At 35.9% G+C, this 288,358-nt stretch overlaps 1 protein-coding gene across 1 annotated transcript; it reads left to right on the forward strand.

Annotated features, from left to right (window-relative positions):
• The first annotated feature begins 102,265 nt into the window (after nucleotides 1–102,265).
• Nucleotides 102,266–229,676, forward strand: LOC124232976 (gamma-aminobutyric acid receptor subunit alpha-2). The gene is made up of 11 exons (XM_046649955.1): nucleotides 102,266–102,327; nucleotides 103,306–103,383; nucleotides 105,863–105,978; nucleotides 155,978–156,045; nucleotides 172,836–173,056; nucleotides 175,004–175,086; nucleotides 179,605–179,748; nucleotides 180,730–180,882; nucleotides 217,449–217,651; nucleotides 223,267–223,446; nucleotides 229,126–229,676. Exons 2-11 carry the CDS (start codon nucleotides 103,313–103,315, stop codon nucleotides 229,420–229,422), a joined length of 1,536 nt encoding a protein of 511 aa, XP_046505911.1. The 5' UTR covers nucleotides 102,266–102,327; nucleotides 103,306–103,312; the 3' UTR covers nucleotides 229,423–229,676.
• Nucleotides 229,677–288,358: the final 58,682 nt, after the last annotated feature.

The following is a 288,358-nucleotide window of genomic DNA, read 5'->3' on the forward strand; positions in this document are numbered from 1 at the left end:
GCTTAACCCTTCTGTGATTCAGTTTCCTCACGTGTGGCCAAGTATTGGTATTGACCTCATGGAATTGTGGTGAAGATTAAATATGACAATTCATCTAAACCACTTACAAGAGTGCCTGACATACATAGTCAATAAATGTTAGTTCTTAATATTTGGATATATCCCTAGAAAGTTCTAGGTCAGAGAGAATTCACACTTTATGGTAATATAAGACTACTAACATTATACTGTTTAAACTCAGATGTTTAAAAGATAGCTTCTCATAAAATAAACAAGCCTCTTCTTAAAAAAAATCATTAGAACTTAAGGTGTTTTTTCTTTTTGCGATTTTAGACATTGAATCAAAAGAACAATTCTAAAGTAATAGCTTATACAAGGGAAAAGTATCCAGAAGAAGAGATGGAAGATTCTGCCACTTTAAAAATGAAACAAAAAGCAATAAAATTAAAATCTAGAAACAGATCACTAATATTCAATATTTATTTCTAATTAATAACCATTGTTCTGTTCTTGTTAAGTTCTATTCTTCTCAACCCAGTTAGTGCCCATATAGTAATATGTGTATAAACATTATACTGTGGAGTCATTTCAATTTTTTTTGGTACAAGTATTAGGAGAATTTAAATTTAAAAAAATGGAGTTTTATTTCAATTAATAGAATCATTGCATTAATAAAGGAGGCTTATATTAAAGTATTAAAATGCCATCTGTCTTTATTTTGTTAATACTGTTAATGCACTCAGCTACTGAATATTCTGTTGGCTACCTTTACTCTCAGGAAATATAGAATCATTTTTGTGGATAGGATATGAAGTTTAAAAACAATCACTTATAATGTCTTTATTCATGCCATGAGTCCTACCTAATAATCTAAATAAACATTTCTTGGATTGAATATAATTCATTGTCAATGATTGATTGGTCCATCATTGTGGGTGAACTCTGAACTACTTCTGGGGACAGAGTGATTTATCGATATTGGGAAAGCTGTGTATCCAAATCCTGTTATATCCATTTGTAGTTCTCATCAATTTCAGCATATTTAGCATATAACATGATACAAAGTTTTTGTGGTTAGCCTATAGCATAATTCAATTTTACTTAACTAACCATAAAAAAGAAGTATATTGTGAAATGAAAGACATTTAAGTTAAAAGAGTATAAATAAAGAACATTAAAAGAAAACCTAAGTTTGCTTACTAAATAGCACAAGTGAACTTTGAATAGAGACCTAGGGCTTTTCCGTGTCATCTTCTCCGTTGTGTTAACATTGGATGAGTAAAATACACTGATTCTATGGAGAAAATCATCTCTTTTATTCCTCAGTATAAAGTGAACCACAGTTACTTTGGTGAGCTTAAGTATGTCCAGGTGAGGCCAGTATCCAAGGCTTACTACTGGAGATCACCAGTGTATGTCATTATCACCATGCTACATTGCCTATCTCATTTAAAAACTGATATCAAATGACTTCTGCCACCAGCCAGGATGGAGTAACAGAGACTGGATCTACCCTCTCACTTGAAACAACTGAAAAGCCGGACAAAATATAAAAAAACAACAGTTTCATGATTGCATATCAGGCAAAAAAGGACAGTGATCCTTAAGTGTGGTGAGACCTATGATTGGTCCAACATAATACCCGCACAGCATTTCCAGGCTGCAGTCCAGGAAGGGGAAACCAGGAGAAGGCCAGTGGTCTCCTTGCATTGAGGACATGGAGCTGGAAGTTGGTTTTACTCATTTACTGGGGAGAAGGTAGAGTTCACAGGGCAGAGTAGTAGAGCAGAGAGATGCACAGAAAGAAAGCCGTGAAGATCTCCTGAAGGTCACGGACTCTTAAGTCTTCAGCTGATCAGTACAGGTATGTGAACAAACTGGCCAAGGCTGGGGAAAAAAGAAAACACCCAAAACAATAACAGAGAGCAATCCCAGGCACTCACATGGGCCAGGAAAAGGGCATGTTCCCAGCAGCCAAAGTGGAATAACCTCATCATTCACGGGGTATTGGGAAGTGGACTCAGACACACTTTGCCTCAGTAAAGGGCCAAAATTAGCCTTAAAAGGTCCTCCCAAACAGACTAAAAGCAAGACCTGTAATGATGAAACTGTTCTCAAGTAATTTAACTGTCTTCTGGAATAAATCTCAATAATATTTAGGGATAAGTCCAAAAATATATTATATATATGCAAATATATATATATATATACACAAACACACATACATATATACACACACATATATACACTATAAACATAGTGCATTTTTCTGCACACATATATAGACAACTGATATTGTATGTTTTGATAAATAATATGTTTTCCAGTAGACAACTACATTACAGATGAGTACTTCAACAGAAGTGTGGTGCCTGTATTTAAACTTGCGTTTATTACTATCAATTAATACTCTTAGGATAATGAGAAAAAAGAGGAAGCCTACGTGAATTACACCTTCACAGAAAATGACATCATTATACATCACACAAAGGATTTACAGTATAAAATGTATTTTGGCAGAATTATATTTTTATCTGCCACACTGAAGCAAGAACACACTGAAGTAGATGATTTCATATAGTGCCATCATCAGAGTTTATCGCATTAAATTAACAATTTGCAGTATAAATTCAATTGGGCTGGTAGTTTTCTTTGCATTCAACTATAAAATGTTCTTTTACAGTTTTACAGCAGCAGTAAGCATAATGAGTTTATACCTAGTTTTATATTTGTACATATCAAATAAATAACTGAGACAACATGAGATTTTTTTTGAAAGGAGTCCATCTAGTAATTAACTTAGAAATTCACAAGTCTATTGTATTACACGGAAAAGAAATTCCCAACAGATCCAGTGGATCCAAATGACGTCTGGATACTTTTCACCTATTAACTTTGGACAAGACCCTTGAATTCAAAGTGCAAAAGATGATATCTAATCTGAATCTCTTAGTAATTTTATTATTTTCTTCCATTAAAATGCAACTGTTCTGTCTGGCATTTACTTTGGATATCAGTGCTATCTAAAGGAAAAAAAAAACCCAGAAAACAAAACTTGTACCTTGCCAGAAATTTCAGTCCAATGTCTGTAGGGGATGGAGGTCTGGGGGAGGTTGATCTCCTGTTTCCATTACTAGAAGCATATTTCCCAGCTCATGTATTTCGCTTGTACAGTATCAGAGCAAAGGAATACAGAGTCAGCTTGTATTCATTGGTTGCAAGTAAGAGAAAACAACCTCAGGCAAGTTAAATGAAAAGATGATATATTAGAAGTCTAAAATGACAAAAAGCTAAAAATCTGGCTTTAGAATTTTTTAAAAAATGGGAATAGGGGCCAGCTCTGTGGTGTAGTGGTTAAGTTCTGCATGTTCCATATCAGTGGCCTGGGTTCAGAACCGTGGGTACAAACCTAGACTCAGCAGCCTTGCTGTGGCAGGTGACCCACACATAAAGTGACGGAAGATTGGCACAGATGTTAGCTGAGGGCTAATCTTCCTCAAGCAGAAAAAAGAGGAAGATTGGCAACAGGTGTTAGCTCAGGGCTAATCTTCTTCAGCAAAAAAAAAAAAAAAAAAAAAGGAACAGCACCAGGGATCTAGGCAGAGAGTGGGGACAATCACTTAAGAGCACCCCATTTGAAGTGAATGGGCTCCAGCCATGTTTTGGTTATTACGTTTTCATTAAAAAGTTATGCCAATACTTAGCAGCTTGGAACAATCATTGTATCATGCTTATGGAGTCTGCACATTAGGAATACAGACAGAGCCCCTCATGTTGGGGCCTTAGCTGGAAAGACTCAACAACAGGTTGAGGCTATCTATGGCCATATGCTGAAATTATGTGCAGGCATCTTCATTATCAACTGATAGTTGACACTAGCTGTAGGCAGGGACCTCAGCTGGGCATGTCAACTAGGCTTCACAGTTCTCTCCATATGATGTGGGCTTCCTCATGGCATGGTGGCCTCAGGGTAGTAGGAAATTTTAAGTGGCCACTCAGGATACTATAAAAAATGTTCCAAGAAACAAGGCAGAAGTGTCATGGCTCTTTAAAATCTGGTTTTAGAAGTCATATAATGTCATCTCTGCCGTATGCTATCTGTTGAGTTAGTCATAAGCCCAACCAGATTCAAAGGGAAAAGATATAGACTCCACTTTTCAAAGGGAGGGTGGTAATATTACCTATTAATGTAGAAGACCACGTGGGTTGGGAAATGTTGTGGTTACCTTTGGAAAATATCATCTGCCAACAACTTTTTGCTATTTATACAGAAGCACATGTTTGATTCCAGAGTATATCTGAATGGACAAGCTTTATGTCTATATTTCTCTCCAAGATCTGACCTTCTTTACCAGGAGGAAAGTGCTTTGTGGAGAAGAAGGTCTTCAGATTAAAGAAAACAATGCACGTGAGGGAAATGGAGACTGGAGGTAATACCAAAGTATTGGAGTCCAACGTGCCTTCTGGTATTGTAGATATCACGGCAGCAGGTAATGCAGAGCAGGGCAATGATTCCATGAACTCCATAGGACTTGCTAAAACTTTGAATTTCCCTAGGTTTGTTAGTGAATTCTTCTGACTGTTTCCCCAGTGGGATTTGAAGTAAAAACCTTAAAATCAAAAAGGCATGTGTTCGTCTTTGAGCAAACCAAGAAAATGTTGAGCAGGAGAGAGGATAAAACACTGAGGACTCAAATGTGGGAGGGAAAGGAGCCCCAAGAGAAAGGATGTGTAGAGTCAACAGTTAAAGAGGAAGAAAAAGCAGGCTTAGTCTCTGGGGACCACACAGGGAAAAAGTAAAGCACAGGAAACTGGCCTCACCTTAGACACAGCCCTGGGGATTTTACAATCTGAAATCCCTAGAAAAGTGACAAGATGGCTTAAAGCCAGCCTGCCATGAACTATGCCAGCTAAATCAAGACTAGATCCAAAAACTTAAAAGTGAAAAATAACAGGATGTAAATCAGAAACTATTTGCAGTGGCCAGTGTAGCATTACAATTCTTTTCTCTTGGGGTTTCCATTGGTTCAATTTTCTCCTTTTAACTCTCTCTTTTCTGCGCTCCCCACAATTTTGCATGATTTTAGTCATTTTGGCCTCTGCTCTCCTCTTAAACTTAGTGAAAGTAGAAAGAGACAGGAAAATATTAAAGATCATCTAATTCAACCCTCTCATTTGAACAAAAAGAAAGCAGCCCCAGGGAGGTAGTGACATGCTGAGAGTCAAAGTAGGTCATTTAGTAGTAGCAGAATTGTGGATGAATGTTGCTCTACTGACCCTTCATTTGTTTCCCAGTATATGAGACTGCCTTTCCAGTCTAGCTTGAGGCTGAAGGCCCAGACAAGAAAAATTGTAAAACTATCAAAAGTTTCCTGTGTCAATCTGAGTTCTCTGGGAAGCTGATTTAGAGAGAATTAGAAGGGCATGAAACTTATTGGGGCAAGTGCCTATGAAGAATAAAGAAGCATAAAAGGGAGGGAGAGAGGCTTCAGATCATGATGCCAGTCTGACACTGTGAAGGACAGAGGGGGAAATAAAGAAGAGACTCTGATTGCTATAGAGTTCTGAGAACACATCAGCCAGGTTGACAGAGTGCCCAGAGCAAAGATGGACCATTAGAGAGGTCCCACATTGGGCAGAAATGTCTTGGCTCTAAAATCACCACTTGTTTTTCAGTCTGTGGCTGAGAGCAGCTCTTGGGAGTTGTCGGGGGTATGGCATGCTGGGGGTGGTAGTGGGAACACTGCAGTGTGGCAGCTGCAGGCTTTTGGTTATCTACACTCCTTGCAGCAGGTTCTCTCTTGAAGCAGATCTGAGTCATACAGTCCAATGATGGCCTCAATTCCCTTCTATATAACTTACTTGAAAAAGGCCTGTAGTAAGGTGGGCAACTGTATTAGTTTTCTGGTGTGTACCTAATTACCACAAACATAGTGGCTTAAAACTGCCTGCATTAATTATCTCATAGTTGCTGTGGGTTAGGAGTCTGAGCACGGCTTATTTTGTTCATCTGCAAGGCTGCAGTCCAAGCATTGGCCAGGGCTGGTGTTTCATCTGAGGCTCAACTGGTTGTCAGACTGAAAGCCTCATTTTCTTCCTGGCTGTTGACTAGAGGCTACCCTCAGTTCCTTGCTATGGGGCTTTCTCCACAAGGCAGCTCTCAACAAGGCAGCTTGCCTTTTCCAAAGCCAACAAGGGAGAGATTCTTCTAGCGAGATGGACATTATGATCCTGTGTAATGTAATCATGACATGTAATCACATATATCCCATCATATTTGCTGTATTCTATTGGTCAGAAGCAAGTCACAGGTCCTACCCATACTCAAGGGGAGAGGAATACAGAAGAGCATGAGTAGCAGGAGACCGGAATTACTGGGGCCATCTTAGAATTTGTCTGCTACAGGAAGCGACTCTATTTATTTGGTCCAAAGGGCTATTGAACACTTATATACCTGAGCATTTGGGTTCTCCCCTCTGAGACTAAAACCTTGAGAGATTCAAACATAAGGGTGCTCATGATCTTAAATTATCTTGAACATTCATGGGAAGAACTAGTTCATTCCTTTATTGTAAGTTATATACTTTATCAGAGTGGATCTTGTGGGAAAATTGGGAGACAACAAGTATGTGAGTTTTCTAAGGACTGAAAATGTTTTTTCCCTATCCGTTACACTCCAGCTGCCAAAATACCTTTTAGATTCATTGAAACTTGAATACGTCACTTAACATTCTTGAGCTTCAGTTTCCACACTCTTATTATCTCCAGCTCTCATCTTAGGAGCCTTAGGGACCTGAAGCTATTCCCTCAGCCATGGATGCTCTCCCCAGATATATGCATGACTTTGCAATCACCTTCTTCCCATCATTGCTCAATGAAGTCTATTCTACTAAGTCATTTTAAATTGCAACCCACCCCTTCCTTCAGCACTCTTGATTCTCTATACCCTGCTCAACTCTTGTTTTTTCCCATAATATTTATGGCTGTGAAGTACACCATATGTCATTCCTCACTTATTAGATTTCTTTTTTATTATCTGTCTATGCCTTCTAGAATACAAGCTCGACAATAGCAGAAATCTCTGTCACTTTTGTTCTTTCACGTAGCTCAAGTAACTAGAGAAACAATGTCTGGCAGATAGTAGGCACTCAAGAAAAATTACTCATAGAATGAATTAATGTCATAAAACAACTCTCTGTGATAGGTATCATTGTTATTACCTTCAGCTTACAAATGAGGAGACTCATGCACAAAGAGGTAAGTAATTTTTCCTGATTGTTCAACTAATAATTGGCAGAGCCTAGAGGCAAATGCAGATAGTATGATTACAAAATCTGAGCTCAAAAGCCATGCAATAGTGTCTTGCACCGAGAAAAAGGAAAACTGATATGCAAATCTGAAACTTATTGCCTGTAAAGACAAAGATAATTTCTAACAATTTTGCTTCTCTATCCCATTACCAGTTCTTCAGAAGTTTAAGCCCACACTTGTAGAATTTCTAGAAAAATGAGAGATAACAACAGCAAACTATTCTGTCACATGGATGCATATTTTGCATTTAAGTATTGTTAGATTTTCCCTTCATATAATATAAGCAATATTTCCCCTCAGAATTCTAATATTTTTCCTTAGCAATTGAAAGTCTCAACACTAGAAAGGGAGCAAATACTACTGCTAAGTTTCCTTTTACTACGACATTCTAGATGACTCTTTAACAAGGAGAATGACTGAGCAGATTTAAGTGAATGACTGTTCAGAGGTTCTCAGGCCCTTTATAGATCTCAATATTTGGTTTAGTTCATTATTCTTAATGGATCCCACTCTCTTTCACTAAAATATTCCTTTTCAGTTAAGTTTCATGTCAAAATTATCTAAGATTGACTTTGAAGGAAACCTCAAAAATAAGATAATTAACATGATCTAATCAGGGAATTCCTGAAGAAGTTGGTTCGCATTATGGAAAATTCCAATAAAAATGTTTCACAGGATAGTTCTCTAATCCTAAGAACTCATGAGAGTCACAACAAATCATGAGAGTCGTAACAGAAGAGTGCTGGATTAGGAGGCAAGATACCCAAGATCTAGCCATGGTGCTGCCATTGTCTTACGGTGTGGCCTCATGTAAATAATTTTTTCTCTTTGGGCCTCAGCCATATCATTCATTGGAGAGAGTTATAGTATGGCCTTCACTGTGGCTTCTAGCCTTAATAAGACATATGAATCCATAAAAAACGAGAAGTTCACCTTTAATAGTGAAGTTCCATGAAGCAGCATTCCTTGCTGAAACTGTGATTTGAAGTCTGCTAAACCAGAATCCTGAATCTGACTGTGCCTAAAGAACTGGTGAGTAAATTCTCCTACTTGTCTACGGCTTCATTTATATTACATGAATGATGGAAGGGAAGTTTGTTGTCCCTTCATCAAGGACAGTTGATGTACGCCTTCTTGGGATACTGTATCAGTTGGCTATTATCAACAATAACAAGGTATAACAGACCACCCAAAGTTCAGTGGCTTACAACAATAAACATTTGTTCAGATGCTCACATGTCAGGAGGTTGGATGCAGTTTGGCTGATCTAAGCTGCTCCATTGGGCAATCTGCTGTAGGCTGTGGAAAAGCTGAGTCAACAGTTGGGCTCAAGGCTCAGATCTATTCCATGTGGTTTGTTCTAGGGATCAGGTTGATGAGACATCAGTTACCAGGAAAAACTCCTCTCATGGGAGATTCCTGGAGCACAACAGGCAAGCAAAACAGTGAAAGGTCATTTAAGGCCTCTGCCTGTGTTACATATGCTGATATCACATTGATCAAGGCAAGTCACGCGGCCAAGCCTAATGTGAAGGAGCAGGGAAGTATACTCTGCACACTGTGAGGTATAGCATGGATGTAGATGTAGGGTAGTGAGAACTGACAACCATAGTTCAATCAGTCACAGAGGCAGGAGGAAGGGGGAACAGATTCTTGAAGCCAGCTTCATGGACTGGGTCTGAATCTTATGAAAGAAGAAACTTTTCCCAATGTTGACAAACTTCACAGGATTCATCAGAATTCAGTCCCCAGCAGAGATCAGAGGAACGAAGTGTCTTTTCCTTCATAGGAGATCATTACAGTTTTTTGTCCGATATGGAGGTGTTTGGGCACCACTGTGGGCTGGGAAGCAGTGCCCTTTGGGGCGACAGCAGCCTCAATGGCACTGTGGTCTGTGGATCTCAAGTGACTTTTTACGTGGTAGCCCTCACTGTGGAACACAGGACTTGAGTAGATTTGCTCCTAAATATATGCTTCATTTTCCTGAGGGCTCTCAAAATTAAATGGAGAAAATATCAGATGTTAAGGACTGAATTGTGTCCCCCTAAAGTTCATATGTCAAAATACTAACCCAGAGTATACCTCAGAATGTGACTGTGTTTGGTGATAGGGCCTTTAAAAAGGCAAATAAGGTTAAATGTGGTCATAGAGTGGGTCCCCAATCCAATAAGACTAGTGTCCTTATAAGAGGAAGAGACACCAGGGGGGGTGTGTGCACAGGGAAAGGCCATGTGAGGACACAGCAAGAAGGTGCCATCTGCAAGTGAAGGAGAGAGGCCTGAGGAGAAACCCATCTGCCAACTCCTTGATCTTGGACTTCCAGCCTCTAGACTGTGAGCAAATAAATTTCTGTTGCGTAAGCCACCCAGTCTGTGGTATTTTGCTGTGGCAGCCCTAGCAAACTAATACAGATTTTGGTACCAAGAAGTGGATGCTGCTGTAACAAATTCCTAAAAATGTGGAAGTGACTTCGTGGAAGTGGATAATGGGTAGAGACTGGAAGAGTTTTGAGGTGCTCATTAGAAAAATCCTAGATTGCCTTGAAGAGACTATTGGTAGAAATAACAAAATTTAAAGGTGATTCTCATGAAATCTCAAATGGAAGAGAGGAACGTGTTATTGGAAACCAGAGGAAAGGTGATCCTTGTTGTAAAGGGGAAGAAGCACCTAGCTGAATTATGTTCTAGAGTTTTGTGGAAAGTGGAACTTGTTTGTGATTAACTTGGATATTTAACGAAGATTTCTAAGCAAAGTTTTGAAGATGCAAGTTTGAGTTCTCCATACTCGTTTATACGAAAGTGCAAGAGAAGAGAGACGAATTGAAGAAATTATTAAGCAAAAAGGAAACAGACTTTGAATATTCAGAAAATTTCAGCCTATGCATATTGAAAAACACAAAAAAGCATATTTTGGAGAGAATACCAAGGATGTGGCCGGAAAAATCCTTTGATAAAGAAATTATGGGTATGACTCATGGCCACAAAGATAGGAAACAAATCTTCCCTAGGGAGGATAGGAAAGATAGGAAAGAGTGATACTGGGGTTTGAACTCGGTGATCCCAGTTTCAGAGTTTGAGTCTTTAACACCAAGGCTCCCATAATTATTAGCATTTTAAAGACTCTGGTAAGTCCTTTTGAAATCTATTCACTTTTGCTTAAAATCTTCTCAAATTTATTTATGTATCACACTTTGTTATTTACAGAATTCATATGCATAATATTATATTAGATATTTAATATATATATTGATTCCATGAGACACATGTTCGAGAATTTCCCCATCCTCCTGCGGAATAGATTTTAGAAGATAGGACATGTGAGGTTTTAAGAATAGTATTGGGAATGACTGGGATTGGGAGAGACATTTGCCAGCATGAGAATTTGTATCCATAGGCATGATGTGGAAGCATTTGGGATCTTGTGTTTCCTGGAGTGAGTTGAGCAGTAACTTATGTTTGATAGAAAGATGAAAGAGATTTCCATGTCCCATTGTGAATATTTCACAAGAGTTTTAATATACAGGAGCTGAGTATCATTGGAAACTGCTACAGGTGTCTGAAATTAATTGAAAACTGGGAAGAAACCTTTGTTTTTGCCAGTAGTAAGCTACTTGGCAGCTTTTAGGAAAGGCATTTCAGTAGAATGGTAAGAAAGTTCCAGTTTATTGTTGACATGCATTAAAAGAGAGTGTACTCCTCTCAGATTTTCCTTGATTGTTTTGTTTTGTTTCGTTTTTGAGATTTTACGCATCTGGATTTTTGTGTAAAATTGCCATTTTTCAATGTTAGGAAGTACTTAAAAATTAAGTACTGTGAAAGCAAAGAAAAATGTCTCTGCACTGCATTGAGATGCAAAACCTCTTGTTTGTGATCTGTCCTGCACAGCCAAACAGTGATGAAAATAAAAAGAATAAGCAAGTCTCATTACAGACCCATGAGGCCTGGATATCAGAAATTTATAGTGCAGCCAATAAGCTTGGTCATGTTGAGCAGTTCGAGATCAGAGGATAGGAAACAGATAGCCCTATGAAACATAGAAGTTTTGCTGTGTGGGCTTGGCAGGAGACCAAGAGAGAGAACAGAATCTGCATACAGAGGGAGGGGTATTCATGGAGAATATGGTCAACAGGCTGAGAGCCTAGAGGCATACTTTTCTCCTTCAAGGATAGGTTTATAGAAAGAATAAATAATGGATAAATTACCAGAGCCACTAGGCTGAGACTGGTGACAGGCTAGAGTACAACAGTTAAGGAGTCACTCACTCTCTGGCTCGTGCAGGTTCAGGGTCGGGGCTTGTGCAAACCTAGGAGTGAGCACCTCCTTACACTGCTCGCCCTACGGGCACACTTTGCCTCACCGTAGTGCTGGTTCTGGTGCTTACATTATTTCACAAACACTTATTTGTTCTTTTCTTACTTGATATGGCAATATTTCAGGTTTGAGAATAGCAAATCTCAATGAAAAATAGTAAAAAGAAAAAAATCCGGACACTACTGACCCATTTTTTGAGGATGAAGAATTTGCAGCCATGTTTGCGTTTTGTCCCTACAAATCGATTTTTATTTTACATTTATAGATCTTCAGTTGTACCCCAAAACTATGTTAAGATTTCACTTTCCTGGTTTACATATTTGTTCCTTTAAAGCTATTTCTTGCATGCCTACCTAACACGCTAGTCATTGTGCTAGACAATAGCTACATATCATCGGTGAATAAAAAAGGAAACGTCACTGCCCTCTTGGAGTTTCTGGAAATGAGAGAGTCAGAGACATTTAACATGTATAGAAGTAAATGTATACGTACTTTTCGTTGTGGTAACAACAGTGAAAGAAACAAGATGCAGGAGGATCTGCTATTCTTGGTTCGGATTAGAGAAGACAATCAAGGATCACCTCCCAGACCTGAATAATGGGGGAGATCAGCCACGTGCAAAACGTTTGGGGGATGCAATGTCGTTGGGGAGCATCCCTGCCAGGAGCCTTGAGACAGTGGAGAAAGTAAACTATGTAACATCTCTCCTTTTTAAATATTAGAAATAAAATTAAAATAATCCATGCAGACTGTACAAACTTGGAAATTGTTTTTTAAAGTATATAGAAGGAAAATCAAGCACATGTGATTATACCACTAACATACTACTGTTAAGATTTTGCTATAATTTCTTTCTAGTTTTTTCCATGCCAATACTTTAATAAAATCCGTATTATTCTTTGATCACTTTTCTTCTCTTTCTTCTTTCTCCTTCATCTCCTCCTCCTCCTTTTATTCTTATATATTTAGGGTTTATCTACCGTTAATTTTTTCACTAAAGCTACTCTTGGATATTTTCAGTTTCTGTTGCTGTTCTGAATGAGGTCTGGTCTCTGCATATTCTTTTGATAATTTTCATAATCTACATAGTCTAAACGTTTCACTGAGGTAAAAAGGGAAAATTTGAAAGAAAAAAACAAAAAGCACCCACAGTGAGATCTCTGGTCAGTGTTTTCAGCATAATCTTCCGGGTCTATGTCTCCATATGTAAAATAGCACATTTTTGTTGATCATACATAATTAGTGTATTTTCTAATTATTATTTACTTATGTAAAAGAAAGTGTTGAATTTTTCTAGATGTAGCTTTCATATGCCACCATCCTATCATGTCCAATCACTAAGATTTTAATCAAACACCTTATCTTCATCTATGGAAATAATCATTATTTTTATATTATACCAATTGATGAATACTGGATTAGATTTATGGTATTTCTGAGATAATAATGGCCTTGAGTTCCTAGGATAGAATAACCTGGTAGATTATTTCCATTTAATTTGTGTAAATTTACATAGATACTTAACAAAATTTACTACAATTACAAATACCATATACATTATATGTCAAAACACTGTTCCTCTTTACTTATGAGAGAATCTTCTGGTAGAACATAACAATTTCTCTATTTTTTCTACTTTCATTCAAAGACAGCAATTTCTTTGAACTTTCCACATCTCACTCCATTCTAAAGTCAATTTATATAACATTAAAACATAATTTCCTATTTTTAGCTATCTTAACAGTGGTATTATATAGAATTTACTATTCCAAATAGTAGTCTGCTGGTAAATGTTTACCAACTGGCTCTCCAGAAAAAAAAGGCTTAATTTGTAGCATTTGCTTGTTTCCATGGTATAAATACTCCCACCATGGCTGTTTTCAAGCTACAAGTGTGACATCACTGAACATGGATTTGGGAAGCAATGCACACAGTTGACCTTCATGAACTTATAGGATTAAGTTCCAGCACACTACTGAAACTGATGGTGTGGAATTAGGCACTGAGATGGCTGAATATAAGAGAAGTCTTAATATCTATAAATGGAAATGGTCTTATGCAATAAGACAGAATTGTCCATATTTCATATGAATAATTCAAGAAGCTTTTGAAGGCTTGCTCACTCAACATATTGCAGTAAAAATGTACTGGAACAGGAGCAGGAGACCCAGACACCAGTCTGAGCTTTACCACTGACTAGTAGTTATGTACCTGAGAAGTAACATAAATTTTCTGGGTCTCTATATAAGAGAGAGAGAGAGAAATTGTGTGTGTGTGTGTATGTGTGTATTACACACACATATAAATACTTAACTCCAAGTTTCTGTGAGTGAGACACAAACATATTCATTCCTTCATAAACTACACAAATTAAAGTTTTCCCAACTGTTTGTAGAAATTGTAAGTACCTTTCAAGGTACTTACTTACTCAGCTTCCTAAGTCCTTTGTCAAGCCTTTCCCGACTATATTAAAATTTCATCCTCATTCATTTCCTTCTTCTTTAATTCCTATACATTCATTTTCCCTATTACACAATGCAACATGTGTATATGTATCATCTGCATTATTCACAACTTCATGTGTCCTGATCTTTCCTTTTCAGATAGATTTAAACTCCTTAATGATTGGAATCGTAAAGCACCCAAATATTTAGCATATTGTCACACACATAGTAGTTGTCCAATTAATAACTGTTCACTAAATATGAAAATAGAAAGTAATTGAACTTGAAAGAGCAAGAAAATAAAAATAAGTCCTTGTGTAATGATAATTTAGAGCTGTGTTGGTATTTTTGAATTTGAATTGTTTTGCCACATTTATTGCTGATTGCTTAACATAACAGTGTCTAAAAAATTATCATGCCTATCATTTATTAAGGGCTTCCTACAAGCCAAGAACTCTACTAGGAACTTTTACTATCTTCTTTCATCCTTATAATAATTCTAATAGATAGGTCATTTCATCACTTATTTTTGAAACAAGGAAATTGTGCCTTGGAGATATTAGCATTGCCAAGGTTATAAAGCTTAAATGATAGAGCCAGGAATCAAATCCAGGTGTGTCTGACTCCAAATCCCATTCTTAAAGTATTGCACTACAAGTGCTAAAAGCATCTCCCAGAAGTTCCTGTAGAAATTAAAAATATATTCAAATATACAGAAATGAGAAATGAAATGCTCTAGGTCTAAATAATACTAATGGTTGGTCATATAGGAAATCATAAGACAGCTACTTGAATTTAACCTTACCCTAGAAAGAACTCTAATTCTAGCCAGCAAAATTGAATCAGCCATTAATAATGCAAGGTGATGTGCAGAGAAAGACTCTTAGCCCATAAAAGTGATTCATTCACCCTCTTTCCGGAAACAGCATTCCATTGGGGCAAATCAATGCCGCAAGCTGCTGCTGAAGACGCTGTCTACATGAGCCAAAAATCGCTGAGGTTCACTTTTATTCTTTGATTGTGATTCTAAAAGGTACTTGGCAAATGTTGCAGGATGTTCTGTACAAGAAGGCAAATGGTAATAATTGGGGAAAATTGGGTGTTGTACATGAAAGGACTTCTGAAGGATCCCTGGCATTAATTTTCTTTTTATTCCCTTTTATAAGTTTTAATTGAGGGTTAGCAATAAAACAATTTTATGGCAAAAAAGGTCATGTTGCCAAAATACCTGGAGGAAAGATAAAATAAATATTATAATAATATACATATATACAACAAAAACTTAAAATATTTAGGATTATATTAATTCTTATTTTCCTTTACATAAATTCCTTTACATAAATCAAAGATTTCTGTTATACTTAAGATTAGCATTGAGGTTTGTCAGCATCCAATGTTTGATAAATTTTGAGTGAACAGAAAGAAGGGGGGTAGGTTCCCATTTGTAAGTCACCCAACTTGCCTACACATATTAGTTATTCAACAAATATTTGTCAAGTGAATAAATTAACCTCTGCCTGTGAATACCTGCATGTGTGTGCATATGTACACATATGTATATACACACATATACATATTTCTGTATATGTATATATTTTCACAGGAAGAGTTATAAACACATATTCACACAGTTTTATGTATAGAGATATATATATATGTATACACACATATACAGACGTAAATATGTATGTGTGTGTGTGTGTGTGTGTGTGTTATTGAAATAGAGAATCTGAGTAAGAAATATTCTGAATCCCTGGCCATTGTGTGTTCTGTGCTATTGGGGAAGAATAGATTTTAGAGATAAACACATTCGACTTCGAATCCTGGTTCTACCATTATCCACTCTCTAACCTGGGCAATCTATCTAACGTTTCTAAATCCCAGTTATTACCTGCTAGTTCACATTGGTGCCTACTTTTTCAGATTTGTTGAGACAAATGCAGCAGATAAGGCTAGTACAGTGTCTGATACAGAAAAGTAGGAGAAAAAGTTTTCTTCCCCTTTTCGTCATATAAGAAAACTATTCAGTATAGTCTATTACATCTAAATGCATCAGTTTGGCAATCAAGTTCTTCAAATGGCTAACTCATTTTATCCTTCCCATGAATCTCTTAATATTGCCCAATATCGCCTCTGCACCATAGTGCTGTTAGCATTCTATGAAGATTTCCTGTTTACTTTCATCCTGGAGACATCATTTATGCCTTTCCAACCGTCAGAAAAGTAGATACTTTCATACCTGCCAAGCTAAATTCTCCACTTTTTCAAGTTCCACCTCAAAGTTTATTTCAACTCTAAATAATCAAAATTTCTTTCTTTAAATTAATCCTCTCAGTATTTGTGTCTCTACCTGATTCTGTATAATTTTCCAGTGTGTTTTGGTGGGCTTTAGAGCATGGTATTTTTTTGTTACGTTTTCTTTCCCAACAACATCATTTATCTTAGCTCTTCAAGAAGATGAATGTGATCTTAAACTTTTTTGGTTTCTCTCAAAGCAGAGTGAACTGCTGGAATATGAGCAAAAAGACAAAACACTCCATAGATAATGACTGTGAACTTCCGTATTCCATGGGATAAGTTTGCTCAAGCAGCTACTTCCCAATTTCCTGGGTTTAGTCACTTCATACACTGTTATCACGGAACACTTGACTTTCAACCATTAACCATGTCTTGGATTGACCTACTTGGGACTGGGTGGCAAGGATTTCCACAGAGATTTTATTCTAACTATCAGGCTAGGGCCTGACCCCTGGACTTGACCCTTTAGCTCACATTTCTATGACCATGTATGCTAAATACATAATGCCTGGCATATAGAAAGAATTTAGTGTATGTCAACACTTCTATTTTTTGAAAAAACCTTGGGAAACATCTTACACTCAGCATTTATGCTTCCCTTTTGTCATGACAATACAATTTCATATATGAATATAAAAGAATCCATATGACCCCAACATTTTAATGTTATGTGGTCTTAAGTTTTAAATTCACTTTTGAAATGTTTCAGCGTTTCAACATAACCATTTGGGGCTTCAGTTCCCAAGTGTGCTTCATCTTTCAAGCAGGATATGGTGGTGTGTGATTCCCTCATAACGATATTTGTAATGAAATATATGGTATTTCATGAAATACAAGAGCATTATCAGAAGAAAAAGGCAAATATTGAAGCTATGGATCACTATAACTGAATTACCTTCACTTCAGAATTTCAAACACAAGATTATCATCTAATAGGCTAGATATGTATTGTTTATGATAAAATGCATAAGTCCCCTTGCTTGATTCTTTGCTTTGCACACAACCTAGTAAATTCAGATACAATTTCCTTTCTAATATTCATGGATTAATTAAGTTGTTTCCCTGCTAGAGTTTAGGCTGCTTTTATTTTACTTTGTGATAGAGTGTGATTCCAGATATCCTACCAAATTCTGTGGACTTGGAGAGACACCAAATGTATAATGCCCTGGGAAAACAAACCTTTAAAGATAATCTAATAAGCTCTCAGAATTTTACAAATGGGTAGCAGAAGTTTGGAACCAATAAGTATGTACCATGATTGCCATTACAGAAAATTAAAAATAATGTAATTGAAAAACTGACTAACCATGTAAGTACCCAATAATAATTTTATTTTTTAATTAGGCAATAATTTAATTGGACAATACTAATTTTCTTAATTAATCTTTTATTATGACTAAAAGTAGCATTGACAAAGCCCTAGTTCTCATTATATTTAATGAATCATTTCAAGTGTGTGTATACTTTTCTTAAGATTTCTAATTCCAAAATAGTAGACTGCACGCCTACAGCATCGCCCCCATATCTGTCAAACTCTGAAAGAATAGAGCCGTTTTTAAAATAAATAAATGTATATCATGCTGCAAAGTAAGAAAGAGAACTATCAATAAACAAGAAACTGAAATGAATTCCCTGTGAAAAGGAAAGTAGAAGGGAAGTACCATCTGTAATTTGTGACAAAAGACCATCGGATAAAGAGCCAACTGATGTCACCTGGAGAAGCCCACAGCTGTTTCACGAAGCTGCAGTTCAAGAAATGTAGAAGATGCCGCACAAATGTGTTCCAGTAAACTGAATAACCATATATTTGAGAAAATCCAAGTTTATGAAAGACTAACAAGCTCAACAAATAGAATTTTCCCTCAAAGAAAGAGGGTTAATAGAAAAATTAGAGCCTGCCTTCATGATAAGTATATTTAATGTGTCAGAGAAATAAAGCAGGGACTTACACTCTTGGAAATAAAAACAGATGACTGTAAAACATAGAAAGATGATTCTGGTAAAGAAGTCAATTCCATGTGTATGGACAATTTTGGAAATGTATTTTTATTTGCTGTGAAGGAAATGTCACAGGAAATGATAGTAAGTGGGCTTCGTTCTCCTTCTTCTAAATTCCAAGTTCCTTTTAGTAGTTTTGGTTTTCTTTTTTTGCCTGAAACTGAAATTCTTTTTTTTTCTATTCATTCATTAGGAGATTCCATGAATTCGCATGATCATTTTACCTCTGTGAGTTATATAGATTTTGGCTCTTACTGTTATTCTATATTCTGAATTTACAAATAAACAAAGGCTAAATACAGCAAATTAGACCCAAATGCTTTAGGGTGAACATTCTTATGCTTCCTATGACTACAGCACAATCAGCTACCTCCTTGAGGTCAGCCTCAACTTTAGTAGTCATTCCGTTTCTCTATTTCCTCCAACTTGCTCTTCTGTAGACACCGCTGCTTCCTCTGCAGTCCTTTTCAGTAAGTAATTTGCAAAACACAGACTCCATTTCAGACTAATTCTCACCTAAAGCTTGTGAAATCCCATTTTATTTTCCTAACTGCGCTGTCCTACATGTCTTCCTCTGGATAGTATTAGCTCATTTTACGGAATCCACATTCAGTGAAGATTTTGGTGCCTGCTCCGCAGGCTCCTCCATTTCTACTGCTTCTCAACGCAAATGACATCTTTGCAGTATCACTCATTCATCTAATCACACCCTCACACAGTCACACTGTGGGCCTTGCAGTCACCCCAGTTCCCCTATTTCCAGAATTATTTATTGAAACATCCCATTCTCCAGCCCCTACATCCTGCCCTTCCAGGTTGCCTGTTTAAAAATTTCCACAACTTGTCTTTCTTTGGCCTCATTCGGATTTTCCAGCTCACTGATTTCTCATCCATCATGACTGCCTTTCTTCACTTCCTTCTGCATATTCCTTTATCTCCATCACTGTCTTCCAAACCTGAAACCTGGCCTGTGCATCTCCACTTGGGCAAGCGAGCATTGCTGAAGGAAACTATACGATCAGACTGGAATGATATCATCTTTTGTTCACCAATGTAAACACTGTTTAAACTTTAAATAACATTTCCCTATTCAGTGAATTGTCCTACTTTCGACAATGACAATTTCAGGTTTCCATTTGACCCAGTCTCCCAGACTCTTCTACTGCACCCTATTCAACAGAGTTTCAGAAGTCTTTTACTTCCTATAGAAAATAAAAGCCAGCATTTTGGAACTCCTTCAACCTCCCACCACTAAACATAAATACCTCCCTGAATCGTCAGCTATCCTCCTTTTCCCTATGTTTAAAATAGAGGAAACATTCTTTCCTAAGAGCTGCCTAGAGCTTCCATTTTCTTTACATTTCTTTGTTCTTTAACCCACTACGATCCGATTTATTGAATTGAAAGTGACAGAACCACTTCAATAAAACTACTCTGGCTAGAGAAACCCAGGGAGTCTTAATTTACTAAGTTACTTAATTTTTCAGCACTATGATCCTTCGTTCTGTAATACACTCCTTCTGGTTTTCTTCTCACATTTCTTTACTACCCAGTCTCGTCTCTTGGCTCTCTTTTTATTCAAGATCTTTAAATATCATAGTTCCTAAGTATTTTCCTACTTTCCTCTCTTAGCCTAACTTTCCCACATGAGTCCATTTCCAGGACTTCAATCAATATCCACAAACTGACCATTTTCATATGTATATATCCAGCCAAGAATTTTTTCTGAGTTATAGATGCGTACAATTATTTGCCTACCTGTCATTTACACTTGGATTTTTCAGAAGCGTTTCACATTTTATATAGCTGAAACGGAACTCATGACTCCGTACTTCCTCAATACTTCTTGCTTTCCACAGTTTCCTGTAACCTCCAAACAAGTCCTCAAGTCAGAAATATGGACGTGCTTCTGGATGCTGCTTCCCCAGACAACTTTATTATGACCTGTTTTACTTCCCTTATCACTGGAAGTCATCATGTCTCCTGATCTCCACCCTACTCATCTATCTTCTGAACTACTGCAATAAGCTTCCAAATAGTCTATCTTTATTCAAATATTTGTTCAATTAATGACTTAATAATTGAAAGAATGAATGAATTATTCCAATTATCACTTTTGGATCAATAAACTTTCTACCTGGAAATTAGTTCCTACTCTAAGATCTGGGACCAATGTATTTCTTAGGACACCTAACAAATATTGTAGCTGTAATCACGCCTTTTCTTGGTATTATATAACTGTAGGGACTCCTTTTAGATTGGCTCATGAAGTTCTCTCTCATATCTTCACACTGTCTGTGGAGTGTGAGAGACAGACCTTGAAATCTCTGTAGGACCAGGATAAGGGCATTCAGTGTTTGCTGAAGTTTGCTGCTCTAAGCTTCAGGATAACTTCATGCTATCAGAGAAATGGGTTCCAAGACCAAGATTAGTGAAGAGGCCTAGTAGAAATTGTGCAAACGGAGCAAATAATATCCTTTCACATAAGTTCCAGCTTTGCTCATCATTGTCAAGGTTTCCACATAGGTATATGGAACAGTTGGTTACTTGTCCTTTCTATTGAGATTTAATATGCTCAGATAGAACATGGTTCTGCAGTTTGATGATTTAGGATTTGGCTACCTCTAACAACTGGAATTTATAAAAGTTCTCATTCTTCTCCATATACCTATACCCGTCTGATTTCACTTTTCTCCATCTTGATTGAGGTATGGTATCCTGAGGCAATTCCTGGAACAAGAGTCCTGCTTTACCTCACTCTCATTGAGAAATGGAGTCATCTCTGAGACTCATGCCTGTCCATGATTTCTGTTGGACACTTTTGGCACTAAGTTCCTGCTAGGCTGCTCTTACATTCCACTGCACTGCCTGGTTTCTCTGCCTTTATTTATTACTGGAAGCTTGCTTGGAACTTTTTTCTGGTCCTGAGGAAGTTAGTTTTGTTCATTTCATCACTGGGCCTAAGTTCCAACATGCTGGGCCCATAGTATTTTGTGTCTGTTTATTTTGATCTGATTAAGAAGATGATACTTATCCAATATAGAAAATTTGGAAGGTCTAGAAAAGCATTCAGTCACAAGTCATACAACACAAATATACATGTATACTCAATAGTCACTTGTTAGAGGACTAGCACTGAATTGAGGTGAAAATGTGAAAACCTTATATTTTAGGAAGATTTTGAAATCACTTGATGCTTTGATAACTGAAAATTCTGATGTACAGTCTATCTCATTATTACTGCTTCTTATTGACCAAATGATATTAATATGGAAGTGATTTAATCAGCCAAAGGAAAAAAGACTCACTTGGTAGCCTCGTTAATACATGGATTATAAAATTATGATAAACATTATCAATATTTTATTGTATCCAAAATTTTTCAAAATTGTGATTTTTTTCCTTTTTGGCTGAATATAAACAATCTATGCCTTAAAAAGATAGATTCTATATATCAATGCAGTCTAAAATTTAATTTACATATAAAATAAAATAATAAAATCCAAAGTGAAATGATACAATCTAATATATAAAAGCAAATTCAAATAATGCAAAAGTCTATGAAAGAGTCTAGCCAACAAATTGATACTGTGTTATTTAAAGAATGAAAGGATATTTAACTGAAACTTACAATGGCATTTTAGGAAAATCTTTATGTTAAAATGGAACATTTGGTATTTGGAGAACTTATTTAAAGCCAAGGTTTATTTATTGAAAGAATATTGATCCTCCTGTCAAATACTGTCACACCTCTTAATGGCATGGCGTAAACTTATTGGGTTTGTCCCTTGCATTATCTTATGGATTAGAAAGTACGGTTTTTTTTTCACAAGGCCAGATCCACAAGGTATCAAAGTCTAAGTGATGAAGAAGGTGTGCTTCTCATGGAAGTAGCACAGATTTTAGCAATCTCCCCTCTACTATATTTTTCTTCCAAGATCCTGCTCCCTCAATACATTTTCTGGAGCACTTTATTACTATATCTGCACTGCTGAAAAATAACTCACCTATTTCTTGAGGTAAATTATATTTCCTTTCCTACTTCACAACTGGGAATAACTGAACAGTAAATCAAATAGCCCAAATGGAGCTTTCAATTTGCTTCAGAATTATGCCAGCTCTTCCTGAGTATTAACTGCTCTCCTAACTGTTGTCAAATTCTCCAAATTGCAGTTTGAATTCTGGCTATGTTAGACCTAAAGCTAGAAAAATTCCCAGATGTTTCACAAGGATTTGGAGAATTAACTTTCCAAGATAATAAGATTTACTATGTCCTAGAAGAGGAAATAAGTTAAATATTGCGTGTGGTTTAATAAGACCCAAAGAAGGGAAATGGAGCAAATATTTCTATATTTACATTGAAATTTCTTTATAACACTCTCTACAAATGTAGTTTGTTTGCCAGTTACCCCCATAGTTTAGTTCACCTTATCTTGATTCTGCTCACCAAAAAAACACCATCTAATCTATCCACTGGATTTTGTCTTTGGGTCCAGTGGTGGAGAGAAAATACTAACCCTGTCATCTTCTCTGTGAATCTCAGAGCAGCTTCATTTGAAGTCAGTAATTGTTCCAAGTTCATTTCATTTCTTTAAGGTGTAGAGTAAGATATAAAACGGAGTCATGCTTCTCTCTCAATGGACTTTTTAATGAAGATTTTAAATACTGCACAAATTTGTGTTTTCTTTCTACCCTTACAACAATGACCTGAGAACAGCTAAGAACCTGTAACATGAGCTCACTAAACCCTGGAGAAGAGCTCATCATTGGCCTCATCTTCCTTTTTTTGGTTTGTTTTTGGCTCTCTGCTGATGCTCTGTGGGATAGGAGTAGAGAGATGCCAGCATCAAATACGATTTTAGATTTCATTTTCACTAATGGCTTAAGTTCCCTATTTAAAAAAGTAACTAAATTACTAAAAAAAAATGCTGACCAGGATATGTGGTGTGTTCAGCAATCTTTTAATTGATGTGATAGCACATTAAAGATGCTGAGTACATAATCCTGCGAACTTCCCTTTTTGTAATGATAAGATTGAACTTCAGGCTGACATAGCCTTCTTTCTCAAGAGAGCTCAACAGGAACCTCACCTTTTCCTAGCAACTCCATACCAGGAAAGCCATTCTACCTATAACTGTCAGGTGCCTAACAGGATACGTACTTAAGCAGGATGACCACGAGATTTATTGCTCGAATAGGGAAGCTTTGGAGAGGAAAAGAGGATGTTATTAATAATTAAAGTGGACATAAATAGTATGTCTCAAGAAAATCAAGGCATAAAATAACACCAGAAATCAGGATAAAGTAGACCAAATAAATTACTAAACTTGAATTTGGGGGAGGGAAATCTGAGTTTCATGATTACCAAACAGGTATATGTACATATACATATATTAGAATTACTGAAGTGAAGCCCCAGCTTAACTATTCCACACTTTCAATGATGAAAAATATGCTCTAAAGTTGTCAAAGAATAGACCACGCTTTTGCTTGATTCTTAAGGATTTCTCCTTGCTCTTTTCTAGTTGGTTTCTTTGTTTTGTTTGTTTGTTTTAAATCAGGATTAGGGAGGTACAATTTACATACAATAAAATATACATTTTTGTACAGTTGTATGAATTTTTCCACCAGCATCTTCAGGATGTAGGATATGCCCATCACCCTATAAACTTGCTTTATGCCTTTTAGTAGTCGCTTTCTTCTGCTCAAAGTCAGAAAATGTCAAATACTTCTCCATATCTTTTCTAGAACATCATATAAATGAAATTACATAGATGTAACTTCTTGATGTTGACTTCTTTTCCTATGCATAATGCACTTGAAATTTGTCCATGTTATTGCATGCATCAGTAGTTTGTTTGCTTTTTACTGATCTTTTTGCTAAGGAGATATTCCACTGTGTAGTCATACCACAGTATATCCATTCACCAATTGGGTAATTATGGTTACAACTACTATAACTCTTGTGTACAGACTTTGACTGAACATTATGTTTATCATCTCAGGTAAATACTTAGGAGCAGAATTGTTGGGTTGGATAGTATGTGTATGCTTAATTTTACAAGAAACTACCAATTTGTTTTCCAAAGTGATTGTAGTGTTTTTCATTCCCATTAGCAATATATTAGAATTGCAGCTGTTCTGTACCCTGACCGGCTGCCGATATTGTCATTAAATTTTTTTATCCATTCTTATAGATATGTATCTCATTGTGGTTTTAATTCACATTTTCCTATTAGTAGTAAGCTTGAGCACCATCTCATGTGTTTATTTATCACCCATACATCTTTGGTGAAGCATCTGCCCAAAACGTTTGTCTATTTTTTATTGTGACTTTATTTTCTTATTGTTAAATCATATATTTTGGTCATCAATCCTTGGTAAGAGATATGTTTTGCAAATATTTTCTTCTTCAGTCTGTAGTTTGCCCTTTTGTTTTCTTAACAGTGCCTTTTGAAGGGCAGAAATGCCAACTTTGATGAAGTCTAGATTGTCTTTTTTTTTTTTATATGATTCATACTTGTGGTGCCCTATCTAGGAAATCTTTGCTTAACTCAAGGTTGGAAAATTTTTTCTCATATTTTCCTCAAGAAATCTTAGATTTTTACATTTTACTTTTACGTCTATTATCTACTTTATGTTAAATTTTGTATGTGGTACAAGGTATGAGTTGAAGTGGGTTTTTTGTTTGTTTATTTGTTTGCTTATGGATATCCAATTGTTCTAGCACCATTTGTTGAAAATACCATCTTTTCTCCACTTAATTGTCTTGGCATCTTATTAAAAGTTGATTGACCATTATGTGTATATCTGTTTTTGGATTCTTCTGTTTTCTTGATCTGTGAGTCTATGCTTTTGCCAATACTATACTCTCTTAGTTCTAGTTAGTCTTAAAATCAGGTAGTGTGATTCCTCCTCCAACTTTGTCCCTCCTCCTCCTCCCGCTCCTCCTCCTTTTTCTTCTTTTTAGAATGAATATTCTAGTTCCTTTGCCTCTACAAATACATTTTCATATCAGCTTGTTGATTTCTATAAAACACACACATAAACAAACAAAAAAAACTTGCTTGAATTTTAATAGAAATATGTCAACTATATAAATAAATTTGGAGAAAATTAAAAAATTAACAATATTGAATCTTTCTATTATGAATACAGTGCATTTCTCCATTTATCTATGTCTTTGATTTCTCTTCAATTTTTTCTGGGTTTTAGTATATAAATCTTGATTACATTGTGTAAATGTATTTAGATGTGAAAAATACAGATAGTATTTTTGGCACAATTTTAAATGGTAATTGCTATTTCAATTTCTCATTACTACTACTTATACTTGAAATAAGATTGATATTTGCATATGCCGTTATCTCTCATTATACCTGAATTCACTTATTGGCACTAGTAGCATTTGTTTTTGGTAGTTTTTTTGAGATATTTCTAAGTAGATCAACAGGCTGTATGTGAATAGTGTCACTTTTTCTGTCTTTCTTTCTTTCCTTTCTTTCTTTCTGTTGGTCTGTGTCTTTTGCATTATTGCACTTTTTGCATTATTCCACCAACCTGATGTTGATTGCAAGTGGTGAGAGAAGACACATTTGCTTTGGTCCTGATGTAAGATGGGAAGCACTTAGTCATGTACCATGAAGTATGATTCAGTCATAGCTTTTTTGCTATTGTTATTGTTATTGTTGTTTTGTTTTTGTTTTTCTACATGCCCATTATCATGTTGAGTAAGTTTCCTCTCCTTCTATTCTTAGTTTGTAAACATATTTTTATTATAAATAAATTATTGAATTATATCAAAGGCATTGTTATTGGATGGCTATATGCTTTTCTTCTTCAGTTTATTAAATGACAAATTAACTTGATTATTTTCAGATGTGAAACAGAGCTGCATTCCTGAGATAATGCCCATGTGCCATGGTGTTTAATATATTTTGGGATTTGATTTATAGTATTTTTTGAGACGTTTAATGTCTATGTTCATGAAGGATGTTCATGGTCTATAGTTTTCTTTTCTTGTAATTTCTTTGTCTGGTTTTTGCATCAGTGTAATCCTAGACTTGTAAAATGCATTCTAAGGATTTGTACGAAAGTGTTCTCTACTCTTCTGTTTTCTGGAGTGGTTATATATCGTTGATGCTATCTTCTTTCAATGTTTGGTATAGTTCAATAGTGAAGGATCTGGGCCTAAAATTGCTTTTGTAGTTGTTTTTGTTTTTTGGGGAAAAGTTATTAACTAGCAATCCAATTTCTAAATATTGGATTATTCTGGCAATATAGTATTCTAGTAGTTTATGACTTCCTGAGTAATCTTTGGTAGATTGTGTCATTCAAGACATTTTTTCATTTTGTCTAAATTTCAGAATTTACTGGCCTCAAGTTGATCACAATATTCCTCTATCAACCTAATAACATTAGTGTGACATATTGATATGTCCCCTCCTTTCTTGCGAATATTGCTTATTTTACATTCTTTCTTTCTTGAACAATACTGCTAAAGTTTATTGATTATATTGATCTTTGTTAATAATCAGTAGTTGGTTTCATTAATTTTATATGTTGTTTTTCTGTTTTCAATTTCATTGTTTCTGCTTTTATCTTTATTATCTTCCTTTTGTATGATGCAGCTTTCATTTGTTCTTCTCATTTTAGTTTCTTAAAATGGAAGTTAATATCATTGTTTTATCAGCATTTAATAGTATAATTTTCCTATTTATTAGCCACATAATGCAAATTTTGATACATTGTGTTTTCATTTTCAATAAAAATATTAAAAATATTTTCTAATTCCCTTTGTGACTTCAATTCATGGGTTATTTAGAAGTATTTAGAAGTTGTTTAATTTTAGGCCTACTGATAAGCTGATGGAAGATACTCTCATTCCTCATTATCAGAGTTTTATATTTCTACAATTTTCACTTGATTCCTCCCTAAAGTTTCTAATGCTCTGCAAAACCTCCCTGTTCATCAATGATATCCACCTTTCCCATAATAACATTTAACATATTAATCATAGTTATTATGAATTCTTTATCTGGTAGTTTCAACGTCTGGTCATCTTTGAGTCTTTTTCTATGACTGGTTTGCCTCTTGACAAAGCGTTGTTCTTTTTTTTACTTGCTTCTGTGTCTTATAATTTTTTTAAATTGAGCACAATATATTTTGTAGAACAGGAGATGATATGGTAAATATTAATACCTGGAAATGGACATGTGTTTTCTCTGGTAGTTAATGTAAAGGATGGAGTCAATCTAATTACGAATTTACCTGTGTTTGGGTTCTATTGTTGCTATGTTTATCTTCAACACACTGCAGGCTTCAAATTCTTATGCCATGATGATGTCAGCAAAAATGGCAGTATAAGGAACTCCAAAAGTCTGGACCAACACAAAAGCAGTGAAAAAACTGGCAAAAAGTGTCAGAGTCACCTCTAGAAACTAACTAAAAGCCTGTAGCTCCCAGTACAATGTTTAGTAAAGAAAGTCCAGCTGAATCTCAGTTAAGAACAGTGAGCTTTGTACTGTTTTAACATACTCTAGTCTTATCCCTTGCTCCTTAACTCAGAAGTGGCTCTAAAGAAAACATCCTATAGGTACTGGTACTGAAGGGTGCAGAATGGACCTTATTAACAAAGAAATTTGGTTAGTTTTTTTTTTTTTTGGCCTGTCTGGTGGCTTCCTAAAAGACCAGTTCAAAGGACTTGCCTTTAATTCACCTAACTCACAATTCCCCAGTGCTAAGTCAGCTACTCAGGGGACATTTGTTAAAAACATTTACAGGCAATTATGTTATTTGTGGCTCCCTCGGGAAATGGATAACAGTTGGAGCAAACAATAGACTAACCAAAAGTTTGGAAGGAAAGGCTGGGGATTGAGGTGCTTTGGGACATAGGGCTTTGCAAAACTCTGACATATTCCTGGAAATCTAGAAGGCCATGCACATATCCATCACTAAGTGTATGCTGAGGAAAGACCTGGGAAGGATCAAAGCTCTCATCTCTGGTTGAACTTTGAGTCTCTATATGCTTAGAGAATGAAAGTTGGACACAAAGACCACATGTTGTATGATTCCATTTATATAAAATGTCCAGAAAATGCAATCCATAAAGGCAAAAAGCAGATTAGTAGTTGCTGGGGGCTGGGAGGAGGGAGAATAGGAAGTGGTTGTTTATTGGGTACACAATTTCTTTTGAGGATGATGAAAATGTTCTGTAGTTAGATAATGGTTATAGTTGCACAATATTGTGAATTTATTAAAAGCCACTGAATTCTATACTTTAAAATGGTTAAAATGGTGAATTTTATGTTATATGAATATTACCTTAATAAAAAAATTCCTGTGGCAATTCTATTATTTTATAGTTGGATTGACAACTGGTCACTTATGGATCGTTTTCCCCAAAGTTTGTGTCCCACTCTCAGTTTTAGCCCTCCCTGTATGCCTGTGCTATGGAGGACATCTTTAATCCCACCCTTGTCTCTCTGCCAAGGTTAGACCCCTATGGCTTGTACTTGGTGCTTGCTCAACTGCTGTTGAGGTAATCCACCTTCAAGTCTTAGGTAGGCTCTGTGTGACCTCAGGGGTAGGTTTCTCTCAGTGCTCCTGCTCCTCTTTCCAATGGTAGGAAGCCAAACCATGACTTGTGTCATGGTAGGTCTTATACAGTAGAAAGTTTTTTGCCTGTCCCAGATGTAGGAGACCTCTACTAGTATTGGTGTAGGATGCTGTGCTCAGAGCTGTTAGCTGCCCCTTCCCCTGGGTTAAAGGGCTTTTTTCCCCTCAAGTAGCCATGGACTTTACCTGTGCCTGGGAGTGATAGAATTTACTATCCATCCTTCAGAGACTTAAGGCTTTTGAGAGAAGAAGATGGGGCTTTGTGACTTTCCTAAGGGAAGCTAATACCTTCCTGAATGCCTGCAATAAAAAAAGACCCTCTCCTGTCTCTCTACCTGTCCCCAGTCCTTCTTACCAGCACCCAGAGGACATCCATGGGTAAGAGACTACTTACGGGTACAAATTCCCTTTATTTTGACAGCTCCAGGGGTTCTATGTAATCATATTAACCTACAACCAGCCTTTAGAAATTTATTGAAATTTTAGCTAATTTATTCTTATTTGCTTGCTTCTTAGTGGCACTGTCTGTTCTCATACTCTACCAGGCTGTGATAAGCCAGTCCTGTTTTTCTTGGGGAAGGCTGTCCTACCTTGGATTTCAGGCTTCTTGTTTGATTTTCAGCTCCTTGATGTGCTAAAAAAAGTTGTTATTTTGTGGTTTATCTGTCTGACTGTTTCTCATTGTTATTAGGGTGGTGGCAATATTTTTTCCAGAACTCCACATCCAAGGCATAAAGGGAATCTCCAATGAGTTTTTGAATCCTAAAAATATATGAAGCAATTAAACAAGGGAATGGAGAAGCTAAGTCTTCCACATCATGGTTTCTCTTCTCCAACGGTGGAAGTTAATGGAGGAAGTTTCTTCAGATCTTAATGACATGTCTTTCTAAAGTATTCTTTATGGACAAGACATCTGGGACACAGTCATTTCTTTCATGTGTCTCAAGTCAATGCTAAATTTATTAAAAGGTAGTTATCCTGTAGCACAGGGTAATTTTACTTTATTATTTTATCAAATTATATTGCCTACTTTGAGAATTGTTCTTAAAATGTTTGGCCTATGCTTACAAAAGACATTCAAGGGGTGGAGGGGAGATCTGTGTCTCTATATACATTTTTATTTCAATATAAAATTATTAAAATTTAAAAATTACTGCCTTTCATGAATTAATTTTCCACGTTCTTCTCACTTGATAGTTTTGGACAATTTTCAACTTCAGTCTCTATCCTGTCTATGATAGCAGTATTTTTATCATGAAACAGCAAGGCCTTTTAAAATTACCTGCCAGACTATATGTGCATAAATCTCAGATCATCACCCTCAATTACTTTCCTTTTATTATGCTATTATTTGCTGAACTATTTTTTAACCCATGTCCTTTACTCTATCCAAACATTTGTTTAAATGCTCAAAATATTCACCTTTTCAGGAAACTATTCCTCACTGATCCAATCCAAAATAATAGCCATCCCCCCCCCAATATTAGCATATATTCTGCTACATTGTCCTTCAGTTTTTCTAAAAGCATCTTACAACACGACATTATATAATTTTTTTCACCAAGCAATATGGAAACTTTATTTTTAATGTAATTTCTGTATATCAGAAGTATGAGAGTAACCCTTTTTATAAATTGGAACTGATTACTAGGAGAAACAATGACGAAACAAATTGATATTTAATGTGAATCCATAAGAGCTTAAATTTCAACTCCAGCCAACAATTTCATTACAATCTCTTTCAGCTTTGCATCTGACTGTTCTGAGATCTTTCCTTCAGTCCTGGTATTGCCCAACAGGGCTGGGTGTTGGCGGACAACGCAAGCCATCAAAACATTCTCAAATATTATGATCTTGCCGGACTCCAGTTTATCAAGATACCTATTTAAACCAGCATAGATGACAGCCGCCTGTTCTTCAACAGCCATGGAATAATACTACACTTGCTTCAGGAATTCAGTCAGACACACACTAAGACTCATGACTTGTGTGTGGCAGCGTTGAGTTCAGAACTGAACTGGGCAAAAATTGCAACCTCATGATACTGAGGCAATTCATGATATCTGCTACCTGCTTCATAGCCCCGGTTTGGGCAGCAGCCTCTACCTGTGCAATGGACAAACTGACATGAATGAAAGGGTGAATACCTTTGAACAACAATTCTGTTTCGCTCACAAGCATTAAATTACAAGAGGGCTGGAATTTCATTGTACACATTGAAGTATCCCAATGCTGGAAGAGTCCCTGGTAGATAGGCAGATTTTTTGAGCAGATGTTCAAAAAGTATTTGCTGAATGAATAAATGAAATCATGTACAATTCTTAGCCAAATTCATAGTATTAAGAACCTTATTTTTAAAACGTATAACGGCATTAAACATTAGCTGGCATATGAACCTAATGAGTCCTTTTTCTATACAAATAATTTTCAATATCTTAATTCCTTCATTTTGCTCATTATAGGTAAAGATGTGTCAGTTTCCTTCTTATGCTCTTGGCAATTTTTCTTTCCTTTTGATCCAACGGGGACGTAAGTGGATCACTTGAATTCCTATCTTTCTAGATATTGATGTTGGAAATTTCTGGCCTATTTTTCTTGATTACTCTGAAACACGTGAATTCCATGAGGAAAATCAAAGGGGGAAAAATTCTTAGATATTTTGTTCTTTATTCCTACTTTAAATTACATAACACAGGAACTGCTTAACCAAAAAAAATCAAAAATTAACGATGTTAATGTTTTTCTTTTCCTCCTACCATGCTTTTCTCTCCTTCCCTTTAGATGTTTTGCCTGGAAGATTGACACTGATCTTCCCCCCCGAGTTATGTTCTTTCAAATGAATTTTCTAATCTACTCCCACTTCGCACTGTATCATATCGTGCCCACTTCTACTGACAGCTTGTAAATAAACTGTTGCCCTGCTGTGCCTCGTCTATTTAAATTGCATTCCTTACATTGCTAAATGAGACACACTATGATTTAGGGAGCAAAATCTGGAGATATCAGATACTGTAAAAAGTAAGAATCACCACACATAATGTTGGGCTCAAGCAGTTATTAAAAATATACCCTAGGAGAAGAAGAAATTGAAAATGAGATTCAGACTCTCTTTGCATGAACTCACCTCCACTGAAATAGCAATGAAAATTAGCCATAATATTGAAATCACTTTGGAAAAAGTCATCAGTTATATTCTAAATGCCAAATCTAATCAACTCTTTTAACTCTTGCCGTATTTAAACTTGCTCCAACTTATAAAAACTTTGCTCATCATTTTCTCTTTCCTTGTAATGACTTTTTTCATTATAGCAATGAAACTTGGTCATTTTAGAAAATGTGGAACATTCACAAATATAAAAAAGAGGAAAATAAGGGAATTATTTGAAAAATACCATTATTTAGGAGTAATTAATTTTCATATATACACACTGCTTATGTGATTAACATAATATGTATGTAAAGCTACATATGACATTATATAATATATATTATATGACATAGATTATATATTATGTAAGATATATTAAACAATTGTATATAAAGCAAATTATAGAAATTGATATAAGTATATATAAATGATTGATTTTTGCATCCATTACAGCTTTTTTCCAAGTGCTATCATTTAAAAATCACAAATATAAAGATGTTCATGCAGGATATTGGATTAAAGGTCACATGCATTTTAAGGCTGTACATATTTTACCCAGGTTGCTTTCCCAAGCAGCTGTGCTTCCATATTCTTTTATCAACAATGTATAGGAATACTCATTTCACAGCTCTGAATAATGTCATGCTTTAAAAAATACGTTTAAGGAATGAGGACAAGTGTTTCCTGACTATTGTTTCTATTTATATCTCTTTCATTATTACTGAAGGGAAATATTCTTTTGCATGATTATTGGGGTTTTGCGTTTCTTCTTTTGTGAACTGACTGTTCATGTTATTTGCCTTTTTTTGTCTTTCTGCTGAACACTATCTCCTTGAAACTTACTCTTGCCTTGGTTTACATAAAATCACTTCTACTGATTTTCCCCAGAGTTCTTAGGAACTTAGTTATCAAGCTCAGCATGAGTTGTCCTTCCTGGGAATCAGTAGCAAATCCTGTTATTGTGTGTGTGTGTGTGTGTGTGTGTGTGTCTGTGTATGTTGGATCCAAGAGAAGATACCTCTCCCATCCCCCAAATTTCAACATCTCAGGAAGAATTCATATTTTTATAATAGGAATGATTTTGAGTTTCAAAAGTGACATTTGAAAAGTGAAGCTTTTTGATTTATGAGAATTAGGCTTTTAGAATTGAAAGCGGTGTGAGTTCTAAAATTTTGCTTTTGGTTCTCAAACATTAGATCTTTAGGAATCAGAGGATAAATTGTATGCCATGAACAGTGAATAGCACAGGGACAAGATGACGTTGTCCAGGCTACCTGAAATGGGAAGCAGAGAGATGAATGAGATGGGGAGTGGCTGGTGTGTGAGTCTGAGAAGGGGTCCTGTACCCTTCTCCTTTCCTGTGGGGACACAATAAAACTCTAACTATGGTTAAAGAATCTGGGACTGAAGGAAATGTGTTCCTCACTTTCCAAGGTGTTGCTGAGGATAACAGTAGAGTTGGAGAAAAGTCTTAGCCAAATAGGACACTGTACCAGGAGAGGATCAGTGGATGCCTGAAGCCTCACAGAATTCTATTCACTTCAAATATTTGGAGGGAGCAACAGAAATGTTCCCTACCCTGGAACATGGTATGGACATAAGTGGGGAGAGGGAGAGATTAAAAGCATGCCAGACAATCTTAATGCTGTCGTAGCCATCCCTTCCTGGAATGCATTTTCTAATACTGCCAACCTGGTTTCCTGCTCACACGTAGATCACAGCACTTCAGCAATTTTGTTTCAGTTATTGTTCACATTTGCTGTCTTCTCTTAGAAAAGCCCTAAATTCATTGGGAACAGAGCGAAGTTCCATTCATATTTTATCCTCAGTGAATTAAATCAGGTCTATAACATAGTAGGTATACAAATAAATAATCTCTTAACAAATCCAATGCAAATTTTAGGCAAACTTTTAAGGAGAAGGGACCTCTGTGTTGGCCACTTCCTCTTCCCATGAACAGCTTTCAAGGCTCCAGCCTGACTTCATGGTGGAGACAGATTAGAAGGCAAGAAGCAGAGGAGCTGTTCATACTTTTTGACCTTAACTACTATTAATATGTCTCAACGAATATCTTAAAACTCTCACCAAATGAATTGCCAGCTTCTCTCCTGGAAAAGAATTGGAAAAGGAGTAGGCATAGTAGGACAAATGAAAGAAGGTTCAGAAGCGTCCTTTCCCCTTTTGATATTATTATTCTTACTTGATAGCTTAGAAGGCAGAAGATAGGATATTGTCATTTTATCAAGATCATAGAGCTATAGCACAGCAAAGTCAAAATGCAAATCTCAGTTGATCTGGTCACAAACAACATACTCTTTCCCCAACATCAGGGCTTCCCAACAAGAGCAAGAATAGATCATAGCTGGGATGTTACACTGATTCTCTCTGCTCTAGGGTCAGCTGATAAAGCCTGGGGCAGCTGGCACCCCTGGCTTATTGTTTCTGATATTAGCCACCTCATCAAATAATCCTAGCATATACACAGATAATCTTTTTTTCTGTGTATCTTGATATGAAAATGGCTGAGAGGCATCATATCCTCCATCTGTAACAAGTTTTTAAGGTAAAGTATAAGAAGCTGGAGAAGCAAAATCTGGCTACAAAGTATATACTAATAGATAAGAGAAGAGATGGGTTGTAGATATAATGTAATTAGTTCTGAGGTACAAAGAAGGTGGATGTCAGTTTACCAGATAGCAGTGAATATAAACCGAGTAAGCAGAGAGTAATAGGAAGTTAGCTAGACAACTCTAGAATGAAGAGGAAGTGAGAAGTCTGAGACAAACATTTACTAAAGGATCAGGTAATAATAAAACTGTTGGAGTGGCAGGAATAAAATTTTAGCCAAGCTGTAACTAACACTAAGATCCCTAATTTCTATGTGTATATTATTCTTCTAAGTGATAAATTTTTGCATTAAAATCTTATTTATGCTATTAATTTTCCTTGCAGAGCTTACACCATATATGTATACAATAGGAAACATCAGACTTTCTAGTGTTACATATTTCATATAATGATGTCTCAACAAACGAAATGTTAGTTCATCTAATGATAAGTTATTCCTTGTGTATTAATTCAGGCCTTTTTATCATACCCCGGCCTCCAGTGATGCACAGAGAAGTCAGTCTAGATACGCAGAGAAGTAAAATCCGCTCTAGGGAATTTTATATGTCCTGTGATCCTGGAGTCCCCTGGGAACAGGCTGGCCACAGATTTAAGTCTGACTTGGAGAACGAGACTTTTATTAAAATGATAACAATGAGCTTCAGCCCACTATCACAATACTGTATCCAGGCTGCCAGCAATTACTCTGCTGCTGTTTTTAAAACAGCTTCTCTCCTCTGGAAAGTCATTGTGCATAGTGGTCAATGCACAGACTATAAAATCAAACTGCTTGGATTGGATCCTGGCTGAATAACCCTGGGCAGATTACTTAACGCTTCTGTGTTTCAGTTTCTCATCTCAAAATGGGAATAATAATAGTATATACCTCATAGTGTTACTACAAGGATTCAATGAGTTAATACTTGCAGTGTGCTGAGAACTGTGCCTGACATATAGAAAACCATCAACAGATGTTAGCTACTAGTATCTCCTCGTAAGAAAAAGCTAGAGTTCTTAGCCAAAAGTCTGACTTTAATGCTGAACCCTTGGGAAGCATTTTTCCTTAGCATTTCTGAATCTAAAGTACTAGCAATTAATTTACAGTGTGCAATCTTCCCGGACTCCTTGACATCTCATAATATTGAAAGTCCATATGTGTTTTCTCAGCGTATAATATGCACACATCAAAACCCTTCAGTTATAGTCCAGCTTAATAACCTGCTCATTTCTCACATGCTTTGCCCACCTAAGATGCTAAACTAGAAAGTCTCCACATCATCTCTTAAATACGCAATATCCATAACAGTACAGGGCATTGCATTTGTTATATAGTAGAAGGCAGAATAAAACTAAGGCATGTCATTAGGAGATAACAAAGCTGTGGGGAATATTCTCTTAATGAAGACTTCAAGTCACAACGAAGAAAAAGAGGGAGAAAATTCAGATTCACAATCCATCTGCCTTTCAGTGCAGTTCACTCTGAATTCTATTGAATAGTATGGTGCAATTGTTAATATTAGTTCTTTACACTATTAACAGTTCTTAACATCTGTCTCACAGGATTGTGGGGAGAGGGATATTTTTCCATGCTATATAAATGGCAAGAAGTATTGTTGGTGGTATTCTTGAGGGAGTCATAAATGGCCTATTGTCCAAAAGCATCTCTCTCACCAACGGAACCAAAGATAATTACTTCCACATTCTTCTCTCTTTTCTATCCTCCTGTAAATGCATAGAGAGACCAAAGAACCTAAAGGTACACTTGCTTACTTCACAAATTATCTAGGCCTCACCTGAATAATCACAATGAAATTTTCCTTACAATGAAGGGCCAAAATGGTTGATCAGATCACCTCAGATAGTCTCATGACACCCTGGAGACAGCAAAGGGCAGAGCATATTTTCCTTGATCTACAGCTGGAGCACTGCATAAAGTTAGCACAGTTTTGGAAGTCACGTATCAGGGTGAGGGCCAGGCAGGTACTAGGACAACTCTGCTAGTATTTTCCTGAGTGTTCCAAGCACTTCCACAAAGTCCCCATAATAAAAACATAAACAATAACGTCTCCATGATAAAAACATACACAAAACCTAGGCCAATAGAAGATGTATGAAATGAAAAGAAATATCCCATGGCCGTGGGTGTATTTAAGAAACTGTAAGTTTCAACCTATTAGATGCACCCTTGTACACTTTCTTTCACACATAATTCTGTTACTGAAACCTCTTTTGGTGGACCATCTTATCCTTATGAAGAGTCAACTTGAATCAAATGGTCCTTTCTTTTTACTGTATTTTTAAGAATTTGTCCTAAATGCTATTACATTTATAATAACTCATTGGAAACATTGATGATATACATTCTCCCTAAATTGAGGAGTTAACAAATTGTTCAGGGAGATAATTTTTTTTTTTTTGGAGGAAGATTAGCCCTGAGCTAACATCTCTGCCCATCTTCCTCTACTTTATATGTGGGATGCCTGCCGCAGCATGGCTTGATAAGAGGTGTGTAGGTCTGCTCCCTGGATCTGAACCAGCAAACCCTGGGCAGCTGAAGTAGAGCATGTGAACTTAACCTCTATGCCATTGTGTTGGCTCCCTTGGAGATAATATTAATATACATGAAGTAATATCAGAATTTCTAAAATAAAATGTATAAAGCATGATAACACCTATTAGTCCTCCATGAACTTGTAAAAGAGGAAAATCAATGTGCCCTGGAGAAGACAGGGGACAGCAGTGGACTAGGGAGCTTCTTTAAAGGAGTAGACCCAGAGTCTGATGAAGAACATACTTCCTTTCCTGGGTGACATGCTTCATAATTTCCTTCTAGCAAGGTTTGAACATTGCTTTTGACCTATCACTGGTATGTGCCACCTATTCTTGTTCTTTCCAAATGTAAATATTTGCTAGTATTACTGTGTCCCTGTACTAGCATTGTCTGCTGGGCATGTGGTAGGAATAGAATTTGTCTTTTTAGGTCCTAAACATATAAATCAAGAGGAGTTGTATTCTGACCTGATGTGGATACAGAATATCATATGATCAGAGCCTTTGATTTCGTGTGTGTTGCTTTGTCTCTCTTGGAGAGGAAATGAATATATTTGGTGAGCAGGAGGGAGGGAACTAAATATTTGTGAAGAAGAGGGTATACTGTAGTAAACTTTATATATTTTAAAAATATTAGCCACTCCTTCTTATGGAAGTATTATACATCCCAGTTCTGTTGACATCAGGCTGAGCCATGGAATTTTCTGTGCCTCTCCATGTGAGGAAAAGATATATCCCCATCCTGTTTACATCAGATTCACCATTCGACTTGCTTTGCCCAGAGAAATGTGAACAGATCTGAAATATTATAATTCCAGACAAAAGGTTTAATAACCCCTACCATCTTTGTTTGATTTTTTTGCCCTCTACACCAAGAATGTTACTGTCCCAGGGGAGATTATTTTATCAGCTTGAGTACTAGAATAGAGATTATATAGGACAGAATCACAGAAAAATTGAGATTAGCATAGCATGAGTGAGAAATAAACATTTTTTGTTGTAAACCCCTAAGAACTGAGGGTTGTTTATTATCACAGCATAATTCAGACAATCTGATGGATAGTAGGATTTGTATTAGTGGAAGGAAAGCTACATCCTCATATAACAGTAACAGACATGAGTAAAGGAAAGATGCAAGATGTTTTGAGGAGCAATGAAGAGGTAGGCCTGAATAGAAGAGAAGTGTTACAAAGAAGTAAGGTATGAACATTTTTGTGTAGGTCTTTTTTAGGAGACGGGAAATCTGAAAACTAGGCATGGGAGTTTAGACTTGATGTAGTAACGTTGATGAACATTTAGGCTTTTATGCAGGATGAAATCCATGTAATGATAACTAATTTGGCTGTTGTAAGCCAGAAAAATTGACTGGATGAGGAAGCAACAGAAATTCTGGAAAAGCTAAAGAAAGGGCTGTCATAGTCATTTGATTGTGGATGAAATGTGGCCCGTAACAGTGGAGATAGGAAGGAGGTAAAGAAAAAAATAATTATGCACAAGTAAACACAGGGAGTTCTTGGGGTCAGCCCTGTGGCATAGTGGTTAAATTCAGTACATTCTGCTTTGGTGGCCCAGGTTTGTGGGTTCAGATCCCAAGCACAGACCTACACCACTTGTCAGCCATGCTGTTGTGGTGACCCACATATGAAGTGGAGGAAGACTGGCACAAATGTTAGCTCAGGGTAAATCTTCCTCAGGGAAAAAAAAAAAAATGGAGTTGTTGATCTTCTAGTGAATACAGAAAATAAAGAGAAGGAATGAGTCAAAGATAACTTCATAGTTTCAAATCTAAGAAGTTGGGACAATGGAAATGCCATGGACAGAGATAGGTAAATTAGAAAGAAGCACTTATTTTGAATGAAAACTTTATGCTTGGAGTAGACAGGTTAGTGTTTTATATTTGAGATGAGTGGAATAGTGGAGAGTTCTACTGCCTGGATCAGAGGTCAGGTCCCATGATAGGAATATGTGAGTTACCTGCAGAGGGTTATCACTAAATCCAAGAAAATGGATGAATCTTCTGAGACAAATCATAGAACAAAAGTGAGAGAAGGTTAAGAGAGAAGTCATGGTTAAGGAATCAGAGGAGGCAGAGAAGTTATAGAATATATGCATATATACTAGACATATGTATTATCACACAACTAATTTTTCTGCCAATAGATAGTTTCTTTAGGAATATCTGAGTCATGAGAGAGAGCAAGAATAGAGAGGATGGAAAATATTTCATTGGATATATCAATTCTTAGAGTCTGTCTAAAGAGTCATTTATTGATGAAGAGAATTGAGAAGACCTTTGAAGTTTAAAGACAGCATACAATAAGCACTGGAAATCAAGGATTGTCAAGAAAAGAGGAATTGGGTAAGTGTAGAAAAAAGAGAGGTCTTTTATGAATCAGAAATGGATGAGATGACGGAGGCACGTAGAGGGATTAAGTTAACTTTAGGGGAGAAAAGTGTTTCCACTTTATCTGACTCTGTGGGTTAGTATGAAAATAATAAAAACAGCCAACATCTACCGAGTCCTTACCGTGTGTGAAGCATTGTACTGAGAACTTGACATATATTATGTCATTGAATCCTCAGCTAACTAAAATAACCTTATTGGTTAAGTAGTGTTGTTATTATCCCTGTTTATAGGGGGAAAAACCCTAAGGCAGTGAAATGTAAAATGAATTAACATAAATCACTAGTAAGGGGCATAACTGAGAGTCAAATTCATGAGTTCGGCTTCAGAACCGGTACCCAAACCACTGTATTTAGGATGAAAGTGGTAAGTGTTGAATTAGAAACAAGGAAAAGTAGGTGGGGCAATCGTAACAAGCAAATTGAGGGAACCAGAGGCATTTTAAACAAAACATAACTAAAAACCATTTCAAATACTGAGAAATTTCATAATAAAATTATTTTTTTTTGAAATCTGGTAAATGATTTAGTACAACTTCATAATTTATGATTCACCTATATTATCTCATTTGATTCTTACAACAAACTATGTAAAAAGTGACATTGGCTTTCTTTCTTTTTTTAAATTTTTTTACGGATGGGAAAAAACTAAGGAGGGTTAGGGGAAGAAGTTACATTTGTCAAAGGTGCCTCCTTAGAATGTGACAGAGCTGGAGCTCGAAGCCTGGGATCCTTTCACTCCAAACTCGGTGTTCTTTTCACTTTGCTAATGCTCTTCTAAGCATTCTACCAAGCACCCCATTCTTTTGAAGATAACGGCATATATACATACATAGCACTTGATAATCTCCTCTAAGTTTCTCTAATTCTTCCTGCAGGGAGCATAACACAGGATTCAGAGAACTCTAACTCTCCAAGAGACTCGCTTCCACTCTGGACTGCCTTCCTGACTTCGCCATTCTCAGCATAGTCCCCGTACTGTATTGAACCCAGAAATACTGATAGTTTGTTCCTAGGGAATGTTTCACGCTTATTTCTCTATTACCTTTGAGAACCAGTTCCCTGAGGCGGTAAAGAAGCGTCTGTGTAGCCCTTTCATCATCCCATCCAAAATATAAAGTGAGTATTACTTTTAGCTTTGAAATTGAACATCCCTGGGGCTAGAAAGGCATAATTTATCCCATGTTCCTATGAGTCACATATTTTAACAAAGCCCAACTTGTAATCTTTTGTCACAATGTTGTAAAAGCTTTTCTTCAGTATTATTCCTTATGTTCTTGCTTAAGTTATTAGCAATAATTTAAGCTATAATTAAAAATAGCATTTTAACTCCCATTCTTCAACTAGGCATTTCACAAATTCTTACTGTTTACTTCAGTCCAGCACTGTGAAATTACCAGCAAATGTTTGGATTTGGGTCAAAACAAAATAAATTATTTAAGTACAAAATACAGAAAAGTGAAGTTCATTGCCATTGTTCTTAGTTGTTTTCTTTTCCCTAAAATTAGCTAAATAATTCAGCTTCATAAACTACCATACTTCACTTTGGAAAAGTGGTCCTACGGAGTTTGTTTGATTGAGCCTAGATGTTTGGGCTTCACCATTAACAATAGGTAACAGCGAAGATCCATGAGCAGATGTTGCTCAGTATCTCAGGCAGAAGTTTACTCTGCTGATAGTCCGGTTCTCCGATTCTAGCTCACCTCCCAGGATGTGGTATGTGATTCTCTAGCAGCATCCTACTGAAGCAGTTGATTGGAACCAAAAGCTGTCCATACATACATAGCATAACCTCTGAGAGAAGAAAATAATCTGGGTGGAGCTGATTTTGAGAAATGCAGATAAAATCTGGAATTATCTAAGTATGTCTAGAGCCAGCTGTGAGGAGAAAACACAGTGCATTGGTTCTTAGGCTTCTGGATGAATAATTTGGGGGGATGCAGAGAATAAGCCATTTCATTCTTCTTCTGCAAGGTAAGAGATATTTCTATCTACAAATAATTCCTTTCACTTAAATACCAAAGTCATAGCCACTGAAACTCCTCTTCCAGGTTCATTTAGATTAGCATGGCATCTTTTAAAACGCAAATATCCTGGACAGATTCAGGGGTTAATACCTTAGTGGGAAAAATCCTTTAATCAGGTTCCATTTTTTCCTAACAAAATTCATCCACTCTGAGGACAGGTAAAGTCCAGACTTCTGAAGATCTTGAATGCAAGCAGTCTTCATATTGGATGTGTTAGGCAATAGTGAACCACCACACTTCCTTGTGCAAGAGTGAAAAATACTATTTAATAATAGTCAATGAGGCATTTGGGGTATAGATTAGATCATTACAAAATAATAGACAAGCATGACCTCAGCCGTGAGTCAGTAGACTTTCCTTATTCTCTTCTGTCACAAACCTACTATGTAATTGTAGACAATTCACCTTATTTCTCTTAGCTTCAGTTTTATCACCTCTAAAATGAGGGTGTTAAATTAGACTGTTTTAAGGTTCCTTCTAGCCCAGATTAAAAACCGAAACAATCATCCTAGTAGATTCATAAAAAAAACTTAGAATAAACCTCAATAATCACTTCACCTCCTATCCAGTTCAATTCTTCTTTGTCAATATCATTGATTAAATAACCTCTAGCTGAAGACTAACCCTGAGAAGAAGCTCTCCGTGTGATAAAGCAGCTTCTTCTAGGAAGTAAGTAGGAGAGCCCCGTGGTTGGAACCCCGGAGTTATTCCCATCCAAGTTTGAATCCTTGCTTACTAGTTGAGTGACCTTGGGAAGCTTACTTAACCTCTGTAAACCTCAATTTCTTTGTTTGTTAAAAAAAGGTGATGTTATTACTACTAACAGTATTACTATTATTGGCAAAGATTCTTTTCTTTACTAAGCTTGAGTTAGATTCCTTTGAGCCCTCTTCTCAACTAAGTTCCCGTGTCTATCTTTGTCAAGCTCAGTTTTAGCAAGAATCCTGCTAAATCAGTTAAGCAAGAATCCCCCAGGAATCCCCTACCCTTGATATCTGATCACCCTTGATAGCTGATCAAACTCCTCATCCTCACCCTCGATACCTAATGTCTCTGGTCTGCCTTCAGTAAGAATCCTGTTAAATAAGTTTAGTGAGACTCCCCCCATTCTCGATGTCTCCTCTTAGTAATTTTCTACCCATTGACCCCCTCACTCTGCTCATTGGCTATAAATCCCCAGCTGTCTTTGTTTTGTTTGAAGTTGAGCCCAATCTCTCTCCTCTATTGCAATAACCCCATTGCAATAGCGTTGAATAAAGTCTTCTTTCCCATTTTAACAAGTGTCAGAATAGTTTTTCTCTAACATTACCTCTAATTATTAGAAAGTTCTCCTTCACGTTGAGCTGAGAATCTGTTATCACTTCCTCCCACTGGACCTGGCACTTTCCTTTTGGAGACATGAATAACATTTCTATTCCTTCTTTCACATGAAAATCTTTCAAATACATGAGGAATTAGATCACCTACATCAAATCTTCATTTCAGGTTAAATATGTTCATTTTCTTCAGAGTTCCTGATCATTACCGTTTTGATCCCTCTTATACAAATATGTTTGAATATGTCATTGTGACACTTATATTACTTCAAAAGTGATCATACAGTCTTAGGGCACAATGATACAATTATCTTTCTTGGTCTAGGCCTTCCAATTCTGTGAAGTTGACCTAAGATGTAGCCCACAGATACATTAATTTCTGGCAGCTGCATCACACTTTAGCACACAAATACTGATGTGAATCTGGATTTTCTCTAATCCTGAATCTTTGCAGTTGTTTTTTTTAAAAAAATAAGTGCAAGATTTAATAGTAGGATGGAATTATTCAAGACAGGCTTCCCAAAAAAGGCATTCAGTCGTCTCATGAAACAATGACAGATATGTGTCTTGTGTCTTATGAACTGAGGCTTGAAAGAGATGATGAACACTATGATGATAAAGAGTGAATATTTCCTAATGGCAGGATAGAAGAAAGAAAAGAATGGAGATAAGAATTAGTAAATGGTATGTGGGTAAGAATGAAGCAGAGCAGTGAGTAATAATCAATCAGCTTTTAGCTGAGATATTACTTTCTTTGAAAAATGTTCCTTGCACACCTTCCCTCAACACTGGGGGATTTGTCTCCAAAGAACCTTAGACCTCAATTATACCAGTTTTCCAACTGTGTATTTCGACGTGTGTTATTCATTTCTCTGGAAGAAAAAAAAGCAATTTATTAGAGAAAACTTTGAAAGTGTCAAAAAGCACATTTGATCTGAATTATGCAAATAGATATACATATATATATTTATGTCACAGAATTACATATACATATATATATTTATGTCACTGTATATATATATATGTACACATAAATAATAAAAATTTTCTCTTCTTCCTTGCTGATTCCACTTCCCAGGGACACTCATTGTGATTTATTTGTCTGAGTCCATCTCCCTTTTAGGCTGTAAGGTCCTTGAATATGTAAAGTGGGTTATGCTGCAGCTTGTTAAATCAATGACCAAAGATGAAGTCTGTATGAAGATGAGACCCTCTAAGTACTAACGCCTACTCGGAAACGTTTCAGTATGCAGTCGGTATTACATATTACATAGAAGAATACATGAGGGGGAAAGGGAGAATTCTACCCCATACAATTACCACATGAGTGAGAATACATTTTTGTCTGGAAAAAACTTGGCACAAGCCAAGCAATCTTGATGCCATTTAGATTCTAAAAATTACTATGGGAAGTAAGCTTGTGTTGCACCCTGATAAAGGAATTTTGCCTAAAGACACAGTGTTGTTAGGCTTTTGTGCATTTCAGCAGCATGCAACAGCACTAAAAGTGAAAATTGGATTTAACTATAGCAACAAACATTGTCACATAGGGGAGATAGAACAAAAGTAACCAGGAGAACAAGCTTTAGAGATGATAAAAGCTCAGTATCTTGGCAACCTTTTGTGTTGCATTATTTTTAAAAAATGGATAATATTGTGCTCTGTTTCTAATTTATTCAGCCACTTGCTGAGTGATAGCAACATTATAACTACAGACACTGTATGTCATCTTGACATTAGAAATATTCTTAAATACAGTGATACTTGCTTTATTTAGTTCTGCTATGGTGGGGAGAAACCCTTAAAGTAGAATTTAACCTAATTAGCTCAACTATGTTGCCTGACTGACAAGTTACTATTTTGTCCAAAGAATTTTTTTTTTAATTTTGAGAAATATTTCTGAATGTTTCTACTATGAGAAAAATTTGAGAAAATAGGACTTCAATCTCCTCTTGTCAGCCAGAAATATCTTTGAAAGAACATCCTAGGATTTAATTTATTAGTCTAGGAGTATCTGTGAAATACACGTACAAAGCGTATGGTGCAAAGGCATAAGTAAACAGAGCCACCAAAACACAAACAAATACTTACTTCCACAAATATTAAAGACCATTTCTGTGCCAGGCTCTGTGCTGGGTGCCGGCTATGGATGTATGCGGAGATGACTATGAAAAAGCCTGACCCTTGTGCAGGTCACAGAGCAGCAGCAAATAATAATCTCCTAAAATTTTCATGATTTGTATCTTTCAAAGATCCTTTACATCCACCTAGAAGTGAACGGCTTGAAGTTTGTTTCTCTGTGATTCATAACTAGCAGGCCTCACTGACGTTGTTCAGACGGAGACCATACCCTTGTTAAACTCACCCATTTCTGCTCCTCCTTCACCACTGGGGCTATGAATTGTGAATACGCAAAGCAGCTCAAAGGCAATTCAGAACCCTCTGTGAAGCACTCTTCCCTCCCTGGTCCCCAAGTGCAACTTATGGGTTGAGTCAGACCATCTGAAACCTTCTCTCAATTTTGTGAGAATCAAAGCAGGCATTTTCACATGAGGCTGTGACAAATACGTAGTGCCCTAAATTTCTTGATATAGATTCTTATCCTGCTACAATCCCCATCTAGCATTTTAGAATTTAATATAATGCAAACAAATGTGTGTGATGCTTATTAATCTTGTTTATATGCAGTTTCTTTTTTCTATGTAATTTCTTTTCCCAGCTAGTTCTTCTTTTAACTATTTCATCATGCCTAACACCATAAATATTTATTAAATCTGTGAATAAATGAACCAATAGTATTTCACTCTTTCTTCTATCTGTTTGAGAGCATTTCCCATCTCTGTTTGCTCTCTTTGCTATTCTTATTTAATAATACTCCATGGGGGCCAACCCAGTGGCATAGAGGTTAAGTTCAGTGTGCTCTATTCAGGTGGCCTCGAGTTTACGGTTTCAGATCCGAGGTGTGGACCGACACTACTCATCAAGCCACATTGTGGCAGCGACTCATGTACAAAATAGAGGAACATTGGCACAGATGTTAGCTTAGGGCAATCTTCTTCAAGCAAAAAAACAGGAGGATTGTCAACAGATGGTAGCTCAGGGCCAATCTTCCTTACCAAAAAAAAAAAAAGTAATAATGCTCTGTAAACACTGTAGTTGCAACTGGAAGTCATCCCATCTCCCTCCTCCTCCAGAGCCCAGTGGCTCCAAATGCCTTCTGTTAGGTTGCTTTGTCTCCTCTTCTCACGTTTCTCGTGCTTGGGAGGTGCTTTTTGTGTTTTTATTTTCGTTTTTGCAGATTCTGCTCCAGGAGGTCTGGAGTGCCATGGAGATTCTTCTTCATTTCTTTGTTTTTTGTTTTTTTTTAAAGATTGGCATCTGAGCTAACATCTGTTGCCAATTTTATTTTTTTTCTTCTTCACCCTAAAGCCCCCCAGTACATAGTTGTAACATAGTTGTATACTCTAGTTGTGAGTGCCTCTGGTTGTGCTATGTGGGACGTCACCTCAGCATGGCCTGATGAGTGGTGCTAGGTCTATGGCCATGATTCGAACCAGCAAAACTCTGGGCCGCTAAAGTGGAGCGCACGAACTTAACCACTTGACCTTGGGGCCAGCCCCTATTTTTGTTTTTTTGTGAAGCATTCCATACCACAATGATTTCTAGAAGACACATAGAAGCATTTCTAAACCTCTCAAGTTCAAATTCTTCAATTATGTCTTATTATTAAAATGTTGTCTTTTGCCCCCTTTCTGAGTCTTCAGATTTTAAAATTCTACCTCTACTAAAATCTTCCAAAATATTTGAGCACCTATATGTTAAGTACTTTACATATACCACCCCATTTAATTCTTACTCTAACTTTAGGATACCATTATACTACTTTCTCTTCCTTTTACATATGAAAAGAAAACAGAGACTCCAATTGGGTAAGCAACTGGCCCACACTTCCAGCTAATGATTGTAAAGCTTGATGTCCAAGGGGCTCTGTGCCTGACAAAGCTGGCGCTTTCCCATGGTGCATGCATCATCATCTCTCCCAGTTTTTACCACCTTCCTCCTTTTCGTGTATTTGAAAGACAAAAACATTGACTGATAAAATACTCTGACATTGCTCATTCCACCTTCTCATGAGAAATGCAAAGCGTCCTGTTAAGTTTTCTTGCCCCTGTTGTTCTGTGAAGACTTTCAAATGAAGGAGCTGCATGCAGTTAGTTGGTGGGAGCTGTACAGTGCAAATACGAATTGGCACTTGACAACGCTCAATTATATATATCCTGCCTCCTAATAATGTTCAAGTCCCCTATGTTTATTTTTATCTTCTGTTCTCTTATATTCATTGCACTAATGTCATTGTTCATCTTCTTCCTTTCCGAAGCAAGTCAAGCATTGCCAGTGGCCCAGTCTGCACTTTGATATCTTCAATATTATCAGATCTCCCTTTGTCTCATTTTATAGCACTGTGCCTCTTGCTTCGGCTTTCCTGGAATACCCTTTATAGATCTTAAATATTCTCATCTTTGGCTTGTCTGCTCCTGTCAAGACGATGTTGTCTACATAAGTAAGGTACCTAGGCTTATTAACCGATGATAGCATTTCTTTTGTTAATCATTTTCATTTGTCTTCTCTGTGATTTGTTATTTATTTTCTTTTGAGAGAGTCTACAGAGCACATGTGAAAATAAAGGACTCTGTGGGTAGACTAGCCTCACTCTCCTTGTCACATTAATTTCTTTCTTTCCCCACCCATTGAGCGTTAGAATGTGGGTCACTTTGATATATAACATCCTCACTTATTTCAGCAGCTTATCTGGCAGACACTATTTCGGATCCAGATTTAAAGAAAGAATTATTATAGCTAATCATCAAAGTCATATTTTTGAATAAACTAACTAATAATTTTCCCACCTCTCCATTTTGGTCTGTTTCAGATCTCTGAAACTCACAATCAGCTATTTTTGGATCTCTGGCATATCATTTGCCCTGTGTGTCATGCCTCTGCTAAGCTTGCCAACCTTTGCAGTGAGATGTCTACAGACGTCTTGTGATCAGTGTTCAGTAATGTTAGTGGTTTCCAGATTCTAATGCTTTCCCTCTCTCTCGTAATTGCTATCAGTAATTTTTCTTGTACTGACCTTTTCAACTTTTATTCATACATCTTTAATCCTAAGGCTTTCTAAAATTCTTTTTTTAAAAAGCTGAAAGACTCAGCAGAAAACAAACAGACCCAAGAGAAAAATCAAAGTCTACCTTAATCACTCTGCAATTTTTGAGTTGATATGTTTGCTGTAGAATAATTTTTAACCTCTTGATTAATTCTTGGCATTGGTACACACTACTTCTGTTTTATATGACTTATAATATTCCTTCTTAGAGAACATTTCCTTGATTTCTGATTTATCTTTCTGTGCCATCTTATCCAATCCTAACCTTTTCTTCTTTGCATACTCTGTTTCCTGTCTGATATTTTATTCTTGCCTGACATTTTCTCTACATCTTTTACCTTGATGGTATAGGCAAATTCTCTCACCTGTACTTTGATTTTTGCTGCTTTATCTTCAATTTCCTTTCCTTTGTTTTTCTATTCTTGCTCTCTCCACAAAATGTTTCTGCAGTCTTATAGAATATTGACTTTCTTCTTGAAAGCCTTGTCTTGACTCAGTCCCTTTTAAAGTCATACTTCATATCACTTCTAACTTTTTCAGTCACTCTCCAACACCTTCAAAGGGCATCTAAGATTCACTCCCTTAATCAATCGTCCCCTAATTTCTGCCTATTCTAATATCTTATCCTCCATTTACCATTATGAGTTAATTCCTTTAGCTCTAAACTGTCCTACAAAAACCTTTATAGACTTTTTCTCAAAGAAAAGATCACCTGCTATTAATTATAAGCGAAGGCAAGCAGGAGAATTCATCCTAAAGCAAAGGGCTGGGGCAGAGGCAGGTTTCTTCCTGGAATGGCTCTGCCTGGCAAGGGAGTGGCCCATTCAAATATTCATCAACTTTTTATGACAAATGGGACTTTGGAAGGTAAGGCGCAGATATTAGTTCTTTGGAAAAACCTAAAGAGAAGGGCTAGGTCAGCAGCTTTAGCATCCTGACTCTGAATTTTCTTAAATCATTGGGCTCATCCTCATCATCTCTCCCTTCCGGGTTCAGTGAACTTTACCTCATTTCTCAAATGGACCAGATCTCATCCTCCCTCACCTTAGGGCCTTCATGTTGTTTCCTCTTCCTGGGACATTTTGACCTCCCAACCCAGCATCCAATTATTCTACCTTATGCATCAGGCTTAGTTTAGATGAGCTCCTTCCTGTTCTCATTACCTGGGTTGGATACTTCTCAGGTGTGTTCTCATAATGCCTTGTATATACCCAGGTACAGCTTCTGTCATGCTTTATTATAGTGTCTGGTTCTCTGTGCTAGTCTGTAAGTTTTCTGAGAGCGCATGATCATCTTAGAGGTGTCTTACCATGGTGGCTAAGGGGACAGACTGGAGTCATGCCTGCTGTGACATTTACTAGCTTATGGACTTGGGAGAGTCACTCACCTCTCTGTGCCTGATTTCTTCATCTATAAATCAGAGATATTATTATACTTGCCTTACAATTTTTTGTTTGTGAGAATCAAATGCTTAGAACAATTGCAAGCCTGACACAGTAAATGCTCTGTAAAGTTTGCTATAATAATTATTATTATAATTATTCTATATTATATAATATAAAATTATGTTACAATATAAATTAAATTATATAAAGTGATGATGTAATATAAAAAATTATATCATAATTATTATTATTAGTCACAGACACATTCCCAGAATATCTAGCACAATATCTACCATAGAATAGTATTCAATCAATGCTTGTGGAATAAATGAACTAAAGAAAGAATGAAAGATACTGAAAAGATACTGAAAATAATGTAAACAGTCTGGCAACATAAGAAAATGTATGTAAACTGGAATAAGTAAGAATGGGAACTTCCCAGAGGCTGGATTACTGTCTTTTTTTCCTTCTGATTGGCAGATATATCTAGAAAGGAGCAGACTTTCCAGAGGAAACTTCATCTAAAAATAGCTGGGCAATGATAATTAGTACCCATTTTAGAGATATCTTTTGTTATCTCAGGAAACTTCCTTCCTGGCCTCTTCCCAAATTACGCTTCTGCCAAATTTCTCAGCTTATGAGAAATTTCTGCTTTTCCCATGGTATTATAAGAAAAGGGAACTTTTTTCATATTTTACAAGCTAAATTCCTTCTTACACACAAATCCTATCAATTCTGTCACATCTCTCTTTTTACTGAATTTGTTACAGAGTGTTAGCATGGGCATGCAAATAAACATCCTACAATCCTATGCTCTTTCAAATCCTTTCTTGCTGTTTCTCGTATAGATCTTTTGTTGTTGCTGTGACTGTTTTCATCCCTATCACCTTTATGGATAGGCAGCCAAAATCCTCTCAATTAGCTGTATGCATAAAAAAGCAGAGTGCTTGCACATTCTCCATTTTTTTTTCCCTTTCGAAATACAAATACATTCACATGTCTAATCACACATCAAATTTTTCCTGAAATGACTTTATATCCAAATTTTAATTTTCCACAATCCATTTTTGCATTTTGCATTCATTGACTTGACATCTATTGAAAACTTACAATATGGTATAAGGAAGTTACAGCAATAGGCCTTTAAAAGAAGTATATAGTTTTTTTTGTAATGTTAATTTTATAGTGTTTTGCATATTATAATAATTCTAATAAAAATTAACATTTATTTAGACTTTTCTAGGTGCCAGGTATTGTTCCAGGCATATTACAAATATAAACTCATTTAGTTTTCACAAAAAGCTTGTAAGTACTGTTTGTATCCCAACTTTACACACGAGGAAAGCGAGTAACAGAGATTCTAACAATTACTTGTTATTAAACATACATTTGCTGAATAAAAAGACGTAAAAAATAAAAAAGTAAAATTAAGCAGTGTATTATAGATCCAATGAGGCCGAAAACATCTGATTTTTTTCTGGCGTGGAAGATTGGCTCTGAGCCAACATCTGTTGCCAATCTTCCTCTTTTTGCTTGAGGAAGATTGTCACTGAGCTAACAGCTGTGGCAATCTTCCTCTATTTTGTATGTGGATGCCGCCACAGCATGGCGTGATGAGTGGTGCATAGGTCTGCACCTGGGATCTGAACTTGCAAACCCTGGGCTGCTGATATGGAGCTCGCAAACTTAACTACTACGCCACCAGGCTGGCACCTAAAATATCTGGTTTTTAATACAGTGGTCTATACAGATTCCAAGGAGCGAAAGAGCCTTATGATATGTGGTGGCCAGGTGTAAGTTTTGAGTTATGGTTAGTTTGGGCATTAACGGGTAGATAAGGTTTGAAATGGGCATGAGGAGAAAAATAATAAAAAATCAAAATTAAATGAGCATGGACTTTGACACTGCCTAAATATTTTACAAATATTATTTAATGTAAGCCTCAAATTACTCTCATAAGATAGTTCCTATTATTCTCTCCATTTTACAGAAGAGGAAAGAAATCAAGCTTCAGAGAGGGTCAATATGTTGCTCAAGGTCACAGACCCATAAGTCGTAGAGGCAGATTCAACCAGTAGTCTGATTATAGAGCTCTATTCATCTACTGCAAACAGCTCCTCTTTGCTGAAGAATATTTCAATTCACTGGGGACCATAGGCAAGTGATAAATGGGTACACACACACAAAAAGCACAAAAAAAGCAAAATAGAAGGGAGAAATATCATGTTCAAATAGTCAAGAAAGTTGAAAAGTACAGACCAAACCAATGACAGTAACTTCTGAAATTTTCAATATTGTTATCAGATATCATAAAAAATAAAATTAAGCTTTGAAATAGACTTATAGAATTGCCTGAATGTTTTTAGCTGGGATTTCTAGACAGTCTTTTAAGTAACCATTGGTAGAGATATGTCGCTGGCAGTCAGAAAGAAGGATGGAGAAAGGATTCCAGAGGGCCAGGAGTCAGCAGGTCACCTTCATAATGGCCTCAATTGACTGTATTTTATCCTGAAGTAGAGCTTCTGTAATGAACAAGTTGGGACCTGATTTAGCTGGCAGGGGTTCCCTAAGCACCTCTCTGTTTCTTTATTACATACCACTGAGTTTCAAGACCCTGAACCAATCTCCCTGGGCTGCAGGGGATAGACACCCCATAATCTCATAATTCTTATTGTTTTTCCTACTAAAACACACCCTGAACAGCCACTTCTGGCTTCTTAGAGAGTCCTTTGTTTCTGAAACCCTTCTTGTTTTCCAGCTCTTATAAAAATAAATCTCAGTTTTACATCTACAAAAAATAATTTCCAAGTGGATTAAATAGTGCATTAGTTTTCTATTGCTGCTGTAACAAGTCACCACAAACTTAACGGCTTAAAACAACACAAATTTATTAATTTACAGTTCTGGAGATTAGAAGTGTGAAATGGGCCTTATGAGGAGAAAATCTAGGTGTCAGCAGAGCTGTGTTCCTTCTAAAGCCTCTAGAGGAGAATCAGTTCCTTGGCTTTTCCAACTTCTAGAGGCTGCCTGCATTCCTTGGCTAGTGGCCACATCACTCTGACCTCTGCTCCCATCATCCCGTCTCTTTCCTGACTCTGAACTCCCTGCCTTCCTCTTATGAGACCCTTGTGATTACGTTGAGCCCACCTGGATAATCCAGGATGTTGTCTCCATCTCAAGATCTTTAACTTATTCACACCCTCAAAGTCCCTTTTGCACTATAAGATATATTCACAGGTTTGTGAATTAAGATGTGGACACCTTTGGGAGGCCATCATTCTGCCTACCACAAATAGCAAAAATAAAACTATAAAGGAAGAAAAAGAAAATAGTAGCAGATATGAATTAGTCTTGGAATGGGGAAGAATATTATATGTGTGAAAGTGAATGAAGAAATCATAAAAAAGAGACTGACAGACTTAAATCAAGTTTAAAATATCTACATTGGGGGCTGGCCCCATGGCCGAGTGGTTAAGTTCGCGTGCTCCGCTGCAGGCGGCTCAGTGTTTCGTTGGTTCGAATCCTGGGTGCGGACATGGCACTGCTCATCAAACCACGCTGAGGCAGCGTCCCACATGCCACAACTAGAAGGACCCACAACGAAGAATACACAACTATGTACCGGGGGGCTTTGGGAAGAAAAAGGAAAAAATAAAATCTTTAAAAAAAAAAATCTACATTGCTGGGAAAAACATACCGCATTAAGTAAAATAACAGACAAATGAAAACTAGAATAATAGTTGCAGCAGATTTGCAAAGGGTAAATAAATAACATTATTGATTAAAAAATAATATTCTCAATCAGTGAGAAATACATGAATATCTCAACAGAAGGAGCAAAGGACCTGAACAAACTACTAATTGAAAAAAAGGAAACTGAAGAGATCAACAAAAAACACGGAAAAGATTCAACCTTACTAGTTAAGAACTGCAAACTAGTGGGGCTGGCCCCGTGGCCGAGTGGTTAAGTTCGCGCGCTCCGCTGCAGGCAGACCAGTGTTTCATCGGTTCGAATCCTGGGCGCGGACATGGCACTGCTCGTCAGACCACGCTGAGGCAGCGTCCCACATGACGCAACTAGAGGAACCCACAACGAAGAATACACAACTATGTACCGGGGGGCTTTGGGGAGAAAAATGAAAAAATAAAATCTTTAAAAAAAAAAAAAAAAAAAAAGAACTGCAAACTAGTACTAAGAAATAGCATTTTCCTTATCAAATCAAGCAAGATTGAAAAAATAACTCTGAGTAATGATAATGAAGTGCTTGTGGAACATGTATGGCCAAGAAGAGTTTTAAATGTCACAAACCGTATGATGGATGATTTGAGAATGTATGTCAATAGTCCTTAAGATGCTCAGCATTCTATCTCAATGATTACCATTCCATAATTTATAGGTAAATGAAAAGAAAATATAAGTATTTATTTGCAAGTCTTTTCACTACAGATGAACTTACAGTGAGCAAAAATTGGAAAATAACTCGCCTGAAAACTAATTCAATAACTGATCATAGACATTATAGTGGCCCCTTATATAATGAAACATTATCTTGCCATAAAGTTGCTGTTTTCAAAGATGATTTTTCAGAATACATTATTAAGGGCTAAAAGTTAGATACAAACAACATCATTTTAGGCAGTTAAGCTCTGATACAATAACAAATATCAAAAATTCAGAGGCTTAAAACATAAAGGTTCATTTCTCATTCATGCAACATCTGCTGTGGGCTCAGTGATGTGCCACAGAGAGTGGTGACTCAGAGCCTCTGTCTGCTCCCATGTAGTGGCCCTGCCAGCTCAACCTGAGACTTCAGGGTTCATGCCTCAACCCAGTAACCTCAGCTAGCCGTACAGTTCTGGGTAAGCAACTTCAAAAGAGAGAGGCAGTGGATTCCTTCCCCCTGCCAAAGAATGAGATAAACACTATTGAGAATTTAAAAAGTTCCAAAACAGGTATATTCTTTGGTCCTGATTTTGTTATTAATTGTTTATACCATACTTATATACGTATATAGATGGATATAGCTATATTTACTTCTATGTGTCTAAACTAAGGGTCAGCTTGATATGGCCCTTGTCAAGTCTAGCCAGCTGTCTGTTTTTGTACAACTGGCCAGCTAAGAATGGTCTTTAGAATATTTACATGGCTGAATAATACTTGAGGATGCATGAAAATTGTATGAAATTCAAATGTAAGTATCCATAAATAAAATTTTATCAGAAATATAGTCATGATCCTTCATTTACCTTTGTGTCTGGTTGATTTCAGACACAACAGCAAAACTGAGTAGTGGTGACAGAGACCCTGTGACCCACAAAGCCTAAAATATTTACGATTTAGGTTTTCACAAAAAGAGTTTGCTGACCTCCATTCTAGATACTTAGGAAAAGTAGGCGTAAAAACAAAATTCTTATAGTAGCTACTTGTAGGTTTATGATTTAGGGTAAGTTTTAGTTTTTATATTTTCTAAAATTTCCACAATGAATATATATTACAGCCATATTTGGGGAAAAACTAATAAAAATAATTCATACATAGAATCTGTAAGAATATTCTTGCACCGTTAATTCCAGGTAGCTGCTTCCTCTCTGGAGGCCTGCCGCCTAACACAAGAGCAAGGGAATCACTACTCAAGAAAGGGTTCTGGTTCTTTTCCAGTCTCTTCTCCCAGTCCCTTCTCCCTCATTCTAGTCTCCAGCCACACTCCCTTTCTCTCAGTTCTGCAAATAAACCAAGCTTATTCTGTCATCACGGCCTCTAAACTTGCTTCTCCCTGGAGAGCACTTCCTCCAGATTTTCACATGGCTGACAACTTTGTCATTCAGATCTTAGCACAAATGTCACCACATGAGAGATCTCTCCTGACTCCTCTGGGTAATGTTGTACACTACCACAGTCAGTCTCTATCACATTTCTCCATTTTATTTTCTTTATGCACATGTCACTATCTGCTTTATTTCATTTGTCTGTTTGCATTCTTTTTTTAATTTTTTTTTTTTTTTGAGGAAGATTAGCCCTGAGCTAACATCTGCTGCCAATCCTCCTCTTTTTCCTGAGGAAGACTGGCCTCAGCTAACCTCCGTGCCCATCCTCCTCTACTTTATATGGGGGACGCCTAACACAGTATGGCTTACCAAGCAGTGCCATGTCCACACCTGGGATCCGAACTGGCGAACCCCGGGCCGCCAAAGCAGAACATGCATACTTAACCGCTAAGCCACCGGGCCGGCCCCTCTATTTGCGTTCTTATTGTCTGTTGCTCCATTAGAACTGAAAATCCATCAATGCATACTTCTTATCAGTCTTTTAATCACTACTCTATCCTAGAATACTGGACAGTGAATAGTGAAGGATTTTTATATATCTTTTTTTCCATATTTTCCTACGACATCTTTTAAAATATCATATAAAACCAGCTTTTGTCAGAAATTATTTTCCTGGATTTGAGGCACTCAGAAGAATAAAAATAAACAGAAAGAAGCAAATTCCATATGTGTAGGGCAGCTACAGAATTTTGCCCCCTTTCTAAAAGTGTTTGTCTGTCACATGCCCCTGCATTCTTTCAACTCTTCATGATTCTCATCTATTGTTTTCACTTTTTGCGTGTATCCACTTAGATTCAACAAAAATCTTCTTTTGTAAGGGTCCAACTTAAGGATTAAAATTTTGTATTTGTCTTAGTTAAATGACACCTCCATGAAACACACATAATTGGTGGAAGAGGAGCGAACTACTCTTGAAGAGGCAGAAAATACCTCATTTCAGGAGAGGAGGCAACTGTGACCTGCTTCCCTTGGAAAATGTTCAGACAGTGCAATGTAAACGACCTTGGTCTGTCATGTGGAAAAAGAGTAATCTCACAAGCTGTTATTTACTAGCCAAAGATGTATTAAGCCCTAATATTGTGGTCACATATGCATAAAGTCCTATCATTACTACTTTTACAGATAAAATGTTTTTGTCTATACTATCCATGAATGTCTCCCAAAAGCAGCATTCATGATAAAATTTAACATAAGGATTTTTATAAACCAAATGCTATGGTTTCTCTTCCAACACTGTCACAAAGTCACATCAAATCTACTTCCTATTCCTCCTATAGACAACATAAACAACTCTATTGTGCTCCCTGTCTCCAGTTGAGTGCTGGAGCTATATGACTACGCTTGTCAATGGGAGGTGAATGGAAGTTACATGTACCACTTCAAGGCATCGACCATAAACACCTTCACCTCCTCAGACTCCAAGTGAATGTTGGTCCAGGCTGAAAAAGGTTTAGCCATTTTCAATGCATTGTTCCCCAGATCTCTGGTCTGTGAATGAGATATGAAGCAGAGTCACCCCTATTCCTTCCATTGCCTATAAAGTTCACTTGACTGTAAAAACTAAACTAATGTTCTCTTTTCACTGAAATTTCACAGATTGTGTTCTATCGTAGTGACTAATCACATTAAATAATACAAAAGACTACAACAATATGGCTAACAGTATTGCTATCTAACTTTTCTCCATGGCCATGATTAACTCTTTTAATTCCTACAGCCATTTATCCAAATAGACTTTAAGCAATATAATAGAGGAGAAAGAATATCCATTCATCTCTTCAATATTTATTGAGTATCTCCCTCATGCTAAACACTGTGTCTGCTAGACGCATGAAGATGAATTGCACAAGTGCTGGTGTGTTTTGTAGCTAAGGTTGTGTGGTTTGGAAGCCAGTAGCTGTAGCATTGGTTTACTGACCACAGGTAGCAATTTCATAGTGTGGCAGCGGCAGTCCCCTTGGCTGCCTATTTCTGTAGAGTTTTTGGGAAACTTTCCTACTGAAATGTATTTCTTTTGATGTCCTAGTAATTTTTCAAACAACTTAATAATTCTCTGTACTAAATTGTTTTCTCCTTAAACTAGCTTCAGTGGATTCTGTTCTCTGAAACCAGAACGTGTACCCTAAATGTTCATCATTCCAAGAATATATCTACAGATGTCTCAGTTTTTGGATGCCAATTTGAGAAGTTTGTTTTTAATTAATTGTGTTTAATGTTAAATGTTATTATTTTAAGGTCTCACTTGGGAAATAATGTGTGATTGCAAACCCAAATTCAAAAACAGGAAATGAAATTTATCAGTATTTAATTATAAGGTGATCATTCAGACAATTCAGAATAGGTTCATACTGTTTACTAGCAAAATAAAATAGAATATTAAAACAAATAGTAATGTGTGAACTTGCAGATACCCAGGGTGCTGCTGTTGCAAGACTGAAAAATCCTGGTGTAACACACATAGCTGCTTAGTGCTTGCCACAGTCATGAGAAAGCACTCAATCAGTTGTTCATAATTTTAAACATAATGTTGTTATTGTTAAATACCAATTGAGGTAACAGTTTGGAAGCACTTTGTAAAGTGGTAAAGGTAGTATCATCTACACAAATGCCTCACATTTCCTAACTGCCATAGTAACAATGGTCCAGTGTCGCATTATTGTAACTGAAGGACAACACATTGTATATTTTATCTACTGAAGGCACAGATAGAAATTACATAAAGGACCCTTCACTCTACAGACGAGATTCAGGTTAAGCAGCATTAGTGTAAACAAAAGAGGAGTCCAATAATTGAATGCCCATAGCGATATTCCAGGCCAAGACAGAGGCCTGTGTGTAGAGCAGTTTAAATTACTCTTTCTCATGTTGTACTTCATTTCAGGGATCTCAAGCTGCCATTATAACACCTTTCACCAGACTGAACTTGCAATTGAAAATAAATCAATCTTGAGGTGATTGAAGTTACTATTGCCTGACTTCTCTCACTTTGTCATTCCACAGGAAGCCGGTATCGGCAGTAGATAGAGAATTAACTGACATTGTTTCTTCCATTTGGTTGCTTCACAGGCTTTAAGAAAAATTAATCATAGCATCTTTATTTCTATGAAAAGTAACACATGAATTATAAATTTTAGTATATGTTTCTCATATTTATTTTATGCATATTTCCCTCAGTTTATGTGTCCTCTGAACTCAATACTAAAATCACCTTTGAGTTCCAGACCTTGCAATTCAAAAACGTAAAAAATATTGACAGGGGCTGGCCCGGTGGTGCAGAGGTTAAGTTCACACATTCCACTTCTGCGGCCTAGGGTTCACTGGCTCAGATCCTGGATGCAGACCTATGCACTGCTTAGCAAGCCATGCTGTGGCAGGTGCCCCATATAAAATAGAGGAAGATGGGCATGGATGTTAGCTCAGGGCCAGTCTTCCTCAGCAAAAAGAGAAGGATCAGCAGCAGATGTTATCTCAGGGCTAATCTTCCTCAAAAAAAAAAAATGACATACTATTTATATACCTGTATCAATGTATACTACTGATAGTGTGGATTTATATCTGTAAACCATGAAAATATATAATTATATATTTATAAATATATATAAATATTAATATCATGGTTGATCCAAATTTCATGGATCATCTTCTTGTTAATTTACTGGTTAACTATAGTCTACTTTCTTTGAATTCATTAATTCTACTTTTATTCTGCATAGCACCTACACATTCATTCATAGAAATTCATTTTTGCCCCTGCTCTCCTCTTTAAGCCCTTTCTGCCTTTTGAAGACAATAAAGAGAAAAAGCTAGTAAGTAGCTTTTACTAACTCATTACTGTTTTTTCCCTCCCTTTCATTTCTTCCTTTGTATCCAAGCAATCAACACGTTCTTTCAATTTGCCTCGTTGTCTCTCAGATTGCACCTCTTCCCATCATTTCCTCTGTACCATGCAGGTCTCGTCCTCATTACCTCATACCTGTACTAGGGCATTAGCCACCTTGTCAATTTCCTGACACAATTCTCTTTTTCTCTCTCCACTGCCACACGTTTCCTTTACCAGATTCCAGCCCCCAAAGGATGATGTTTACTATGCTGCAACTTGTTCAAGAGCCTGTACTCATTCCCACCATCTCCTGCAAATTTTACTAAACCGAGAAATTGTTAATCTTATGAAAAAGAATTCAAGGCCTTAAGTGAACAAATGGAAAGACGGTTCTTGGCTACACAACCTATAGAAACTACAGTATGCTAATACTCACTGTAAATTACCATGAGGACATATAGTAAACAGCAATACCTAAGTAGAACATATTGTTGTTTTGGAGGGGAAGGGAGATACCATTAATATCTAACAGAACATTGATGTTTTACAAAACACCATTAAAGGAAAGCTAATCTGTGAAAATTGCTTTGAAAAGCCTATTGTTAAAGTCTGACTATTAAGCAGCTCACACATTTTTTAAATCTCCTCAACAATTGCCATGAGCCGTAGTCATGATGTGGGCTACACAAGACTTGTTAATTTCCACTTCTGTGACTTAGTGCACACGGTGTTCCCAGCAAAGACCATCTCTCTTTTCCTTTTCACTAATTTTTGCCTAGGACCACTATGATTTAGGTCAAAATTCCCCTCTCCCAAAAAGCCCTTCTTAATTATCTCCATTTTAGGCTATTATGCTTTTAGTTTAGAGCCATAGTGATATACAAATGTTTTACTCTTTCATCTAAGAATTACATCCTCTTACATATCAATCTAGTCTTCCTGATTGCAATGTAAGCTTTTTGCGAGGTGTGACATTTCTAACTCTTTTGTTTGCTTAATTTTTACTGTTTGTTTATGTTTGTGTCTCTAGAATGAGTTACTAGTTGTAATGTCTTTTATGCAATATTTTCCTCATATATTATTTCCTCATGTCTACTAACATAAAATATGCTCTGGCTGCTATACTGAGTAAGCCTGCTGTCAATATCTCTGGATACATTTTAAATGGACAGTAGCAGCATGGTGAGTCAACAGCTGACAGTGACAGTATGGCAACAGACACTCAGTACTTTCATATAAATGAACATTATTTCTGACAGCTTATGTATGACTCAAGAAAACAACTTGCAATATACTATAAATGAGAGAAAGGACTAAGTGGTTTTCACCACGGACTTTATCTATACTGTTTTATAAGCTAAGGGACAATACATGCATATATCATACATATAATATGAATATATAGATCTAAGTATCAAGGAATTTGAAATATTTAAGAGTGGAATACACTAGTTCTCCCTTGTCTGCCGGGGATGTGTTCCAGGACCTCCGGTGGCTGCTTGAAACTGTGGATAGTACCGAACCCTACACATACTGTTTTTTCCTCTAATACATACCTACGATAAAGCTTAATTTATAAATTAGGCACACCGAGAGATTAACAATAATAAATTCCCTTTGACATATCCGAATTGTCAGCATCATGACTCTTGTGCTTTGAGGTCGTTATTAAGCAAAATAAGGGTTACTTGAACACAGGCACTGAAATACTGTGACATTCAATCTGATAACTCAGACAGCTACTAAGTGACTAACAGGTGGGTAGCAGGTAGTGTATACAGCGTGGATACACTGAACAAAAGGATGATTCACGTCCCAGGCAGGATGGAGCAGGATGGTGCAAGATTTCATCATACCACTCAGAATGGCCCACAATTTAAAACTTATGAATTGTTTATTTCTGGAATTTTCCATTTAATAATTTTGGACAGCAGCTGAATTCGAGTAGCTGACACTGTTTCAGACAGTGAAACCGCGCATAAGGAGGGACTATTGTCTATTAAAATTTCAGCATTTGTTAATTCCCAGTGATGGAAATGATAAGGAATATTGTATCCTTTGTAAATTTCCGTATAATCATATTCCTTCCTAGAAATGAAGATGGCAATAACCATTCTGCGTAATTCACCAGACTTTTTGTAAGATCAATAACAATTTATACCTTGATGTCATTTTATTTGAACCCCATAGATCATCTTGTTTTGAGTCTATATTTTCTAAGCAGCATTCTGATTGTAATTGCCTGCCTTGGTGACCTAAGTGTACTGCTTTGCATGAGTTACAGTTTCCATTTTAACTAACACTTTAGTATTTTGTTACATACATTGCGTTCTGTGCACTCCGGTAGCAAGAGTCTGCTCCAGACAGGTAGATCCATACTTGATGTACTTAAAATTTGTTGAGCTTTCTGAGTCTGCAAGGATGAGCATCAGATTCTAAGGCAGTGTTTCTTAAATTGTGGTCAAAAAGCAACCTGCAGCAGAATCATGTGGCAGGGTTGGGGGTGGGCCTGCTTTTAAGTCTGATGAATAGGGGTCTTCATGCATGAATCTAAGGCATCTGCATTCCATATGCTCACACACTTGTGAAGGAATATTGTCCCTAGACTATTCAGTAAATGCTACCTTCTAAGTTTTCTTACTATAGGCATCAGATTTCTCTTGGTAATACCCCAATTTTAGCAAATTTTTTTTTCATTGCAACTACATTATAACTCACTACTCCATGGACAAATTGATGCAAAATTTTCTGTATAATTTATTATCAAATGTTAAAAATAGGAAACTCTTCTGTTAAGAGCATAATTTTGCAATTATAAATCATAATTTTATAGGGAATACTTCATTCTTTATTATTATACTTGTGGCATAATAATTTCTTTATAATTTTTATGCTTAAACAAATGTAAACTCCATGCAAATCAATATATTCACAGTAAAAAATCTATTCTCTTTATACGGGGCTGGCCCCGTGGCCGAGTGGTTAAGTTCGCGCGCTCCGCTGCAGGCGGCCCAGTGTTTCGTTAGTTCGAATCCTGGGCGCGGACATGGCACTGCTCATCAGACCACGCTGAGGCAGCGTCCCACATGCCACAACTAGAAGAACCCACAACGAAGAATACACAACTATGTACCGGGGGGCTTTGGGGAGAAAAAGGAAAAAATAAAATCTTTAAAAAAAAAATAAAAAAAAAAATCTATTCTCTTTATTTAGTCAGTTGTTTCATTGAAATTATACAGAGGCCTGGTTACCTTTTTTTTTAATTTTAAGAAAGGAGACAGTAAAACTAAGACAATAATGTAGGGATTAAAACACATACAACTTTGCCTCAATGCCTTGGACTTTATATATTTATCCAGACATTGGTTTAAATTTGACTCTTTGCTGAAAACGCCTTGGCACAGCATAAAATTGCAAATTTCTTGAAGTATTTTTAAAGGGATATTATTAAGGGACGTTCTGTGGAGAGTGAATTACCTCTCCACACTCTGAAAGAGGATATTCAAGATTGCATTTTGACTAACATCTGAGAACCAATTAGCATTGCCCCGTGTTCTAAGTGTCTTGTCTCCTAGATGCTCTGTGCTAAAAGGGCAGCATAAAAAAAAGCTATGATGGAGATTCTTCTCAGAATTATTCTAATGTTGTGCCTGTATGTGTAGTTCCTTTCTACTGAAGAGTTTACCTTAAATAATTTTAAGTGGAGTAGAAATCCCGGAAGTTTATTACTATAAGAGTAAAAACTGAGGTAATTTTATCAATAGGAAAATGTAAATTATGAATGTTTGGCTTTAAAAATCTCTTCATGGAGAAATAAAATAGCATCATTATCATATTTTTACATAAAATGCATTCTTTTTTGTTCAAATAATCTTAATTCAATGCCCACACCACTCTGATTGCCATGAGATCTTGCTTTCCTGTTATAAATAATTCAATGACATTAAAACTTATCACTTAAGTCTTGAAGATATTTCCAGTCTTAAAGTTATGTTAGGATTTTAAAATATTTAATACACATATAAATTATCTTTTGTGATGGAATCTATACATTTCACGCTATAGTTTATAAACCGTGTTTAGAAGATAATCATTTTTTCCCCAATAAAATGGATGAACAGCATTGTTTAGAGGAGGCTGAGGTACAAGTTGCAGGTCTATGTTCTACACACAGTTTGTGAGGAAAGGTAGAAAGTAAGTGCCAAAGAGACGGAAATAGCTGTGCAAATTAAAGAAGATCATAATTTGAATGTCATGTATCACTTACCCCTGCAGAAACACGAATAGCTAGCTAGCAGGATGGATAGACACGCTGTATGTACTCTACAGACACATATATTTGCTATCTTTACTCACATATGGATATGTAATATTTATTTATATTTCTTGATGCCTAAAGAAGATGATCACATTTTTGCTTTTGTTATTGTTTTTTGCCTCCTCCCCCACCCCTCACTTTCTCAGGAGGAAAGTGTAATTTAATCCTTAGGCTCTGGTACACTGTCCTCATTGGCCAAAGCAAGGTCCCTCTCCTGCCTTATACTCCCTCCGTCCTTGGTCCTCATTCACATCCTTCTCTCCCTTTGCAAAAGTACCTTCTACAATGTATTTGATGTGTTTTCCCAAATAAATCAAGTGAGTAAAATTTATTTTCATTTTTTAAAGCTCAATTTTATTAAGGAGTTACAGAAGTGGATGATTACGTCTAAACAGATAATTTATTTGACCATTTTGATGAAATTAATCAGCTGTTAACATCCAATTCAGCATTTACCAAGGCCTTACCCAAGGAAATGCAGGAATCACCATGTGCTGAGAACCTTCTGGGTCATGTTTTAGGCATTTTCCAGAAATTTTCTCATTTAATTTTTACTGTAATTATAATTCACTTCATCCATATTTTAGATATGAGAAAACTGAAACTCAGGGTAGGTAAGTAACCTTTTCTAATTTAAAATAGGAAAAGTTTGTGGTGGTACTGAATACTTTCATGGTAATAAATCCTATTTGAAGGAATGAAATAATGCCTGCATGCAGGAGTAAATGAATTAATATAACACATTCCCTCCCCTTCATAAGCTTATATTTACCATCTGAGGAATGTTTACTGTCTGAGGAAAGAAGAAGAATTGGGAAAAAATTGGGAAATTCAAGTCTGACTCATAGCAAAAGCCAATGTATTATTTAGATAAAGTGGGCTGTGTGAGAGAGGTGTGATCAGTGTGAACCATTTTGCAGGTTGCAAACATACAGACAGCTGTGAATTTGCACATGAAGCCTTTGAGTCTAGGTTAGAAGAGCACAGACAAGATTAGAGGAAAGTAATGGTGCTTTCTTGTTTGCCTTTTGCTTTGTTCACTCTGTATAAAGCAAACAGCTGCTGATTGAGGCTCACTTATGTCTAAGTCAATAAAATGGATGGCAGGAGAGCAAGTGAGGACTTTATGGTTCACAATGCCAATTTCATAATCAATAGCAGTAGCAAAAGCTGTAGTGACTGGCATCGAGTATTAAGATGCACAGAAATGATTCATGGAGGCTGTTTCTTTACTTTTGTCCTATTTTCTCTCCATCACATAGCCATGGCTTCAGGAAGGGAGTTCATTCTCCACTGGTCTGCCTGGGCTTCACTTTTATTAATTTTCTTAACTATCTGATTTTGTTCACTATCTAATTTTCAAAAATTTCTATGAAGTGATTTGCAAAGACAAAAATCTGCACCGGGCTCTGCTGTGGATAAAATTTAGTCCATTTATAAACTTTCCCACAACAAGCTTCCTACACAACTTCTGTACGTTACTATGTTTGTACGAACCTTTGTGTAAAAAATAAAATGATGATATTAGTTTTGCTACGTTAGAGTTGAGTGAATTATTTGGACAACTTGTATAAATGGGAATATTCAGTGAATAAACGGCATTCATATAAGGATATGGTTGTTTATAAATTAATCTTAACATGCTTGTTTAAATTCCTGTGGACATGTTTTTATACCGTTCCTCTCACTAGTATTTTAATCTTTATTAACAGCTCCACAATCTTTGTTAAGTCGAAACAAGCCTTTTTTAGAGATGCTAAATAGTGCACTAGTTTAGAGAAGGAATATGGCATCAGACAAAATGATTATATCACTTACTAGCTTGGTAGAATACTCTATACTATGTTATTTGCTTTTCACCTGCAAAAAAAAAAAAGAGAATAATAATAAAAAGTTCATGTATTTTTCCTTCAGGTTTAAAAGAGATAATGCATACAAAGTCACCACAGCACCTGACATAAGGAAACACCAAAAAATGATAGCTGTTAAAACTATCTGTATTATTTTTCTTATTAGAATCTGGCTTATTTACAACTAATAATTGTCATAATTTACAAAAGAGATGTTTGAAATGGAAAAAATCCGCTTCGACAATTCAGATTTTGCATCACTTACAATGAAATTGATGTACTAAAAAAAACCAATTGCCTATTTCAATTTACTGGCTGAGACATGGCCTAACTTAGTTAAAATGTAGTCAGACAGACAGACAAAATATGCGCATTTATAGAACAGTTATCACCATGGTTTTGTGTTATTCATTCTCCTTCATTTGTTCTCTAGTACCTGACATGCCGTTAATGCATTTTAGTTGGGGCCTTTATTAATTGAAATTTCAATTAATCTAAAGTTATCCAGGAAGATTGGAAGTTGCCAAATTTGTTTTTTTCTTTGAAAACTACATTGTGCAGTAATATTCATAGCTACACCCACTCTCCAGCAATTTTGAGTTGTGTGGAATGAGTCATGCAGACATATGCATATGTATTTTTATCTGGCTAGAAAATGTCATGCCCATCGTATTCTCGGTCTTCCAAATAGATGCGCTTCTGGGCTTCAGACCTCTTTCTCATATGCATGGAATGCAAGATAGGGAATGTTATTCCGTAACGTATGTAAGTTATTTTTTAAATCACCCACTTGAAATGATTTGGTGCTTTGAAAATGTTCTTTTAATGAATCCTATCACTGTGTCCATAATTTTTTAACAAATTATTTTTATAAAACCTAAAAGAAAAATGAACATGAGTCATTATTTAGAATACAAAATGTAAAGATGCTTACTAATTCTTAGAGGTATTTTGGTAATTTTGTTTGATTTTGCATACTCTATAAAATAATAACACAAATATGTACAAAGGTAGGTATCTTATGTTTGGATTTTTCTAAGAAAGTTGAGTGAAGAAATGATCAGACTGATCAAAGATATTTTTGAATAATAAGAAACTTTTTAACAAATTTTCAAATCAATTAATGAATTATCTGCTAATTATCCACTATGATGTTGTATGTGCCATAACAAGATGGTTTGACTATCATATTTCATCAAAAGAACTACTTCTAAGTCAGTCTTTATTTACTACTTTCACCTTTTGAAAATAATTTTATATTACTAGCTATTGTTTAAAGTTCTTTTGACATTTCCCTCACCCTGATACTTCTTAAAATCATGAGAAAATCAAATACTTTGGTTCAAGATTGTCTCAGTCCACAGTAACCATTGAATTATTTGAAGCAAACCAATCTAATTGATCTCGCTATATGTTCTAATTTCCTTAATTATGAGGAGGTAAACCAAAAACAAATAAAGATAGCTTGTTTCTTCAGACAGAATAACGTCACAACATTGTAAGAAAAGAGACTATACTCAACACATGCCCCAACACACACACCAACCCCCATCTCTACCAAAACTCAAACTCATTTTACTTCAGGCCAAAAGTCAAATTTGTTTGTGTGAGACTCAGATTCCTTTGCATTCTAGCCACAACCACCCTTACAGCCTAGTCCCTGCTACTCTGCAGGTGTGACTCACTCCTTCCTCAAACGCTCAACATGTCTCAGCTTTTGCACACGCATGGTCTTCTGAGGAAAAGCCATACTGTGAATTTGGCTGGAGTATTGGTTCTATGGCTGGAACTGAGGGAAGAGTAGGCTGGAAAGATGAATTGGATCCAACGTATGAAAGGTTTTGACCCTTTGGCTATAAAATTTTGGTTTCTTTTATTAAGCAAGGGAAATATATTTATAATATCTTAATAAAGCAATGCTCTAGAAAAATCAGATGGACAGCAGTATATGAAAAAGCTTAGAAGGGATAAAGAAGTGATAAAATACTGAATGAAGAGAATGCCTTTGAAAGGAAAGGAAGTGAAGGAGCACGATATTTGTAAGAGCATAAAGTCATATTCTAGCCTCCCTGCATACCAGCTGCATAGATTTGGACAACTTACTCAATTGCTCTAAGCTTTACTTTACCTCATTTTGCAAATGAGGATAAAAAATTATTACTTATAGATTTGTATGAGGATGAGGATTTTTTTTTTTGAGGAAGATTAGCCCTGAGCTAACTGCTGCCAATCCTCCTCTTTTTCGTTGAGGAAGACTGGCCCTGAGCTAACATCTGTGCCCATCTTCCTCTCCTTTACATGTGGGATTCCTGCCACAGTATGGTGTGCCAAGCAGTGCCATGTCTGCCCCTGGGATCTGAACCAGTGAACCCTGGGCCTCCCAAGCAGAATGTGTGCACTTAACCGCTGTGCCACCAGACTGGCCCCATGAGAATGAGGATTTAATGAAACAATATATACAAAGTATTTAGCATATAGCCTAGCTCATAGTAAGTCATCAAGAAATATTGCCTATTTCATTATTATTATTGTAAAATCAAATGAATTTGACAGCATATTGGCTATGAATGCCAGGGAAAAGAAAGAATAGAAAATCATTCTAAGATTTCTAGCTTGACTGCCTGGAATAAGAATGACACCAGCAGAGTTTGAAAATATAGGAGGCAAAGAGCTGTAGAGGGGAAGAAAATAAGCTAACTTTTTGTTGCATTTTTTATTTGAAGGGTTGGTGGGACGTCCAGGCAGAACTCATTCAGTAACCAGTAAGAATTGTGGCCCTACTGCTTCAGAATGCTCTGCCAACTCGCCATATTATAAACAGCTGGACTATGACAACATCTGATCAGACAACTGTATTTTTTATTTTGCTTTTGATTTTTATCCAATGGATAATTTTAAGTAAACTGATCATGATGATCATACAGCCATATAAGTCTATCTTAATAAAATCTAATGAAAGAGATAAACTATTTCACAACGAAAGCTTGTAGTCTCATGGGTACAGACTCTGAGTCATTTCCTATACTTATATAATCATATTGTATGTTTATTCAAAAGAGGGATGCAGGCATAATTTTGTGCATTTTCATCTGAAGAAAAATGTTTCAATTACCTCAGGAACACTAAAGATGACTCAGGGAATCTCCCCACAATCAATTCAGGGAATTTTCCCAATGCTGACGACTCCAAGAATTGAACCGTGCTGTTGGCTTTAGCTAGGTTCTCAACGAAAATAACATTATTCATATCTTGGTGATTTGCCAACACATTTACTGTAAGAATTATTCTAAAATGTCACTCATTTCCTCCAACTCCCCATTCTATTCCTTTCCCTCTCACTTTCAGATTATGGTATTTTCTCTTTCCTTTGAAAATTAAGCTTGATTTCTCAATCTTGCCTATTTTATGTAGGAAAATTGGTGTGATCTCTCTCATCTTCTCTAATCCCTACCTCACTTTAAGATAACTTACGCTATGATTTCCTATTCTGCCCATTTATAAGGTACATGTTTTGAAAACATGCCCTGCCAGAACAACTCTGAGATCTGGTCCCCTAGTTATGTCTTTGTTTTAGCGTCTTCAAGCTCATTGCCTCTGCCCTTAAACATATCTAGTCTATGGCTTCTGAATCATTGTGTAATGAATGCATATCTCAAAATAAAATATAGTAAAATTATTTCCCCCCAAAAGTTAAAATACTCAGGATAACTCAATAATGAAGTATAGGGGAGGAAATATTTCCCCCTCTGCCCTTGTAGGTTCTTTGCCTAGTCTAATAATCAAATTGACATAAGATAGATTAGCAAGAGAAAAACAAATTTAATTTTGTCCATACGGGAGCCCCATAAAAATGTGAGACGTAAAGGCAAGTCAGGTAGCTGAGGCTTCTATGCCATTCTGAGGTAAAGAAGGGGATAGGGGCCTAAGGCTTCAAAGGCGAAGAGGGTAATTCACAGGATGATAAGAAGAGCAGATGTTTGGTAACTAGATGTTTGCCCTGCCCTGTAGATAGGTCATTCATAAAAGTTATCTTCGTAATAGCTCTCTCTCTGAGCCAGGCCCACTGTCTAAGTTCTTTTAGGTAGTTAAGGGAGAGGTGAAAGTTTTTCTTGATTCTTCTTGGTCTTGATTGCCTTCGGCTCAAAATAATCCACATGCCAAAGTGGCGTATTTTGGGGTCACATATTCCATGAAGCAACACAAATGAAAAGTTAGTCACATGAGCCTTCATCCCCTACCCCTAGAAAAAAAAGTGTCTTCTTTTGCCTTAACATCTTTAGTTCTCATTTTCTGTATGCCTTATAAGATGCTAGTCCTACAACGCCTTGTGTTGGATTTATTCCTATGTTCTCTGTCTTACTACACAGCAAGCACCTTGACATCTGACTTCATTTTTCATCCATTCTTGTGTAAGTATTGATTATAAGAATTGAATGAAATGTATTTGAAGCAAGGTTTCGTTAAGATCCCTATTTTTAAAAGAAAGCTTATAAAAATGAAGGCTATAGATAGGGTAACAGCTAATCTTTTATGTGAAAAAAGAACACAGCAACTCCCATCATCATGATATTTCCAGGCATGCTAGAGGAGGAGAAAGAGAAATAACTATATCACATTCATTTTTCCTGTTAAGTCCTATCATCTGATTTTTATGTGCAATCAGATTTAATGATTTCATAAACATTAAGATGGGGCTGAGAATTTGCCTCTTTCCCATTTCCTTCATAGCTTAAATTTTTACCTTTAAAAATAATTTCTTTTTGAGGCAAAGGAAGGTGGGGAATTGCCATTCAGTGGGTATAGAGTTTCAATCACGCAAGATGGAAAAATTCTAGAGATCTGCTGTAAACACTGTGCTTATACTTAACGCTACTGTACTGTACATTGAAAACTTTGTTAAGAGGGCAGATCTCATGGTATGTGTTTTTTACCAAAATAAAAAAATAATTCCCTGAAACATGTAGGCCTTTCAATCTTTGCTAAATCACCTATAAAAAGCGAATGTCCATAGAAGATAGTGCATTCCATTTCCAGTGTCTATAGTAGGGCTGCTCAAGGTATGGTCTGAAGACTCATGCTGCTCTGTGAACTATTTGTTACTGATCTGTAATAAAGTAAGTATAAAAAATTGAGAGTATGCATTTAGAAATTTTTACGGAAATTTGACATTGCCATATTTTTACATTTTATTTTATATAACAATGCCTCTCTGCAACACATTAGAGGGAAAAAGAAAGGATAAAAGGTCTTTCCTCACAGATCATTCACTGGGGACTATTACCAAGATCCTGTAATGCCAGAACTTATGGATATAGCTTGATGCTCTAAGGATTTTTAGTAGAAAAATGGAAATAATGACTTTCTATAATGGAGGTCATCCTTGTGGAATTTAATGCTTTGGAAGATACCATAAGCTGAAAACCTAAATAGGTATTAAAGTTCGTGGAAAATTATATCTACAGTTGTGTTAAAAGGTGCCCCAGGATTATCATTAATTTTTAGAGCAAATTTTTGGAGATTGTTCACACTTTTGAGAATCTGATGAAAAATGTTGATTCTTCTTGAGAAAAACAGTTAAAAGGTGCATATGGACAATATGCATATATTTTGCATATACATTTGCATATATGCATATAATTTTGAGACGTTTGCAGTTTGAGGTGGAGGTAATCAGGTTAAAAGTAATACACAGTAAGAGAGTAGATCTTAACAGTTCTCATTACAAGAAAAAAAAATCGTAACTATGTGTGGCGATAGACCTTAACTAGACTCCTCGTGGTGATCGTTTCACAATATATACAAATATCAAATCATTATGTTGTACACCTGAAACTAATATAACATTATATGTCAATTCTATTTCAATTTAAAAAAGTAATACACAGGAAGGCTTTTGACATTAGATTTCTACCCAATAGAAGTCTGTTTTAACTTTGAACCAGAATCACTTTCTCACCATAGTGAACACAGTGAAACGTGCTTTGGTTGCTGCAGTTTGGTGAGATACAGAGGTTGGTGCTTGGGGAAGAGGAAACACTGAGATAAGCGGTGAGAAAGTAGCAAGCCCTTGCAAACCGAGAGAAAATGCTGCTGCAGCAAAAATTCATTATTGACAGATATCTTGGGAAGAACTGTCTTCCCTCTGCTCTTAATTTCCCCCATCCCCTCCCATTAGTTAGACATTCTATTTCATCTAAATATAACCTTCCTTCCTTACTGCCTCATTTTCTTAGCTGATCCTTACTCATTTTTCATGACTCAGCAGAATAATGATAATAATGATGATTATTATAACAACAATAATGATAATAATTGCTGAGATTCATTGAGTGTTTGGTTTACTAGGTAGCAGTCATTATCCACACACAGCCATACACACATACACACGCAAGTATATGAAATTTACTCTTTACAACAGCCCCATAAAGAAGGCACCATTTTCAGATAAAGTGATGCACAAAGAGGTTAATTAATTTGCTCAAGGTAACATAGCTATTAAGTGCTAAAAGTAGAACAGATATCATTTTTGCTAAGAAGATTTCTAGGATAGGTTCATTTCCTTTCCTGTGTGCTCTCAAAGCAGCCTGTGTTGATTGCATCATAAACCTTATCAAAATTATAGGTTATCATCCCCCAGCTAGATGATAAACTCCAGAGGGGGAAGAGACTGTCTTGTTTATGCTTTTAGGTATCTCTAGTAAGGAGCACCGAACAGCTAGCACAGAAGAGGCATTCAATAAATATTTGTTGAATGTAAGTAAAAACGAATGAATAAATGAAGCTCATAATTAAAGACTGTATAATCAAAGGCTGAATAAATGAATCTCATAATTAAAGACTGTAAGTAATAACAAAAATCTTGATAAGAAGAAGTGACATCCTTGTTTTCCAACTTGGTTAATGAAAGTTATTTCTGTTGTTTATGGAACAATGGAGCAGCATTTCTCTTGACTACTCTGGGCAGACTCTACAACCACAATTTAACAGCAACAATGGAATTAGGGACCATACGCCATTGATCTCCATTTCTCTCTTTGTGTCGACTAGAAACTCCCACATTGAACATGAAGCTCTATCACGATAATGGTAGTTTCCAAAAGAGAAAAATCAATCAATATCTTGTTTATTAATCCACATGATGCCAAATACCTCCACTGGTTTTCTTCTTTTCCTGAATTGTCAACCTCATTCAAGTCAATTTAGTTGTATGTAGTGACAATTTTGCTTAATTTAATGATGTGAATTATGAGCATGGTTTTTCCTTCTAAGAACAGATTTTTGCAATGGCCTATTCCCTGGCATCCTGCTTCCAATTCTTCCTTTTCAGTCCTTCACACAGACATCAGATTTCACTTGTAAGAAGATTATTTTCACCATTATACTTCCTTACTCAAAACCTCCAATTATTTTCTAACCTACAGGATCAAGGTCAGATTTCTTAGCCTAATGTTCAAGGCTTCCAGAGTCAGTCCAAACGCGTGTGCTTCTCTTATTTCCAACTCTTCCCTTACATCATCTTTCTACTTCAAGTTCTTTGGACATACCTTGCTCAATCCAATATGGTACCATGCAGAGTTAAAGAATAGCACTGAAAAATCTTTTCCTTTCTGAATCTCTCTATTCTATTGTCTAATAGGCCTAATATAAACTCCGTCATCTCTACTAAGCGCCACAGATTGTGCTTATTTTTTTTCTCTTTTCAGTTAGTGGGATTTATTTTTGACACAATTTGTTTAGCATTTGGTTTTATACTATCTTGATATTCTTATCCTGTATTTTAATTTATTCATGCCTTCTCTAACTTTGATGATCAGCATCGTGAGGGCAGAAACATGCCTTGGACTTCTGCTATATTCCATTTTATCCACAGTTTCAATAATGAGTAGCTAATAACTATCTGTTGCACGCATATACTTATGCTTTGGGGTAAATGTTTGATGAGAGATACTCAGAGAGCACATAATTCCAGGAAGGAAACGTGCCAGGCTGAGTCATTCAGCAGCTGCAACATATTTGCAATGTATTTCCTTATCTGGGTGTGAGAATTAGGAATAAAGAAATCTCAGTTTGAAGTGCAGTGAATAATCAATCTTGGGTTTTGTGTGTTCTTGTAATTTAATAATGCATTTGAAAAACTATTCCTGTGTATAATTCTTCCCTTTGATTTCATACAGATAAAGGGGTTTGGCTGCAAGTAACAAAAATGGCTTCAATAATGAGGAAACAATCACACCAAAAGAAAAAAACAAAAGGAAAAGTTTAGAGATAGAATGGTTTCAGATTCCGTTAATTGTATAAATCAAAGACGCCATCTGGGGCAAAGTGTCTTCTATCTTTCTGTTCTCATGCCTCCTACTAGTGTAATCTCCTTGGGCTGAGTCTCTTTTTACTTGTAAAATGGTTGTTATAGATTCATCCCTTTGTTGAAGGTACCACAGTGTTCAGTGGGGGACAGAGTCATTTCTTCTTTGATGACTCTATTTAGGAGTGAAGAAGCCTTTTCCAGAAGTCCCTGGATTTCCTCTAATGTTTTACTTGTTGAAACTGGATTATGTGCTCACTCTAAACTGATCAATGGAAGGAAAGATGAGACTTACACGTTTATCTTGGTTTGGGAAGAATTCTGGTCACTTGAGGAAAGCAGAGGGCTATCAGAACAAAATTAAGGCCTTTCAGTATGTGAGGAGTGGAAATGTCTGCTAGTGAAACAGCCCACAGTGGGCCTTAGTTCCAATCCAGTGTTAGCCAATGACCCCTGTCAAGAAGGTAGGCACTGCTCGTCCTTCTCTATTTGTTCTCAAAGGATTGAAGAGGCCAGTGTATTTCCTCACTCTGACGGAGGGATACCATCCAGCTGATCAGTGGTTGGAATCCTCTGCCAGAACATTTTAATTGTCTTAATGACTACAAATTATATATATCGTTTGCATTAAAATATTGGCTATGACTAAGCCCAGAGGTTTCTCTAGGGCATCTTTTTAAAATAATAAATTTTAGACTTTCCAAGCCAACTTGTAAAATAGAGAGATCTTATGGCCAGTTACCCCCACTTCATTTTGTTCCTTTCTTTCACTTAATCAGATGATCTCAAATCTTTTTCTAGAGACCCAAAGTTACATCAGAATCTGTTCTTAGAAGTTTTCTACTGACAGTCAGTTACACTAGAGGATGAATTTGAACACATGTTCCTCTACCTGGAATATGTGAATTAAAAATTAATCACTAATGGTAGAAAAAAGGACTTTCTGGTTTTGCGTGCCGAAATTGTAGGTATCAGCTAAGGGAGTGTGTGTACAATAATTTAAGAGATTTTAAGAGTTTTCTGGCACCCTTAGCTACTCAACACAAGTTTAAAGATGTTGAAAACATATTTCAATCAGCCAGGTAAAATGTCAGTGTGTGTGTGTGTGTGTGTGGGATGTGCGAGTGCGTGCACGTGTGTGTGTGCACATGTGTGCATGTATGTGTTGGAGGTGCGACGGAGGAACCAATTTTGAGATGCATGTTTTATATTGTGATCCAGTTAAGTTCATCTATATTGTCTCCATCCATCCGTTTGTAGAAGTTTTATTTCAAATGCATAGGAAAATTAAGCTGAGCACACAGAAAAAAAAATGTATGGTATGCTGTTTTAAAGCCACTTGGAAATAACATTTTTTCTCATCAACTACTTCTAAAAATATATTTTCTCAAAGATTTTTAAAAAGTAAACTCATTAAAATATTTTCACTCTTCATTTTTTTCTTTTTAAAATCTCTTTCAACAATATCTTCTGCTTAATTGAGCTGAATGCTACACACACGACAGCCAGAGTCACCGAAGTGTTCAGAATTGTCTGATGAGTTTTGTGTGAACATTAAAAAAAAAATTAAAACTCAGATTTCTGACATGTATTCTGTATTCATGTATTCTCACTAACTACATTATTCTTTTCCTACATTTCCTTTGGATAGACTGATAAGAAAACTTTTTGTATCTAATCTGTCAAGGAGAAGGAACACTAATTAAAACAAGGGTTTCAATAGAATAAATTATGATTTCTAAGAATAAATTATGATTTCTTCATCAAGTCAACTCAGACGAAGTTAAAAGGCGCACATTATATTCAGAGTTTTAGCTAAAAGACTAATTTGGCACAAGCATCCTTTGTGAAGTCTTCAACTCAGCTATATCTAGCACAGTATGAGCGCTTCCCAGTTGGGGACCACAGAGTGTTTACAGGGCTCATACTGCTATTGTTTTACTTACCACAGTGCACTGTATTTATTTGTGTATTTTCCTCAACTACAAACTTTTGGAACTCGGGGAACATTTATAAATAATCTTTGAGTGCCCAGTGCTCAGCCAAGTATCCAGCTCACAATAGATGCTCAATGCCCATTAGCAATGCCTCATTCATTTCTGGCCCCTTGCTTTGGACCACTCTAGGTATTAGGTTAGAATTGGAATTATGCTGGACCCTCCATGCAAGGAGATAACAGCAGGAAGTCAAGGCCACTTTGCTCATGGTTTTTCCTCTTCGTAATCTAAATTAGGCACTATTAGACTGTTCTTACATTCTGCCCTTTCTTATCTATTGATGCATTTATTCAAAATTTATTTATTAGATATCTACTATATGCTAGTCACTGTCTCAGGCTCTGGGATCCATCTGTGACTGAAACATGATGAAAAATCATGCTCTCACGGAATTTACATTCCATTTGGAAAGACAGACAGTAGAGACATAATCAAATAGCTATATAATACAGTATATATAGCTATATAATACAGTGTCAAGTAGAGATAAGTGTCATGAAGAAAAGTACAGAAGATAAAGGGACAGAAAGTTTCAAGAGATGCCTTTTTTTTTTTTTTTGAGGAAGATTGGCTCTGAGCTAACTGCTGCCAATCCTCCTCTTTTTTCTGAGGAAGACTGGCCCTGAGCTAACATCCATGCCCCTGTTCCTCTGCTTTATATGTGGCACGCCTACCACAGCATGTCGTGCCAAGCAGTGCCATGTCTGCACCTGGGACACAAACTGGTGAACCCTGGGCCACCGAAGCTTAACATTCGTACTTAACCGCTGCACCACCGGGGCCGGCCCTAAGAGACGCCATTTTTAGAGAAAGTGGTCAGGTCACTTCTCCAAGGTGATAATGGTTGACCAGAGACAGTGGGTATCTGGGGAAGGGATGTTCTAGGCAGAGACCAGTAAAGGCAAAGGCCAAGGCAGAGCATGTATGGTGGGCCTGACAAATAGTAAGAAGAATCTTGTAGCTTGAGAACAAGTGGAAGGAAGTATGGTAGGAAGTGAGGTCAGAGAAGTGTTGGGCATCTGACATTCTAGAATTTAAGGCAATAGTAAGGGCCCTGGATATTGCTCTTATATACACACACATACCCATACATTAATATATTTGGGCATTATTTTAATATAGTATGGGAAACCACTTATAAGTGGTTTTGAACAGAGGACTGATTAGATATGATTTTTTTTTGACAGAATTACTCTGACTTCTCTTTGAATTATAGACTGGAGGAAGGCAAAAGTGAAAACAGAGAAAGCAATCAGAAGGCAAGTTGCCATAATTCAGACATGGCGTGGAATGATGGCAGCTGGACTAGGACAGTAAGAGTGGAATGAGTGAAAAATGGTTACTTTCTAGATTTATTTTGAAGTGAGCCAATTAAAAAGATGGATAAATTTGAGAAAAAGAGAAAGTAAAGGATGGCTCCATGAACTTCAACTTGAGCAAGTAGGAGAATGATAGTACTATTTAGTGAGCTAGGAAACACTATCTCATGGCGTGGGCAGGAGGAAGGCAGAGAGGAGCTTGCATTGAAGTGCAGCAGAAATCATAAATTCATCGTGGGACACACTGAGTTTATGATGGTTATTAAACACTTAAATGGAGTGTCACGGATTCCAGGGAAATGGGCAAGTTTGGAGGTTTACTTTTGGGAGTTCTTAGTGCCTTCAAGCCACGGAATCAGATGAACTTGCCTAGGATAGCTATAGAAAAAGAAGAGAAGACGTAAGAAAACTGAGACATGAGGTGCTCCAATGTTTATATATCAGAAAGAGGAAGGTAATCTAGCAAAGGAGAGGAAACAGTTATTGAGGAAAACCAGGAGAACGTGCTGCAGGAGAAGTAAAAAAATAAAATAAAATAAGGGCGAAAGACAGCAATGTCTAGTGAGAACCCACTTTCCTTTTTTGCTTGGAATGTTTTCTTCCTCTTTTCTTTAAACATCAAAAAGTGAGATTGATCTTATGATCCAACCTATGTATTAGGATTATTCAGTCCAGAACAAACACAATCAATCTCCCCAACTTGTGAAGGGATGTCTAAATGATCCATTGTGGGAAATGCTGTTCTTATTTCCATCAGTTAGTTAACTAACTTATACGACACTTAGCTCCTCATCTTACAACATAGGTGAAGGGGTATACAGTGGATGGCCCAGATGTGTGGACTATGTCCATTATTCAGACCCAGGCTCTGAAAGTCATTTTATTTATTAAGGTCAATTTTTCTAAAGTTTATAAAAGCTTTGAAAGTAATTACAGTACATGTCTTCTTATCTGGACTCTTAACAACTGGCTCTAATGTTTCCCATTCTCACCTTAAAATGCACTGACTGATCACAATAGTCACCAATTGCTCCCAGCCACAGGTTTCTCCCTACCATGCCCGTGCCCTTCTGCTCCCTCTTGGCTTAAGACGCTTCTAAAGATTGTATTTGTTCCCAACCTATGTATGCCAATGTACCTATCAGGGCAATACCTAACTTGATGAAATATTTGTAGATGAATATAACATGAAAACAAAATTTACTACATTGCTGAGTGTTGATGAAGGTGGTTGCTAAAATAATTCTGATGATTTGCTGTAGGAGAGATAACTAAAAACTAGGATGAAAATTATAAAGATTAATGAAGACTTGTCCCCAAGTCCTGAATTGCGTATTTACATTACATAGTTATTTAAATAAAGTTTAAAGTTAAGTTAAAAATATGTATGGTACACTTTACAAATCTGGCTTTAACAGTACAAAGTCAACAATATCAGTTTTTTACTTGTTAATTTTGAAGAGCATAATACAAATAATTTAATTTAAAATGCTTATTTGGAAAACATAAAATGAAATAGCTGAGACTTTTAAAAATAAAAAAGAAAGAGAAAATCCATTCAGAAGAAAGAAATAGCAGAAAGAGCTTCAAGGGAAAAGAAATGGTTCCTGTGGCATTTTCAAATTCTTAGAATAAAATGAATGTGTGTCTAATTGTGTAGAGAATTGTGCAGTCTTTTGCGATTTTTTTTTAAATTTGAAAACCTGTGTTAAGCAACTTTTATGTGATTTAGTGAAAAGAGCTTCACCGTGAGTCCCCTGTGAGCTAGTTACCATTTTTGAGTATTTACTCTAAGCCAAGCACTCTACGTGTCTCATTTAATCCTCCTGACAATCCTTCCAGGTATATATTGTCATCCTCATTTTCTCCATGAGAAATAGAGGCTTAGAAAGAGGTGAAATACACAATCAATGGCTGAATAGGGATCTGAGCTAACTTCTCCCTGATGACAGAGGCTGTGTATTTAACCACACGCTACTGTTTCACCTCATCTGTTCATGTCTCAGTTTCTTCTTCTGTAAATTGGGGGTGAGGTCATCTGCCTTCCCCAGAGTAGGACAAACGAAATGAAAAGTGAAAAAATTCCTGGTGCTTTGCAAATGTCAGGCAGTGTTTATTGTTATTATCATCTCTCAAAGAAAGTTGGAAAACAGCTGGAGAAAAACCGAGTAGAGGAGCTTGACCTGGAGAAATGGAAACGTGTTCAGCCCTCAGTATCGGCCAGTGCTTCCAAGCTGCCCTGTTTTGTCACTCCCCAGGCTCTCAGCAAGGGCTCCATGGGGCTGGACAAGTTGTCCTGCAATTTTCTCCTGCTTATCAGTGGGTCATTGTTGTCAGATTAACTTTCCAAACAATTTTCTTTTATAAAAAGGAAGAACTAGATGTTATGTAAGTTCTAATTCTGATTTTAACAGAGGCCAGTGACCAGCTATCAGCAAGCATGGCTGTTTCATATATCTCCTCAACTTGGGAGAAATTCCTGATGAAAGGAAATTATAAAATGAACATTGCAGAGAGTCATTTTACTGTCTATTAGGTAAAAGGTAGGAACACCATTTTGAGAATATATTTGGACACATGCATGGTTTTATTAAAGTGTGGCCTCAATGATGAGACATGTAAAATATTCCTAAAACAAACCAACAAAAAAACCCCTCTGGGTTTATTTAAGGAAAAAAATTCTGGGTGAGAGATAACAAAAATTTAGTGGTTTTTTAATACAGTTTAAAAAGTCAATTTTTAAAATTTCTCACTGAACTAAATAGTTCTCTATTATATCAGCAGCAAAAAATCCAGGAATTAGAAGTTAAAAGGGATGGCCAGATAGAAGTGGTTTGGGGGTAATTATAATCAACAATTTCTGAACAGGATTGAAGATGATGTACCCCAGGAGTGAGTTTTAGGCAGTGTGAACAGTAATAGTATGTAATGGATTCCTAAGAAGGAACTTAAGACATTTGTCAGGAGCATATCCTTCAGGAAACTCATTAACAGAGTAAATACATCTAGCTTTTCTCAAACATAATATGTTGGCTTTGACTTGATACCTCAGTGAACAGAGGGTCTGGAGGAGGCAGGGGAGGGATAAGAAATATATTAAATAAAAATGCTGAAAAAACAAAAAAGTAAATGTTCAAATTCCCATCCTGGGGTGCCTGATTTCAGTGTCAACAAACAGTGTTTTTTCTTCTAGTTTCCCACAGTGTCTTAAATGAGAAAGTTTTCAAGATACTTAGTGGGAAAAAATCAGAACTTTTCAATCTAATCAAATCAAATCACAAAAGAAAGTAAAAGCAATATGTAGCGGTGGATTTTTATTACGTTCCTGACTAAGGAGACTACTCTGATAAAATTGTGAAAGAAAAGGCTCTACTCATGAAATCCTCAAATGGCAGTATTCTAAAAGTTTTAATATGGGTGCATATGGGTGACCAAATGACTTTAGGAATTTGTATTTTTGTTTTTCTTTTGGATATCCATAAGGCATAGGAAATCGTACTATAAAGATTTCAGTCCAGCTTTGTTTGTTCCAGTGTTTCCCATTTTTGCCCTCACATTACACTTAAGTACACTTTTTTTTTTTTTTTTTTGTCTAATGGAACACTGAGTAATAGCTTCCTGAATGCTTATGGACATGGTTGTCATGTACTGGGACCAATTTGTTATATCTCTCCCTGTGTTCTTGCCTGTAGACACTACGTGAGTAGGGAATACTTCTGCTATCTCCTTGTGTATGTTTAGCACATCACACAGTGCCTGGCATGTAAAAGATGCTCAATAAATATCTGTTGAGTTGAATTGAACAAGACAAGTTAGTCCTTGACTGATATTTAGTCAGGCATGTGGTCCTAATAATGAAATATTTACACACTCACACATACTCAGACATGGAGTTGATGTTTTAATTACAAGTTGGAGTTTATAAAATAGTGTTAGGCATATTATCAGATTTTATTCCCATAAACAACTGTGAAATGGCATGGAGGAGATGGCTATCTGTCCACCGGAATTTCTATTTCTTTATTTGTGGTATAAAATAGTTGCTGGAAAGTGACTAGGTAGAAACTATATTTCTGTGTCCCTTCACTCCTTTTATTTAGGTGCAACTATTTTTCACCATCACAATATGAGTGGAAGTGAGATCTGTGACTTATAGGCCAAGGCTTTTTTTTTTTTTAAAGATTTTATTTTTTCCTTTTTCTCCCCAAAGCCCCCCGGTACGCAGTTGTATATTCTTCGTTGTGGGTCCTTCTAGTTGTGGCATGTGGGACGCTGTGTCAGCGTGGTTTGATGAGCAGTGCCATGTCCGCGCCCAGGATTTGAACCAACGAAACACTGTGCCTCCTGCAGTGGAGCGCATGAACTTAACCACTCTGCCATGGGGCCAGCCCCAGGCCAAGGCTTTTAAACAGCATGTGTCCCCTTCTCTGTGCTCCCATTCACCTTGTACTGCTGCATAGAATCGGCTGTCACCTGTAGGAAAAACCTGGCTCTATGTATCACACAGAAGAGAGTGGACCACCAATGGAACAACCACATTAGGCCTTTACATGTACAAGAAAAAAAAGCTAAACTATAGACACTGGGTTTGTTACAGCAGCTCAAAGTTGTTATTACTATTATATCATATTATAGAAGCTGAAATGAGAAAGAGTTGAATGACTTAATTAATGTCAGTTAGTGAAAAACTCAAGTTTCAAATCCAGGTCTTGTCATTACAAAGGCCATGCTTCTTTGAACACTCTGTGCTGCCTCCCAGCCAAACACAAATTTGGGTTGGCCAGGCAGGGATATTGATGGAAGAGCTCCTTGTTTTTGAAGTCTTGAATTTAGTATCTTATATTTGTGAAGTTGATTTGACATGAGAATGGTCATTTTAATAATGATAAGAATAATACCATTACGCATTTTTAGCTCTTTTTAGTTGATATTTTCTTATATGGCTCATTTAATCCTTATAATAACCATACATGGTATATAGAAGATTTGTCCTATCTCCATGTTACAGGTGCTCAAATGAATCTTAAATAAATACTTTTATCCATAATACTATCATTCAGTTTAGAATGGGCGAATGAGGACTCCAGGAGCGAGGTCTTTAGGACAAAAAGGAAGAAGTAAAGAGAGACAGACAGATGATCTCAAGAGAATTCCTGACATCATGAGTGTTTGAAAACGTTTGAAAAAACATTTGAGGACATAGTCAAGAAAGTACGAAATAATTAAAACTCTAGGGAAAAAGAAAATACTGTAAAAGAAATAAAATGGAATAAGAATTACCCTACTTTGTTCTCTAGAGCAAAATATTTACCTAGCCATAATCATATATGTACTATTTATTCATTCAACTAGAAATAGTCATGAAACCAAGTAGGGCTTATGAGATAGAGAGGTGGGGTTGAGTTGTAAGAGAACTAAATCCTCATAGCAGGAACTCCGTGAATAACGTTTGAAATCAAATAATCAGAAAATACCGCTATGTACCTGTTGTTTGTGTATAGAGAAATAACTGCTGGAGAAAACAGTGAAAAAGTTAAATATTATTGCCCTGAGGTGGTGCAACTCAGAGGTGACAAGCAAGATTTAGATTTTCAGTTTAGATCTCTATAACATTCGGGTTTTTAATCACAGATATGTGGTACTTTGGTTATAAATAACATTTATTTTAAGTGACTTTAAGAAATGCAAAATGCTTAATACTAGTCACAATGACACACACATAGAGAGATCTGGTGTGCACCCCTCACCCCCTGAGGGCAGACTGTGCAGTGAGTTTAGCTTGGACATGGCTGGGATAGAAGCAGGAGCACCTCTTACACAAAGATGCCAGTGAGAAGGGAACAGGCTATGGGGAAGCAAGAATAAATGCAGAGAGGACATTTAGCAGCAACTTTCATAGTCCAAGTAACAGAGTTTAGGTTTGGACTAAACAGTAGAGTCAGTGAGCCTGAGAAGGATTCTACATGTTTTGAAGGTAGAAACAAAATATTTGCAGACAGGTTGGATATTGACTGTGAGAGAAAGAGGGGAGTCAACAAGGACTTTACAGTTTGGATCTGAACAACATAAAGAATGAAATTGCCACTTATGGAGCTGGAGGAGACTGTGTGAGGAACACGTTTGGGGGATTAAACTCAGGAGTTCGGTATTGGACATGACAAACTTGCAGTGCCTGTTAAACACCCAAGTGGAAATGTCAATTAAATACTTGATATAGGAGTCAGAAATTCAGGAATGGTTCTTAGATGGAGACATAGATGGGAGAGTCAGTGTATAAATGGTAGTTAAAGCTATGAATGGAGGGTCACCTGAGGAGTGAGCATAGAGATCGAAGAAATAAAGTCTGAGGGTGGAGTCTTGGTCATTCTGAAGTTTAGAGGTAGGGAAGATAAGAAGGATCCAGCAAAGGAGACAAAGAAGTAATGGCCAGAGAAGTAGGAGGATAACTAGACAAAGCAACACACAAATGGTCAAGTGAAGATAGTATTTCAAGGCATTGGGAATGAGCAATTGTTTCAAATGCAATTGAGGAATTAAGTGAACGTTGAGAACTAAGTGACTCTTGCATATGGCAACATGAAGCCCATTGGAGTCATTAGTATGGCCTCTTTTAGTAATGTAATTGGGGCCAAATGAGTCCAAGAAAAAATAGGAATACAGACAGTGGAAAATGAGTATAGACATCTTTTTCTGAGTACTGCTGAAAGAGAAGCAAATTTATTAGGCAGCGGCTATAGGAGAATATAGGGTCCAGAGACGTTTTTTGGTTTCTGTTTGTTTATTTTTAATGAAGTATGTTATAGTATGTTTGCTGATGTGAATGAGTCTGTAGTCAGGGAAAAATTCATTCTGTGAAGAAAAACGGGAAAAATTGTGGAGTTATGCCTTTGAGTAGACTGAGAGATTGGGAGCTGGTGCGCAGGTAGAGGACAGGAGCACGTCTGGGATTGTCGGATTTTAGATTTGGTGGTAGGAGCATATAAAAACTCTCTCTTATTTTTTTGCTTCTATTTTCCCTGGAGAACGAGAAGCAAAACAATCAGCAGAGAGTGAGGTAGGCAGGAGTTGTAGATATTTGAGGAGTGATAAGAGCATATGAAATAATCATGCAGCAGAGTGAGAGAGAGAAGGAAGTACAGCAGGGTTGCCCTGGTGCACTGGGGCCCACATGAGGTTTTTGGTCATGCCATTGTGTGTTTCTCTCCAGCCACATGCAGCTGCTCAGGCACCTGAACATTAGACCTGGTATGATGAGAGTTGGGTTCAACCAGGACTGGAGTTTTCCCAAATTAGCTCAACAATGTAAGAGAGGAGTAAGTGAGAAGGGGTCTAGGTGGAGGGATGATTATGATGATGCATCATGGAATGTGAGTCAGGTAAGAAAAGACAAGAGCATGGTCCATGAGAAGGGAGGAGGGTCAATGGGTCTCACATATGTATCGAATTATGAGAATTGAGGTACTAGAAAAAAAAGAGTGACATAGGAAATAGTAACTAGAAGGGGTAGAAGACTGTGCTGAAGACATTGGCTTCAAAGAAGCTGGAGTATTTAGATAGTAGGGAACACGATGGTCTGGATGTTGCAATGAGTAGCAAATAGGAGGCCTATCCACCTCCAAGCTGAGTGGTACACGGGATATAATAGACAAAATGGCCACAGTTGGCGAGGGCTATAAGCAATTTAGCCTTCTCTGTGGATGGACAGATTTCAGAAAGCCTGACAGGAGAAAGAATGCAAATTTATCCTAGAATTTCTTTTAGAATTTTTGGAATGTGCTATACAATATATACATAAATTTATACTATATATACAAGTATTTATACTATATATATACATATATTTATGTGTCTGTATATATATTCTTTCCTAGAAATAACATTTCTGTTTTTCTAATAGTTTTCTGTAAAGTAGAAAAAGCCTAATTTATATAATATGTGTGTCTATATCTATGTATTTGTTTTCTCTTCTATTATTTTGTAAGAAAGTAATAAAAGGAAACTAAAACAGGTTCCAAGAAACAGTAATGTTAAGCACACCATTACTTGATTGTCAAGCATAACTACTTTTCTCTGAAATTCATTGTTTAACTTAAATCTTATACATTAGCACATGTTTAACATATTCCTTTGTCACTTCAATATTCACCACTCAGCGTTTTGCAAATGACTTCGTAGTATTTTGTTAGCAATAACTTCCTTTGGCTCCTTTGCCAAGTAGTTGATATCCAGATGCTCGTAAGCACAATAATGTGTCGGCATAAACTAATTATCTGCCATGTGCAGCTATTTATACATCCTCACTACATTAGTAAGATATGAGAGTGATTTACAATTCCCTTTAAATAGCCACATGCACCTGCAGGCAGTTTTGGTTCAATAATACGGCAATGAACGATAAAGATAGGTTAGGCATTTTTGTTCTTTATGGCTTTAAGAGTTCAAATGATTATGAACAAAACATTTCCTTTCACTTCACAGCATTGCAAATACTGTGACAATTTTCTTTGTAAATTCTTGAAATAATTCTGGAGTCTTATATCTTGAAAGCAAAGAAACTGGAGTTCTACAATTTAGGCTGATAAGGTGGTTGCATTAATATGTATATTCTTTAATTTGGGACAAGTGGAAAAAAATGTGAGGTTGGTGATTTAATGGTGGTCAGATTTAATGGTAAGCAGAGGGACATAGTTTTTGGACTCACTCCATAGGCCTGAGTTTGAATCCTGTTTCTGTATGTCCAACTTTCTTTCTGGGCACAGTAGGCATTGTGCCTAGGACCCCCGATTTTTTTTAGAGACTCACAAAACTATTTTAATTTTAGTTTCTCTTAAAATCAGAAAGAAACAATTGAATATAATGATGAATATGTAATATTGAATCCAGACTGGATAATAATTGTCTTTATACTTGCATAATTAACAAGGCGTAATTTTATTTTAATTATCCTTATTACTATGATTTTATTTGTTTATTTTTTTATGGAGGAAGAGGCCCACAAAGGCAAAAGTGCCTAGGGCTTACAAAGTCCTAATCCAGCTCTGAGAGGCTCTGTCACCTTGAGTAAGTAGCTGAGAATAAGTGAACCAGCCTGAGCGTTGTTCTCCCCATCTTTAAAGCACAGCTAATATTTGAGAGAGCTATTATGAAAAACTGACAAGATGTTGTAAATAAAATTCTCCTTATAGTGTCATGCCCAGTGTAGAGGCTCAATAAATATGAGTTATTATTGTTTCACTAAAAATGGAGAATTTGCCTCCATTACTACAGCCAAAATGGACTAAGGAGTTGTCTCTCTCTCTCTCTTTCTTTTCACATTGCTTGCTGCATCATTACTGGATAAAGCTGGTTGAGAGGTTTAACAAATTCAATCAGAACAGTTGTTTGTAAAGATAATTGATGACCTTATAAATTAACTGCTTATTTTAAGTACTTAGCCATTGAACTGAAATATGTTGGCTTGTACGGCTGGGTTCCTCAGCTTGCAGAGCCCGTGTACTACACAGAACTTGTGTCCATTTAAGTTTATTTTTTATTTGGATGATTTATAAATGAGTGAGAAACTAAGTTTTTGATCACATTCTTAAAAAGTGACTATAGACAATTTGTTTTAATTTGAAAAATGACTGCTTATAAACTCTTTAGTTCTACTGTATGAAGCATGGTAGAAGTCTTGTGACAAGTAATTGAAGAAAATAGTCATAGTATCTCTCTTTCCCTGGCACCCTAAAGCCAGGGTTTCAGCCAAATACAAAGAAGGGGAAACATTTCTATTTTTATTTGCTGCTCTTTGAGAAGGAGAAGATGGGGAGTGAGGGGAGAGAGGGGCCTGAGCATGGATCTTCTCCGAATAGACTCCGCTGTAAATGTCAGTCTGTGAGTGGGGACAATGTAGACCTTCCCAGGGCCAGATGGTGTAAAGCTCTGCTTGGTTTCCTGTTCCTGTGATGTTCTCGCATTCCCAACACTGGTTATTAACTCATTAATCACGCCCTCCTCCAAGTAGAGAATCTAACAGAATCTAATGATTTCTTGGCCAGTATCTTAGACTTACTAACCTTTCACCTTTATCTTGAGCTCTGATCCGTCGCTACAAATCTGTGATCTTTCAATTCCAGTCTGACACATGCTACCATGTGCCATGGTGGGCATTCTTTGGGGCAGGATGCTGAAACTTAAAATATCTCTGTCTCTGACTTTGTACAAACAACTAGGTTCAAGAGTTGCTTTCCATATTATCTACAAGTGTTCTACAAATAAAAGACCTTTTCTGCCCTAACCTTTCCTACCTATAAGTTTCTTTTCCCAGAGATGCCTTGTCCAAATTCAGGAGCCTAGACTCAGATGTGAGTAAGCCTTCCCTTTCTGTACCCACTCCAGGCAACTTGTGTCACTATTGCTACCTTTAGCCCCATGCCAACTAGAAAGGCCTGGCAACATTTTCTTAAATACCAGCTGCTCACTCCTTGTTTTCTCATTTTCAAGCTCTACAGTTCCTGCGAACAGTTCCAAATTACCCAAGTGTGCCAAAACCAATTTAGTCCTTCAGTGAATGTCAGCTTCTTTTGGTAAACATCAGTAACCACCCCTGGTTAGAGGTAGTCCTCATGCTGCAACCTCTCTCTCAGATGTTAAGTCACAGTGAAAGCAAATCTTAAGCCAAAATCTGCCAAAGAGAAGACATTTATTAACAAGTATGCATAGTCACAGAACTTCTTTAGCTGATTAAGAGATTCATTCTTTTGCCCTCAGGTTCGCAGACCAGCATCATCTATGTAAAACACTCACTCTGAGTGGGACACAAGAGGTTCTAATGGCAAAATCTGCAGGCTTTGTAACTGGATCCACTGGCAAGATGTCTCCAGGTCAAAGGCCCTAGAGATGCGGGCTGCACTGTAGGCATTGGTTGTTGCTAAGCTTGATCTTCTCATACTTTATTCACGCAGGACATTGAGTCTTCTTAAGCTCCTCTTAACTTTTCACATATCTCAAATCCCATTTCTATCACCAACAAAAGGTTATTTCTCATAGGCCTTATGCAAATTAATTAACCCAAAGGGTTGATTCATATTGAGACACTTCTTAGGCTAATTAACTCCCTCTAGAGTGTTAGTTAAATTTAACTTGTCCATACACATATGTCATATTACTTAAACTGAAATACTTAAAGTTAATTACACTCAGAAAATATAATGAACAAAGCAGTCAGTGTGGTGGAGGTGGGGACAGGATTCTTCAGTAATTTCCTAGATTAATAAATAAGGTCAGTGGGACCTTGAAGTTATTCAGCTTTATAAATCAGACATAGAAGTGGATGGTAGGATAGGTTTAGGGGGCATTTAAGGTCCCTTGTAACACTCGAGTCTATGATCTTCTAAAGTCAGCGTTCTTCTTTATCCATTAGACTTTGTCAGCCTTCTCTAGGATTGTGCTATTTAATGGGCCACACTTTTTCGCTGTTAGATAAAACCCTAATAAAATGCAAAGGAAGAGAATAAACAAGAAGATGAGAACAGAGTGAGAGGGACACAGTGTTCGATATTCTGATTTGAGTTCCCAAAAGGACTAGGAAGGACAAAATGGTAACTGATTCTCTAAAGAGAGGGGATAATAAAGAGGGACCCAAAGAAGGAGCCAGGTGAGGAAGAATAAAGTGGGATCCCACTTACCAGAAGCAGCTGTTGGCTGAGACTTAATCTCAACTGAAGAATTCTGTTACTACAACTATAAAGGCAGATCAGAATGGAACCCCAACAAGGCTGACTTGGGGTCTGTCATCAAACTCTGGTTCCAGGAGACTTCACATTATTTTACTCTAGTTATTTTCAGAGTTTAGGGTGGGATCCATCCTGAGGCACAGTTAACTGATTTATAAAAAATATTAGAAGAACAAAATGGCATCTACTTGCTTTATTTTCCCCCAAAGTTTTATTTATTCTTAATAGTGTTAAGAATAGTCAGGTCATTACGCTAATATTTTCATGTGGTCAATCAATGTTCCTACTGTCCATTTTAAGGAGCTCTCCCTCTCCTTAGCCACCTCCATGATTTATTCAGATACCCATAACTTCTAGCAAATAATAGTAGAAAAGTCAAAGCCCAGAGTTCACATTCATCTGTAAAGAGACCAATACATTCGAATTTGATTTTGGAGACAGTCAGTTGCTTGACAATTGGCTGGCAATGATACATGAATAAAGAATTCAATCTGCTCTTGATTAGATTCAAGTTCATGTTAGCTCTGCTCAGATACTTTGATAAAACTTCAATTGGTGAGAATTGTTATTGTTGTTGTTTAGTTCAGTGTATTTTGTGAGTTAAATAGTACAAATGTTTTAGGACAACTTTGTGACCAAAGATATAAACTATGCTGAAACACCAGAAAATTTGTCTGCTAAGTATAAGTAACAATGAACAAGTGACGTCAATATGAGTATTCATAAAATTATCAAGTAGAAAATGTGTATCTTCACAAAACAGACTTTTTCATCTCTCCAGGCCAACTTGTTTCAAGATCTTATGACCCATGTCTGGTATAACCACGCAGAATAGCAGTGTCCATCTGACCTAATCATCCATCCATATATCGATTTATCTGTTCTTTCAACAAATTTTTATTGAGAACTCATTACTGTACTATACAGAAGGGGACACAGAAATAAATCATTAGTTCCTATCCTCGAGGCATTCACATTCCACTTGGGGAGACAGGTGACAACATTTTTGCAATATAGTGTGATACTGCAAGCAGAGGACGGTGTGGGAGCACAGGGGAACGATACTCACCAATATGAAGAACGTACATGAGACCTTTTGTTTGAGATTTTTGGTGCAAATCTCACGTTCTTTCATCAAACTGTTTCTTGGGGAGGTGGTGACCTTGATTTTTTTCTGTTTTTAATTTAATATAAGCCTAGTATAGTGTTTTACATTCTAGACATCGTATATAAAAATAGTTTTCAATTCTTCTTTTGGAAAAAAAGATAACTACTTAATTCACCAAGGCATTGTTTGATATTAATTGAACAATATTCCTCTAGGAGCTAGAAAAGAATCTTCTAAATAGTAACTGTTGAAGGAAGGTGTAAAGAACCACCCTGTTATACAGCACAGCTTTTTTGAATTGCCACTGAGATTCTAGGTGCGACTTTTGACTTAGTTCAGAGGTCAAGAAATTTTTTGTCTTAAAGAGTCAGATTGAAATGTTTTAGCTTTGTGGGTCATTGTGGGACTTCCTTGCAACTACTCAGTTCTGCCACTGTAGCACAAAAGCAACTATTAGACAATACATAAATGAGCAGGCATGGCTATGGTTCAAGAAACTTTTTTATTTTATTTTATTTTTTTAAATTTTTTTAAAGATTTTATTTTTTCCTTTTTCTCCCCAAAGACCCCCGGTACATAGTTGTGTATTCTTCGTTGTGGGTTCTTCTAGTTGTGGCATGTGGGACGCTGCCTCAGCATGGTCTGATGAGCAGTGCCATGTCCGCGCCCAGGACTCGAACCAAGGAAACACTGGGCCGCCTGCAGCGGAGCGCGCGAACCTAACCACTCGGCCATGGGGCCAGCCCCGGTTCAATAAACTTTTGTACACAAAACAGGTAGCTGGCCATATTTGTGCAATAGCTAATTTCCTGACTCCTGAGTCTTAATTGATTAGTTCAGACCATGATACAAACATATGTCTACACATGTGTGCAAATATTCAGTTAGTTACATATTTATGTTGTATAAAGTACATTTCTTTGAGCCATTTACTTTGATTTACAGGAGTATGGGACAGATAAACAGTTCATTTGACTTAAGAGCTTAGAATTTAGGAATAACTGATACAAAAAGAAAATTCCTATCTGTAATAAAATTTCTAGAGAAATTAGTCTCTTAGTAGACAAGGAGAATTTTCATAATATAGGACTATATAAGAAATAAAATGTATCTTATATTTCAAATTCTACAACTCTTTCATAACAAAGATCAGGAATACTTATAGATCCCGCATCCATATGGTTCATATAGGCCTGCTAATTTATCCTGCATTTCAGCTAAATAAAAAGAGGCAACCCCATTCTAGGCAGAGAATACTAAGGCAAGATTTGTTGGGATGGTCAATTCTAGAATAGTGAAAAATATCTATATGTGATCTTATTCCTCAAAGTCAAGAATCCATTGGCCTTGACCATTACCAATTACCTCAAGATAAGCAGAAACAGCCTTCCTCCTTGTGAACCAGTACATGGCTGTCTTTCTTACTATTTCCTCCTGCTGGCCTAGCTTGATTGAATTATCTTTTCCTTCTCTGTGGTACCAACACAAAGTGTGCCTTCTTCTCATTTCTCACAAATGCAGAAAGCCAGTGACATGGTCTTAAGCTATGAGTTCTCCATAGATTCTTTATGAATGTGGCAACAACCCAAGTTACTGGACTGTAGATTTATTTTTAGGGATATGAGATGCTAGTTTTGCAAGTAACATTATACATCTAGTCCTGTGTTGTTACACATTCATTTATTCTTTCATTTTTTCCAACAATTATTTATTGAATGCTTACTCTAAGTCAGGCAATGCACTAATTGTAGGGGACAAAAGGTTAAATAAAAATAAGGATGGCCCCTGAACTCATGAAACATACAGCATAGTTGGTTAACAGACATTAGTTAAATAAACACATGCAATAATAAAAAACCGAGACTAGGGGCTGGCCAGGTGGCACAGCAGTTAAGTTTGCACATTCTGCTTTGGTGGCCGGGGGTTCACCAGTTCAGATCCTGGGTGCAGACATGGCACTGCTTGTCAAGCCATGCTATAGTAGGCGCCCCACATATAAAGTAGAGGAAGATGGGCATGGATGTTAGCTCAGAGCCAGCCTTACTCAGCAAAAAGAGGAGGATTGGCAGCAGATGTTAGCTCAGGGCTGATCTTCCTCAAAAAAATAACAATAAAATAAAAAATGAACAATAAAAGGCTATAAAAAAACAAAAAAACAAACAAACAAAAAAACCCAAGACTAATTCTCTAAGAGAAAGCACATATAACAAAGGAATCTACCAGAGACTGGTGGGTGGGGGACTATGTCAAGAAAGACTTCTTGAAGAAGGGCTTCCTGCTTTTTTTCTTTTTTCTTGTGCTGAGGAAGATTCACCCTGAGCTAACATCCATGCCAATCTTCCTCTATTTTTTAACATGTGGACCACCAGCACAGCATGACCACTAACAGAGCAGTGTAAGTCCATGCCTGGGAACTGAATCTGGGCCACTGAAAAGGAGCATGCTAAACTTAACCACTAGGCTACGGGGGCTGGCCTAGTTCCTACTTTTTTAATATGATGGATGAATAGGTGCAAATCAGGTGAGTGGAGGGGGTAGGCACTTTACAGCAGAAGGAACATGTGCTACGATGCCCGATGCCAGGAGGAGAAATGGCAGTAGGGAGCCTGGCACATGCTAGGAACTGAAGAAGGCTGGTGTTGATGGAGCAAGAGAAACAATGGTTCAAAGCCAGGCAGGAGTCAAGGTATCCAAGACTATGGCCATGACAATGTCTTTGGTCTTGACCTTATGAGATATAGGAAGTATTTGAAGGATTTTAAGTTACGCAGTGACATGAACAGATCTGTAGTTTGGAAAGATCACCCAGACCACTGCTTGGAGACCAGTCTGGAGAGGATCATAATGAATAAGGGGAGAAGAAGTGAGCTACAGTGAACATTTATGAGCTCTTTGACACATCATAGCATTTGTGTATAAATTTACTCACTCATCTATGCACTCATTTATTTGCCCTTCTATTAACACTTATTGAACATCTACAATATGAGAAATATGGTGAGGAATAAAAAGAGAGATAAATTAGTTTCTGGTCTCTCAAGAGCTTATTAAAGTTGAGTATATTTTTCTCCTCACAACATGAATGCTAAATTGTTGCAATGGTCTGTACTTAAATGGAGTTGACTGACTAGCTAAAAGCAGTTTGGACCTGGAAATTTTTGTTCCAGTGAATTGTGTAATGACAGCAGCAGAATTCGTATTAAAACCCATGACTACCTGGCCTTTTCTGCCTTGCTGGAAATCTCTGAAAATGTCTTTAAAATTTGCACACTGTATACTTATGTCAAAGTCAATTTCTTTTGTTTTCGTTTATGTAGTAGAGATATGGAGATATATTCTTAACATGGATTGCTACTCATTACCAGTTTTCTTATCCATCTCTCTTTTACTTTAACATCTAGCAATTGTTGTCCCAGTCAGGCATCTTTTTCTTCCCCCTTCTCTTTTTATCATCTTTCCATCCCATTTCTGGGACCTGACAGGTGTTTCAGTAATGGGAGTTCCTGCTGGAACACAGTGACTATCATCTTCCTCCCTCAGAACGTGGCGGTGTCTGCGTGACGTCTGTGCTGCTGTGGGGAAGGATGAAGCAGAGGTTCAGAAGGATTGTTCGTCAAGAATAATTTCAGACTTTGTCTCAACCCTCTGGGTGTTTAGATGCGGAAAGAAAGCGAAGAAGCTTTAAGAGATGGAAGCAAAGGACGAATGTTACCAAAGACCAAAGAAATCAATTGGTTCAATCTTAGGCAAGCAACCATTTATATGCTATGATTTCAGGATCTTTAAGAAAGTCTCCCCTGTCAGGAAATAGTTTATGTGCCACTCCATCATTCATTATTTGGTATTGAAAAAAACACACAACAAAATTTGCTTTTCTCTTCATCCATCAGGGTCAGGATAGACGAAAGTTATTTTGTGGTTAAACATCGCCAAATTTTAGAGGCTTAAAACAACAAATATTTATTTCCGGTCCATGCTATGTGTCCAATGCAGGTCAACTGGAAGCTCTTATCTTTGTTGTCCTCATTCAGGGATCCTTTGAATGACCATTTGGAGTATCACTGGCCACAACCAAACATGGGGAAGGAGGCAGCATGATGAATCTGATGCTAGCTCATTCTACTTCCATCTGGAAATGGCCCATGTCTCTTTTACTCACCTTTCTTTGCTGAGAGCCAGTTTTACTGCCACTTCTAATTTCAAGGAGAGTAAGGAAGTTTAGTCTGTTCATATACCTAGGCTGGAAACTGGTAGTTTTTGCTGAACAGCACTAATGTCTTTTGTAAGTCTCTTTTAAAATGTCTCCCTTCAAAAAAAAATCCTTTAAGCATAATTTGCTAAACTTAAGTCACAATGTAAAAACTTCTCTTACTTCTCTGCTCCAACAAGTAGCATGAGGACAAAAGAAATCTGGAAGTCACAAAAACAGGAAGAGCAATTTGTAACCACATTTTAATCTGAGGTATGACTAGGAAGACAGCAGGACGCTCCTGCATTATTAGTGACTTTGACTTTCTATAAGTTACAGATATGGGTCTGTTTTGAACAGAAGTTCCAATTTGTGGCAATCTCTTTATTGCAGGCAAATCTGTAGCCAATTCAAAAAAGAAAGTCAATTGACTTTGCTATTCAATTCATATACTAAATCAGTAAAATACACTTGAGTGGATTTTATAGCATGACTTATACAGAGACCTGCACAGAGAAACACAGACTGGGGTGCCGATGCATTTGCAGCATAGGTACTCAAGTTCCCATTTGCCTAACTAGGCACTTTCTTATCTGTGTGCACAGTTATAAACACACCTTCCTCCATATGCCAAAAGACAAGTGTCCACACAAACGCAGACTCATGGTATATATGAATATAGTTGAGAAAGAGGAGGCAAAGGGAAGATCAGAGCACTGTCAAAAGATGGAAATGTAGGCTCAGGAATAAAAAGGAGGGCATGGTATACTACAAGAAGGACAGAGGGAAAAAGAGCAGAAAAAAAAAAAGAGAGAGAATGAGGGAAACAATACATTCATGAGGGAAAAAAGGAAGAGACAACATAAGAGAATGTGGGTATATGTGGAGGGCTCTGGCAGGTTATTCTGCCAAGGTGGGAACCTGAACGTCAGTGGGAAAGAGAGGATAGAAACATAGGGGAAAAGATGAGTCAAAAGATTCAATACATTCAAGGGCAAGGAGTATAACTAAATCTCATCTATTAAATGTTGAGGCAGTGAACTAAGAGCTTTCAAATACTTCAGCAATACCAGCAAACACTGTGTAGTGTTGCCTACAATCCAAGCATTGTTCTGTGTATGTACATCACCTCACAATGACCATATGAAGTTGGCTTACAATTACCCTTATTCTACTGGTAAGAAAACTGAGGCATAGTAAGGCTAAGGAATTTATCAAGGTGGCATGGTGATTAAGTAGTAGAACTAGGATTTGAACTTAAGTATTCAGCACGAGAATCTTAGTGGCTAACCACTACCTTTGTTGCATCTGATTTCCTCTAAAGAAAGCATTGTGGTTCTCATATACATATGAAGGCACATATACTTGTGTACTGTCTCATTTATTCATTAAGTTGTTCATTCATTCATTAATTTGTTCTTTCAGTTATTCTTCAAAAATTTCCTGGAGGATTATGTACGTCTGGTTCTGTGCTAGGCACTTGGAAGGTAAAGATGATTAGAAAGAGGCTCATTGCCTTTAAAAACGTTAAGGGCTAATAGGATGAGATGGAAAAGTTAATAAATAAATTCAATTGGATATTCTAGGTTTCATGTTAATTGCTTGTGCAAAGTTCAATGGGAGTATGAAGGAAGGAATGGATAATTTTATCTGGAAGGGTAAGAGATAGTTTGTAGGGCTGAAGCTTGAAGTGCTCACTAGGTAGACAGTATGAAAGAGGCATTCCAGTTGAAGAGGGCAATGAGAACCAAAAACAAAGGGGCGTAAAACTGTTGGCTGTTGAGAGAAAACATTTTCATTTGAAGGGAGCATAGAGGATAGGATGATGATGAGAAATGAATGCTGATTGTGGAGGGGGCTGTGTGTGTGTGCATGTGCACATGTGTGACAGGGTGTGCATGGAAAGAGCAGAGTTGAGGCTGGAGATATAAACAGGGGTCAGATGTGATATGCAAAAGAGTTTGCACCTTAAATTTTTATCAACAAAGAATTTCAAATGATCAAGTGACGTTATCAAATTGGTTTTGAAAGACTATTCTGTTGGCCCTGTAGAAAAAAATAGCTGGAGAAAGCTAAGACTGGAAACAGAGAAACTAGTTAGTAGGCTACTGTTTATTGGTACTGGAGTAGTCCAAGTGAGGAAAGAGATAAGTCTACAGAATTGGTAATGGGTAGAATGGATGAGATAGTGGATAGATAGTAGGTATTTTTCTCAGCAACTGCAAATGTGTGCCTGTGTTATGTGTGTGTTGGGGGAAGGGTGTAGAGAAAAAAAGTCTAGAATGACTCCCAGCTTTCATGATTTTGCTGGGGGGGATGGTGGTAAGATAGAGAACACCAGAGGAGATACCTTTTGAATAAAGAAGGTATCTACCAGTGATGTACAATGAGCTGTTAGAGATAGAAAGAGCTTTGAGAATTACCAGTATATTACAGCTGAGACTGCCCGAGGTCATGGCATTTTTAACTCTGGAACCAAGGCTTCCAATTTGTATTCCAAAGTGCTTAACTCTACAAAGAAATCAGGAATTATTTATTCTGCATCTATGAGCAAGTTACTCTGGCATATACAAAGAGGTTTCTAGAAAGGAAAAATGATCTACATATTATTATTTGAAATCATTTGATATCCATAATTAATTTGCCATGGCATTATTCACTCTTTCTTAAAAATAATTGGTTTCCATTTTCTCTTTCATGTCTCTCTGACTGACCATGAAATACTCATAGCCTGATTATATTTTTCATTTATTTCTCCACGATACATATACTGTTTCTTCTTCACAATATGGAAAAGTTTCGATGCTAAAAATAATGATATTAGAATAATCCTTCAGTTGGACCACTCTTATCCCACCTGAGATGTATGTAAATAGGCCCAAATTAGGTTCTGGACTCTATCCTCTGATTTTGTTGTTGTTATTGTTACTGGCTTCTTCTCATAATTTTGCTTGATGAAGTGCTATTATTCAGAAAATATTCATATAAAATATATGTCTTTTCATTCTAGACATAAAATTTTCCTGGTCCTAGGGGCTTCTTAAGTGGCTTTTTGTATTATAGAAAGAGCTTAATCATGTTCTTAATAATGATCCACTTATTAGTTGTTATATGGTAAGAACTAGATTTGTAAATTACTAATTAAAGGAGAAACTTGCTATGTTGCATTCTTTCTCTTAAGCTACATGTTACTACTTATAAAGATATCACTGTTTTGAAACATTATAAAGTTGTAGAGTATGTGTACAGTACTTCATCGTTAATTTGTTTGCAGTTAACAACGTATGTTATTTCATGCCTTTTTGATTTGCTATAATCTCCTTGAGGCTAGGGACCGTGTCTTGATCATCATTATATCCAAAGTGGTACCTAACAGAATGTCTGGTACAATAGCAGACATTCAATAAGACTTGTTGAATGAATACACAGCTGTTTTTAATAGATTTACACTACCCTGATAACATAAACACATCAAGAGTTAAGTATTTTGTCCAAAGCTTCAAGGGCGAAATTGCACATAAGCTAGACTTTTGGCTGCCATGGAATAACACAGAGGCAATATAGCATAGGAGTTAAGCATGGAGACCCTGGAGCCATACTGACTGGGCTCTACTCCTGGCTCCACCAATGGGAGACCTTGAGCCAGGTCAAGCTTTCCGTGCCTCAAGTTTCTCATCAGTGAAATGGGAATAATAATAACCTAACTCTTACTTGTGAAGATTAAATAAGTTAATACATGCAAAGTATTTAGAATGGGATCTAAACTTTTATACAAATGAAGACAATATGGGTTTACTTGTATCATTTTCATTACTATGATTATTATTTATGGAACATGACTCACAGGTAAAAGCATGCAATCACACAGCAGCTCATCCTTCAATGAAATGCACAGTATATTTTCCAATGAGGGAGTTTTTGGTTTGCATTACTGGAATTTTACCTTTGTTTTAAGATGCAATTGAATGACCTAAAAATAAATTCTATCTATAATTTCACAAAATGAAGGCAAATGGATTTCCTTACAAATTAGTCTATATACATGTTTGATGTAAGTAGTTAGTTTTTAAAATCTCAGAAACCACCAGGATATCTTGAATATGTGATATAATTGATTTGTAAGTTGGATAAGAATTTGTAAAATTATTTTATAGAGAGTTACTGTTTGAAGAAGGTAATGTGCATGGTTTATGCAGGCTAGTATACATGATATATTTAGCTCTAATGAAATGTGACCTAGATACATTAATGTAACAGAGTAGTTTTGGAATTATTTGTTTATAAGGCTAGTTACTCCCACTTTCCAGCTGTTTCTTCTTTCAGAATCTTGGAGACTAGTGGCCATATTAGAACCATCCATCTAAATTCAACTTTCAGGGGAAAATGGAGCTTGACAAGTCATGGTTTTGACTTGAGAATTATCAAATGGATATTTGCTCCAGTTTTTTCTTTTTCCCCGAATGATAATGTAGTGAATATTTGAGAACAGACTTACACTCCAAGCTTATTTTGAAATTAGTAAAGCATTCTGAGGAAAAGCACAGGATAGTATTTAATTCTGTGAAAACACGATAATCTATACTTTAGTTCCTAATTTTCCATAAATTTATATCCTCATTTGAATGAATGACTCACATAGGAAATTACGTAAAGTGTATATAAATTAATTATATGGAATACATGCTGATATTTTAAAATTTGTAAATACAGTGAGACGCTATTCTTTTTGAAGTAATTCTGGCACTTCTCTTCAAAGTATGCAAAAATCACTGCAATCAAATTATGTGGTAGTGAGACTAAATACATTCTGTAGAAATGTGTTATATAAACGCTATTCCCATTAAAATCCTTATGCCTATTTTTATTAGTTCAGATATCTATCTTTCTACGGATATATATTTGTTTATCTGTTTGTATGTATGTGTGTATATGATCTATATACATATATATTACATGTAATTACACTCATATTATCTTATAGAACTTAAAGATCCATGCAGTCTTCTAGGGCATAAACAGTAGTAGTTCTCTGGAGCAGTAGTGCCAAGTCTTTAAATAGCTGGGCCCTAAAAAAGGAAGCTTTACAAAATATCTGTTCAAAAACATGAACAGTTTCGTAATGAATTTTAAAACTGTACAATATTGTGAGATATCAGGAAAGAAAAATCAGACAAAACCAAGATCCCTCAATTCATCATCTTCCTTTTATTTTTGGTCCTTGTATTAAAATTTCCTTAGGAACTTGGGTATTGGGGATAGCAAATATATAAGAAGTGATCTCCCCAATCCAATTTGTGGGGGAATAATTCAAACAAGTTCAAACAGAAGGTTTCCTACTGCCCTAGCCTGGGTGGGAATGCATTTACTGGCAACCAATTAGTTGCCAATTCTTCTCCAGGATTGGTTGCCTTAGGACATGCTCCAAAAGGAGTGGGTAGGTACAGCTTAGTCACGACCCACACAGGCTGGTTCTCAGATGACAGGCAGTTCACTGCACTCCATCACAGAGAGGAGAGAAGAAAATCAGGCTGAATCTGTCAGATGTATGGGGAAGCTGGACAATACTAGACGAAATCTGGCCGTACTAGTGAGAGAGTGAAACATCAGAATAGATAAAGCAATAAAAGTAGAGGTCCACTGACCACAATCGGCTTTTCTCATTTCCATTTCCTTTAATAAGCTTTGAAGTTTAAAATCACAGCTATCCAACTTCAATAAAATTGCAAAGCATTTTGTGGGGAAGAACTAAAACATGGCTTTATAAGGATTCTTTGTGAATCTAGTTTTTACTGTAAGTCCTTCTCAGGTAAGTGCATATCCAAATCATATAGACTGTTCCTCCATACAGTTAAAAAAAAAAAAGCAAATGGTGAAAATCATCCAAAACAGTTTGAACTTTGTAAAATTCCATATAAGTGGGTCATGTGGCAATGAGATTACAAATTTAATAAGGGTGCCAATTTAATAAGGCTAATTTTTTTAGAACAAATCATTCCAATAGGTACAAATTTTGAGATAAAGCAATTAAAACTAAAATCTATAAGTCAGCATTAGAACCAGGGAGAAGACTACAGTGGTAATAATAGCTAATATTAGGAGGGGGGTAATAGCTAATAGTAGGAGAATAACTCATGAAGATATTCACAAAAATTGTGACATTCATGAAAGAGAAATTTTGTTGGAGCAGAGAAATTAAGGTTGGGAAGAAAGCATGGGCTGCTTAACTTCTGTTATCAAAATGTTAACAATTTAGTAGTAACATAAATGATGAAGTGACAGAGATCTTAATGAAATGAAGATTGACTCATGGAAATGGAAAATAAGAAAATAAAGTAGCAAGTGAAGTGTTCACAGGAAGTAGAAGATGTTTCGATCCCCTAGGTGCAAGGTTTTAAATGGCATGCTTTTTATCTTTGTGAATTTCAATTAGACTCTGCAATGGGCAAGTCAGGAAGGGAATATTAATGATGGAGGAGAAAGCTGGGTGGTGTTCCATTCTTCACACAGACAGCTAAACAGCAGAGCAAATGTTTGTTTAGGTTGTAGCATATTAAATGTTCATTCAGAAAGTGGTGATTAATAGGTTAAAAAGAACAGCTTGAAATATTTACAATGTAAAGATTTTACTCTCCACACATAATCTTCAAAGCAAAGCTAAAATTTACTGTAGATTAGCTGTGCATGTTGTTATGAAAACTGCACCATCTAGGAAAACACATCTGAATTTTGGGTTCATAACTAACGAAATTGAAGTGTTTGGTGCATATTGACTCTGAATGTAAAATGACAAGAACATATCAGCATACTTATCTTTCTTTTCCTTTTAAAGTGTCTAACGTTTATAACAACTTCTTGAAGAGATAAACATTCGCTCTGCTTTGCCTTAGCAGGACGTGAGCAACATTGTCTTATGGGCAGTACAAAAAGGAAAATGTCTCTTTTTTGTTTATATTGCACGTTTAGATTTTATCCCTTCAGATAAAACAGAAGAGAAATGAGCCAGATCAAACACACCACGCTGTAAGTGTACGATGGGATTGGAATTACAACAGGTCCCTTGGCCAGCGAAAAGCCCTAAAGCGGGGAAACCTAGAACCCCTACATTTTCCCCCTGGGGAAAGGACTGCAGAGGTAGTAGAAACACAGCAGGTCCTTTTTATCTCCGGGAAAATATAAACTTTTTTAAAGCCGTTGATTGAGTTTGATCACCAGGTGGGGAGGACGCCTGTGAAAAGAGGTTATGGGAAAGAAGTGCTGAGTGAGCGGGAGGCTTCTCTAGGTGGATAATCTGCAAGTGGACTTCACTGATCGGCTGGAGGGAAGTCTCCAACTCTCACTGCTTTAAGGGGAAATTAGTCCTGCGCGCAGGAGGGGGAAGGAATGAGTGGTGTATCAAGAGGGCTCAGGAAATCAAAGAAACTTCCTGCTGTCTGATCCACGCAACATGCGTTGAACTTGGACCTGCGTGGATGCGCTGATGACTAAGTAAAGCCGTGATTAGTCCCCTCGCCTTCCAGCGGGAGCGGTAGCTCTTTACCTCTCCTCGGCAGCCACGTCGCTGGTTCCAGAGTCTGGGGATGTTAAAGGGTGGGCGGCAGGGCGAGGCCCGGGGGATCTAAGGCCGCACCAACGCACTGCATTCCCGACTCCGCACCGACACCCCCCGGCAGACCCCCAGGAACCCGGGGACCTCCGGGGAGCCCGGTGGACCGCCGCGGGGAGCCGTCCCGGGAGGCGCGTGGGCTCCGCTCCTCCGGCGCGGCCAGCCGCGCTCGGGGCGCACCCGGGCGCCCGCTGCCGCCCCGGGCTGTGCGGCTGCAGGTGCCCGGCAGGCGGGTTCCCGGAATCGGGGCGGGCGTGGGGGTAGGGGTCCCTGCGTTTCGGGGAACCTCGTTAGCCCTCCTCCCGGGGCTGGCTCCTCCTCCTCCAGGCGTAGGGCTCGTGCCCGCCACAGCCGGCGCGCACCGCGCCTCTGCTCGCGTACCCCCTCCCCGCCTGCTCGTCCAACGTTTCTCCCTCCTTCTCTGCCTCCTCCTCCGCCCATCACTGCCACTACGGACGCCTTCGCCTCCTTCTACTCCTCGCGCCGCCGCCGCCGCCGCTCCTCGCGCTTCTCTCCGGCTTCCAGCAGCCCTTCGCTCGCCGCTCGCGCGGCTGCTGCAGTCTCTCTCTTTCTCTCCATTTTTCTCTCTCTCTTTCTCTCTCTCTCTCTTTCTCTCTCTCTCTCTCTTTTTCTCTCTCAAGTTTCCCATCTCCTCAAGATCAGGGCAAAGGAGGAAAACACCTAATTCTGCTTGCTGTTTCAGGTAAGGTCGCACACGTTGGTCCCAACAGGCACCCTTTCCCATTTGCCTCTGCCTCGCGTGCATGCCTCCTCTCCCCCCACCCCACTCTCCGATGCTCCCTGGAATCCGACGAGGTTCAGGTCGCCCCCTCCTCCCCAGTACATTTAAAAAATAATTTGGATACTCTTCGCCAGAAGCATATTTACAACTACACCGAGATCCGAGACGGCCGCCCGGCAGCCCGTTCGCCTGGCTCTTTTATAGTCTTCAACTTTGCACGCCGCGCTGCCCTGCCTGCCGGGCTGGATCCGGCAGCCTCTCGCTCCGGCTCGGCTTGTGGTGGTCGGCTCCGGAACAGCTGTCAAACGCGTCGTTTCGCAGCAGTTGATCCGAGCCCGGCTGCCTCCAAGATGTGGTCTTGGGCAACTGTGGATAGACAGGGAGGGAGATTATTTTATTTCATTTTATTTCAGAGAGAGTGAAGAAGTGAAGATGTGAGGACTGCAGTTCACTGTAGTGAAAAGAATAATCATCGAAAAAGTGGGCTGGCTGCCCCTTGCTTTTCCCGCTGTGGTTGCGGAGGTGGTCTTGGTTGAGGGGATTGTGGCATGAAGTCTCCATCTCTCCTCCCCTTTTTTACTCTCCCCTCCAACCCATTCTCTTCTCCAGCTCATATGTCAGTTCAGAGTCCCGTGTGTTATTATTACGTGTGTGTGAGCACAAAACAGTGTTTGCTGACGACGGGGCTAGGGGAAGTTCCTGGCAGAGCAAAGTCTGATTACTTGCTCATCTTGATGTGGAAGAGAAAAAAAGGAAAGGAAAGAAAGGAAAAGGAAAATAATCTCCCCCAATCATCATGCTCTACCCTCACTCCACTGGAATAATCTCCGTAGCTTGAACTCCAATTCCAAACTGAAATGACATTTTTGGGTTATTTGGGTGGTGAGACTGAACGGAATTTTAAGTGTATTTTGTTTTTCTTCCCATGGCTTTACAAAGAGCGGCTATGAGCATGAAATTGAACACCTACAACATGCAGTTGCTTCTTCTTGTTTTCTTGATGTGGGACCCAGCCAGGTGAGACATTTATTGTATTTGACTTTTAAAATTCAGGATAAGGTGTGTTACTTGAATGCCATCAGTGCAGGGGTGGCTTTTGAGAAGCTGGAGTATTTTGAAGAATTATTTCTAATGAAAAAAGGCTGTGCTAGGAAACTGAACTATGAAGTGACAGAGACTATAAAAAGTTGACTGCTTCTTGTATTTGCCCATAAAATGCCAAAGTGGACAGAAGCATTTTCTAAAAACAAAAAGCAGTGAAGAAAAGAATAGCTTTTGAATGGCATATTCTAGCAAGAAATTGAAATGGTTACGTTATATGCACTTATAATGAACCCCAAATTCAGTAAAGAAAACAACAGTTTTCCTTTAAGCCAAACAGAAAAGCACACGCTAAAATAGTTTGAGTGTTAACTTGATTTTTTGTTTTCTTTTAATGGTATTGGCTCTTTTAATCAACATAGAAAACCCAAGTGATGTGTAAGTTTTAAACCTCTAGGTGGAGATAGTATACAACTTCACAATCACAAACAATAAAACAAAAGCTTGATTTATTAGTCAACTTTACATATTATTGATTTAGAGATCTTTTATTCTTAAAATGGTTACTGTCACAAAGACTACTTATTTTAAACAGGTAATTCATTTTGTTTTGCCTATGTTCTACAAACATGAAATTAATTTTTGTTGCTTTCGATAACTTCATCTTAGTTGTAGGGTTTTTTTTTCTGATTTTTATCGTTAATGCACATCTCCTATTTATTGCCTTTAAGATAGGGTTTTCTAAACACCAGAGGACTTAAATTACAAGATTCATAAGAATGCTAATGTAATCATTTCTTTTTAAAAAACAATGTCTTTATTATACCTTTATTTCTCTTTTCATTTTGTTGTCCAAGTATTTGTCAACGTATGAAATTATTTTCTAGAATTGAGAAGAAATCTCTTTATGAAGCCTTGTTTTTAATTGGAAAATATCTCTTCATTTAACATCTTAATATTGAATTTAGAAAGAAAATGTGACGTGATTAAAAAACACTTTTCAGTGAGAATCTCTGTGTGGAACTTTATGACTATGTTAGTGATTGGTTTTAAAATTAGCTTAAGACAGTATAGAAACTTTTGAGGCTCAAAGGTATGAACTAATTTGCTGGCGTAATTTTTAAATGTTTATCTTCATATCAGTGTTTTAATACTTTGCTCTCAAGAAAATATTTGTTTAAAGTTGGTTACCAATTTTTTGATGTATTATGACTAATTTTAGCTACTAGCTGTGTAATCATCTAAATTCAAATGGGCTCTGTCAAGGATATTTTACACGCTACACCTTGATCAGAATGCAATTACATATAATCTTTGATTTTAAAGGAGTGAACAAATTATAAATTATAAATTATAGTCAATTAATAATCATTGAAAACCCTCAGTACTTAACCACTTAGTACTTTCCTCTACTAGTTTTCTGTTCTATATTTGACCAGGCGTGCTCATACCAGTATTTTATTCTATTATATAAATGATTCTTTTTTTGGGCCAGTAATTTAAATCTCTGAATCATTCTGGGGAGAAAAAATGGCAATGAAGAGGGACATTCTGTTTTATACATCCAGTTGCTTCTGCACCAAATTGCTGGATGTCACAAAATCAGGTCTCTGGCTTTCTGATGGAGAAATAATGGAGAGAATCACTGTTCCTAACCCTCTTCTGGTGATATTTTAAGAGCATTTGTTCTTTCGGAAAATTTGTCACACACACGAAAGTAGCTGAGCATGTTACTCTTTAGGTGACCCCTATCGTCCCCCTCTGAGATCCATCAGGAGGGTCCTCCTCCGAGGCTCTCTGCGGCTGTGTGTGCTGCTGATCCTTTCAGAGCCCCCCCTCCACCTCCTGGCTACATGGAGCCTGGAACACAGCCAGCGGAGATTCCCTGATGTCTATATTGCACTTGGCCATTGGGTGGAGGTATACCCAAAGTAAGGAAATAATCTTGGTTTAAAAGAGAAAAAGACATAAAGAGAAAAAGAAAGACATTTATGAGGAAGATAGAGAAATTTTGTGCCTCCCAGGAGGCAATTTATTTTCCAATTAATATTCAAATCACTGAAGAATTTTTTCAGGAGCCCCTTTGGTTATTGTACCTTTTTAAATGCAGAATAACATTACTAATGGTGTCTGCATGTGATAAGCTGCAATCATAATATGTTCTAGGGAATGGATTTTAGAAAAAAATGAATAGTTTATACACAATACTAAGTGGTAGAAATCTGAAATAATTTGACACAAAACTTTCTAATAATCTAGTATTTAGTATCCATTTTCAACAGCATGTTTATCTTCTGCGTAGACATACTGGTATTTATAGAAGTGAAAAAAAGAGGAAAATGGGTGGCACTGATAGCTTAGGGAGTCTTAAAATTCAAATCAAGGCAGAAGAGCATGTTGGCACTTGGAAAACACACTTATGTATATATATCAGCTTGTAAAATTATCTGTTTAGGTTGGTGCTGGCTAACATCCAAGAAGATGAGGCTAAAAATAACATTACCATCTTTACAAGAATTCTAGACAGACTTCTGGATGGTTACGATAATCGACTTAGACCAGGACTGGGAGGTAAAAATAGTTATATTTTTTTAAACTCTCACAAAATAATGCCCTTAAAAGTTAAGGTTAATATTCATATTTTAATACATTTTATTTGTGAATGCATTGCCATGTTTTAAAAAACCCTACATAATAGAAAGTAAGGTATATGAAATAAACATTATCTGTGATTCCTTTTCTACATGCATAATGTATTTAACATATCTTTTATAGAATGCCTAATGTCATATAAGAGCCAGACGTTCTGCATGAATAGTTTTTAAATTATTTATAATGGCTAAGTTTTTCAAATTTAGAGTATGTTAAAACAGAACATCGGGAAGATATGCTTGTGTAGTATTGTGGTTCCCTTCATCATATTTTGCAGAAGTCTCTTTTCACATCTGTAGAGATATGCAGAAATGAAGAACATAAAGAAATAAAAGAATATCTAGATTGTATTTTAACAAATACACTTTTTAGGATTGTGTGATGATATTTCTTTGCACGTGCGTGTGACATTTCTAAAATACGGCTCAGGTTTGGCATTCTTGAAACTTTCAAAGACATTTTAGATGTGTGTTAGCTGTAGGCCTACATTTATTGGGCCGTGGCACAGTTTGGTTTCAAATTTAAACATTCATTTTCAACTCAGAAAAATAAGTCTTTTTTTATCCATAAAGGTAAAGGAAATTAGGCTTGGCTAATATGTTACATTTTAATTATCCTTCAGTGTAGCTGGATGATACTAAGGAGATTAGGTGAAAGTCGGGTAGGTGTGTAATTTCTCAAAGAGTGCTGGGTCAAAATATTGTTACTCATCAAATCTGACGTGAGATATATATGCACACATGCACACATTTATCACATGTACGTCATACTTGTAGGATGTTCAGTTTAACAGTTAATTCAAAATTAAGACAAATTAGTTGAACACTTGATACTAATCAAAGGTTTATATAGTTAGCCTGGTTATAACCAGGTTGGCAGCTTTGCAATATTAATTTGCTTGAAAAGATGTGTATTGACTAAAATCCCTGGGTGTTTATGTAAATACTTTCCTTGAAAAATATAGGTGGTTGTTAATTCTATGTATATTTAACAGTTGTATGGTTTGCATTGTCCAGGGGTCAGAAAAAGTCAGAAAAGACCCACCTTGTTTTTAAATAATATGCCTCACCTAATTGCTATCAGTTTTTGACTTGAATCCTGAGTGGTACCTCTCATTTTAAGAGAGAAGTGCTGGGGAGGAATAATGTTCAGAAATATGACTTGTTATATCTCTCAGAAAGAATTCAGTGGTTTCATATGCACATAGTTTTCTAAAAGGAAAAACTAAAAGTAAAAGAATATTTCCAAAGTGATTAATATGTCTAATGAGCATGAATATAAGGAATTACTGTCCATGTTAGCGTGTATGGCAATGAGCTATTGCCAAACTCCTGTAGTAGAAGTATGCCTCGCTTAAGGCTGTCACACTTCATGATGGTGGTCTGAGAGGCAGATTGCACTAAGGCAGATATTCTTCCTATTTTTTTTTAAATAAATCGTGTGCTGTCAAAAAACTTGAAATATTTGAGCTAGATTTTGAGTTTTGTCTCTGATGTTTTAGGAGAAATATTTACGCAGTGGGTGTATGGTTGGGGAGTAGAAACTACCTATTGCAGGATGTGGGTATGGCCATTTATGTCTTTTATTTCTTTTGTAATATCTCTTACATTCTTTTTTATTTCCATTATCAGACCTCAAATATACATCCTCGTCACCATATTATTTGGGTTAATGCAATAGACTAGATGGCTCTTTCCTAGTCCGTCTCTGCTATTGGACATATGCTGATATCTCACAGTCAGACTAGTCTTCTTTTGTTCTTACACTGCTTTTAATAGGTCACTCTCTTCTCTTGACTGGATACCTTCGGTGACTCCCCGTTACCTTCGGTAAATGGGGTGGGGAGGGGTAGTGGAAGGAATATAGACCTTAGACTCAGATAGATCTAGATTGGAATTTCTGCTCCATCCACACACAAAGCTATGCCTTGGCCAGATAATCTCTGTTTCCTTTCATTTAAAGTGACCGTGATGGGGCTGGCCCTGTGGCTTAGTGGGTAAGTCTGGCACGCTCTGCTTTGGTGGCCTGGGTTTGCAGGTTTGGATCCCGGGTGCAGACCTACACCACTTATCAGCTATGCTGTGGCAGCGACCCACATATAAAGTGGAGGAAGGTTGGCACAAATGTTAGCTCAGGGCTAATCTTCTTCAAGCAAAAAAAAAGGAGGAAGGTTGGCAACAGATGTTAGCTCAGGGCTAATCTTCCTCAGCAAAAATAATAACAATAATAATAATAAAATGGCCATGATATATCTACCTTTTTACCTTAAAGGGTTGTTGAGAGGATTACATAAACAAAAAGTGCACACAAAGCAGGTGCTGCCTACTAGCAATTCAACAAAGATCTGTTCCTTCCCTTCTCCCCTAGATTCCTAATTTGCCAATCAAGGTTTTCTGTAATCTACTTCTCTGACTTTGTTTTAACTTTACCTCCCATCTGTCCTGCACTTCAAATGCTTCTATTCATTTTTTCTTGATAATCCATTCACAATCTCTCCCTTGGCCTTTGGTCATATTATCTCCTTTCACTGGAATTGCTTTTCCTCATCCTCTCTGCTGATCTAAACCCCACCTTTCCTGTAAAGACCACCTCAACACTGGTCCTCTCTAGTTGTGATCTTTCTTAACTGAATTGAAGCACCCAGATTCAATTTTCTCTCTGTTGTATTTCTTACGTGGTTGTTGGCTCTATATTTCAAAAGGTACTTATTATGTGCTATCTTGGATTATTTATTACCTTTTTATGTGTCTCTTGTTGCCTTAACAAGATTGTGAGCTCATTGAGGCAAGATACTGTATCATAAATCCTCTGTGCTCTCAGCAACTAAATATTGATTTGCATATTGTGGCCATAAAATAAATGTTGATTGCTTGATTAACTTTTCTATGACTAGTTAATCATCTGTAAAAGGGGACTACTCATGTCTGGCTGACCTTTTAGTTAGGAATCTTGGGGTGATATGTTGAGCATCACCTTCAGGAAGGTAGTGTTGCTTACTAAAGAGAACCTAACTTTAGACTGCGGACATTTCGGTAAAATCTTGGCTCTGGTCCTGATTAGTCCTGTGACCTTTCAATACTTAGCCTCTTGGGGTCCACATTTGTCATGTATAAAATGAGATTGCTAAAAACTCTTCTTAGAGTTTTTGATGGATATTAAATATAACAACATATGTTAAGACTTTAGCACATGGCTGGCATACACTAGAGAGTTAATAAATAACCATAACTAAAAGACTTTGAAAAACTTTCTAAATGTCCTGTCGTGAATTTACATTATGATTGCTTCTGCATCCAAAATTCTTAGCCTGAATGTTCATATGTCATTTCGAATAGAAAGTTCAGGGAAATTACTTATATCATTATGTCCCAGAAATTAACAATAAAGGAAAAATGGGTTTGATTCAATTTTAATATATCAAACTGAACATCTCTATTGATGAATAATCTGGATAATTAATCTCAATTATTATTTTCTTTCCTTTATGACTTTAATATAAATGAGTACATAAGAAAGAACAATCAGTTTTGGACGGTGAGTTAGAAAACTTGTTCGTTTCACCTGGCTCTACCACTTACTAGATCTTACCCTAGGTAAGCTACTTAGACATTCTGGGCTTTGGTATTTTTTGGGGGAAGATGGAAATAATAATATTTTATTCTGAGAAGGAGGAGGGTAAATTAGGATTCATATATATGACAAAGGTTATGCAATATATTGAATGATAAAATTTTGAGGTGTTTAACGATTAATAATGGATCCTCTTTAAAATTTAAGTCAGATTGTGCCACTCAATAGCTCAAAACCCTGCAGTGTTTTCTACTTCATTCAGAATAAGAACCAGATTTCCTGTGGTGGCCTCCGGGGCCCTGCATGAGCTGTCTCCCAGTTCTTTCTTTGACTTCACTTCACACAACTCTTCTTCTTGCTAACCCTGCTGGAGTCACGTTGGCTTCCTTTCTGTTCTTTGAACACACCAGGATACTCCTTGGAGCTTTCTCCCTGGCTCTTTCTCTTTGCTACATATCCATTGATCTCACCTTCTCAATGAGGCCTACCCTGACCAACCAGATAAATACTACAACCTGTCCACCCTTTAGCAATTCTCATCCCCCTTATCCTGCTTCATTTTTTTCTTTTTTTCCTTACCACTTATTAATCTTTTAATATACAAGATTATTTATTTATTACCATTATGTCAATTGTTTATTTTTGTCTCTTTTGCTAGAATGTAGGCTCTTTGAGATCAGGAATTTTTTGCCTGCCTTGTTATTTGATTCCCAAGCATCTAGAACAGTGCCTGGCACATAGTAAGCACTCAAAGGAAGATTTCTGGAATGAATTTTAATTTAATTTATTTATTTTAGTACGCTACCAGGAAAAGAATCGACTCTAGAACTTACCTTATCCTTAAAATCAGTGGAACAGTTATTAAATTACCACACTAGACTTTCACTATTAACATCAGCATATTTTAGACTGAGTTCTTGGTGAATTGAAGCAATTGTTTCACCAATTACTCAAACTCTTGACTTATGTTAGTTGTGATTTTGTCGTGAACTTATTCTGTGGTTTGGGTGATTTATTTATTCCATCTGTGACTTAATATACTCATTTGTGAGATGGGAGAAGTTCTACTTATTCTGTTTGCATCTCACAAGGATATGGCATGGCTCAAGTAAGTTAAAGTTCTTAAGGAATCATAATGTGACATACAGTTGATAAGCCTTAGTATTGTTAGGAATGGCAGAGGAGACTTCTTCAAGGAGAACATCCTCTTAGGAGGTAGCATGCTTTGAAAACATACCAAGAAAATACTGGTAGATCTTGTGTATTTGGTAGGCTTACTTCCTTGTGACCTGGAAACCTGAGATGGAGTTTGTCTGGCTGGCTTTATCTACTAAGACCATACATTCAGATTAGCTAGAACTAATAACTGAATCAATTTTTTCCTTTTGTCTTCATTGTAGTCATCAGAGCTAACAATTTGGGGTGCGACACCTGGATTTTTACATTCCATAAGAGGTTTTCAAATTGTTAATGAATAAAAGGAACAACATTTGTTTTTTGGGCCAGTTTTACGGTGTCATTGGAAAAATGAACGTGTAGACAGGCCTCATATATTTATGACAGCTAACGTCCACAATGCTCAACAGTGACAACTATTAGAAATGACAAGCCTTGGTATCTAAATTATGGATTCATTCTGGAAAATCTAGATTGAGTACCATGCTTAACTGCATTTTGAAAAGCTGTTTCGAGGAGGGTGTCTAGATAGAATTTTTTTCCCCCAGTGCCCTTGTTTTATACTCTGAAAACTTGAAGAAGCTTTGTGCTTAAAATCATGAGAAACATGATGTCAGATCATAGACTTAGGGTCTGAAGGTTGGTTTCCAACTTCACTCTTGGATATTCATCCTCAGGCTGTGGAGAGATGTATGGTAACATGTTTCTATGAATTTTACTACTCTCACATTTATAAAAACAAAATATAGGCTATTCAGTGGGCAAAAATTAATAGAGAAAAATCTGATCTCTCCCAGAACTTAAGAGGGAATCTGACCTCAAAAATAGCATCATATGACTTTATAAAGTAATGGTTAAGATCAGTGCCTCAGGGTAACGACACCTTTGGATTTGAATTCTGTTGCCACCATATTAACTACAAAAGTTTTAGTGTGTTTCTCAACCTCTCCTTGCTTTGGTTTCTTTATTTGTAAAATGGGAGTAAAATTATGTGACTCATGGGTTCTCTGGGCATTTAAATTTTCTTTTTGCGTATAAATCCTTTGGACAGAGTCTGACATGCAGAGTAGGAACTCAGTACATATTGATATTATTGCTGTTATTGCTGGTCCCACTACGCCCCTTCTACTATGAATGCAATAGAAGACATGTTTCACTTAATTTATAAAAACTATGACTTCCAAAAAATGATAAATTTGTAGCACTTATAATCCAGTTTTAAAGAAATGAGATGTTTTTTGTGTTTCTTATGCAATTAGTTTCATTTTGTAGACATACCTTTGCATAGATATAGAATCTCAGAAAGGAAAACCAATCACAAAATAAATGACATATTTATTGCTCTTTATAATTATTATCATGACATATAACAACTTGGCATCATCAATTCATGATAATGAGTTTGCCTGTAGAAGTGAAGTTTATATTTATAGAATAAAAACCTCACTATATGACATTGATGATGATTTTAAGGACGTAAAACTACAAGCATGTCCACCAACCTATCCTGGGATGTGCCAGGTACTTGAATGGCAAAAACTCTGGGTCTTGGAGCTGTAGAGTGCCTGACTGATGCTTGACAGCATCATAGGATGTGAGGGGTGGTGGAGGCATCAGAAGGAAGAGAATACGCTGAGAATGGTCTGAAATCTTTATATAGAATTGGAAGAGGGGGGATGGGGAAAAGTGGGTTGCAAGGTGAACAGAAAGGAAGAGATTAAGCTGTTAAATTCTAGTCTCAGCTGGAGGGAGGGTAAAGTCCTGTGTTGGGACCTCGCTTCTTTGGAAAGCTGTGATATTTGTTGTTCTCCTCCTGATTCAGCAGCTGTGGTTGGGGCTGATGCTCGCAAAGAGGCAGGAGGCAGCTGAGAATCTAAGGGAAAGTTGTCCCTTAGACTCAGCTTTCTGGGGTCCCCTAAAGTGTCCAAAGTAGGACAAACTTCAGAATAAGCCTTAGGCATAAGAAGATTTTGGAGACTGTATCACTCTCTGCCACCAGATCTTCCCCACCTACTTGAGTTTCCTAAAGCTCATGGAGAACACTACATTTGATTATTTCATGAGTGACAAGATGGAAATAGGTTGGGACGATTTCACACAAGGGTGTAAATAGCTTTCAGTAAATGTGTAAATGACTGATATCAAGTCATTTGTCACTTCCCCTTTATTTAAAATTATTTTCTGGGAGGCATGAAACATAGAAAGCGGAAAGGTACTGGCTGCCTGAAGTGGGGTGCTACTGGGGAGGCTGGAAACTCTGGACATGACTTTCAAAATCTGTTGGTTCAATTTTGTCTGGGGCCTGTCCTACGACTCTCCTTCTTGAGTGGAAATAGTATGGGCTTCCTCACAGTGCATGCTAGGTTAAAGAAACATGGTGATGTTATGTATAGAGTTTTGGATTCTTTTTACTATTTCAAAGCAAGAGTAAGGAATGCCTTAGCGTTTCTGCACACACTCACTAACACTGTGTTGCTTGTCCACTCCCTGTCAGGCTTCTTCAGAAATGGTTAGAGCGAGGGAGTTTTGCAAAACTTTTTCTCACTTTGGTTGTTTGAACTAGATATATAGCTGTGATTATTTTATAGGAAAGGTAGACTGAGTGCCTGGCAGCAGTGGTATGCCTTAGATTGGATGGCAGCACTTTCTTCCCAAACAGCATCTCTCCAACAAAACTTAAGGTGACATTATTGGAGTGCATGACCCAAAGAATACTACCCGTATTTTAATGAACTAACGCTAAAGCTTTGTTTTCACCTTAAAACATTTTTGGTTAATAGAAGTTTGTTCTTTCAGCCATTGCTGCTAGAGAGGCATTGCCCTCAGTCATAGTTTTGAGGGATTGTTATTTTTGCTCCTTTAGGCATGTGCATGCCTCACTCCCTGTGTTGTTTTTCCCTCTAGCATTTAAGCTCAGGTGCAATCAGATTTTTTCTTTTTTTTCCCCCTTTAATTCACAGTGGATAAATTGGACCATAGGCATGACCAATCCATTTCTTTTAGTGTTATTTTTTTATTGCTGCAGCTCAGTCACATTGTAGAAATCTATATTGGTAGTGGAGAAGGCCAAGTGAACAGCTTGGCCAGTCAGCAATTCATTACTTTTCAATGTGTTAACATGGAAAGACTCAAATGAAATTATTGTAGTATTCTGTTCCTTAGCACATGTGTATTGAAGGCTTATGATGTGCCAGACTTTCAGCAGGATATAAAGATGTGCATGGTCTCCAGGGGATGAAGTCCCTGGGAGGGCAGATAAGGTGGGTACGCTATGGTTCTCAGAATAACTTGAAAGAGCACAAACACATGTTCCATTATAAGAACACCCTATTGAAGTTTAGAGAAGAAATCACTTTTCCTTATTCCATATACCTAGACTTAGCCAAATTCTGTCACTATAAGCGTAGTTCATTTATTCAATGGTTTCTTACTAAGGGCCAAGGATTTGCTAGGTCCTCTTGTAAATGCTGGAAATCCTATGATGAACAGATTCGGTCTTTGCAGAAATTCATATCACATCATATTTTGGCTCTTTCTGCCTTTCGAGTGTCCTAGACATTGGTTAATTCTTTCCCTCCTTAGTGAAGAATACTGTATAGTTACCCTATTTTTGTTTGTTTGTTTGTTTTGAACTGTAAGTCTTTTCCCATACAGGGCAGAGTGATTTCTGGTATGCTTACTGTCAGGCTGAGAATTATGATATCTACAGAAGAGAATAGCATGCAGCGAGCATGTCTTTTTGTGTCTGTAGCAGGGGTGGAGAGTGTCTTAAGAGTGGCATTCCCGGAGGTAGTGAGGTAATTCAATTGTTGAAACTTCTGGATACTCCTCAGCTGTCTTTTTAAGGAAAACTCATTTTCTGCTTTATCTTGTTTTGAGCTACAGATGAGTTAAATACTAACTAGTCATGCCCTGTGAAATAAAAAAAAATAAGTGATATAAGGTGTAATGTAGTGAGTATTAAGTTTATTTCTTTTGAATTTTCATGTTCCTGACACAACACAGAATTCTGAAAACTTGTTTTAAACTTGAAATACCCTCATCCCTTGAGGTACAAATCTTATCATTTAGGAGTAGGGTATGACAAGAATAAAATTAATGTTTAAATCTAAAATAAATTTATATAGAAGCTCATCAAATTAGGGATGTTAACTTATAAGATATAGATCCCTTTGAATTCTCCTTTTGGTTTTTGCATTTTAAGTAGGTAGAGTTTTGATATCTTTGTATGTTTTTATTATACCTTTTTATAAGTTAAAAAACTAGCATGTAGAAAAGTATGAGTCCATCTTAATTTGACCTGAATTAAGTGATGTCAATTTTTATGTAGTCTTTTTTACATTCCTTTTTGTTTACTTCAATATTTAAAACATGTTAAAAACAAAAAAATGGTTTCACATAAAGTTCAAAAATATAATACTCTGTTATAAGAGAATCTTTTTAATAAATATCTTTGTTAACATTCAAGATGTTAGTTCTTTTTTAGGGGAATGAATGTAAAATGTAGCACAAAGATTGTTCCAGAAGCGTGTGTGGCAGCATTCTTTCTGTATAAAATGTATCAGTATTCCTAGAGGACGTGTTTAGTTAGGGTTTTACTAATATGATTTAAGATGTAATAAATGAAAATGTAAGGTTTTTCTTCTTATGATATGGTATCCACAGAAAAATATGTCAAAAATAAGATACTGCTATTTTCAACTATTTTGTGGGGATGTTTAGTCAAGTCTAATAGATTTTATGAGTATTTTGGGAATGTGATATTACGAGTAGTAAAATTACATTTTGTCTATGAGTAGAGGAGTAGAGTTATGTCACAAGGTTAAGGAATGTTGAAGAAAGGATAAAAATTATAAATGTCTCCTAATGGCGTTCTCAAACCATTATTTAGATTATTCTTTGTAGTGGTACATAAATATTTTAGTAAGTATTGGGAAGGCATTTGACTTCTATTAAGAAGGTAAAAGACCAGGTGCTTTTAGAATAGTGTATGTTAAAAACTTTTGATGACAAAGGAGAACTCTGGACTTGAAATGGAGAAGTGGTTTAGAGGAGGAAGACAAATGTCACAGGAGACTTTTAGAAAAAGATGAGAGGTTTCCAGTTTACTCCGATATACTCATGAGAAGATTTTTAGACTTAAGAAAGCAAAAGATGCTGAGTTACTACTTAGATATTTGGGCTGGAGAGTCCAAAGTTTTTCAATTATATGAAATTTTTAGAAGCCTTTACGGTAGAATTAAGCATAAAATTAAGGCATAGTCAGAGAATGTGGAAAAATGGAACAAATTGATTTTTGTTACCATGATTACATAGAGAAACATTCCAATTTCTGAAGAAAGGAAATAGTGGGATAAAACGCCAGCCAGGTTTACAAGGAAGATTAAAATTTGGATATCAAGAGAGGAAGTCTTAATTAAAAGAAAATGGAATCGCAAGGCTATTGTTCGGGTTGGGTAGAGGGCAGTATGGGAGAGTAGATTTAATCAGTTATCTAGGGCCCGTGAGAGGATAACCATTGAAGCCAAAAATGTGAGGCTGCTGATTGTGCTTTGTAGAATAGCAAAAGAATCATCCAACAGATAAGGGAGGAAGAGAAACTTTAGAATCTTAGGAGAGTAGATGCAGTGGGTTTAGGCGGTGAAAATGTTAGAAAGGAGTGAAGGTGAATGCAGAGCCATTTTGAAGAAAGTCATCATTAGAGCATTACTAAGAGAACAGTAGATCTTTGATAACTAAAAATTAAAACTGAGTATCCTTTTATCATTTTGAGTAGCTTTTGCCTTAATAACAGTTACAGAATTACAGAATGAGAGATAACTAACAAGAAAACTATATATAGAATCATATGATTAGGAGTGCTTATGTTAGTGTATGTCACCCTTTAAAATAGATTAAATATCAAAAATTGACTTGTTAGTCTTAAACATATAAATCCGAATAACAGTGTCTGAATTCTTAAAGGAGAGGATGAGGCTGAAGAAGTAGTGAGGAGAATATTGCTGTAGCAGAATTCCTTTCAACTTTCATTCTTTCAAGTTTCCCAGTTTATCTGAAAGGCTCTTGGAGGTATTTTTGGCTGCCACCAAGCTGATGATATGACTCATAGCTTTAGCAAAGAGGGTCATTCAGAGTTTACGTTATTGTCTGTGAAATCCAGGGGTGAGGGAAAGTTCCATGGGATGCAGCTGCTGACTCAGGATGGAGATATTTACGGTTAAATGCAGTTCTGCTTGTTACATTGATGTTGCTTGCCAGCATTTGTCACCCTCCTTTAGCTGCTGCCACACCCAATCTAGTCTTTGTCATTTTTGATGACAGCTACTAATACAGGCATCTCACTCTCAGACATCTGACGGCCACCAGTTGCAGGGGGCAGCTACAATTGCCGCTGCTTTTGCTGCCACCTGGGAACAGCCAGGAGGTTAAGCAGAATCTATCCACAGATAAGGAAAGTGGGCAGGTGCATGTTTAAGTGAATGGATATGAAAGTTAGTGGGGTGGAAGGCACATGTGTCTTCATCAGATCCTTTCCCTTTGGGGAACTGTTTTGTGGCCTGTCATTTCTTAATTTTCCCCTTGGGCTCAGAGAGTGTGGTATGACACTATATACTTCTGTGAAGACATTAGAAGAGGATATAATAATCCTAAGTGGCTTTTTATAGTGCAAATTTAATGCCCATTGAAAACAAAGGAAACCTTGTTCCCTAACCTTGTAGTAAAATAATAAAATATAGGTGAAAGAAGAATATCATTGTAAACTTTATCAGTTAGGGATGTCTTTGTCTGAAAGTAACAGAAAAATCTATCTACCATGAACTTCAATGAGGATCAGTTTTTCTTACAAACAAGAAGCCTATAGAAGGGCCGGCCCAACGGCCAAATGGTTAAGTTGGCGCGCTCAGCTTCCGTGCCCCAGGCTTTCACTGGTTCAGATCCTGGGGGCGGACATAGCACTGCTCATCAAGCCGTGCTGAGGCAGCGACTCATATAGCACAACCAGAGGCACTCACAGCTAGAATATACAACTATGTACTGGGGGGCTTTGGGGAGAAAGGAAAAAAAAAGAAGGAAAATTGGCAACAGATGTTAGCTCAAGGCCAATCTTTAAGAAACAACAAAAAAGAAGTCTGTAGGAAGGTGGCTTCAAGTATTTAACTGAATTCTTAAATGATGGCATCAAGAACATCAGGAACCCAGACTCTTTTACTTTTTCCTTCCTCTTCCTTAGTTGACTTTTGTCCTTATGCTGTCATCTCATGATCCCAGGATGACTGCTGTGTTCCAACTATCATATCCATGGTTAAGGCTGGAATAAAAGGAAAGGATGGCACCAGCTCCATTCATTCCTTTCATCCGAAAAATAAACCTTAGCATTTGTAGCTGATTTCTGCATTTATCTCGTAGCTATTTCAAGCTAGGAGAGCATCTGGGAAAAATGAATGTCCTACCTGGGGTTGGACATGTTTCTTCCCTAAATAAAATTGAAGATGTATTAGAAAGAAGGAAGATGTGTTGTATATTCAGTAGGCTACTAGCAATTTTTGCCACAGCTACTAATGCTAATAGCAAAGTTACTTAATCTCTTTGTGCCTCAATTTCTTGCTCTGTAAAATGGGAAATATTAGTTCCAATGAGGAATTGATATATCTTAAGTACTTAAAACTTTAATTTGCATATGAATAACCTGGATACTGGTTGTTAAAATGCAGATTTTGATTCAGTTTGTCTCTGTGGAGCTCAACATGCTGCATTTCTAACAGGCCCCTAGGTGATGCCAGTGCTGCTGGTCCTTGGGCCACACTTTGAGTAGCAAGGAAGTACTTAGCTAATTTTACCAACTTGTGCAAGCTTGGGGGCATTCATAAAGAATATAATGCAATGAAGAGGCTCTTTAAGTGCTCACTAAATATTATTATTATTATTGTGATTTACTCTGACACTTAGGAATTCATAATTTCTGTTTCTAAAGGTTGTGGTGATAAAACTCATTTTTATCAGAGCATAATATAGACAAATTTATTCCTTATGACATTCTTTTACAAAATTGCCAGTAAATATTAGATTGACCATTAATTTCTGTGGAGATACTGCATAATGTTAGATATAATTTCTGTATCCAGTTACCAGTACACATTAATTCTATCACACTCTATAAATAAGAACACATCTCTCGGGGCCAGCCCCGTGCCGAGTGTTTAAGTTCTCATGCTCCGCTTAGGCAGCCCACGGTTTCGCTTGTTCGGATCCTGGGTGCAGACATGGCACCACTCATCAGGCCATGCTGAGGTGGCATCCCACATACCACGACTAGAAGGAGCCACAACTAAAAGTATACAACTATCTACTGGGGGGGATTTGGGGAGAAAAAGCAAAAAAAAAAAAAGATTGTCAAGTTGTTAGCTCAGATGCCAATCTTTAAAAAAAAAAACACATCTCTCTATATATTGAAAAAATTAAAACTAATCTGTGTTAATACCATGGTGGTATTTGAACTCTGCTTCATAAAAGTATGTTGGATATTCCAGTTAACTAATTGTGGAAAACAAATACTGACATGAAGGTTGTGAACTAAACTAGTATAAATGATTGGTTATCAAAAACTAATTTAATTCTGAATATAGTATTGTGGTAAATAAAATTTTACTACGTGTGTAATCTCGAGGGTAGAAAAATAATAGAGCCCTCTCTTAAAATTATATATTGTTCTATTTAAAATGCTTCAAAATTTTTTTTTGGATAGATAAAAAGTGTTATTTAATTTAAAAAATATTATGCATAGTTTGTATTAGAGTGCCAGAGACCAGATTATAAACCTGGAGGATCCTAAGTTCTTCAGGAACTGATTGTATTTTAATTTTAAAGACACTAAGAAGGAAAAGGGCCTTTGCTTTGATCAGAAGAAAAGCAAACAGAAGAGGCTGTGATCGCAAAGCAGTACACAAGAGCATAAAAATGCTAGTTTATATATGAAAAATCTCTTTCTTTTTATAAAAGCTGTATAACGTTGGGCAAGGCAATTATTATCTCTGCCTCAGTTTCCAAAACATGAAGATGAGGAGACTGTAGCTAATAACTTCCAATATCCCTTCCATCTAAAATTTCTCCCATCTTTTTTGGCTTCTTTCAAGGCAAATAGAGTAGAAAATAAGGCTCTTGGAACAGAATCTAAAACCAATGTTTTCTTCATTGCAGAGTGTGGGCCTGAATACAAGCGAGCAGGGAAAGGCCACCCAGCCTCTAAAGTCTGGCCAGCCGAGAAGAGCACAAAGGCTCTGGGTCTTACAACTCCTAGTAATTAGGAGTTTGTACAAAACTAAGGGCTTCCATTGCATGAAAATTCCAATTAAGAGCTTCTCTTAAAGCTGAGTAAGGTTGGATTAGGAAGTGATTGGTACAGTGAGGTAGTGATAAATGGACCAGATTATATTTACCAATATCAATGTTTACCTTTCTAAACATTGCTCTACACTCTTTATGTATGAGCTATAAATGGCGGTATCGCTTCAAAGCTCACCCTCTTTGACTTCTCTGCTGTTTGATATCATAGATCTACCTCCTTTTGAAACTCCCTCCTCTTTCCTGGGTCTTGGTCCCTTTACCCTTCTCTATCTGTTCCACTCTTTGGTTCCCCTTTTCTCTCTTCTTAAATGTGCTCTCTCAGGTTCTATACTTTTAACTCTTAGTGCTTTTTACTTTAATGATTTTCATAGAACAATCTCATTCGATTCTGTTGCCTCAAATATTACCCATATGTAGATGGTCTCTGGTCCTGATGCTGTTTTCTAATGGGGATTTACTCATTACTGTCCAGATGAACTCCCTTCAATGACCGCCTGCTGCTTTCAGAATCAAGTCCAGAGCACTTAAAATAGTGTGCATGACCTCTGGCCTCTGTTCACTTTTCTGGCCTCATCTGTCACTACTCAAAACTATCTTGCACAAAGTGTTCTAGATTCATTGACCTTGTTTCAGTTTTTATTTTTTAATGCATTTGGCTTTCTCTAGTCTGTGGGCCCTTTATACAAGCTATTGTTTCTATTGGGAACACATTTTCCTTTCATCAGGTTCCAGCTTAGATGTCACTACTTTCTAGCAGCCTTATGTGACTATCACCCCTCACACATGTCTCTATTGAACAAATCACCTGTTACTATATTTGGCATAACATTAACATAGTGTTTTATAACTCTATATTCCACCTATTGGAATCTAAGATCTCTAAAGCAGAAATATGACTCCTTGTCTGTTGATGTAGGCCCAGTACGATGTGTAATGCTTCTGGAACGTAGATAGTAATCATAATATTTATTGAATAGATGAAAGACTAATGATGAACCATGTACTTTCATACATGAGTTCCTCAAACTTCTAGGAACTAAATTCATAATCTTGCCACCTAAAACTTTCTTTCGTCCTGTAGTTCTCTTGCATGGTTTATGATGTCCATGTTTTTCAAGCTGTGAGAGCTAAAAAATTCATCTGAGAACAGTTTTTCAAATTTTCTTACTTCATTCTAGTCTCCTGATGCTAATTCTGCTATCTTCTAATATACAGATAAAACTCCAATTGATTGGCCTGTTTTTGTTTTTAGATAAATAATTAACTTAAAACATTGAGAAATCAGGACATTTCCAATAAAAATGTGGATTTCTATCTTCTCTTTTAAAAATGGCAGATATGGTGACCCCAGGCTTAAATTCCTGATGACAGAAATTGAAATTGAAATTGAATTGATGACAGAACTTGAAACTAAGTAACAGCTTCCCCTATTAGAGGGGGTGTGTCCTCTACATTTAGTCAGAGATCTCATTCAGTCCCTGTCACTTGGTCAGGTTACGTGCCTGGCCAGTAAATATGCTGCTGCCCTAAAAACACATTTGAGTTTATAAACCTAACCCTATCCTATTTTCTATATTGCCAGATTTTTATTTTTAATTTTATCTTTTAATTAGATTTGATTGTGTAATTCTTTTGCTGAGCATTCTTCAATGGCTTTCCGTTTTCCCACTTTCCAAAGCTTAATCTTCAGTGTGTGTGACGTGGTATTCAGAAACCCAGAACAAGGGGACCAGAATGTTCCCCTTGGCCAAGACAGATAAAAGAATGAGTTGACATTATGGAGACTGAGGGACCGGAGTGTGTGTATTCCTTGTGTGAAGAGGGCTAAGTTTTATGTGCCTATTGCCATGTAAGTGTTAGAATTGCCAGATATCATAATTATTTTTCAAAAGTTGTTGGAAATATCAATTTTGGGGGGAAGTTTCTTAATTTTTAAAGGCCAGCCAATTCTAATTCAATTCAAAACCCACAAAATCTTGTGCATCTCAACAAAATACACCTGAGCATTATTAGTTTGCAGCCATTGGCCCTAAACCAAGATTTCTCATGAAGGCTCTGAAGGAATCACTTGTAGAACTTATTAAATGCAAATTTAACAAATCCTCAAAGTTTTAGTCAGTTTTGGTTTGGGCCCAGGAATCTGGGTTTCATCAAATGTTCTTGATTATCATGCAGGTTGTCCAAACACTGGACTGAATCATTTGTCTTCCAATTTCTGGTTAAAAATGATGGGTCTTCCTCCATTCTCTCATAGTACTTTGTATGCTCTTAGTTAAAAGCAAAAAATAAACATGGATATTAAGATCAGTCTGTCACTAGCTGAGTCTGGTGAGCATTTTTCTCAATAACCTGAAAGAGGAGCTTTTGCGCACCACTGTTCTGAGTTGGTTCTCAGTTTGCTTTTGTGTACTAAGTGTATTAGTCTGAATTAATTGGCTTGTGCTGCAGTAACAACTCTTGACTTAAAACAGTCAAGTTGTGTTTCTCTTGCATTTATCTTGTGTGTGATCCAACACTGTCTTCTGAGATTGGATGGATGTGTAGGGGTTGGGCTCGCCTGTACATTGTCCTCACTTAGAGTCTCAGGCTGATGGACTTCCACCATCTAAACCATTGCTAGTCACTGTGGCAGGGAATAGACGTGTGGTCAGGAGCATATGGTCACTTAAAGCTTCTGCCCAGATCGGACACAATGTCACTTCTGCTCATATTCCATTGTTCAAAGGAAGGCATAGAGAGATATGCTTAACTTCGAGGAAGCGGGGAAGTACAACTCTACCGTTTACTCAGAAGTAGAAGAATTGGAACTATTTGGCAACTTAATGATTACCATACTTAGCAAGAAGCACTCATTTCTCAGGGAGTAACTCATCTTCAATAGTGATGGATAATATCACTGCTTGACCACACAGGTCGTATCTTCCTTCAAGATATATAATTCGGCAACTCTGTTTTGTGTGTAACATGATTAGTGTGTTTATGAAATTAATTGTTATGCTTTTTTGACAAAAAGTGGATTTGATATACCTTCAAAGCTTTCTTTCCTAACTCCCAGGAGAGAAGAGCTTTGCCATTTGGGCTGTGAAGCCATAGCCCGAATTGCGGGTATTTAAGAGAAAATAGTCCTTGAAGTGGTAGCCTGAAATCTCAAACCTGTGTGACGGTAATTGCCAAGGAGAGTGGAATTACCAGGATGAGCAGCAGAGGCCTTGTCTTTTTATGCTAGCCTGTCCTCAGTGCCTGGCACACAACCTAGAATTCAGTATTTGTCATTTGACTATGTATGTGAATCTGACACTCGTATACGTGAAAATACATAGACAAATCTGTACTGTCCATAGCTACTTATTTTTTGATTCTCAGATACATTTTAGACATTTAACAATCAGTTTTATCTTTAAATTTTAGCGATTTAGACTTCCAGTATTCCTTACAATGAGTCATCCTTCTCAGAAACAATGTCGATTGATATATGGGTTCAGTTGCTGTGCTGAAACTTAAATTCAGTAGCACATAAAATTAGAACTATTAGGATGAGGTTGGATTTGATATAGCGAAATGGGTGATTTCAGTGGCCCTCACTGTTACTGAATTGGGGACCACATAACAATGATCGTGAGCAAAGCCTCATGGGTTCTGCTGTCTGAATGGCGTGCAGCACTGCATTCTTTCACTGAAATGATAGCTCGGGAAAAGCCACTAGTTGCACAAGATAGAAACAAAAACAAAACTGCAAAAATGGATTTCAAAAGTTTGAGATTCATGAGTCTAAAATTTTTTTCTGTGTTGAAATTATGTAAAACTATTGTTAGTTTCATATGGACTCTTTAAATTTTTCAATTGTCTTGCAGAGGCTATTTAATTTAACATTACAAAATAATGCTAATCATAATAAATTAATAATAATATCTAACATGGTTTGAGTACCAGATAAAGCTAAGCACTTTACCTATGATTTAATAGTCGTTATTGCTCCCATGAGGTAGGTAATTTGATGATCCTCACTTTACTAGTAGGAAAATGAGAGCCAGAGACCAATTGTTTGCCCTTTCTCACACAATTATTTTGTGATAGAGTGGGCCTTTCAACCAATGCATCCTTCTTCAGAGCCTTTGTCTCATCAATCAGGAATTGAGAACACTCAAATCCAACAAAGGTTGTGAGTAGCAATGAGAATATTTCTGCTCTGGGAGTCAGGAGGTCATTGTTTATTACAATTATGTAATCATTAGCCTCTGGATAAGTACCTCTGGAAGGTGAAGGATGGTTTGCAACTCATTTTTTTAATTTGCTTAGGGGTTGTCATTAACACGTTTCTTGATCAGCCTTGACTTTGACGTATATGCTAGACTTGGATCTGGGTTTGGACATGAAGGGACAGAAAGGACATTGATTAGTAGAAAATCTCCTAGGGTGTTGGTGAATTAAAGCCACAATCTTCGACTCTCGCTCTGTAAGAGTTTTAGCCCTTACTTGATGTGAATCAGAGCTTTTACTGATATTCTGCTCAAGAATAGCTAATGAGAAGGACACAAGAAGACCATGTGGTTTAGGCAGATAATTCCAAGATTTCTTGTATATAATAAATTAGTACTCAGATTATTTGTGTAAGAAATGCAATGATGCAATACTCATATAAATTTCAGCTTGGATTGGCTTATCTTAAGTCTCATTTAAAGAATATGGCACGTGAAAGAGGGCTAAGTCTATGAAAGTCAAGGAAATGAAGGAATATTAGATGTAAGAGACATTTCTCCTAAATGCGTTGGATTAAGACGTCTTCATTTTTCTTTGTCTCCATTTCCCCCGTGTTAATCTTCTGAGGCAGGATAGTGTACTTTGGAAAAGGATCAGCCTTTGGAGTCTGATAAACCTAGGCTTGTATTCTGGTTCTAGCATGTTCTAATGAAGTGGTTTTTCTGTGCATTGGTTACCCTCTCTGAACCTCAGTTTCTTCATGGGTAAAATATGGATAAGATAACTAACATTCATAGAAATGTTAAAGAGATTAAATGAAATTATATGTGTAATGTTCCTATGAAAGTACATTAAAGTGGCACATGACAGGTATTCATTAGTGGCCTACTTGCCACTTGTCCTTTGATTCTTGCTAATGTGGCATAATGTGGAGATTTGTTCACAATTTAGAAAATAATGAGTTAAAATAAGAGTTTCTTTAAAAATAGGACATAAGTAGTTATTTTTATTGAGAGAATTCATGGAATTGGGTGATCTTTCCTTCCCCTAGGATTAGCTGGGATGAAACTGCTGCTTTTTGGGGTGCCCTTCCAGTAGAAGCATCGAACTTCAGAAGATTGTCAGCATCTGTGAATTGCATTGTTTTCTTTGTCATACTTGGAATTAAATGAAAGAGAATTGCTAGCTTTCAAGGTTACGTCTATGGGAGAGCACAACAAAACAGAGGAATAGATATTTTTGAGAAACTATGCGCAGACGAGTAAATGATAGTCTAGATGCTTCTGGCTTTTCTTTAGAAATTCAAATTCCCATAAATATGTTGTATCTCCTGTGTATAAATATAATTAAACATGTAAAGTATAATATGTGAGGGATTTTATTAGGTTTCTAATCATAATTACTTATGATTTCTTCCAACCTTAAAAAAGGTAACTTTTTAAAATGATTCAAAGTGTTATACAATAGGCAATTATTAAGACTGTTACCACAACTACTGTGGTAGATGGAATTCTAAGATGCCCCCCACGATTTCTGCCACATGTTTTACAGGTCCTGGATAATCCCTGAGACTGTGACTATAGAAATCCCCTGATAAGCTTTTGCTATGTGGCACTTTGTCTTTAAGGAAGGGAGATTATCCAGGTGGGCCTGACAGAGTCACATGAGCCCTTTAAATCTGATTCTAGTGGTCAGCGATGGAGAAGTCAGGGAGATCTGAAAGACAAAAGGGATTTGGCATGAAGGAGATCCTCCACTGCTGGAGGGAGCCATGTGGCAAGGAATGTGGACAGCCTCTAGGAGATGAGATGTGACAGCCAGCAAGGAAATGGGGACCTTAGTTTTTACAAGGGAGTTCTGCAAAGAGCTGAATTTGGTCAACAACCCAAATGAGCTTGGAAGCTGATTTTTCCCTGGAGCCTCTAGAAAGGAACGTAGTCCAGCTGACACCTTATTTCAAGCCTCGGGTCCTGAGCGGAGAACCCAGCCACACCATGCTGGACTCCTTACCTCCAGAACTATGTGCTAAGAAATGAGTAGTGTTTCAAGCTGCTAAGTTTGTAATAATTTGTTACACAATATAAAACTAATGCAATTACTATTGCCAATTAAAAATATTCCACTATTTTAGTGTGCAACTTGTGCTAGGCATAGTACACTTTACAGATATCGTCTATGTAATTTTTATAAAAACACTGAGATTGGCATTATGAGCCCCATCATAATTGTGAAAAAATTACAGTGCATACAATTTAAGTAATGTGCACAGGCTCACACAATTCTTAGTATATGACTCGAATTTGAACTTAGATTTCACTGATTACAAGTTTTGAGACCTTCATGCTCCTTAATTTGTAGGAATGGACATTTCATGGAGGTGACAACATGCTGTCTGTAGGATAAGATGTGACATTGATATGACCCTCGATCTACAAAATATCTTATTTATGAACTCTTAGGAAGAGATAAAGAAATTTCATTTTATCTTTTACGTGACAAGATTACCAACTGTGGGTGTTACACTTTTAAACCATTATATGTGAGTATATTTTTCCCTTAGAGCTGTTAGGAGAAAGTTGAATTATATCCAGCAATTTTTTTATATGTCAGTTATGGCTCAAAATTGTCATTAATCTGAATAAAACTACATATTCTAAAGTGACTGACTTTTAAAGTCCATTATTGATACATTTATAATGTTTAATTTTATCTTTATCACCTTTGCCTATATTGAATAAATATCTTTTAAAACCATTTTAAGATTGTTAATGTTCTTGTATCTTTATTAAATAGCTTATGGAATATTCTCAGAGTATTAACTTTATAGCCGAAAGGCTGAACTATTACACATTAGAAATTCTATATAATAAAGGGTAATTTTTTTCTTTAAGTCTCCCCTTGCTAAATTGTTCTTTAAATTAGTTGTAAGTCATTATATATTCTCAAATCGCCCATTTTCTTGTCATAATTTTTAGTTAGTATTAGAGTGTTTCCGCCTCTCCTCTCTGGTGACCTCTTTTCTTTCTCCTTCAATACATGCAGTTATTTCTTGCTCCCATTTTCATTCTTGTTGATGGTCTCATCTGTTCCCAGGGATTCAGCTGCCCTTATGTGTGCATGTTTCTAAAGTCTTTTCTTAGCTTGGAGACCTCACAACCCCTCTGCCTCTGCAGGTGTAAACATCTCCTATTCTATCCATTAATGCTTACCTATTAGCTGTCTCCGCCAATTCTTAACACTCCCCCTGCTACTTATCTTCTTTCTGTCTTGTTGAAATACTTTATTCTTGCATTCTCTACATTATCCATCCCTTATCATCTGTCTTATCCATTGCTTCTTAATTCATTTTTCAAAAACGCCTGATTTTGGATATCTTGCAGGTAGTGGAAATATAACTCGTTGGGCTAGATGAGGTGAGAGAAGAAAAAGAAAATCAAGAATGGCTCAAAGCGGGCCAGCCCAGTGGCCGAATGGTTAAGTTCACATGCTCTGCCTCGGTGGCCCAGGGTCCATTGGTTTGGATCCTGGACATGGACCTATACACTGCTCATCAGGCCATGCTGTGGCAGCATCCTACATAGAAGAACTAGAAGGACCTACAGCTAGGATACACAACTATGTACTGGGGCTTTGGGCAGGAAACAAAAGAATGGCTCAAAGGTTTTTTTCTTTGTGTGTATGTGTGTGTGTGTGTGTGTGTGTGTGAGGAAGATTGGCCCTGAGCTAACATCTGTGCCAGTCTTCCTCTATTTTATGTAGGATGCCACCCCAGCATGGCTTGACAAGCGGTGCTAGGTCTGGTCTCAGAATCTGAACCTGCGAAGCCCAGGCTGCCAAAGCAGAGCATGTAAACTTAACGGCTATGCCACCGGGCTGGCCCCTCAAAAGTTTTTGACTTAGGCAAATGGATGGGAACTGCTGACTTTAACTTAAATAGGAAAGATCTGAATTATTGTCACTTTTGTGCATGCCTTAGCTTCCTGAGTTGCCTATCAATATCTCGTCTTTAGGAACGAAGTCCTCTTGATTGGTTTTTCCCCACAGCATTTAACACAAGATCTGTGTAGAGTATCGCCCAGCAAATACTTAATAGTTGAATAAACTAGTTTAGCTTTCTCGTCTTTTGTCCTTTTGCAAACCATTACTTTACTTCACGTGAGTCTACTAAGACTTGAATTTCTCTCTTCTTAGAAATCACCAGCAGCCATACAGCAGATCCTTATAACCAGTCATCAAAAGTTTAGAGACAATCCCACATCTTTTACTTAGTAGCTTTTTATTGTCCTGGTATTATGATTTCATCTAAATATTTTTAAAGGTACTTCTATTTCTAAACTATGCTTCTCTTATTGGATGGAATGTAAGTTAATCTCTACCATGTAAAACAGTTTTTTTAATGAAGTTTCTGTTTTCGAGCTGTAAGGAATTTTGTCTTTTTTATTTTTGGATTTCTTGAACAAATCACAATCCCAAAGAGCCAGAGGCGTCTTACCTAGTTTCACTGCTCCCAGAACTAGCAGGACAGGAGAGGAGAGTCCTCTTTTCACTGGTTGGTTTTCTTCTTCTCTCTGCCCCTCTCTTTTCAAGCTTGTGAGTGGAGCTCCACTGCTCCTACACTTCTTTCATGCTCTCATTTATCACTGCAGTGTGATGTAAAAATAAAAATTGCTACATGAGGAGTCCTTTCATGTTGAAAGCAATTATTTTTGAAAAAACAGTACAGAGTTCTAATCAAAAAGCATTTCAAATATTACTTGGTTTATTAAAAAATATTAGAAACAGGCAATTGTAGATATGTTGTTTTAGCAACACACTACTAAATCAAGAAAGATGTGACACTTGTCAATCATCTTGTGTTTGATGGAGCTGACAGAAAAGCTGACAGATTTTCTTGGGTCCCACAGAGTTAAGTATAATGAATATTTTGAATATCCACAATTGAAGGTGGGCACTAAAGTGTCCGAGAATGTTAGGTCCCATTAAGATTTAGTTTAAGAATATTTTCTTGAATTTGGAGTAAGTGATTTTCATTAGACTTTACAACGTAAGTGGAGAGACTGTCTTGAGACAATTAGATCCCATAAAGATTTTGTTTCAGAATATCTCTTAAATTTGCAGTGAGTGATTTTTATTAGATTTTACAAGACAAATGGACAGTTTTTGGTAAACTTTTGTGGACTAGTGTGTCTGTAGTTTAATAGAGTTTGGATCAGGAGAATATATTTTAGTTAATTCCTCTGTTACTTACTATCTTTATGACCCCATGTACACTGTAATGTTTAAGTTCTCCAAGTTTTGATTTCCTGTTTCAAATTGAAGACAAAATTGCAGATCACAACATTTGGTAAATAACAGACATGTGTTTTGATGGTTGAATGAATGGAGGAAGAAATGAGCCGTGTTTGATAGTTATCCATTACCTGTGAAAACAATTCATCATTCCTTATGTATAGAACATTAATGTGACAGAGATAAATGGATCCGTTATGGATGGTTAGACTGGAATTCAAGTGGAGAAATTCTAACAAGTAACTAAGCTAGTACATAAGATCCTCATAACTGGCGTGGCATGTAGATGAAAAGATTCTGATAGAAGAGTGTGCAGAGAGTTCCGTTGGAGATAAAGTCCAGAGCAGTTCCATGGGAGACAGTGGATATGCTTGGACCTAAGGTGTGCTAGTGTAGCCATTTCTATACTGGAGCCAACCCAGCAAACATGTGGGCCTGGAATCCCTAACTAGCCAATGTGTGTAACTGAGATAAAGGTCAGAATATTCTTAAAGTAATGCCAATTCTGTTTGTCAATATCCTTGTTGACTTCATAGCACTATTTATTTAACAGTGTCCTACTGCCACAAAGAAGACTATGAGAAAATAATTATTTCAACATTCCCTACCACAATCCAATTAAAAGTACTGTATACAGAGCATGTTTTACCTGAAATGTTGCAAAACAAAACACACACGCAAAAATGAAAGCCCTGTACTTTCAAAGTCAGAAAATAATACCTCCTGACACAGCATAGCATGTTAAATAACAGTATCCTCTAAGGAATGAGTGTAGGGTTTGAGAGTGGAGTTTAGAAATCAGAAAAGTTATAAAATATTTTCACCTGAGAATCATCATTGCATCATGGGACATCCTGAAGCTCAGAGACAATGACAGAGAAAGAAGAACCACATTAATAGCAAGAATTAGTCAGTGAGAGTTGGCATTGCTTCCCTAAATGAACCAAAGATCATTATCATCATCATCATCACTTATTGTGTGCTTATTGTACTCCAGGAACCACTGTAAGTGCATCTTATATACTAACCCATTTAGTCCTCATGCCAACTTTAATATTGTAGAACTATTTTAATTTTATATAATGAAAGCTCCATGAAGACAAACATTTTAGTCTATTTGTTCCTTGTGTGTCTTTGGACCCTAGAATGGTGTCTGGCACATAGTAGATTCTTATTAACTATTAGCTGAATGCACAAGTGAGGAAATGGAAGCACAAAGAGGTTGAATAACTTGCCTACTGTTATGTAGATAGTAATGACAGAATTCAGATTCAAACTGAGGTCTTTAAATTTCACACAGCCCTAATCAAGAGAAACTCAATATTTTGAGTGAAAAGCAGGCATAATTGCTCATGTCTAGCTGTTGAGAGTCTATGAGGCCAGTACTAAGACTCCTTTATTTCCCTCCTAAATACTGACGCACATAAAAACTAGACATAGGAAGCAGGCATAGGGAGATCAGAATATCCGTTTCATTAATAAGGCTGGATTGGAGAATGTGGCTTAGATGTGTGGTCATAGTCAGGCTCCCTAATACTTCACCCCAGGAAATGTTTGGACCTGCAGATAGATAGGAACACGTACTCCTGGGCACTGTTGCATGTGTGTAGGACCCCAATAGTGTAGCCCAAAAGGGACACTTTCAGCTCTGTCTCTAGATGACAGACTTATGCCTGAATTTGTGTGCTTATCAGAGGAAGCAAGAACATGGGATGCAACTCTCCTGGGCAAGTAGACCCTAAACCAAAGAAAGTGGCAGAGCTGAGCATTTTCAGTTCCTTCTCCCAATCTCACTTGTCACAAAAGTTACTTCTCCCCCAGGGCTGGTATCATTGGGTAGTGAATGGGACTGGAAGTGTTATTTCAGTATTGTTCCTTTTAAGTGGGGAAAGGTCCATGAAAATGTGAGAAATGGGGACTAAGTTTCCCCCTAACACTAGATCAGACCTCCACAGTGTGGCAGTTATGTCTTCTTCATTCTGTCTCCCTGGGAAAATAGAATATGCTAATTCTGAACCCATTAGATTAGTTCTTGATTGTCCTTTGACAGCCTCTGCAGACCCAGGGTTCACGTGAATCTTGGAAGTGATTTTGATATGCAGATTCTAGACTCCTCAAAGGCATGCTTATTCTGATAGAGCTGCCAGGAACCTTGTAATTGCTTGATAAACATCAAGGAGAGGAGCTGTTAGATACCATAAATTTGGGAAGCTGAAAAGCAGTGGCTGCTTTCTGCTCAGTGAATTTGCCATAACCCACCCTCCCCTCCCCCCCCCCACAACAATTACAAAGACATTTTCTGCCTGGGCAGAGATGTGAAAAGATTAAGGCAAACAGGTTCTTGAATGGGAGATTTCAAGAAAATCAGAAAATCGACAAGTACATTGACTTTGGCAAATCCGTAGAGCGGGACTGGACCGGAGGCTAAAATTCGAAGTCTTGGGAGATGAGATGACAAGCAGAGCAAAAGAAAGCTGATTTTGGTTTTCAGAGAACTCCAGAATTACTAGGTTTCTGGGGAGCACAGTAGAGTAGTGGTTGAAGAAATTGATTTTAGGAGTTTACAGGGCAAATTTGGAAGGAAATGGTATTCCTCCATGAGGGTTGATGTGAGTAGAAGCGCTGAGTGCTGCGATCCAACTAACAATTAACAAGGATATGACGTTGGCACCTCACGTGAAGTCAGAGAATGTCGCGTTTCAGCAGGTTCAATGAAGATGGAGATGAGTTCTCATGACTCTTGGAATGGGTAATACATTGGTGCCATTATGAAAATAATGGATGAGAAATGTAAACAAAACTCTTGTAACCACATTTAGTTCCAAGTGATCTAATAAGCCGAGGAAGCATGTATTGAAAGACTTAAAGAGTTTTACCATTGAACTGTCATTCTAACTGACCTAGTCAAATTGTAAAATAATGCAGAAAAATATAAATGAATGAAAACAAGACAGAAAACTCATAGCATATTAGACTGTAATATGTTTTCTTCCAATAGTGCGCTGACAGTGCTGTGCCTAGCATAGGCCCAATTTTTTGAGAGTTCTTGTGCCCAGGGGGAATCTTTGGCAATGGGAGAATCAGGAATCCTACATATTTAAATGAGTTACCCTGCAGGAAGTGCTAAAGTGAATGCTTTGTACATGTAAAAATTCTTCTCTTGTTTTCTTTAATTTAATAATAACTTTGATTTGAAAAGAAATTTGAGAATCCATTTAAGAAAAGTTATTTGTATTTAAAGGGTCTACTGGGGGGAACATGGAGCATAGCCTGACCCCAAAGGATATATTATCTCTTCACTGCTTGTAAAGGAAGGGACAACTGCTGTTTACAGCACCATTTAGAAAGACAATCTGTTGGAGTATTTTTAAAGCATGATGGATGTTTAATCCTGAAAGACTATTGTTTAGTGCATTGAAATGCCAGGAGTCTTATTGGGTGCTTATACATTCCTCCATGTTTATACTGCAAGAAGTGAACAATTGCAGCTATAAGGACTATTCAGATAAAGAAAATATTGGCAAAAGAGAAAGCAAGAAATTGGGACTGAGGCATTTAATATAAATTGTCAACGCTGATATGACTCACCAGACAAATGAGAAAGAAAAAGGAGTGTTGATGTGGGTGGAGGGTGCCTCGGAAGGGAGTAGACTAGGATATTTTTATCAGAAGGCACATATTAAGAGTCTACTCAGTTCATGGCTGCCTGTAAGGTATGCATAAAGTGGATTAGTGTGTATAATTATATCCAGACCTCCTCTCCTCCCAAGGAATTTTGGAATCTAAGACACAAGTGGCGCCAGGTCTGAATATATGGTGCAAAACTGGATGACAAATTCAAATTTGAAATGAGATAGTGTGCACAAGTGTATACACTAGTGCCATGAGTGAGGGAAATTAAAAGTTTCCCATGTTTTATCAAGATGGGACCAAGCATTTTCATTCTTGAGACCATAGCCAAATCGAGAGGATCCACTGAGAGCAGCTGAGGATCAGCTGGTTGGTTGGTTTACGTGAGTCCAGACCAGCAGTTTGAATGATTAAAAAAAAAAAATCACTTAGCTATTTTTAAAATGCTGAGTTTTCCAAATGGTTTGGGTATTGTTAATTGAAGGTCATGAACAGAGGTCAGGCATTAGAGAAACTTAGGAGTATTTCCCAAGGGAAAATTGAGAATCAGGATATAATGAAATGAATTAAAAGGATAACAAATTAAAATTCACTCGTATTCCCTGTGTTTTTCTTGCCTTTTTCTATAGAAATTATGAGCCAGTATTGAGTTTTGAAAAATTTTCTAAATTAGGATTAGACTCTGGAATAACATATCTCTTGATCCACAAAGTTTAAATCCTTTCCTACACATAACAGAACTTATGATTATCCAGAACTGTGTAGTGAAACAAGTTGCTACTGTCCACGTGTCACAGTGGTTAATGTCCCAAGTTTCGGAGTTGGACGTGAATTTCAATCCTGGCTCTGCCAACTTGCCTGCTGTGTAACCTTGGACAAGTAACAAACTTTTCTAAATGTCAGCTTTTGCATTCTCCAAGAGGAGGAGTAATACCTTGCTCACAGCGTTTTATGAGAGGAGATAAGATAATATATGCAAAATACGCAACAAAGCACTGGCATGTAGTATACAGTCAGTAAAAGACAGCTATTTTTTGATTTATTCTTTCATAAATTTATTCACATATTATAAATATTTATTGAGTGCCAGGTATGTGTCAGCAGTTGTTCTAATCCACTGAAATACATCAGTGAACAAAGCAGATTCCTGCCTCTAAGTGTACATCTTTGTGAGTGGAACAGAAATAAACAAACATAGTAAGTACATACATTATATAGTATGGCCATAAGAGATCAATACTATGGAGAAAATAAAAATAAAAGTGGAGAAGGCAAATGAGTAGTGGGAAGACTCGGAGTAAGATGAGCATTTTCTGGTTTATATAAGGTTGTCAATATCGACCTTGTTGAGATGTTGACATTTCCATGAGGATTTAAAGAAGGTTGAAGGAGTCGCTTATATGGATGGCTAGAAAAAGCATTCTAGGATGAGGAGGGGTGCAGCCCATTCAAAGGCCTGGAGCAAGGAGGCCAAGTTGATAGAGGGAGAAATCAGTAGAGATGCAGTTAGACTTGTAATGAAGAGATGGCTCATATCACTTAGGGCTTTCTTGGCCATTATACGAGCTTTGGCTTTTAGCCTGAGTGAAATGGGGAATTGTTTCAGAGTTCCGAGAAGAGGCATGGCATGATTCCACTTTCTCATGTTTTGTAAGACCCACTCTGTGCACTGTGATGAGAGTAGACTGTCTGAGGGCCAAGATGGAAGCTGGGAGACCAGTTAAGAGGCCATTGTTTTTATCCAGGTGAGAGATGGTGGTGGTGTAGCTCAGGGTGGTAGCAGTAGAGATCTTGACAGGTGGTAAGGCTTTGGATATATTTTGATGATAAAGCCAACAGGTTTCCTGATGGATTGGATGTGAATGTGGAAGGGGAAAGTCAAGGATAATTACAAGTTTTTGCCCATCAGGAAAGGTTATAATAAATATTATTATTTTACAACTTGTGTATTCTTGTTTTATACACTTAAAAAAGAACAGTGAACTTGCTTGTACTTCTTTACATCCTCCACAGCACTGTGAATGAGAAGCACAAAGTTGGTGTTGAATAAATAATTGTTGAACCTTCAAGGGGTATGAAGGACGACTCTTTTGCTCAGAGAAAACACTAAGGCATGAAAAGATACTAAGGCCTTCCAGAGAAAAACTTCTTTTACTTTACAACTTGATCTAGGTTTGGCCCTGCCTCTTCATCCCCCATCAAATTGTCTGATCCAGACACTTGGCTACAGCCATTCTTCAAAATCAATATGGATGCCCACAGCCTTCTTGATTGCAGAAAATGGTGTCTCTTGTTAAGAGCCTTAACAGCGATCTGGCTTCATTGTTCTCTGGCCACATAGAGACGAGTACTGTGCAGTCAATGGAAATGGACAATGGATGAAATTACCAGACTAAATAAATCTGTCTAAAATTTCTCTTAAATGGGCAAAAGGGGATCTCAGTTCTTCTCTTTATGTGGTGGTATATTCTCAGGAACTAAAGAGAACTGCCATCATACTCTCTGGAAATGATGTAGTTCATTTCTGTATTGGATTTATACTCTTGTGAACATTTACAGATGGAATACATAAAAACTTTCACACTGAGAAGAGAAGCAAACGTTATTACTTCTGGGAGGACTGAAAGAAAAATAAATTATGTAGCTTGCTTACTGTTTTCGTTTTTTCATCCTAATTGGTGAGTCACAAATATAAGCAAAATGTCGAGGTTCAGTGGTTGTAAATAGAGTTCAGAAATGTAGTGTGAGTTCCAAACAGGAGTATCAGGGTACGAGTGATCTACCTTGATTTAGCTGAAACTGTCCCTGTGACTACAAACTGACTGTTTTTATTGCGTGAGGTGCAGAGGCTCAGTTATCAGTGATTCTCTGCCCTTACAGCAAAAGGCTGAGTCCCACGTTCTGAGCTCAGAGAAGGCAAGCGTGGGGTGAATCTCTTTGATCTATTAGCTGGAGTTGTGCCACAGCTGCCTTTTAAAACTGCCTGGAGAGCTGAAGCAGCAGTTTAAAAGACTACCAGGAGTGGCAGGAACAAGTAGGGGTGGACAAGTGGGAATCGTTTTCCGGTAAAACCCAAATGTCTCAACTTACAAGTTTATATAACAAATGCTTTTATAGGAGGCGGTGCTGGAAAATGAATTTAGGACAGGGGGACAAAATCAACTTTTCGTAACAGTGGATCAGAGGAGAGAAGGAAAAAGGATAAAATTTAAATGCAAATCAAAAAGGAATAAAGCAACTTGAATATTTACATTGATATGTTTTATGTAAGAGATATAATCAGAGCTGAGAAATTAAAGGTATGCTACAGACTAATGGTAATTCCAATTTTTTATTTCAAATATTGTCTTTAATCACTATCCTTGAAAGGTCAGTTTTTCATGCATAAGTTTGAATGTTATTACCCATATGTATATCTTTTCAAGTATTCTGAATTTAAAAATTTTGATTGTAAAAATAATTTCTTGTATCTCTAGTTTTTCTTTAGTAGCAAATGTCTAAAATAAAAATATTTTATTGTTCTGAAAAAATATATAGACATAATTAGGATTAAGGGACAGATTTGGAACAAAGTAAAATAATGTTGTGAATTGCAAAGGTTGCTGAGTTTGAGAACTTGCATTAAATTAAAATGAGCATTTCTTGACCAGATCTAAGGGTAGCATCCAAAACAATTTTGAAAGACCACCAGAGAATTCTCCCATCACTTTAACTTTACAGTTCTCTTTTTTTCATCCTTTCATGTCTCCCCTGAATCTAGTGAATCTTTTCTACTAAGTTCCTTTTACTACCAGTTTCTGCACTCACTTTGAGGTCCAAACGCTATGCTGTAATCTCCTTTCTTAAGATTTTCTCCAGGTAAAAATCTGGATCTCCTAAAATTTCTTCAAAGAGGCCTATCGTAAGTATTAATACTCATTAAAGTTAATAGCTTTCTCTTTGTTTTTTTAGCTTGTAACTGTGAAACCATGTAATAAAATGAGTTGAAGTGACAGAGGGGAAAGGTTCTGAGAGCAGAAGCAAAAGTAAATAAAAAGAGCAAGCATTGCAGATAAAAGGACAACTTGAGAAGCCTTCTCTGACTCCCCAGCTCTGAATTCAGTGCCGCCTCTCTCCTTGCCATCACCCACCTCCCACCTCCTCACACCACACCTTAGCATGTTGGATTATCTTTACCGTTATGCACACTTCATAGACAATAATCTGTTTACTTGTTTCTTTTCCCTCCAAGACCGTGATGGCTGCATACCATGTTCTAAATTTGCCTTTTATCTGAGCTTCTTACATAGTGTAACAGGCACACAATTATGTTTTTTTTGAAGGAGGAAAACAAGAAGGAAGTAGAGAAGAAAGAAAGAAAATTCATTTACGATTTCTCAGTGTCTTTCCACATGCAGCCCTCTTCAGAAGTTCCAGATTTAAGATAGAGTGATATGTCTTTTGACTTAAATATGCCACAGCTAATACCAAAATTTATATATCAGTATATAAATACACTGTATACACACAAATATTTGTACAGTATAAACATACTCAAATAATATATAGTATACACATACATACTACATATTATAACATATATGTGCATATATATACACACATACCAATATATTTCACACATATATATTCACAAACCATATATATGTGTGTATACACATCCTAAGATGTATATATAATGATAAATATGTGATAAGATGAAAAGTTTTTATCTGTGTCTGTGACACATATACATATAAACTTTTAATTTTAAAGTTTAAATGACATGTTTAGCAAAACTAGCACTGACTACTTAACTGGACTGAAGTTTGTTTATTATTATTCTTTATTCTTATATCTCCCCAAATATACAAGTTGAAGCTGGTGCATAAGTGTATAATAAATATATATAGTTTGATTATACTGGCACCACTCAAGATATCAGATAGTCTTAAACTAAATGAAAAATCTTTTGCATTGGTTGTGTTTTTGAATGGCATTGCGTTATTTGAGTAGTGTTAAGAATGGGATTTTAAGTCAGACAAATATGTTTCAGTGCAACTCTATGTCTGATTAGTTGTTTAATTTGGATGAGAAATAAAATGAATATAATTATGCATAGCTTATAGAGTGATCATGAAAACAAATGTGGATCATATATATAAAAATTTAACCTAGTTCAGGCTTATAGTAAATACTTAATAGGTGGTAAGTTCCTTTTATTATCACATGATAGGAATTCAACAGATAGAACAAATACTTGAGTTGCTATATACATTTTTAAAAGTCTCTAATTACATGTTAGGTGTACAGTAATCATAACATTTTCCAATGCACATACCATCAGGAAACTACATCCAGTGATGGGTGATAAAGTTAATTACACTAGGAGATTTCCTTTTTCCTTTCATATAACTTTAAGTTAAATTTATTTTTAAGAAGAAAGTGATACTATCATCAAACTAGAATATGAATGAACTCTATAAGTACAGAGTTTCTTTTTGAGGCTGATCTGGGTGATTCAATGAAAGGTAACAAGGGTTTGTAATATTGCCAACAAGGCTCTCCGCATTTAACTTTGGAATGTTGTAGATGAAAAATGTTGGATTGCTGAATGTGAGACCTGAACTTTTTCTTGAAACAAAAGCAAATGATCTTATGATTTTAGCATCTAAGTCTGAAACCTTGCCTTTACCTTTTTTTCATATATGATTAAGGTAATTCAGCAGATAACCATCATAATAATTTTCCTACATGTAGTTTATTCCAAATTCTCTATAGGTGTAAAGATAATAATTTTATTTATTTCATATCTAAGTGTGACAGAATTGGTATGGCTTTATTCTTGATCATAATCTCCTGTCCATTTAGAGTTGCACAAGAAAAAATCAAAATGAATTGTCTACTTAAAAGCCATATTTCTAAAGAAAATATAAACTACATGACAGAAAACAATGAATGATAAAATGATTCTTCTTAGGATGTTGCTTTGTATTATTCTATGATTATCTATAGAACTATGACACTCATATAGAGCAAAGTGCTGGGAGCTAGTGAGCGGTGAATAGCATGGGGGACCACACGACCATTTAATAACTTCTCATGCATTGAAAGTTGCAGTGTGATTTGATTGTTTGAAGAAGTGAAAATTCCTGGAACCAACAGAAAGACTAATTAAATGCCCCAGGGATGGCAAGAAAAATTTCACAGAGGAAGTGTTAATTGAGCTTGTTTTTTGAGAACAAGAATTAAATGAGAGGACCTTTTTTATAGAGGAGAGAGCAAGAACAAAGAAACAAAGGTATGAATGAGAATGACATGGAGTGTGGTATGGCTGAGGGACACAACATAGAATGGCATTGGATCAGGATGGAAATGTGGACAAAGACAGATCCTGAAGGGTATGTGCCATGCTGTGATCCTTGAACTTGATCTTTAGGCAACGGAGAGTCATTGAGAAAAATTTTGATCCAAGAAGAGACATTGCATGATTTCTAATTAGGAGGGAACACATTAGTAGTATCATAGAGGGTAAATAGGAGTTTGTACGACTAGAGGCAGGAAGACTAAAAGAGGCCATTCCAGAGGCCATTGCCAATGAGGATGAGGATAAAAGGAAAATTCAAGAAATATATAGGAAATATAATCAACTGAATCTGGTGAATAATTAAAATGTAGAATATGAGTAAGTAGTTCAGACTGAGTTAAAAATTTCATAACTGATAAGATGAGGGTGCCTTTTACCAAGACTAAAATAGAGGATGCAGAATTTGAATGTTTGAAAGCCATGGCCTCTAGAAGCTTTTGAAATTCTTTGGTTTGTATTTTCAATGTTAATACTTCTATTGCATTTTAATGCTTTCTTTCTACAAAATAATAAAGAATAGAAAAATTATTTTGCAAAGTAAATGGAAATATTATTGTCAACAGCAGTGTTCTGTAGGGAGGTGAAAACGTCATAAAGCAAAAGTTAATTAGCATGCTTTGACTTATGTATCTTTTTATAAATAAAATGATTATAGGAGGATTTTTTTCAATCCTTTGCTATTAGTAATATATATCAATGATGTTTCTTAATGCATTAAGAATCTTCAGGGACCAGCCCCGTGGCTGAGTGGTTAAGTTTGTGTGCTCTGCTTCGGCAGCCCAGGGTTTCGCTGGTTTGAATCCTGGGCACGGACATGGTACCGCTCATTAGGCCATGTTGAGGCAGTGTCCCACATACCACAACTAGAAGGACCCACAACTAAAATATACAACTGTGTACTGGGGGTATTTGGGGAGAAAAAAAAAAAAGAGAGAAGATTGGCAGCAGTTGTTAGCTCAGGTGCCAATCTTTAAAAAAAAAAGAAAGAATCTTTAATTTATTTTGATTTTTAAAATAATTAATTATCTTAAAAAGATAAAAGTTTATCCCTACTATATATTGGATATGAGAATCCTTTCTTATTCATATGTATTTTGGGAGTAAAATGTAAATATATATCCGCATATTTTTTACTTTTAAATTCTCATAACTTAGTTGTTAAACTGGTTGCTGTCAGTACTTAGAGAGCAGCATAGGATTTTAGACTGATGACTAAGCTCCAAGTTACTAACTGGCCCAGGACTACTAGATCTATAATAGTCTGTGCCCACATTGAACTTTGGACTCTTAATATTCTGGCAGATCCCATGTGCTCTGGATGCCATCTTTAACAGCTTGAAGTGAGGTGGGGTCACTAGAATCTCCTCACAACAGGATCTAACTTGAATAGTAGAAGTGATATCTTTGAGAACATCTTCACTCTCCCTTGTCAGACTCCAAGACTGAGCATGTAGCAATCACTTGATGAAACGTTACCTTGAGGAACATAAATAGTTTCTGGTACCACATATAGCTTCCCTTTGGAAGCATTCTCTCCCTTGTCTGTCAGGCTGGGGATGTCTCTAGACTGCACTTAGTAAACCCTTGGTAGCTATTTGTTAATTGAACCAAATGGTCCCACTAAATCAATGGGAATCAATGTGCATTCAGTCTCCTCTTCCCTTTCCTATTTGATTTCCTTTACTAGTGCTTTGGGGAGACAGGCGTGTCCCGCTTTTTCACCAGAGTACTCTGAGTCATTAGGTCTTGAAGAAAGACATTTCAACGAGAGGGAAGGCTCTATAGATCTTCTACCCGGTGATGGTTCTAAGGGCCAGACAGTCTCAAACCCTGCTGGGGATGGATAGACCCTGCAGTGATTTCAAAGTCAGATTAATTTGTAACCCATAAGCAGTGACTGTCATGATGGGATATATTTAGGACATTTGTCCTGTTCATAAACAGACAGGCCTCTTGATTCTTGTTCAGGAATCCCAAACAGACTATATTATTTAAATCAATGCACTTTCAGTCAAAGTAATCGACCAAAACTATAAGAACAAACAGAATGTATAAAGATGCAAAAATTAAAAAGCACCAGGAATCTTACTCTGAGAGGAAGTTTCATAAATTCAATAATGTTGGTATTTTATGTTTCCAAATCATCAGAAATAATCAAAGATCAAAACTTAGAACTGTGATGAAAAATGATGGTACCAAAACACAATACGTGCTAGTTTTATTATTGGTCTTAACTCTTCCTGCTTTTTGGGCAGTTTGTTGACCATCCAAATGCAGCACTGTATTATTCAAGTCATCCCTTTTTGTCAAACATGTATTGAGTGCCTACTGGAAGGAAGATATTGGGTAAGGTGCAGCAATTCCTTTGTGGTAGAATGGTGACAGATTATGTTATCAAATTAAAAGTTTTCAACTTTTAATAGGGAGCCCTAAGTGCCATATACACAAATGTCACTTGATAAGTATTTGTTGACTTTAATGAAATTGACTGATGACGAATAGCACATGTAGGTGTTATGGGAATCATCCCAGGAAGCAAAATGTCTTTGTTGTTGCTGAGCAAGTAAAGCAAACACAGCAATGAGTAACTTGTCTTAAAATATGTGCTTGACAGTCTATTTATGACACATGATGAGCAAAATTATTAGCATCCTAATATTGAAGGGATGTCATCTACAGTTTGATTTTACTTTCAGCATTGTAAGTTCACATCCTCATTAATATTGCTGTTAATGTCTAAATAACATGGTGAAGACAGTATAGCTTATTGCTTGGATGGTTAGCTCCAATGACTACAATTAATATTTTTCCTGTGTCTTTAATTATTATCATTTTTTTCCTCAGAGTAAGTGAATGATGTTTGTAGTTGGCTTTGGTTTCTCTCAGAAGCAGACTCGAAGATATGCCTTAATTTGGGAAGTGATATCAGGACGCATTAGCAGAGTGGGTGGCAAAGTGACATAGGGAAGGGGGGAGCCAAAAGAGGGTACACTAATGAGCAAGTTACGAGGGAGGACAGCTAGGGGTTAGGCTCACTGAGGACCTCTGGAAATGGTGTGGAACATGCCTTAGAGCTGTCTCCAGTGAGAGGAAGAGAAAGCTGAGTTTTATTTCTTCCAGCTCCCATCAGTCATGGACTGATGGTTGTTCCCAGGAGCATAAACTTCTCTGCACTTCCAGTCTGCCCTGAAAAGCCAGGGAAAGGCCTCAGCCAGAGAATCATAGGTGCTTACAGCAGAACACCTGCATGTAGATGGATCGCGGTTGTCAAGAGTATATGGACAAAGAACTGGCAGCACATGCTAGCTTGGTCTTTTATGGATGTATATTTCAAATGTTGTTAATATAATTGTTTAAACTATTAAACTTTTGACTTGGAATCATGTTCTGTCATAATAAGAATAATGCACAGATATTTTGCACATAACTTGAAGTTTCTCTGCTCTCCAGGAACTTCCTTGACTTACCTGCCACTAGACCTAAAAACCTACTTCCATTTGTTTCCGCACTCTCTACTTACTCACGTTATAATCTGGGCTATTCCCTCCTCCTTCTTCCCTCCATGTGGCTATTGTCAATCTCTTTTAATAAATGCACTGCCTGCTAATTCAGAAATATTCCTCTGTCATTGATATTTTCTCTTTCTTGCATATTTAGTCTCTCAATCTCTACCTCAGTCCCTCCCATCTGCATTGCCATATGCTCAACTATCTTTCACCTTAAACAAGCAAAGCAACCAACCATCTCTGTCTCTTTTCTGCCACCTTCCTGTTACTAGCATCCTCTTCCCCTTCACAAGCAAACTTCTCAAAGGTTAAGATCACTCTAGCCTTTTTCTTTTCTCTCCCTTCTCTCACTCCAAGCTGACCTCTGCGTACATTCTTTAGTCCACTAATGACTCCCAGGTCTCTAAATCCAATGAGTGTTCCAGACCTCAGATTACTTGATCTCTGAGCAGCATTGACTATACATCACTCCCTTCTTCATAAAATGCCTTTGAAACATTCTTATCTCTAGTTTTTTTGACACTGTGTTCTCCTCTACTTTTGATTCCAATCCCTGTCTTGATTCTCCTTACTAGCTAATTTCCTGGCTCATTTTCTTTAATGAATTCTTTAAATGTTGGGGCTGGTATCATTTTCCTTCTTAGTCTGTATTCTGATCTTTGGTGAATTTTTCTCCTCCTTTGACCCCAATTACAGTATATAATAACAGTAGTAATAATAATAGCCAACATTATGGAACATTATTATCTAGCATTGTTCTATACCCCTTGCATTTCTTAATACTTAAAAGAACCCAGTGAGATGGTTTCTGTTATTTTTCTTGTTTTAGAGATGAATAAATTTGGTCCATAGAGGTTAAATAATTTGCCCAATTATTATTTAGTGAAACCAAAGACTCCATAATATGCATTTGTAGCCCAGAACTCCCCAGTTAGCTGCAGATGTAAATAGATAGCAAACACTTTTAGTATTACTTTCTATGTGGCTGTTATAAGTGAGTTTTATAAATTAGCTCATTTAATCTTTAAAACCAGCCCATGAAGTATGTATAGTTATTATCTATATTTTACTGATGAAACTGCTTGTTCAGCATCATACAATTACAAAGCATGCATGATCTGACGTGCCTATTTCTCCAAACCCATCTCATATGACTCTCCTGTTCCCTCTCTGTTCTCCTGCTGCACTGGGCATTTTTCACTTCCTCACAGGATTTACCTATTTTCCATCTCAGGATCTTTGAATGTTTAGTTTCCTGTTTGCTGCTAAGAGCTAAGTGTTCTCTTGCGTGCCTTCCCCTAACGCACACACCTCTCTAAGGTCTCAATAATGTATCATCTTTTTGATATCACTGAAATGTAACTTGATCAAGGAAACTAGGTCCAATCCCACCCTCCTTGTGCCACTCTGGGGTTCATTGATTGAATTCCTCAAGAGATATTTACTCATAGCCTATTATATTCCAGAAACTGTTCTGTTTGCTTAGAACACATCAGCAAACCAAACGGATTCAAGTATCCTTGCCTTCTTAGAGTTTTAATTTTAAACAATGTACATCATATTTAAGCGAATTACATGACCTGCTGGAGAGTATCATTATTATGGAAAAAGGGCAAAAAAGGAGCAAAGTAAGGGAGAGTCTAAAGTACTGGGAGTGATAGGAAGGTGTGATTCAAATTAGGGTATCAACTTGGGCCCACTGGAAAAAAAAAAATGACTTTTAAGCAAATATTTGTTAAATACTTAGAATAGTGCCTGGCATATAGTAGGCACTAGGTAGATATTTGTTAAATTAGACAAATAGATACAAAAATATTTAAATAAGTGAGGTCAGAGAATATGCTATGGCAGAGAAGAATGTCTGTGCAAAGACCGGGCATGTTTGCTGAACAGCCAGGAGGTCAGTGAGGCAGGAATGAGTGAGAAGAGTTGAAGGAGATGAAATAGAAAAGATAACAGGGTGTGCTCATGAAGTGTTCTGTAGGCCAATATAAGGGCTGTAGCTTTTATTCTGGGTGAGATAAGGAGTCATTATAGGGTTTTATGAAGAGGAGAGACAGAATCTGATTTGTGAGTTAAGAAGAGGTTGTGGAAAAATACTTGTGGAATGGCAGAGTAAGGATCTCTGAAAATTTACTGACCCCAAAAAGCAACAAGAGCAGTGGCAAAAATTATACTATCAACTTTCTCAGAACTCTAGAAATTAACCAAAGCCTTGCAGCTATTCAGAGAGCATGTATAAGAAAAACAGCTGAACATCAGTAAGAAACGTGAGTTTTGTGTCATTTTAACTTTCCTTATATTATCCCCGTTTTTTGCAGCTCCATACTCACCTTTAAAACCAACAGCCTTGCAAGTATGTCAGTTGTGAAAACTAGCAGCCTAGCAGCTGCTGGAGGGGGCAGCACAGGTTTAGAGCTTCCTCAAAAACCCTATCTCCAGGGAACTGCCGCTATTCGACCTGTCTACTAGTTCCTTGGAAGAGCTTCCTTTGCAGAACTGGTCTGAATTTTACCTGACTCACTTTGCTCTGTGTGGGCAGCTCTATCCCTGGGACATTTGCTGAAAAAAGTCACGAGCTACTGTTTGACATCACAGCTATTTTAACAGAGATACTAGTTGGGTCTAATAAGAAGCTGGCCAGAAAACTTAAAAGGAAAAATTGAGGGCTGAGATGACTACAGGAGGCTTTTAAAACCTCAGGTATATTCCTTGGAATCCAGAAGGCCGTGCACACATGCAGGGCTGTGCACATACCATGGAAAGATGTGATAAGGCCCTAATCTCTCATCTCTGTATGACATTGGGGTTCTGCACAAGCAGGAAATGAAGGCTAAGGCAGAGGTGTAAACTGTGTGCTGGAGTGTTGAAGACATACCCCAGTATACACACACACATGCATACACCCTGGTGAGTGGAGAGAATCTGATTTTCAGAGTTATATTACTTAAAATTTCCAGTTTTCAACAACAGCAAAATGATTCATGCAAAGAAATAGGAAAACATGATCCATATGCAGGAAAAACATGAATAAATCACAACTATCCTTGAGGAAACCTAGATGTTACATTTACTAGACAATGACTTTAAATAAACATTTCTTTTTTCTTTTTTTGCTGAGGAAGTTTTGCCCTGAGCTAACGTCTGTTGTGAATCTTCCTCTTTTTACTTGAGGAAGATTCACCCTGAGCTAACATCTCTGCCAGTCTTCCTCTATTTTGTATGTGGGTTGCTGCCACAGCATGGCTGCCGATGAGTGGTGTAGGTCTGTGCCCAGAAACCAAACGCCTGTCACCAAAGTGGAGCACGCCAAACCTAACCACTAGGCCATGGGGCCAGGCCTAAGCTTTTTAAAATATGGTCAATGAACTAAAGGAAACAATGTCAAAAGAATAAAAGGAAAGTATACGAGTATAAGAATGATATTTCTCCAAAGAGAAGATATTGATAATGAGATATATATTTTTAAAAAAGAACCACATAGAAATTCTGGAATTAAAAATTAACTGAAATGAAAAATTATTAGGGGATCTCAATAGCAAATTTGAATTGGTAGAGAAACTAATAAACCTGAAAAGAAGGTTAATTGAGATTATCCACTCTAGGGAACAGAAGAAAAAATAATGAAAAGCAAATTAATAAAGCCTCAGAGACCTGTTGGTATCAAGCATACCAACATAGGGAAGTCTCACAAAAGGCGGAGAAGAAGGAGCAGAAAGAATATTTTTTAAAATTATGGTTTAAATCTTTTCAATTTTGATGAGAAACATTACTCTGCACTTCCAGAAACTTGACAAAATCAGAGTAAACTCAAAGAAATCCACATAGATACATCAGAGTCAAATTATAGAACGACAAAGAGAGAATCTTGAAAACAACAAAGGAATTACTCATGATGTCTAGGGATCCTCAGTAAGATAAACAGTTGCTTTTCATCAAAAATAATATAGGCCAGAAGTGGCATGACATATTCAAAGTGCTGAATGAAAAAGCCTGTAAACCAAGAATTCTATATCCAACAAAACAATGAACAATGAAAGAGAAATTAAGACATTCCCAGATAATTAAAACTAAGAGAATTTGTCACTAGTAGATCTGACATCACCTACCCCAAAAAATACTAAAGGGAGTCTTTTAAGCTGAAATAAAAAACACTAGACAGTAACTTGAGTCCTCACAAATAACTAAAGTGCACCCTTGTAGGTAAATATATGTGAAACTTTTTTCTATCTTATTTAATAGGAAACTGCATAAACCAAGAATTACCTGGAGTTGGTGGGTTTAAGATATAAAATTGTAATTTGTCTGACAAAAATTCCACAAAGGAGTGGTGTGTGGAAGGAACTATAAGTGGGACAAGCATTAAGTTGGTATTAATAGAGTCTAGATCAATTTAAGATGTTAATTGTAACTCTCAGTGCAGCCATTAATAAAATAACACAAAATGTGAGAAAATAAACAAGAAAATTAAAATGATATACTAGAAATTATCTATACAACACAAAAGAAAAAGACATGACATATAAAAACACATAGCAAGGGGCTGGCCCTATGGCTGAGTGGTGAAGTTCGTGTGCTCTGCTTTGGCAGTCTAGAGTTTGTCAGTTTGGATCCTGAGTGCAGACCTAGCACTGACTGTCAAGCCATGGTGAGCGGTGTCTCACATAGAAGAACTAGAAGAACCTACAAGTAGGATATACAACTATGTACTGGGGAGTTTTGGGGAGGAAAAAAGAAAACGATGAAGATTGGCAACAGATGTTAGCTCAGGGTCAATCTTCCTAACCCAAAGAAAAACATAAAAAAAAAGGAACTCGTGGTTTTAAAAACAAATAGCAAATGGCAGGTTAATCTTACTTTATTAGTAATTACATTAAGTGTAGATGGACAAAACACTTGGATTAAAAGCAGAGATTGACAAAATGGATAAAAATGATTCATCTATATGCTGTTGGTCAAATACATAATAGGTTGAAAGTAAAAGGGTGGAAAAAGTTGTACCATGCAAACAGTAAGAAAAGGAGAACTGGAGTGTCAAAAATAATATTAGTCAAAATAGACGTTGGACAAAAATTGTTGCAACAGGCAAAGAAGGACATTTTAAAATGATAACAGGGTCAATTATCAGGCAGCCATAAAATCTATAAACATGTACTAATAACAGAACCCCAAAATACATGAATCAAAAATAGACCAATTGAAGGGAGAAATAAATGTTTCAACACTAAGCCCAGCTTTTAATAATGGATAGAACAACTAGGCAGAGGATCAACAAAGAAACAGAATATTTGAAAAACACTGTAGACCAATTAGAACTAACAGACATCTATAGCCCTTTCCACCCAATAATAACAGAAAACACATTTTTCTCAAGTGCACATGGAACATTCTCCAGGATAGATTATATGTTAGGTCATAAAACCAGCTCAGTAAATTTAATAGGTTTAAAATCATAAAATGCATGTTCTTCAATCACAAAGAACTAAAGTTAGAAATCAATTATAAAAATAAATTTGGAAAATTCACAAATATGTGTAAATTAAATAGCATACTCTCAAAGAGTAATGGATCAAAGAATAAACCACAAGTGAAATTATAAAATACTTTGAGGTGAATCAAAATGAGGACACACCATAGCAAAATTTGTAAGATGCAGCTACAGCAGGCTCAGAGGGAAATTTATAGCTCTAAATTATAAAGGAAGAAAGACCTCAAATCAATAACCTAATTTTCCACCTTATCACAATGAAAAGAAGTAAGAGTAAACTAAACTTAAAGCAAGTAGAAAAAGTAATAATAAATATTAGAGAGGAAAATAATGAAATAGAGAATAGAAAAAAAGCAAAAACAATGAAACCAAAATTTAATTCTTTGGCAAGATCAACAAAATTGATAATTTAGCTAGAGGGACCAGGAAAAATGAGGAAGACTCAAATTGCTAAAATCAGAAATGAAAGAAGGATCCTTAATATTGATCTTACAGAAATACTATATGGGAATACATTTGTGTTGCATTTGTATGATAACAAATTAAATAACCTAGATGAAATGGACAAATTCCTAGAAAGATGCAAACTGCCAAAACTACCTCAAAAAGAAATAGAAAATCTGAATAGACTTAATGCAAGGAAAGAGACTGAAATAATAATAATTAAAAAAGCTTCCCACAAAGGAAATCTCAGGTCCATATGGCTTCACTGATAAATTTTCCCAAATATTTAAAGGAGAATTAATACCAATCCTTCACAAACTCTCCTGAAAAAATAGAAGAGAACACTTCTCAGTTCATTTTATTAGTCCAGTATTACCTTGATATTAAAATGAGACAAAGGCAGTATCAGAACAGAAAACTGAAGACCAATATCCCTTATGAATATAGACACACAATGCTCAACAAAATACTAGCAAATCAAATCCTACAACATGTAAAAAGTTATGCATGAAAAGCAAGTGAGATTTATCTCAAGAATGCGAAGTTGCTTTAACACATGAAAATAAATTGATGTAATATGCCATATTAAAAGAATAAAAGGCAATACTTCATGATCATCTGCATACATGCATAAAAACTTAGTTGATTAAATCCAACACTTATTTGTGATTTAAAAAAAAAACACCACCACCTCTCTGTAAACCAGGAATAGAAAGGATTCCATTTATATGAAATTTCCAGACCAGGCAAATCCATAGAAACGGAAACTGAATTAGTAGTTGCCAGAGCCTGGAGGGAGGGAGGATAGAGAATGATCACTAATGGCTACAGGGTTTCTTTCTGATGATAAAAATGTTCTAAGGTTAGATAGTAGTGATGTTGTACAACTCTATACTAAAAACCACTGAATTGTATACTTTATGGAGGGTGTATTTTATATTATGTGAATTATATCTCAAGAAAGCTATTATAAAAAAATAAAGGAAGAGGGATGAATGAGTGGAAGTAGTATTGTTATAGAGAGATGATAACTTTAAAGAGTATTAACAATGGAGGAAGTCACAAGTCAGATTATAGATATCTCTGAGAGCCAACCAGACTTACTGTTGAAAGAGAGAAGTTGCAAATGAAACCAAGAATTCTGACCTGGAGGGTTGGAACAACAACCAAATATGTGCAATTGGGAAGGCTGCAAGTATGGTTGATCCTGGAGAGAAAAATCAGTTTTGTTTGGGACACAATGAGTTTGAGAAATCTATCAGACAGCCAAGTGGAGATGTCAACTAGATAGTTGATTGTAGGAGTCTAGATTTTAGAAGAAAGCTCTGGACTTAAAATAGAAATTCAAGAGTCCTTGAGTACATGAAATAAATAATCAAAAGTAAGTATAAATGAAAATAACCAAAAACTGAATGTTGGGCATTCCAGTATTAACAGGTTGGTGGAATAGGAGTGAAAGATTCTGAGAAGCAATCGGTCAGGTTGGAATAAAATCAAGAGATTGTAGTGTTCCAGAGACCAAGTGAAGAACATATTTCCAGGAGGAGTCTTCCCTTGTTATATGCTCTCATAGCTTCTGTCATATCTGTCATTGTGTATTTGTTTGATTTTGCAAAGTATCTCTCTTCACTAGGCTATAGTAAGCTCCATTATGATAGCAGAGGCTATGTCTACTTTAAATGACTCTGAACTAAGAATGAGAAGCCGTTTATTCGACACAGATTTATTAAGAATATGCACGATGTCAGGGGTTGTCCTGTGCTGGGGTTTTACTTTCCTGAACAAACAAAAATCCCTGTCTTCCTGGGGCTTTACTTCTAGTGGGAGGATTTAGACTAGTGCTATCTAAGAGACCTTTCTGTGATGATGTGGAAATGTTCAACTGTGCTATCCAATATGGTAGTGATAGTTATATGTGGATAAAATGTGGCTAGCGTAAATTTTTCACTTTATTTAATTGAAATTTAAGTTGAGATAGCCCCATGTAGCTTGTGTTTACCATATAGGTAGATATAGACAGTAAACAGTAAACGTAATAAGTAAATGAATGCATAGAGCCAGGGAGAGATGTGAAAATGTTGCACTTTCAAGTAGGATTGTAAGGTGGACCTCATTGAGAAAGTAATGAAAGCCCACTGCTGTATTCAGTTGCGTTGAAAGCCATACACCCAATAGTGAACCTCTGGAAACAACAAGCCTTACATGCATAATTTCAAATGGCCATCAATCCTTCACAAAAAGCTTTACATAAAGATATGATTTTACTCTTGCCAAATGTTAGAAATTTTTGCTTGAAAGGTCTGATTGCTACTGTGTGTAACATTACCCAGCACAGTTCAACTATCCATGATTTCATCCAAATATTTTTTGACAAGCATTTTAAGAAAATATTTTCTGCTTGCTATCTTCATGTCCTCACCATCCATTTACTTTCCAGTCCTCTTTCATTTGTTTTATGCCCTTACAATTCTACTGCAACAGCTAATTTCCAGGCTCTAAAGATCTTCTAGTAGTCAAACAAAAGAGCCTATTTCAGCATCTTTTAACAATACCACTTTAAAAAAAAGCCCCCTATTCCCTTGATTTCTACACTTTCCTTTTCTTAATGTCTTTTTATATATTTTTTCGCCTTAACTATTGCAGCATCCTCCAAACTGGATACATTGTCTTTAATCTCCTCTGATTTGGTTTTCCCCCTCTTATAACTGTAACATAACACTTCTAGTACAATAGCCTTGGACATAGCATTCTCCAGATCAAAGTCCTTCAGTGAATGCCCTGCTGCCATATATATAGAGAGAGACGATACTCTCATCATTTTTGCACATCAGGTCTTTTTTGATACAACCTCTCTCTTTCTTTACAACCTGATACCCCACCTTCTGTATTCATGAGCCAGGCAACTATTTGCAATGAAATTTTAAAGTAGGTTTGATTTTTATTGCAACCTGCATTACCCAGTGAAGAACAATTTTCATGAGTTAATTTAAACCCTTCTTGAAATTATTTATATGTTCATTTTGGATATCCTTCAAGGCCATTTATTTTTTTTCTATGAAGTATTTCAAATATTCAGAAAAGTACAGAGAATAATATGATTTATTCCGTGACCAGCTTCATCAAATCTTAAGACTTTGCCAAAATTGATTAAGATCAATTTTAAAAGGAGGGAAATGTTAGAAATACATTAGAAGCCCCCTCGGTACCCCTTGGAAGGTTATTCCTCTTTCTCTCTCCTCAGTAATAGCTGCTATCCTGAATTTACTGACTGTTCCTAAGGATCACACGTTCTCCTATGTTTAATGTACACAGTCCTTATTTTTCCTGTTATTAACCTCATGGTGTTTTTGCTTTTGGAAAAATCTATATAGAAGATCCTCTTACTTTTGCATATTATGCTGTTGGTATTTCTAAAACCAAAAATTTAGCTGATAAACAATTTGAGGTAACTCATGGTGGATGTTTCTATTAAAAGCTGCTTACTGTTCAACAGTTAAGGTTTGATTTCCGTTGAAATAGTGCTTTCTTTAAATACATTTTCCCCTTTTGCTTGACTTTCAGTTTCTTCCCTGGGAACCAGTTTCCTGGCCTTGAATCGCCCTCTGTCCATGAACAGTTTGGGCTCTTCCTTCGCAAATGACCGTGCCCCTTCCTTATGAGTAGCAACAGCTATTTTTGCCCATTGTTAATGTTGATGAAATATTTGGGGAAAATTATGTGTTCTGCATGAACTGTAATTGGAAATGATCTGTGTATTCAACTATAAAGCACTTAATATGTGGCAGGCATTGTGCCAATAAGCGCTGGGTATATGATAGTGAACAGAAATGTCACTGTTCCTGTCTTTTAGTGCATTTGAATCCTGGCTGGGGAGACAGACCAAACACAAAACAAAAAAACCAGTAAAAAAATATTAAGACATGAAAATAATGCAAATTCTAAAAAGTCCTATAAAAAAAGGAAGTGTCAGAGAAAATGAAAGAAGACTTACATTATGTAGTGGGAATAGTGAACCACTGCTCTGAGGAGAGCACATTAAGTTGAGATTTAAAGTCAGAGAAGCAATTAACTAGAAATGGAGGAGAAGAGGTAATAGCCAATGGGAAAGCCCTGAGTGAGGACAGTGCTTGGTGTGTCCACTAAATGTGATCAGGACTTGAGAGAGTAACTCCTGGTGCCTAAAATGCAGAGACTGAGGTTGCCACCAGAATATCAGTTCATTTGTTTACGCTGTAACATACATCTGTCACATGAATCACAATATTGTAACAGGTTTTAACAACACAGTTCAACCTTGTTCTAAATCCACGAGAAAACAAAATGTATCAGAAGATACTATGGACTGACTCTGATAAGTTAGTGTCACAAGATCTGAAAATAAACTATATTCATATCATTTCATGGCCCCTCTCCTCCCTCCCCTCCCCTTCCATCTCTTTCCCTTCCCTTCTCTTCTCTTCAGGAAAGCCAAATCATAATCAGAGATTGCACTTTGAATATAGAACCCTGAAAAGTTGTGTTAGATGTCTCAAATATTTTCAGTCATCCCACTAAAATATCGCTCTAATGCATGTTGGTTGTTTACAGCTCTGCGCATCTGTCCATATAGAAATCCTCAAAGTCTCATTGCCAAGAATCTCTTTCCCAAACTCAGGTAACTGTTGGGTATTCATGGTCAGGGTTTGCCTTGCTGATTTTCCTTTTTTCTGATAAGGATATAGCAGAAGAATATCCCTTGCAATGCATACATTCTTTAACTATGATTATGAAGTCAAATCATTTTTTAAGGTAACTTGGCATATCTGTGTTCTGCGTCTTTAGTTGTTGCTCTTATTGTTTATAGCTTTGAAGGTAATCTTATTTTTCTCTCTTTGGATTCTTAGCTGACACCTCCCTGCAGACACTAGGTACTGATAATACTCTCCCTTACTCTTTAGTTGCCACTTGGCAGCTAGTGGATATTCTTCATATGCTTAGCACGAAGATATTCACATGTTGTTGTCATCTCTCTTCTCTAACTTTGCTGCCCCAGACCAAGGAGAATAATTTCATTGCCTCTTTTTGGGTGAAGGCTATTTCACATTTTAATTTCTCTTCTCTGGAACATTTTAAATCAATATCTATAATGACTAAAGTGTTATTCAATTGTTATTGAATAAATGTGGTAGCACGATTGATTTGGTGTGAATTAGAAGAAAATACAAACTTGGGTTTCCTTTTCATAATTTCTTTCTTATAGCATATATAATTCAGGTCCAGGACTAGCTACGTAATTTGTGAGGCCCAGTCCAAGATAAAAATGCAGGGTCCTTTATTCAAAAAATAATGAAGAATTTCAAGAGAGCAAAAACAGAACATTAAACCAAGCATGGGGCTTTGCTGAGCACGGAGTCCTGGGCAGTTGCACAAGTTGCATGCCCTTGAAGCTGACCTGGGCAGGTCTTTGGGGCAGATGGCAGCTGAGAATTAACTTTATCAATATATTTATGTTTCAGATGATTTTTCTAATAAAATTTCATGAATACAATTTTTGGAATAAAATAGTATATAAAATAATAAAGTTGAATGAATATATTTATTTGGAACACTATAACTATGCTTTTGGTACAGAGTATTGCAGCAAATAGAAATATGTAGTTAATGAGAAAACACTTTTAGTTTCAGATTTATGATTGACTGTAGTATAAGGCTTTGGTTTAGCCTGAGGGCTCAGGAGCCAGATTGTTTGGGTTCTAAAACCTGGCTCTATCTGCTTTACCAAGTGTGGGTCACTGGGCATATTTTCTTACCTTTCAGTACATCAGTGTACACATACATTGGGGTGATAACAGAAAATCTGTCTCATAGGTTTGTCACGTGGATTATTATATTCCAAATCCTTTGAAAAGTAAGCATTCAAAGTCTACTTTGTTATTTCAAAATCCTTTTTACTTTTTATTTGTGCCTTACTGGATATAATATCTAGATTTAATTTACTCTTTCTTTCATAGCTGTGAATTAATGTCCAGTATGATAATGAAAGTATTTCATGATATAGTTTGTGTGCAATGATAAATTTGACAGTAGATGAGGCATTCAGCTCATGATGATAGAAATTAATGATGTATTTTTTGCCTTATAAGAACATTGAAAAGTTTTTTTTTTATAACCTTTTCTTTGAGCTTTTCTCCCAACACCATTTGGCTTAATTAAAATCAAAAGTCTAAATCATTTAGTTATTAGAGCAGTCCAGTTAATTGTGTTATAGTTAGTCAGTCACATAACTTTAGAATCTAATTCAATTCACTCTCAGCATTTCAAGCATTCTTAAATGTATTTAAAGGCGAGCTTGTTTGGAAGGAATCCATTGTGATGAATGTATGTGATTTGCTTCTACTTTTATGTCACCGAATAATACTTTTTATATTAAAATGAATTACATTTATTTGTAGTGATTAACAATCTGTTCTTGTGCTTTATTGAGAAGGTATATTAATTTACAATCTACAAACTAAATCTCCACCACCATGAAATACAACCTGAAATATTTAGTTTAAGGGTCAAATTTAAGACTATATCAAATGGTAACCATATTAACTATACTTTTTTTTCAGTACTGGTGGTAAATTTATTGTAAACTAGTTCACTTAAGATAGTTTCTAAGAAACTATTATTTCTGAGCAACATGCTTAAAACAAATTGCTGTAACTGGGTTGTCGTGATATGAAAGAATGTCCTGATACTTCTAGGCATTTAGTGTTTAGGATTGTGAGAACCTATGCAATAATTGAGCAATATAGCTATTTTTGTTATCTGTAAAAGTTGAAAACAAAGTAAAAAGCAATATTCCTAAATATCATGCAGCTTTCTAACCATGCCATGTACCTGCCCACTTTTCTTTCCTGTGATTCTCATTATATAATATCTATATTCAATCTCTTTTTCTCATATCAGACAGCATCACTGAAGTCTTCACAAATATCTACGTGACCAGTTTTGGCCCTGTCTCAGATACAGATATGGTGAGTTTTTCATTAACTAGTATTTTCACTTCATATAATGGGAAGTGAAGATGGGGATAATTTAGAATAAACAAGCATCTTTAGTGTTACAGAATTATGTATCTGTCTCATGCCTATTTAGTCTACTCCCAAATACGGAGAATTAGAGATGGTAATGTTTGTGTCTGTGGTGCACTGTTCCAGCCTGAGTGTTCAGATTAGCCCTTATATTCTCTTCAAAATTTGTCTACCTGGCTACAGTGTGGTAAACCATTGTTTAAATGAAAATAATTGTATTGCTGAGAATCTTTTTCTAGGATTAAGGCACTTGCTTGGACTTCCGTAAGTAAAGTCTATATGGTTTCTCAGACAACTGCTTCCTATAGAATGTGGTCATAGTCAGAGTTATAAAAGGAAATTTTCTATTGGCCTTGAGTAAGGTGGGTGCCTTATCATGCTATCTACATACGTACAATACATACATTCCGCATACATAGTAGGCACATATACATCAATCTAAAGAAAATTAGAATCTTGACATTCTTAGAGTCTATGGAACTGGTGTTTATGTTTCTTTAAAATGAGATAGATAGGAGAGGGAAATTGGTCTGGTGGGTTAGAAACTGGTGGGCTAGAAACATAATAGATAAAATAATCTTGATTAAGCGTAAAAATTTTGGTTATCAGTCTTCCATTTCTACTGCTAACTGTAGTGCTCTGTTATAGAACTTGTTGTTGAAATAATTTCTCATTCACCTTCCTTATTGCCCAGGGAGTGAGAATTAGAGGAGATGCCCTGTCTCTTCTTTGCCTGGTCTTCCTACATCGTATCATCCCTCTCCAATTTCTTTTCTTTCTCTGAGAGCGCAAGGAGAATGTTGACAAGTTTGAAGGTTTTCCATATGGAGAAACAAACAAAAGACAAAAGATTTTCCCTTTTTGCAGACACTCATAGACATTATTAGCCAATCTATTGGGACCTCCCTACTTTTTCTTTAGGGAGTAGAAATGCCATTTTTATCATTAAAAAAATCCTCTTTTTCTTCCGTCAGAGCCACTTCTTTGACCTCATAGTCCTTTTCTTGTATTGACTTGGATGGCTGAAATACGAGGTGGCAAAAGTGTGGGTATCCCCAGCTTTCAGGAGGTGATCAGAAGGTGATTGACACCAAACACTAGCAGATCTTTGAAGTTTTTGCAAATTAAAATGTGAAGATTTAAGTGCTTCTTTTCCCCCCTCAACTCTAGGCCTTAGACACAATGCTAGAACAACAGGAAAAATCCCGCTCTTCAATATAACTCTTCCCCCTCCCTTACAGTATCTTATGTTGTGACCTGAAATATTAATACAGCACTTTCCATAAGCCGTTAGAGTGCACAGGAGCTTAAAAAGATGACAGAGACATATTTACCAAGAGTGTGTATTCCAATAGCTATTAGTTGACTATAAAGATAATATTTCTGTGCAGGTTGTCTTAGTAAATACTCCCAAATATTAGAGACAGAGTGAGAATGAGCACCTAACTTTTGCATGGAATCAAGTGCAGAGTCAGAATTTTTTCAAGCACCGCATTGAAAAACTAGCAGAATATCCTATAAATGGTGGTTCTTATTTGATTACCTCTGGTGTCTTTTTCCAGCCAAAACAGAAAGGCAAATGATACAGGACCCCAAAATATCAAAGTTTTCAATGTTGTAGCTTTTCTGTTGTGAGTATTAGTGGTCATAGTTACTATATTGAAATTTTTTTTCAAAGTAATTATTTTACCTCAAAACAATAAACCCCAAAAATATACATATGTACATAGATATACATAAATGTACATATATATTTTTTTCTAGACATACAAAATATTTGTTATTTGGGAGTTTTAGGCAAACTCAGGTCATATATCTTTAGCAAAATGTATGAAGTGACTTTTTTTCAGTATTGGTAATGGATTAGCCTAATCTTCCACTCCTTTGTTTTGACCAGTCTTTGACATTACTAACACCACTTGAAAAGCTAGTAGCTTCAACTCAAAATGGGTTAAAACTTGAATGTTAACACCTGAAACCATAAAACTCCTAGAAGAAAACATAGGAGATAAGCTTCTTGACATAAGTCATGGTAATGATTTTTTGGATTTAACACCAAAAGCAAAGGCAACAAAACCCAAAGTAAACGAGTGGAACTACATCGAACTAAAAAGCTCTGCATGGCAAAGGAAACCATCAACAGGATGAAAAGTCAACCTGTAGATTGGGAGAAAAATATTTGCAAATCATGTATCTGATAAGAGGTTAATATCAAAATATATAAAGAACTCACACAACTCAATAGTAATTGAACCAAACAGTCTGATTAGACAATGGACACAAAAGCTGAATAGACGTTTTTCTGAAGAAGACAAACAAATGGCCAATACGTACATGAAAAGGTGCTCAACATCACTAACCATCAGAGAAATGCAAATCAAAACAACAATGAAATATCACCTTATACATATTAGAATGGCTTTAATCAAATATATTAAAGATAATAAGTGTTGGCAAGGATGTGAAGGAAAGGGAACACTTGTGCACCATTGGCGGGAATGTAAACTGGTGAAACCACTCTGGAAAACAGTATAGAGGTTAGTCAAAAAAATAAAAATGGGGCCCACCTGTGGCATAATGGTTAAATTCAGTGTGCTTTGCTTTCGCAGCCAGGTTCGTGAGTTTGTATCCCAGGTGCAGACCTACACCATTCATCAGCCATGCTGTGGTAGCAGCCCACATATAAAGTGGAGGAAGACTGGCACAGATATTAGCTCAGGGCTAATCTTCCTCAAGCACAAAAAAGAAGAAGATTAACAACAGATGTTAGCTCAGGGCTAATCTTCCTCAGCAAAAAATAAAAAATAAAAGTGAAAACAGAATTACCATATGATCCAGCAATCCCACTCCTGGATCTACATCCAAAGGAAATGAAAACAGAGATATCCGCACTCCCATGTTCATTGCAGCATTATTCACAATAGCCAAGATGTGAAAACACGATGTGTATATACACAGTGGAATATTATTCAGCCACAAGAAAGAATGAAATCCTGCCATCTGCGACAACGTGGATGGACTCTGAGGGCATTATGCTAAGTGAGATGTCAGACAGAGAAAGACAAATACTGCATGATCATTTACATGTGGAATTTAAAGAAAAGGTCGGACTCATAGAAACAGAGAGTAGAGAAGGGGTGGCCAGGGACTGGGAGATGAGGGAAATGGGGAGAGGTTGGTAAGAGGGTTCAAACTTTCAGCTGTAAGATGAGTCAGGTCTGAGGATGTAATGTAAACCATGGTGACTATGGTTGATAATACTGTTCTGTATAATTGAAATTCACTAAGAGAGTAGAATTTTAATGTTCTCACTAAAAAACTAATAAATAAATGAATTGATGGATGTGTTAATTAAGTAGATGGAGGGAGTCCTTTTACAATGCCTACATATATCAAATCGGCACAATGTACACTTGAAATATCTTACAATTTTATTTGTCAATTATATCTCAATAAAGTCGAAATTAAAAATAAGAAAGAAACTATCATCATTCAGCTACCATTTACATGCAGAAATTCCTCCCAGGCATTGTCAGAAAATTTACTTATTTTTACAAATCCTGAATTCTGGGAAAAATCAAGTAAAAAAACAAAATGCAAGAAAGCCTGTGCTACAGGACCATGTGCAGGTGAAGCAGTCCTTCTTAGGTGATAGTGTTTCTAACTGTTGTGTGCTTGTAGTCCTGTCTGTTGCTGTCATTCTTAAAAAATAAAATAAATGTTAATTAAGTTTATATGCAAAATTAAATAAGAAGAAGCTGGTAGCTGATGTTACATGTGCAGTCATTAGCAAAGGAACAAATTGAAATTTCCTCATGTCTGAATTGAACTGATAACTTTGGTTTCATCAGTGAATTTAGCCCAAGAACTTTAAAAACATTTTAGCAAGCTCAAGATACACTTTCTTATTTGGTGGGGGGGGGGGGGGGGGGCCATACCACACATTTTATAAACATTAACATATGCTTAATACCCTGAATTTTATATAGATTGAATTGAGGTGAGTGGGATTGTAATTGGCAACGTTTAAATTAAAAAGTCATTTACTTTGACATTTTAGTTTTCCTTCTCTATATTGGAGTGTATGTGTGTGTAATGTGTGTAATTGTGTGTGCATGTGCACCTTTATGTGGAAATATTCCCCGAAATGAAATACGTATTTGACGTCTCAGTAGGCTCTGAATGCTTGAAGGCCTTAGATGTTTTTCTAACTGTATGTTTCCCTTGAATCACCTAGCCTAACACAGTCCTATAGAATTCTCATTGGTCTTGTCAGATTTTCTCCTTTATTTCCATCTTTATTCACCTTGTGTACTCAGTCTTACCAGTAGTTTGTTTGGAGGAAGTCTGATTAATCGCAAGACCACCGAGTGGGCACCTACTTACTCTATCGTCAGAATCCAGTCAGAGGAAAGGATCCATAACATAATTTGAACAGAGAAAATCTAATATAATGAATTATTAACCAGTACAAGGTGGTTAAATAATAGAACAGGATAAAAGAAGACTCCAAGCAATACAGAATTAGCAATGCAGAAGGCAGCATCTACTTCTAGGAGTGAAGCGTGATAAACAAGGAAGGAACTAAGTCCTTGGAGAGAGTCCTTTCCCCCTGGGACCAAGATTCAGATCCCCTAGAGAGGATGTTACTGCTACAGAAACATGCCACTGCTGCAGGTAAAGAAACATGTGAAGGTACATGCGGAAACCAGTCCATGAGAGCATCCTGCCTAGTGGCTGAAAACTCACAACATGCTAGTCCTTTGAAATTGTACCAAAGAATGAAAATGCATCTGAACTAGAAAGAGAACCAGACAGAAAAGCCCTCTTCTCTTGCCGTGACATTGGAGTATTCCTCTACCACTTTGTATTGACCAAGCCTAATGTTGTGTGAGTTGGCATAGGAGCAGTGTTTACAGAATCCTTCCCTGTATCACAAAGAAGGAGAAAGGAGGATAGACTTGGAGCTGAGAATCAATACACTGATAATGGGTATACATAATGATGTGTGATATGGGGAGGATTTTGATTAAGAGTCAAGAGATAGTTGGATCACTCAACAGGTACTGTTTGATATTTGTCCAAATCTAAAGAAGATGAAGCTGAGGAAAATGAAAGTTGTGTAACTTATGTATATACAACACACACACACACACACTCATATTGTAAATTTATTGGAGTAGATAATGCTTAATTTAAAAACATGTATACATTTTGTGAAGACAAATGATTTGGTCTTCCTGATGATCAAATGGAGTGATTTTTAATTTCTATATTACTTTTTCTGGAAAGCAAGATAAATAATGCGTTAAAGTTTGAGTTTACGTTAGTATAGATGGCCAGGTCAAGAAATGAAACTTGGATGTGACACTAAAGAGAAAAATGTATTATGATACAGAGGGAAAACACACCCGTATTATTGTTACCCCTATGTAAAAGTGGATATGAAGATATCTAAGTCATGTCTTGCAGAAGCAATTTAGTAATGGGAAAAAAGTAAAGAATAAGTTTAATATCACTTTTAGTAGCCTAGGTGATAACACTCTTATTTCTATGCAGTGTGCATACTCAGTAGCAAGACCTCAACCCCTAAGTCCTCCTGTTCAGATCAGTGATGTAGATTTGTTGTGACATTAGCCTGAGAGGAAAAAGAGGCATAGCAAAAAGAATTAAGAACCAAAAGAACACAGACACACACACACATACATGCACACACTGCTGTCCCAGAATTACTAACCAGTGTAATTGTCCAAAGAAAGTTGCAGATCTAAATTATAATGAAAGATTCTAATTACAGTGTCTGCAATTAAGTTTAAAAGTCTTTTATTTCAACTTTCAAAAAATTCATGAGTAAATAGGTAATTATACTTTTGAATGTACTAGTAGCTGACAGTTGACAAAGTTTGTAGTAGGCATGTACATTTTAGTAATTTATAGCTCACTATTCTGTCTTCTGTTTTTTTTCTTTCCTTGGTTTCTATATAGGATGGATGGCTTTTCCCATATTAGTAAATGTTTTCACTGTGTATGCATATTCTTCAAGCGTAAATGGTATTGCTACCAAGCCTAGACTAGGAACCTCAGCTCAAATGATTGTCTCTTGCAGTGCTAAGTGTTAGGGTTAGAACTTGAACAAGGAAAACTTTGAAGTCATCTCAAAATTTCTGATCCAGAGTTTACCCTTATACTGTTAAGAAATAGGCAGTCAGGTAAGTGGTGACCTTGTTTTATTAATCATATAGGTCCCCTTGGTTAATACTTTTCCATCTTATGAAAACATAGAGTGCAGAAGCTATCGGGATGTTATGTAGTTTGGTAATTAACATCATAGGGAGGTTTAGAGAGTTATGAAATCTCAATATTTGTTCAAAAATCGACACTGGATTTATTTGTTAGCTCATCAGAAATTGTCATTATTAAACGTAACTAGATAAGGAAAACTGCTACAAACATGGCAAGTATTGTATATCAAAAGTAACATAATAATGTTTACTTACTTTAAAGCTAGCATGAAGAAGTTGATTATCAATTGATATTTTGGAAGGATATGAATTAGACTTGAGGAATATTCATTTATTCAGACAATATTTTTTGGCACCCTCCTAGGTTTTTAATAATGTTCCTCAAAATGTGATTCATGAACACTTGCATTGGAATCACCGGGAGTTATTTATTAAAACAATTATTTCTTGGGCTCCTACTATGATTTGCGGAATCATAATTTCTAGTTGTGGGGCATGACAGTCTGCATCTTAACAGGTTAAAGTATTTGACTTTATGCTGAGGGCAGCAAAAGGCCATTTTAGGATTGGTGGAGGGTAGGGGTTCTGTAGAAGGGATGGGACAGAGCTTGATTTTCTGCATTCCGGTAATTTGTATTAGTGGATGAGGAAAGGAAAAACTAGTTTGAAAGCAGTTGCATTCCAGGCAAGAAGTGATTGTGGACTGGACCAGGGTAGTGGTAGTGAAGATGGAAAGAACTGAAGAGATGTAAAAGACCTCCATGTGGTGGAATTCATAAGACTTGGTGGTCTGTTGGATATAGGGATTGAAGGGAGAAGTTGAGGATGAAGGTTTAGGAGATTGGGTCGATGGTGGTACAATTTACTGGGATGTGAAATACAGGAAGAAATGTTTTTACTTTTGGTGTTTAGGAGAAGAGTATTTATGTTTCAGACATAGTGAATTGGGATTTCTGTGAGAGATTTATTTGGAGCTGTCTGGGTAGCAGACAGGTCTGGAGCTCAAGAGAAGGGCTGAGAGTGCAGATGATTTTCGGAGCCATCTGATAGTAGTTAAAAACCATGGGCATACATAAAATTGGTTCAGGGAAAGAGATGAGAGTAAAATGGTCATCATACTTTCACAGAAACTCTAGAATTCAAGAGGATAAAAAAAATGCAGAGGAGACTGAGAAGGAGCAACCATGGATGTCTATCAAAATGCAGGGTGATTCCCTTCTCTGAGCTAGACTCTGCTTTGATCTGTAGCCACAGAAGTCAGAGGCCACTACCTTTTATTCCTTATCAGATGCAATGAATGAGATTCAGTAGTCAGATTATCTGTATCACTGACAGCCCTCTGTCAAGGTAGGATTCTGTATACTGAAGTTGCTATAATTTATTTGGTAATGGGAAGAACCCGTAGGTTTTGCCCACAGTAAAACTTCACCTAGAGAATGGGGTAACAGTTCCAGAAAAGAGTGCAGATAAAGGCAGTTTGACTAGTTTGACTCCATCCATTACCTTCCTGCAGGAGGGAGGGTTGTAGGAACCAAATACAGCCAGTCATAACTGTCTTGGCTTCCTTGAGAGGGGGCCATTCCTTACCCCCTCCCACTCATTCTTTTGTATAAACGAAATAGCAAACAACTACTATAACTTCTGAACACAAAGTGACTTTTAAAATAAAAATTGCAGAGATTGCATGTTCTTTCCCCAGGCTGCAAGGGTGGAACCTGTCTTTTGGGGAAAGCCGCGTAGAACTTGTTTGCCTTGATTAAGAATAATAGATATTATCTCTTGGTGTTACTGCCATACATTTTCCGGGAGATATCATTACACACGGATTGTTGGCAAACACAGAAGGTCTCGGATCCCATGATGAAGATTTTCCTAATGGTTTCCCACAATACCAGGAGAATATGGTTTTAATGTCAGTGCAGGAGAGCATTGCAAAAGTAGGGAGAAAACAACAGAGTCATATATTATAAGGCCAAGAAGAAAATTTATCATTAGATTAAGAACAAGGAGGTATTTGCTGAGCGTGGTAAAAGCAGCCAGATTGCAGTGGGTTGAGGCTTGTGGGAGGTGAGGAAATGGAGAAAGAGTGGAGGCAACATTTTTAAGCAGCGTGGTTGAGGATGGGAGGTGAGACAGAGGGCAGTAACTGTAAGGCATTCTAACTCTCCATGAGGCTTTTATTTTTAAAGATTGCGTTGAACTTCCCACTGTTGTCTGAACATGCCATCATCTTTAACAACTCTCTGGCCTTGCAGATGTTTTTCCCTGTTCTTGTTATGCTTTCCTCCTCTGACAATTGGAGATCTTTCATTTATTCGAGGCCAAGCTCAAATTTCATCTTCTCTGATGTTTTCCTAGGCTACTCCAAGTAGAGTCAGTCCTTCTTGTCCTTGTGCGCCACCACATGGTATTCACATATTTTTATGGCTTTGCACACTGGCTTATAAAAATCATTACATGTCTTTCTTCTTTACTGCAGCCTGAGCTACTGGAAGGCATGAGTTGTATTTGTTCATTTCAACAAGATTTCTCAGGACGTACTCTGTCTGTCACAGTGTCAGGAGCTGAATACTTAAGTATAACCAATGTTTGGCCTCAAGTTGTTTACAGGGTAGTGGGGCGACAGCTAAGAAAAATCATCCATTTCAAAACGCTGTGACCATGATTCCTATTGAAGTATTTATGGATTAATATGGTAGCAGAGGGGCTGTGGGTAGAGGATATCTCTATCTGATAAGGTCTCCAGGAAAAGAAAATAGCTGAGGTGGACAAATAAGGATGGGTGAGCCACATAACTGGAAGAACGTTTTAGCAGAAATTGAAAGAGTTTGTTGAGTTTAGTGCAATGTAAAAGTTCAGTGTGACTTGAACCTAGAATGCTCTTAGGGATTTGGGGTGAAACGAGGCTAGAAAATAAATCAGAGCCAGATCATGAAGGGCTTTATAGCCAATTGCCCCCCAAAAGCCATAAAAGCACCCCTAAATAAAACTTTAAAACAAGTAGATCTCTGTTAGCAGAGAACTTGTTATGGTCTGGTTCTTTATGATATGTATCAAGATTCTTTAAAATATACCTATTATACACAAGAAATTCCTACTGTGATTAGTTTAATATAGTTATACAGACACACTTAACACTTGCGAATTTAAGAATTAGAGTATTGCATTCAGGTGACTGCAAAAGATATCCAAGAGCTTTTCCACCATCTGCCTCTACTGATGCCTTTCTCCTAATCTAGTATTCAAGCTCTGTTGCCCAGAATTCTTGTTAGAACGTTTATTTTCCAATGACTCCCCTCATTCATTCATTCATGGACTGATTATTATTAATTTCCCATGTTCTAGGCAGTTTATTAGATGCTCGTGATATAGCATGGAAGAAGGTGGTCATGGTCTTTGTTCTCCCTGTGGAGGAAAAGTTGGCCAAATGGAGGTATTGATAGGGAAGAGAGACTGCAACAGAGATGAATAAGGGTAGTGAGGTGGAGCATGACACACCAGAGACCCTGCAATATCAGTATTGCTGTAGGCAGAGTATGTGGTGAAGAGTTGTCATGTGGTAGGCTAGAGAGGTAAAGAAGGGAGATGTTATGCAGGGCCTTGGAGGCTGTGAGAAAACGTTTGGACTATTCCAGAGGCTTTAGAAATTCAACTGACCAAACTCAACAACACCTCATTCTTTGCATCTTCTTTCCCCACATCATGACCGTATCTCAGGTGCATCCTGTGGCTTTCTGTTCACTTTCAAATATCAAAGAGTCCGGTTCTGTCCAATTTAAAGATCAATCTCTTATGCCACTTAGATCTTCTCTCCTTTTCTCAGCCATGTTCACAGCTAAGGGATGTACAGTGGGTGACAGGCCGTGATCTACTCTTCCTCTCCTCTGTCTGGGTCTTCCAGAATTGAGGCAAGGAGAGGGGAGATTATGAAAAGGGGGAAAAATATCTTATTACTTGGTTTGTTCTGTTAGTGGTTCTCTCTTGGCCATTTGTATGGTTGGTAGATAAAAGCAGGCTCTCTCATGGGGCACACTTGTGATTTCTTCTCAGGGATCTCTTTGTTGCCCAAAACACAAAACACACGAGTGGCTTATTCTTTAATGGACCTCTTGTGGCATCCTACTCAGCCTCTGCCCCTGGCACTTTACTTTGTGACCTTTTGCTGCTGGGTGTCCCTCCCTCATCAGGTCACCTTTTGTTGAGTGTGGGGAGTGCGGGCAGAAGGATACTTTGAAGGTAATTCATACCTTCCTTGATGTCCAAACTGTTTCTAGGAACTTGAGACATATTATCTCACTTCATCCTTACATGAAGTAAGTTCTATTATTATCACTATTCTGCAGATAAGTCAACTGAAATAAACAGAAATTAAATAACCTGCTCAAGCTCAAGTACTCTGGTTTACCTGACTTAAGATCCCATGCTCTTTACATCTCCTTCTTATTACTCAGTTTATTATTTTTTCCTTCGATCTTGTGTTTGAGTCAGTTTTAAATGTGGAAAGAAGACTTTGACAGAGATTCTAAAACTCCAGTCTCAGCTCTGCAGCTAAATTCTCCCTGTAACCTTTCATAATCCGTGACTAGCATCCATTTATTGGTCTATAAAAGAAGGAAATTTCATTCTGATGTCCTGCCTCCAAGGATTATTTTTATATATGCTGTAACAAAAAGAGCATGGTATTAGGAAGCATAAGGTTTGAGATTAAATTTTGGCTTTCTCTCTTTCTTTTAAAATAAATATGGCTTCTGAAGTATTCCCCACCTATGAAATGGGGATACTTTTGCATATTGAATAAGATTATTGTGAATTTTAAATAAATTATATCAAAGTGAATTGCAGTTAACATATTATAACTATTAATCATTTTGAATAGTTTGATTGGATATATTTTACTAATCTACTATTAGAATCTGAATCTTTAGTATCAGTTTCTAATTTGTTTGTGAAACTTGCCCAACCTCTAGTTCCAAAAAGAAAGCCCAGCCATCTTACCTACTTCCTGATTGGATCACGCAGTTGCCGTGGTATTCTGCAGTCTTTGTGTGAGCTTCTTTGCATAATAGGGTTTTATGATTTTATACTAATTGGGTTTATTGACACTTGGCTGATCTGTTCTTAAGCTTCTCACTTTTTGCAATTTTTTGCAATGCTAATACTGGGCTTAATTTGTTGTTCATGCCCCTTTGAGTACCAACTGAAAGTGTTTGAGCTTAACTATTCTTGTATATTCCAAGGGTGTTGTTTCTTTAATTGCTACAACCTGCTTCATAAACCACATTTTTCTTCGTTATAGAAGAAATACACTGATTGGAACTTACTCAAAGGAGACTAGCCTTTATTAGCAAAAAGGGTATAATGAAATAAATTTTCTTACTTTAAAACATACTTGGTAAATCAATGTAAATGAGAAATCGCTCCAAGAGCAATCCTACAATTTGATTATGTTTTAGTGGATAGATATAATTCTTCAGAAATTGGCTATAAGCAATGACTTATAATTAATGTAGCCAGGCACTAAAAAATATTCTGTCTTCACTAAGTTACTGTCCTTGAAATCATGTTTGTACAATAAGCTGTGCAATAGAGAGTGATTTCATTGTTTGCAATACAAATTATGGAATACTTAGTGGTAGTAAAAACATTGGACTGGAAACTGCATCCTTTTCTGGGTTCTGCCCCTAACAAGCTTGGAAACAGGAATGTCACTGAATTTATCTATAATCCCATCAATAAAAAGGAGAAGTTGGATTAAATTTTCTATAAAGAATTTTTCAAGTCTTGAAGTGTATAGATTCTTTAACTCTTTAGTCTCACCCAACAGTCAGCCTCACATCTTCTATACATAGGCCATAGGATAACTGCGTGCTGATATATGCTGGTGAATTTTTTTGTTTCTTTCTAAATCTGCTTCTTAGTTGTTGGTATATTCTCTGAGAGATTTTGTAGTTGATCTTGGTGATACTTCTTTCTTTTAGAATCTCGGTTCATCGGTCTGTCTTGTTTGTACAAAGCAGTTGCATTGTTTTGTACTTCTCTGGCAATTTTCTTGTAATACACAAGTAATTACTACGTTAGGATATACTCATGGAAAACTTCAGGTACATTTTAATGAAACTTTCAAGAATATTCTTTTCAAATACTGAGAGTGTGCATTATATATACATGTATGGAAATCAGATGCAAATCATTTGTTTGGCAATCCTGTTGTACTTAGTGGATAGGAAATAAATATTATTTGATTGAAATGTCTCCTTTCCCTGCTGTTTCATCTATAAAGCATTAAAAACCATGAAAACTAGTGAATCAACTCTATTTGTTTACCTATTTATATATCTATATCTATATGCTTTTGTATTTATATATTGAAATATTATAAGATAAGCACTAAAGCAGAAATTGGAATGAGATGAAGTTAAAATACATGTTATTTCAGGGATAATTATGTTTATTAATTAAATAGATTTTGCTCTCACTTAAGATTGCTCTTCATAATAATACTTTAGCAATTAATATAGTTAAATATGCTTTATTATTTTTAAATATCTTTCTTAAATACTTTATAATATAGCAATCAAAGGTCTGATTCTAAATTCATATTATTTTAATACTAATTTTGATGACTGTTGTAGATGAAAAAGTTATGTAAATTCAAATTTAAGAAGTGTGTCACTGGCTATTGATTATTGAACCATCCTGCTAATTTTTTAAAACCCATCCACCAATTTTAGATGTTTGTCTTCATATTCTTGATGCTTCGTTTTTAAAATAACTTAGTATTTGCAATGGCCTTATGCCGTCATTAACCAGCATTTCAAGGTACAACGTATGCTTCAGATGAAGCTCATCACAATGGGTGTAAAACCACATTTTAAATAGCTTCACTGATAATTGTAAATTTGCTTTTGCAGATTTCTTGTTAGACTTGATTAGTTCATAATTCCTAATGTGCCTAATGAAGAGCTCATATTAGGCATAGAAGTGATATTCCCATGGTGAATACAATCCATGGTGTCATTTAGCAATAGTTTTTGAAGCCACTTGTCATTTTCACTATTTAGTTTAATCAAAACTAGATATTATAACTTGCAAACTCATCTGAGTACAAATCACAGTACACTGACAGCAAATTAATGAGGTATCACTTGACCATTCCCTGTTGTGGCTCATTCTCTTTCCATAGGATGCCTTACATACATGCCCATCATCTACTTATGGACGCAGTGAGAGTGCCGGTATCATTCCACGTATGATCTGTTAGCAAAGCTTCATTTGCTTCTTATATTTAGATAAGAATTCTATATAAAAATAAAGGTTCCATTATTTTTCTTCCTACACCCAAATAGATGCCCCCCACGCACCCACACACTTCGTAAACTACTGCTCTAAGCTAATTATCTTGCTTCTGCTCAAGCCTCTCTCTTCATGATGCGCATATGGTAATTTCTGGTAATCCTACTATCAATTTACTCTAGAGCAGTGGTGGGCATGCTAGGGCCAAATCCTGTCACCTGCCTATTCTTGTGAACAAAGATTTGTTGGAACATACCACTCTCACTCATTTATCTATTGTCTCTGGGAGCTTTTGCACAAGAGAAGAGTTGAGTAGTTGTCGTACTGACCATATGGCTTGCAAAGCCTAAAATGCTTACTAACTGCCCCTTACGGAAAAAGTTTCCTGACCTCTGGTTTAAACTAACTCTTACACCTTTGTACTAAAGTGCTGTACAAGAATGTTCATAGCAGTATTACTTACAATAGTGACAAATTGGAAAAAGAAAAAAATTTAAGATCAAGGAAAAAAATGAACATTGTGAAATATTCTTACGAAGGGCGGCTACATAGCAGTAAAAATGAATAGAATGGGGGGCCGGCCCGGTGGCGCAGTGGTTAAGTGCACACGTTCTGCTTCTCGGCGGCCCCGGGGTTTGTCAGTTCGGATCCCAGGTGCCAACATGGCACCGCTTGGCACGCCATGCTGTGGTAGGCATCCCACATATAAAGTAGAGGAAGATGGGCACAGATGTTAGCTCAGGGCCAGGCTTCCTCAGCAAAAAGAGGAGGACTGACAGTAATTAGCTCAGGGCTAATCTTCCTCGGGGGGAAAAAAAATGAATAGAAGGACTACATGCATTTCCATGAATAGCTCTCAAGAAGTAACTGAAAAAAGCCAAGCGTCAGAAAAATATGCACAGTGTGGTACCATTTCTATAAATGTTAAAAATGAGACACAGAACACATATATAGTAAATGTCTAAGTATGTGTATGGGAATCATAAACATTAAATTCAAGATAATTGTTTCCTCAGAGAGTAGGGGAATGTGATTAAGGAGAGATAAACAGGAGAGGGAAGTCTTCAGTGATATTTGTGACAACATTTCTGCTTGTGATGGTTACAAGGTGTTTGTAATATTCTTTATATGCTCTTATATATCTAAAGACAAAATAAAATAATACACAAATGAAAGCCACGGTCCTTTTCTTGAAGATTTGCAAGCTAGTTGGGAGGCAGAGGATCAAATGTATAATTGCAGTATATGATCTTGCAGTAATGGCTTTATGAGTGATAAAGACACAGAGAGAGCTGACTGTGTATTTTCCAGGTGTTCAAAGGACTGGGAGTGTGGTTGTGAGTAGAGTTCTTGCGCCAGGCAGGTAGGGAACTTGCTGTGTTTGAGGAATGGCAAGCAGTGGGGATCGTTAAAATTGTCGAGAGTGTAACATGACTGTGCCTGCTGGGGGTGGGAGAAAAAGGCCAAGATCACACTGGATTGGTTGGCAGGGCACATTTGGGACACTGTGAATGCTCAGAAACAAATGATATTCTGAAAAACAATTTTTAAAAGAGATCACCTGAAACTTGCTCTCTATGTGGTAGGTCTGTAGGAAATGATTGTCGTAGCAATAGCTTCTGAGACAGATAAAACATATCATAATTTTACAGAAATGGAAAAATTGAATTTGAATTTTTATAAAAAGTTGTAAAATAAATTCAGTTTGCCTGGAAAAGTAAATGTCATATGTAGTCACACTTGGCTTGGATTCGAGGGAACCACAGTTGGAAAGAAACACTTGCACAAAAACTTATATACAAAGACTCATCTCTTAATCTAGTTTTTTTTTTTTAATTGAATTCCATTTCTGTGGAATGAAACATTTAAAACAATGACTAAATTGCAGAGAGTGAGGGTGGATTTGATTATGTAGTTTTCTCCCGAGGATTAGGAGCATAGCCCAGAGACACTGTTCCTTTCCTGTTCGTTTGCCATTACCTATGGCTGATACTTATTATCTTCTTCCATTTAATTTTTGAGAGATCACTGGGAATCAATTATTTTCGTTTACTTGATTAGAATTTGTACAAATGGTTTGATATTTTCATAAGTATATGGTATTTTTAATCTGTCCTTTTTTACACACGCAATTTTAGTTGAGTTCAATTGCTAATTGCTGAAGCATTTATTTTCAAACGTTTGATAATTGTGGCTTTGTGGCCAAAGTACAATTTCTGAATTTCCAATCTCAGGTGTGTCATTGAATATTTTAATTATTTATCATGTGAGGGTTTGCACAAACATGCATTGACAAAACATTTCACATCTGATAGATTGTTCAGTATTCACAGTTGTGGATTTGTATATCTCGTCTAAAATGTACACATTCTCTTATCCTAAGAAAGACAGAGATAGAGAGAGAAAGGAAAGTAGGAGGGAGAGGGATGGGGGAATGAGAATCAGAGGGAGAGAGATTCAGCTAATAAAGTATGGGAGAAAGACAGTAGAGGAATTGACCACTAACTGATCTGTGTGAATATTTAAAACTACATTTTAACCTAAGGAAGTTTATTTGCAAAATATTTGCGTTTTAAGTATTCTAAGAACTTAAAGTATTTTTATTACAAGTAATTTCATTAAATAAACTTTATTAAAATCATCATCCTCTAATGCATTCCTGCTAACAATATGGTATCTTAACATATTTTAGGATTAAAAAAAATATGATACTCTACAGTTTCTTTGGCAACAGGAGATGATGACTCATACAGAGCTGACAGCGTGTTTGATAGTTGTTTCTTTTTCTTTTTTTGCTACCGAGATGGTTGCTTGTTCATTCTTTCTTGAGATAAATGACTTAAAACAATCCACTCAGACCCTGCGCCAGCCTGCCTCCTCTCTGAGTGGTTCTAAACCACGGGATGCAGTCAAGCAGTTTGACTGAGATCTTGTTCAACCGAAAGAGAACAGATAAAGTGAATGTATTCTTTCATTTTCATAACAATATGTAGCTAATTGTGTAAATACACCTGCTTTTCCCCATTGTAAGTGGCAACATTTATTTATAAGATTAAGGAATGATCTTTCTAATTCAAAATTTACTTCTCTCAGTATAGCTTTCTTTTTTAAACTATTTATTAGTTTTATTGGAATTTTATAGTGTTCTTGTATCCAAAACATTTATTATTTTCAAAAGAATCCTATTTTATATTTCAGGAATATACAATAGATGTTTTCTTTCGACAAAAATGGAAAGATGAACGATTAAAATTTAAAGGTCCTATGAACATCCTTCGACTTAACAATTTAATGGCTAGCAAAATCTGGACTCCAGATACCTTCTTTCACAATGGGAAGAAATCGGTAGCTCATAATATGACAATGCCAAATAAGCTTCTTCGAATCCAGGATGATGGGACTCTACTGTACACAATGAGGTATGTTTTTAGGTTTGGTTTGTGGCATCTAAATGCTGAGAAATCCCTTATTAAAAAACTGGCCAACTTAGTTGAAGTATTAGCATAAATTGAACATTTTCATAACAGGTTAGAAGTACCATAATATGCTTTGTAAATGCTTGGATATTAAAAAAAGCAAAGATAAAATAGTGTTTATGAGTTTGATTCTCATCTTAGTGTGTTAAAACTTAAGAATTGCCTTAACTATTAAGAATTGATCTTTTCGTCGATTTACTTTTCACACTACATTTTAATTAAGCACAGTTTAATAGCGTGACTTAAAATTTTCTTTATACCAGCATGTAAGTTTATTTTTAATGTCTCATAAGATTTTCCATCAAAAATTTAAGTGATTTTTAAGCAAGCTTTTACTTAATTTAGTATTTGACCCTCCTTATGAAGCTACCCTAAAGAAAACGATATTTTTAAAATTCAGAGTGATAGTTTTTATTTAATAAGGCTCACAAGTATTGGATACCATAAGCATATGTATTAGATTGAATCATATGAAGTTGCCATTTTGTAAATCAAAAAGTGTCACGTAGCATTTCATATGATTCAACCTTAAAAAATTATCTAAAGGAATATACAGGTATGGACTCTAATAACAACTATTTTAACTATTCCCATGAATTAGTCTTTTAAAATAAGTTATTTGTTTTATGTAACAAAGAAAACAAACACAAATCTAATAAAATGATGTAGAATCTAAAATTAACATGTTTAATAAAGACTTTAAAGCATGGATAACCATCAGCCTTATATACAGACCGGTGTTTGTTCCAGGCATTTGATGTATTGTTATTTCATATGAAATGTTGTGGTAGATTTTAATTGTGAAACATTTGAGAAGGGTCAATAATACAGTCTTGGTCTTTAAAGAAAAATCTCTTGAGGACTCATTACTGAATGACCATTGCCTACAATGGAAGTCTAAGCTGTTCCTTCTGCCTCTCCCTCTGAATCTTGCCATACAGATGCAATACCCCTGTTGATTTTACACTGCGATCATTCCTGTTGATTGAGACAATGATTGGAAATTTTGAGTTTAAACAAAATATAGGCAGAGAATACACAAAGTGTTGGAAAATATTGGCTGCGGTTCAGCTTAAATACTCTCTTAGAAGTATATAAACTCTAATTAAACTGTTGGCCACATTTGTTTTGCTCATCATAAGAGGTTCTTCTCTAAATTCAATTTAGTACCTGTTTTATCCACTTTGCCTTTGTGTGAAATGGAATCATTTATAACTTTATAACAAGTTTCCTATGATTATCCTTTATTGTGATCATGTAAATACAGAAAATGTATTTATTTAGCATTCATACCTTGTGTCCATAATATAGCCAACAGTCTAAACGCAGCAAGATATTTCCAGGAGATACATGTACATATGTATCCATATCTACTTCTATGTTTATATCTTTGTATCTATATACAGTACATAATGCTTATTCATAATTTACCTATTTTTGAAGGGAGCTTCTGTGAGCCAATATTGAATTCTTATATCAATTTTGCTAGATAGTAGATGACGTGATGGGGAAGGTGACATTCTTTTAACAATGGAGATTTTTTTCATTTTTTCTCTAAGATTTTAAATATTAATAGTGAGATTAATGGGAAAATAGCCCTTCAAAGATGCATGTATAACTTCTTTACTTAACAAACCAGAGTACAAAATGGTTACATAAAATATATTCATAAATAAATATTGTTACTTGAGCTCAGATTTTTTATATGCTCATGTCTTCGGAAGGATGATCTAAATGTGAAAGAATAAAAATGTATTTAAGTGTGGATTAGCCTAATACGATGCTGTAAAGAAGGTCCCACCTCATCATTAATTCTGTTGACAACAGTAAGGAGTGATTTATCTTGACTTGCCAATTTACTTAAACAAAGAGTGGAATTTTGACTTTTAGGCTTACAGTTCAAGCTGAATGTCCCATGCACTTGGAGGATTTTCCAATGGATGCTCATTCATGTCCTCTGAAATTTGGAAGCTGTAAGTATGGGGATGAAGATACATGTTTTGGGTCAATAATATCAGGGATAGTCGGCAACACAGCTGAATTATATAGTTTCTCTTCCATATTATGGAATGCTTAATGCTTGCCCAATAAGATACAGAAGTAAAAGACATGCTTATTTCTCTCAAGGAACTACTTGGCTGGCCCTGTTGTAATCACAAATATCACTATATTGCAATCGTGATGTTTAAATTATCACTTACTTTACTGCTAATAAAGAACATTATGTGTTTTTGTACATGTGTAAAACTAGGCCAGGAGCTCCTTGAAGGTCATGAATATGTCATTTACCTTCTTTTCCAAGTGCTGGCACATTGAAAATGCAAAATAATGGTTTCATTTTTGTTGACTAAGAATGAATTGTAAAGGATAGATTCTATTGTTTATTAAAGTAGCAATCACCCTGTTGCAAATGGCAGGCACAGAAGCAGGCACAGAATTATCATTCTACTTTCTAACTAACGGAAAGGATTTTTTTTCCTAAAATAAATTTGAAGGAGATGACGTAGCTGATTGCTACATGCAGGCACTTTTTGTATACATAGAATATTTCAGAAAAGGCTCTGCGCATTTGGCCATTCTTTAGGTCACTGAGGTTACATCTTGTATGTCAAGCAGAAGCTTTCACTCTCCCGGAATAATTGAAAAGAAGGAAGGTCAAATCATCTCCCTAGGCCCACAAGACCTTCAGGGCAGGTTCAGGATAAATTCATGGGCACAGCCAAGCAGCTTCTCTCTTGTGTGAGTGTGTTCCATCGCCTGACCTTTTCAGAAACCTCACTCTCTCTGGCACTCCCGTCTTTGTCCATTCTGGGCATCTTTTGACTTTTCATTCTCTTGAACAGAAATGCATTTCTCCCAACTGATTGAAAATATGTAGCACTGAATAGTGTGCCTTCTCCCTGCAGACTGTATCAAGTGAAAGAAAAGGGAAAAATGATGACTAATATGAATGCAAAACTCTGTAATTATTTTCATGACCGTAGTTTTGTGGAATAATAAGTTCAACTCTGTTCCATTCATTCTTACAAAAGGTGTCAGCTCTCAATTTTCTTTGAGAATCTTTTCTTTGTTTAACTACAAAGCCTTCTTTTATTGTCATGGAAACCATCACTTCAATACTGGCATTTCTTCCAAAATTATTTAAGATAGTCAATCATGTTATACAACATAAACATGATACTGAGAAAACTACAGCAGATGCAGCAGAGAAAAACTCATTTGCATTGCATAAGTGACATTAAAGGGAACATTGAGAAGCCTTTATACCAAAGAAGGGATTTATTCAAGCTGCTGTGATGGTGTAAGAAGGAAAGACACTTTTCACTGGACAAGTGAGTGCCATTAAGACACCAAACATAAATGATGTGATTTCTCAATTCTGATTATGAAATAAATACACCTGAAAATAACTTAAATAAAATTTAAAAATCCCTTATAGTGTATTCACAGAGTAGTGGAATATTACATGCTTGACAATACGGTTTCTATATCTAGAAGTGATTTGAGCAACACACAAAGTTTGTTGTTAGGCATTCTCTGTTTAAGTAATTGTTTTTTATTTGTTTTATTCATGTTTATTTTCTGACACATTGAATTAACAATTTGTATATCCTTTTGTTTATCCTTGCCAATAGTAGGTGCTTGATGCGTAAGTGTTACAAGTATGGACACCAGCATGGAGTATTACATACCTAAACCTAAACTGTAAAATGTTGCCACAACATATTTTGGCAGTAGCAGCCATATTTTTGTCTTCTAGTCATTTATTTCTCTCTCGCTTAAAAGCCGTCTTGTCTGCCCCCAAGTGATGGAATTTTTGGAACTTTATCGTTGTCCTCAAATAAAAGAAACATCTTTTCTATAAATTTACAGTTCTGAATTTGATTTTGTTTTGTTTTATTCCTATTGCCTCACATCTTTATATATTTCCTTGCTGTTTGCCTTATTTAAAACTTCCTGAATGGGAGTCTAGGAATATTCTGTACATTAGCCCCAAAGAAATTGCAAATTATATTTTTGGATAAAAATTCATGATTAGAAATGATTTGGGGATTTTTGTTGGTTACCAAATATTAAGAATCAGTCATTATGCATTTGATGTTTAATGCAGAATATGACTCAAAATGGGTTACTTAACAGAATTAAATAAAATTATTTAATGAAAACCTAATTTAGAGATGGAATTTATAATGCATTTGTAAAACAAACCTTCTCTCCTTTTGTACTTTACTGGGAAGCTTTGCAGTGGCCTCCTGGTTTGGATGTTTGCTAGTGTACCAGAGAGTGCCTCCAATCTGCCTTGCATCCTTTCTGCCATATCTTCTCTCAACAGACCCAAAATCTGAAAAACATTTCCTAACTAATGGAATGCAACGATGGCTTTTTCAAAAAGACAGGTGGAAAAGATCCATCATTTTCTTTAACATATTATTGGACTCCTATCCAGATTTCCATCTTCTATAACAGTAAATAACATAAATAAAATATTATGAGTTTATTGATTAGTCTAGCAAGAATGAATGGAGAACTTTCTCTCTGTGTGAGGCACTGTACCACATGAGAAAAGTATAGATATGAAGAAGACAGAATCCCTGCCCATCAGTGTTTCACCACTTTCTTTAAAATGTCACTGCATTTGTAGGCTTTCATTTTCCCTTATTTATGTGTACAAGTAAACTTCAAAATTCAAAAGTTGATTATTATACTTACTTAAACAAAAACTTCATAATTTATTAAGATTCACAACTACTCAGTATTGTGAGGCCTTCTGATATAAAGTGGCACATGTGATGTGTCTTTTTTGATTTATTAAGTTCTGCACCATTTGAAATTTTATTGAAGAGAAAGCCATGATATATATTCATGGAGAAAACAAAATAAGCCACTGGATGATCTGCAAATGGATTGCTGGTTATCCACATTACTAATGTTACTTATTAATCATAACAGCAGAATCATCAATGATTAATTGAAATTAATTAATAACAATTTAAACCGTAGAGTAGCTGGAATTCACTCAAATGTAAACTATGTGAATATATCTGCTATTAATATATATACACATACATATATGAAGATATACATACATATATACTTTTTTAGAATCATTTCAAAAATTGTTTCACATAATATAATTTACTTGTGGATGTAAGTGAACACATGTCAATAAAAACAGTATTTCACTGATGAACATTTGGTAGCAACATTCAGAAAACCAGACATCATAGTATGCCATTAAAACACCACACAATGAATAAGACACAAACTCATAAACATTCACTTTATTGTTACTGATGACTGAGTGGGAATTTATTTGTGATCTAAGACTTCGGATCAAGGTAAGAACCAGGACCACCCCAGCACAACAGTAGTAAACTAGAAAACTTCTAGATGGCAGGGACATGAGATGAGTTTTCCAGTGTCCTGGAGAGCTAGAGGGAGAGGTATTACCAGAGACAGCTGGGCATTTCTCTCCCTCAATTGACAATGTGACTGTGATGCTGAGTGTTGCTCAAGGGCCAGCACTAACTAATGTTTCTAAACATTCCCCTGAACAAAAGTGCGTAGAAGTTCTCCAAAAGGTCAGTAGTATAGCAAGATTTGTCTGTTTATTCAACTGTGGAGAGACTCTGCCTGCATGGAGAGGTCAGCTGTTCCCTATCAGGACACATGGGTGCAAGGTAAAGGCCAGGGCCAGAGACAGGCTAGGACAAGCCATTCTGCCTGGCCTCCAGTTCTAAAGTCATCTCACTTCTGCTGAGGTCTGCATCCTTGGCCACATAAATCGGGAAGTTTCACCTGGTCTGTATATATTTTTTCTCTTCCTGCCTACTCACACTTAACTGGGATGCTATGAAAGTATAGTCCAGTGAGATCCGTCTGCATTAATTAATTGTAAAATGAACATGTTTTCAAAAGTGTTTGCAACTTGATGGAACTATAGCATTCTCATTTATTTTCTATCTTCTGCAATAATTAGTTCTCATTCTTTTAATGAAGTGCGCTGTATCGTGATAACTAAGTCATTGATTCTTGACTAAGTTACTTTTATGTCCAGAAAGCAATATCGTTTTAAATAATGATTGTTCTTTCATGAGCAATTGCTATTTCTAAATAAACTATTTAAATAGGCATTCATAACCTGTTTACCACCATGTCTTCGTCTACTACCCTGGGACTATGGGAAATATCTTAACTGTCTCTGGGCCCAGTGATTTTTGCAGGCTCTAAAGACAAATTCACTCTTCACCTCTTAAAGTGGTTGCAGTGAAAATACTCTCCTGGTCATGGTTGTCACTCTTGGTCTGCTTCACACTCTTCATATTGAAGTTGTAAACTTCAAGGGGACATTTTTACTCTAAAATATGAGATCCGTAAATATCAGTTTTATAGTAAACAATGATTCTGTGAAATACACAACCTTTGATGTTGCACTGTATTGATTCTTCTTACTAAAGTGCTTAAAACGATTTTTTTCTGATTTCCTGCAGATGCATATACAACCTCAGAGGTCACTTATATTTGGACTTACAATGCATCTGATTCAGTGCAAGTTGCTCCCGATGGCTCTAGATTAAATCAATATGATCTGCTGGGCCAATCCATTGGGAAGGAGACAATTAAATCCAGTACAGGTTAGTAAAAAGCTAATTCCTAAGAAAATTAATGGGTTCAAGTCATTGGAGATGTCAGTTTTCTTAAAACCTCTTGTTCTTGGGGTTCAAGAACTAGCAGCATAGCCTGTGCTTGGGAGCTTTTTAGAAATTCAGAATCTCAAGCCTGACTCCTTACTAAGTCAGGATCTGCATTTTAACAGGATTTCAAGGAGACCCCAAGGTGGTCTCTTAAAGTTTGAGAAACACTGGCGTAAAATATGCTACATATTCAAAACGTGTGTGTCTTCTTAGATAAGCCAGTTACTTTCAAACAGGCTTATAATTTTCCTAGTTTTCTAATTATTTTCCCCCTAAAGCTGACACTCTTTCTAAGGGCCACACTCGTCTAAGGAAAAGCAGCTGTGTGGACTAATGATCGTACATCTGGCAGATGTAAACCCAGAGAGCAGAAAGGAAAGGAGCTCTGAGGATAGAATAGAGCTGACTGAAGTGAATTAGAGCGGACATACAACATTGAGAAATTCAGAATTGGTGACAGTTCTGGGGTTATAAGTAGAAAATCTGGGCCAGCAGATGAGACGTGGAGATATGGCCAGAAATCCACACTTTAAAGAGCCAGAGATAACTGGACTGAGTTGGAACAGAGGCTTGAGGTTAGTACCAGTGGAGATGAGGGACCAGAGTTAGTAAGATAATTTATATCAGAGAGCATTTATGAATTCTGTACCCACTTGGTCAATAAGCATGACCTAGAGAGAAAAATGAATACCATACCATGGGACATGCAGTATAAGTTTCTTGGTAATATTAAAATTCTCTTTTAAATACTTTTGCTATGCTAAGCAGGCATTTAAAGGTTATTTACTTTTCATAGCGTATCATGTGATAAATTCTTTTTTTTTTAATCATGGACTGTTCTTTCTCTAATCCCTTCCATTTCCAAATTGTTCAAACTATTGACTATTACAGTTCCTTAAGCTGTTTAAATTTTTCTTCCAGGTGAATATACTGTAATGACAGCTCATTTCCACTTGAAAAGAAAAATTGGGTATTTTGTGATTCAGACCTATCTGCCTTGCATCATGACTGTCATTCTCTCCCAAGTGTCATTCTGGCTTAACAGAGAATCTGTGCCTGCAAGAACGGTGTTTGGTGAGTGACTAACTACACACTTGGTTGTACAGCACGTTATGTTTTGTAGCCTGCTTTCAAAAGCATTCTCTCTCTCGGTACTCACATCAGTAATTTGTAGGATGTGGGGTAGGGAGTATTGTTTCACCTTCTAGACGAGGAAACTGAGGCTCAGAGAGTAAAATACAGAGTCACTGCCACACTGTTAATAAGGGATATTAACAGTACTCAGATCTTCTGGAAATACATTGTATTCTTTCTCTTAAATAATTTTGCTTCTCAACATTTGTCTCCGGTATAAGGAAAATACTCTTAGAGGTTTTCATTTAGAGTATAACAATACCATATTTCTAAGCTTTCCATATTTGTTTTTGTTGTTTTTAGATAGACAAAGATGATCTTAATAGTTTAAGTTAGAGAGAGAAAGAAAGAGAAGGAAAGAGAGAGAGACCCCTTCATTCACTACGATTAGTGTGTTTATTAACAAAGTTAATTTTCTTGATTTACACTACGCAGGGGAATTTGGTTACTGCTCTTTGGATGTATGAACTAGGCTGAGCACACTTTGTGACAAGGTAGATTACCTTTGCATATTTAGTACACTCATTCATTTAGAAAACTTATTGAGAATCTACTCTGTCACATACTGCACCAGGTCCTAGAGATGCAAATACATATAAAATATAGTCCTTACATTCTACTAGCTCAGTATAGTGGAGGGCAACAGAATAAGCAGAAAAGATAATGGCAACGCGAGATGAAGGCATTATAAAAGAGCTATATACATGTTGTTCTAGAAAACAGCAACGTGGATCCTCTCTAAGAGAACTGAGTAAGTAGCTGAGTTAACATCTGAGCTAAACTTTGAAGGATGAATAGGAGTTTCTCAGTCAGAAGAGATGGAGCAAGATCCTAGACAAAAAGAATAGATTTTGCAATGACATCGAGAGATGAAAGAACATAGTGTGTTTACTGACAGTGAACTGTTTCAAGGTCAGTGTAGATGCAGATAGAATTATAGTTTGACGCTTAGATGAAAAGGACCTGGCAGACCATGTTAATGCAATGTACCTTTATCTTGCTTTATCTTGCTAGGCTATAGAAAGCCACTATAGTGTTGTGAGGTCATAGACGTGTGTAAAACTCTCAGAGCAAGCCTGGTATTTAATATGTGCTGTCTAGCTGTTAGCTATTTTTATTATTAATATGATCCTATTTGTACTTCAGAAAGATATGCCATCTTTGTGGAAGATGAATTGGAAAGTGGAAATAACCAGAGGCAGGAAGAAAAGTTAGGAGGCTACTGAAATAGTCCAGATGAGATATGATTAGATCATTCCAAAATAAGGCAGTAGCAATAGAGGAAAAAGACACAGGGTCAAAGGATGTTTGAGAGATAAAACCAATGGACTTGGTGAACATATATAGTGAGTAGACATAAAAGAATAATTTAGGATAATGTTTATGTTTTTCTGCTTCAATACTTTAAGTAGATAGTGTTGCCATTAAGAGAAGCAAGGAGAAGGGAGAGGAGAAGTAGGAAAAGGCAATGTAGTTTAAGTTGTGTGGATTTGGAAGGTCCTTGTGATATCAATTTGATGTTTAGTAGACCAGTAGAAATTAGTATATGGAGCATAGATGAATTAGGGAATGTCATATAAATATGAGAATCATTAGCTGAAAGTTAATAAAACTTACAAATCTAGAGCTTATCTCCTAGATAAATTAGGTGACTCAATAAGTGAACAGAGGACAGAATCCTTAAAAATGTTAAAATTGTAGGATTTAAGAGATAAAAAGGAATTAATTGAAATGCTCAGAGAATTAGGAAGGAAACTAGTAGAGAACAATATAGTAGAAGGAAAAGAGGAGAATTTCAATATATATCATAGAGACACACAGTCACACACACATACACAGCCATTTTGGATCTTCAATGTCAAATATGCACAAATAACTCTAAAATGCGTTGAGTGAAGTTGACTAGCAGAAGGTTGCTGACACTAATGAATGCAATGAGAACAGTTGCTTTGGAGTCAAGTCAGATTAAAACGGGAATAAGAGGTAAGAAAGAGGAAGAGCTGGTGTAGAACAAATTTTGAAGGAGAGAGAGAGAAACATTAAGGTAGCTAGAGAGAGAAGTGAGTCGTTATTATTAATATATTATTATTAGCTTGGAAATTTGAACAACAGGGGCAATGACTTTATGTCAAGTGACATACTAAACATGTCACTACTTCTTTACTTCTTATTATTGACCATGAAGTAGATTATAATATCCCTCCTTTAAACAGAAGACTCATGGAGACTCTAAAATTTTATCTTGTCCAAGCTCTTGACCTTACTCCAGAGCCTAAGTTCTTTCAACTGCACTATGCTGCCTTCATGTTGCTCTTTTAAGTGGAAGAGTTCAAGAAAGAAAAAGGATACTTAAGATATAGAAGAGGGAGAGATTTCTGAAGTATTCTAAAGAAAATACTTGGAATGGAGTTGGGTTCACCAGTAGAAAGAAAGAATCCTGCCTCTCCAACATAGAATGGAAGGAGCTCAAAATGGGCTTTGTTGGTGCTTTCCTCTTTCCAAATCATCATGTGACTATTTAACAAACACATAAAAAATTTCTTTATCTGGGAAAAAAGGCCTTTTATTATTACAATATTGGAGGAACAAGTTTGCTTAGAGGCTTAAGTCACTAATTATAAGTATGATATAGACTGTCAATAACATCAAGAAATACTACAATAAGTTAAAATTACAACGAAATTGTGTAAGATAGATAACAGAACCTTTTTGCAGTTGAGATTTGATGGGGAGTTTTAGAAATCTCTAAACAAACACGTTATGCATTAGGGATAGGAAATGGAAGGAAAGAATGGAGAAGAGAATAGAAAGAGCATTTTTTCTTTTAAAATGTATGTACACATATAGAAAAGTTAAAAATATATACATTTAGGAACAAAATTTAAATTTTACACTTTATGCTAGAGTTTTATTAATTTGGGTTAATCGTATGACTGCAGTGGCTGGCTTGAAATTTATCGGGATATGTCTGTAAAATCAAGTTTAATTAAAGATTGTTAACATTTGTTTGTTATGACAATATCATCCATGTTTTCTTTGCACTAATATCACATATTTATGATCTATTTATTCTATTTCATTGCAGAACAATTGAAATAGTTTACATAGTACTGTATAATTTGGTTATTTTCCAAATACAAGCCTTATTCAATTATTTTTTGTCCTCAGTGAATAAGCAGTTGATGCTTTCATAAGCCACAATTGAATTATGTAGAAAAATACAATACTTATAGTTCATAATCCTTTAAGAATTGTGCATTTATGAAATAATAAAATGAAACTATATCTAACAATTAAATTTAGGTCTACATTAGGATATTATAGAGAATTCCAAGAGACTCTTCAATTCAAATTGATAGATAATTTTCAATATGAAGTACATGATATATTAATGCATTAATATATTTACTTGTTAATGCACTAAATAGTTCAAAAAAGACTTTCCTTCCATCCTTCTTCTCTGGTGCTTGGTAAATGTCCACATCTGCCAATTATTACATTTCATTACAGATATTTGGTTTACATGCATGTCTCAGTCTTCAGACAGAGTTTCTACACACAGCTATTAGCATAGAACTTGGCACATGGTAAGTGCTGTAAATATATGATGAATGAAAGACAAATAACTGGGTGGAGGGATAATAAAGTGATCCATAAAAATGAGCATTCCTCCATATTAAACTCACTGAAGAAACAATATTAAAAAATAAGAATATGTTCAATTCTAAGCCACAGTAAATGTTTTTTCAATATTGTGAGTACAACCAACAAAACAAACAAAGCACACATATACTCCTGCACATACAGAACTACAAAAATTTAATCTGTAAGAGAAACGTATATTGAGAGAATTAAAAAAATGTGGGAATGTGAACAAAGAGATGAGCACAATTACAGAGAACCATCTAGGAATAATGAAAGTACCAAACAAGAAAACATGCAGAAGTGGTAATGAAAGAAACAGGTACAACCTGGCAACAGCAAATATACGTTCTTCTGAAGTGCATGAGGAACATTCTCCAGAATAGATCACATGTTGCATTGTAAAACAATTCTCGATAAATTTTAAAAGGCTGAAATAATACAGTTTCTTCTCTGAACACATTGAAATGAAGCTAGAAATAAAAAACAGAATGAAACTAGAAAAGTCACTACTATGTGGAAATCAAACAATACACTCTGATCCAATGCATCAAAGAATAAATCACTAGTGAAATCAGAGAATACTTTGAGATAAATAAAAATGAAAACACAACATACCAAAACATATGGGATGCAGTGAAATCGGCATTCAGAGGGAAATTTATACTTATAAATGCCTACGTTAAAAAAGAAAGAAAATCTCAAATCAATAATCTACCTTTATACTTTTAAGGGATAGAAAAAGAAGAGAAAATGAAGGCCAAAGCCAGTAGAGGGAAGGAAAACATAAAGATTAAAGCAGAGATAAATGAAATAAAGAATAGAAAATAGAATCAACAAAACCGATGTTGGTTCTTTGATAGATTAACAAAACTGATAAGCCTTCAGCTAGACTAAGAAAAACAGAGATAATTCAAAAACTAAAATCAGAAATGACAGTGAACACATTACTACCAATCGTAGAGTAATTAAAAGGATAAGAGAATAAGATGACAATTGTACACCAATAAATTAGATAATCTGCATGAAATGGACAAATTCCTAGAAATACACAAATTAACAAACCTGACTCAAAAAGAAACAGAAAATCTCAACAGATCTACAATAAGCAAAGAAATTCAATCAGTATTCAGAAGCCCCCAACAAAGAAAAGTGTTGTACCAGATGCCTTTACTGGTGAATTCTACCAAACATTTGTAGAAGAATTAATACCAAACCTCTTCAAATTCTTACAAAAAAATGGAAGATGAAAGAACACTTCCTAACATTCTACATGTCCAGCATTACCCTGATACCAAAGCCAAAGATACCACAAGAAAAGAAAACTACAGATCAATATCCTTTATGAATACAGATGCAAAAATCCTCAATAAAACACTAGCAAAGTGAATCGAATAGCACATTAACAGATTATGTACCATCACCAAGTGGAATTTATCTCAGATATGCAAGAGTAGTTTAACCCAAGAAAATCAATTGATATAATATACCACATTAACAGAATGATGAAAAAAAACCCACACATGCATTATTATCTCAATAAATGCTGAAAAAGCATTTAACAAAATTTAACACTTTTCCTGTTAAAAAGAAACAACCTCAGAAAACTAGGAATAGAGGAGAATCTCCTTAAGATGCAAAAGGACATTTATGAAAACCCCACAGCTAACATCACATTCAATGGTGTAAGACTGAAAACTTTCCCGCTAAGATCAGGAACAAGAAAATAAACCCTGCTTTCACTAGTTATTCAACATTGTGCTGAAAGTCCTAGCCAGAGCAAAAATTAGTCAAGAAAAAGAAATAAAAGACATCCAAACTGGAAAGGAATAATTTGAAAAGGAAGAAGTAAAACTATATTGCATATGGTTGTGTAATATATACTGAAAGAATCAATAACAAAACTACTAAAGCTAAAAAACAAATTCGGCAAAGTTGCAGAGTACATGATCAATGCACGAAAATTAGTTTGAATCTTAACACCAGCAATGAATAATTCAAAAGGAAATTAGGAAAATAATTCCGTTTACAATAGCATCCAAAAGAATAAAAACACCTAGGAATAAATTTAACAAAGATGAAAGACTTGTCCACTGAAAACTACAAAACATTGCTGAAAGAAAAAAGAAGACCTAATTAAATGGAAAGACATCCTATGTTCATGGATTGGAAGACAATACTGTTAAGATGGCAATAATCTCTAAAGCAGTCTGTAGATCCAGTCCAATACCTACCAAAAGTCCGATGGCCTTTTTTTGCATAAATGGCAAAACTGATCCTCAAATTCATATGGAATTACAAGGGGTTACAAATAACCAAACAGTATTGCAAAAGAAAAACAAAGTTGGTGGATTCAGATTTCTCAATTTCAAAACATACTACAAAACAACATTAATCAAAACAGTGTGGTAATGATACAAGGATAGACATACAGACCAATGAAATACAATTGAGAGTCTGGAAACAAACTCAAACATCTATAGCCAACTGATTTTCAGTAAGGGTGTCAAGACCTCATAGATGAGGAAATAATAGTCTCTTCAACAAATGGTTGCTGGTTGGTTGTATGACCAACACGTGCAAAAGATTGAAGTTGGACCCCTACCTCACTCTAGATACAATTAATTCAAGTGGATCAAAAACTGTAATATCAAATCTAAAACAATAAAACTGTTAGAAGAAAACATAAGAATAAACGTTTATGATCCTAGCAGTGGATTCTCAGTAGATTTGACACCAAAAGTATTAGTAACAAAAGAAAAAAATAAATTGGATTTCATTAAAATTGAAAACTATTGTGCATCAAAGAACATTATCAATAATGTGAAAAAACAACTTAACAGAATGGGAGAAGATATTTGTAAATCATATATCTGATAAGCATTTAATTTCCTGAATAAATAAACAACTCTTACAACTCAAAAATAAACTCAAAGAAATGGATTTTGTAAAGGGGCAAAAATTTGAATGGGCTTTTCTCCAGAGAAAGTATACAAACGGCGAACAAGCACGGGAAATCATGTGCGACATCATTGGATTTAAGGAAATGCAAGTCAAAACCACGGTAACATACACTTCACATTCACTAGGGTGACTATAATAATTTAAAAAAACGGGAAATAAGTGTTGGCAAGGATGTAGAGAAATAGAAACCCTCATATATTGCTGGTGGCAATGTAAAATGCTGCAGCCTCTGTGGACAACAGTTTCATATTTCCTCAAAAAGTTCAAAAGAGAGTTATCATACAACCCAGCAATTTCACCTCTAAATATATAATCGAGTAATGAAAACATATGTTCACCTGGAAACTTGCACACAGACATTTGTAGCATCATTCCCAATAGTCAAAAGGTGGAAATAACCCAAGTGTCCATCAGTGGGTGAATGGATAGCCAAAATGTGGTATATAGTTACAATGAAACACTATTCATCCATAAAAAAGATTAAATCCTGATACATGCTACAACATGGATGAAATTTCAAAAACAGCATGCTAAGTGAAAGAAGCTGGATGCGAAAGGTCATGTATTTTATGATTCCTTTCATACAAATTATTTAGAATAAGGAAATTCATAGACGCATAAAGCAGTTTAGAGGTCTCCAGTGGATGGAGGCAGGGCAGAACAGAGAGTGACTACTTCCCAGGGATAGGATGCTCTTTCGGGGTGATGAAGAAGTTGTGACACTAGAGAGAGGTGGTCATTGAAGAATATGTGAATGCGTAAATTCCCCTGAATTGTACACTTTAAAATGGTGAGTTGTATGTTATGTGAATTTTAAAGTAATTTTAATGTCATGAGTTGAAAAAAACAGCATTGAGTGACTACAACAAGGGTTTCCCAGGATCTAGACTGAAAGGAATCTTCTCAGATACCTATTTCCAAATTTGCAAATTATAGAATCAAAGACAGAAAATTTTTTTTTTTAAAGATTGGCACCAGAGCTAACATCTGTTGCCAATCTTTTTTTTCCCTTCTTCTTCTCCCCAAAGCCCCCCAGTACATATTTGTATACTCTAGTTGTAGGTTCTTCTGGCTGTGCTACATGGGACGCTGCCTCACCATGGCTTGATGAGCGGTGCCATGTCCGCGCCCAGGATCTCAACCAGTGAAACCCTGGGCCGCCAAAGCAGAGCGCACGAACTTAACCACTCGGCCACAGGGCCAACCCCCTAAAGACAAAAAAATTTGTAGTGCCAAAAATAACAGAGGGTTTTCATTCAGATGACTTAAAAAATAGAACTATGTGATTTTTGGAGCACAAATAATGCAGAAAAAAAGTTTAATGGAAAAATTATACAATAATTAAAAACAGGAAGGAAATGACTAGGGCAGAATTGATATTCCAGAAAGATCTAAATTTATATGTAAATATATGACAAATTAGGTAAAATAAAATAATTAAGTATTTGTTTGATAAATGTTGTGAGGAAAGTAAAATATTGCATTGAAGTAAAGACAGAGATTTGGTAGCATAAATCACATAAATGCATATGTTAAAAGCAGCCAATAGAAAACTCTACCTGTCTAAGTATAGAGGAGAGGTTATTAGACGAACAAATATTTAACTTTGAATCGAAAGAATGTGTTAGTGTCAAAGCTGGTGGGTTTAACTATAACAAATGCTCAAAACTTTTTAAAGATTGGTAGTCAATAAAATGTATATAAAATTAAGAATCCAGGCTAGAGGCTGGCCTAGTGGCGCAGTGGTTAAGTTCACATGTTCCGCTTCTCAGCGGCCTGGGGTTCGGCGGTTCAGATCCCAGGTGTGGACATGGCACTGCTTGGCAAAAGCCATGCTGTGATAGGCATCCCATGTATAAAGTAGAGGACGATGGGCATGGATGTTAGCTCAGGGCCAGTCTTCCTAAGCAAAAAGAGGAGGATTAGCAGTAGTTAGCTCAGGGCTAATCTTCCTCAAAAAAAAAAACAAAAAATCCAGGCTCTATTTGAAGGTGTAAATTTTTATATCAGTTATTTACAGTACAGAATTAAGGATCAAAAAGTCATATTTTCATGTAAATTGAGACTGTTAGATGGTAAACATTCTTAGTATTATCTCCACAAGTTATTCTGTGTGAAGCTTGTAAATAATATAATTCTGTGTGAGTGTATGTGTGTGTTTGCAAGTAAAAGATAAACAAAAATCCTATATCCTGTCTGGAATGAGACTTGAAAGCTCCCCAGCCTCCTTATTCTACACCTTTATTCCATTCTTCATTGTATTCTGCCTCCTTTTGAGTTTGGCCGTTCATCGTCTGACTAATAGACAGCAGTTACCTAAGCAAAAGTTTCTACCTTCTCAAATTTTTGTCTCTGAATTCACAGGCAGATTTACAAGCTGGTGAGAGATCATTAAATCATCTTCCCTCCTCCTGCCTCAAGGCTTTCTGTGACCCATAACCCACCCAAGGAAAAAAACTATTACAGTTAAGAAATTAATATGACCTGGGAGAGAGATGTTAAATTTCCCAACCTTGCAGGTCTGGTTTCATGCTGTGAATAGAATAAGAAAACAGAGCAGACAAGACAGTAGGCAGAGGAGTTGAAATTAGAATGTGCACCTCTTGATATTAGAGACTTTGCTCCATTATACTGGGTTTTAACTATTCATTTTCTGTGTATTGCATTTATTCTGTGGTTTTGTAGATCCAGCTTGATATTTTTCAGATATTTCTTCAAAGGGACTGCCCATGTATTTTGTGATGATAAAAGCCTCTTTTGACTTCTCTGAATGTTCATGCTTAGTTCATTCAACACGAAGAAATACTTATTGAGCACCTATTTATCGGCACTGTCTGGATGTTCGGGACACATACTTGAGCAAAAACCAAACACGATTCTCTTCATGATGAGGTAGCTGCTCTCTGTTGCCAATAGTGTAAGAAAGCACTTGGACAACTTTTAACTTTATACCCCAGATTTTGTGCTTTAAGGCTCCCGTGAGTAGACAATACATTCACAATTTACAAACCTCATTTCATGTTTGTAAAAACATACAGTTTATTTTGTGAAATTGTGGTTTCTGGTCCTTTCAGTTACTTATTTGTTAATAAGTAACTTCCTAACTTATTTGTTAATAAGTCTACTTCAGAACTTCATATAAATAAGTAATAATCATAAAGAATTTGCCAATTATTGTCTGTATATTTGAAGCCAAATGATTTTTCAAATTTATGAGTAAGTTTACATGTGAATATATGACTGTAATTTTAACTATGAACATATGAATAAGCTTACGCATTTATATATAAGAAATATGCCCCTGATATTTTTGTCTTAATATTATAATCTGTATGGAACAGAAAGTTTTTTCTCATTCCTTTGCTTTCTTAGTGCTTTTCTCAGCTCTCATCTCAGAGGCCTGACAACCTATCATAATTTGAACTGCTTCCCAATCCTGACTCTTCTGCCCCCCCCGGTCCTACTCTATTTTTTTCTTCATTGCACATATCATCTTCCAATATTTTACATAAAAATCTGTTTTTGTTTAATTTCTGTCTCCCACTAGAATTTAAATTTCAGGAGGGCAGTTATTTTTGCTTCTTTTTTAAAACTGTTGAACAATAAGTAAATTAAACTGAGACAATAAGTAAATGGAAAATGATTTTAGGTAGATAGATTCATACATACATACATATATAGATGATAGATGATAGAGAGAGAGAGAGAGATGCAAATGATGGATACTTAACACATAAACATTTATTAGTTCAACAGGAGTTAGATTAGCAAAACCACAACCATATAGACTAAAAATGTAGCCAAGGTAGTTTCCTAATTTTCTTAATTAGGAAATCAGAATGTTACTTCCAAAAGAAGGTTGAATGGATGTTAGGTAAAAAGTGAACAAATTAAAATTATCCATTGCAATAGGTAGGCCGACTATGAAGTTTAGAAGGAACACAGTCCAGAGGGCTGCAATCACTCTGGTGCTAACTATAAGTTCAGGGGCTCCCCAAATCCCCCTCAGGGCTGATAATTCACTAGAACGACTCCCAGAACCCCTGAAAGCTCTTACGCTCACAGTTAGGGTTCATTACAAAGAAAAGATACAGATTAAAATTAGCCAAAAGAAGAAGCGCATAGAGTTGAGTCCAGGAAAAGTGCCAAATGCAGAGCTTCCATTGTCCTCTCCCGGTGGAGTCATGGACAGCATTACTTTCCTGGCACTGATGTGTGACAGCACATACAGAATGTTGCCAACCAGGAAAGCTCACGTGCACCTTGTGCCCAGAGGTTGTCTCGGGCTCTGTCACATGGGCATGGTTGACTAGTCTTATGGCTCATCTCAGTTCAGCTCTTCTGGAGGTCAAACTGATATGGCATGATCCCAGACCCCCACCCTAAATTCAGTTGTTACTATCTGGCTGGATCAAAGCCCCAGGCAAACAAAGTTACTCCTAAGCGGTTTGACATTCCAAGGCCTACAAGTTATTCCCAGAAGCTGAGGGCAAAGGCCAGACCTCTCTTGGGGTAAGCTTAAAATTCTTTATCGCCCATACAATATGCATTATAAAGCCAAATATTAAATATCTAACTATTACATTATCATTCTGAACTATCATTTTATCTGCTTCCTTTGTACCTTTATCAGTATTGTCTCTGGTCTTCTTCCTCTCTTTCTCCATCTTTCCTTCCCTTTATGCTGGTTCCCTCATCATTGTCTAATTCCCCATAGGTCTCAACATTTAGTCCTACTCTGGGACATTTTTTTCCCATTACTGGCATTCCAAAAAATTGCTTAATATTAGAAACGTCTTGTTTACAGTGGAATTGGTGAGTGAAAAATATGCTTCTTCATTTAGTTCTAGAAAGTCACACAGAAAATGGGCTCTGTGTACTTGTTGTGTGAAACTCAGCTACATACTGTGGGTGATCATAAAATTAGTAGATAAGAAGAACAGTCCACTGTAACTTTTGAGAACCCAGTCATCTAATAAGTTTACCATTGGTTAATAAAGAGATAATCATGATCTGAAGTAATGAATATAGAATTTTTTCTAACACTATTGAGTACTTACTACATGTTTGAAAGAATATGGCAGCAAAATGAAAAGCGCTTCTGTCGGATCCTGACTCCACTTCTAGGTTAGGCAACTGTGTGACCTCTCTAAACTCTAGATTTTCTCTGCTGTAATTGGTATAAAACATATAGTATCTACCTCATAGGGATGCTAAGAGGCTCAATCAAACAATATGTGTTCAAGGTTTCTTAAATCTTAAAGTAAACATATACTTTTATTGTTTTATATGTTCAACAAATAGCAAGTTTGAGTATTTCCTGAGAACCAAGGATATTGTAGAATGTTCTGTGAATCCAAGTGGTGTGTGTGTATGTGTGTGTATGTTTCTTTCCTGAATTCAAATTCCTTTAGCCTGAGTTTATAATCTCCAGTTCTACAAAATTTTAACTACTTCCCATATTTGTATACAAGGCCATTTCTTACATTTACTTTATCTGGACAAGCTGCTGAATCCCATAGAGTTACATAGAACTTAAAGGATGATAGATATAGATAGATAGGTAGATAGATAGATGATAATTTATGGATAATAAAATATGTTTACCTTTTATTGTCCATATATATCAAATCATTTTTGCATGTGTATATGTATAGATTGTAGTAGTTTCCAGTGTTTAAAAAAGGGTGATTGAAAAATCAGAAAATTTGGTAAAAGAGGGACTCATCTTCTTGCATGGCGACCCTGGACCGGAACTGAGCAGCAGCAGTCCTGTTGGCCGTGCCCCTGTAGTTTGTCTCATCCCCAACCACTCCCCATTGCCCACCTTCCTTATTTATTTTCCATGCCTAGGCTTTGTGGACTTTGGAATTTGCAGCCTATGGATCAAAGCATGCAGAGATAGGAAAGAGTATTCCATGAGAACTGGGTGAAAAAGCAAAAGCAAAGAGAGAGAAAGTCAAACTCATAGAAACAGAGACTAGAATGCTAGTTGCCAGGGGCTGGGAGTGGGGGTGGGGGCATCGGGAGAGGCTGGTAAGAGGGCACAAACTTTCAGTTACCGGATGAGTAAGGTCTGAGGATCTAATGTATAACATGGTGACTATAGTTGATAACACTCTATTGTATAATTGAAATGTGTTAAGGGAGTAGAACTTCTGTTTTTAATAAAAAAGAGAAAAAAGGGGGAAATATGTGAGATGATGAGTGTGTTAATTAACTCTGTGGTGGGAATCCTTTCGCTCTATATCAATTTGTCACCTTGTACAGTTTGAATATACAATTTTAGTTGGCAATTATACTTCAATAAAGCTGAAAAAATTAGAAAAGAGAGAAAATCAGAAAGTCCCCTGGGTACAGGCTCAAGAGTTGGGGCAGCCTTGGAAGGAGACAGAGATGGCTTTAATTGGAAAGTAGTGAGGAGGTGGCTGTGGGAGTGGAGTGCCTGGGTGGTAGCAGGATAGGGAAGCCGAGAACAGAAAGCCTGTGCAGGGCAGCAAACAGTCTCTGCAAAACTCCTTCCAAATCACTGTCTTCCCCGGGCACGGGCTGCGGAATGCTAACAGGCGGCACTTGCCACCTGGCAGCCCAGAATTGACTTTGGCACAAGGCAGCTCATGCTAATCAGGAAGCTGCCAGCCCACCGGCCGCCCTCCTTCCCGCTGTCAGAGGCTCAGCCCAGTCAGCCACTGCCAATCAGGAAAGTGACTGAAGCACAATACAGTAATAAGCCATGGCAAGGAAGATTAGAAAGCTTTCTAGTTCCACTCTAGAGGAGGGTTTAGAAGTTGTTTCAGGAATAGAGGTGGGCTGCTGAGGGTTCATTGATGAGAAAAAATTATTAGTAAGGGCATAGGAAGAGAATTAAAAGTATATGCTATTGTTTTGTCCATGAATTTTTTTTTGGATTTTTCCGGGATGTACAAATATCACGTCAATACAGTTATGAACATTCAAGTCATGAGGGCGGGTTAGCCAATCCCATCTCTTACACTGAAATCCATGTAGTCATTGTGACAAGAAAAAATTTTAAAACAGCATTTATTAAGCACCTTCTATGGTTCACATACTGTGATAGGCGCTTCAAATTTACTTGTTTAATTCTGAAAAAAAAAAAAAAATCCCTGGTTAGGAAAGTAACTATCCCCCCTTTTTCAGACAAGAACATTGAACCCCAGAGATGTTGAGGCTACTCTGTTATCAGATAGCAGGTCAGTTACAGAAAAAAATTGACCTTACAGCTCTCTGACTCTAATGCTCTCACTTTTTCTACTGCACCATTAGGCCATCAAACTATTTTTTACTTTCTTTTTTTTTTTAAGAGCCTGGAGTCAGAAATATCCCAGGTGATTGCTTCCTACGTGGGTAATTTCTGTTTGAGAGTCAGGCTAAGCAAACATATCAGAACTTGAGGTGAACATTCAGATTTGACTTCTTCTAGTTAACTTTTAGTATCAGCAGCCTCTAATTGAAGTCGTTCAGACTCCTTGCCCTATTCCTCGCCCAGAAATCGATGCCGTCAGATTATAATATAGCAACTAATACATTAAATAGCTTTTCCAAGTTTGTTCATTTCCAGGTGTCGTATTCTGCATTTTATGCAAAATTAACCTGGTTAACCCAAGTCTTTATAGAGAATATGAGGGAGATTTCGGGTTTTCAAGGGAACAGTTTTTTTGTTCTTGTTTTGTTTTGATTTTTTTTTTGTAAACATAGTTTTTGTTTTCTTCACTTAAGCTTTGAAATAACAGAGTGGAAAATAATAGCTTTTTCAACTCTGATTATTCTACTATTTATACAAGTTTAGGTCATTAAATATTTAGTTTTACTATAGGAAAATTTTGAGTGCATTTTTATTCTTGGTTTTTTAACTCTCCAGAAAAAGAATGAAAACTATTACTTGTTTTCAAATACATCCCAGTCTTTTAAGGAAATGTCTTCCGCTTGGGTGACTTTTTGGTGATAAAAATTCTTTAATAATACATTATTCATCACAAATAACATAATATCTCCCCAGTTAAATCACCTCAGGGAGCTAGAAGAAATCACCAAAACTGGTAACATTTGAACATTCACGCTGCATTTTATAGCAGTGCAATTACAAGATTGAAATAGTAAAAGAATTTGACAGCAATGAGGCGTTTTATAGGAAAGTGTTTTCTGTGGTCTCTTGTTCTTTTATTGCCTTATTGTCATCATACTGAATATATTATTTTCTTTTAAAGTCATGAAATGAGAATATTACTGTCTTAGTTCAAACTGCTTTAACAAAGTGCCATAGACTGGGTGGCTTATAGACAAAAGAAGTTTATTTCTCACACTTCTGGAGGCTAGAAGTCTGGGAACAGGCTGCCAGCACAGTGGGCTTCTGCTGAGAGCCCTTTATCAGGTTGCAGACTGCTGCCTTCTCATTGTAGCCTCACGTGACGGAAAGAGAGTGAACTAGCTCTCTGGCTTCTTCTTGTAAGGGCACTAATTCCATTCCTGAGGGCTCCGTTCTCATGACAAATCACCTCCCAAAAGCGCCACCTCCAAGTCCCATCACATCGGGGGGTTAGATTTCAACATATGAATTTCGGGGGATGAGAGACATGCAGTCCATGACAAATACTGTAACATTTAGCAATTGTATCATATTGGACCTCTTGGGTAACGGAGCGGAGGTGTAGGGGTCCCCAGAGTGGTATCCATGGCAGGTTGTATCCAACCATTTTCAGATTCAACATTACCTTATTCCAGAACTTCCACCTCATTCCTGATTTAATTTGAGATTAGATGTGAACCAGGCTAGATTTCTTGGAAGTCACCTCTCAAATGTAATAGATTATGATTGATGGATAGTTCTTGCAAGAGATTGGTCTTAAGTCATAATGGCACTGCTGAATATATTTGATAACTTCAGGCTATCAAATTATGCTTAATTAAGGAGCTGAATCATATCCTTTAAGAAATCTAGGTACACAGTAGTTTAGTCATAACGACGATGGATTTGAGACCAAAAATATGTATATCCACTCTGAAAACATTTCAGCCATTCTTGGAACAACGGAAGAAGGGAGGGGAATCTGGTGCAAGGCAGTGCAATCCCTAAGTGTCCTTTGATTTTTCTTAAACCACCACTAGCTGGGACTCTTGCATCCTTGGTTTGGATTCTGAGTTGCTTTATCCACACTTTGGGGGCCCAGAAATAACACAGAAGCCATAGTGCCCTTTCATTGACATGTTCCATATAAGACATTTGCATATATTATTTAAGGTTCAAGTCTATAAGATGTGTTTTATAATTCCCACTTTAGAGATAAAATCACTGAGGCTCAGAGGCAGAGAGAGACAGAGAGAAGGGAGAATTTAACATCTGTTGGGCAATTCTGTATAGTAGGCATATGTCCTCATGCTTTATCCTTCCAACGACCTGAAAAAATTTCATTTCCATTTTGCAGATTGGGGGAGGGGTTGAAGCTTAGCAAAGTCACATACTGGCTGTGGCAGAAGCAGAATTCAAATCCTTGCCTGTTTGTAGTGCACATTTGTCTCCGTGCATAGCCTCCATAGTCTCTGTGCAAGCAATTTAAACACTTGAATGTGTAATATAAATTTACAATGTATAAGGGGATGCAGCAGTAAAATGCAAGGATAAGATGCATGATATTGAAAAATATATGATATGGACATATAATTGGCGTTGAAAAGGAATAGCCAGTATGAGATAGTGAGGAGTGCCTGGGTTTGTATCCCACTTCTACTACTTGCTAACAGCATGATCTTCAGCAAGGCTTACTTAGCCTCGGTTTCCTCATCTATAAATGAGGGCAATAATAATGCCTAACTCACAGGGTTGTTATGAGGATTAAACAAATTAGTACATGAAAAGTTCTGATGATAGAACACGGCATATAGTAGGTACTTCTAAGTGATACTTTTTATAATCCTATCTAGAGTAATGTAAGAAAATGAGATTTATGTGCAAAAGACATCAATTTGTAATATTTTATATCACATTTATATTATGATGCTGTGATTAACCCACTGTTTTATTCTAAAGCTTACTAGATTCTTAACTTGTATATTTCTTCTTATAGAATCTGTAAGTATGGTCCCCCAGTGTTACTGTTCACAGTTTTTTAAATTAATTTTTTCATTCTGTGAACCAACAGATGAGTATTTACTGTTGCCAGAATATGAGTTAGATGCCAGCATTTTAAAAAGACACGAAGAGCCACATACCCACAAGCTGCTCAGAGTGCACAGGAGTGAGAGAGACATGTAAATAAATAAGTGAAGTCAAGGATCATAGATGCCAGGAAAGAAATATTCCAAAATAAGCCAAGGGCAAAAAGAAGGAAGCAATTATATCTGAAGAAGTCAGAGAAGCCCAAAGGGAAGAAGAATCAAGTCAAGCCTTGCAAATTAGCATAATGGAAAAGGCCATTTTCTAAGCAGAGGGTACACAATTGTCAAAAGCAACACGGAGCATATGGAAAACAACAAATTATTGATGGTGTATCTCAGGCCTGGGATTCATTTGTTTGTAAGGATGGTTAGACGGACAGAGGACACTTCACGTACAGCCTTACATCTGACGCTAAAGCCATGGAAACTGCTTGAAGAGTGTTTTAGCAAGGGAATGTTTGATGTATTTGAGTTTGGGGAAGACTATTATAGAGAATATTTTATAAATATATTGAAATTGTATGAGTGATACAGGGTGACTAGTTAAGAGATAATAGACATCATCTGGGTGAGAAGTAATGATGGCCTAAAATAGGACAATGAGTATTGGTGGAGGGGGAGTTATAGATTTGAGGGATGCTATGGAGGGAGAATATGCAGGATGTGATGAATCTGAAAGGGAGAGACATATAGGCATTGCAGAATACTTCTAGATTTCTAACTGAGTGACTAGAGAAATGTAATGTTACCCCCTACAATGGAGAATTAGGGATGACTAAATAGATTTTGGTTTAGACTATAGACTCAATAATGAATGTTTTAAATTTGAGATTTCTGTGGGATTCATACTCTGTCGGATGTACTGTCTTACCTTTCTTGGTTCTGTTCTACACAGTGTGACAAAGGTGATCTTTCTAAAACTCAAATCTAGTTAGAAAACTCTCTTCTGCATGAAACCTTTCCATGACTCTACGTTGTAGCCATTGACTGAAACCATCCCCATGATTATGAGACCTTCATGAGGCCTCCCCACCCTGACCTATTGTGAGTCTACCTTTTGCTGTTGACCTACATGAGACCTAGGAACATGCTGTGTCTTCATTGAACATATTTCCCAGACTCTTCAAATTTCCTTTTGTATATCACTTCCTCTAGAAAGCCTTCTCTGACTTCAAGATCTTGGTACCCTTTAGATAGTCTCAGAACACCCCATACCTTCTCCATCACCTATTATACTGTCTGTGTAACTTGCCTATCAATTATCAGCATCTTCCAATAGATTTTATTTTCCCAGAGCATGTAATTCTTGTTTTTCATATACTCATGTCTGACAAAGTGACAGGCATATAGTTTTAATAAAAAAAGAATGTCATATAGGAGGCTCAATAAATTTTTATTGAGTCCACGTGGAGATATCAAGAAGATGGTCAGTTATTTGACACGGGAGCTCATAAGATACATCTTTGAAGATCTTCTTCATATGGGAGCAGGTTAAGAAATGAGAGTAAATGAAAATGTCCAGAGAGGGCGGTAAAGTAAGAAGAATAGAAGAGCGGTATGTTACTTTGTGGAATATGAACAATTAAGCGACTAGTGGTGAATAACAGCCTACGAAGAGAACAAAAGAAGAGTGGTCAAAAGATAGAATGTGCATGGAATCGTAGTAACTCAAGAATCCCTGTTTAGATGGGACCAAACTGTTTGGAAGTAGGACTTGGGACTGTCTTGAAGCTGCGTTTGCATAGGGAGCACATTGGAATGGCTTGCAGGAGGACAATGTGTGTTTGTTGAGTTTTGTTTTATTTATTAGCTAGTTTGGTATTTTAGAAGGTCAATATAAAACACTCTTTTCTTCATCTCCCAAATATTCAACCAATTTACACAGTCTGTATCAGACAATCACAGGCCTCCCTGTGTCAGAGATGATTAGTTGCCTCCTAATAACTTACAGAACAATAAAAGTCTTGCTTCTAACTGTGTACGTCAAGTCAAGACTATGTTTCTCTGCCTCCCTTATGCCAGATGTGGCTGTATGACTAATTTTCAAAGACATATGAGTAAAAATTAGGTGTATAATTTCCAGATGTGACCTTCTTCTTGGGAACATGCCCTTAAAGTGAAAGAATGTGCCTGTCCTCCTCTTCCCTTCTCTTTGCTGGAATGTAGACCAAGTGTTGGAAAGCCCACCTGAGCTTCAGGATCATGGACAATATGTTAAAAATGGCAGAGAAATAAGAAAGAGGAAGCCTAGACCTCTGATACTAAAACCATCCTACCTTTGGGTGTCTTGTGCCACAGTTGTTAAGTGAGAGAGCGGTGGGGGGAAGACTTCATCGAATCTTGTCTGCTTTCCTACTGATCACTCCAGAGAATAGTCTTTAGTTGGTGCTTAGCTTAATGCCTTTTTAATACTTAACTATAACTCTGTGTTATATGGGCATATATATAGAACTATTTGTTATATATAGGTAGTATTATATACACAACTATATTTGTTATATATAACTATATACTAAATATACATTATGTACTATATACACATATTATATATATAAAGATTACATAGATCAAATTTTGAATAGGCTTATTAAGCATATAAAATGTTAATTTAAAAACTTACAATGATCATACATATTTTTAATCCCAAATCTTCAAAGGCACCCATTTCCCTAGTCATTGAATTTTGGAAAAAATAGCTAGCATCAGGCTATTTTTGTGTACATACATATTTAACCTCAAACACACAAAAATGCGCTGTCATTTCTGTGTCTGTATCTGCATAAATAGGTGTATTTGCTTCCTAAACTATATTAATTCATTCATTCAATTCAAAAATATGTGCCAGGCACTGTGCTAGGCCTTGTAGATACAAAGTAAATGAGATTGATATGGTCCCTCCTACCCTCACAGAAGTACAATCTGTTTGAGGAAATGGCCAGGTAAACAGTTGCATATATTATGATACGGTATGTTCTGTGAATATGCACGGTGCTCTCTGATGACATGCAATGAGCACTCAACCCAGATTTGGAATATTAACTGATCCTCACAGTTTGAGGCTCCACCACTGATTCCCCAGAGTTCCTGAATATTCATGTGCATATGTGTATGCACTTTCACATTCATACTGATTGCAAATAAATTTCCGTCTGTATCCATGAAGATTCTTAACATCTTACTAATTTAACAGCTAGTGTGCATAGATGTTAAATTACTATCAGTAACATTACTGTCTGAATTTCCTTCCTACTTTCAATCTTAAAATACGATTTTGCTTATGCCCGTGGTAAAAGCGTTAAGTAATTTGGCCAAATTTTATAGGTCATGTTTTTGCCGAAAGTATAATCAAGCCAGTTAGTGGGAGAAAAATATCAGACAAGCTAATTAAATAAATCAAGTACATACATCTGAATTAAAAATTTGGTTGATTTCTTGAATTTTTCTGTTTTTAACAAATTATTTTAAAATGGTGTAGTCATGACGATATTATAACGATACTCTGAGATTCTGTTATAATTCATTTAAATTAATTTTTATATGCTTTCAAAGTTCACCTTTTAAGATTCAGTTAGCAGGAACACAGTGAACGGTTGGAGCATCTGTGTTTCAAATTTAATTACGTTAGCCAAATTCAGAGATTTGTGAAGTTGCCTTGTTGACTCTCAGTCATCTGCTGCTATCCGTTCATTCTTTACTTCCAGAAGGTTGCCTATGTTATATATTGATTCATTTTCTTGCTAAGTATTACCCAGTTTTTCTGATTATCTATCAAATTCAGCTGTCCAGAACACAACCATAAATCCAGAAGAAGAAAATAAATAGACATTGGAGTAAGAACATGAGAAGTTATAAACCTCATGTATTAAAATCGAGGCACTAAGCTTCAGGTTTCAGCGCTGACATGTGAAGAGCTGGCAAGTTGTCACTCCCATCCTTACAACAGGAAAACGCTGAACAAACTGAAAATTAAAGACTTTTATTGCATTCGTAAGAGAATTGCAGTGACAGGAAAAGTGCCATCCCAAACTGTGAAGAGGCAGGCACATTCAGAGACACACAGCTAAGGATTTTTTTTTACCTGGAAGAGATGCTGCTGAAGCACCATACACTGGTAGAGACTGTGTCCTAGTGTGAGAGGGAGACATTCTTAAGGCCACAGTCTCATGGGCTTTGCCCACCAGATTCCCAAGGTAAAGATCTGCGAAATATCCCTTCCTGACTATGGCAGGGGAAGGGGCAAGGAAGAGGAATCATCCTGATATACACCCAGAGCCTTCTCCATAGCAAAGAGTGTAGGGACTTAGCTACAGCCTCATCCCAGCTGACAGAAGGGCATCCCTCCCACTCCAGCCCCCCAGCCTTACTCTCTCACCTCCGGGTGTATGCAGCAACAAAACTCTGTCAACAGAGATCAGAGCTTCAAGGAAATAGATTAGGCATGCTGCAGCCAGTGAAGGGAGCAAAGATAATGAGGGATAAAGTTGTACTAGTGGAGAAACACTCATGAAGTTTACAGCCTGAGACACAAGCCTCCTGGAAGCCTGAGATTTAATCATAGGATTATGGAACGGTCCCCCTCCTGTACACCTTACCACCACACCAGTAAGGCTCCAGTCCAATAGCAGTAGCTTACAGCAGAAAGAGCTGAAGACACAGACTCTTTGGGAGGAGGAGTTTGTTAGCAAGTTCAAAGTCAGAAGAGAAGCCACAGCAATAACATGAAAGGAACTTAACTGCTGTGGCACCCATAGCTACAGCAAAACTTAAACACACCCCAGCTTCTGGCCAGATTAACATGAAGCCTCCACTAAAGGGCTGTTTATCTCAGTTCCTATTATCCAAATCAACAGAGTCATCTTTCAAGAAAAACTTATCAGTGATGTATGTCAGTTACCTCAATACAACAGGGAGGATAAAAATTAGAAGGCATGCCAAAAGGAAAAGTAAAAACCCAAAACCAAAACACAGTTGAAAGAGAAAAGACAAACAACAGAACCAGACTCAGATATGATGCAGGTGTTGGCATTATTAGACAAGGAATTTTTAAATAACTATAATTAATATGTTAATGTCTCTACTGGAAAAAGTAAACGACATGCAAGGGGAGATCAGTAATGTAAGCAGAGAGATGGGAACTCTATGAATCAAAAAGAAGGATAGAAATAAAAAACCCAGTAACAGAAATGGAGAATGCCTTTCATGGGTCATCAAAAAACTCAACACAGTGAGGAATGAATCAGTGAGCTTGTATATAGACCATTAGAAAGTTCCCAAATTGAAATTCAAGCAGGAAAAAATAATTGAATAAACAACAAGAAAACAGCACAAAACATCTGGGAAGTGTGCTACAATTTCAACAAGTATAACACACTCATAATTGGACTATCATAAGAAAAAGTGAGAACAGAGCAGAAAAAAATATTTGGGGTAATAGTTGCTGAGAACTTTCCAAATATTAATGACCGAAACATAGATCCAGAAAGCTCAGAGAACACCAAGAAGGATATATACAAAACAAAAATAAAAAACAAAAAAAACATACCTGGTCGTGTCGTATTCAGACTCAGTAAACCAAAGACAAAGAGAAAATGTTGGAAAAACTAGAGAAGAAAATAGCCACCTTAACTATAGAGGAACACCAACCAAAGCAATCTCTTTGAAACAAGAAATACTGACCATGTCACTACCCTGTTTCAAACGAACTCTATAATGGTTTCCCACTGCTCTTGACAAGAACTTTTATCGCCTTGACACCATCAAACAGACCCTGAATAGTCTGGCTCCTGCCTTCCTGTCTGGCCTCATTGTCCATGAAACCCTTGTCCCTCCCCTTGCCACCTTGCAGACATCTCTCTATTCCTCTTAAAAGCCATGTTTCCCCCATCTCTGGGCTTCTGTGCATCTTCTTTCCTCAGTCTAGTATCTTCCCTTGTCTGGTGACCCCTTTACCTTTTCTCCTGATTTCTTTAGGGAAGCCTAACCCAATTTCCCAGTCTGCATAGATCACCTGGTTGCAGTTCATCATAGACCTTGCCCAGTTGTAATGTTAGGTTACTTTATGCTCTTTAAAAAAAAAAAATCTCTTAGACAGTTTATTTTGCTTACATTCCATTCACAGCTCCACAGTGTCCAACATAAATTGGGAACTAAATGTATGCTTGCTTTATGAAAGAAGGAATATATTTCTTGTAATTATCCTAATAAATCAATGCTTATCTATTACAGACCATAGGGGGAGTAGTTTCAATAAATATTTACTAATTCATTTAAAAATTATTCAGTGGCCTCTTACCCTTCGCTAGTCACCCTTTAACATTTTGGGAAGAAGACAAACAAGCTCTAATCCATATAGTTTATTGGGGTATACAATCATGTAAACCAACAGAAAATCCAGAAAGGACATGATCTGATAGAAGTATGCATAGGACCAAGTTATACGTGCCTTTAGGGACAAAAATCTACAGAAGGGACAGACTCAGCTGTGGGACTGCAGCATTAGTAGAATGTGCACTCCTTGGGTGCAGTAATCTTTGCTATTTTGTTTGGTTTGTTCCTGGTGCCTGCAAAACTATCTAGCAGTTCGTAGGTACTCAATAATTTATTAAGAGAAGGAATAGGCGTTAGCTAAATAAGAAAGAGGATGGGTTGTTACCTCTTAGGAAAAGATTCTAGATAGAGGAAACAGTACGTTGCCCAGATTGACAAATTGCCCAGACTGACAAAATATTCCTGTCACTGCAACTTCAACGTGGAATGTGAAAGTGGCTTCATTTAGCTAATGGGAGCCTTTCACTGAGTAAAGGACTTCAGGTAGAAAAGAGTTTGGGGAAAGGGATATGAGTTTTGGATTTACTAAACCCATGATATATTCAGGTAAGCAAAGAGAAAAATTTGCAATCCCTCACCGTGTTGTCCACGCTGTAATAAACCTTTGAAACATTTTCTTCTAGATCATAATCAATAGTTTCTGAATTCTCACAGATCTTAAATTAGTGAAATTCAAGTTTAATTAGGTTTTGTGGCAAAGATATGTTATCAAAGTTCCAATTTCTGTCTCTAATATATAGAAGTTACAATGTTTTTATCACTCAGAGGTAGTACAGTTAGAAGTTAAAATGGCAACTTTAAAAATGAAATAAAATTGCAACCTTTTATAGTACAGTTATGTTGTATTTGTAAATGTTATTTTTTTTTTGGAGTAGGGGAATTATTGCTTTGCCCAGTGGACTGAAGTGGGAAAAAACCCTTTTGTTATCAAATGTCTGTTATTTCTACCATTTCTAGCAGTAACCAGCAGGTGGTATCAAACAATTTTGTATTTCTGTTGTATCATGGAGTTTCTGAGACTTTTCTTTCCTGACTTACACTGCACACTCCAGCTACAAACGCTCACACCAAACGTTTGATTAGCATACAGGTCTAAAGAAGGATTTTGTTTTGTTTTTCTGATTTAAATCTGTCTTGACTTTGCTTGCAGGGTGATATTTTTTTCACACACTCACTGCGGTATCTTTATTATAGAGACACTGCTTTATATGCAGTAACTCATTTGGTCACTATAACAACACTCTGGGAAAACACTATTTTTAATCCCCACTTTACAAATGAGGAAACTCTGGTACAGGGAGGCTGGGGAACTTCCCCAGGGTCCCAAGATTAGAACTCAGGCATCTGGCCGTGGCGCCCACAGTGTCAGTCTCTGTGCTCGAATCACTTCCCCTGATTTGATTTTCTTCTTTCGGTGCATATTTTTACCCAACACTTAACATTCATTTACTTTGATACCATTTGCTCAGCTACTCTGAGTTGAAGTTTCAGCTACTATGAACTATGAAGTTGAAATTACTATGAGTTGCTCACCTACACCTTGAAATAAGAAATATTGCATAGAATAAAACCAGAATATAAGAGAGTTATCTGTTAGATATTGTCTTTGTATGAGGAATGATCACATATATTTCAAATATATACATAAGATTTTTGTATTAAGAGCACTTTAAGATACTTGTCTTTTATTTTACTGAAAAAGAAACTTCAGCCTTGCAAAGAAGTAGTGAGTTATGGTGGTCACACAAAGGCAACAAGGGAAGAAAGAGTGTGTTAAAGAAATGTTGTGGGAACATTCATTTATGGAGACCCTACTAGGTATAGAAAAATGCCCATTGTTGGGAGATGCGCATGTGGAGGTTTTGTGACCTTTCCAAGTGAGTGCATCTCTTTATTTAATGCCCAGCTCTTCTTTTTAGAGTGTAATCAGACCAGGTGAGGCTCAGCTAGCAGGTAGAAAAGCTGGCATATGAGAATCTTATCCTTGCGGTGAAAAGAAAAAAAGGAAGGGAGGGAGGGAAGGAGGAAGGCACTTACAGTCAGTGTTAACAATTTTACTATCAAGTTTCCAAAATCAAATGAAAGAAAATAAAATTTAGATAAGGAAAAGATTTGAATATGGTGAAAAATAGCCTCATAGTAGATTCATATTAAAATCGCTGTGACGTTTTATTGGTTTGTATGACTAGACCCAGATCTAATTTTACACTAGCGCTGTGGACTTAGAATCATAGTTGAATTTGTGGTTTGCCAAAATTTGAACTTGTGGTTTTTTTCTAGGTTTTCTTTAAATTAGTTAGCATTCACGTATCCATCAGTTGTTCCCAAGAAGTCACACTTGAATTGGAAATGATAAATGTCATCAAGTATCCCTTGTTTAGATAAAAAAAATTTGTATTTTTTTTCTTAACACAAAAGCAGAGCAGGTTTACTGCAGGGGGAAAAAAAAGAAAAATAAAAAAAAATGTATTCCCTTCAATGTTAATTCCCAAAAGTAACTCATATTACCATCTTAGATTGTATCCTTACAGATTTTATCCTTTCACGTTTTTCTGCTAAAATACGAAGTAAAACAATAAAAAATTAGTCACAATCCACTTTCTATTTCATCCATCAAAACACATACTACCTTCTCTCCCAAAGTGGTAACAGAAAGTCAGCGTCCTTTTTGATTTTTTGTTTACCGAGTTCATGCAGGTATATCTATATTGATACACAAATCCAAGTGCATATATTTTTGAAAATTGAAACATGATATATTTATAAGCAAAATGTATTGTAGATATATTTGCAGTCAATGCATGGTCTTCCTTTATGCTTTGTAATATTTGTTGTGGTATTTATAAGCAAAATGTATTGTAGATATATTTGCAGTCAATGCATGGTCTTCCTTTATGCTTTGTAATATTTGTTGTGGTATTATTAGTTTGGGTATCCGACAATTTATTAAACTATTTTCCAATCAATGAATATGCCAGTATTGGCACTTTTTTACTTTTACAAGAAGTGTTCATGTGAAGAGCCTTGTGTATCACTTATTACTGTAAATTTTTCTACTGTCTTTTCAGTAAGATAGATTTCTGATAATAGTAGTAGTAATAACAACAAAAATAAGAATTAAAATAACTAACATTTACTGAATACATATAGTGTGCCAGGCTTTGTGCTAAGTGCAGACTTACCCTTCAAAACATCCTTCTACAGTAGATACAGTGTATAATTCCACTTTGTAGCAGAGTAAAGTAGTGAGAGTAGTTGAATAACATGCTTAAAAACACAGAGGAAGCAAGTAGTGGAGCCAGGATTCAAACCTAGGCAATCTGACTATAACGCCTTCTCAGGACATAGCCATGCTATTAACTAGTATTTTTTACTGTTCTGCCTTATGTAGAAGAGGAATTGCCAGGTCTCAGGGTAGACCCATTCAAAATGTTAAAAGTGACATAAACAAAAATGATGGTTTAAGAAATTCCAAAATCCCATACCTTCATAAAAGCATTGAATAAAAATGGTAAAAGTGTCAAAGCTAACTTTTTCAGAACTTTGGAAATTAACCAAAGGCATGCAGCAACCATAGGGACACGTTGAAGAAAAAAATGGCTGAATTTTTGAAAGAACAGTAACATTTGTGGTGTTGCAATTTACCATGGTCACATCCCCACTCCCTAGCTGAGTGGTATCCTTGAAATTAATAGCCTGAATTCTTGATACCAGAGGGAAGAAAACAGAGCTCATTCAAAAAAATTATCAACACTTCATCTGTATGGTGGCAACCTGGAAGACTCTCTCAAAAACCTTGTCTTTATTTCACCTGACTCAGAACTCCCCTAGTGCCAAAGCCATTACCTGGGGGATGCCACTGAAAGTGTTTACAGGAACATGTTTTAGTTGCTTCTGTTTGAAGCAGTAGACAACATTTGGGGCAAACAATGAGCTAACTAAAAATTTGAGATGAGAGGCTGAGGAATTGATTGTACACAAGTAATTTGAAATGCACTGACATGTTACTTGGAATCTGGAAGGCCACATGCATACAGAAAGCTATGTGAATACTCAGAAAAGACCTGAGAAATCTTAAGGTGTAATCTCTGATTGGCCTTGAGGCTCTACACATGCAGGAAGTGGATGCTAAGTCAGAGCTGTAAACTGCCTGGCTGAATCTTGAAGACATAACCCAACCTGCACACAGAGTAACTTGGCAAAGACAGAGAATGTTTTGGTTCCAGGTATTTAAGGAAAACTATCAAATCATTAGATAACCACTAAGCTAAGAAAATAGAGACTTCAGTGGCCCAAAACAAACATAATACAGACTTTACAGAATTAGTTAAGAAAAGTCACAAAACAAACAACAAATGCAACAAGCAGCAATTGACAGCAAACCCTGGAAAGGGAAAGAATATGATTTTCAGAATTGCCACATTACAATATTCAAAATATTCAGTTTACAACAGAAAATATGAAGCATACAAATAAAAAAAGAAGGTATAGCCCATTCACAGAAAAAAAAAAAGAGAGAGATTCAGTAGAAACTATACCTAAGGAAGCTCAGGTATTAGAATAAGTAGATGGACGTTTTAAATAAGTTATATTACATAAAATAGAAGAGCTAAAGGAAACCATGTCTACAGAATAAAAGGCAAGTGTAAAAATGACATCTAAGTAGAAAATAGCAATAGATAGAAGTTATAAAAAGAAAACAAAAAGAAATTCCATAGTTCAAAAACAGCATAACTGAAATTAAAAATTCACTAGAGGAGCTTAACAGCAGATTCAAGCAGTCAGAAGAAGGAAATAGTGAACACAGAGAAAGGATGGTTAAGATTATTGAGTATGAAGAACAGAAAGAAAAAAAAATGAGGAAAAAAAAATCAGAGCCTAAAAGCCCTAAGGTACATTATCAAGAATGTCAATAAATGTATAATGGTCGTCACAGAAGGAGAGGGGAGAGAGAAAGGTAAAAAAAATATTTAAAGAAATAATGGCCCCAAACTGTCAAACTTAATGAAAAAGACTAGTCAACACATCCAAGAGCTCAATAAACTAGATACAGAATAAATCCAAGAAATCTACAACTAGACACATTGGAATCAAACAGCAAAGACAAAGACAGACAGAATCTTGAAACCAGCAAGAAAAAAGTGATGCCTCATGTAAAAAGTACCATCAATATGATAAACAGCTAACAAATCATCAGAAACCATGGAAGCCAGAAGGTAGTGTGATGTTATATTCAAACTGTTTAAAGAAAAAGATTGTCAACCAAGAATTCTATATACATCAAAACTATCCTTCAAAAATTAAGATGTTCACAGATAAAGAAAAACTGAGTGTCTTTTGTCATTGGCAGAACTGCCATATAAGAAATGCTAAAGAGAATGATTTAGGCTGAATTGAAAGGACAGTAAGCAGTAACTCAAATCCACAGAAAGAAATAAAGAATGACAGTAAAGATAACTACACAGGTGAATATAAAATACAGTATAAACATATTTTTTTGTTTGCAAATCCTTTTTTCTTACCTTATTTGAAAGACAATTACACAAAGCAATAACTGTACATCTATATTGATAGACACAATGTGTAAAGATGTAATTTGTGATAATAACATAAAGTGGGGGATGGAGCTATAAAGGAGCAAAGTTTTTGTATACCATTGATATTTTGTTTTTATTAATTTAAACTAGATTGTTTTACATTTTAATCCCCAGGCCAAACACTAAGAAAAAAACTCAAACATGTATAGTAAAAGAAACATCAAGGGAATTAAAATGATACATTATAAAATATTTACTTAAAAAAGAAGGAAGTAGTGAAGGAATTGAGCAACAGAAAGATATAATACATATAGAAAATAAATAGGAAAATGGTAGAAGTAACTTCTCAGTGATTATGTTATATGGGAATGGATTAAACTCACTAATTAAAATTCAGGATTGGCAGAATGGATAAAAAAACAAAAACAAAAACATGATCTAACTATATACCGTCTACAAGAAACTCACTTTAGATTGAAAGATGAAAATAAGTTTAAAGTAAAAGGATGGAAAAAGATATTCCATGCAAACAATAACCAAAAGAAAGCTTGATTCACTACACTAATAATAGACAAAATAGATCTTAAAACAATGAAAGTTACAAGAGACAAAGAAAGACATTGTAGAATGATAAAAGAGTCAATCTATCAAGAAGATATAACAATTATGAAAATATATGCACCTAACAAAAGAGCATAAAAATACATGAATCATAAACTGACAAAAGTGAAGGGAGAAATTAACAGTCCAACAGTATTAGTTGCAGAAATTCAAAGCCTCATCTTCAATAATGGATAGAAGTAGACAGAAGATCAGCAAGGAAATAGAAGACTTGAACAACAGTACAAGCCAATCAGACCTAGCAGACATCTACAGAGCCCTCTACTCAATAAAAGCAGAATGCACATTCTTCTCGTGTGTACATAGAATATTCACCAGGAAGACAATACATCAGGTCACAAAACAAGTCTCAATAAATTTAAAGATTGAGATCATACAACGTATGTTCTCTGACCACAGTGGAGTGAAATTAGAAATCAATAACAGAAAAAATGTTGAAAATTTACAAATATGTAGGAATTAAATAGGAAACTTGTAAGAAGAAATCATAAGGAACATTAGAAAATACTTTACAATGAGTGGAAATGAAAATACAACATACCATAACTTGTGAGATACCACATAAGCAGTTCTCAGAGAGAAATTTGTAGCTGTAAACTCCTACACTAAAACAAATTTTAAAAAATCTCAAATCATTAACCTAGTTTTCCAACTTGCAACTAGAAAAATAACAGCAATAAGAAGGGAATTAATGAAAATTAGAGCAGAAATAAATGGAATAGAGAATAGAAATAATACTAGAGCCAATCAACACACAACCGTAAGTTGGTTTTTTTAAAGGTCAACAAAATTGACGAGGCTTTGGCTAGACTGACCAAGAAAAAAAGAAGACTCAAAATTTAAAAATCAGGAAAACAGAGGAGATGTTACTCTTGATCTTACAGAAATAAAAAAAAGATTATAGGGAAATTCTTTGAACAATTGTATACCAAAAAATGATATAACCTAGAATAAATGGACCAATTCCTAGAAACAAAAAATTACCAAATCTGACTCGAGTCTGATTAAATCGATAATAACTGAAGCTATGAAGTGAGTAATCAAAAAAATCAAGAAGAGTGATGTCAGCAACATGGCAGAGCAGACTGTTCTCTTTATCTTTCCTTCTTTTAACTACAACTAAATGGGCATTCATTGACCATTGGAAGATACTCACACAACACAACAGGACACCTGAGAGACCCATGCAGGTATACATCTGAAGGTTGATGGACTGGCCCCCCAGGAAGTAGTGGAGAGAGGTGAGCACTCCCCAACCCTTCCCCGGCAGCACTGCAACCACACATGAATGCTTTTCTGGCTGGGACCATACCTAGTGCTACTGTGGTCCTGCAAGTGAGAATGTGCCTTGGTGTGATTGTAAGAAGAGGTTATGGCAGCCCTGAACCCAAGCACGAATGCTTTCCTGAGCAGTGGGAGAGCCCATCATGCTGCTGCGGTCCCAATGAGTGGCCCAGGCTTGGATCCTGCAAAGAAGGCCCACCCACCAAGCACAGCAGCTGGTGCAACCATAAAAAGAGGTGGCAGCAGATCTATCTGTGTGCATGCAAATGCTTTCTCTGCCACCAGGAGTGCCTATAGTACTGCTGCATCCCAACAAATGGGAACACACCTTGGTGCAACTGTAAAAAGAGGTGGTGGCAGCCCTGAGCCCACATGCAGATACTTTCCCAGCCAGTGGGAGTGTGCACCATGCCCTCAAAACTTCCAGCATATGGGGTGGGATCGGAAACACAGCTCATGCTTCCCCCCAGCAGTAGCAGGTGGAATCTGTGGCCTGATACTACCAAGATGCACCAGGAAAGGATTAGTTCCAAGCACCATGAGAAGCTACAGCAACAATTCAGAGCAGAAGCAAAATGACAAGTCTTCACAATCCAACCCTGAAGTCACAGAAATTTAGAATCTAAATAATAGAGAATTCAAAATAGCTGTCATAAAGAAACTCAATGAGTTACAAGAAAACTCAGAAAGACAATTCAATGAGCTCAGGAATAAAATTAATGAGAAAAAAGAAATACTTCATCAAAAAGGTTGAAACTATAAAAAAGACAAGCAGAAATTCTGGATCTGAAGAACACAATTAGATAAAAAATAATCTAGAATCCTTAAAAATAGAGCTGACATTATGGAGAAAAAAATAGTGATTTTAGAGAATAGAAATATGGAAACTTCAGGTGGAGGAAGAGAGAGAACTAAGATTTTTAAAAAATGAAGGAATTGTTTGAGAAATAACTGACTCAATGAAGAAATCAACATAAGGATTATAGAGGGAGAAGAGAGAGAAAGGAGCAGAGAGCTTGTTCACAGAGATAATAGCTGAGAACTTCCCAAACCTGTAGAAGGAACTGGACTTACAAATACACGAAGCCAATAGCACTCCTAATGACATTAATGCTGAAAGACCTTCTCCAAGTCATTTAATAGTAAAACTGGCAAAAGTTGTGACAAAGAAAAAATATTAAGGGCAGCAAGACAGAAGAAAATAAACTACGAAGGAACCCCTATCAGGATTTCAGCAGATTTCTCAGCAGAAATCTAACAGGATAGGAGAGAATGGAATGATATATTCAAAATACTGAAAGACGAAATCTTTCAGCCAAGAATACTCTATCCGGTGAAACTATCCTTCAAATACAATGGAGAAATAAAAGTTTTCCAAGATAAACCAAAGGTGAGGGAGTTCGTCATCACTAGACATCCCAACAAGAATTTATCAAGGTTGACCTCATGCCTGGCACAAAAGGGCAAAGGTTTACAAAGCTTTGAGCAAGGAGATAAATAGACAGAAAAAAATTAGAAAACTACAGCTCTCTTTCAGAACAGGGTAGCAAATACTTAATTATGCCTTAAAAGGTAGAGGGAAAAAAAGCATTAGAAGTAACTATAAATCTTCAACTTAGTCACAAACTCACAACACAAAACAGAATAATTTGTGACAACAGTAACTCAGAAGGGGACGAGGAGGAGATGGAACCTACTTAGGCTAATGGAGATAAGAAGCTATCATAAAATGGACTATCTCCTCTATGGCAGTTTTTATACAACAAAGGAGCCAAGAGCATACAATAGAGACAGGAAAGTCTCTTCAATAAATGGTGTTGGGAAAACTGGACGGCCATGTGCAAAAGAGTGAAAGTAGGCCATTGTCTTGCACTGTACACAAAAATTAATTCAAAATGATTAAACATTTGAATGTAAGACCTGAAACCATAAAACTCCTAGAAGGAAATATAGGCAGTGCACTCTTTGACTTCGGACTTAGCAGCATCTTTTTGAATACAATATCTTCTTAGGCAAGGGAAAAAAAAGAAAAAGTTAACAAATGGAACTACATCAAACTGAAAAGCTTCTGCAAGACAAAGGAAACCATGAACAAAACAGAAAGACAACCCACCAACTGGGAAAAAATATTTACAAATCATGTATCTGACAAGGTGTTAATTTCCAAAATATATAAAGATCTCCTTCAATTCAACAACAAAAAAACGAACAATCTGATCAAAAAATGGCTATAATTACCAAGACAAAAAATAACAAATGTTGGAGAGGTTGTGGAGAAAAGGGAACCCTCATACACTGCTAGTGGGAATGTAAACTGGTGCAGTCACTGTGGAAAACAGTGTGGAGATTTCTCAAAAGATTAAAAATAGGAATACCATGTCATACAGCTATGCCACTACTGGGTATTTATCCAAAGAACTTGACAGCAATAATACAAAGAGATTACTGCACCTCTATGTTAGTTGCAGCATTATTCACAATAGCCAACATGGAAGCAACCCACGTGCCCTTCTACAGATGAATGGATAAAGAAGATGTGGCATATATATACAATGGAATACTATTCAGCCACAAAAAAGACAAAATCATCTCATTTACAACATGGATGGATCTTCAGGGTATAATATTAGTGAACCAAGCCACACAGAGAAAGACAAATACTGCATGATTTTACTCATATATGGAAGATAAACACGTGGATAAAGAGAAGAGATTAGTGGTACCAGAGGGATTGGTTACTGGGTAGTGGGTGAAAGGGGTAAAGGGGCACATATGTATGTTGACGGATAAAAATTAGACTAGTGGTGCAGAGCACAATGCAGTCTATACAGAAATTGATAAATAAGAATGCACACCTGAAATTACACAATGTTATAAACTATTGTGATCTCAATGAAATAGTTGGAAAAAGAACTCCAAGATAGGCCCAAGTCCAGATAGCTTGGTGATGAATCTACCAAATATTTAAAGAAGAATTAACACCATTTTTTCTCCAACTCCGAAAAAGTAGATGAGGAAACTTCTTGACTTATTCTATGGGGCCATTTGACCACGATATCAAAAGAAGACAAAGAAATCAGAAAGAAAAAAAACCATTACAGATCAATATCCCTTGTGAATATAGATGCAAATGCTCTCAACAAAATACTAGCAAACTGAAAGCAGCCACATATAAAAAGAATTACATAACATAACCGGGTGTGATATATCCCAGGAATGCAAGGTTGGTTGAACATGCAAAAATAAATCAATGTAATACAACATATTTATGGAATATGGAAGAAACACTTAATCATCTCAATAGACACTGAAAGATAAAATCCAACAACTTTCATGAGAAAAACACTTGAAAAACTGGCAATGGAAAAGCACATCTTCAACCTGATAAAATGGATCTTAGAAAAGTTCACAGCTAACATCATATTTAGAAGTTAAAGATTAGAAGCTTTAACCCTAACATCAGGAACAAGACAAGGACATTTGCTTTTGCCAGTTCTATTCAACATTATACTGCAAGTTTTAGCCAGGGAAATTAAGCAAGAAAAACAGATAAAAGGAATCCAACGTATAAAGCAAGTAGTAAAACTCTTTTCGCAGATGACATGATCTTACATATAGAAAACCTTTTATGGTAAACCACATAAAAACTATTAGAGCTAATACCTTTAGCAAAGTTGTAGGGTACAAATTGAACACAAAAAAATCAATTGTGTTTCTGTATACTAGCAATGAACAATCTGAAAAGGAAATTAAGAAAACAATTCTATTTACATTAGTATCCAAATGGTAAAAAATACCTGTGACTTGACTTAACCAAGGAAATGAAAGATTTGTACACTGAAAACTACAAAATATTTCTGAAAGAAATTAAGGAAAGTCTAAGTAAATGGAGCTTATATTAATACAATCATGTAAAAATAATTATAATGGATATGTATACCATGTTCAGGGATTGGAAGACTTAATACATTTATGGTGGCAATGCTGTCCAAAACAATAGATTCAATGCAATATCTATCAAAATTCCAATGAATGTTTTTTGCAGAAATGGGCAAACTGATCATAAAATCATATGGAAATGTGAGGGACCCTGAATAGCCAAACAATCTTGAAAAAGAATAAGAAAGTGAGAGAACTCCAGCTTCTGGATTTCAACTTACCCTGAAGCTACAGTCATCCAAACAATGTGAAAATTGCATGAGGACAGACATATAGACCAATGCAACAGAATTGAGAGTCCAGAAATAAACACATCTATCTATGGTCAATTGATTTTAACAATAGTGCTAAGATAATTTAATGGGGAAGGAAAAGTCTTTTCAACAAATAATACTGGCTAACCACATGCAAATGAATGAATGATGCCACCTACCTCATACCATACACAAAAATTACCCTCAAAATGGACCAAAGACCTAAGTGTAAGAAAACATAACATTCTTAGAAGAAAGCATAAGTTTAAATCTTTATGACCTTGGATTAAGCAAAAGTGTTTTAGATATAACACCAATTTGTAATTCCTGTTAAAGAGGACGTCCATTGCCCCACGTCATCCTCAACACCAGGACAATATCAATCTTTTAACGTTTTGCTAACGTTTTGCTGATGGTATTGTTTTAAAAAGGCATCTCATCGCTTTGTTTGTATTTCCTTGACTGCTAGCAAAGTTAAATACATTTTCATATATTGATTTGTCACTTGCTTGCTTATATATTGTGTGTGTGAATATATATATATATATATGAGGATATGGTTGTGGTTTGTGGGTATGTGTGGGTGTATCTGTCTTGTATTTTATTTAGTTATTCTCCTGTACCAAATTCTCAAAAGAAAATATCTTCACAATCTAAAACCTTTCAGTTTATGCATGCAAGCGCAATGCATTTCTGTAAACGTGTTTTTTGTAATATTGACTGAGCAGCAGATGAACTGAATTTATTTTTCTAGCTTTTATCCCTACTACTACCTTCGTATTCCTAGATGCATTCTCTCATGATTAAATAGAATTATTGCTATTTTTAATTATTAGCTATTGTGGATGAGAAAAACAGCTACTTTAAGGGAAAAGCAAAAAATAAAATACAAAAAATTTAAAAATATGAATGAACGTTTCTTTAACATTTTAATTCTCTTTTCATTTAATGTATCCCCTATGTACATAATTAAACTTCTGTTGGATCTCTGATAAAGCAAGTAATTGTAGACATTTTGACTACTGATATTACAACTTACCTCCTGAATTGTTGTTTTCTCTTCACTTAACCATTGTGAGTTCCCTAACAACTGGTAGAAACGCTTTACAATGAAAGGAACTCGACTATTTTTTAAATCAACGAAGGTGTAAAATATTCCTTAGAAGGAATGATTTACATTTTACAATGTTTTGGTTTTAGTTGCTTGTTTTATTTTCTATAGATTCTAAGCTTCACTGTGAAAGAAATTATGTACTGACGATGCCAGGCAATCCAGAATTAATTCCCTACTTAGGCAGCCATACTTAGAATGAAGAACTTCTTAATCATAATTCCATTGTGATCATTGGTGTGGATGTTTGATCCATTGCTTAGCGTGATTCAAATAAATGATGAACAAATTAATGTGAGGCTTTGTGTAGGATTTTTTTAAAAATTAATATTAATGGGCAACAGGTTAATTTAAAGTAGTTACTTTCCTCAGGAAATTCTACTTTAGTCTCCACCAGTCTTTTTAACCTCACCAGTACTTAAGAAGAGAAAAAAAGGATTCATACAAACAAAAATGAAAACTGAAAGCATTTGAGTCAGTACTTCACAAATTATAATAACCACTTATGACAATTAACTTTGCACTGTTCTGCCAGTATTTTTTTTTTTTTTTAGTGGATAGGAGTGGCACTGAAAGTAGCTTTAAGAAAAAGAATATTTCCAATGCTATCGTGCTAGTGTCTGTTGATGGTTTTGGTCCCTATCTTTTCTTCTGCAGGAGTAACAACCGTTCTAACAATGACAACTCTAAGCATCAGTGCTCGGAATTCTCTCCCCAAAGTGGCTTATGCAACTGCCATGGACTGGTTTATTGCTGTTTGTTATGCATTTGTGTTCTCTGCCCTAATTGAATTTGCAACCGTTAATTACTTCACCAAAAGAGGATGGGCTTGGGATGGGAAGAGTGTAGTAAATGACAAGGTAAGTGAGAACTTCCTTCTCACCATGATTAAGAGAATCTCCTAAGAGATTAGCTTGTAACAGATAAGTTCCCAAAAATTGACATTAAGAACGTTCAAACATAAATTATATGCATAGGGATCATAGAGTTTTCTTTTAAAGTATGCTCTTGCCTGAAATCCTTTAGGAGTGCTTCTGGTAGTATTACTTCTGTTACTTCCTAGTATCTGTTAGCTCTGACTGTGTGTCAGGCACTGTGCTAAGATTTTTACATATGCTCTCTCATGTAATCTTTACGACTTGATAACTAGGGTCTCTTTTTAATTCTCACCTTTTTCTTATGAAGAAGCTGAGGCTTAGTGAAGTTCCTTATTTGCCCAAGCTCACACAACTAGTCAATAAGTATACTTGAACCCAGATCTGTGTCATGATTAAGTTCATACTCTTAAACACCACACTGCTTTGTAAGAGAGATTTGGAAAAAAAGTGGGCATTAACTTTACCTTACATAATTATAGGAATTATAATTGTATAATTATATCTGTTAGAGAATTTCAGGCGCTATTAGTGGCTTGAGTTACTCCTCACCTACCGCCATCTCTGTTGCCTGGATATAAAAGCCCGGGCAGCATTGTTCTCTCTCCCATGTTGTATGGAATAAGTAGGTAGGTGCTAGAATGCCTAGAAATTTCTGGTTGCTCATGTAGTCTATAGGAGAAAAGTTATTTGTTTTTAAGATTAACTTCTTTGGGATTTATTGGTGTCCATTTTTAGGATTCAAGTACTAAAGCTAGTGGGAGTTCTATGCACTGATATAATAACTGTTCCCTTTCTTATTCTTTAGATTATTATTCATCTGCCTTAAGAGGATGTTTTGAATACTGTAGATCACGAGATATGAAGTATTCTTGATAATAGTAAAAAGTTCTACTTAGACGGGCTCTTCTTAACAAAATATCTACCTAAATACTTCTTCTGTTAAATTTGGAATAACATACTTGCTCATTTTATTTCTTTTCAGTTATTTCAGTATCAATGTTTCTTTCTCATTTTTTGACCATATTGCAGTTTAAGCATGCAAGCAGTTGATGTTATAGTTTAAAAGTTTGCTCTTTTTCCCTAATTTTGTAAACATAGAACTTTTAATAAGAGTGCTGGTTTATTTCATTTTATAAGCTATGTTTTGCATACTAACAGCCAATGAGTAAATAGGAAAGGGAATCTGATTAATTTTCTATGCTTAACTTAGGCTATTTCAGCATTTCCATTACATTTTATTGTTGATTTATGTTTTCATTCCCCAAATAGTGTACTGCTTTTTCATTACTATGTATGCAATTACTTCTTTTTAGTTATATTAGTTACACATGCACTTTCATACTAACATTTTTTTGAAGATAAAATGCTAGATAGTTTTTTTGTAAATATGTCACAAAAGACAAATAGTGGTCTGTGGTATAAATGCCCCATATAGAGATTTATTGATATTTTGTTTTTTAGTGCTATGAGGGTGCCAGTCAAATTGATGTTTTGATTTGGCATATCAAATAATATGCCTTCTCAATCCCTGAACTTGGAAAATAAAAGTACCTATGGGCGCAAAAACCACATTCTTGCTCATGCATTCTAAAAGCAATAAGCTACTATTGATGAATACTAGATTTAAGGCTACCCACCTATCAACTCACATGTAGTGAAGATGAATCTAGGTTGAAATCATTGACATTCCAGCCGAATTTGCAGGAAAACAACTAACCAAGTTTATATGATTTCAGTTCTAAGTGGTTCAAGTTCAGTGGTTAAGTTGAAGGGAACATTACACCAGGCATGTTGCTTGTTCTTATGCACTTTTCCAGAGCTAGAGTCCCAAGCACAGCGCCAGGGGCTTAGTAGGCACTTCAGAAATTTCTGTTGAATAAATGAATTTCTGATATTAAATCTGGCAATGTAATACCAGTAAGAAGATTTCTTTGCTGTCATGAAAGGCTTTTAAAACTTGACAGTGATGAATTTATCACTGGATACTCAACCCAATTTCATGATTCAAATGAATTTTGGGAGGTTTTTTCTAAACCTACATTGGAAATATCCAGGTTCTTAGAACTGAAAGGAAATCAGGTAGAGTGCCCAAAACAAGTGCATCTGCCTGACAAATATTTCAGTGCTATCTACCTCTGCTTTAGTGTTCCTGAGATTCAGTGTTTAAGTGGAGAATGTAATTTTCTTGAAATACAGAGTTTTTGTCTACAGGCCACATTGGTGTCCTTTCAGTTTAACCAAACTGGCAGAAGTCTTCTGCTTTTGAAGTTAGTAAACCTGAGTAAATGCAGTTAAATTATCTGTCAATCTAAAGAACATATGAAAAGTTCCTAATAATTTGTAAACTGACCATTATTAATTTGCCTCATGAGAATACCCACTTAGAGGTACATATCAATACTATATGTTTGCAAAAAACAAATATGTATGTATTTAACATATAGTTTACATGTAGATTGTGCTCTGATGATCTTTAAAGTTAGTTTTTGCAAATAAATAAATAAATCCACTCAATTTATATTCAAGCTACATTTGAGTCCTCTACTAGAAGACAAAGCCTACTGTGATCTTGGACAACATTTTATACTACTTTTAGCCTCAGGTGTGAAATTAGACAACATAACCTTATCATTCTGAAAACGTAGTGCTGCATCAAATTTTTATGCCCTTGCATATACAAAACTGTCTATTTATGCAAACCCCCAATTTCTCGGGAAACCTCCCTCATACTCAGTGTTTTTCCACTTGCCAAAGACTAATTCTTTCATTCCACCTCTTGATCTCCTTTCTTCTTGTTCCTTTTTCAACCTTGAACCATCAGTTATTATTTTCTGATTTCTTCAAAGCCATCTTCTCCTTTTCAACTGTCTCCTTCCTTTCAGATTATGAAGATGCTTAATTTACCATGAAGGCAAAAACAAAACTCTCTTCAGATCCTATGTCATCCATTCCCCCACCCTCAGATTCTACCCTCTTTTTCTCCAGTCGAGCTTTTTGAAAGCATTGCTTACAATGTTTGTATTCTCACTTTCACTTTAATTCTCAACCCACTGTAATCTGATTTCCTTTCCATTTAATTGTCCTGTAACTGAAGGGCACCAATAATGTCCATATTTTCAAATCAGATAATAATTTTCCATTTTTCTCAAGGGATCCCTGTTGAACCCAGTGCATATTGTTATACTCCAGAACCCATTTCAGGCCCACGTCAGCAACTCTTTTTCTCTCTTTAAAACAGGCCTTAGCATATCGACTTCCTTCCCTCAAATCCTGGCAGCTGCCACTATTCATTCTATTTTTTGAGATTCACTGCCTGAGTTCACAGTGGATGCAGTCTCCCTAGCATCTGCTCTTGTTTATCTCCAAAGACAGTCATTTGGCTTTATTTTATGTTGTTTTTGTTTTTACTATTCACTATGTGTTCTCACTTTAAGGGTTTTGTGAACAATATTTGTAAGAATGTCTGCAGCAGTAAGCACACTGTCCACTCGTTTACTGTCCCCAAATAGATAATCCCTCCTCATCCTCAGCATGAATATCAATCCTCCAGAAATTCCTTGCTCCTCCTTCAAGTGATTAGATCCCTTCGTAAGTTTGTATAGTTCCCTGCTCTTTTGCATTAGACCCTGTATCACAGTTTGTAATTGCATATTCATGTCTCAGCTCCTTCACTGATCATCCTAACACTGACCATGGTTATCTTAATAAATCGTTTATCCCTGGCCCTTTGCACAGGGCCTTGTGTATATTAGTTATTCAATAAATATGGTGCAAATTAATGAAGTAGAAGCAAATCAAGTCTACAACCCACACCTTTATCTTTCCTTCTGCAGTTATTATCTATACCTGTATCCCCATACCTTTCTTTTAACTTCCAGGATCATATATCCAGCCTGTTCTTAGGCGTTTATGCATGAATATAACATCTCAATCTTTACAGATCTTTAGAAAAAGATGAAAAAAGAAACAGAAACAAAACATTCTAAATAGACTTTATATCTTTCCCTTGCCCATGCCTATTTTTTCATCTATACCTCAGTCCATGGCAAAACCTAACCTCACATATCAACAACGTGGAAGTACCCTTTAACATCTAACCAGTCATCAAACGGTGTCCATTCTCCCACTTATATTTCATACACTATGCCCTCATTACTTCTCATTGTTTTTAATCTCTTTATTCCTCCTTATCTCTGATCACGTCTCCCTCTAATCCATCCTCTACATTAGTGCCAGTTATCTTTCTAAAACAGAAATGTGACCATTTAACTTTTCAGCTCTTCAATGAATTGTTGAAGGCAGTTCTTCAAGCAACTTGGCTAGTATGGTCCAAGTATATAGCTTTCTCATATATATGTTTACATGACGAATAATAAGGATATTTTTTGTTATTTATTTTACACTTCCTACTTTGTGCCTGGGAATATATCCATGTTGGAAATGAGGAAATCTAGGATTAGTCAAATAAAGTTACCTGCTCAGGATCACACATCTAATTAGTGATGTATCCAAGACTGGACAAAGATCCATGCTTTTATTCTTCCTCCAGCCATTACAGACCTCTCCAAATATGCATGCCTCTACACATCTCTATGACATTAGATGTGCTGATCCCTCTTGCTAAAATGCCTTCTTCTTCCTTCCCTAACTGATGGACTCCTACTTACTTCTGAAGATCCATCTGATTTTATTTAATCTCGAAACTTTCCATATGAATCTAATTGCCAACCCCCATTATGCTTGTGCAGTACCTGGCACAAATTCCTTTCATGTAACCTCGTTAAATTTTACTTTTATTGTAAATAATTCTGTTTCAAACAGTAGATTACATATTCTAAGAGGATAATGGTTTTGTTGTATTAGTCATTTTCTCTGCCATTACCTAACATAGCATTTAGCATATAGTTTATTTGAATTAAATTTAAAAAATAAATAAACTCAATCTCTTGAGATTGTTTCCATTTCTAAATCTGAGTCAGTGGTTCTACCTCGGCCAAGAAAACCTATACTTTGGAAGGAAACTAGATATTAAATTACTTAAAACAGAGACATAGTAATAGAATATCCAAAATAACATGAACTGTGCCATTTTTTTGTGATTCACTCCATGCAATTCATAGAAAACATCACATTTCAAGTGTTTTTATTCATTTATTTGCATTATGTTAACATCCTGCCTTGTTCCAAAAGCATTTCAGGCAGTTTACCAAAAGAATGCATGTACTTAAGTTATTATAAAATAAAATATAAACAGAAGTTGGAAATATGAATAAAGGAAAATAGATTGCAAGTATGCCCACCATTGGAGCCAGAGCATTAACTGTAGTCCGTAGCTAGAGAAGTTGAACTTCAAATTCTGAGCTTCTTGGCTAAGCTCAGAATAAACCTTAGGGTGGGGGTGGGGGGGAGTTATTTTTCTTTAATCAAAAAATGGAAGCATAAATTTCCTCAGAGAAAATATTTTCCTACACTGAATTGTCTTCTTTAAGACAATATCGTATGGATTTTATATTAGAGAAAGCTGGATACTGTTACAAGTAATGTCAAAATTTTCCCAATAAACGCAGTAATGAATTTCATATTGATGTTTCTTGTAGTCCCCTTCAATAAAAGCTGAAGGCATTACATTAACATACAACTCAGTGAAGGCACTTCTTCAAGGAGCTAAGCTAATACGGTTCAAGTGTATAGCTTTCTCATGGCCCAATTTAATCCAAGAAAAGACTTTAGAGTACTTAGAGAAGTGGATGGACTGTATAAGCTTCAAACAATCATCTGTAAGTATCCCTTTCTTCAGTTAGGATGGTTAGCCCACAGTTAATAGCGTTATCTGACCAGGGAGCATGTTGTTGTTTTACAGGTAATGAGCTTTCTGGAAGCCACAGTGACTGTAAAAAAGCAACATGGTATACAGAAAGAGCATAGATTTGCCACTTTGGAGACTGGAGGTTTTCTCCAAAGTCTGTTATATTTAGTGTTATATTTATGAGAGCTCCATTTCTTTATTCTGATGGACAATCTCTGAGATCCTTTCCACCTCCAAAACCATGTGATCGTTATTTTTATTTATATGCCAGGTCACTTTGACTGATAGGTATCTATATTTTATCTAGAGCATTTCCTTACGTTATTAACACACTATTTTATCAAATACCCTTAGGAAGCCAAGATTGGTTTGCCACTGCAGAGTAAGACATTTTGATTTCTGTGATCAAATTTTACAGACTTGAAGTTTTTAAGTATATATTCAGATACTCTAATAAAGTAATAACCTCAGAATATTCTGAATCTTATAAAACATCACTTAAAAATAGAAGTTTTGGGGCCAGCCCTGGTGGCCTAGTGGTTAAGTTTGGTGTGCTCTCCTTCAGTGGCCTGGGTTCGATTCCTGGGTGTGGGCCTACACCACTTGTCTGTCAGTGGCTATGCTGTCGCAGCAACTCACATACAAAAAGAGGAAGATTGGCAATAGATGCTAACTCAGGGGGAATCTTCCTCAGCAAAAAAAAAAAAAAAATAGAATGCTTAATTAATGTGGGTTATATTTCCTTTTCATTCTACTTCAATAACAACATCAACAAATCCTATAGCAGCATAATTTACTCTTTTTTCCCCAGATAATTTATAAAAATACATCATTTACTGATTTTGTATATAGCCATATTTTTCCCCTCCCCACTTATATGAGTCTTAGTCATAAGTAAAACAATTTCCACAAACAGGTGGAAGTTCCACAAGCATTGTTTTTTAGTTGAGCTTATTTTAATATTTCCCAGTCTGACATCTATAGATGGTGAAATTGAGGACTTTCAGGATAATTACATAACAGAATTGTAGGCCACACTATTGGAATCTGTTTCTATTAATGTAATAAATACTTATATTCTATAAAATACTTTATATGTTTATATATTATAACAATTTATATATATATATATATAATCATAGTAATCATTCTGGTACATGTCATTCACTTATCATGAAGCAAACATCTTTTTGAGCTTGCTCTGTGCCAGGAACTGTGCTAGAAGCTCTGCAGTGTACACTCTATGCTTTCAAGGAGCTTACAATCAAGTGGAGGAAAAAAGAAGTGAAGAAAAGTTTATGTGCCATTATAGAGACAAGCACCATGGTGCTGTGGAAACACATGGAAGGGGTACTTGCTGTAGTAGGAAGTGATGCCTCAATAGATGTGATTTTGGGCTGAGTCAGTGTAAAAGAGGTCTGTCTAAGGGACCAATGTGGTTTGATTACTAGTTTCTGGCTCAATTCTGGTATCATTCACAGGTAGGGAGTACAAGAGGGTGAACAGGTTTAGGTCGGGAGTGAAAGTGACTTGAGTTCATTTCTGAATATTTTGTATTTTAATTACCTGTGGGATATGTAGGTGGAGAAAACTAGTGAAACATGGTAGGAATTCTGGTGAGAGATATTATATCAGTCACACATGAAGAGGTAGCAAAAGTCGTAAGAGTCACTTAAAATTAATAGAAAATAGTGCTGGTTTGCCTTCATTTCCCCCATTCTTCTTCCACTTGATTTCACTCTTCACATTTAACATTGTTTTCTTTACTTGTATTTTCAATCATACCTGGCCTTGTTCTTCAAAAGATATGAAGCAGCCTACCTAAGAGCCTTAAAGTAGAAACACGGAATGATAAAATTAAACTGTGAGAAACTAGATAGTAAGAAGTATCAGAGCTTGCCTAGTTCTCAAAAGAAAAAAAAACTACATAGGGACATGGGCATTAAAAAAATTATCTCATGGCAGTTTGTACAGTTAATTCAAAATAGACTTTCTTGGACTATTTCTCTTCAAGAGTCTGAAGGTCTGAGGGTAAGCCAAGAGTTACACTAAATTATGTAAAATTAGTCTGGAGGGGTCAAATCATGTGGCCCAGGTATCCAGCCTGCTGATGTTCTGTCTTGATCAGAGGCTTGCATGATATTCGAAGAAGAATTTATAACATAATGTCTATCAACTTGGTTCTTTTTAATAGAAGATAATATTGAACAGGGCAAGGGTAATATCTTCTCGAAATGGCCTAGAGTACGGATATTCTTTGGTACTATCACTAGCAGATCTACGTCTTACAAAGAGCAGTAATAAAATATTATATGGACTAATCTATAGACTCTGCTTTTGTAGATTTTAGAATTGTAAGTCAGCAGAATTTTTCTCTATATACATGATTTTAATTTTAAGTAGATAGGAATAATTTGCTTTACTCTAGATTTGTGATAACTGTTTTCAAATGAACTGAGGGGAATTATTTTATCCTTTAAAAGAAAACTTTGTAAGATTTTGAGCCAGAAAGTCTTTACTGGGTTATGGGGTGGATTTGAGAAGATTTAGTACCATGGGGGTGAGCTCTTTTTCATTCAATGAATTGGTAAGAAATTATAGGTGCCAACCACTGGGTTTTGACTGAAGATAGTACTCCTTGCTATTGTATTTTTGCTTGCTACTCATTCTGAAAATAGTCATTTCCAAGTTCCAAGGGAGCATCTTAAAACCAAAACCATCATCTTGGCAAGTACTGAGACAACCTCTGAAGTTATACTAATAGCCAGATATTGAACCATACTTTGAACAATGAAGAAAAAAAAGATGAAATTTTGCCCTTTGTAGCTTAGTCAATGAAAGTTACAAGCATATGTTGGAATGATTTTAACACTGCATATTATCGTGTCCACAGTGTTGGGATGAAACAAAAAACACAAACATTCAAATAGGAGGGCTGCTATTTGGCTAGTGCATACTGGTACAGCCCTTCTGACTATTTACAGCTGACGTCCATTTGGATTGGTCAGAGTATCTGTTGTGATTTAACAAACTCTAGAGGAGTTTGTTAACAAACTCTAGAGTTTAACAAACACCTGTGTGTTTATGTACAAGTGAAAGGTATTCAAGTGGGAGGCAGGAAGGGTGTTGGTAAGAGTTAATACAGAGTGTCTATCTGTAGACCCCTCTTGCCACAAAAGACATTTACATTTTATATTTCTTTGTCTAAATGTCTAGTCCTTACACCATAACTGCTGACCCAACTTAAATGTCCCTCTCTATGAAACCTTTCTTGAGCTCCTCCACACGATGTTTATGTCTTCTTCCAAAGATATAAAGTATATTATCTATACTTCTTGTACACCAGTAATCATTGTCTCGCTTGTAATAATCATCACTACTTTCTACTAAGAGACTATGAGTATACATTCGTTCATTTGATTCTCACAAAAGTTCAATATGGCTTTGGTATAATTAGCTCCCTTTTTTCAAACTGGAAGCTGAAGCAAGGAGAGGTTAAGAAACATTTCCAAGGTCCAAATTCTCTGTAAGTGCAATTTGAAATCATTTTAAATGATGTTTCAGTATAATTGAAATAATAACAATACAAACACTTTACGTTACATACTTTTTGGGCTAAAGAGTCCTTTGAAAATATTGACCTAGTGATATAAGCTTCAATTGGAATATTTTAAGAAAAAGTATTCCCGGGTTTCAAACAAGTTTCTCAGAGAAGAATCACATAGCATGGTGTTTAAAGAGATTCAGAAGTCACCCACATCTGAGTTTATCTACTTTTTTAGCCACTCAGTAGACAGGAGACCTGGTCATGTCATGAAACCTCTTTAGCCTTCATTTCTGAATTTGTACCATAGGCTTAACAATAGAACTTACTTCCAGTAGTGAAGTTTTTCACAACTGACACCCTCAGGCTTAACACTCAATGTGATACATCTTAGCGCTTGGAAGGTGTTAGCCATCATCTCCTTACCATTTATACACTTGGAGATTACCTTCCATTTGTAACATGGTTACTACACATGTCGTTACTGAAGGAAACCTGTTTTATAGCTTTTGTAAAGTTACAAATGGTAGTCCCTCACCCCTTTTCCTTATATACTCCAGCCAAGGCTGGAAGACTGCCTCATCAGCAAGGGAAAGACGAGAGGGAGAAACCCAATGCAGGTGAAGGACAGGAAATCGCTTTCATATCTTATTTTACTTGAACATTTTGAGAATTCTTGGTTCAAATTAACTGATACTCAGAATTCTGTTCTAGACCAATTGGTCCTCTAAATCTGTTGATTTATGCTGTTCACTATTTTGTATAATTCATTGCCAGCTCATTTTGTTTGCATTTAGATAACCAAAAATATGTTTCTATTAGCATAGAAATGCAGGTAAATACTACTTATACTTTCAGGTTTCATTAATTCAGCTACATATTATGTGACTACCTCATGGAAGGCATCATGCTAAGTGCTAAGGTTGTAGTGGTGAACAAGACAGAAGTAGCACCAGCCTTTATTAAACTTAGATTCTAAAGAGAGAGGAAGATGTCAATCAAATAATCACACAACAAAAGAAAGACTTTACACATTTTGAAACATGCCATGATGAAAGTAAACTGCGTGCTATGAAAGAGCACATATGGGAAGCAAGGATTATGATAGGTAAGTGGTTAGGAAAGGCCTTTCTGAGGAAATGACATTTGAACCAAGACCAAAATCTGAGAGGGTGGAGGGAAGGCATTCCAGGCTGAGGAAGTAGCATGGCCAAAGGCACCAAACAAGGAAGTATTCTGAAAACTGAAGTTATTTGAGTGGGACTGGTATATAACGAACAAAAAAAAGAAGCCACGGTAAGAAGTACTGATTTTATTCTAAGTTCCATGAGAGAGTATTTAAGAGATTTAAGCAGAGAAGTAACATGATCCCATTTATGTCTTAAAAATTCCCTTTGGCTATAGTGTGACTAACAATTAGATGAAGTCAAGCCAAACTGGGAGAGCACAAAGGAATATTGCTTGGTCCAGGCAGGAGATGATTGTGATCCAGACTAGAGTGGGTGAGAACGGAACTGGGGAATATACAGAGAACCAGGTTGTGGATGAGCTAGGCAAAAATCCAAAAGTTTGTATTTCATCTTCTTTCTATGTTGTTAGTATTTATTATACTGCCATCTGTATATGGTTACTATTTCCCACCATCTGAGTAAAGCATTGCTGTATGATTTTGACATGAAAGCGGAAATCCTGTTATCAAATTAAAGAAGTTAAATTTCTTCATTCAGAAGATGAGATTATTCATTGTAGTTGATCATTCCTCTTGTTAAAATATTTCTACATTTCATTTATTCATCCACTCATTCATTCAAAAAATATTTGAGTGACTTGTAAGAGTCAAAACTGTTGCGTCATTTATTAAAGTTGTATTTTTTATTGTTTCCCATGTAAACAACAAAAAAATGACCCTCTAGGAAAATGGTACCATCGATTTTTACCTTGGGGGTTTCCTCAGCCTCGTGGTTTTATTTATTTCCTTAAATTCTTTCTTTCTAATGGATAATAATGTTTATCAAGATACTTTTCTTCAGAATTTGAGCTGGAGTTCAGAAAATATTAAGTAGCGGTTTCACCCCACATTCTGTTAATTCTTGTATTTTTCAATAGAAAAAAGAAAAAACTTCTGTCATGATACAGAACAATGCGTATGCGGTGGCTGTTGCCAACTATGCCCCGAATCTTTCCAAGGACCCAGTTCTCTCCACCATCTCCAAGAGTGCAACCACGCCAGAACCTAACAAGAAGCCAGAAAACAAGCCAGCGGAAGCCAAGAAAACCTTCAACAGTGTTAGCAAAATTGACAGAATGTCTAGAATAGTTTTCCCCGTTTTGTTTGGTACATTTAACTTAGTTTACTGGGCTACGTATTTAAACAGAGAACCTGTATTAGGGGTCAGTCCTTGAATCTAGGCACAGGTTATCTTTTGGATGTATAGCAGCGTTAAACTTGATTTGTTTTGCTATGTACAGTCTGACTAATAACTGCTAATTTGTGAACCAACATGTACAGTATGTATATAGCGATGTAGCTTACCAGTAGACCTCTAATGGAGACAGGCATTTGCTAACTCTTGGAACTACAAGCAAGAAAGCACCCCATGCCCAAAGAACCATTGCCTTTTTTGAAGATTTACCCTAGGAACTGGTTTAAAGTGGAATTCAGATGACCTGATTTATTTCCTATACCACACTTTATGGAGCCTTTTGATTTAGGTCTTACATAAGAGTATTTTCTACTGTGGCCTAACTGTAATTGTAAAATAACATTGCCATTCCAACATGAATTCTCCTAAGTAACAGAACCTAGTATCTGGACCATCAGTCCCCTTCCTGAGTGCTCAGAACCCCTGCTAGTGTAATTGGAAGCTTAGCACACCTCAGAAGAAAAACTAGAGATTTGAAATCAGCTTTTAATTACTCTGTATAGTATCTATAGCCATGTACATATTACAGCATGACTAGCTCAAATAATTCAAGTCACCCCTGACAGGATGTTAATTATGCCTAGAATTTAATAACTATCAGAATGTTGTGGCCATTACATTTTTAGCATCAATTTATTTGAACGTAATAATTGAAATCCTACCGATTATTTTAATCATTGAAAACTACCTTAAATTAAAAAAAAAAAGACAATAATGGATCTTATTCTTTCCAGGTATGTGTTGTGTTGAAATTGCTCAGCTAAATTTTCTTGGTGCTGGAGCCTGGAAAAGTATCCAGTTTGGCTGCTGTGGAGCAACATTCATATTGGACTAGAAAATTGTGCCAAAAACTCCCACTGATGAGAATTCATAGGTGTCACAGAATATGGATAAGCACTTATATGATTCTCTTCTTTCCTGTTTACTGCAAATTCTGCCTTAAGGCTTCTTTTCATCAGGACTCAGAAGCCACTAATTACAAAGGAAAGGGCCATTAATTGGCACATTTTTCTGTCTGGAAAGCAGCTCTCTCAGATAAGAATTAATGTAAATCTGCTTTTGTAAATTGCAACTTTAAATTTCGCTGACTCAAATTTACAACAGCTTTGTATACTAGAAGAGGTTTTGGTAAGAGTTGAACATTTTTAAACTGAAGCTTTGAAGCATCACCAATGGATTGTGGATTAGTTCACATGCACAAACGTAAACACACACACACATATAATTAGCTAAATTAGAACACACACATACCAACATGTAGCTAAATTGGAAACCACAATTTTCAATTTTATATAATTACTAATGGGAAAAATTAATTTTCTTTTAATCTTTAAAAAATACTCTTTATGTTTCGGTTTATGCCCCTGAAATATGTTAATAACAGTTAACAATTGTGTCTTATGCCTAGATTCAGCGTTTTTGGCAAACTTAAAATTCTTTTGACTCACATATACATTAGCAGTTATTAGTTGACTTTTACTAATAGATACACCTTTATGATGGTGTTTTTGTAGAAATATAAGTAGTCAAATAGTGGCATTTCTTGCAGTTTTGTACAGTATTTCAGTATAGTGCATAAATAGGTATGTTCATAAAATCAATAAAAAGAGTATCTTATGGAAATAAGCAAAATCACAACAAAAATTGCTATTTCTTTGCCTCGTTTAAATTTTATTTTTTCATTTTCTTTGTTTTAGTGTGACTCTATTATGTGCTCTGCATGATTGTATTAATTCCAAGGTCACAAATGCATCTTATTAACAGAATTTGCTGTGAAGACAGCCTTGACATTAAAAATTCCCTCCCACAAGGTAATCCATCATCCTTAATAAAATAAAATTGTTATGTAAGCCAATAAATGTATTTCTTTAATTCCCTTCCAAGAACACCTTCTTTGTCATCTACATAGTTTTAAAATGTGCACTTTATTCAGACATTGAAGTGGAAGATATCCTATTTTCTTACATATTTAAATATAGCGTAGCTCTTCTGTGTAGTTCAGGAAAGTGTGCAAGTCTAAGAAGGTACACGATGCCTGATGGTGAGCAATACAAATGCTTTGTGTGGTATATGTTATCAGACACTTTGAAATTTTGTTCTTATAAGTTCTGCATTGCCCTCTTAATGTCTGACTATAAACTATAAATTTATAAATATGTAGATATGTAAAAATAGCTGTAAATAACAGTTTCTGTAAGACAACAGGAAAGACTCACCTATGCCTTTGGCAAGGGCCGCACTTACATTGATGGCACCAGTTTTATTAAAAGTTATGGTAGATTGACCAGAAAAGTGATCATTTTTGTTACTCTTATTTATATTTTCACTTGTTAAAATCTTATGTGAGCCTAATGATATCCTGACAGTTCGTATTTTCTGATAATGTGGACGAAGATTTTCTGTTATTTCTCTCACTCTGGTGTATGTTTTAGACACTTCTTAATCTTTTACTTTAGATAAATCAGAGGGACTTTTGGTCTTGCTGGAGAGGAGGTATGATGCATGGAAAAGGATTTTAAATTATAAAACCATAGTCTTTATAATTATTCTTTCTTCCATAAACCATTTAAAAAACGAAAAATAAAAGTGACATGGATTTATTAATAAAATTAATTTTTCAGGAAACACATTTTTAGTAGACTAACAGTGGTCTCTTTTGCCCATAATGTTATGGCAAGTTTATGCAGTTGTACATGGACATAGTTATGGTATGTACAGAATGTAGATAAATACATGTACATATATAAAGATATAATCTCATTGTTGTATAGCTACTGCTCCGATTCAGCTAATATTTGTTCAACAAATATTTTTTACCTCCTACTATATGCCATCCCATGGGGATGGTGTTAATACCATTCATATCACACCCACAGAATTTAGTTGAAAATTAAAGTGCATCTCATTCTGATAAAGACTTAAAATCAAAGACTGAATGGAACATGTAAATTAGTTTAGCACTAAGAGTTCTTTAATGAGCTATGAGATCACTGGTGTGCTAGGATAGTGGCGGTTTTGCTCTTTTGTCCTATCCATGTTCCCGTTGGTTTGAATATAAAAATGGAACTAATATAACCATTTCATAAATTTCTTTAAACTTCAGTGATTTTTTAAGTGCCAGTCTTAATGTTTAGCAATATTTTCAGGGATCTCTCTATTTCGAATTTATCTCAGGTTTGGATAAGTGATCCCCTTGAACCACATTTCCAATTTTATTTCTTAAATAGTTCATAGTTTATTTAAAAAGGACACAGATATTTTTCTTTGATATATATATATATATTATATATATATACACACATATATATAGCAAATGTTTATGACGTGGCTCTTTTTACTTTCATGGTTGAGGGAACTGAGCTCTGCCATGATATCATAGCTTCAGAGGGACATCAAAGCTCTATGCATTCTATGGATCCTGTACTTTGGCATGGCCTCTCCTCATTCCAATGAGAGGAAAAGGGAATAGCTCAAGTCAACTTCTGCAAAGTCATGATTCTTCAGCATCTATTAAGAATTTTTTTTCAATTGTTCCGTACTTGATGCTCTCAGACAATGTCTGCAGCACGTTAAAGTGTTTATTACTTCATTTGAAATCGAGACCCTATCAATAGGTTTATTACACAGGTTATTCCTGTTATTAGTCTTCTGGCATTCCTATATCTATCTTCATAGTTTTGAAACAATTACCAGATTTTTTTTTTCGTATAAAAAACATTCAGAATTTCAAGGGAATCATGAGCTGGCAAGCTTCCCTGTAGTGCATTTATTTCCTTTTAATGGAGGTCTCATGAGCACCTCAGGCTTTCTTTTTATTAATAGCAAAGAACACAGATGTGTAAAATGTAAACTGGGGAGGGCTGTGGTTGTTTTTAAGATCTGCATGCTTGAGAACTAGAGACACTATATCAAAATCACTCACAACAGTGTGGACAAAACAAATTATGATATTTTTCTCTATTGAATTCATCCTTTAAAAAAAGAAATTCAGTATTTAATAAAATTCTTTAATATCCATAACCTTGTGTTATCAACATTTATATAAAATATACTAATATTTTCCATTAGTATTTAAGCGCTTATATTTTCATCAAATTCAAAGACTAATTCAGGACCTGAAAAACAGAGAAAGAAGTATCAAAGAGAAAAACTCACTTGAAAAATGAAGCAGTTGCTAATTAAATCTAGTGATGCATTTTTCCTCTTTAACTCCTAAGAGGAGAAATTATACATATGTAAGAATATACAGAAATATTTAACAGTCATGATTCTATCAAAGTAAGCATCATGATTAAAATACTAAAATAGATGAAGTTCATGTAAAAGGCATTTGGGAAAGGTAATAACATAATATTCAAAATATATTTCTTATTAGAATTTTGTATCATGTTTTTCTCGAAAATTCTTAATTATCCTACTATTTAGACCACTGGTTTCAACCTTACTTGGTTGAAATATTCTACTTTTCTTCATTTGTATAAAGAAACCTTTCTTATATATGTAGTTGTATCCCCCACTTCAGACCACTTTCTGTGTGTTGTAAATATATAACATCAGTTAATATTTCCCGTAAGCAAGAACAACTAACAGATTTATGTTTCAGTTTATAATAATATTCCCAAAGAACCTTTAGTAAGGTGTTAGCTCTGATTAGAAGTGTGTGTGCGCGTGCATTTCCAAGGTATGAAAGAACATTTTGAGAAATTCAGACAAATTTATGAAATCTAAACAATTTATTTTATTAATGGGTCCAATCTCAAATGTAGCTCTTATTAAACTAGCAGTTAACTTAGTCAATATACTAGCTTTTTCAATAGATCTGTAACAAACATGTTAATTGGAATTTAGTCTTCAGCCATACATACGGTTAGAAATAGCCTTCCTATAAATGTGTAAATGTTTTTCCAATGGGTTTCTAACTGTTTCTTTTGAGCCATTAAGTTCAAAATCATATCGCAATTCTGCTTATAAAGTAGCATAGAAAAATCTTTGAATTCCAAGTTTCTCAATGGAGGTTAGTGAAAGCCTGCATTAAATTAAATATCTGGTTAATTATTTGCAAATACCGAGTCATTGATATTAACTATTGGTTAGTTGCATACCTTTTTGAATTGAAAGGGTTCTGAGGATACTTTCATGGAGGACTCATGGCATGCTAGTCAATGTTCTAAGCCCTTTACATATATTACCTCATTCAGTCCTCACAACTACCGTAAATCACTGTGTGATTCTAGAGTTCTGGAAGTTTAGAATTTCTATATAGTACACCAACACACTAGTCTAACACATATTTTAGACAAAGTAAAAAAAAAAAAAAGCTGTATTTTTTTTCCTTTAATTCAAATTTATATTCACATGGTTTTGGGAGCATCAATCCATTAGGAAGGCCACTATATACTTTCCTACAGGACAGAAACCAAGCAAACAAATACTAAACACTAAACTGTACAGCAATCAAGAATCCATTTTTGTGAAACTAGCTATTCACCAACACTGACTACAATTTAGCTTCTGGGAATACATTGTGTTTTTCTTTCTTGTTCTATCGGTAATGATAATGTATAAAAAACACTTAAAGTTGATTAAGCACACAAAATAATAAGCACTTTTCTTTGTTTTCTTCTTTTTTTAAAATTTTATTTTACCAAGTTGTGTTAGGGGTTGGAGAGGTTTTGTTTTTATTTGCAATATTGTTGGTTTCATGACATTTAAACCTATTGGGCTTCAAAGATTATGTATTGATTTCATCAGTTTGTTGCAAATTACTGTTTATAGTAAGAAGTCTAAACTGACTCCAAATAAATGCCAGTGTTGGAATTGTAAAGGTTGAATTAGCTTAGTTGGTATGAAAATTTCAGTTTTTCTTTCTTTGTTTTAGAACACTTACTTTGCCATAACATGCTGCCACATGCAAGCCAATATTATTGGATAAATTTGAGTAAATCCTACAAAGTTTATTTGTAAAAAGAAATAGTATTAGGAAAGAAAAACAAAGGAGTTAGACAGAGAATTACTTTAGGGATAATGGCTTATAGATTTGTTCCCAATTGTTTATTTTTAAAATATTCAACATAGTTGTTGAAAGTTGTTGAACCTCTTAGCTGTGTTTTAAACCCAGTGTAATGTGTGAAGAAATTTAATGTATAATTCGAAAGGCCTAGGTAAAACTGACCTTTGAGCCACAATTTTCATGAATTAAACCCTATCATCCATGGATAAGTCCTTGATTGCTTTTTGGTCTTGGGTTCCTGCTCCATAATTGATTTAAAGTTTGTTGGTATCCAGTTTTTCTCAAGATTCTTCTGAGCAAATACAAATTCATGTTTTGGTGTGCTCCAAATTAAGAATGTGACCTTTCATGAAATATTCCCTTTAGAGGCAACTTGCATAGAAACTTAAGAAAGTTTCATATTTGTTGCTAAATTAGAAAAGAAAAAAGAAGAATTAGATGTTTTTCCTGTGCTACACATTAATGATAAAATTACATGCAGAGAGAATGCATGATAAAGCTCCAATACTAAACTTTGAATATTCACATTAGGTAAAATTTGAAATTTTCTGGGTGACAGTAATCTTGTACGGTAGAATTCTGTTTTGATAAAATCATTTTGGAGCTAATAAAATTGTAATTTGTGACCTTGTTGTAATTGGGAAAAGTCACTATTTTTTATGTATGTAAGATAATTTGACCTTTATTGAATGTGTCATTATGCTTGCTGTTTAAAAAATTCCTAATTAATCACATGCAAATTAATGCTAAACATTATCTTTTGTACTTATTAAAATTAATTTAAATATATTTGATCTGAAAATTGTGTTTTTTATACTCTAATCATTCATTACATGTTTGCTTACAAGAGTTGAATTCATTGTAAATGTGACTTTTTTATATTGGGAGATAGCACTGATATTTTGTGATAGAGATTTTAAATGCTATTAGTTTATTAAACTTATTTTTAAAATAAGAAGTTATAGAGTGACAGGAAAAGTATAAACTTACCCTGAAATGATAAGGAGGGATCATGAATTGCTAATGTTGATCTCTTTAACACTTTAAGAAAGTGGTGCTATGGAAATATAAGTTCACCCAGAAAATTGCCTACCTTCTATCATAAAAAGTGTCTCATTTACAGGAAACTGTTAAATAAAAGAAATAAGATGTTCTTTTCTTTAGATAGATTCAAATTCATATTCTATTTGTAAACCAGAAATCTTTCAGTTTTCTTGTTGCATCTATTCTCTTAATTTAATGCAACATTATTTAATAGAGCTCCTCTTTTGATTATTGCTATTCTTGCTAATATGATTGAAATGAATTACTTTTAAATATCCAAAAGGTATAACAAGGGAACAATTTTTATCAACATGGTAAGTTCTTTTACAATATTTCTCAACCTTGGCCACACTTTAAAACTGCTTGAGGAGTTTTTTAAAACATTGGTCCTACCCTACACCAAGTAAATCAGAATCTCAAGTGAGGAGGAATTATGAGAAATTTTTAAAACTCTCCAAGTAATTCTACTCTACAGCTATGTGTATACTTGTTTTCATTTTATAAATCTATTCATAGACTCTCGAATCTCTGTTTCTTTTTTGGAGACTTCTCCCTGCTTGTCAATAGCTTTTAGTTTAGTCTATATTAGTAAATACAAAAAAAGATAAAATTAAATGAATGTTACAAGTTAGTTTTTCACAGAATATAGTGAATTTAAATGACAGTATCAAACCTTATGTAACACAGTATTTATTCTTGATATTTTACTATCTAATCAATTAATTAAATTACTGTTACTCTTAATTTGTACCCTATAGAGCTGCAGTTAATTATGAACAATGTAAGTATATATATATATAAAAGGATGTATTATAATTGTCGTTTTCAGGTTATGCATTTTAACCAAATATTTAAGAAATTATTTATACTAGCATGTTTATGATACTATTTGCCTGGGGGTAAGTAAGCTCAATTTAAATAATGTGGTGAGTATTTACAGCTCCAAATTCACACCTCAGTAAAATTATAGGCAGCAAATGCTACATTCTTCAATAGTGTTCAACCGGTTTCCCCAATATCAGTTTATAGTCCAGGCTTGTCAAATTCATGTAAATGAAAGCATGCTGTAAATGGAAGCATTTATGTCATCTTTGTTCTGAAGGATTCAGAAAAGGAGGAACCGAAGTTTCAAAGGGCTTTCTACAGAGTTTTGCCTCATCTTTAAAATATAAGGCCAAGGAAACTGCTGAGAAAGCAATAAGACTCAAATAATAGTAGTCTGCGAAGATTGTTGCACTGCCAAATGGAAAAGCTTTTATATTCTCAGGCCTGTGGTCAATATGAATTCTTGGAGGTTTTCAGACTCAGATAAATTAGAAATGTGGAAAACCAGGTGCAAGTAGTAAAAAGATTGTCAATTGCTTCTAGAGGAAATATTGAATTATATCTAGTGTTCTCGGTTTAAGAAATCAGGGAATTGACTACTATTTTAAATTTTAATTTTTCTCCATCAATAATTGCAGTGAACATTTTGGAGCTTAATTATTTGGGGTTCATTTATCTGGAAAATTCACTTGGAGCACTTCGTTCCGTTAATGGCTTGAAATTTTATAACATTTCTTCCATGAATCAAGAAAAATAATCTTATGGAGAATTTCTAAATCATGTCTTAAGATGTAGAGTAATGAAAAGATGGAAACTAGTAATGGAAGCATATCAGTTTTAAATTGCTTTTGCACTTACTCTTTGAAAGCTAGCTTTACGTCCAAACTAAAATATACAGGAAATGCCAGATGAATGGAAAAATGAAAGAGTTTATCAATATTTAAAAGTTATCATGCCTGCCCCTTAAACCAGCTTACAGGAAGACTTCACAATGGATGTATACAGAGGTCACCCTAAGGCATATCTCAAAGTCCAATCCATTCCAGACAACTGAATCTGTACCTGAGGAGAAAATAATTATAATTCTCTAATTTTTTTTTTACTTTACTTCATACTGATCATTGCATTCCTCGTTTTGATAATCTAGTATCCTATCCACTAATGATACTGCGCTTTTTAGCTCCTCTAGGTAACTTTAAGTAGTGTTGAAGGGAGAGTATTTTGCTGAAATTTACATCTTGCTTATTGAAAGTCAGTATCTTAGCCATGACTCCTTTGAGTTAGAGAAAGAGCACTTCCAACTAGTGTGAGGCCAAAAAGAACTCAGGAAAAGGATATAAGATGTCCCATACGAAGCATTAAAGCCCCTGAACTCAGGGACGGTAGAACTGGGTTATGGACTTTACTGATGTGTTGGAATACCAAGACTCCTTGCCTATGTAGCTTGGTTCAAACGCTCAAGTAAAGTAATCCCATAGAAGCAGTTTGGTCCAATTAGCTGTATTATCTGGAGTAAAAAAGATAAGCACAGCTGCTGAGCCACCTCTCTGCAGGGAGAAAGGCAGTGCCTAGTAAACAGGGGCAAAGGTTCAGCATATACTTCGAAACATTGGCTATTATATTCAAATAAGATTTTTTACTTTGAAAAGTTCCAAAGATGAAAATAAAATTAAAAAATATGTAAAAGAGGAAAATAAAAAGACTGTGCTCTCAATTCTCATATAAATCATTGCATTTTCCAATGGGTACAAATCAACTACTTATGGATGACATAATTTATAATTGAACCGTTCATGTTTATATGTCTGCATAATGTATATAAAATAAAAATACAACTAATGAACATGTGGAAGAGTACAGAACACATGTATTTCATAGATTTTGTTATATGCATCAAAGTTACTCATGCTGAGTTTACATTGGGATGACAGGCCATCTCCATTACTACACTCATAATTGCCCCATCAGCACAGTCCCTCAATAAGTATGGAGGTGATTGATGGCTCAGGTAAGTGGGTCATGATTGATATGTAGGGCCCTCCCAAAGGACAAATTTTTTTTATAACCAGAGGAATGTATTAGAAACCATATTCTGATAGAAAAAAGTGCCTCTTACTGGAAAAGTGAAAACAAATTATGTTTCCATCACAAGATGTAGGAGAGAAATATTCTGTAGGTGTCCTTTTTCTTTCTTTTTTTTAAATTTTGGTAAAACATACATAAATTTACAAGCTTAATTGTTTTTAAGTGCACAGTTCAGTGGTATTAAGTAAATTTATATTGTTGTGCAACCATCACCACCTTCCATCTCCAGAACTCTTTTCCTTTGCAAAATTGAAGCTCTATATGCATTAAACAATAGCTCCCAATTCCCCTCTCCCCCCAGCCCCTGCCAACCACCATTTTAGTCTTTTTTTGTGTCGTCTTTTCCCTATGCCCCTGCCTCTGGTAACCACCTTATTCTCTGTTACTATGAGTTCAGATGTTTATTTTATTTTATTTTATCTTTTTGGTTCCACATATAAGAGGACAAGATTTTCATGTCCTTTTTGCCCTAAAGGATTCAGAAAGAGAAGAACTGAGATTTTGAAGGACTTTCTGTGGAGTTAGAAGTTTTGCCTTCTTTGTTTCTCATCTCAAAGGATCCACGACTGGAAAGAGACTAAAACTTAATGTTAAACAGAAATTATTCTGGAAAGGAGTATTCCAGGAGAATTACAAACAATTGACAGATTCAAACCGCAGGAACAAGGGCAAAACAAGAGGATTAAGAGATGAGCAGAACTGAAATGGAATTGGAACACGTGTTGTAGATGAAGGAAATAAGAGTCCATATTGATGAACAAAAATGGAAGTAGAATCTCTTCCTTGTCTTCATTAGTGATTATGCTCATAATACAAGCTGGGTCACACTAATATTAGGTAAAATAAGTAAAAGGAAATAAAGTTATGAGAAGTGAATACAATTTTATTTTGGGAAGCAGCAGAAGACAGTGACTAAATAATTAGTCTTGGAGTTTGAGTAAAGAGAAATAATCAAGATTTGAGGACTTGGTCTTCCCTGTTTCCAAAAATTAGAATTTGCCATTTACCCTTAATATTAATTTATATAGCTAGATGTGCATTTGGTATATTGCTACTTCTTTATTAAAAGGTTATAACTAGAGTACTTTTTATACCATATGCGAAATTTTGATACAGGAATAGTGATCGCATCTAACATAGTTAACATAAGCTTAACTTATTTCAAGGTAGTACAGTACTAATTTATGAAGGCATGATTTTATAATTTCATTTTCTGCTCAGAAGGATGAAGTTCTGTTTATACAGGATGTCACTATTAATGACTCGTTATTGAGCATAACTTATAATTTCTGTAACATTGAACCTCAGTTGTTAGTACTTTAAGTTTGATGGAGCTAGAGCTAATATTTTAATAATAATAGAACTCAAACACTAGATAATAATTTATTATTTATTATTTGATTTGAGCATACATAGACAAACTTTTATAATGCTTTGTAAACTTATATTGGGCAAAATTAAACTCCACATCATTTCGTGTTTCTCTGACTTTCTCAGCTATCCCAGAGGTTGGCATTGCATTGGAGGAGAGAAGTCTTATTGTGTTCCCAGCTTGTTAATATCATGAAGCCAGTACTGTGTCCACACCCCTTCCACTGACCTGGACTCTGCATCAAGCTCCAAATCATGTTTGTGGAAAACTTGTGCCTGATTTCATGCCCCTGTGCTGATCATTGTGCCCTATTTTGCCCACACTTAATATTTGTTTTCCCCGTTAGTCTATAATATTCTTAATGGCAGGAATTATATCCATCTTTTTCAAAGTCTTTGGTTGAAATTCAGTGAGATTCTTTGAATCTGTGGATTGTTTCTTTTATCAGTTCTGGAAAATTATCAGTAATTATCTCTTTAAATAACATTCTTTCTCTTCTATTCTCACTCCTGTCTCTTTCTGGAATATCCATTAGATATATGTTAGATCTTCTCACTCTATCTTCCACGTCCCTTAATCTCTCTTTTATGTTTTCCATGTCTTTAACTCTCTCTGCTGCATTCTGGATAATTTCTTTTGAGCAAAAGCTAAATAACTTGCCTAAAACCACATTTTTAATATTTTGAATTTCAAATTCCATGGCCTTTCCATTAAATTACACAATGATTCTATAATTATCTTGCCTTGAAAGGAATCAATCTAAATATAAACTAGTTACGTATTTAAGAAGACTTTGTGAAAATCATATGTTAGCCCAGAGGGACTCTCCAGGCTGAAACTTCTTGATCCATAGCAGAACACTAGGGAAGGTACCCAGGAAACTGAGTCAAGTGTTTGTCCTGAGATCCTATCCTCCAGGGTTTTGTTTGCTTGATTTTCTGAGTGTAGTTTCAGTCATGTAAAACAGCATGAACAGGTGAATGTCACCGTTTCAAAATGATATTGTGGTAATTGCTTTTCCAATGCTTTATCTCAAACTTCAGTTCTCTCCATATACTAAACATTCAATAAATGTTAACAGATTTTCTTACTGAATAAGTCTCCAAAAAGAAATTCTGGCAGTTGGCTTCAGCCAGATTTTACCTGAAAGCTCAAAGAAGAATGATTTCATCTTGGTGATGTTGAAATATTCAATCTTCATCATTGTGTGATAGTTGTGCCTTCTGTTATTCAATTGAATAACAAAGCAACAGCACTGTACTAAAGAGACAAGTTCCTGGTAATTAACTTCAGATTGCATATGTCAAGATGTAGTTGTGGTCATCATGTTAGTATTTACAATTAAAAAAATATTCATTTGTAATTCACTGCTCATGGAAAAACTGTAAGGATCTCTATAAACATTGTGCCCATTTCCAAAATATAAAACAATTAAAAAATTTAGTGCCTGAATAAGACAATTGTTTAAAGTAGTCCGCTTTAAATGGATTGATTTTGATTTTAGGTTTGAAGGAATTAGAATTATCATAGATAAGTTTAGGATAAAACTTAAAGGAATGAGAAGGATAGTCATCTTCTATGAGCTGTGCTCATATTTTATAGGGCATTGAAGGTGTCTACTTCATAAATAAAATGTAAATAATTATTTTTATAGAGTAAACCTATAGCACTATATAGATTAGACTTCAGTTGTGAAAACAGAATCCACTACAGGTATTTTAAGCAGGAAATTATTTATTACAGAGGTTTTTGTTTGTTTTTTGCTGAGGAAATTCACCCTGAACTAACATCTGTTGCCAATCTTCCTCTTTTTGTTGGAGAAAGATCGTCACTGAGCTAACATGTGTGCCAGTCATCCTCTATTTTGTATGTGGGTTGCTGTCACAGCATGGCCACCAACATGTGTAGGTCTGCACCTGGGAACTGAACCCAGGCTGCAGAAGCAGAGCACACTGAACTTAACAACTAGGCCATAGGGCCAGCCCTATAATACAGAGATGTTTTTTAGTGGCCTACAAAATAGTTAGGAAGGCTAAAAAAATCATAATATGGAAGAATTTTCAGGAAAATTTTCAGTATCTCCACCATAGGACCAGGCCAACAAGGTTGTCATTTCTGTTATGATTAAGAAATCATTGTTTTAAGATCTCTACCACCACTGCCACAACCAAAAAGACCCCTAATCAGGAAGCTAGTAAAATGTTGCTTGGTTCAGAACCACATTGTGGTATGTACAATCTTTACCAGCTGAATTCATGATCTGTGTCCTGCAACTTAACATCTATGAAATTAGTGACCGGGAAGTCTGCTACTACTGCCGCAGTAAAATCAACTGCTTTTATCACTCTGCTTGCCATTAGAAATAGACGAAACAACAGAAGCACACTCTTCATATTGCATCAGTCTTCCAAATCTTACAGAATTTCATCTGATTGGTCAAGTATAAACATCCAGAACTTGGGTTATATAATATTTAGCTTTCAAATTTATGAAATTTAGGAAGTCACCCTCCTGTCAGTTTAGCACATTCACCACAGTTTACCCATTTGGTTACTCTATTTCCAAAAGTACTCTTCTTCCCATACTGAAATGTACAAAAAAAACCCAATAGAAACAACAATAAACTCATATCAAACATAATGAAATCATCATTGAACAGCAAAAATACATTCAACAACTCTCCAAATGGAAAAAATAAATTCCAGCAGTCATTGAATCTTTCTTTGGGAGGTGTTCAGTCTCAATAATTCATTAGTCACAATTCTGTGTTGACATTCCATAATTACATAAAGTCTATCACCCCAACCATAGGCTATGTGAAATAAGGACAAAAGGAAGAGAGGGAAAAAAATATATGTATGTATGTATATGTACATTTACGTATATAAAACAGCAAGAAAAAATTATCAATAAATACATCTCCCCACTGGTTTCCAACTGATGAGGAAGCTATGTTTCACAACTATAAATTCCTCCTCTTCTAACCATTTCATATTTATTTTGTTCTCAGTCATATTGGAAGCACTGTCAACCTGTGCCCCCAACTTATTTAGGTCCCAGTTGGAGGGCCCTAATAATTACAAATAGCACTTTCTTTCTAAGGGAACCATGTGTGCTCTGAGACTAATTCTTATGTGGAAAACAGGCGCTAACTTGCCTTCCTCCTTAAAATCTGGTGAGATGTACTTTAGAGATCTTCATGTATTTAAGGAAACATCTCCAGTAGATCATTTAGCCCTCAGACTACAGAGCTTTTTCCAAAGTGAGGTTATCCTTGATTATTCAGAGAGTCTTCCCAGAGAGATAACTGACTCATTATTTATATGCATCCTGAGGGTAGTTTATCCCTATAATAGGAGTCATCCAATTAGAAAAAGGGGGAGGAAATTTGTTTCCTGACTTTACCTGAAATGATTAATGATACCACGTTGACCCAGAAAGACAGTCAAGTCATCCTCAACTCACTGGCCAGGGTTGTTAGGGATGATAGAATTGCCCTAGACTTCCTCCGTGCAGTTGTTAATATATTTTGTTTTACACGAATTAATGCCTCAGGACAAATGGAAAGGTCAATAAAAAAACTTACAGAGAAAATTTTCTGGCTTCTTAAGGTAGATCCTAATTCATTCAGCTGGTTGGGTTTGAAAACGTGAGAGACCATGGTTGTGGTCAATACTGTAGGTTTGCTTCATCCTGCTGCTTCTAGTAAAGTTGATAATAGCCTTAGTTAAATGCTGTCTGAGACAAATGGAACAGATATGATCCAAGCTCAGTCAGATTTATCAGAGGAACCAAAAAAGTGGCATTTGCTCACGGAAAAATTCACCAGAAGCCAAGATTGTATAGAAATAAGGGGCAGATCTTTTTGAAACAATTCTCCGTGAGTCTCTCACATTTCTGCACAACTTATCAGCAAAGGCTCCTGCTGCCTTTGTCCCAGACTATCATTTAAAATATGTTTGTATAGCCAACAGCCTTGGGAAATAAAGATAGTAGCAAAGTCAAGTTGTTCACAGTCCAGTGTGATAAAGATAATGTCTCTCTCTGGGGCAAAGGTCAGGCAGGTGTACTGCCGTTACAAAAGACTTAGGTTTCCTAAGCTTGCAGTTCCTCTCTTGTAATGTAACCCATTGTGTGTGCAGGTGTCTTCGGAGTCTCTTTTTGTTGGTCTGTAGGAATTGGGGCTCATGAAATGGGTGTAAACATGATGATATGCTGACTATTGCTGTTGCTATGAATAATAACTTGTCTTTTGTCCCTGACACAAGATTCACAAGTCTTCTGCCAGTATCTGGAAAACTGTGGTTGGCTAACTTATTAGCATGTATGATAGAATCATAGATTTCACAATTCTTAACAAATAAAAACCACCATAAGAAGAATAGTAACAATAATAATAATATTCATAAATAACAAAAAAAGCACTTCCAGCCAGACATCTTCCAGGCACTTTAAATGTATTAATTTATTTTATCTTTGTAACAAAGCTATGTTAGTACTACTATACAGATGAAGAAATCAAGACAGATAAATTAAATAACTTGCCAAAGATCACAAACCTAGTAAATGGTAGAACCTGGATTCAAACCTAGGTTATAAATCTCCAAAGTCTATGACTTCAAGCAATCTCACATACTACCTCTCCTAATTCAAGTAACGCTTTTACCATTGAATGTCATAGACTACCCGCAGCCTTTCTTCTCATTTTGGTAGGAACATTGCCAACCTAAAACTAAACCATATTCTTCTTTCCTGAAGAATTGATTACTTTCAAACACTCTTGCCATCAGTTTTTTAATGTCATTGTTAAAATGCAGACCAAAAATAACATTGACTCTATTTTGCAGAATAATAGGTTTCTTATAGGATATGAATTGCATCGGAACTCATTGGAAGACTGTGGAACAAAGCTCCAGGTTAGGAAAGTGTCTCAAACATGTGCCACAGAACAGCTACCAAGGGAGCTGGTACCTCTTCTATAATCAGGACGCCACAGATGCTAACACTACGGCCACAATCAACCATCATAGCCAAGTAACTGCCATTATGTCCAGATGCAGAAGAATACTTAGTTATCCACAATCCAACTCAGGAAAATGCCTGTGCTCTGCTTTTGAAGGCCTTTGGACCTAGAAGAGTGAGACTAACGCTTGTACTACTGCAGAAAAACCCCAAATCTCCTTTAATATGCATCACTAGAATAAACAGCAGAAGGAGGAGAGGCCCTTCCTTCTCTTGGCTTTAACTTTCAAAATCTTGCTGAGTTTATCTCTTTGGCTGAACCTAAATCAAATCCAGAACTCTAGCCGCACAGAAGTCTGAAAAGTGATGTTAACCTGTGGCTCCCTTGAAGTATGGTGGAGTAGATGCTCAGAGCCGTTCCACCAAATTCTTTCTAAAACATTGATTTCTAATGCAGTAGAGATAAACTCTGCTGAAAATAAACAACAATTTTTTTTAAATCACAATTATATGCAAACACATCTTTTTTTGAAAATTAAATAACTAGTAAGCAGCAGTAAAAGGATTTCACTTAGATCTCTACTCATTTCCTGATGTCTTCCTGCAAATCCTAATGCAGGCAGGTGGGTTTGGAGCCACTTTTTTGATCTCATGGGTGTAAACTGGTATGAAAAAGAAAGTGATTTGAGAGGATGAAAGTCAATTCTTTAAGGCAGAGACAAGAACTTTTACCTGCCACATTGTGGAAAGACTGGGAAAGGAAGATTCCACAGGAAGTGAAATCTATTTGGTGAGATTAAAAATAATATATTGGATATTAAAGTATGATAATGTCAGGAATCAGTATATTTCAAACAGGTTTTGTTCATTAGCAGTTATATACATCTAGAATAAAGAGAGGATTGAGAAGTCAGGGCCAGAGTTTTTTAAAAAAATGTTAATTGTCTGTATACAGACCACAATTAAATCTATATACGACTTGAAATTGTAGGAATGTTTAGAGAACTGAAGGATGAAATGCTTGACAAATGTGCACTGGGCAATGTGGCAGAAAAAGACCCCAGAATTATGGCATTCCTCAAGCTAAAAAGACATCAGCAGTGAAATGCTGTACTAGAAAAATTTCTGGCGCTGTTGTGTGATGATTTTGTGGGCAGTGAAGGGAGAAATTAAGGGCATGGTACAATCTGTCTCTCAGAAGATGCACTGGGAAGTGCTCTCATGAGAAGGAAAAGGGAATAATTGAATGCATGAGATGAGAGCAGTTTGTGAACCAAAATATTGATGAATAAAGAAAGGATAGCTCTTGGGAAAGAAACAAAGGCATGGAAGACAAGTAATGTTTAAACTTCAAGTTCAGTTTTTTATTGAAATATAGGAGAGAATGAATGTGAGGCAACTCTGAAATTATAATTAGAAGGAAATCTATAACAATCAGTTTTGCAAACACTTCTAAAAGTGACAGTGGGAAAGATTTTTAAACAAATAATTTTCAGGCCTATTGAAAAGATAATGGAGTGTGTAGTTCTCTCTTGGCACAGACAACAGCTCACTCTGTCCAGAAAATTATAGGGCAAGCAACACAGAACACTTGGGTTTCGTTAAGAGGAACACAGTACTCTGCTGACTGGGGAACAAGTAGCTACTAGAACAGAAAGGCATCCACATCTTGCCTATTGGCCATTTCATTCAAATATTGTTGCAAATGTTTTAAATTACTCTTTCATCTCATTCTCTGTAGAAGAAAAAGAAAGTTCTGTTTTTGTAATGAATCCAGCTGTTCATGAAGGTTAAGAATCATGGGATGATTCTTATGGGTATGCATATTTAAAGCTAATGTACAGAGAAAGAGAAGTTATTTGTGGTCTAACAATTGCAGATTGAAAGTCAAGAAAAATGAGCTTTGTCTTGCTGATCTTGTGAGCAAGCAGATCACTGCCGTATGTTTTTTCACATTTTATGTGATTCCAGTTATCATTTTTAGGCTATTCTAAGAATTACATAGTAAACTCACATATGGCATACTGAACTTTTCATTTGAAAGGCATTTTACTAATCAGATAATGGACTTAATAATATACGTTAGGTCCAGAATTTTTGATATCAAATCGAAAATTCAGGGGCTCAATTAGGTATGCACCCTCACCTCTCAAAATGCAGGAAATCAAAGAATTAAATTTTCTCTCTGAGAGTTAAACCCTAAAGTTCAAAATGAAGTTTCAAATTCGTATTTAAGTGACAAAATATCTTCCAGGTCTTATGGATTAGAATATAACCTGATTACAAATTTCAACATTTCAAAATAGAAAATTTAGATCTTAAGGGTTGCTGGTGAGCCACAGAACCCTAACAAAAGTAGATCCTTAGAAAGAAACATCTGTAATGCCCATCCAAGCTCTACCCAAAAAGGGAGAGACTTGGCAAACACATCAGAATATCCCAGTCCTTGGGTAGGCAAAATGATCCCTATTGCCAGAGGGTTGCATTTAGCTGAATTTAGATTAATATTCAATTTATCATATTCCTTTGTTCTGATTAACTTACACACTGAGCTGACTCTTTATCAGCATTTGGCTTCTCATTTACGTCTGCCTACAGTGAGATGATGCGTTGGACTTATGGACTAGGAGTGTTCTTGCCTCTGTAATAGTTCTTTGTTATTATAGATTAGCATTGTGTTTGTTGCAATTTTATACATTAATTTCACATTTTGATTACTATGAGTCTGTCACCAAGGGAGGAACTGCCAGTGATGTGGTGACAATGCCTTATTTCTGTATCAGATATAGATAAAATTGCCAAGATCACAGGCGGAATCCTGAGAGTCCTTTTGCAGGAAAGCCTGCTGGACTTTTCCCCACCTTTAAATCACTGTATTAGGAAGAGAAAAGTCACATATTTGTTTTTCCCTATGTCATATCTTATTGCTCTGATCAACCACAATACAGTCACTTCCTCCTTCTAGTTCCTCAGTATGTTTATCACAGTTTATATTCATTATCATATACTCCCTGAATTAGATAACACACAGTGTTCAGTGCATACTGGTTGCTCAATAAATGTTAGAAATCATAGGCATTTTTGTGTTCATTATTATTATTATTTTAAATCCAGTCACCAGAAGGCACTGTTATCACAGTTCTTTCTGTCTTCATCCGCAACACTTAAGTTTTGGGAATTAAGCTTTTCAAGACGCAATGTACAAGTGTCATTTCCATTTCCCAGTTCCCAGTCAACTTTCTGGGGAGTTCCTATTCAGAATTGACAATATTAGCATGGATTTTCTATTTCTAATTCAGAGGAGATATCAGTGGTAGAATAAAGAATGATCTTGCTTCTACTTTCATGTGGCAGACTTACATAAATGGTCCATATTTTATTTTTAAAGTTCCATCATCCTTGTAATTAGTGAAAATGCCTTATAGAGATTTGCAATAGGTTAACTGTTAGGTTTTTTTTTATTGTGATAGTTGAATTTTTCTTTTTACTGTGTGTAAATGTGTTGATATTTAAATCAAAAAGTGGAGGACTTTGTCAGATCATACAAATCAGAACCATGTTTAACAGAGGTGATGTGTTTACTTCTGACCTTGCTCATAGGGAAATCTCTGTCTGCTCGTTTCCAGTCCCACCTTGATAACAGGGTGAAGCTGACCCAACATGACATGATCCTCTACCAGGCTACCATTTATACACCTTCAGAGGGGTTTGGGGGGATCTTTCATCATCCCACGGTTGGCTGTTGACAAGCTCTTATTTCTAGTCTCTGATTTGGGAATGAATTTGTCAAGCAATGTGGCCCTGAGTCAGCCTCCCATTGGGCTTTCAGGTCCCTTTGACAGAAAGTTTTTCCCTCTCATCAGTCTCCCCACACCATCTACCAGGATTCAGGTTTATCCATTTCTTTATTTGCTTTTCAAGCTATCCCATTTTCTCTTCCTTTCTCCACTGTTCAATTCTTATCAATAATAGCTAACACTTACTGAGTTGGATTTACTTTGGCAGGCACTACACAAAGAATTTTGCGTGAATCCACTCATTTCATTATCATAGAAAATACGAGGCAGGTGCTAACATTATGCCCATTTTTACTTGTGGGAAGCCCGAGGCATGGTACAGTTGTGTCACACAACCAGGAGAGGTGAATAAAGAGACCCGAGCACCTGCTTAACCACTATGAGGCACTGACTTATTAGTTTCTAAGAGTGGAAAATCTTGCTTGTATACATGCATGATGACATTTCTGCCTAATTACAGTCTTTGTGATTGCTTATAAAGTAAATATTTAAAACAAGGAAAAAATGCTTAGGAGGAGGAATAGACAGAAAACACCTAGATGACTACTTCAAGTTAAAACTCAACCAACTTACTATACTAGATTCTTACAACCACAAATTATACTAGATTCTTTATAGAATAGGTCTGCTATGAAAAATATACTAAATTTTACTGATTTGTCCCAGTCTTGAGTAAGATATAATTTTTGCTGTGTCTTCCACTTTAGTAAAAGTTTTACAAATTGCTTGTGTTCAGTGAGGTTAACTCATTTAGCTGTATATTGGAAGCTATTTTGACATATGGTGATATTATTAAAATGTTTTTCCTCTTACAAATAGCTTTTCAGTAGACTCTCAAGACTTAATTGCATGGATATATGAAGGTCAAGGAAACCTGGAAACAAATGCAAATATGATGATCTAATTTTGTGTTTTACATTCATTTATAAGATCTTACAATGCAAAGAGAAAAATTTCCAGTACACTATAAAAATCATTTTTAAGTTACAGAAACACTATTGCTTATAAAGAAATGTGTTCTAGGTACTTTCACTGCAAATATTTTTGCCACAAACATTTTCACATCATAACTAATTGGCTGTAAGGCAATTTTGCCTTAAAAGATAAAATTGAAAAAATAAGAAGGACATTAATTAAAAAGGGCATAATGAAACATGAAAAAATGAATAACAAAGTTATAATGACTTTGTTGAGAAATACAAAATATTTGAGTACATTTAAAATGTGTGTATGTAGATTCATGGCAATAATGCACAAATAATTAATTTTATTCTATTTTTTGTGTGTGTGGATTGCACCTAACTAAAAACTCATCTTTGTTCTATGGAAAATGTGGACTCAACTCTTCACCCCCGGCCCTCTTTTTCTCCTCCAATGTAGTGTGTTTCAGAATAAGAAACCAACTGTTAGGGCAAATCACTGTCATATGTTAGTTCAGTAAACCCATCAAGCAAACGTCACTAGCTGGAAGAAATGCTAACTATCTTAAGACCAGCACCATGTCTACTTGTTACTGTATAGACCACTATGAGGGCAACTTAAAATTTATGTCATAAAAATGGTAGTACCTGCAAGAACTTTTTCAATGGAGAAATAAAACCAAACTGACAAAAAACAAACAAACCTGTCAACCAGTTATTCTCGGATCTTTTGCCCAAGTTGATTCAAGTCAATGGAGAAATGAAACCAAAATAAAAAAAAATCCAAACTGTCAATCAATAATTTTTTAAATCTTTTACAGCAAAATTGCCTTACAACAAACTTGTCATGTGGGGAAAATGCTTGCCACAAAGATGTCTAGGGCAAAGATATTGAAGGCAAAAAAAGTGGACACAAAAGAAATGACTAATAAGATAAGGGGGTTTGTGTTTCCCTGGAGGTATATGATTCGCCCATTAAACATCCCCTTCTCAACAGATATTTGAATAACTCTGTAGCAGTATCATTTTGGTAATTTCCAGAGTTCATGTGATGGATCAAGATCATAACATAATGAACTGATCTGTGGTTTTGTGAAGATGGTGGCAATGCTTGCCCTGGCATTCTTATTTCGGATCAGCAGACTTTAACATGGATTACATGAGGTTCCTGATTTACAAGTCAACACAAAAATGCCCATCTCCAAGGTGGTCACTAGTAAATGCCAGCTGATAATGCAGAACTCACCAAGGAGAAACATTTTAGGAGGCTGTTGGTTCTTTCGTAAGGCTTTGTACCTTGATAGTAGCTGGAAGATGCGGTCTGTGTTACTTGTATGATGAATCTCCAACATCTTCTATCCAGGTGAGTGCTTTAAAAATATTTTTTTTGTTAATAAGTAATAGTGGTGAAGGTTAGGGGAAAACAATCCTATATACTGAAAAGCTCTATATTTATAGTCAATGTCTCAATTTAACAAAATGGATTTTTTTTAGCAACATAGGATTAACTGCCAGGGTTCATCAGTGAACATAAAGTGACCTTGTATTTATCGTATCTGCCCAATTAGTGTTACAGTCATGCATCACTTAACGACAGTGATACTTTCTGAGAAATGCATTGTTTGGTGATTTTGTTGCTCTGCGAATATCGTAGAGTGTACTTACACAAATCCAGATGGTGTAAACTACTACACACCTAGGCTATATGGTACTAATCTTATGGTACCACCATATAGGCCATCCATCGTTGACCAAAATGTCATTATCTGGGGCATGACAGTATTGTTCTGTTTTATTTTGTTTCATTTTGTTTTCTGTTAAGAAGCTATTTCAAAGAGAAAGGCATCTGAAAGCCTTTGTGGAAACATATGCATTAACACCTTCAACTGCATGAAAATTCTCATACTCACCACCATACAAATACCTGAGCTGCAGAACCACTCACTTAGAAAGGCATCTTAGGTATCAACCATCTGGGAGCCGACATCCACTCTATTGGTCAAAAGAGAATGTTTACAGTCACTCTTGTCTCTATATTTTTTCCATTCTTATGTTCAATCCTTTATCAATTCCTGTCCACAAAAAATATGCTGTGTCCAGTTGGGAAAAAAATTACTTCTTCTTTACCCCTAAAGCCATTTCCTTTACTGAGGCCTCTATCTCCTTCCCTTGGCCTCTTGAATGACTTCCTTGCCTTGTCTCTCTCCATTCTTATTAGCCCTCTATCTCCCCAACAGAAGTACTAAAATCCAAGTCTGATCATGTCAGGGTACTGCTTAATAGCTAACCATTTCACAAGGAAAAAATTCAAACCAAACAGAGAAGATCCTTCATAATATAACCATATCCTAAATTATATATTCTATTTTACTGTTATTTTTCTTTGGCTTTCCTGCAAGCATTTTATGCTCTATCTGCAGTGGAGTATTTCCTGATCTCCAAATGGCTTATGCGTATTCTTTTATTGTGACTTTGTATGGGATCCTCATTCCCCTGCCATGTGCCCTCCCTTCCATGCATCTCTGCCTGCTCAAAACCCATTCAGCCTTCAAGACACAGCTTTACCTGTAGTGTCCTCTGTGAATTATTTTTATATTTTCCTGGAGATACTTCTAGTCTTTGAGTCTCATTAGAACTTTAAATTAAATATGTTATTATGATTAAAGGGCAGAGAATCATGCCCACTGAAGTAGAATATATTCATTTTGTGTCTGAGTACAGTCTCTCTTTTAGGCTCTGTCCAATTTGTCTGAGACTAATAGCCTACGGATGCCTGTGATTTCTGCAGCTCATTTTAAATCATGCCTTTAATAAATTCTCAAAGTCCATACTTCTTCGCGATCTATGCATTATACTGATGTGGCATTTTTTCCACTTCTCTTTTTAATGGAAATAACAAGGAGGTTAAAGCTTATGTCTGTTTCAAGAATCCTAATTCCACTTGTAATGAAATTAACTCCCACCATCGTATATTACAATTTGTGATCACCCTTTGTCTGCAGACTTCCAACCATCTGAAATTGTGCTCACGTTATCCAATTTAAATCACTTGGCAATGCTAATGAACCCCACCTGGCAAATACAAAAGAGATGTAGATATCCATTAATAGTAGCAATCTCAGCCAGGCCTGACCACCGCTGTACATTAAACACCACTCTTTGAAAATGACTTCTGACATACGTGGCTGTTTGAATCCCTATAAGCCATTTTGCATGAAAAAATTTCAGAAACAGATTTTCTATGTATTTTTTACATTTTTGACAAGATTGCCTTTTAAAAAATAGCCAAATGAAGAATCAAAGTGAAATGGCTTAGAAACGTTTGAGGAGCCAGAAAACTTTTAAGACAGAAGCCAGCAGGATATTATTGAATGTCAGATACATTAAATGCAGAAGTGAAGAAAAAATGCGGAGAGCAATGTTAAAATATTTTACTAAGGTTTATTAATAACATAGTAGAAAACTATTTAGATTGAAGATTGAAAGAAAATTGCAACATATACACCTAAATGGATCCCTTATTATAAAGACATATTTGGCTCCCTATTTCAAATATCAAGGAGAGTTCAGGTAGTAAGAGTTTAGATAGTAAAGGATACAGTTTCTTCCACAAGAATCTGTGGAAAAAATATACACAATTCTATTAGGATTGTGATTTCACATAATGAGTTTGAATAATGAGAGACGCCTTTATTTTATTAGCATTGTGTATGTTTGTACTAATTTTTAGGATAATTCTTTGCGTAATAGTGGTTCTGTACTTCAAGAAGACCTCCACATCTTTCCCAAGTATCTACAAGATTATTGAACTTCATTAAGACCCACAGCCTACTGAACTTATCATTTCCTCACTTCTTATTTGTCTTTCCTTTTGGACTGATCTGAGTCCTGTGTTCCCTTAATTGTAATAAATATCTGGCAAACTGCTGTCAACTTTTTGCCACACTTTCTCTCCTTAATATTCTCTTGGTAAAACTTACATCTGGTTATTTCCAACTATCTGCCTTCTTTGTGCTTTAACCCAAACGTCTGAACCATGATGGAGAAAAACTATACACTTGGCAAGTTGGTACAATTTTAACTAAATGTCATCACTACTAAGGGACACTTAGAATTCTCTGTCAGTACTCGCTTGTTCCCTAATATGCTTAATTTCTGAAATTGTTTTCATTTTATTTCTCCTCTCTGCTCAAAGCTTCAAGTTCTTCTTCCCTGCCCTCTACAATCAACTCCCAATTGATGGAGCATCTTATTTTTAATTGAAAAAATAGAAGGTATCTCTTGTGAAAGTCTTTTCCTTCCATAAAATTCTCTCTCTATCAGTTAGATGCAAGTTAATAGTGATGAAAAATAACAGTGGTTTAAGTAAGACAGAAATACATTAACTGACTTTTGTTTAGGTCTAAATACAGGCAGTCCGGGGCTGATATAAGGGCTTTGCTCCACAGGTCTGCAAGGATTCATCTCATTCTAGCCTGTTGCTCATTCTTTCTCAACCTCTACTCCTAAAATCCCTTCATGGACTAAGATGGCTCCTTCATCCCTAGCCATCATATTTGCATACACCCAGAAGGAAGGCAACAAAGACAAAGGGACACGTGGCATGTGCCAGTTGTCTTATAAGGAAGATTCTGCTTTGATCTCATTGCTCAGAACTTAATCACATGAGCAAAACTAGCTTCCAGGGAGGCTGAAAAATGCAGTAATTATTCCAAACCGCCAAGCTTAGCCAATAATAGAGATTCCATTACAACAGAAATCTAACTGGAAGTTTGCTAATTTTATATTTTACAAGAACAAATACCTTTTGGCTTTAGTGATGATGTCTCTTATATGCATATATTTCTTTTTTGTTAACTTCTGTTATCTTTGTTACTTGTCCGTAGATTCTCAGGTTTTATTCTTTTGCAACCTTCTTCATTTGAACATTGGAATCTTTAATTTTCAGGTTTTCTACTCTTCTAATATAAACGTTGATGGCTATATATTGACTTCAAAATATTGCTTTTACAGCATTCCACAAAATTTCTGTGTAACAGTTTCATTATTCCATTAAAATTAATTTTAAATTTCCTTTAGGATTTCTTTTTATACTCATAGTTACTAAGAAGTGTAGTTTTTTAAAATTTTCAAAATAATGGCGAATTTTTATTTATCTTTTGTTGCTGACTTCCAACTTAATTAAATTGAGGAAAGGTGTCCTGTTTGATACAGATTTCTTTTTAATTTGTCGACACTTTATGACTGTGTGTGAGAAGAATGTTTACTCTTTTAAATCTTGGGTGAAGAGTTTAACACAAACCTTCTTAAAGGAAATTTTTAATTGTATTATTCAAAATTTATAAATATTTATAAAATCTTTCTCTGTCTTATCCACCAATAACTGAGAAAATTATGAGAGTGCATTTATCATGTTTCCCTGTAGTTTTATCAATTTTTGCTTTTTATAATTGAGACTATTTTATTAGGGGCATAAGCATTTAGAAGTAATGTATCTTCTTGGTGAAATAAGCATCTTCTAATTTTGCAACGATCCTATTTATCCCTAACAAAGCCTTTTATCTTAAAATACATGCTATATGAATTTAATGTAACTTTTGTTTGTGTGAACACGTTCTCTGACAAATTTTTTTCATCTTTTTACTTTGCACCTTTAGTCACGTTTTAAATGAGTTGTTTTCAAAGGGCATGTAGCTGGATATTTTTAATCTGTTTTTACAATTGGTTATTAAATATTGTTTAATTCATTTTTGTTTATTGAGAGTCTTTAAAAACGTAATAGATTTATTTCTACCTTCATATTCCCTTGATTCCTATTTGTCCTTCCCTTTTTATACATTTTTTCTCTTTCCTACCCTCTTTTTTTTTTTGCAATACTTGAATTTTCTTCTTTCATATTCCTTTCTTTTTTTTTCTTCTTATATATTTAGAGGCTATAGCTTCTATTTTCTTATGCATTCTATTTTTTATCTTTAGGTGGATACCCATTCTTTCTGTTATCTCATATGTTCTGTTCCAAATTCATTTCCTCTTTTTCTACATTTTGTCCTTTTCATACAATTCTGTTGGTAGTAACTTTCTCAAAAATATATTTACATCACCCTTACTCTAATAGTATTTTTTTTTTTCATAAAAAAAATTTCTCAAACCTTTTAAACTTTCCTGTGTTCTCTGACTTATACAGTTTCTGGTAAGAAGTCTGATTTCAATATTAGTACTGATTTCTTTTAAGATCACCTTTTTGTGTTTGATATTCTCTAGTTTATACAGATTCTTTTTCACTTTGCTTAGAATAACTTGTGCATTCTATGTCTGTGGATTCATGTCCTTCAGCATTTTAGAGTATACTCAGTCCACTATCTCCTCTTCAAATATCAGATTTCTCCCATTTTCTCTAATCTCCTTTCTAATAGTCTGATTAGATATATCTTAGGAGATCACAATTTATCCTTTATATTGATTCAATTTTTTTCCTTCATAATTTTCTCTTTGCCCCTGACATTGCATTCTGGGTAATTTCCTAACATCTCTCAGTTCACTACATCATTCTTCAACTGTATCTAATCTGTTGTTGAACTCATCCATTGAAGTTCTTATATCAATATTTATAGGTTATGTTTCTAAAATTCTCTTGTTTCATTTTTATATCTCTCTGGGAATTTTTGATACTCACTAGTTTTCTGCTCATTTTTTTGTGATTTTATTGTTTATTTCTAAAATGTTTTCTACATAATTACTTTTATTATCTATTTTATATTCTATTATCTGAAGTGTTATGGGGGATCTAAATTAATTAGAGATGTTTCTTCATTTTTTTTTTATTTCTCTGACACTATTTCCATGTTCTCTTATATGTTTGGTGATCTTTGCTCATGAGTTCAATATTTTTCATTTTAGTCTGTGAGAATCCAGAGGACTCATGTTGGGTATTCTTTATTTCAGAGAAAATTTGCATTTTCTCCTGCAGAGCTCCACAGGTACTACTTTCCTGAGATGACTTTGGCCTCTTTAAAGAGGCTAAATATAGGATATGTGGGTTTAATGTTGTTACTTTAACCTAGATTCAAGGTTGAGTCTCTGAACTGATATTAGTATTTCCTTCAGGCCACCAAACCCTTTAGCTTACTGGAACTTGTTTGTTTGGGTTTGCTTTTCAGGTAGGGGAGAAGTTCCACAGAGATTTTTCTTCCTTCTTGGGACTCCAGACATTCATTAAAATAATGTTCTATATATGATCTAGTTATATTAAGATTTCCTTCAGATTCTCTAGCCTATCATATCTGCAGGCAACTTCATCTCATATTTTAGTTTTCTTTGTTTATGAATTATTTCTTTTTTCAAGATCTTCATTTCTATTTGAGCAAAGTTGATAGTTTTAGCATCTAGAAATAGTCAACAATAACTTAAAGTATATTATAGTTTATAGTATAGTCTCTATAGTATATATAGCATAGATAACCTACATGTACTGTGCAGAATATTGAATACTGGTTGTTTATTGGTTAAATTGTAAATGACAATTTCAAACTGGAACATTACTTGCTCTTTAATGCTCACTTACAGTGAGAATAACACTTGAATCTTCATATCAAAAAGAATTTTTTCCTAATTGGGGAAATTAAATTTACAAGGAATCTTTCACTGAGAAAGTACACTTTCAGGCTGCTACAATTCGTAGTATGTTTTAGCTAATCTTATATGTTACAATATAAGTGTTGAAATATTTAATCATATAAAGTGAATATATCATCATGAGTGTGCATGTGTAAAGCTCAAATGTATTACCTCACTTAATTTTCAAAACAAATTAGTAGATAAAATTAATATTGTGACTTTACTGATGAGGATACTTCTGCTCAGAAAATTTAAGTAACTTGCCAAAGCTCACACACATGCTGAGACCAAACTTAATTTTCTGTTCCAAGTTGAGTGGACTTCCTACTGAATCCTCAGAAAGCACTTTTTTTTAGTCTATAAAATATTAATTTGTCTCGACAACACCAATCCAAATAGATCATTAGCTTTCATTTTCTTTTATTGCATGTATTGTTTGGTTCTTTTATAATTTTTTGGACAGGCTTACATAAAAATGAGAAAATTATCTGAAGTCATTTCTAATTTTTGCTGAGTCAATAATCTGCCAAATGAAGTAAGACATGGGAGTAATGTTGCTGATTGAAAATTAATCATCTTTTTTATATTTGTCCATATCTGTATCAACTGGGATTTTACAAAAGAATTTAAATTGAACATGGTTTTGGTAAATTACTTAAGTGTCATCCAGTATTAGATATCAAGATTAGGTGACAAGAATCATTTCTTGATGGAAGTTAATTTTAATTATCTTAAAAACTATTTCCATCTAAATATCTCAGACCACAAGTGATAATATATTTCCTTTCCATCCCTAAGGAGAAAATTTAATTCATCTGTCCAATAAAGGTAAGAAAATGTAATATTTTTATTTCCCATTTATTATAACTTATTCAAACAAATGTAAACTTTCTTGATATAGTTCAGCAAAATTTAAATAAAATAAACACTGTAACGGTAAATGTAAAGTTACGTAAAGTAATAAGTTTAAAGAAGAAAAAATGTACAAGAAATTAATTTGTATTAATAAACACATATATGTGTTTTGTGACTATATTTGAAAATACTATATCCCTCTTTTTATTTCATCTTTTAAAAAAAGCCACAGGGTAACTTCTGCTTCTGTTCAAATTGGAGTAACAGGAATGTGATGTGCTCTCACATCTGAAAGGTTCAAAAAAAAATCAGATGAAACTTATAAAGCAACATTATTTTTAAACATTAGGCATCAGGCAATGCAAGGCATTGATCCCCAAGGGAAAAGAAACAAATGAGGTGAGCTCTACAGCTTTGAGAGAGTTTAGAAACCATAGCATGAGAAGGACAACTAAAGCAGAGCCTGGAGGATTCCATGAGTTGAAGAGATGAAGCTGAGATTCCAGACAAATCAAACCAGCTATTGTTTGTGGGACAGACTACCAGAAACGTGAGAGCTATACAGAGACAGAGAACTCTGGAAATCTGTGGAGTATCTTGAGTGTTCTGAAAATTACCCCTCAGAGCACATACACGAGGAAGCTACTTAAGTCTGGAGAAAGGACTATCCAAATAGACAGAAGGAATACTTTTCAGCTCTCACACAAGGCTGGTATCAATGCCTATCCTCCAGCTGGACTAGAGAAACTCATAATTCACAAATCATTGAATAAGGAACTTAGGAAGATCTTCCCTCAGCACTAGGGGAATAATTAGCCATAGACTGAGCTCTGCTCAGGACCAACCTAATAAATCATAGAAGCAAGACCTGAAAAGATTAGACTGTTTCCAAATAAATTAAGTATATCCCAGGACAAAGTTTCAGAAGATTTAAAGAGATGCAAAAATACTAAGCACTCAACAAGGTAAAATTTATAATGTGTGGCATTCAATCAAATATTACTAAAGACAGTAAAACACAGCCTATATTGGGGAGAAAAATCAATCAATAAAAACCGATGTGAATTTTAGAATCAGGAGAAAGGGACATTATAACTGTATTACATATGGTCAAATAGTTAAGTAGAGACACCCAAAATAGAAATAAGACCCAAATTGAACTTCTAGAAATAAAAACTACAATGACTGAGGTGAAAAACACACTGGATGGGAATAGTGACATTAATGGATAATAATGGATTAATTAGACATGACAGAAGAAAAGCTTAGTGAAATTGGGGACACAGCAGTAGAAACTATCCAAAGTGAAACACACAGAGAAAAAAGAATTTAAAACTGAAAGAACAGAAGTGAGCTGTGGGATAACTTCAAGCAGAGAGGGTCAGAAAAAATTTTGAAGACATAATGGCTGAAAACCTTCCAAATTTGATGAAAATTGTAAATTCACAGGTACCAAATCTCAGGATGTATTCTGAAGGTGCAAATAGATTTCCTGATAGATTGGATGTAGAGTTTGAGAGGAATGGACTTAAGTACTATATGATCCATAAACTCCACTTCTTTTTGAGTATTTACCCAAAGGAATTGAAATCAAGATCTCAAAGAGATATTAACACTAGTCATTGCAGCAGTATTCACAACATGCAAGATGTGAAAACAATGTAAATGTCCATGGACATTATATAAAGAAAATATGGTATATACATACAGTGGAATACCATTTAGCTTTTACAAAGAAGGAAATTCTTCAGTATGTGACAACATGGATGAAAAGCTTGAGGGCATTATGCTAAAGAAATAAGCCAGTCACAGAAAGTAAATACAGCATAGTCCCAATTAGATGAGGTATCAAAAATCATTTTAAATTCATAGAATCAAAGAGTGGAATGATGGTTTCTAGAGGCTGAGAGAAGAGGGAAATGGAGAGTTACTAATCTGTGGGCATAAAGTTTCAGCTAAGCAGGATTAAAAAGTTCTAGATATCTGATGCACAACATTGTACCCATAGTCAACAATAATATATCTATATAAAAAAATTTGTTGAGAGTAGATCTTATTTTAAGTGTTCTTACCACATAAAATAAATAAAAAATTTAAAAGAATGGAGTTAAGCATGACTAAGATTTTTTTTATCTGAGCAACTGTAGGATGGAGTTTCTCTCACCTGACATGGGAACTAAGGAAGGTTGCACAGTTTTTTGAGTTATAGATATGTTGAGTTTGAAAAGCCACTGGATGTCTAGATAGAGATATCAAGCATGAAATTCTGAAGTTATGTATGATGTGGTGTACAGGGGAGAGGTCTAGGATGGAAATGCTAAGTTGGGTGTTGTTAGCGTATAAAGGATGACACTGGAAGGAATCTCTAAGGAGCAGAATTTAAATAGAAAAGATAAAAGTCCCAAACTGAGCCCTGGACATTCAACCATTAAGTGATTGATTGGGAGGAGAACATTTAACAGAAGAGAATTGGAAGAAATAATGTTGGTGGCAGTAGAAAAATCAAGAGCGAGGTGTATCCTGAAAGCCACATGTATGTAGAACATTATCAAGACAAAGGAATGCTTGTCCCTGCTAAATGTTACAGATTGGTTTAATATGATGACAACTGGAAGTTTACCACTGAATTTAGCCAAGTGAAAGTCATTGTTAATCTGGACAAGAGTAGTTTTGGAAGAGTGGAAAAGTCAAAGCCAGAGGAGTGAATTTAAGAGAGAAACATTAAGGAAGAAATTGGAGTCAATGAGTATAGACACTCTTCAGAGTTTTGTTTCAAAAGAAGCACCAATAAATGGGGCAGCCACTAGTAGGAAAGAGAAGGCTGTTTTTTAATGATGGGAGAAATTTCCCAATGTTTATATGCTGATAGGAATAAAGCATTCAACTGCACAGGATCAGGAGTAGAGCAGGTGGAGGGCTGGATTTAGCTAGGCTGTGGATTTGCAAGGAAATGTGTCAAAGTAATAAGGGACATTCTTTAATTTTTTGTGTAACTGTATTTTTTTCCTTTGTATACTTTCCTATTTTGCAATTGTCAATCTACCAGAGTTGTTAGTAATTTGGACCTATTGTTCAGACAATTCTTGGTTTGAATGTATGTCCTACTGCTAAAGTGTGCTATATTGAGAAAATTAATTAGCCTCTCTGTTTCTCAGATTCCTCCTCTACAAAATAGAGTTATTAATAATATCCATCCTCGTGGGATTATTGGAAGAATTAAATGCGGTGATGTGTGTAAAACATAATGCACGGCGTCCTGAACACAGTACATGGTGAAAACTCAATTATTGCTGGCTATTTTATATATTAAATAATATATTTCTGGTCCATTACTTACTCATTTCTTTTTTTTTTTTGAGGAAGATTAGCCCTGAGCTAACATCTGCTGCCAATCCTCCTCTTTTTGCTGAGGAAGACTGGCCTGAGATAACATCTGTGCCCATCTTCTTCTACTTTATATGTGGGATGGCTGCCACAGCATGGCTTGCCAAGTGGTGCATAGGCCCAGACCCAGGATCCAAACTGGCGAACCCTGTGCCGCCAAAGTGGAATATGCGAATTTAACCAGCACAGCACGGGGCCAGCCCCCATTACTTTTTCATTTTTGACATCAATGTATTGTTCTTGCTAATTTGAATGACATACTTATAACTTAAAAATTGACCTTTTGCATGCCACTTGTATTGTAAATGTTTTCCGCCAATTTATTTTGTTTTAAATTTTTGTTTTACGTTACCTTGGATGTACAAAAGTTTTAAGTTGTATGTTGTAAAATCTACGGATCTTAACTTTAAGCCATTTTACTGCTTTTAAACTTAAAGACAAGTATTTTATTGAAGAATCGAATTAATGTTCACAAATGTATTTCTCTGTTATGGCTAGCTTTCCTTCTCTATTTAGCAATTTAATCAATTTGGGACTTGTTTCATGATGACAAACTTCTGTGATGTCTTTAGCAAGAAGAAAAAGGCCATCCATCTTCAACTTTCAGCGATGAGCCATGCCTCTTTTTCTTGTATTTATGCGAAGTCACATTAGATTATGTGTCAATTTGTTCATTTGAGAAATTTTTATTGAACACATGCTAGACATTTGGTGGCATGCCAGGTCTTAGAGATAGAGTGGTGAATGAGACAGACATCACCTTTGCCTTCATGGAGTTTAACTTTTATACAGGAAGAAAGACTAAAGCTGACAAAAAATTGTTAAAATTGTGATTTAAATGGTGTGAAGGAAACACAAGATAGAGATAGAGAACAGGAAAATATGGGAAAGATGAGAAGAGGAGACTGCCTCTGAAAATTTGGTCAAAATCATATATTATAAGATAAGGTTGAAGAGAAGACAGGAAGGATAAGCAAAAACTTTGCAGGAATAACACTATTCCTCACAGAAAAAATAGTAGGTGCTAAGTGGGGAGGGTCTAGAGATTATTCAGGAAAAGGAAAGAAGACCCTATGGCTAGAAGAGGGTGAGATGGCAGGAGATGAGGTCATAGTCAGGGGGCCAGATCCTTCACAATATGGTAAGAAATATTTATAATTACAGCTCATAATAAGCATTCAATAAATAGATGAACACCTAGAAGGTACCATTGAGCTCTTGGAATTTGTATCACATAACTGAATAGGTTCTTATGAACTGCTATTGAAGTTTAGCTGGCTTGTTAGTAATCATCTTTATATTAAATCAAAATGGCCTTTTGATTTTATAGCAATTTCATTTGAAGCTAATGTTTCTCAGAGGTACTGCTATTATTATAGTGGTAGAAAGTGTCTTTCAAACCTAACACCACACATTTTGTACAATAAAAAAAAGTAGATTTTAGAAACGATGAATGATTCAGATCGAGATATCAGCTGGATGAAATTCTCAAATATCTTTCAATAGTAATTCACTACTTTTAGAAATAAAAACTATTTAACAATAAGATTTAAAATATTAAAGACCCTCTATAAGAGAGATCCCTTACATAATTGTTCATTTTTTGCTCAAGAAAACATTTGTCTGGAGATACTGGTTTTTCTTAATTTATAAAAGATATTGAATATTCTAAATTGCTCTTATTTATGAGATTTTACTCATCTTAAAACTACTATCAATACTACTACTGTGGTGCCTCCTGTTTATTAAAATCTTCCTTAATGATAAAGCGATTTAAGTTGCAGAAAGATTTTTCTGCACTTCAGCTATATTAAATTAACAGTAAATTTAGGCAGTCATTTTAATTACTTTGTCACTGTAATAGGCCTGTAAGGCAGATTGAACTTTCCCACTCTACCCTCATCACACTGACCTTGGCATCGATGGTGGGAAATAATGCTCAGAAAAGGGCTCCTGGGGCAAGGACATCTAGGCTAAAAACAGAATGATGAGTAGCAGCTAGTCAGGGAACAAGAGGATGCTTCAGAAAGATGCTGTATAAAGCATGTGAATTTAAAAGAAAAAAAGGAGTACCACGTAGCTGGAATATAAATTAAATGATGGGATTTTATGTTGAAGAGATAAGCAAGGGTCAGGTTGTAAAGAGTCTTGCAAGCTAATTTAAAGAAGTGTGAACTTTACATGCTTTGGGGAAACATCAAAGTTTATGCATGGTAATAACATGTCAATATTTTCATTTTACAATCACTGGCTACAGTGGGAGTACAGGAAAAGGGAGGGGAGACTGAATGCAGTGATACCACTTAGGAGATTATTGTCGTGACCCTAGCAAGAAGTGATGTTTCTTCAAGTAGATGCAGGAAATGTGGGCACAAATAAATTTGAGAGCCATTTAGGAGGTTGAATGGACAGATCTCAGTGACTGATTAGATATAGGTCATAAAAGGAACAATAAGATCTAAAGTTAATTCCATGTTTCTGGCTTTAGAAACTGGATGGATAATAACTATGGCAACGCTGAAATAGAGCACATAGGTGGACACACATTTAGTTGGAGTGGGAAGATAATGAGTTTGCTTTTATTGAGTTTGAGGTCCCAGGGAGTCTTAAGAAACTTACAATGATCTGAGTTGGAGCTAGAGATTTGGAAATAATCAGAAAATTGGTATTCCTTGAAGCAATGGAGGTGGATAACATTAGGAGAAAATGTGTCTGAGAGAAAGAAGTGAATTCTTAAGCTCTAACTGGAGGAAAATTGTCATTTACAAAAGGAGCATAATTATTGATTCCCTCCAAATAATACCAAAAGAAAAGAAAGACAGAGAGGTCACGATGTCTTTTACAGATGTACTGTTAATGGGAAAATCTTAGAATGTTAAAGTTATTCCGCTTCCTCAACATTCTTGAGTTGACCTGTTCCCCTAGGTGGATGGCCTGGTTCTAGAGTTAGACTATTCATATATGCTAACTTTGCTAGTCTCAGGAAGACAGACAGGAAATGGAAGTTATATGTTGGGTTCAACCTCAAAGAACCTAAGTCTAGAACAATTTTAGAACACAAGAGACCCATTAGTCTGACATTACAAATTGGTTTGTATCCCTGTTACATTAGATACTCACATTCCTGTATTTTGACTTGAGTTGTGTTTCAGTCTCAAAAAACCTAAAGAACAATTACATTTAGTGGTAAATACTTCAAGGGAAAATAATATATTGTATAGATGTAAAGATTCCTCATTATTCAAAACCTTTGGAAACTTGAGAGCCCAAAAAGTGTTCCTGCTCTTTTTTCCTCTCTTTCAGAAATGACACTAACTAGAGTTTTAGAAATTAAAAGGGAAACAGCATGTTTTGGTTCTCAGCTTATATTCCTTCATTAATTCATTCATTAATTTATTTGTATTTTTCTAAAAAAAGAAGAGTACTTGATTTTCTGTTGTATTTATCTGACATACATAAAAATATATATTTGTGGATATTTGGTTATCCTCACTTCTCTTGCAAAAAACATATTTAGAAGGGGTTTTTAGATACAGTTTAGTATCCTTAACTCTCTCTTCCATTAGCATAAGTAATCAGTAAATGATTATGTGTATGAAATTTCTGGCAATGTATTTTTTAAAAGTCAACAGCCTTATTGTGGAACAAGTAAATACTATGCTTCTTGGAATTTTGATCATTATTTTCTCTCTCCAAATCATATCTTTTACAATTGCAGCTATCAACAAAGAAAATAATTGGAACATTAAGTGATATTTTCAACTGCATTTTTCTGAAAAAAAGTTAATCCTTGTGATTACAGGTCATTGCTTAAATTTTATTTTGATCCAGTCTCATGATTGTAGATCTGACCAACCTGAGTTCCATCCATCTCTTTGGTTGAGTATAAAGATAAATCTCGCCATGGCAGAGAAACTGTCAGGGATAAAACGTGTCATGTTTTATTTGTGCAATAGATTTCATTCTTTCAAGATCCCACACTGTATGCTTTTCTGTTCGTTTGTTGAGCAGGAGTATAGAATAAAATGTGACATGTTTAGGTGTGAAGATTCATTTTGTCTCTACCTCTAATCTACTAACACCTTGAACATTTGTTATTTTACCCTTGACAAGTGACTGTAGGTTCTTAAAAAAAAAAGTCCCTTCAGGTATCAAAACAAATGGAATTAGTAAGAGAAACATATTTGTTGGGGGGTTTGTAGGTATTTGCTGGAGCATGCCTCTAATTATATCATTGAATCCCTGGAACAATTCTTCAAGGTAGGAATAACCATGCCCATTTTACAGATTAGGAAAGTGAAGTCCTGAAGTTTTATATAACAGCTTAAAGTTTCACAGCTGGTAGGCGCGGCCCAGCGGCAAAGTTTGCACATTCCGCTTCTCGGAGGCCTGGGGTTCGCTGGTTTGGATCCCAGGTGCGGACATGGAACCGCTTGGCAAAAGCCATGCTGTGGTAGGCGTCCCACATATAAAGTAGGGGAAGATGGGCATGGATGTTAGCTCAGGGCCAGTCTTCCTCAGCAAAAAGAGGAGGATTGACAGTAGTTAGCTCAGGGCTAATCTTCCTCAGAAAAAAAGTTCCATAGCTGTTAAAGAGTAGAGGTAGGAGTCAAAACCCTCCTGCTTCCAAGACCACATTACACTGATTCTATTTTAGTTTGGAATTTCAGAGATAATGTTTATACATTGTATTTCAGTAGCATTTGATAATAATTATAGTATTAATAATGAATGCATACATGATGCTTATTATGTGCGAGGCACTAAGTATATAAATTAACTCACAACAACCCTATAGAATAGATCCCATTATTATTTCCATTTCATAGGTAAGGAAGAGAGTTTGACTAATCTGCCAAAGATTATCGAGCTAATAAATAGCAAAATTGTGATTCAATTCCAGCAAGTTATTTCAGGATCATGGGCCTCTTTAACAATACATTTACTACAATATTTTGAAAACAATTCCAGGAGTTCTTGGATCTTCGAAGCTTACCCAGAACTAGGTCCCCACAGGAGTCCATCAATCCTGTGGTTGGAAGATAGGTCTTAAACCAACCCTAACGAGAGCTATAAATTTATTTATGGCAGAACTTAAACTGTATTATGTTTTTTAAAAAATATAAAGGATTATAAAGAAGCAATGCAATGGAGAAAGGAAGCAAAAAAGGAAAATGGCAATTTAAAACTACAACTGATGTAATTAGCTTACAGCACTAAGAGAAAGTATTTCTTTTTAAGTTAAATGTACTTCTGTTTAAGCAAAATACTTTGATGGGCCCAGTTTGGCCAAAAAGGAGACACAAGTGGGCCCAGAGGTGATGAGAAGAAAACCAGTTCCCCGACTCAGCCTGTACCACGCATCTGAAGATAAAGGAAGGCTCTTGGATGTCCAACTGACTGGACGAAGAGATATTAATTTTATTTGAATTATAAAGGAAAAGTAATCTCAGCAGGCTGGAAGACTTCGGCCATGTTAACTGAGATTTGTATTTTCATCATGAGCTATAACCTCAACCTTTGAATTCAGAGGCTGTGCATCTTCTCAGAAGTCTCCATCCCATTGAACATCATTGGCAACCAGCCAGAGAATAGCCTGGTTAATGTAGAGGAGTAGTCTTACTTGTTGTCACATGTACTTAAGGATTTAACTGTTCAATTTCTCTTTAATCATGATGCATGCTCTTGGACTCGTTACAATCCCTCAGGGCAAAGAAAACTAATTCTACACATATCATGAATAATATAGCATTTCTGAATAAGATGTCAGAATAAGCCTTTTAACAGTCAAGCAGTTTCTAAGTTGAATACCTTGGAGAAGTTTTACAATTATTTGTCAGAAGTTTGAAATAGAAGATTGTATGATAGAACTCCTATTTCCATGTGTCAAAATATTGATTTGTCAAGACTCATTCCACTGATTGCAATAGATCTGTTGGCACTGCATATATTTTAAATCATGCATGAGGTTTTCCATAGTTTTTAAGAGTACTCATAAAAAATATGTTTTTAACTTTTTAAAAAATATTTTTTAAATCAGAGCTATCAGGCTTAATTAGTTAGTGGCCTAATATGTTCAATACTCAAATATAAATCAAGCGTAGAGTTTTAAGATAGTTGTAGTATAGTATTACTATATACATAGTAATTACTATATATACAGCATTACTATATATGTAGCATATATATACAAAATACATATGTAGCAGTATATATATTGAGAATAACAGTATATAGCAGTACATAGATTGAGAATAAACAAAATTACATCCAATATTACGAATATGTATGATTTCTTTAGTTAAAGAACTGATTAAACTAGTTTATTATGTTAAAGGTATTTACACTTGTGAGGTTATAAATTGGAAGGGGATATGAGAGAATTTTCGTAGATTCTGATAATGTTCTCTTTGCCTTGGCTACTGTCATACAGGTGTGTTTAACTTGTGAAAATTTACTGAATTGTACATTTGTGTTTTGTGGTTTTCTATAAGTATATTTTACTTCATAAAAAGTTTATGTTAAAGGAATATACATATGCATATACATATGTATTTATTACATATATGTTCAACATCCTAGATGTATTGATTTTATTTGAAAAAATAGGTAAAATGATCATTTTGATGAGTTTTGAGTGATATGCTTACCAGTAAGTCAGTAACGAATGTTCACCAAAGCTAAAATAACTAGTTGACTATTTTATTTTTATAAATATTCTAACACTAAGCACTAACTAACTAACTAACTTTTTGGACATGATCACTTCCACGTCTATTATTGTTCTAGAAATAAAAAAATTATGCATGGCTATACTTTTAGTTGCAGAGACATTCCTTTGGAGGAATATAAAGAAAGATATATCTGAACTATTTAATATGTTAATATTAACACTATATTATGATGTAGTGAAATTCCTCCATTTTAGACTGCTTTTCCAAAGAATATTTTTTTAAGATTCTATTACACAATATGTATTTTATGAGTTCCATAAATCATTTCTTTTTGGTATAAAATGGAGGCAAGATAAACAGATATATAGATTTCTGAAATTACGTGACTATAGCCCTGGAATTTTCCTCAGTTACTTTCTGGAATCCTTAAGGTCTAGGAAAGTTTCTTCATTTCGGAATCACCTCCTGCATCTAGCATAATACTCCATGCTTGATAGGTTTCAATGAATAACTGACAGTGAAGGGATGAGCACCCTTGATTCTTCATTTTGTTTGTAGATGTATATCCTGATATAAATCAAGGTTCCATACTTGTTGTGATCTTCATATTCTACAGTGATTAGATGGAAGGGACTGAATGAAGTTACAAAGGAAATACAGAGCAGAAAGTGTGCTGACTCACCTGTTGGCACTGAATGAAAAAGCTATCACCTGGATTTATGTTTCTCTTACTTCCACAGATGCAAAAATACTTTCAAATTATTTTCAGTTTTCTCAACATCTTTGGGTTTAGCTGAAGAAAGTTTTCTAAGATTTTGTTTTCTAATCTGATTAATACCAAATTTTATGCCATCAGTGATAGAAATGAGCTTAATTTGGGTTTTATTTCTAGTCCATTCCATCCAATAGCAAAAGTCTGTCGACTGGGGAGTCCAAGAGGAAACTTAAACTATACATCCAGATAATCCAGGAAAATATGAAATAAAAATATCCATACACTAATACAGTTTCTAGTTTTCCAGTATGTTTTAGGACAAAATGCATCATATATATTATTTTTAGTTACATATTACATATGAGGCTAGAAAAGTGCAAAGATGTGAAATAAATCGACCAAGGACTCACAGTTGGTAAAGGACAGAATAAATCCAAACTATTCGAACTTCAAAACTTTGTTAATTATTATGCTGTATTACCTTTTGGATCCCTCATTAATCTCTCGTCACCACCAAATAATACAATCTTGTATGAACTAATTATGCTCTGCATGGTGTGAATAATGTCGACGTAGTGAAATTACTTTTCAACTTACTTTTCTATTCTTTTAAACTGTGACACGTATGTTAAAAAAGAAGACCATATCACTTCTGCATACTTACCAGAAAGCCTAATTGTTGCTTCTCCACCTCAGGAGTTCCAGGGGTAAAATCTGAAACTGGCTTCTGTACATGGAGTGCATGGAGAGACCAAAGAAAGAGGCAGACCACTACAGATTGGTAGGTGACAGTTTTAATAAGCAAAGGAACTTACACACAAGGCTTGTCTTGGGCAGCCGCAAGGGAAATAATCTCTGCCCCCACTCACAAGAATCTTAAGTTTATACAGAGGCCTTAACTGGGTTCAGTCACTTCTTTGGTCCACCTGGGCTCAACAACACCTTACCCCCTTCAGTCTATGTCCTTGAAATGACTGTTAGTATGGGAACAGTGGGTGGGATGTACATTCGAAGGACAGGGGAGGGTGAAAGGAGCCTCTGATTGCCCAGGTACAGCTCACTGGGCAACCAGCAGTCATGTCCTCTCAATGACCTCTTCCAACACTAATTCACAGCCTATGATTTTAACCCCTCTGTAACCCTATTCATTTTATTGACATCTTAAATCATTTTATTGTCTTTATGTAAGATATCACTTTTTAGTTAGGACTGTATATAGGCTGTAAGCAGGACTAAATTTCAATTCAAAGCCCAAATAAGAGGAGCGTATAACGCCCCCACTGAATATCACAAACATCCCTTGCTAAGCCTAATTGCAATATTGTCTGCAATATTTTTATTGAATATGATCAGAGATGAAAATGACAATCTCCTCTTATTATCCCAATATGTAAAACTATGGTTTCAAGAGTTTAGCAGTAGGTTAAAAGCAAAATATAATTTTTTCAGTCATGTGGACATTTTCTTATTTAGGCAAATATTATTAATAATTTGTTCTACTTTTTCTTTTCTGATAATCCAACTTTACCTGTTCCTATGACATCTCTCTGGCAATTGATGGCCTGATAATTATAAGATGGCTTTCCAGCAAGTGTGGGAGATTTATTTTTCCTAAAGGAAGACTTTCATTGAAAGGTCATATGTCTGAATGCTTAGATGTTTCAGATCCTCTTAGAACTACTTTCAGATGTTGTTTACATCACTTTATTTGATGCTGCTGAAAAGAATTAACTTTTTCATATCCTCTTTTTCTGAATTAAACCACTTGTTTCCTTAAGGTAACAGTAATTGCTAAAATAAATATATCAAAAAATGGCTCAAATACAACAGGAACGTATTTCTCACATAAAGTTTGAAAATGGATATTCCTTATCAATAATGGCTCTCCACAAGATGATTTGGCATCCAGGCTTCTTCATCTGTGTCTCCACCATGTTTCAGGTTTACCAGTGCTTGCCTTCATCAATCTGACAGTTGAGGCAAGAGTGTGGCCAGTTGCACATAGGGATATTTATAGGTCAGTTCAGAAAGTGATAGATACTTCTTTTGCTTACCTTACATTGACTAGCAAAAGGTAAATTTCCAAATCTATCTGCAAGGTTAGCTAAGAAATGTAGTCCAGCAGTATGCATGGAAAGAAGAGTAAATGAGTTTGGTTAATAGCTTTGCCAATCACTCTCATACTCTTGAACTCAAAGTATGTTGTAAATGCTCAAGGGCAAAGAATTAGAAGAGGATCAGCTCGTGTTCTCCTACTATAACTAGAGAAAGAAAACGTATCCACATATAGCAAGCCAATGAAATGAGAGATTAGCAGCAGTCAAAACATGGTCCAAATGAGTCACATGTATAGCATCTATTGCTAGCAAAGGCCATTATGAGAGAAGATGCTCTTTCTTGACAAGCTCTTGCCTTAGGAGATTGGGGAAATTGTGGTGAGGGGAAGAATCAATCTGCTATTACATCTTTTTCCCCAACATTGCAATGAATAGTCCCTTGCCTTAGTACTGTGATACTTAGTGCTTATTTTGAATGACACATGTAACTGGATCAGGAAAGAGAGAATGAGAGAATAATATCCTATATCCATATTCCTCCAGTTATTCCTGGGCCATTCCAGATAAATCTTTTTCTTAAAGAGTTATATATAAGATTTAGGATTTGTTAGAGAAAATATTTTTATCTCTAATATGGGAGGGGACAGTATAACGCATTATTTTTAAATATCATATTTATTGTATAGTCATGGGGTCCTTAGAGGGAAAAAATGTATGAATAAAATTTCTTTCTTTTAGCTTCTTAAAATAAGCTTTTAACCCACATAGTTTAAGGAGGATCATTATTTGCTTATTTAATTATTGAATTTTAAAATAATGCACTTTTCTTAGAACAAACTATAAGCAACACAAAACATCTGACATCTTCAGCCCAGTTATAGCAGCAGTAAAGAAGCAAAGTCTGAGATTCAAGCGAATGCATGTGGTCGCACTTGATTTGGGGAAGTCCCACCCCTACAGCACTGCTGGGTCACAGCCAACATGGAGTTCCCCAGATACTAGTTAGCCCCATTAACAGAAAAATTCTTCCCTTAGCTGCTCAGAAACTAAGGGGCATTAACCTTCAGGCTTGACCAATTCTGTAAGTCTGTAAAGAATCTGGTCATTGTTCACTGCTACAATCTCACCTTACAACATTCTCGATCTCATTCACTGCACTGCTGATGACATTTCTTTCTGCTTGCAATATTCTTTCCTCTGGTCTTTTCACGTATTTTTCATTTTTGTCATACAGATCTCATCTCCAATGTCATCGCATTAGAGAGGTCTTTCCTGATCATCCTATGTAACATTTTGCCTTTCATCCCTCTGAATTACTCTCTATCAAATCACTGTTTTGTTTTCCTCAATGGTACTTGAACTACCTGAAATGTTCTTATTTACATATTTTTTTTCTCATTTTCCTCCTTGTACTCTAAGCTTGACAAGGAAAGTGAACTTGTCTGTCTTGTTCATTATTGATGTGTTTCTAGACTAAAGAAGCAAAGAACAATGATTGCCATGTGGTAAATAGTCAATATATGTTGAATGAAGGAGACACTAGGTGCTGATAAGTGGGTTAGAGAAGCTGATATTAGTCTTTCTTAGTATGTAGGGTGGTTCTGAGACTGATCAATGAATCACACACTTCCCCTGAAATACCCCTTGAGTGAAAGATTGTGGATCTTCTTATCAAAGCTAAATGAATATGTAAGGCACTTACCATATTTCAGTGGTGGCTTACCAAGGAAACTGCCCTTTCTCTAATATTTTTACTAATTGATCTGGTAGAATTAAGTTTATATCTCAGACATCTCTGAATTATTTTGTTAATGCTGGTTCAGAGAATCACCTAATCAGGGTAAGGCATAAAATAATTAATCCTTCATGAACATCACTATGTCACATAGGATTAGACTTTGTAATTATCAAACATAACAATAATAACTAATAATTTATAGCTATCAGCAAGCTAATTAATAATGAATAGCAATCATTGCTGGTTCAAAGAACTTTGCAAACAAAGTTCTATATTCCTCTTTTACACATGAACACACTGAGGTTTAGAGAGTTTCAATACCCTGTAGAAAGACATGAATCCAATAATGATGAGGCCAGTTTTCACAAGTTTCACTAATGCAAAGTTTGTGCATCTTAACCATTTTGCCTAATTGTCATCAGCAGCAAATGTTTATTGAGTCTTGTTGTGTCTCACAGAGCTTGGCTGTGAGCACAAAGACTCTGATTTCAGAGCCCATGTTTGTAATCAATACTTTAAGCTACTTCCTACTTTGTTTTAAATGTTTTCCCTGGTCCTTAATAGAAATACCGTGTTCTTTTAAAAGTTATTTCATTTTACATTGTACATTTTTAAGGATAGATTAAACCTGGTTATCTAGTCAGGAAGTCTCTTAATATGCATTAAAATAAATTTTGAAAAGTTATAACAGTTATGGAGTAAGGATTATAAATCTCATACATGCTTATTGTAGAAAAAGGAAAAGAAGAAAATAAAAAATCTTCTATAATCCCTTCCTTCCAGAGGTAGCTACTGTCAAAAGAATCTTTGGATCAGAAAACAAAATTGCACTTAATGGTAAAAGAGATGAAAGTTTAGAGAGTATAAAACACTTTAAGCTCTCAAAAACAATCAAAAGGTGTTTTGATCATCAGAAAAACCATTGAAGCCCCTTAGTTTTCACGTGGTGTTATAGATAGAAATCACCAAAATATGCGCAGAAATCGCCGTATAGCAAGGTCACTTGACCTTTTGGCACCTCAGGTACTCCTTTGAAATATAAAAATAATAAGCCTAAGCTTACCTGCCTCATGGCCGTTTAAGGATAAAATTAGACTATAAGTGTGCCAGTTCTTTGAAATATCTTCTCTCTTGCTGGGCACTTCCCCACAACTTTATTCTGTTACTCTGCCCTGTGACCTTTCTTCTCACTTGAGAATCACTGTATCTACGTCGGGCTCTTTTTGCTTCCTTTCTCAACACAGCATGGAAAATCAGGAGACTACGTACTCTCGAAGGTACTTTCTGATTCAATGCTATGATTTCTGGGAAGAAATAAATGACAAGGTTGCTAGGGGAAAAAAGGCATGTGGAAAAATGTTGGAAAATAGTTTTAAGATGTCGTCTTCCAGTGGTTCAGCGTGTCATAGGTCCAAGCTGTCTCTGTCTTATGATTTCCCCGGAGTAGTAAGACTCTGATTGCCAAAAGATGAAGCATCGAATTATCTTCATACCCACTACTTACTTTCTTCATTCTTGGAGCTTTCATTCTATTTCCCACTTTCTTTTATTTTCAAACTCTGTTTCTCTCTGTATCTTTCTACTACCATTTAAACATCTCATTTTTAAGGAAATCCCTCAGCATCTCATTTCTATTTTGTTATTGCCTTGTCTATCTTATTTTCACAGTTTCTTCACCCTATTATCCATATGCACTGACTTTAGTTTCTCCCTATTTCAAGTATGCTTCTTTAAAATCCACTACAAAAGTAATATATACACTGATAAACATGTTGAAAAAAGGTTAAAAGAATTTGTAATTATAGTCCAGAGTCTCAGTCCTACTTTCCAAAGTTAAATTTTCAAAGTCAATCTCAGGTCCAGGAGGCTACCGATAGTCCCCTGGCACATGACCCTCTCACAACATGAGAGCTTAATTGTTCAAGGTGAGCAAGAAGAATTTCTGCTGTTTTGTGTCTCTTCTTTCAAGAAAAGTCTGTATCTTTTCTTAAAAAGTGCTCACCTTTTGGATCAGGACAGGCTCATCTCCCTTTTGATTAACTCAGTCAACCACCTGGAACCTTAATGTATCTCTAAAGTCCATTCACCTTTGCCATATTTTGCCATATTTTGCTGGTTTGAAGAAAGTCACAAATTTCACCCACTCTTAAGGGGAAGGAATTGTACAATATGTGCTTATCAGAGGCTAGGGATCTTGGGGTCCATCTTAGAATTCTGCCTACCACAGATTCCTCAGTGTAAAGTTTGCATTTGATTGCATTTATGATGGTCTTTCCATAGACATATTAAAATTTTAGGTGAACTCAGTTTTATCAATCTTTTTTTCCCTATCTTTTGGGCTTATGCCCTTTTTGGTAAAAATTTTCCAAATCTAACCCTGAGAACAACACATGTGGTTAGTGTTTTTATTCAAGTGCTTTTATAGCTTTATTCCCTCACTTTTCGCACTAATCTTTTGACACATCTAGATTCTTTTTGCTGTTGTTACTTAGAGATCTTGCTAGTTGTCTCAGTGCTATTTATGGAGTAATCCATTTTTTACGCACTGATTTTAAATGTCACCTTTATCACACAATAAACGGTCTGAGCAGTTGATTCTCTTGTGAAAATCTGATTCTATTTCATGAGTCTGTCTATTTTTTTCTGCAGCAAAACAAAATACTTTTTATTTCTGTGGACTTACACACGTATTTATACATGTATCTTGGAGGAATATGGTCCGCTTGTTTCTTTAATTTTGTTCAGAATTTCTTGATATTTCCAAATGTTTATTTTCTATATAAATTTCAGAAATAATTTCCATAAGCAAAAATACTATTCGTAATTTTCATAAGATCATAATATGACATACTAATTTAGGAATAATTTATACCATAAAAATGTTGCATATTTTATTGAGAATATGGATTTGCTTTAGTTAGCTCATCTTTTATGCCCTTGAGTAGTTTTGCTTTTAGAGATCTTTATATATTTGGTTCAGCTGATGTCTTGAACTTCACTTTCATGTTTGATTTTATAAATGGGATATTTTTCTTTTCTTATTATTTTGTTGTTTTTTTCATTGATTTTTTTTTAAGAAACTTTCTATCAAGAATCATTATTTAAATATGTTATTTTTAATAGTTTTTCATTAAGCATTTTGAATCTTCCAAGTATATAATTAAATAAACTGGACCTATTGATATTTTTGCCTCTTTCTTTTTCAATTTTATTCCTCCTTTATTTCCCTCCTGACAAATGACATTGGACAATGCAACAAGAAAACAAGGAAATAATGATAATGAGAGTGAATATTCCTGACTTGTTATTTTACCATTTGTAAGAAATAAAACATCATGCTAGAAATTAGATTGAATTTTTAATAATAGAAAAAATAAAAAAATAATAAATAATCATCTGAGCTATTTTCGTAACCACTTTCCTAAAGCAGAATTTGATATTGTGCTTTATCAATTACATTTTAAAATTCTATAAAGTTGATTATATGTTTATTCCAGCTTATTATTATAATGAATATTTTCTAATATTATTAAACCTCTTGATCATGGTGTATTATTTTTGAAATGTTACTGTATTCTATTAATAATTCATTGAATTTTTGCATTGGGATATATAGGAGAGATTAGGCTACTTTTTGGTCAGCATTTTACATATTTTCATATAAAAGCTATGCTGCTTTTTAAAATAACTTTCCATAGAATTGCATAATCTAGAAATTCTCCTTATCTCCTTATACTTTGAAACATTTCAATGACACTAAAATGATCTGTGTCTTGGAATGTTTGATAAAATTCTCCTCTGAATTTTTCTCAACTCTAGAACAATGTGTACTGAACTTCACAGTGAATATGAATCACTGAGGATTTTGGTAAAATGCAAACCGATTCAGTAAGTGTAGGATGGGGCCCAGGATTCAGCATTTCTAACAAGCTCCCAGGTGATGCTAATGCAGCTGGTCCTCAGAACACAGTTCCAGTGGCAAGATCTAGAGTATTTTCAAGGTCAAGTTTTCTCTGCTACTTTCATGACAATTGGTCTATGTCTTTTTTTTAATTTATAGGGTTAAATTTATAAATTGTATTTTTCTAAAAAATTTTTCCTTTCATACCAGGTTTTCAAATCTATAAGAAAAAAGTTGAGCAAACTGTTATAATTCTAATGAAATACTCTCCACCTCTGTGGATTTGCTTACTCTGTAATTTTTTTTAATTTAAGTTCTCTCGCTTTTATATTCATCTATTTTATATTTTTAAAGGAAACATCTCTTATGATTACTTACGTCTACTGATTTTATGCAGCTAATTGCTTAATTTATGCTTTTATATTTATTAGTTTTCTGATTCAGTGTTATTTCTTGCTATTTCAAATTTTTTGACTTAGATGTTTAACTCATATAATACTAATTTATAATAATTATATTATTAATGCATCATAATGTTGTTCTGCAATTTTATTGAGGTATATTTTACATATAAAATTCACACATTTCAAGGGTAAAGTTTCAAAAATTATTGATTTTTCCAGATTGTGCATTCATCTCCATAAATTAGTTTAGAATATTTCATAATCCCAATATAATATTATTTGTTGATAAAAAATAAGAGTGTTTCTCTACAGATTTTACACTGTCCTCTTTGGCCTTATTTTTTCTTTTGTTTCTTAATGTTTTAATTATTAGTACTTTCTGGTTATTCTGCAGTTTTAGTTTCTATTTTCTTATTGACCAAAGTATGTTTCCAGTTAAGAAAGAAGATATATTTAACATCTCAATATTATGTACTTTGGAATTTATTTACTATTTATTAAGTTAACTTGTCTTTTGATCATATTGTGTTGTATTTCCCAGGCCTCTTGAACATCACAGTCCTCTGGTTTATTGTTTACTTCTCTTTGAGCTATTCTTAGGCTCCTCTAGTACTCCTCTTTCTCTTATCTTTTGTACATAATTTGTTTTCTGAGATATTTATTCTTTTCCCTATTCTCTTTCTCTCTCTCTCTCTCTCTTTTTTTTTTTTTTTTTAACATAAGTTGCCTGGGTATCACTCATCCACGTGGCTTAATTATTATTCATTTGCTAATAGCTTCATATCTACATATCCACCATACACCCCTTCCCAAGCTACACACTTATCCAGTTGTGTAGGAACACCTCCTTTGGAACAACTCATAGGCACCTAAACTTAAAATGTCCAAAATAGAGTTCATCGACTTCTTCTGCACCTTGTCTCCTAATACCCCTCTGCCCTTTTGCCCTTTTGATGCCAAATAGAATGTAAGATACTAACTCAGTTACCTGCCTTATAAGGTTTTTTGTGCTGTACCTTGGGTATATTTGGTTTGGAATGTGCTCTGCCCCACCTTCCCTCTTCATTCATTTCCCCATTCCTACCACCCCATTGTCAAGTCTTCCATTTATGCAACTTACAAGGAGACATTTCAGTGTATGATTAAAGGCATGGACACTGGCACCAGACCACCTTCTTTCAAATCTGATTCAATCACTTGATATTGTGACTTTGAATCTCTCCGTGAACTTACCCTCTCTCTGCCTCATAAAGCAGTACATCCATTACAGGTGTTTAGTAATGATTTAATCACAAACGTATAAAGCACTGGTGCCTGGAAAAAGTCAGAACCAACTAAATGTCTGCTTTTATTATTTTAGGTCCAAAATAATCTATTTCCTACTATAAAATCCAAAAAGCTCTGGAAGCAAAAAGAATTTTGGAATTTATGTGGCAAGAAAATCAGACCTAACCTGACCTGTGCTTATTTGGAAGCAAGATCTGAGCTGAACTAAAGTGATAGTATTATGTCATTTACTAATTCAAGTGAATATTTACATTTCTCTTCTGAAATAGAAATGTTTTAAATACTGGAGTGCTGCCCCAAATCCCATTAAGGATATTACATAATGTGCTATATATGCAGCATATCACCTTTATAAAATGTGAAAAATTCTAAAGTCTGAAACATCTGGCTCTGGGATTTCAGAAAAGGGATCATGAATTGTACTACACTTTAGACCTCAGCATCAATGTCATCTTCTTGTCAAAGCCTTCCCTGAATTCCAAAACTGGTTTAGGACTATCCCTCATATGCTGCAATTGTGCCTTAAGTTTACCCCATCATAGCATTTTTGCACCATCTTATTTGCCTGTCAAGTGTGTGCACTTTTAACCAACATAGGACCTGGTGCTTACTATGTATTCAGTAATTATTTATTGTAGGCTGTCTGGATAAATGTATTGGGGAGAACTTCCATACGCCAATACGAACAGTCATATTAACACTTATTTAGTGCCTTCCGGGACACTAGATTTGATGCAGGATTGCAACAATAAATAAGATTCAGAATCTGCCCTTGAGTCACTTGGAACATGGTGGTTGAAACAAGAATATTGACATGTGATTCATTTTAAAGAGGTACATGCTCTGATAGAGAAATCCAAAGCAATGGATGCTTTGAGGAAGCACCTTTGGGATTCTGGCAATATTTCCTAAAAAAAAAAAAAAAAAAAGACATTTGAGCTGAGGATTGAAGGAGAAAAAGTTGTTAACTCCACACAGAGAGAGCACTGAGTACAGAAGCTAATGAACAAACGCAGGAAGGCCTGAAACTGCTTGGTGAGTTTGAGGAATCATAAGCAAGATGATTTTCCAGTGACAAGGAAGGGTCGGAGAGGAGATTAACAAGCATCAGAGTCAATTGATATATCTCCTGGAGGAGAATTAATAATAAATGATTTTCACTTGTAAATGAGAAATCCAAAGAGCAAGTAAAGCTGTGCTTGAGAAGAATAAACTCTTAATTTATACTGACTGACTCTCCACTGAGGGTCCCATGACCTGGGATTTTCTTTAAATATATCTTTTAACTAACCATAGTTGTTTGATAATTGGATTCTGTAAACTTTGATTTCCTTATCTGACAGGTAAACTGCTTATTTCTCCCTCTTATAAGGATGACAAGAGACGAAGTGCAAGATTATTTTTGTCTAAATAGGTGACTATAAAAAATCCAGGGTACAATAAACGTCTAAGTCATGTTATCAAGACCACTGAAGATTAGAACATCACCCATTGCAATGATTTTGTTGGCAGCATTTTAAGAGACAGTATAAAAAAAGTTCAGATTACTGCCCCAAAGAAAGCTAAGGTTGGACTTACTAGACAATCTTTAATATGAACAGCTGGGCCAGTAAATTTTAGCGCAATAGGAAAGAGGAAAGTACCGTAGATCCAGATCTCTGGAGAAACCCTCATGCTTCGGCTTTTAAAACCTCTGAGTACAGTGTTCAAACTTATCCTATTCAAAACACAGTTATTTTCACAGTATTGACGACATGAGGCATTTGAGTTAAAGTAGAGGAAAAGAATGACAAATACAGGGCTGGGCATCGGGTCCTATCTGGCTTTTGCCCTCAGACAGCTATTCTGGAATTATAAGTTCATTACTTCAAAATTGTACATTGAAAACAGGGATTTTTTTCTGGAGTGTTTGAAAACTTAGTTTCTGTTTGTAAAAACAGCAATGAATTGTGTTTTTCTGTTTGACTCATAGGCGTAATATTGGCTTTTAGGCTATAAAAAGAACCATAGTAAGTCAGAGACCCATAATAACCAACTGAAAACTGGTTGTATTGACTATGAAAAGACAAAACTGTGGACAAATACATAAACTCTCCTTTTCTATATTTCTTACAATAACTTCATTGGGTTATTGGGCATTACTTAACGTTAAAGTGAGGTTATATCTATAAAATTTTGAAAGGCAGAAGGTAAATAGGGTACTTATTTCACTGAAATAATAGAGCAAGGTTCATTCATTTGGACAACATCTTCAAAGAATTAGTTGTCAAAAGTGTACAATAAAAACCATGAGATCAAAAGTCTCACAAGCAATTTTTTTCTTTTTAAATGTTATAGAGTCAGTAGAATATACATTCCATGTGGGTAGTTACTTTGTGTGTGTTTTATTACACAAGGAATCCCCATTGCCTGCACAATACCTAGAAAATGGCATGTGCTAAAAAATAAAATGTTGAATGAATGAATTAAAAATGACCATAAAATGGGACACCTCGTAAAGAAGGAGGAGGACAGTACTTATATGTTTTTAATAATTACCTTACTTAATATTCACAATAAGTCAGCAAAGTGGATATTAGTATCTCCATTTCATAAATGAAAAATTAAAGCAGAGCTAGAAAGTACCTCACAGGTATGTATGTATGTACGTATGTATGTATGTATATACATATACACACATATGTATGTGTGTGTGTATAAATGCGTACATCTAGCTAAGTATCTATTTATCTATCTCACCTCTTACCTATCTGCCCATATGCCTACCATCATGTCTAAAAGACTAAAAGATAGTAGATGCTCAACAGACGTAAATCTCCTTCTCTTTCTTTCTTATTAAGGGTCCTATATTTACCATGAAGTTTAAATAAAATCTTGGAATGAGTTAATATTTAGCCTTCTATAATACTATAAGGTCATAAAATGATTTAAACAGCAAAACTTTCTTTCTGTCTCTGTCTCTTTTTATTTGTCTGTGTCTCTCTCTCCATGTCTCTCAAATATATAACGATAATTGATTTGGCTAGCTTTCTTTCCCAATGACTTAGAAAGAGATTTTTGTATCTCAAAAATTATAGTTACCTCACTTGTTCATGTTTTGTTCATTTTCATGAAAAAACTAGCATTTCCCTGTATTTCACACAAATTGCAATGTAATATATTTTTCAAATTATTTGAATTTGTGTCCAGGGATTTTGAAAGGCCAAGAGCTTGAAAGATACAAAGAACTAAGGAGATACAAAATATAAAGTAATATATTCATTTGATTGTGCTAACCTTTCCCCACAGACTTTGAAGAAAATTACTTCTGGAAAGAAATGAGTGTTCATAGGCTTTAGTGTTGAGAAAATGAGGTCAGTACATAAACCATTAAATGAATCCATAAAAATGATGACTTAAAATTCAGGTATACTTGGAGGAAGCATTTATCAAGTCATATAGAAGATTTTCTTCTAAAACTTGGGCATCTTAACATTGTCTGTTTGGGATTATTTAGCAAGGCGTATTGAAATATCTCAATTTATTATTTTGAGAACGTATTCTTTATAAATAATTCAGCTACTTCACTGTGATTTGTGCTCATTTAGAAGAGATTTTGGGTCTTTTTTGATAACTACTGGGTCAAAAAATGGCATCCAATTCATCTTTATTTTTCCAATAATGAAAATATTACAGATTTTTCAGAGAGAGGCAAATCCATTCGATAAAGTATGTCGCTCAGACTGATTACAAACCATTTGCTGTTATACCACTAGCCAGAAAATATATAAATTGAAGGTTTTTTGTGTCATACAATGTTTTAAAATATTTTAATGGTATTAATTTAAGTCATGTTGAATTATTTTTAGCCACTCTCATACACAAATATTTTCAGGTCAAGTTGCGAAATTATTTCCCACTCCGTTGTGGTATTCATTAAGGTTGCTCACATGTATTTAGTTCTCCTCCTTCTAAGTTTGATGTGGCTGTGTGATTTGCTTTGGCTAATGAGATGTGTATTTTTTATGGATAGAAAAATCCAGTGCATCGTGAATCATACTTTTTCCTCTGGCTACAGTAAACTTAAGAAGCTGTCAAGGTGGAGTCTTTGTCTCCCAGGTCTCTGGGTGACGGCAATGAGCACAGTTCCTCTGCTGACCTTTATCGCACATGGAACACACATGAGAAATGTACCTGTTGCCCAATTCTGGTGTTGTCTGTTCCTACAATATAATTTAACGTCTTATGACTAAAACCCTGTTATTTGGGAAAAATATTGTTTGTGTATATAAGTGGCATTTACAGATATTTTAAAGTATAGAGAAAGCTACACATTAAAAATCATTGTTAGTTTTATCTTTAAAAAACTAGACACGTATGGTGCATTGTGCTGTAGTACTTAAGAATAAATAATTAATCTTTGTGAATTATGGCTACATTAATTAAAACCTAGTCTTCAAGTTGGTTGAGAAAGTTCAACCTGACAGTAATGGTACAGCTAATACAGTACAGGAGCCCAGCAGGCACTCTACAGACAGTTTTCTTTAGCTTTTAACTGGTAAGTCTCTTAACTAGTTTATTTTACGCCAAAATTTAGAACTTACTAAAATCAGTATTACTCATGCGAAACTTGAATTATTGAATTCCTAGATTATTGCATTTATAAAAACTCAGCCCTTGCTTTCAAAGGGTTATAATTTCTAACCAAAGCATAAAGTCCTACACTGTTAGTGATCTACTTCCTGTAGTATCAAATAATCATGCTAGATGGGTTTGTATGTATTGATCGCTCACAGCTTAATATAATCCCAAATCATTGTGTAATGTGCCATAAAATGGTTGGTATGTCAGTTTTGTTATGTGATATATGCCATGTTTTCTCGTATTTACATGCTTAAGTATATGCTGTTTAACACGTACTCACTGAGTGCCTAATAAACTGCCAGGTACTATAGTCAGACACGGGTGTTGCTCTTCTAGACATGCCCATTTTTCCTACTACATTCTGATTTTCTGGATTCTTGAACGAGGTTTCATTAGCAATTGTATATGTTTTAACGTTCAAAATAGTGTCTGACACATAGAAATGACAGAAAGAAGTAATTAAACCTGATTGGGTTTTAACTTATTTCCATATTATAAATTTTCCTATGATGAAAGTGGCCATGTATATCCAGGAAACACCCAAAGTCTGAGAAACTTCTGCCACATCTCCCACTACCACCACTTTAATTTTGACCTTTGTCATTTCACAGAAATTACCACAGTATCTTTTAACTGGCTTACTGAAGCCAGTCCCCCTTCTTCCTAGTCTGCATTAAGTCATCAAAACAAACCTCCCATCTTTGTACAAGTAAAACAAAACAAGCACAACAATACCGGGAGCCAGCACTCCTAGGACTAGCCTCAAGTCTCTCCCATGTTTCTAGAGCCAAACATTACGAACCAAATATTCCTATTTCACCAGACTGGTCAACTGCTGACCAGTATCTCCACAAGTGCTTGTCTTTCTATATGCAGGTTAAGTTCCATATTAAGCAATTTGTTCTGTCACTAAACCCCTAAATAACTGTTATCCAATAAATTTAATTTGGTATTTATTATTCATTGCATAGTATTATGAATTCCTTTGTATTGTGTCCACATATTACTTCTGTAACTAAATTTTAAACTCAAGAGTAGGTATGTTTTGTACCCTCCCAAAATATCTATGATACTTAATGCACATTTATCAGCTTGATTATAATAATTGATACACTTAATTTACTATTTTCAAAAAAGAACATTGAAATTTGTCACATTAGTATGGGTATATATGAGAATTATTCTCATGAACAACAAATAAAATTACTGAATAAAAATGTTATGAGATTTTAAAAAAACAAAGATTTTATATTCCCTAATGTGCAGAAATTTTAAGTAACCTTCCAGAGACCTTTTTGGGAAAACCAGTTAGGTAAGAGAATTGGCCTTACTCCTCCAATGCACAACCTTCAGTTTTTGGCATTTATAAATCGCCATCTGAACAGGGTGACTTCCATTTTAGTGTGATAATATTATCTCAAGATAGAGGAGAACAAAAAAGATGTGAAAAATATCTTTTAGAAGAGAAATAGAGTAAAAAAGAAGAAGAATGTTTGCTTCTGCCAGAGCAAGCAGCAAAGATAAAATGGCAAAAAATTGCATTTGGTAAACAGCAAACTGAGCATATATGTTAACAAAATTTGGGAGATGTGGTTGTAAGCTTAGTCACAAAAATAAATATTGAAAAAGATGAGCAGAATTCATAAGATTCAAGGAACATAAACACAATTCCAAGCCAAACATTCGCCAGTGTGTGGGGAGTTAAAATTGCACATGGAGGAGGATCAAGCCTTTCCAAGTCATTTGCACAGACTTGGGGGCAGGAAAAGGCAGAGTTAAGAATTATAAAGTCCCAGATGTTTTATGTGCGTGAAAGTCGGTCTATTCACTCCTCTAAGAATTCAGGAGGCTAGTGGACACAAGATAGAGAATTGTCTCAGTTTACAAAGACTAACTAGCCGGCCCTGTGGTCTAGTGGTTAAGATTTAATGCTACCTTGCCCTGGGTTCCCTTCTCTGCCAGGGAACCACACCACCTACCTGTTGGTTATCATACTGTGGCAGCTGCACACTGCTGAGATGCTTACGCGTATTTCAAATACCAGGTCCCCGTCCTTCCTGGCCACCCTTTTCTGAAAATTAGCCATGAAAATAACAGTGAGAGCATGGTCTGATATAGCATGATATAGCAGCAGAATATGAGAGCATGGCGCAAAAGACAGGGCAGTGTTCAGCATTGCTGCACGTGGGGTCACTAGGACTTCATGGCACTAACAGCAAAGACTATCCAATTGCTTAAATATAAATAGTAGAGAGTAAAAGATGAGTCCCACAAATCAACATGTAGCTCTCCTCTTTTGTTCAGATCACTTTTAAGAAATAAAAATTTCAGATTAATATTTGTAAAATATTTGGTACCGGGAAGATAGACCTAGTTTTGAGACTTTTAGAAAGATGACAAAAACAAATTTAGTTTCTAAAAAAATAAAGCTTAGAACTAAATAACACAATAGTAAGTGCTTTCAGAGAGGGATTACAAGGTAATTCTATCATCTCCCTTTTTCTGGGCTTTAACCAGGACAGGATTCACCCCTGTTGAGTCTTGGTGTTTATCAGCTAAAGGCCCAGACTCCCCCTTGCCCAGGACACAGAGAACAAGATTCATCCATCTTAGGGACAGTGATCAGTTAGGAGGCTGTTACAGCTTTAGAGTTCCTAGATTGGATTCCTGGTCTTCCGAGTATTTGGAAGCCTAACTTACCTTTGCTGTACCTCGTCACACCAGATTAAATCTCTGTTCTATGCAGCTCTCCCCCTCTGCTCACTTCTCCTCCACTCCCACCTCATACACAAAACTCCTGAACTTAGATTGCCTTGTCTTACTGTTCAACTATGAATGCTCTTCCATGCCACGCCCCAGTCTACAGATGATGGCTGGTGTATCAGACCAGAGGTCTCCAGTCAAGTATCAAGTCGTGTCGTAGAAGACTAATGAAACAGCCAGCAAGCCGATTGCTCAAACAACGTTGTTCGCTGTGCTTGATAACAATTTTTTGCCTTCTTTTAAAGATGGAAAGAACAATATATTGCTATGAAAGATCTTTACATTTCCTATTGTCAACTAATCTTTGATTTTAAAAAAATGTATGTATAATGGTAGCTTCAGCAACACAATTAGTGTTCCTGCTGATAATGTGCAAAAGTTCCGAAGGAAATGTGAGTTTAAATACTTCCACTTGCTGTAAAACAGAGATAGCTCAATCTACAGAGAATAATGGTCACTATAGCTGTGTAAACAGTACCTTGGAAAAGTTCATTGAAGTTTCCATGTTTACAAATAGTAGTACCAGCACTTAATAGTGCGTACTAAATGCCAGATGGTGTGGAGAAGACTGATCGCAGACACCTTGATCTACCAAGTGACACAAATGTTTGTATTGTATTGGGATCTTATTCTCTGAAAATCTCATTCTCTCTGTCTCTCTCCCTCTCTCTCTCCCTTCTTTCTTTTTCTCTTTTGTTTTTATAAACAGTCCTTGATAGGGAAACTTTATCTTTTTTGTAATACACAGTAAGTTTTCAGTAATATGTGTCTCAGTTATATGTATGTGTATATATGTTTGTATCTATTTTATAATAAAAAGATTAGCTTTTGCATGTATTTTCAAAGTGTTTCTTCTCTCTCAGGCTAAATATTGCATAATTTCTATGAATTATCTTTCATAGATCAATCCCAGGCAGTGATCTCACCATAATGGTCCTCGATCCCCAGAATATCATTTTCACATTATCACTTTGCGCTCAGTACTTGTTCATCCTTAGCCTTAGATTCTTCCCTTTAGTTTTAGATCAATTTTTATTTCTATGTCTGCCATACTGATACTGTCTAGAAACGGAAGGCTAATTTCTCCTGTGTTCCAGTGATGTATTGCCATGTTTTGCTTAAACCATATTAACTATGCATAATACTTCCATTGAATGTGCAAGTGATTTTCTATTTAGGAAAAAAGTTAATTCTGTTCTCTGTACCCTTTTCTATTTCTTTCTTTATGCACATTTTTGAGTTTTGGCTGTTTTCATTGTTCTAGGCATATCTAGCCCTCGATTCTCCTACCCCACCATCCATCTGGTCCACACATGCTATGTTTGTTACTCTTTCTCTCTTTCTTTTTTTTTTTGAAACTCACTTCTTAGCCAGTTGCATGACATCTGACATAATTACCTATAGTTTCCTTGCTGGAACTCTCTCTTCCTTTACATGATTTCACCTGCAAAGACTATTAACAAATTTTCAAATAATTTCTGCCAGTCTAGATTATGAAACATGATACCCACTGTCATTTTAATTTACCTTTGCCTTTTTTTATTACCTTTCAATTTGAGAGTATTTCTTTATACTTAAAACCTATTCATATTATTTTTTTGGTAAATTGTCCATATATGTTGACATATTTGTAAGAATTCTTTAACTCATTATACATTTTGTTATTAATGCATTCTATATATTTCAAGTATTTTTTAATAGTCTGTCATTTGTCTTTTTTTGGTTTAAAGTTTAACATTAATTTTAGGAGTATTCACAACTTTATATTACAAAGATTTCCTATTCCAAAATAGGAAATATTCTAAATTTATTCCAGTTGTGTTATATGTCCTTAATTATGGTATCAGAATTGTCTTTATATGGACCTTACACATTTGTAAGTTTTT

This window comes from Equus quagga, unplaced genomic scaffold (genome assembly GCF_021613505.1).
Source record: "Equus quagga isolate Etosha38 unplaced genomic scaffold, UCLA_HA_Equagga_1.0 146_RagTag, whole genome shotgun sequence".
In the NCBI taxonomy this organism is placed as follows: domain Eukaryota; kingdom Metazoa; phylum Chordata; class Mammalia; order Perissodactyla; family Equidae; genus Equus; species Equus quagga.

Coding starts and splice junctions, on each gene's coding strand:
- LOC124232976 (XM_046649955.1), top strand. CDS start 103,313: ATGAGCATGAAATTGAACACCTACAACATGCAGTTGCTTCTTCTTGTT. Junction 105,979..155,977: donor ACTTAGACCAGGACTGGGAG/GTAAAAATAGTT, acceptor TTCTCATATCAG/ACAGCATCACTGAAGTCTTC. Junction 217,652..223,266: donor AGAGTGTAGTAAATGACAAG/GTAAGTGAGAAC, acceptor TGTTTCTTGTAG/TCCCCTTCAATAAAAGCTGA.